Raw genomic sequence first — 288,358 nt, forward strand, 5'->3', positions numbered from 1 at the left:
TTTTTTGAAGAGGTGACTAGGAATGTGGATGAGGGTAGCGCGGTGGATGTTGTCCATATGGACTTCAGTAAGGCCTTCGATAAGGTACCACATGGAAGGTTAGTTAGGAAGGTGCAGTCTTTAGGTATAAATTTTGAGATAGTCAAATGGATTGAACATTGGCTGAAAGGGAGAGGCCAGAGAGTGGTAGTGGAAAATTGTCTGTCAGGTTGGAGGCCGGTAACCAGTGGTGTGCCTCAGGGATCTGTATTGGGCCCATTGTTGTTCGTTATATACATTAATGATCTAGATGATGGGGTGGTGAATTGGATTAGTAAATATGCAGAAGATACTAAGATAGGTGGAATAGTGGATAATGAAGAAGGTTTTCAAGGATTGCAGAGGGATTTGGGCTGCTTAGAAAAGTGGGCTGAAAAATGGCAGATGGAATTAATGCTGATAAGTGTGAGGTGCTTCATTTTGGTAAGAAGAATCAGAACAGGACATACGTAGTAAATGGGAGAGCATTGATGAATACAGAAGAGCAGAAAGATTTAGGAGTAACGGTACATCGTTCCCTGAAGGTAGAAACTCATGTGAATAGGGTGGTGAAGAAGGCTTTTAGTATGCTGGCCTTTATCATCATTGCATGGAATATAGGAGTTGGGAAGTGATGTTGAGATTGTATAAGGCGTTGGTGCAGCCTAATTTAGAGTTCTGTGTGCAGTTCTGGTCGCCTAATTATAGGAAGGATATAAACAGAGTGGAGAGAGTGCAGAGAAGATTTACCAGAATGTTACCTGGGTTTAAGCATCTAGAGTACAGGGAGAGATTGGGCAGATTAGGTCTTTATTCTTTGGAGCGTAGAAGGTTGAGAGGGGATTTGATAGAGGTATTTAAGATTATGAAAGGGATAGACAGAGTGGATGTGGATAGACTATTTCTGTTAAGAGTAGGAGAGATTGAAACAAGAGGACATAAGTTAAGATTTAAGGGGCAGAGGTTTAGAGGTAACATGAGGGGGAACTTCTTTACTCAGAGAGTGGTAGCGGTGTGGAATGAGATTCCGGGAGAAATAGTGGCGGCAGAATCAATTTTATTATTTAAGACAAAGCTGGACAGGTATATGGATGAGAAGAAGGCGGAGGGATATGGTCATTGTGCAGGTAGGTAGGAGTAGAGAGGAGTGTTTGGTTCGGTGCAGACTAGAAGGGCCTAATGGCCTGTTTCCGTGCTGTAATTGTTATGTTATGTTATGTTAAGAAGGAGAGGTGACGCGGCTGGCGAGCCGACCAGGGATCCTTTGGCATCACCAGCGCCTGGGTGAGAGGTTTGTGGACAGTGAAAATGGTAAAAGTCCTCCCCTCCAAAAAATAGCGGAAATGGTGCACTGCCAGGTAGATGCCCAGTAACTCGCAGTCAAAGGTAATATACTTGTGATCTGGCAGGTGGAGCAGGCAGCTGAGGAATGCCAGCGGCTTCCAATATCCATTCACCTGCTGCTCCAGGACGGCACTGACGGCTGTGGCAGAGGCATCAATAGAGAGTGCCATATGCAGGTCGGTGTGCAGGTGGGCGAGCATGGCGGCCTTCGTGAGGGCATCCTTGTTGGCCTTGAATGCAGTGCAGGCTTCTGGGTTCCAAGTGAGCGTCATGTGCTTGGCTGCAATGAGGGTGCACAATGGCTACATGATGCACGCAGCTCCCGGGATGAAGCGGTTGTAAAAGTTGACCATACCCGCAAACTCCTGCAGCACCTTGAGGCTGTCAGGGCGTGGGAACTCCCTGATAGCGGTGACCTTCTCAGTGACGGGTGTGGCTCCTTTGGCTGTGATGGTATAGCCCAGGAAATGCATGGACTCTTTCCTGAACTGGCACTTGGCCGGGTTGATGGTAAGGCCAAAGTCGGTCAGCCAGGAGAAAAGGGCACATAGGTGGACCTTGTGTTGCACCCAGTCCTTGCTGGTGATGAGGATGTCATCTAAATTAATAAAGATGAAATCCAAGTCCCTGCCCATAGAGTCCACGAGGCATTGGAAGGTCTGAGTGGCGTTCTTGAGCACAAACAGCATACAAAGGAATTCAAACAAGACAAAGGGGGTGATGAAGGCCGTCTTGGGTATGTCCTCAGGGTGCACCGGGATCTGGTGATATCCGCGCACCAGCTCAACTTTGGAGGAAACCCTCGCACCATGCATGTTGGCCATAAAGTCTTGGTTGTGAGGGATGGGGTAACGGTCAGGAACGGTTGCCTCGTTGAGCTGTCGATAGTCTCCGCAGGGACGCCAGCCACCAGAGGTTTTCGGGACCATCTGGAGCAGCGAGACCCTTGGGCTATTGAACCGCCAAATGATCCCCATCTCCAACAGGTGCGAAAACTCCTCCTTCGCTACCTGGAGCATGTCAGGTGGGAGCTGGCGTGCCTTGGTGTGAACTGGTGGGCCCTGGGTGGGGATGTGGTGGAACAGCCCGTGGCGTGGCAAGGCAGTGGAGAACTGTGGCTTGAGGAGTGTCAGAAACTCATCCACGATTTACTGGAAATCATCTATGGGCATGCTGATCATGGCCATCTGTGGTTGCTCCGAGCGGGAGGCGTCGAGGCAATCAGCCTGGAAGGTACGGGCGTCCACCAGGTGACTACCTTGAATGTCCACCAGAAGTCCATGTGCGAGGAGAAAGTCCACACCCGGATGGCAGTCGGGAGGGGCGAGACAGTGAACCTCCATGCGAAATTCCATTGGCTGAACTGGAAGTAGACTGTCTTCTCTCCATATGTCCGGATTGTCATTGTGTTGGCCACACGGAGGGGAGGTCCACGAGGGCACCAGTGTCAATAAGAAACCGCCAGCCACTGACTGAGTCTGAATGTAGAGGAGGCTGTGTCCTTGGCCAGCCGCCGAGCCATTAACAGCGGCCGGCCTGGTCATTTCCCTGGAATGAACTGAGCTGACGACACTTTTGAGCCTTGGCTCCCCATTGCTGGTGGTAGAAGCAGAGGCCTGGAGCAGATGCTGTGGCCTTGAGCACGAACAGCATGCAAAGGAATTCAAACAAGCCAAAGGGGGTGATGAAGGCCGTCTTGGGGGCCCCTGCAGGGACCAGGTGCTCTACCACAGCATTAGGGGTGGGCTTGGCGTGGTCGTGCCTGTGCCTCATGACCTGCTGGACAACTGAGCCCTCCGGGAATCGTGCGAGCCATAGCTCTTGGGCCTTCTGGGCGACCTTCCTCAGGTTGGTGAAGCTCTCCTGGACCAGCAGCGGCCGGATGTCCCCGGACATATGGTCGACGAAGATGTCCTTGAAGAGTGGGCAGTTGGTGTGCTCATCCATGAGAGCGAGCACCTCGTCCATTAGTTCCATCGGGGATGTGTCCCCCAGGGCATCGAGGTGCAGCTTCTGAGCGGCACGCTGGTGTCTGGATAGTTCGAGGGACCCGGTAAGTACTCGCTTGATGGTCTCGTATTTGTCCTTGGCGGGTGGGTGCTGAACAAGGTGCAGCATGCGTCTGGTGGTGGCCTGGTCCAGGGCAGCAACCACATAGTAAAATTTGGTCGTGTCAGACGAATTCTGGCAGAGGTGAAACTGAGCCTCTGTGTGGCCGAACCAGGTCTCCGGTTCCTGAACCCAGAATTCAGGCAGTTTTACGGCTATAGCGCTGATCCCAGGCTCGCTCATGATGTGTTCAAAGATGTTTGAACCCAGTCTGGGTCACCAATTGTAGCAGCGGCTACACTGCTCCTGCAATAACACACACAACCAAACGGGTTGAGGTCAGTGAGCAGACTAGTTTATTGCAGGCTGCTAGGGGCTGCACTTATACTCCCAGCCCGGACCTGGCTGAGAACCACACTGGAGGGTGCTGAAGTCACCCGGCCGTCACGTGGTCCTTCAGCACGGGTTTCTGAGCTCCATACTGGAAGGAAGGGAATCCTCCGACGGCGCCATTTTGGCCGGCTGTCCTGCCGCTTAGCTTACAAGCGGGGCCAGTTCGCCTGCCTCGTGGTGAACTGCCACAAGATCATTAAAAGTTTGAATACCTATTATACACCATTGCTTCAAACATTTTCTTCCAAAATGTACATCTGTCATTTCTTTGCACTCTCTCCTAAATGGTCCATGTCTCTCTGAAACCTTTCGGTTTCTCCAGCACTTCCTGCTCCTCCATCCATCTTGGTGTCACTGCAAACTTAGCCAGAAAACCATTTAATTCATAATCTAAATCATCGATATACATTGTAAAATGAAGCGGCCCCAACGCTGACCCCTGGAGAACACTATTAATAACTGGCAACCAACCAGAACAGGATCGCTTCATTCCCACCCTTTGCTTCCTTCCTATCAGCCAACGCTCCACCCAATATAATATCTTTCCAGTAATTCCATGGGCTCTCATCTTATTTAGCAGCCTCTTATGTGGCCTTTTGAAAATCCAAATACACAACTTCCACAGTCTCTCCCTTGTCCATCCTACAAGATTACCTCAAAAAATTCCAATAGGTTGGTCAGGCAGGATATTCCCTTCATGAAACCATGCTGGCTTGGACCTATCATGTCATGCACCTCAAGGTATTTCATAACTTCAACTCTAATAACTTCCAATATCAGATTTAGGCCTGTTATCTTTTTTTCTGTCTCCCTCCTTTCTTAAACAGCAGAACAACATTTGCGACCTTCCATTCCTCCAGAACAATGTATTGATTCCTGGATAATCACTTCCAATGCCCCCACAATCTCTAGAGCCACTCTTTTAGAACCCATGGGTGCACCTTATCTGGTCCGGGAGACTTATCTATCTTTAATTCATTCATCTTACTCAGCACTATTTCTCTAGTAAGCCTGACTGTAATTTTCCCTGAGACCGCTGACTATCAGGTATATTGCTTATGTCTTCCACAGTGAAGACTGGTGCAAAATATTAATTTAGTTCCTCTGCCATCTCTTTGTTACCCATTATAATTTCTCCAGCATCATGTTCAATCGGTCCTATATCTACCCGTGTGGCTCTTTTACTCTTCATATATTTAAAACAAACTCTTAGTATCCTTTTGTATCTTATTTGCCATCTTCCTTTCATATTGCATCTTTTCTTTCCTCATCACTTTCTTTGTCTCTGTAAATTTTTTAAAGTTTCCAGTCCTGTTTCCCACTAATTTTTGCTTCTTTGCCTGGCCTCCCATTTGCTTTTATTTTAGTCTTAACCTCTCTTGTTAGCCACATTTGTGCCATTTTTCCATTCACAATTTTCTTTTTTCTTGTAATATATTTGTCCTGGACTTCTTTTATTTCTTGTTGAAATATATTCCAAATTCTGCTCTGCCCTCCCCCACATCGAGCTTACTTCTCCAGTCAACTTGGGCCAGTTCCTCTCTCATCCTATTGTAATTCCCTTTATTCCACTGAAATATTGACACACCTGATATCAGCTTCTCCTTTTTAAATTTGAAAGTGAACTCAATCATGTTACGATCACTACTTCCTTAGGGTTCCATTACCTTTAGTTCCCTTATCACCTCAGGTTCATTACACATCATCCATTCAAACACCGCCGGTCCCCTGGTGGGCTGCTCCAAAAACCCATCCCATAGGCATTCCACAAACTCTCTCTCCTGAGATCCAGTTCCTTCCTGACTTTCCCAATCCTCTTTCATGTTAAAATCCCCCATAATTATTTTGACATTTTCCTTCTGACAGGATTTTTCTATTTCCAGCTGTAACTTGTAGTTCACACCCTGCTGCTGTATATAACTGTTATTAGGGTCCTTTTACCCTTGTCATTTCTTAACTCAACCCATAAGGATTCTATCTCTTCTAACCCTATGTCCTTTCTTTCAAGTGATTTAATATCATTGCTTCCCATCAGGGCCACACCACCCCCCTTTACCTACCTACCTATCTTTCCAATGCACTGTCACCCAGCAATTTCTTCTCTGGGTTCCCACCGTGTGCAAGGATACAATGGATCAGGGCCTTTAAGAACTGCTACTTTATCATTTAGATATAGTCTAAGACATCATGGCCCATTGCTGCACTCCTTAGCTTCCATGACTTTATTCACAGTAAATGAGGCAAAATCCGATGGGCTTTCTTTTTAATTATAATTTTTAATTTAGAGATCCAGCACAATGACAGGCCCTTCTGACTCATGACTCCGTGTCACCCAAATACACCAATTAACCTGCAAAGCCCGGACATTTTTGAAGGCTGGAAGGAAGCCAGAGCATGAGGAAACGCACGAAGACACAGGGAAAAATAACGTACTCCTTACAGACAGTGCCAGATTTGAATCTGAGTCACTGGTGTTGTAATAGCGTCATGCTAACTGCTACAGTAACCATCACACCCACTCTACCTTATCTACCTGTTATGCTGCCTTTGGGGGATCCTTGGGCTTGTACATCAGCATTCGTTTGTTCTCTGTACCTCTCTATGGCTTTATCATTTTGTTCCTCAGTAACTCCCCATGACTCTAACAGCTTCATTTGACACCACAATCCAAAAAAAACGCACATCACCCCAAAACTGAGAGTGTCCTGTCTGGCTGCATCATTATGTGGGATGAAAGTTAATACAGAGGATCATCAAAATGGATGAAATGATCACTGGGGTCTCTCTTTCCTCTACTGACGACATTCACCAGGTATGTAATACACAAAAGTGCTGGATGTTGTGATGTTTCTTTTATTGTAATAAAGAAACTTGGGTTCTTTTAAAACAACTATACTTTATTAGCTATATTCATGACCATGTGGAGGCATCCATCTTGAATCATCCTCTTGAATCATTCTTAGCTGCAACAAACTAGTGTCTGACTCCCTCTAGGGGTCAGGAGGATCACTAGGACTCTATCATTATAGGTGTGTTGCTTAAATACATCTCCAAGAATTATTAGGGACCCTTTCCATCCAGCACACAGTATCTTTGACCCACGAACATCAGGAAGGAGGTACAAGAGCATCAAAATCAGGGCTGCCAGGCTGGGAAACACCATATATTTCAGCATATAAGTCAAGTCATGAGACCCAAAAAAATTCTCTCAAAAAATAGTGTTCAACTTATATGCTGAATATACTTTGGAGACCTTAAATTCAGCTCAAAATCCTATCTGTGCTGATCTGGTGTATGTCAACCCTCGAAAAACAAAAATAAACCTGACTGTGACAGATTTTCATTGAGATTTTTATTGAAAACTACAACACATTTACTGTCTGAGGCAAAGATGGAGGCGAGCACATCCATGCTCTCACTGTTTAAACAGTCATCATATGGGTCCCAGTCTGTATCTGATAAGACAGTTTCAGCTTCATCAACAGTTCCCCACAATAAATCATCTTCTGTGCCATCAATTGCATAAGAGATACCACACTTTTTAAATGATTTTTATCACAGAGTCTACTTTAACTTTTTCGCATGCCTTGAGCACGAAGTTACACAGCACATCAAGTGATGCAGCACACATTCACTCATCTTTTGTAAACTACTTTTCTGCACTGGATATCCATGTATTCCATTCCTCACACACATGATCTTTGAATGGCTTGTTCAAGCAGACATTGAAAGGTTGCAATATAAATGTCAAACCACCTGGGATAACCGCCAGGTTATGTAGTGCTAATCTACTTTTAGTGTTCTACGAAACATATCCCAGATCAGCAAACTCCATTCTATGTGTAAACTGCTTGGCAGTCTGTTCCACACATTGTCTATCCATTTTCATCCATACATTTTTTTTTCTTGAAAATGTAGAAAAATATCTGCAGGGGATTTCATTTTTGGATTAATTTTGCATTTGTAGAATACCATGGGTCTTAAATTTATAAATTTATAAGTGGGTGCCAATGCTGCTTCCATATAATAAACTGGTGAAAACTTACAACTTTATAATCAATATCTTTTGGTAGTTTCTGTGCAATTTTTATTTTTTTGCATAATACCAGATTTGTCCTGTTTTAAAATGATCGCACCAGCCTACTGTAGCCTTAAAATCATGACTGAGGTTTGAGTGCGACTTTGTCCACTGCAGTGCCAAAGCTATTTTATTTTGGGTGACTATGTAGCAATCTTGCCCCTGTTCACATATCCATTGTCCAACATGATTTTCCAACTCTGGCCAATGAGTGATTCCTTTTCTCAAAGACCATTGCCTTTTTGTTATGTTTCTTAAAGTTGCTTCTTCCTCCAATCTCTTATCAACTTCTCATACACATCAAATTGTCTTGCACCAGTTCAATTGTTGGTTTTCTTGGCTATTTCTATTAGCTTCAACTTAAAGCTCGCTTTATATTTTCATCATGAAGACCACAGAAGTACGATAGAGCAGGTAAGAAATGGCCAAGGGCCCTGCCTGCCCGTAGGTTCGCCGGTACAGGTGCCGCCGAACCATAATAGCAATCACCTCCAGCCAATGCCCAGCAGATCAATCCACGCGATCTATGGGGGTCAATGTATTGTTACAAGCCCAGAGGACTCCAAAATCCAGCAGCAATAGAAATTCACCAAGACATTGGTTATTTATACAAAAGTTGCTTTTAATTTTCTTTAAATATAATAACCATACCAAACTTATTACTATTAACTTAAATTAACCCCTCTCTAATTCTAAGTGCATGTGTATGTAATGTGTATATGTTCAAGTAAGTTCTTCGTTTCTGGTGTTATTTAATTACACCAGTAGGTCACCAGGGGTCATCCCGGTGACCTTGTATATAAAGCAGTCCAGAGCTACAGTCTAGCCTTCCAGGTTCGTCTTGCAGAGAGACCAAGACCTCTTAGTGTACATATTAGTTTATTAAAACAGTCTTATACTCACACTGCTGGTCTGGTTATTGTCAGTACAATTTAATAAACTAATATGATAGCTTCTGCTCCAAGGTGCATTCCCGACCACCTGGAGACTCTTCCAGAGGAATGGAATCCGGAGATGACTAACATGCAGGTGCATCCGAGGACAGAGATGGTGAGGGACCGCTGTACTGGAATCGTAGTGAAATGCGGGGAAGACCACAGAAGTATGATAGGGCAGGTAAGAAATGGCCAAGAGCCCTGCCTGCCCGTGGGTTCGCCAGTACAGGTGCCGCCGAACCTAAATCACGGTCCAATCAGAAAGGGGCCACTACAACTGCGGTTGGAAGGATCTCCAGAAGTTGTGGTCCCAATTGCTACGTATGTGCAGAATTCCCGACCACTCCAGAGCCAGGAAAAGCAGACACTGTGACCGTCACTCCCCCAGCAACAGTTTCCCCAGTACCATGGAGACCTGACGCTACCACTGGGATCCCCCCTAAGCCCACTGCAAACATCCCAAAGCCAGAGACTCAGCCAACAGCCCCAAGCATCCAGGTTACTTCTCCAGCAGACACAAGCCCCACAGAGGCTCTACTAGCAGCACCCAGTACCCCAGGGTCCACCCTTGCTACACCTAAGCGTAGCTTAGCCATGTGCTGTGACCAGACAAGCTAGAGCTCGACTCCAGAAATCCCGGAGCTGGCACGCACTTCAGCTCCTTGCAGAGATGCTTTCTGAATTACGTGGAGGGTGCTGAGGCATCAGGTAAAGAGCTATTAATGCTGCTGTTAGCGCAGCTGGGAGACCACCCTTACTCCCTTATACAGGATGCCAGGTCCAACCAAGAGGCAATGAGCATTTTATAGAGGCATTACAGTAAGGGGCATAGCGAACTCCACTCCTGGTACAGGCTCATGACCAGGTCACAACAAGTAGAGGAGTCTGCCAGAGACTTTATACTCTATCTGAAAGAACTGGCAAGAGGCTGCAACTTTAAAGCAGTATCAGCTCAGGAGTATGCGGAGGACCTTATTAGGGACAGAATTGTTGCAGGCATACGGTTCATTGAGATGAGACATCGATTGCTGGAGAAAGGAATGGTGGGGCTAGATGAGGCAGAGACTATTGCAGAAGCTTTAGAAAGCACCAGGAAAGAATTGGAGGAGTACTCACAGGACCCTGGGGCTGGGACAAATGTCACACTGCTGGACTCTAGCCCCACGAAAAGAAAAGTATGCTGCCTCACAGGAATTCACAGCAGCAGCACACCTTGAGGGTCCCAAGTGCTTTTTCTGTGAACATAGAGCCCTCTGCCCTGCCAGTGAAAATGTCTGTTCCAACTGTGGAAAAGTCTGCAGAAGCACCAAGGCCACAGCCAAGGCCCATTCTCATGCTAATGAGAGATGGGAAAGCTCTTCATTCTCCACAAACAGAAGAAGAAAAATGCCTTGTGCAGCCGGGGATCTTGGACAAATGTTACAAAGCAGAGGACACAGTATTCAGGAGATGAATATGACCCCAAGTACTATCGGATGGAAGGACACGAAGGACACGCCAGACTTGCTTCCCTACACATGATTCTGGTGAGTCCACACAATTTATATTATGCCACTGTGTGCATCAAAATTAATGATGTGAGGGTAAATTGGTTAAAAGACATTGGAAGCACTGAAAGTTTTATTGACCAGGGGTTAGTCAACCGCCTTGCCCTCCCCACACACCCGAGTGAGTACCACATCCTGTTAGCAGCCAGCTGCCTTGCGGCTGAGGTAAAACAGTTTTGCAGGGTTACTCTAGAAATCCAGGGCACAAAATATGAAGGGTTCAAATTACTAGTACTCCCTCACCTCTGTGCCCCGGTACTATTGGGGTTAGATTTTCAGTGCCAGTTAGAAAGCATTACAATAGTGCACAATGGGCCTCAGCCCCCACAACGCCTTACGAAGAAACAACACTGCGGCCTGTCTGTCCTGAACATAGAACCCCTTCCGCTGTTCACACACCTGACCCAGAATGCACAGCAATAGCCACAAAGAGCAGGAGGTACAACCCAAAGGACAGAGACTTCATTAGGACAGAGGTCCACAGGCTACTACAGGAGGGCATCATAGAGCAGAGCACCAGCCCCTGGAGAGCCCAGGTGGTTGTAGTAAAGTCAAGAGAAAAACTGCGCATGGTAGTGGATTACAGCCAGACAATCAACAAATTTGCACAACTAGATGCCTACCCCCTGCCACACATAGCAGACATGGTCAACAACATTGCGCAGTATAAGGTGTTCTCCACCATAGACCTGAAGGCAGCATAGCACCAACTGCCCATTAGAAACAGTGATCGCATTAACACGGCACTTGAGACAGACGGCAGGCTGTATCAATTTCTGCGACTCTCCTTCGGTGTCACCAATGGAGTATCCCTGTTTCAGAGTGAAATGGACTGAATAGTAGATGAGTTCCAACTGAAAGCAGTGTTCCCCTACTTAGACAACGTGACAATCTGTGGCCACATTCAGGAGGATCATGACACGAATTTAAAACGCTTCTTCCAGGCAGCAGAGAAAAGGAATGTAACATACAACAGGGACAAATGCGTCTTTAGCGCCAGGAAGTGCCAATCGTGGGCTGCAGAGTGCAGAACGGGGAAATCAGCCCAGACCCAGACCGTATGCGCCCTCTCCTAGACCTCCCTGTGCCACACACGCTGAAAGCACTAAAAAGGTGTTTGGGACTGTTCACTTACTACGCCCAATGAGTCCCCAACTACGCCGACAGGGCCCGCCCACTTATAAAAGCCTCAGTTTTCCCACTGTGCCCAGCAGCCACCAGATCATTCAGGACATTAGGGACCATATCGCTAAAGCTATCATGCGGTCCATAGATGAGTCGATCCCGTTTCAAGTAGAAACGGATGCATCCGATGTGGCTCTGGCAGCCACCCTAAACCAAGACGGATGACCAGTGGTTTTTTCTTGCGAACCCTACAGGAGTCAGAGGTAAGACACTCAGCAGTAGAGAAGGAGGCCCTAGCCATTGTGGAAACAGTAAGGCACTGGCAACATTATCTGGCATGCAAACACCTCACCCTCATAACAGACCAACGGTCTGTGGCTTTTATGTTCGATAACCAGAACAGGGGGAGAATTAAGAATGACAAAATCCTGCGCTGGAGGATTGAATTGTCTACATTTCACTACGACATTCTATACCGCCCCGGGAGACTCAACGAGCATCCATGTGCACTGTCCAGAGGCACTTGTGCCATCCTTAACCACACGTCCCAATTGCAGAGCTTGCACAATGAGCTGGGCCACCCGGGGGTCGCTAGACTGTTTCACTTCATTAAAACCCAAAACCTCCCATTTTCAGTAGAGGGAGTGAGGTCAGTGAACAAGAGCTGCCCCATCTGTGCGGAATGCAAACCACAATTTTACCAGCCAGACAAAGCCACCCTGATAAAAGCTACCAAACCTTTTGAGCGCCTCAACCTCGATTTTAAAGGCCCGCTCCCGTCCAATAATAGAAATGTCTATTTCCTAAATGTAATAGATGAATATTCCCATTTCCCCTTCGCAATCCCGTGTTCTGATGTATCAGCAGCCACTGTTATAAAATGCGTCCAACCCATCTTCAGCATATTTGGGTACCCGAACTACATACACACAGACGGGAGAGTTGCATTCATGAGCACAGAAGTACAGCAGTACCTGCCCGAGAGAGGGATTGCTACCAGCCCCACTACAAGTTACAATCCCAGGGGGAATGGACGTCGAAAGGGAAAATGCCACTATCTGGAAAACAGTTCTCTTGACCTTAAAAGCAAAAGACCTGCCTGTTACTAGATGGTAAGAAGTGTTGCCAGAAGCCCTACACTTTATACGTTCTTTGTTGTGTACTACCACTGACATGACCCCACATGACCGTATCTTTTCTTTTGCAAGGAAAGCCACGATGGGCACAGTGCTGCCTAAATGGATGATGACACCAGGACCTGTTCTCCTCCGGAAGCACTGCAGACCCCACAAAGTGGACCCGCTGGTGGATCAAGTAGAGTTGAGGCATGCGAACCCTCAGTAAGCCTTCATCACATTCCCAGATGGTAGAGAAGACTCGGTGGCCACCAGGGATCTCCCACCGGCTGGATGTGTGAACAACGTGGAGGCAACACAGAAGTCTATGGATCAACAAGGAGCACAGCAGTATTCACTACAACAGTCATCCATCGAGTCACCCCAGAGGACTATACCACTCACCCCGGAAATCAGGACCCTGGATAAGCCCACCCCACAAAATATCACCACCCTAGACTTGCTGGCATGACCTAATCCCATACAAGAGGATCCCCAGCCCACATCTCCACCAAGAAAGTCCGAAAGGCAGACCACACTCCCCACCCCTATACCACTGCCGAGGAGGTCCAGAAGGCAACGGAAGCCATGAAAAATTTTGGACTTATGAACTTACAAACAAGGACAAGGGATGGGGGGTGGACTAACAATTTTTTTTAAGGGGGCGAATGTAGTGATATGTAATTACACCACTAGGTCACCAGGGGTCATTCCGGTGACCTTGTATATAAAGCAGTCCAGAGCTACAGTCTAGCCTTCCAGGTTTGTCTTGCAGAGAGACAAGACCTCTTAGTGTACATATTAGTTTATTAAAGCTGTCTTATACTCTCACTGCTGGTGTGGTTATTGTCAGTACAGTTCCACAGTCCAGTCATTCACTTCTCACTTCTCCAGGTTCACCAGTATCAGGCAATTCTTATACTGTACACAGAATTTAACATTTATGAATTTTCACCAGGCTCTGGTGCTTAAAGTTAAATGGTTACTGCTCAGGAAGGTTCTTGTTGGTTTCAGAGAGATAATTGTTGCTCATTGGACACACACAAACTGATTTCCTCCAATCAGTTACTTCAGTGTCTTGCTGAAGAAACTCGCCCCATCACAGGTTTTCCAGATGATAATCTCTTCTTCTAGGCCACCACAAAGTTTGTCTTGTTTCTCTCATTTCAGGAGAAACACTCTAGCCAGCCATTTCCTCTTGAAAAGACTACAAGGGTTTTGAACAGGCTGAACTCAGAACCACAATTCGTGTTCAAAATGGGGTCTTTCCACAAACCTGTCAGCTTGCCATTTTGCAGCCTCATTTGCTACTGTAGAACTGACTTCTTTCTCTCTCTCTCTCTCACTCTCTCTCATTCAGAGAAGAATCCTGTTTGTTTTTTTCCTCTCTTTGCTTGTAGAAACCAAAAACCTGTCCCAAGGCTCAAAACCCAATCTTTGAAAGATCTTAACAGTACTTCTAGGACTGGACTTTATTGCCATACACAATAGATCAGCATTGCATTCTTCATTGCTTCTGCAAAGCCAACTGGTGCCTCAATGTCTAGCTTCAACAAAGCTTTTGCATTTTAAATGAGATGTCTTTTGAGAAGTGTTACTCTCTTTGTGAAGTGACCTACTCTAAACCCCAACAATCTATCTCTTTTAAAGACATATTTATCCATAACCATACTAATATAACCCGTAACAGTATACATAGTGAATGGCCCATTTCAGGCATCGAGAGCATTGGGGGTCACTTATATGCCAGTCAATGGGGCACCTCAGGCAGCCATAAAATCGGGGTCAACATATGCCAGGTATGCCATAAAACCCTTAAACTGAGGCTGAAAAAGGGGGCGTCGACTTATACACCAGTCAACTTGTACTCCAAAATATACTGCAAGCTGTGAGATTGATGAATTGTATCCTGTAACTAAGTAACTCATTCCAAAAATTAAATGTATATATATTTTTTAATGATCTCTTTATGTATACAACACATGAAATTATTATATCCTATGATTTGTGTGTGACTATGTGTGCACTGTGGTCGAGAGAATCACTGTTTCGTTTGATTGTCTAGCTATTTCAGAGAACTGAAACCATTTGGCCAATGTTGGAAATACCCACTGTCTATGGAGAAAAAACTGATTCGGCATCACGTATGGATATTGTTACAGCAGAACGGGCCAGAAAGTGTGATTAAGTGCAACTGTTGAAGTTGAGGCCATCAAGAAGACTGCAACATGGAGGATTTGGTGTTGTTTCTCAAACTCAAATTTGGCAGTACAGACACTTACTGAGAGACAAGTGTGTTTTATGTTGTATATAGATATGATTTTTGGAGATAGAGTGTGGCAAGGTTTTTAGTATAAGTCACATGCAAACACTTCAAAACCAATCTCATTTAAAATACTGAAGCTCTTCTCAAGCCAGACAGTCCAGCTCTGAATGCCTTTGCAAAAGCTTTGGGGAGTGCCCTGGGGACCTTATTAATGGATTGTTGTTTTGAAAAGCAACAGATAAAAGAAATCAGGCAATTAGGTCTGGAGCCACGGGCTGTCTGAGTGGAGGTTGCTGTTCTAAGAGGGTCATGTGGTTTTGCAAGCAGAGAGAGTCAAACAGGCTTTTCTCTGAGAAAGAGAGAGAGAGAATTCAGTTCTGCAGTTCTTACAGTTAAGCAGCAGCAGCTGGTACTGGAACAGGACAAGCTGGCAAGCTTGTGGAAAATAAAACATTTTGAAGATGGGTTGTGAGTGCTTAGTTCAGCCTGCTCAAAGGTCTTGTGGTTCATACAAGAGGAGAGGACTGGCTGCATAATGTTTCACTTGAAATAAGGGAAACAAAAAGGAACTCTGTGGCGACTTGAAAGAAATATGTTATCAGCTGGAGAACCCTGAAGGGGGCAAGTTTTGTCAGCAAGACACTGAAGTGATTGATTAAAAAGGAACAAGTTTGAATTGGAGTGAGGCAGTCTTTAATTCCCCAGCCCTTTCCTTTCAGGTTCAATTCTTTTCAACAGCTCCAACTTACAGTTGGAACTTACAGCTTTTACAAGGCCCTTTTGTGTACTTTGACACCCAGAAAACCTTGACCTATTGAGGCTATCTTGATTCAAAGACTCTTGCTTCAGCTTTTGCAATCTTGTTTCGTTCTGGAACTGTGCATTAAGGCTACTGGTTCAGTGGTTGAGCATCAGTCAAAATCTGTGGTGAGTTGGTCTCACTTGAATCACTACTGATGGCTTAGTTCAACATTTAAAATGGGAGTTCAAAAGGTCAGATTTATTGAACTTTAAACAAAAACTCTGAAACTCATCTCTTTAGTTGTCATTTAATACAGCCACAAATTTTAAAAAAAGGTTAAAGGACTTTTTATTTAAATCAAACCCCAAAGCATTTATTTCTCAGCTTGAAACTTCAAGTAGCTAATGGAAATGATCAAGGTTAAAAATAAAGTATGGGGTAAAACAATGGCAAACACAGCACTAAAGTAAACCATTGCAATCACTAGTGACAACCTGAAAAGGGTTCTGTTTCCTCATTTACATTATATTCATGTGATGCCCCAAAAAAGATTCATTTCCTAAGAATCTTCAGTTTTAAAGTATGTGTTTATTCATAACCTTTTTTCAATTCCTTGCCCTGCCAAAAATTAACATAAACATTTTTAAATTAGAATCCAGCAAGGTAACAGGCCCTTTCGGCCCATGAGCTTGTGCCACCCAATTTACACCTAATTGACCTACAATCCCTGATGCATTTCCAACGAAATGGGAGGAAACCAGAGCCCCCGAAGGAAACCCACACAGACATGGGAAGAACGTACAAACTCCTTACAGACAGCGCCAGAGCCGAATTCCGGTCCTGATTGCTGGCGCTGTAACAGCGTTGTGCTAACCGCTATGCCAACCAGGCTGCCCCTTCCGTCATTAGTTTACTTCTCTTTGCCAATAAAGGAAGAAATGGCCTGCTATATTTAGGTGGCTGATCATTTAACTGTTAACTCACTGTGTCACCAGAAGTTTTGGTTGCAATTTGTACTCTGTCAGCCTACTTGATTCAGCACAAGAATGCTGGAGAAACAACATCCACAGGAAACAAAGGGTATAAGCACAAAGCTTTGGGGAGGGGGGGGGAAGACTAAGAAAGAAGTAGGGGAAAGAGCACTGGCCAACATGTAAGAGGTCATAGGTGGATACAGGTGGGAGAATAGAAAAGAGGAAAAGGCTGAGAAATGGTAGGGAAAGAAGGCTGGTTACTCCTTACTTCCTCTGGATGCTGCATGGCCTCCTGAGTTTCTCCAGCACGTTTGTGTATTGAAATCGACCTCAGCACTTGCATTGTTTAATTTCATTCAACATCACGTGTTAACGATGCAGTCTCACTTTTAACCAGAACTCGATCACAGAACTGTTTCACCAGAATTTTTAGTTGCAACTTGTACTCAGCTAGACTCAGCATCATGTGTTAATGACAAAGTGTTCCTATTTGGGGAACAGGATACCAGTTCTTTTATCTGGTTCCCTAACTATAGTTCTTACTGCCTAATTATGCGAAAATTCACCTTAGCTTTTCATTCCAAGCAATCATCTTGTGGTGAGTGTAACTATTGACTCTAAGATTTGGATTTGAATCCATTCATTCAGTGGAATCAGTCTTGTACTTCGACTGTTGTGTAGAATATTCATAGTGGCCAGTGGGTGAGGGGGGCATTGATGGGGGGAGGGGGGGGGGAGAAGGTTTTGGACAGTTCCAGTAGAGCAATGTAATTTGTTTTGTGCCTCATGCAGTTAACTGTTGTCAGTATCAGGAGGTAGCCAGCATGAACGTGCAAACTACATCCCTAAAGTTAACCTCTGTCAGAAATCAGAATTTCCATTATAAAAATTATCCACAGAGAATTAATTTAATAAGATAAAGGATGTGAAGGCCCGGTAGTTCACAGGTGATTACAGATGCCAAACACAATCTATCAGCAGATCAAGCAACAATCATAAAGCACGGTCGAAATTCTGGCTGAAAAACATCTATCATTCTTTTTCTCCCATTGACGCTGATCCACCCACTGAGTTCCTCCAGCAGATTGTGTTTATTTTCTTGAAGACGGACTCATGTGTATTGGGAACAATATTCTGTATTGACCAAAGGGACGCTAAATCTCAAGTGATGCATCATCCTGTCATCCGCCCGTAAGGAGTGGTAGAAAGGTAATAATGTAGAATTGCAAAAGACCCTAGAACCAGAGGTATCATTTCAGCTTGTCACTTACAACATTACCAATTGAAACAAAATGCAAAATCTTGCTGAAATGTTCAAACGACAAACATAAATATTTTCAGCTGTACTCCTGCTTTGAGTCATACAAAATAAATTTTCTTTATATAAAAAGGTGTTATTGAGCAATTAAAGTGGTTGTTATAATTTCAAATAAATAATTCTTTGTATTTGTGGTGAGATGACCACCAGCCGACTGCAAAGGGCGATCTCTGTACCTGCAGGAAGACCATCTAGGGGCTGACTCCACCTGGCCGGATGTCAACCAGTCGACTCGAATATAGGCTTGAGCCAGCCCCTCCTGAGCCAGTCGCTCGGGCTTGATCTGGTGTTCAGACATTTACTGGAATAAAGCCCGTTGAACAGTCTTTCAAGTTTGTGCTTGTTTGCTGCTACCTCAGCACCCCACACTAGTTTGATTTTGATAAAATATAATGGACAAAATCATGGAAAAAAGTTCAGAAACAACATTGGAAAACAGGATTCACAGGGGGTGAATCAGTGCCTAAAACATGTGCTCAAATTCAATGAGATCATGACTGATCTAATCTTGGCTTCAACACCACATTCCCAGTCCAATAACATTGCCTCCCTTGTAGTTCAATCGTCTTGTTTGTCTCCTCCTCAATTATTCTGCCTTCATATTTCTCAAAGTTGGAGAATTTTCAGAGAAGAAATTTATTCTCATGGTCTTGAATGACTGCCTCCTTATTCTAAAAATACTTCCTCTAGTTCTAGATACCTGCTTGAGAGGAAATACCCTTCGACATCCATTCTGTCACATCACCATATGTTGACATAAAAAAACATCCTGGCACATAACTGAAAGTAAAGTGAGTGAATACTTCTGAATGTAGATAAGTACACTTACTAAACAAATTCCACATCTTCCTTGTTCCTGGTGACACAGTGGACTATTTCCACCTGTTACTAAACCTTGTTATTTCAAATAACTTACAAGTATTAAATTTCAACACTGTAAAATATCCAATGAGGTTTCACATGGCCCGAGTTCATTGTCACATATATCGAGGTCCTGTTTGCGAAAGTTTGTTTTGCGAGTAGTCCAGGGATTCTTCCCGTGCAAAGTGCAGCCAGTGTCTTGGCTACCATTGAGCAGAAAGGACAGGAGCTTGAAGACCAGCACTTCTAGGTTCAAGTAGAGTTTCTTTCCAACAGCTATCAGCCTCTTGAACTATTTGTTACATTATTAGGATTTTCTGAACAATAAGATAACTGTGAATTTTCTGTATCTATGTTTTATGTTTATTGTTTGTTAATTTAATTAATAAACTATTGCAGTCAGTTTTTTAGTTGTTTTAATTGTTGTTTCCTTTTGCAAAGTGAAAAACTGTTAACCTGTTCAGTTGCAGCAAGTAAGAATTTTGGTGCCTATATACATTGTACAAAGTGTACGACAATGCATTCTACAGAGCAAAGATAGCACAAGTTTGCTCGTGTGCCTGATAATGGTAGGAAGGGAGCTGCCCTTGAATCTGTTGGTAAGTGAACCTTGTATTCAGCACAATTGGAAAAGACTGAGGGAAAATGGGGAAAGTTTCAATCACGAGAGTTTCGGGATAGGAGGAGTCTATATATCACCTTGAACCTGTTTAAGTATACTTCCCATTGTTGAAACTGAACCACCATTGTTCCACGGAGTCATCTCAACTCAGCTGAGTGTTTGCATGATACACCTGAAATTACACAAAAATCGTTTTTAAATGGGCACCATAAACAATGGCTGCTACATTTTTAAGTCAATGTCTGAAGGGTCAGTTATGTGTTGGCTGTTGTATTACAGTGTCTGCCATGTTTCTACTTTTCACATGAGTGACTGAGATCCTACCCTATGGCATCACACAACATGGCAAGAGGTGATTCTGTGGCAATGAGAAAAGAGGTGCCTAGTCTAACCTCACCCCTGCAGGATGTGGCTGCTCGTGTAGCTCCATGTAGGTGCTTTTTAAATATCAGAGGCTTTCTGCCTCGACCACCATTTCAGACAGACCACAATTTTGTAGACTTGCTTTCAGTTTCCATTCAACATTCTCTGTGCCAAATAAAACAACTAAAGCCCATAAAACGTTATCTCATTGGTGTAATTTCCCCGTCCTGACATCTTTTTAAATTTCCTCTGCACACACTCCCCTGAGTGATCACACCCTTCATGTGACCAAGACTGTATGCAATACTCAAGCTGAGGCCTAATTAGTTGAGCACTCTTGGTGCTCTTGTAAACATGACAATGAAGCCAAGCATACATGTGCAACAGAGTTAAGAAGGAAAATGGTAAGCTGTTTAACTTTGTCATAAAATACCCAGTGCAATGAGAAGGATTCCTCTGCAAGCAGACAAGCAGATTATCTCTAACATTCATACAGCCAAGTAAAGAGCAAAATATAAAATTGCGGTGAAATTAGCACCACCTTAGGGCAGCCTTGTTGTGGGATTCATGGGATGAAGGGAAGGCTGTAGATGTTGTCTATTTAGACTTTAGTAAAGCTTTTGACAAAGTTTCTCACAGGAGGTTAGGAAAAAAGAAGGAGGCATTAGGTATAAATAAGGAAGTAGTGAAATGGATTCAGCAGTGGTTGGATGGGAGGTGTCAGAGAGTACTGGTAGAAAATTGTTTGTCAAATTGGAGGCCGGTGACTAGTGGAGTTCCTCAGGGATCGATCCTGGGTCCATTATTGTTTGTTATATATATTAACGATCTGGGTGGTGAATTGGATAAGGATGTCTGCAGATGATACAAAGATTGGTGGTATTGTGGACAGTGAGGAAGATTACTGTAGCTTAAAAAGTGATATAGGAAAGCTAGAGGAGTGGGCTGAGAAATGGCTGATGGAATTTAATACGGATAAGTGTGAAGTGTTGCATTTTGGAAAGGCAAATCTAAATAGGTCATATACATTGAATGAAAGACAATTGAGGAGTGCAGAGCAACAAAGGGATTTAGGAGTTATGGTAAATAGTACCCTCAAAGTTGATACTCAGGTAGATAGAGTGGTGATGAAGGCATTCGGAATGTTGGCCTTCATAAATCAGAGTATTGAATTCAAGAATTGGGATGTTATGATGAAATTGTACAAAGCTTTGGTGAGGCCAAGTTTGGAATACTGTGTGCAGTTTTGGTCACCAAATTTTAGGAAGGATATAAACAAAATAGAGAGAGTGCAGAGAAGGTTCACGAGAATGTTGACAGGATGTCAGGGTTTGAGTTACAGGGAAAGGTTGAGCAGCCTGGGGCTTTTTTCTCTGGAGCATAGAAGATTGAGGGGGGATTTGATGGAGGTGTTCAAGATTTTAAAAGGGACAGAGAGAGTCAACGTGAATAGGCTTTTTCAATTAAGAGTGGGGGATATTCAAACCAGAGGCCATGGTTTGAGATTGCAGGGGGAAAATTATAAGGGGAATATGAGGGGAAATTTCTTCACGCAAAGGGTGGATGGGATGTGGAATAAGCTTCCGGCAGAGGTGGTTGAAGCAAGGACGTTATTTACATTTAAGGAAACACTGGATAATTACATGGAGGGGAGAGGATTGGAGGGGTATGGACCAGGTGCTGGTCAGTGGGACTAGGAGGGTGGGGATTTGTTCCGGCATGGACTAGTAGGGCCAAACTGGCCTGTTCTATGCTGTATATGGTTATATGGTTATATTCAGGAGCCTGATGGGTGTAGGAAAGAACTTGTCCTTAAGCCTGTTGTTGCATGTTTTTACACTCTTCAGCCCTGAAGGGAGGAGGGAGAAGAGAATGTGTCTGGGGTGGGATGGATCCAGTACATTGGCTGCCTTTCCTAGCCCGCAGGATGTGTCAATGGCGAGGAGGAAAGATAATATTCTGAGCATTTTCTTTTGGCTTATTCTCATCCTGAGCTGAGCAGCCCTGCACCATACTGTGATGCATCCAGTAAGCATGCACTTGATGATGCACTGATAGAAGCTGTGGAGCCATGAGGCGGACATCTTGAACTTCCTTTTTCTTCTAAAATATTTGAGGCATTGGTGCACGTTCTTACTTTCTTAAGTGTCAATATGTCAGTCCCAGGTTGGAGACATTTATTCCTAAGGGCTTGACATTAATTACCCTTTTGACATCAGGGCCATTAATATCAACAGGATTGTGGGCTCTACCCCATCTCCTAAAGTTCGCCTTCAGAGAAGAGGACTTGACTGTAGGAGCAAGGATGTCTTATTATTGTTACGCAAGCCCTTGGAGTATTGTGAACAATTTTGGTCTTTTGAACTAGTCAGAAGGATGTTTCCCTAGTCTTGACTGACTAGAAGAGATGGTTAGACATTCAGATATGGAGGTAAACAGGAGAGATTGCTGGAAAACTAGAACAACATGCAGAACACAGGGGGAGTCAGCAGATTAGGCAGCTTCCATGGAATGTTCCAGGCTGAAACATTGATCATCTTTAATCAGTGATTTTTCAACTTTTTTCTTTCCACTCACATACCACCTTAAGTAATCCCTATGCTATAAGTGCTCTGTGATTAGGAAGGTGGCATGTGAGTGGGAAGAAAAAGTTTGAAAACCAGTGGACTTTTGCCTTGTTTGTTCCTGGCTGACCCACTGAGATCATCCAGTATCCAGTGTACATTCAGATATGGTGTGGACAATTAGGACTGAGGTGGGAAATATTTCTTTTCACCGTGAAGCTTGAAAAAGCCCATGGTCTAAGAAAGGGGTGGGCAACCATTTTAAAAAAAAATTCACATACCACTTGAAGTATCATTAAGCTGGTAAAGTCTTTATACAGTAAAACTCCACTTATCTGGAATTCAAGCAAACGGCAGTCTCAAGAAACTAGCAGAAAATAAATAGGTAAAAAATACGGAAGTGTGGTCGCTCACCACGAGGTGGGGCAGCTGGCCAAAATGGCGCCGTTGGGGATTTCCCTTCCTTCCAGCACGGGGCTTAGAAACCCACGCTGGGGGACCATGTGATGCCTGGATGACATCAGCACCCTCGCTCAGTTCTCAGCCAGGTCTGGGCTGGGAGTATAAGTGGAGCCCAGCAGCCTGCAATAAACCAGTCTGCTCACTGAGCTCAACCCATCTGGTTGTGTGTGTTATTGCAGGAGCAGTGTAGCTGCCGCTACAATTGGTGACCCCGACTGGTTTAAACATCTTTGAACCCATCATGATCGAGCCTGGGATCAGTGCTATAGCTGTAAAACTGCCTAAATTCTGGGTTCAGGAGCCGGAGACTTGGTTCGTCCACGCGGAGGCCCAGTTTCACCTCCGCTAGATTTCGTCCGACACAACCAAATTCTACCATGTGGTCGCTGCCCTGGATCAGGCCACTGCCAGATGCGTGCTGCAACTTGTTCAGCACCCACCCTCTGAGGACAAGTACAAGACCATCAAACAAGTGCTTACCGGGTTCCTCGGACTATCTAGACACCAGCGTGCCACTCGGGTGCTGCACCTTGACGCCCTGGGAGGAGAGGTCCCCGATGGAACTGATGGACGAGATGCTCACGCTCATGGGTGAGCACAACGACTGCCCACTCTTCAAGCGCATCTTCCTCAAACATTTGCCTGGAGACATCCAGCTGCTGCTGGTCCAGGAGAGCTTCACCAACCCAAGGAAGGTCACCCAGAAGGCCCAAGAGCTATGGCTCGCACGATTTCTGGAAGGGTCAGTTGTCCAGCAGGTCATGAGGAATGGGCACGATCACGCCAAGCCTGCCCCTAGTGCTGTGGTAGAGCACCCAGCCCCTGCAGGGGCCCCCAAGAGCATAACCACGGCCACAGCATCCGCTTCAGGCCTTTGCTTCTACAACCAGCACTGGGGAGACAAGGGTCGGAAATGTCATCAGCCCTGCTCATTCCAGGGAAATGACCAAGATGGCAGCTGTTAATGGCTGTGGCAGCTGGCCAAGGACACAGCCTTCTCTACCTGCGGGACTCAGTCAGTGGCCGGAGGTTCCTCATTGACACTGGAGCCCAGATCAGCGTCATCACGGCCACGGCCATCAAATCGAGGAACCGACCTCATGGACCTCCCCTCTGTGCGGCCAACGCAACAGCAATCTGGATGTATGGAGACAAGAAACTCCACTTCCAGATCGGCCAACAGAATTTCGCGAGGAGGTTCACCATCTTGTCCCTCCCAACTGCCATCGTGGCTGTAGACTTCCTCCTCACACACTGGTGGACATTCAAGGTAGGCATTTGGTGGACGCCCATACCTTCCAGGCCATTCACATTGATGCCTCCCACTCGGAGCAACTGCAGATGGCTACGATCAGCATGCCCAGAGACCTGTTCCAGCAGATCCTGGACAAGTTCCCGACACTCCACAAGCCACAGTTCTCTGCTACCTCGCCGCGCCATGGGGTTTTCCACCACATCCCCACCAATAGCCCGCCAATTCACACCAATGCATGTCGGCTCCCGTCTGACAAGCTCCAGGTAGAGAAGGAGGAGTTTTTACAACTGTTGGAGCTGGGGATCATTCAGCAGTCCGACAGCCCGTTGACCTTGCCGCTCCACCCGTTCCCGAAAGCCTCCGGTGGCTGGCGTACCTGCGGAGACTATCGACGGCTCAACGAGGCAACCAGATGCCAGGACTTTACGGCCAACCTGCACGGCACGAGGGTCTTCTCCAAGGTTGACCTGGTGTGCAGATATCACCAGATCCCGGTGCATCCTGAGGACATACCCAAGACAGCCATCATCACCCACTTTGGCCTGTTCAAATTCCTGTACATGCCGTTCGGGCTCAAGAACGTCGCTCAGACCTTCCAGCGCCTCATGGACTCTGTGGGCAAGGACTTGGATGTTGCCTTTATTTATTTTGACGACATCCTCGACGCCAACAAGGACCGGGCGTAACACATGGACCACTTACATGCCCATTTCTCCTGGCTGACCGACTTCGGCCTTACCATCAACCCGGCCAAGTGCCAGTTCAGGAAAGAGTCCATGCAGTTCCTGGGCTATACCATCACAGCCAAAGGAGCCACGCCCGTCACTGTGAAGGTCACCGCTATCAGGGAGTTCCCATGCCCGGACAGCCTCAAGGTGCAGCAGGAGTTTGCGAGTATGGTCAACTTTTATAACCGCTTCATCCCGGGAGCTGTGCGCATCATGCAGCCACTGTTCATCCTCATCACAGCCAAGCACAAGATGCTCGCTTGGAAACCAGAAACCTGCACTGCATTCGAGGCCACCAAGGATGCCCTCGCGAAGGCCGCCATGCTCACCGACCTGCATATGGGCACTCTCTGTCGATGCCTCTGCCACAGCCGTCGGTGCTGTCCTGGAGCAGCAGGTGAATGGACTTTGGAAGCTGCTGACATTCTTCAGCCACCTGCTCTGCCTGCCGGAACGCAAGTATAGTGCCTTCGACCCCGAGTAACTGGACATGTACCTGGCAGTGCGGCATTTCCACTATTTTTGGAGGGGAGGACTTTTACCATTTTCACAGACCACAAACCCCTCACCCAGGTGTTTGCAATGGCAAAGGATCCCTGGTCGGCCCGCCAGCAGCGTCACCTCTCCTTCGTGTCGGAGTTCACCACCAACATTCGGCACAAGGCGGAGAAGGACAATCTGGTTGCTGATGCACTCTCGCGACTAGCCATCTGCACGCTGACACCCAGCCTTGACTTCGACCAGCTCGCCCAGGACCAGGAAGCTGATGAGGAGACGAAGGCCTTCAAGACCGCCATCATCAGCCTGTGGTTCCGAGAACTCCCAACTCTGATCAGCGAAGGCACCATCCTGTGTGATAACTCTTTGGGCACCCCACGGCCAGTGATTCTCCAGCAGTGGCACGGGCAGGTCTTCCATCACATCCACGACCTTTCACATCCATCCAGCAGGTCCACGGTCCAAATGGTGGCAGAACCCGGGCATGCCAGATGCCTCCACCGACTCCTGCTCTCCAGCACTGTTACATGGTTGGGTCACCTGGTTTGCCGATCACCAGCGATCGGGGAGCCCAGTGCACATCTGCGCTCTGGGCACAGCTTGCCAACAGGTTGGGGATCCAGCTACACCGCACCACTGTTGGACAGACTGCCACCCGCAGGCCAATGGATTAGTTGAACATCTGCACCACCACCTTAAGTTGGCACTCATGGCCCGCCTCACCGGTCCCGACTGGATGGCCAAACTGCCTTGGGTGCTCCTGGGCATCCGCTCCACTCCCAAGGAAGATCTGCAGGCATCATCAGCTGAGCTGGTCTATAGTGCACCGCTGGCACTACATGGTGAGTTCATCAATGCACCTCACAATCCCCAGCGGTCACCGCACGAACTACTTTCTCACCTCCGGGCACACTTGGACTCCTTCGACCCCCACCGCAGCCCAGGCATGGTACCTGCCTGTTTCACGTTCCTGGCGAACTGCTTTCCATGGAGTACATTTTCGTTTGGCGGGACCCAACCGTGGAACCTCTGCAGTGACCGTACGAGGGGCCGTACAGGTTTGTACAACGTTCTGGCTCGACGTTCACGCTGGACATGGGCGACAGGCGGGAGCTATTCACCATGGACAGGCTGAAGCCAGCACACCTCGATCCCACCGAGTCTGTGGTCGTTGCCCAGCCCAAGAAGCGAGGCTGTCCGGCAAAAGAGGACATTGGCGCTGGTTCTGGGAGGTGGGGGGGGGCACTGTGTTGTGGCTCACCACAAGGCAGGTGAACCCGTCCCGCTTGTAAGCCATGCGGTGGGGCAGCCAGCCAAAATAGCGCTGTCGGGGGGGGTTTCCTTTCTTTCCAGCACGGGGCTCGGAACCCGCTCTGGGGGACCACGTGACACGCAGGTGATGTCAGCGCCCTCCAGCACGGTTCTCAGCCAGAACCGGGCTGGGAGTATAAGTGCAGCCCAGCAGCTTGCAATAAACTAGTCTCCTCACTGAGCTCAACCTGTCTGGTTGTGCGTGTTATTGCAGGAGCAGTGTAGCCGCTGCTACAGAAGTTTAAAATTGGCACACCTCACTGTTAGTTCGCCAATCACGCAAAACACAATCTCAAGCAACAGGAAAATTCACTTATCCGACAACTACTAATCCCCAGAGGTGCCGGATACCAGGTGGACCGTTAGAAAGGGTGGAACAGTTAACGTAGCGATTAGTGGAATGCTATTACCTCAACAGTGATCAGGGTTTGAACCCATTGCAGTCTGTCCAAGTTTGTACGTTCTCTCTGTGTCTGTGTGGGTTTGCTCCAGGTGGTCTGGTTTCCTCCCACTTTCTAAAGACAGACGGGGTTAGTGGATGAATTGGTCACAAGGGTGTATTTGGCTGGCGCGGCTTCAAGGCTATTTTACTGAATTGAATCTCTAAATTTAAAGGAAATGACAAGCTGCAGATGAAAGTGGGGTGGGGGTGGGTGGTATCACTGGTTTTGGTAAACAACTTGATCGGTATGGACAAGTTGGGCCGAAGGGCCAAATTCCATTCTCTCTGAGTCTGTACGTTTTGAGTTTAGGATCCATTCTGGAAACTTGGAATATTTCTACTGACACTCCAGGGCATTTCATTTGAGAACTGTTTGGCTGGATGAGCTGTCTTTTGGATTTGGCACTAAACTGTGTCATTAAACAAGGAAATACTTAGCAGGTCAAACAACTTTTGTGGAAAGAGAAACAGATATAACTTCTCAAGTCAAAGGTCCTTCAACGGAACTAGGAAAGTGAAGAGAAAGCCTGAACTGTTTGCTTTCTGATGTAAATGTTCACAATCACATGGCATTATTTCAAAGAAGAGCAGGAGTGAGCATGTTGCTTGCTGTATTTCTGACAGTACAACAAGGATTGGACTTAATTGGCAATAAAATGTTTGGGATGACATAAAAGGACTGAATTTTCTTTCCCATGCTATTGTTTTGAATAGTGTCAAAGGATCTTTGAACTTACAGAAAAAACAGCCAGAATCTTGACTTAAGGTTGTCTGAAAGCCAATATTGAAACAATACTGTCAGTACTGCATGTGAAATTTGATTCAAGGCTACTGACCCCTTTCTTGCGAACTTGTTTCAGGAGTCCATCATAGTGTGTGAAACATGGAAGTCTGCAGACGCTGTGATTGTAATAAAGCTGCACTGGAGGAATTCAGCCATTTTTTTCAATGTCCATAAAAAGCAAAGTTATGTTGTCGATGTTTCGGGCCTGAGCTCTTCTTCAAGGCATAAGCAGAATGAGCCAGAATCCAGACAGTGGCGGCCAGGGGGAGGAATCCAGTCCAACAAAGGGTATGATAAGGGGAGAGCTGAGAATTGATCATGTCTGTGCGAAAAGAGATGGGGAAAAGGGAGAGAGACAGAGCAGGGGGAAGGTGATGGGGGAAAGATGTGGAGGTTGGAGGGGGGCTGGTTGACGAAAGCCAGAAAAGTTGCTATTAATGCCATCCAGTTGGAGGGGGCCCAGTCGGAAGATGAGGTGTTGTTCCTCCAATTTGAGTATGGTCTCAGTCTGGCAATACATGATTCCATGAACAGACACGTTGACAAGGGCATTTGATGGAGAATTGAAATGGGTGGCCACTGGGAGATCCACACTATTTCAGCGGACAGAGCCAAGTACACAACAAAGTGATCTCCAAGTCTGCATCCAGTCACTCCAATGTAGAAGAGACCACAGCAGGAGCACCGGATGCAGTAGACAACTCCTGCAGATTCATAAATGAATTTTATATCATATCATTGTGTATATATATGATTATTATATGCTACGTATTGTGTGTGTGTGTGTGTGTGTGTGTGTGTGTGTGTGTGTGTGTGTGTGTGTGTGTGTAAGGGTGGGGTAGGGGGTGTGGTGTGTGGGTTTGAGGATGTGAGTGTGTGAGGATTTGAGGGTGTGTGTGTGAATGTATGTATGAGAATGTGAGGGTGTGAGGATGGGATGTATGTGTAAGGGTGTAAGGGTGTGTGTGTGTGAGGGTGTGAGGATGGGGTGTGTGTGGGGGGAGGGGGAGGGGGGTAAGGATGTGTGTGCACGTGCACAAGCACAACATGGTCCAGAGAAACACTGTTTTATATAGTTATAGATGTACAGTCAGATGATAATAAACTTGAACTTGAAAAGACATTTCAACAGGTAGATGGTTAGGCGGATGCTGGTAAATGGGACCAGCTTGGTCAGCATTTACAAGTTGGGCTGATTAGTCTGTTTCCATGCTGTGAAGCACTGTGATTGCACACAGAGGGCACCAGAAGTCAGGCTCAGGCTAATGTCTGTGGAATTGTCGGGCAGCAACATTAACTTTTGCATTATTGTGATATCCTTTGGACAGAAATCAATAAGTTCCAGAAAATCAAGGGAATCAGGGAACATGGGGTTAGACCATCAGCCATGATCCTTTGGAATAGCAGGACAGGTTTAGGAGCTGAATAGCTAATCTGTTTATTTTTAAATGTCTTCGTGCGGCACAGAGATTGTAGCTGATAACATGGTAGAGGATGGGTCAATGAAACTCTTGTTTAAGACAAAGTATTGGTTGAGATAATCTTCGATCTTGGTAAATATTTTGGGCTATAAAATCACCTTGATAGTACTGACGAATGTATGCATTTAATGAACATAGAAATCTACAGCCCCTTTGCCCACAGTGTTGAGTCGACCTAATAACAATTGCCTTGAATTTCCCTACTATATAACCCTCCATTTTGCTCAGCTCCACGTATACCTGTATACAGTATGTAAAAGACAGTTCAAAGATCCCATTGTCCCTGCCTCCACCATCATTATCGGCAGCACAATTCCATGCACCTACCACGCTCAGTGTGAAGATCTTACCTCTTACATCCTCCTCCTGGACTTACTCCCAAGCACCTTAAAATGTAATCAGAAACAGAATCAGATTTATTGTCATGAACATGTGTCAAGAAATTTATTGTTTTACAGCAGTAGTAGGTGCAGAACAAGTACAAAAATTACTGTAAAATTACAATTACATGATTAAAAGATTTTTTTTAAAATGAGAAGTGTAAAAAAGAGAAGATAAGGTGAATAGTGTACAGAAATCTGATGTTGGGTGGGGGGGGGGGAGGGCGGAAGAAGCATGTTTTGTAGAGTATGTGTCTTCAGGCTCCTGTACCTCCTTTCTGATGGTAGCAGTGAAAAGAGGGCATGGCCTGGATGGTGATGGTTTATGATGAAAGAGCTTGTTTCTTGATGCACCGCCTCATACAGATGTCATTAATGGAATGAAGAATGATGCCCCTGATGGTGGTGGCTGAGTTTACAACCCTCCCCACCCTGTTCCTGTCCTGTTCATTGGCACCTCCATAACCACACAGTGATGCAATCAGTCAAAAATACTCTGCATGTTACACGTGTAGAAATTTGTAAGTCTTTGGTGACTTAGCAAATCTCCTCCAACTCCTAATGAAAAGTTTCTGCAGGTGAGCTGTTTTCATGATTGCATTGGCATGATGGCCCCAGGATAGGGCTTCAGCGATGTTGATACCAAGGAATCTGAAATATCTTACCCTCCCCACTGCTGATCCCTCAGCAGCTTCCTTCTGGCCACAATCAATCATTTGTTTTACTGATGTTGAATGCAAGGTTGTTATTGTGACACCACTCAATGAGCTGATCTAACCAACTCCTACAAGCTTCCTCATTGCTATCTGTGATTCTGCCAACAACAGCAAATTTGTAGAAGGCATTGGAATTGTGTCTAGCCACACAGTCATGGGCGTAGGAAGCACAGAGCAGTGGGCTAAGCCCTCATCCTTGAGGTTGCGCCCGTGTTGATGATCAGTGAGGACGAGACGTTGTTTCGAATTCTTACTGGCTGTGATCTTCTGATGAGGAAGTCAAGGATCCAGTTGGAGAGGTAAGTGCAGAGGTCCAGGTTTTGAAAGCTTGATAACCAGCACTGAGGAGATGGTGGTGTTGAAAGTAGCCTCATATTGCTTTTGTCCAGGTGATCAGGGCTGAATAGAGAGCCAGCAAGATTGTATCTGCTGTGGAGTGATTGTAGCAGTAGGTGAATTGCTGTGGGTCCGGGTCTTTGCTTCGCTACGAATTAATTCTGGCCATGCCCAACCTCTCAAAGCATTTCATTAGAGTAGACGTGAGTGGTCCTGATGGTAGTCATTGAGGCAGCTCTCTCTGCTTCTTCTTGGATACCATTTGGATTGATGCCCTTTTGAAGTAGATGGGAATCTCCGATTGCAGCAGTAAGAGATTGAAAATGCCCATGAGCACTCCAGCTAGTTGATTGGCACAGATTTTCAATACCCTGCTAGATATGCCAACAGGGCCTGACGTCTTGCAAGGATTCACCCTTTTGGAGGATGTTCCGACATTGGCTTCAGAGACAGATATTACAGGGTCCTCAGCTTCTGCAGGGATTCTCACAGGTACAGTTGAATTCTCCTTTTCAAAGCCAAGATAAAAGATGTTCAGTTCATTGGATAATGAAACATCACAGCCATTTGTGATGTTAGGTTTTGCCTTGTTGGCTGTAATGGCCTGCAATCCCTGCCATAGCAGGTGTGTATCTGATTCTGTTTCTAACTACTCTTGGAGTAGCTTCTTTGCTATTACAATAGCCTTCTGTAGGTCATACTTTGTCTTCCTTTGAAGTTCTGGATTACTGATCTTGAATACCTTCGATTTAGGCCTAAGCAGGCTGTGAATCCTTAGGTTCATCCACTGCTTTTGGTTAGGGTATTCTTGATATGTACACAAAGGCACACAATTATCACACAGGTCCTGATGAAGTGTGTGACAACCATGGTATATTCATTCCAAATTTGAAGTTAAGTCTTTGAATATGTTCCAGTCCACTGATTGAAAGCAGTCCTGCAGGCACTCTTCCACCTCCCTTGATCAAACTTCCACTGTCTGCACCACAGGTGTTCCTCAGTCTGTGTTTGTATGCCAGGAGTGATAGGACAGACAGGTGATCAAACTTGCCAAAGTCCAGGTGTGGGATGGCACGGTAGGTCTTCTCGATGGCAGTGCAACAGTGGTCAAGTATGGTGACTCCTCTAGTTGCACAAGATGATGGCAGTTTGTCAGAGACCTTCAGGCTGTCCCGTAATGAGCCCAAAGGACCCCAAAGCCCAGCAGCAATAAACATTCACCAAGACAAGTAGTTACTTAAACAAAAGTTGTTTTTAATTATCTTTGAACATGAAAATAGAATCAAACTAACTTATCTCTATTAACTTAACTAACCCAAATTAACCCCTTTCTAATTCTAAGTGCATGAGTATGATTTGTGTGTAAATTTAAGAAAAGTTATTTGGTTCACCGTTTAATCTCACTTCTTCTTCCAAGTTCTCTGGTTGCAGGCAATTCTTATACTGTGCACAGAATTTAACATGTATAAAGTTCACCAGGCTTTGGTTCTCGAAAGGTAAATGTTTACCACTCAGAAAGGTTTTTGTAGGGTTTGCAGAGAGAGATGTTGTTCCAGGATTTCCACAACTGAGGTACCACCTCAATGTCTCACTGATGAAACTTGCCCCATCAGGGTTCTCCAGATGATAACCTCTTTCTTTCAGGCTATCACAGAGTTCCTTTCTGTTCCTTTTATTCCAAGAGAAGCATCAGACAGATAGCATTTCCAACCATCTGCCACTCTGGAGCTTTCTGTTTCCAACAAGCTTCTCCTGGCTTATTTCAGCCATGACTGTTCAGTCTCTTTCAGTGTCACACACACTGGCTGAGAGAGCTTGTTGAGCTTTCTCACCGCTCCCTCTCTCTCTCTTCAACTGAGACTGCGTGTAACCCCATGTGACTCATTTGCAAAACCCCCACCTTCTTCAGCAAACAACAGGAGTTATCCTTCTTGGTCAAACTGTTGTCTTAGATAAACAAAATTCAGGAGTGACCTTTCTGTGAGCACTTTGTAGAAGCTTTGTAGTTATTCAACCAGCCAGCCTGTCTCCAATCCAAATAATGGTCTATTCATTTCTTGAAATCATTTCAATTAGCACCTACTTGTGAAATGTACATAGCATTTTCCATTGTTTCTGTAAAGTTTCTGAATATGAATTCTTCAGTATTTCAAATAAGATCTGTTTTGAAATGTATGTATGTATGTAACCTACTCTAATTTTACCAAATTCTCCCAAATTATCTACTCCATTACACCCCAACAATGGCATTAGGGTGTGCTATCTTGCGGCTACTGATTACAGTGCTCAGTCCCTCCAGTGCAAGCCTGACATTAGCATGAGATGGAATGTACACTGCAACCAGGATGATGGTTGATGGGATAAATGGCTCGTTTTCTGAGTGGCAGGCGGTGACCAGTGGGGTACCACAGGGATCTGTACTGGGACCCCAGCTGTTCACAATTTACATTAATGATCTGGATGAGGGGATTGGATGTAATATCTCCAAATTTGCAGATGACACTAAGCTAGGAGGGGTTGTGTGCACGGAAGAGGGGGTCAGGAAGCTCCAGTGTGATTTGGATAAATTGAGGGACTGGGCAGATACATGGCAAATGCACTACAATGTGGATAAATGTGAGGTTATCCACTTTGGTCATACAAACCGGAGGGCAGGTTACTATTTGAATGGCAATAGATTAAGAGATGGGGAAGTGCAGAGAGACCTAGGGGTACTTGTACACCAGTCTCTGAAGGCGAGCATGCAGGTACAGCAGGCGGTTAAAAAGGCAAATGATATGTTGGCCTTCATATCAAGAGGGTTTGAGTATAGGAACAAGGATACCTTACTGCAGCTGTACAGGGCCTTGGTGAGATCCCACCTGAAGTATTGTGTGCAGTTTTGGTCACCTTATTTAAGGAAGGATGTTCTTGCAATGGAGGGAGTGCAGAGGCGATTCACCAGGCTGATAACCTGGAATGGCAGGAATGACTTATGAGGAAAGATTGCGCAAATTGGGATTGTACTCGCTGGAGTTTAGAAGATTGAGAGGGGATATCATAGAGACCTATAAAATTCTGGCAGGACTGGACAGAATGGATGCAGATGGGATGTTTCCAATGATGGGAAAATCCAGAACCCGGGGCCATGGTTTGAGGATAATAGGCAAACCATTTAGGACCGAGATGAGGAGGAATTTCTTTACCCAGAGGGTGGTGAATCTGTGGAATTCATTGCCACAGAGGGCAGTAGAGGCAGGTTCATTAAATATACTTAAGAGGAAATTAGATCTATTTCTTCAGTATAAGGGTATTAAAGGTTACGGAGAGAAGGCGGGGACGGCGTACTGAACTTTAAGATCAGCCATGATCTCGTTGAATGGCGGAGCAGGCTCGAAGGGTCGAATGACCTACTCCTGCTCCTATCTTCTATGTTTCTATGGTGGAAAACTCTCTTGGCAGATAGAATAAACAACATTAATCGCCAGATGTTCCGGGTCAAGAGAGCAGGACAATGAGTTGGTGATGACCCAAATGACGTTGCCTCTGCCTTTACCTGATGCTGGTGTCAAGTCAGGCAGGGGAAGGTGAAACCTTCCAGCTGCTGTGCTTTCATTCAGGCCCATTTCGGTGAAACAGAATCCCTGATGTCCATCTGTTGCTGTAATCTTGCTTGGAGTTTGTCAAGTTTATTTTTTAAAGACTATACATTAATGGTTGTTGGACAGTTGGAAAGTCTCCTGCACTTTTTCATCTGTTGTTTAGGCCATTATTTCTTTGACTTTGTGCCTTCAGATGCCTGATTCTGATTATTTATGTACTATAGATTCTATCTGTGCCTATCATCATTTTTATTTACTTCTTGTCAGATCCTTGGCTTCAGTCGTACACCACTGAGAACATTTCTCCATCATTAGAACAAAGTTTTGTTTTAAGAAATAGAACACTAAGCTCACTAAATCTGCCCCTTTCCTTTGGTCAACTAATTCCACATCCTTTGCTCTTTGATTCACAACATGGAAGCGGTCTTATTGGCTGTGACATCCATGTCAACCGCTGCCAAAGCAATTGGATAGCACAGTTGGCATAGCAGTTAGCACAACACCTTTACAGTGCCAGCAATTGGAACTGGAATATGAATCCCATGCTGTCTGCAAGGAGTTTGTATGTTCTTCCCATGTTTGCATGGGTTTTCCCATGCAAAGCATACCAGGTTAATTGGGTGTCAATTGGATGGTGTGGACCTATGGGCTGAAATAGACTGTTACCATGCTCTAAGTCTAAATTTAAATTTAACCAAAGGACACCCATTTGCACTGATCCCATCTCTCATCACTTGGCCAATGCCCTTCTATGCCTAAGCAATTCAAGTGCTCATCAAGAAAGCTCTTAAATGCTATCAGTGACCTGATTCAACCAATCTCTTGGGCAGAGCATTTTCCACGTTCTGGTTATCATCCTTGTGAGAAAGGTCCTCTCAAATCCCCTGTCAATTTCTTCCCCTTCATCCTAAACCAATGCTGTCTAATTTATCTCTGATCGGGGAAAAAGTTTCCTGCAGTCAAACCCCTCAATTGCATCTCCTCTTAACCTTCTCCAGCCCTTCCAGTCTCTCCTCATAACTAAAACACTCTTCCCCAGGCAACATCCTGGTTAATCACCTCTGAACCTTCTGTAGTGCAATTATGTTCCTCCTGTGGTTTGGTAACCAGAACGTGGTTGAGCTCTAACCAACATTTTATGGAGGTGAAGCATAATCTCTCTCTTTTGTATTTAATCTGCCAACTGACGAAGGCCAGTATCCTATATGCCTTCCTAACCATCTAATCTACATGCTATCACTCCCAGCTTCAAGTGGAGTATGGGTCCATAAGAGCTGACATTAGCCAGTTCCTATCTCATTCCAATGAAATCAGCCATCTCCAAATTTAAGACATTTCTAGTCTTTCCCTGTCTTTGCCCATAACTATTTTGAAATGTACAGTATGTAGCTATGATCACTATTCTCAAAATGCTCCCCCATTGACCCCTCCTCAACCTGGCCAGCTCGATTTCTGCAAGATAAGGTTCTGTGGTGCTGGTTCCCTCTTTGGGCCATCTACATATTGAGTCAAAAATCCTCTTTTAAGACCTCAATAAATCTGTCCCTCTGAGCCCTAAAGAATTTCCAGATAACATTCAGGACATTAAAATTTCCTACTGCAGCTTATTTCTATTGAACATCTTCAGAGATCTGCGTGCATATCCATTCCTCTACCTCTTGATGACTATGGAGAGGTCTGTAATACAGATCCATCAAAGGGACATGACTCCTTCTGTTCCTAATCCCTACCTATATGGCCTCCTTTGAGCCTTCCAGGATATCCTCTCTCAACTGCAGCCATACAACAATACCACCTCTTTTACTTCCCCCTTCATTTGGCTTGAATAATTTATGCCCTGGGTTGCTAGTCCTGCCCCTCCTTCAACCATGTCTAAGATAACTATTCATCTGCATAATTCGTCCTTAGAGCTCATCTGCTTTGTTGGTGATATGCCTTGCATTAAAAGAGATGCAACTTAGCATTGAATGTCGACTCGTTGTGCTTCCTGGGCTTACTCGTTCTCTACTAGGTGATTGTACCTCTCCATCCAACTACCCTGAGCACCAGGAATTGATATCAGATCTTAACATTGCTTTATTCATGGAAAAGCAAGTTATGCCAAGGACACAAGAGTCTGCAGAGAGATAGGTTAGCGGAGTGGGAAAGGATCTAGAAAATGCAGTACAATGTTGGTAAATGTGATGTAAATCCACCTTCAATGGAAAAACAGCAAACTGGCTGCTATTTCAATGGTGAAAGACCGCAGCGTGCTGTTTTATGGAGGGACTTCGAAGTGCTTGTGCGTGAATCAAAAAAAAGTTGGTTTGCAGATGCAACGGGGAATCAATAAGGCAATTGGGATGTTGGTCTTCATTGCCAGAGGGATTGAATTCAAAACCAGTGAAGATTTGCTGCAACTGTACAGGGTAACAGGGTACTGGTTGGGCTGCACCTGGAGCATTGCGGGCAATTCTGGTCTCCTCATTTGAGAAAGAATATCCTAGCTTTGGAGGTGGTGTAGAGGAGGTTCACCGGATTGGTTCTGGAAACGAGGGGTAGCTAATAAGGAGAAATTGATTAGCCTGGGATGACACTCATTGGAGTGTCAAAGGACAAGTGGATCTTTAACAGAGTATATAAAATGGAACCACTCCAGAACGAGGAGACATAGACCCAGGATTCAGAGAAGTAGATTTAATCTGGGCATGAGGAGGAATGCTTCTGGAAGCAAATAGTGAGTTTGCGATACTCTCTGTCCAATGCGACTGTAGAACATAGAACATAAAACACTACAGACCTTTGGCCCTCAATTTTCTGCCAACATATATATTCCTTAAAAAAACTAAACCCTTCCTTTCTTGTAACCCTCCATTTTTCTTTCATCTTTGTGCTGAAGAGATTCTTAAATGTCCCTAATGTTTCAGCCTCCATCACCATCCCCAGCAAGGCTCTGTGTAAACAACTTACCCCTGATGTCCCCTAAACCTCCCTCCCTTCACTTTGTACTCATGTCCTCTGGTGTTTACTATTCCCACTTTAGGGAAAAGGCACTGGCTGTCCACCCTATCTATGCCTCTCAGAACCTTGTAGACCTCTAGTAAGTCTCCTCTCATCCTTCTCTGCCTCAAAGAAACAAGTCCCACCTCTGCTAACTTTGCCTCATAAGAATAAATATTCCATTCGAGGCAATATCCTCTGCATCCTCTCCACGGCTTCCACATCCTTCCTATAATGAGGTGACCAGAATTGAGCATAAGTTGCCCCATTAACTATATTTAAGACACAAAAGGGGAATTTATGGGTTCTGATTAAGTGCATCTGAGTCCACAGCCTGACAGCCATGGTAACATTGAATGGTGAACTGGGCTTAATGGGGAAGATGGCCAACTCCTGTTTCTTATGTTCTTATTGATGGTTCACCAGAGATCAGATCTCCCTTCAGCATGAAAAATCTTCCCTCTCCAATGCCTTATGATACCGGGCCACAATATAGCCTGAAACAGAAAGAATTCAAATTGCCTAGATACCTTGAGTGCATGTTCTCTGAGGGTTACAAGTCATGGAGTCATACAGAATAGAGACAGGTCCACACTGACCATCCCATCAACTCTAATAATGCAACTAAAACCATATTTTACTCTCTCCACAACTCGCCCCAGATTCTACCCTGAGATCCAGGAAATGATATCACTCTCTCAGGACAATTTACAATGACCTAGAAGCTTCAACGGGAGGAAACCAGAGTACACATAGAAAATCCACATGGTCGCAGAGAGAAGGTGCAAACTCCAGATGGACAGCAGGTCTTTGGCACTGCGACGTAGCGGCTCTGCTAGCCTCAACACTGTATCACCCTCATTCTATTCATGACATGCAGTGCCATTACAGATCTTCAAGGGACTGATGCAGGACACCAGCATGGGACAATATCACCTCACTGAGGAGGAGAAGCCTGGGAGAGAACCCTACAGGGGAGGAGATCACAGTAGCGGGATAAATGAAGAGGTTGGTGGTTTAAGGGCTCACACCAGGCCGCTAGAGACCAGCTCATGTTGGGAACCAGCTATCGGGACCAGGATCTGCGAGGGTGCTGATGGTGGACAGGGCTCCCAAAAGGTCTCAAGGGCTGACGGCTTCCTGATCATATCATGGGCTGCGAATGTGGGGTTACTGCTGGAATGGATAGGAGACTGTTCAGCTGCAGATGTTGGGGGAGCACAGGATGCAAATCCACGGACACTTGGTGTCTGAATAAATAGAATCATTGAGGACCCTTTCCATCCAGCACCAGTATCATTAATGCACTAGCACGAGGAAGGAGGTACAGGAGCATCAAAATCAGGGCTTCCTGCAGACTGTTGGATGATGAACCAAGTAAATTATTCCAAAATATTTAAATAAATTTATTTTAAATAATATATTTATATATATGTAATTATTATGCGCTGTGTATTGTGTGTGTGCCTATTTGCACCCATGGCCGGAAAAACACAATTTTGTCTGGTTGCATGATGAATTTGAACTTGAAGGGACTCTCTTTCTCTTACTGGTGGCTGGTTAGTAGATTATCTCCAATGTTGGCTCGTTAATAGGATACAGAGGATGATGGTGGAGGGCTGGTTTTGTGATTTGAAGTCAGCAAGCAGTAGTACATCACAGGAATTGGTGCTGGACTCCTTACTCTTTGTTCACTGAATAAACAACTTCAGAACGTCAGAAGTACACTACGTTGTACCTGACCTTTAACCAACCAGTATGATACTTCGATCAGGTTGTCCTCAACCTGTGGCACCCCTAGAAAAACTATTCAAGTTTGACCTTTGTAGGTTAGGACCTCATAAAAGGTCCAGTGTAGAGGTAGTTGGGTAGGAAGCTGCAAAGTGAGTTTGTCATCTCTGGATTGCTCTCTGAGCCATGAGTGGAGGAACGGGGGAACGGGGGAAAGGACGGCTAAGGAACTAATGCAGGCTTTGGACATTTGAATCATTTAGATGCGGGGGACCCGTACATGGACAGGATGCATTGGAACTGGAGAAGGAACCCCAAATACCCTTGCAGGGTAGTCTGCCAGTGCTAGTTGGGAGGGGTATGGTAATGGGAAGGGATGGGGTTTCAACAGGGATGTGTTGGGATTTGGAAAGATAAGCAAGAGGGCAGCTAGGGGACAACTGGGTCCTCTCAGAGACAAAAAGAGAAACAATCAGAAATTGGGTTTGAATCCAAAACAAAAGAATCCAAAACGAAAAAAAACAAACAGCTGAATGATCTCAGTGTGTTCAAGCAGCATCTGTTGAGAGAAAGGAATAGTCGGGGTTTTGACAGCCCTCATTCAGAGTCTTGACCAAAAATGTTGATATTTCTGTCAACAACACCTAAGGTTCTGTCTCGGCCCTCTCCAGTTTCCATTTTCTCCCCCTTCCACCTCTTTATCTCCTGTCCTCCAACTCCCAACCCTTCCCTCTTTATTCAGAGAACCACTCTGCACCCCATCTCTTCTCAGCTAATTTCTCTTCTAGCTTCCCAATCAACCTGTTAGCCTGTGCTCCTGTCCCTGCTCCCTTTCTTCCATCCTCTCCTCCTTCCCCCTTTCTTTTTATTCACGTACCTGCCTGCTTTCTTGCTAATACCTTGATAAATGGCTGAAACATTGATTACTCTTTCCTTCTTGTATATCCTGCGTGAGCTTCTGACTTTCTCTAGCACTTTTGCATTTCAATCCCAGTATTGACTTCCAACGTTCCTCCTCCCCAGATGCTGCCTGATCCACTGAGATCATCCTGCATTTTGTTTACTGTTCCAGATTCCAGCATTTAAATTAATTCTGGTCAAAACAGTGTCACTTATTCAGCTAAAGGTCATTTTCAGCAGAAGTTCACCTTTCTTTCCTTTTGAACCATTGTAAATGGCTGCTTCAAACCTCATTTCCATTTACCTTCTTGCTACAGTCCAAGAGCTTCCAGTGACCCGCTGCTTTCCAGGAACCAGTATTTTACGTTTGTTTATCTGGAAATTAGTTTTTCTAGTTTCTGACTCGAAGACCTAGCATTAATTTTTATACATCACTAATCCCGTTCGCTTGCCAGAGGGGTCAGAAATTTGCACAATTGAATAATTCTAACATTTCAATTCCTCAGTCTTCAAGGACAAGTTCTGTTTATGAATCTATTTCTCATATGTAGTGCCCCTGAGCTACCAAACTTCAAAATGCATTCCCAAATGGATAGTAAGTCTTTTGGGATGAATTAAGCCATGCAAAAATCATTTTGGAAACTCATGCACATTCTTTCTTTGATTGAATGAAAGGCAGATCTCATCTTATTTTCTCGTTGATACTGATTCATCTTAAAGGAACATTAAATAGCGAGGAAAAATGAAAGATTTTTCCCTCTCAAGCTTCAACCCCAGTTGAACATCAATGAGAGAAATTACTGAAATCACTCACCCAGTCAGCTATAGTCTTATCTGATTAACAAAAGGTCATTGGCCTAAAAGATTAACTGTTTCTCTCACCCCCCCACCCCCCAAATGTTGCCGGAACATTTTTGTTTTCATTTCAGATTTACATCATCCACAATTTTTAACCAGCTTGCAGCGGCCCGTACACGGAGACGCGGAACGGCCCACAAAATGGCTGACGAACACGGCAACCGTGCGGACCTGGGGTGACCCCGGCTGTCATCCTAGGTGACCTCCCACATGGCTGGAAGGCGGGGAACTGTGGCGGGAATGCTGGCCAATCCCAGGATAGTGCTCTGATGATGCAGGGCCCTGGAGCCCAGATAAGTGCGAAGGCCAGAGCAATAAACCAGTCTTGTTTCCCAAGGCTTTGGTGAGCCCTACATCAAGGTATGGAAAAATGGGAGGAGTCATGTGATGGAGTAGTGGCCGGTAGGGGAATACCAGCCCACTCCAGAAAAGAAGGAAAAAAGTAAAGAAAAAGCAAAGCCACAACACACAAACAACAAATAAAAAATAAAGGTGTGGAGAAAATGGCACCAAAGAAAGAAAAGCCAAAAACAATGGAAAGAAAAGAAGAAGGAAAGATGTTGGAAGAGAAAGGTGAAGGTCTTACCTGTACGAAAAAGCAGGGACCCGCCATGGAGAGAAGAGCCCACTCCCTGAGGTCAGTGGAAAGCCCGAGGGGATGCAATCCACCAAGTGCAGGACTACAAGGATGGCTCATGGAGCCAAACAGAGGTGCGCAACCGCGCATGCGCAATTCCTCACGCATGACAAAGACAACACCGATGGGAGGGGGGACCAGCTGAGTAAGACCCAACAGCAGGGCTCCCATTGGGAAGATACAGAAAATAACGGGAACGAGAGGGAGGAGAATGAAAAAAGGAAATCAGAGACTCAACGCATGACCAGTCCAGAGGAAGAGGACCAACATCAAGACACCATTAATAAAAAAAAATACCCAGCTAACTGAGACACACAGCCCAACAAGAAAGTCAGAAGAGGCACAAATACAAGGAAAAGAGGTAGAGGACACAGGTCCTGGAGTGGACTCAGGGGAAGAGGAGGGAGAACATCAAGCTCTGCACAGAGAAATAGAAGATAAAGGGAGTGGTCTGTACATAGATAGGAAATATTTTGAAGAATATATGGAAGCAGTAAAAGAATGGCAGACACGAGAATTTAATTAAATAAAAAGAAGAATAAAAGGTACAGATGAAAAAGTGAGTAGATTAGAGATGGTCATGACAGAAATAGGGAAAAGAGTAGACAAGGTGGAAGAACGAGAAACAGCCATAGGAATGGAAGTGGACGACTTAAAAAGGAAATTGGAAGAATCTGATAAAAAAGTTAAAGAAACACAGGAGTTGTTAGCTCAGAAGATGGATATAATGGAAAACTATAATAGGTGAAACAATATAAAGGTAGTAGGCCTTAAGGAAGATGAAGAAGGCAAAGATATGAAAGAATTTATAAAATAATGGATCCCCAGGGTCCTAGGAATGCCAGAATTACAGGAAGGAATGGAAATAGAAAGAGCACACAGAACATTAGACCCTAAACCACAGCCACAACAAAAACTAAGATCCATTCTACTAAAATTCCTGAGATATACAAGAAGAGAAAATATATTGGAGAAGGCAATGAAAAAAATGAGAGAAGACAAAAAGCCACTGGAATACAAAGGTCAAAAATTTTTTTTCTACCCAGACATAAGTTTTGAGCTCCTGAAGAAGAGGAAGGAGTTTAACGCAGCAAAATCGATCCTATGGAAGAAAGGCTATAAATTTATGTTAAGATAAAATAAAATAGTTAAAATAGTTATCCCGGAGCAGCAAAGCAGACTGTTCTCAGATCCGGAGAAAGCACGAGAATGTGCAGAACACCTGCAAAACAGACAGAGAGATGAAGAGATGTAACAAGAATAAGAATGATGACAAACTTCATATAAAGAAGAAAAATAATGTATAAGTAAGAACTAAGAAGGGGAAGAAAGGAAGTAAGGGGGGAATTAAGAGGGTGAGCTTTGTTGTATGTGAAGATACAAGTCTTTGCTGGAGGGGGCTGGGTGGGAGAGAATAACAGTCACTGCGAAATCAGTTGACGCTTGCGAGCGGGTTCGCAATCCAAATGGAGAGGGGAGATGTGGTTGCCCGACAAGGGACAACTCAGAGAGGGGGGGGGGGGGACTTTTGGGATTAAAGGAATTTTAGATGTGGGAATAGTGGAAATATTTTATGTTTTAGAAATGTTGTCTTACAATGTGTTCAAAAAAAGAAAACAGAAATGGATAAGAAGGGAAGGTGGTGATAAAGAAGCGGAAAGGAAAGGTAAACAAAGTATGAAATGGCCATGAACTATATGTCTTTAAATATTACCGGAAAACATAACCAAATCAAAAGGAAGAGGCAGTTAAATTTACTGAAGAAAGAAAAATTTGATACAGCATTCGTGCAAGAAACACATCTAACTGAAGTAGAACACAGGAAATTAAGGAGAGATTGGGTAGGGCATGTAACAGCAGCATCATATAATTCAAAAGCCAGAGGAGAAGCTATATTAATCAATAAAAATGTAACAATCAAAATAGAGGAGGAAATAATAGGTCCAGCAGGGAGGTATGTAATGATAAAATGTCAGATATATTCAGAATTTTGGAATTTGCTCAATGTATATGCACCTAATGAAGAAGATCAAAAATTTTTGCAAGATATCTTTTTGAAGATTGCAGATACGCAGGGCAATATACTGATAGGAGGGGACTTTAACCTTAATTTGGACTCAAAGATGGATAAAACTGGAAAAAAGTAGCAGAAAGAACAAAGTAACCAAATTTAACCAAAAAGATGCAGGAAATGCAACTTTTGGATATATGGAGGAGACAACACCCAAAGGAGAAGGAATACTCATATTATTCAGGTAGACATAAAACATACTCAAGGATAGACCTGTTCCTGTTGTCAGCCCACATCCAAGGAAGAGTTAGGAAAACAGAATATAAAGCTAGATTGTTATCAGATCACTCACCCCTGTTATTGGCAATAGAGCAGGAGGACATCCCACCGAGAATGTATAGATGGAGATTAAACTCAATGCTACTTAAAAGACAGGATTTTAGAGAATTCATTGAACGACAAATTAAAATGTACTTTGAAATAAATACGGAATCAGTGAAAGATAAGTTTATACTATGGGACGCAATTCATCAGAGGGCAGATAATAAGTTATGTAACTAAGATGAAGAAGGACTACAATCAGGAAATAGAACAGTTGGAAAGGGAAATAGCAAATACAGAAAAAGAATTAGCAATAAAGGAAGATACAACAAAAAGAGAATTGGTGGACATGTGTGTCAGGTTAAGTTCTGAGTTTTATTAGAGCTCAGACCTGACCTTTATACTTGCACTGTTCCCGCCGTGGCCCCCCTTGGCTGACGTCACAACATGCATAACAAAAGTGTGTTTCCCATGTGCGGGTACTTTCCTGCATAGCAATGCCCTTCTTCCCCGTGCGCTGTCCCTCTCTGTTAGCTGTGCAGCAAGGCCAGTGCCAGTTTGGGGTTGCTGGCCTTTAAGCTACCCTTGCTGTTCACCTGCTGGTTCACTTGTTGGGACTAGTCCCATTGCACAGCCTGCTGACCATTGGTTGGGCTCACCGCCAGAAGTGCCAGCTCGATTGCCACAGCAGCAGGCTGTCACATTAACCCCCACCTCTCAGAACTAGTGGTATTGTCCTTGTTATTTTCCTTGATTCCCAAAGTCCAAGTCCCTGCAGCCTTCGGTGGCCTGGGTTTTCGGCATGGTGCTGGTGTCTCGACTGGGCCAGGTGTGCCAGCTTCAGCCTGTCTGTGGTGAATACCTCCATCTTGCCTCTGACCTCCAGCTCGAATGTGGTTCCGTTGTTACCAATGACCTGGAATGGGCCCTCTTTTGGCCTCTGAAGTGATGGACGATGTGGACCCCTGCAAATGAAAACATACTCACAGTCTTGCATGTCTTTGGGTATGTTGGCCCTCGCGTGTCTGTACCTGGAAGGTGGAGTGAGTGCCTGGTTGCTAACTCTTTCCCTCAGCCTGCAGAGGAAAGCTGCTGAGTCATCCTGCTGTCCGCCTGGGATGGTATGAATTACCCCAGGGCCATCAATGGAGCTCCATAGACGAGTTCAACCAAAGAGGTGTTGAAGTCCTCCTTGGGTGCCGTGCAGATACCCAACAGTGCCCATGCTAGCTTGTCTACCCAGTTAGGTCCTTGGAGTCTGGACATGAGTCAGCCTTGAGGTGCCTGTGGAAGTGCTCCACCAACCCATTTGACTGTGGGTGGAAGGCTGCTGTTTGGTGTAGCTGGGCGCCCCACAGGCTGTCAAGGTCAGACCACAGGCTGGAGGTGATCTGGGCCTCTCTGTCCGATGTGATGTGGGACTGTAACCCGAACCGTGCCACCCAGGACAAGATGAGGGCCTTAGTGCACGAGGTTGTGGACATGTCTGCCAGTGAGTCTGCTTCTGGCCATCTGGTGAAGCAGTTGACCATCGTGAACAGATAGCGGAAACACTGGGATACTGGCAAGGGTCCTACTATGTCCACGTGGACATGGTCAAACCTTTGTTCTGCCGGTTCGAAGTGCTGAGGTGGGGTCTTGGTGTGCTGCTGTACCTTGGTTGTTTGGTACTGCGTGCATACCATCGCCCACCCACTGACCTGTTTGCGCAATCCATGCTACTTGTATTTGCTCGCCACCATCCGGACCATGGTCCTGATGGATGAATGAGCCAGTCCGTGGATGGAATCGAAAACCTGCCATCTCCAAGCCAACGGGACAATGGTTCCGACCTGACTGGTGGTCACGTCGCACAGGAGGCTGGTGTTACCTGTACTGACTGGGATGTCCTGGTGCTGCAGTCCCGATATGGGAGTCCTGCATTGGGGCATCTCTTTGTTGCTCTGCTGCGCCTCCACCAGTGTCACGAAATCCATTTCTCCCGATAGCACGTGGATACTTTGCCTGGACAGTGTGTTGACCATCACATTGTCCTTGCTGGGATTATGCCTTACATCTGTGGTGTACTAAGGTAAAAGTCAGGGGGCTTGGATCTGTGAAGGTCGTGAAAGACTTGCCCTCTAGGAAGTACCTGAAGTGGCGGATTGCTAAGTGCAGCACCAGCAGCTCTCTGTCATAAGTGCTGTACTTCAGTTCCAGAGGCTGCAGATGTTTGCAGAAGAAGGCCAGTGGCCGCCAACTTCTGTCGATTGGCTGCTTCAGAACTCTGCTGATCGCCATTCCTGAGACATTCAGGATCAGGGCCAAGTATCCGACCTGGGATGTGCCAGGAGAGCGGAGTCTGTCAGGGCTTCCTTGGCCTTCATGAAGGCTTCTGCTGACTCCTCATTGTCCTTTGCCTTGCTTGCCATCTGGGCGAACAAGGGCCGCATGATCCAGGCAGCGGAGGGGATGAACCTGTGGTAGAAGTTGATCATCTCCAAGAATTCCTGTAGTCTTTTGGTTGTGTTGGGCCTAGGAAACTTCTGGATGGCCTCCATTTTGCTGGGTAATGGTGTGGCTCCTTCCCTGGTTTTCCTGTGGCCCAGGAAGTCGATGGCCTCCAACACAAACTGGCATTTGACTGGGTTGATCATCAGGCCGAACTTGCTCAGTCAGGTGTAGAGGTTGCAGAGGTGTGTCATGTGTTCTTGTTGGTTCCTGCTCGCCACGTGGATGTCGTCCAGGTACCTGAAGTTACTGTCCAGATCTCAGCCCACTGCATCCATGAGTCGCTGGAAGGTCTGTGTGGTGTTCTTTAGCCCGAATGGCATTCGGAGGAATTCAAACAGGCCGAACAGGGTGATATCATCGGGGTGTACCAGGAACTGATGATATTGCCGCACAAGGTCCACCTTGGAAAAGATCGTTGTCCCGTGCAGATTAGCTGCAAACTCCTGGATGTGCAGCATGGGGTACAGATCCAATTTTGTGGCCTCATTGATCTGGTGGTAGTTGCCGCATAGTCTCCAGCCCCCAGTTGCTTTGGTTACCATGTGCAGGGGAGAAGCCCATTGGCTGTCCAACATCCGTAAGATGCTGAGTTTCTCCAGCTTCCTGAATTCCTCCTTCGCCAGTTGGAGCTTCTCTGGAGGAAGGCGTCTTGCCCTTATGTGGAGCAGTGGTTACCTGGGTTAGAATGTGGCAACTCTATGTTGGGTCAACACCATGGTGAAATGGCAGGGTGAGCACTGCAGGGAACATAGCCAGGAACCTGGTGTACTTGTTGTCCGATCTCTGTACGGAGTCTAGATGGAGTGCTGGGAGCCTGGCAACTTCGAAGGGCAAGGTTTGAAAAGTCTTGCATGGACCAATCTCCTTTCCTTGAGGTCCGCTAGCAGGCTGTGGGCACGCAGGAAGTCTGCCCCAAGGAGCTGCTGTTCCACTCTGACCAGCTTGAACACCCACGAGAAGAGGCTACCTCCCAACTGCAGTGGACCTTGCGGGTACCCTAGGACCAGATCGTGCTGTTGTTGGCAGCCCTGAGCGTGGGGCCTGACTGTCTGTACCTGGTGTCCTGACCCAACGGGGGGAGGACACTGACCTCTGCTCCTGTGTCCATGAGGAAGTATTGTCGGACTGTCAGTCCCAAACATACAGGGACTGCTGTCCATTTGCTAATCACTGGGTTTAGAAGCCATCTAAACCATTGGGGTAACCAATTGTAGCCGCGTGCTACTCAAAAGAAGATACACACATGTAGTGTAGTCAGTTTAAGCTCTGAGTTTTATTAGGGCTCAGGCCCAACTTTCACACTTGCACTGTCCCCGCCATGGTCCCCCTTGGCTGACATCACCACATGCGTTACAAAAGCAGTTTCCCATACGCGGGTACTTTCCTGCATAACAATTCCCTTCTTCCCCGCTCGCTGTCCCTGTTTGTGGCTGCACAGCAAGGCCAGTGCCATTTTGGGGTCACTGACCTTTAAGCTGCCCTTGCTGTTCATCTGCCAGTTCACTTGTTGGGGCCATTGCCGCTGTGCTGGCTGCTGGCCTTTGTGCTCGCAGCCCAGAGTGCCGGCTCGATCGCCGCTGCAGTGGGCCACCACACCATAATATTTTAATGGAGTGACCTGGAATGAGAGAATTATTTGAAGAGTCTCAGCTGTGAGTTGGGCACTTAGATTTTATTCTCTGGGGAATTGGAGGCTAAGGGGATACCAGATAGAACTTGATTCAGAATAACACTCCAAAGCTGGCCCACCCCCACACCCCATTCAGTGTTGTTTTTGTATGACACCTACATGACAAACGTCAAACTAGTGCACCGCTCCATATGTCATTGGTATTAATACGGTGGGCTTTTACGCAGTCACTCTACGTGTTGGGTAGCACAGCTGGCGTAGAGGTCTTTAAAGCACCAGTGATTGGGACCGGGGTTCAAATCCCACACTGTCTGTAAGGAATTTGTATGTTTCCCCCCCTGGGTTTTCCCGGGGACTCTGGTTTCCTCCCACCATTCGAAACATACCGGGGGGGTCGTAGGTAAATTGGGTGGCACGGGCTCGTGGCCTGTAATGGCCTGTTACTGTGCTGTATGTCTAAATTTGATTTAAATGTAATTTAAAAATTTTAATTTTTAAAAAAGCATTTAAAATTTATTCCCATGAGTAAAATAAGTGGAGTTATCAGAAGAGAACTCAAACAGCACTTTGCTAATCTATTTAAGCCACATCCTTGTGCAATGGTTTTGTTCAAACCCACTTGACACTATTGTGCAAAACTCTCAAAATAGAACACTTGTCATGAGCCCTTTTAAATCCATTACCATTGTAAAGAATTTGCATTTTGAACCAAGTACAACATGCACAAATACTTTATACAAATATACTAAATTACAGGCATTAATCGTTGAATGTCCTTTCCCTGAATCTATTTGTGAAGCTGAACTTGTAGCTGGTACAAATTCTTCAAATGGAGCATTCTGTTAAATGGAGTATAATACCATTTTCATTGATTTCCTGACGTGACAGTCTTCTCCGGAACTCATCCGTTGTGAAATAGTATATGATTGGGTCTAGGCAACAGTTCAGGCTGGCTAGACACAGCGCAACTGGGTGGAATTTGAGTATGATGTTCTTGGTGGCACAATCTTCGATGCGTCCTGATAAGGCCATGAAATGAAAAGGGAAGGTGATGTGATATGGTGCAAAACAAACCAAGAAGACGGTGGTGCAAGTCAGCACCATCTTTAACGCCTTCTTCTTCTCACCACTGTCTTGTAAGACGGGATTTTTCTCTCGCAGGGACATGATGGTTTTCCAAGAGCAGATCATAGTAATGATGAGAGGTAGGACAAATCCTGTTAGTTCAGCCAATGTTACCATGGCAATGGAGGTGGGGATATCAATTTCTATGACAGGGAGAGCTGTGAAACAGCTATTGAAATGGCTGGAGTTGTTTCTGGTATCTATCCTCATTAGTGGAAAGGGCAGGCAAGCAGCGCCCACAATGACCCAGCCTATGATACTCGCATAGACGTCATACCTTCGCTTGCAGTCATTGTACTTGAAGGGCTGAATTAGAAACAGGCACCGTCGGATGCTGATGCACACCAGAAAGAATATACTTGCGTACATATTCACATATTTAAGATAGAAACAAAACATGCACAGGAAGCTGCCAAAAGGCCAATCCTGGTTCAGGTAGTAGAAAATCCGGAGAGGCAAGGACATTACTTGCGCCAAGTCTGCGATTGCCAGGTTAATCATGAATATGACTGCTCGCTTTGTCTCCTTGATGTAAGCATGGAATACCCACAGAGCCAGGACATTTGCTATTAGGCCTGGTATAAAGATTATAACGTACATGATAGCATAGAGGAAATCAGTAGCCGAACGTTCATCAGAGCAGTTGGTTGAATTGATCGTCATCTTCCAATTGCCGGCCCTTTGAAAATAAACCTGGTTCAAATGAGGAATATTCTCCGTGATTGGAAAAAAATGATTCAAAATGCTGGAATGTATTCTTACAAAGATACTTCAAAGGTGTCTAAGTGGCAAATCTTACATTACTTTGGACCTTTCTTAACTGTGAAGTCTGATCTCAGGATTAAACACTGGTCCAAAGCTGATTTCAAGTTGCGAACATTATGGATGCAGAAGGACTGAAAATTCACAGTTAAGGTGGGCACATGGCCTTCAAAAGGTGAGTCTGCAAGAAGGAGAACTTCAACCAGCGAGGTTCTTGCCATCTGTTCCGTCAGGATATCTCTCAGCTGGAGGTCTTGCTGAAGTCAGCTTTCTGGAAAATGACAGACAAAAAAAATCAAAGATAAAATGGAAGCCATTGCTTTCCTGACTAGGAATTACACTAAAAGAAATATCATCTGCACCTTTTCCAGTGCAATTACGTCTTTCCTGAACCATGCAATATTCATCTATGATTCAAATGGTGTATACAGTTCCAACATGACTTTTCTGCTCTTATATTTTTTGTGTCAATAATGAATAACATTTCATATGCAATTTCTAATCATGTCATGACATCATGATGCCTTTAAGATATCAAGGTTACCTATGTTCCACATGCCATTAATATCCTCCCATTTACTGGGGATATCCTTCTGTTGTTGAAACCCTAAAATGCATCATGTCTCACTTCTCCAGCTAAAACTTCATTGGCCGTGACCCTGCCAATTCTCCAGTCCACCTGTATCTACCAGCAGCCTAAAACTTTGTTCCTCGTCAAGTTATTTTCAAAGTCATCTCCAAACTTCCTTATCATGCTCCCCAAATGTAGGCCTAAATATACATAGTGTGCATCTATATAAGAGACCATATGGTAACAGCCTTCCAATCACAAAAATCACCAATCAACCAATACTTTTCATCCTTGCCACTAAGCTAAATTTGGATTCAATTTGCTTTTGCCTCCTTCATTTGTACCATCTCTTTCACCATTGTGGAGCATCATAATGAGCTTATTAAACACAAACATTAAAAAAAAGTAAATGTTTGAAATGCTTTTCAGGTCTGCATAAAAAGTAATAGAATTGATTTTTATAAAACAGTAAAGGAAGTAGAGAGATTTCTACAAGAACTGTAAAAGTGACCCAAAAATAGATGCCAGAAAGAGGAAAGAAAAGAAAGAAGAAGAACAAAGTGAACTGAAAATGTTAAAAATTGGATAAAAGGTAAAATTATAGTTATATTTTATCAATTATTTAAAGTAATATTGAAAGGTATACACAGAGACCTCAACAGAAATAGTAGCAGGGTGGAGACTCCAATTTAATGGGGTTAATGGCACTGGAGAGAGAGAAATTTTTTTAAAAATGGCATCAAAGCTAAGGGGAGGGATTCTTCCTCAGACAGTATCATGGGCTTTTTTTTTGCAGGCTTCCAGGGTTTCTTGATTACATCCGCATCAGAGCAGGACCAATATATTTGTTTGTTAAAAGTACAAACTCACTTTAGTGTTTAAGTAACCAAAAGGGTCTAATGATAGAACTTAATATGTACAAATGTAAATATGAATAGAATGTTAACATTTATCAGTTACAATATTAATGGTATAAACAGACCCATAAAGAGGGTTTTGGCACACTTAAAAAAAATTAAAGGCAGATATAGCTTTCCTACAAGAAACACACCTTATAAAATCAGAAAACAATAAATTAAAAAGGGACTGGGTGGGACAGTGTCATATGCTCCTCTTTTTACACCAAAGCAAGGGGAGTAGAAATTTTAATAAACAAAAATACATCGGTTTTGGTCGAAGACATATCCATTGATCCAGTAGAAAATTTTCAAATGGCGTTAAATATTGTCAGATATATGCAGAATCCTGGATCCTCATGAATATTTATGCTCCAAATTTTGATGATGAATCCTTTATACAAAATGTTTTCTTAAAAAGAGAAGAGGGTTGACAAAATGTACTGATTGGAGGAGACTTTAATATTTGCTTGATCCCATCCTTGATAAACCACAGGGAGAGTGACAAAGGAAAGAGCTGAAAAAGTAACTCATCTTTTATGAAAGATTTAAACCTGATAGATGTGTGATGACAGTTACACCCCATGACAATAGATTACTAATTCTACAGACCACACTGGAAAATATGGGAGAGTTTCAGGATATAAAATTAATTTGGGAAAAAAATGAAATTATGCCATTAACAAATTTTGACTATGAAAGATACCAAAAAGGAAGTCAGTTTAAATGGAAAATGGATGGACTTAAATATTTTGGAGTAAAGGTAGATAAAAAATCTACAACATTTATACAAAATTAACCATCTCCCCTTGCTTGGAAAGATTTTGGAGGACTTACAAAGATTGAAAGACCTGCCCATTATTTTAATTGGAAGGGTTAACTGTGTGAAAATGAAAGTGATGCCGAGACTGCAATAACTCTTACAATCATTGCTGATTTCTTTGCCTAAAAACTTTTTTAAGATACTTAATAGTCATATAAGACAATTTCTTTGGATTAACAAAGTGCCTAGGATTACATTCGAAAAATTGATGTGGGAATATAGTAGGCTGGAAGGATTAAGATTACCAGATTTTTAAAAATATTATTTAGCAGCCCAGATGAGGTTCCTCTCATCCTTTTTGAAGAAGGGAATATTCCCTCATGGATCCAAATGGTAGTAAATATTACGTGTGTGAGAGAGAGAGAGAGAGAGAGAGAGAGAGAGAGAGAGAGAGAGAGAGAGAGAGGAGAGAGAGAGAGGAGAGAGAGAGAGAGAGAGAGAAAGAAAGAGAGAGAGAGAGAGAGAGAGAGAGAGAGAGTATACAGCGAAGGATTTCATTTATAAATGGAAGGTCAAATTAATAACAAAAACAGATAGCCCCATTCTAATACATATGATTAATATTTGGTGTGAGCCCACCTCACTGACAAAAGGCAAAGGAGGAAAAACCCAACACCCAACCCCAACCAACCAATTTTCCCCTGCAACCGCTGCAATCGTGTCTGCCTGTCCCGCATCGGACTTGTCAGCCACAAACGAGCCTGCAGCTGACGTGGACTTTTTACCCCCTCCATAAATCTTCGTCCGCGAAGCCAAGCCAAGGAGGAATGAGAGTATTGGAAAAAAAGTGGGGATATCACCAAAAGCACCATTGTGCCAAAATGAACTATTGCCCATGAACTTGGGCAATATAATTTTAAATATTTGGCATGAGAAAGAATGAAGATTGTAATGAAGAAGGGCTTATTTCCTTTGACTAAAACAGAAATATAATCTGTCAAAGGCAACCTTCCACTGCTTTCTTCAGTTGAGGTCCTTCTTGTGAGAGAGATTGGGTCCCATAATATAATGAAGAGGAGAGGATACTTCGATTGGGAAATGCACCTAAATTTATAACTAGGATGTATTCTGCTCTCCAAGGTGAAAGTGTTAAGGGCCAAGGCTACAAAAGTTGATGGAGAGGTGGGATTGGATCTAGGTGTTACAATACCAGAGGAATGTTTGGGCAGTACGACATCAACGATTAATGCAAGAAGTGGACTGGTCCAATATAATTTTTTTTTACATCAATTATATCTTGCACCACAATAAATCCAAATCTGAAATATCAGAAATGTGCTTTAGATGTGGCATCAAAATTGGAACCTTTATACATTCTACATGATTATGTGCGAGGGTAAGACAATTCTGACAGGATATCACTGAAACATTAACAAGAATAACAGGGTGACCTTCACATACAAGCCAGAGCTTTACCTTCTAGGCAAACTTATGGACGTGAGCAACAAATTAACTAAACTAAAATCTGTTTCGTTAAGGTAGCCCTGGCTGTGGCAATCACTTGGAAGTCCAAATCTCCCCTACTCATTGCTCGATGGGGCGAGGAGATGCACAAGTTGTATACTCATGGAGAAAATCACATAACTTAAAAAATAAGTATGACACTTTCATTAAGATATGGCAACCATACTTAGATTACAGAAGGGTTCAAATTATGGAAAGACGTGGTATCCCAGAAAAAGGAATTAGGAGAGAAATGAGAGCTCTGACAGTACGAAAAGTTATATTCCTATTTTAGGGGGTGAGGGAGGGAAAAAGGGGGGAAATGTTTCTGTTTTCTTTTGCTTGTAAATAACATATTTGAAATGTATAAGTTTAAAGACTATATGAATATATTTATGGAAAAAAATGAAGAAAATAAAGTTTTTTTTAAAAATGAGTAATGGAATTGAGGATGTAGGAACTACCTGGATGCAAAAGGGAAGAAAATACAAGCACAGAGAGCAGAGGTGACTGAAGTGACAGAATGATAGAGGTGACCAGTGACACAGGCAGAACTTCCCGCCATTCATGAAATACGAGACCAGAGTCAAAGACCTGTTGAATGTTGTTGAATTCCACAATGAGTGCAAATTGTTTTTCCTGGTGTTATCCAAAACTCTAAAAGGTTAGAGTGGGAAGGCTGCCTGACCTAAAACATTGGGGCAGGTTTTGCAGGCAGCAGTAAGCATTTTCAGCTCACTACTCACATCTTAGAGAAAGAAAAAAAATCAGCATCCTTCTGCCAGTGTTCTCAGGAGAAAACCTCACAAAAATAAATCAAAAGCCACAAAAAGCAGCATAAACCATTGACAGCCAATTAAGTAGACTCCTTCAAATGTAATCATATATAGCACCAGAATGTTCCAAATGTTTCAAAAACTTCCTGATAAATCCAAGACCCCTTCATAAATGTTTAAGAACTTCAGATTCTTTTTGAGTTTTTTTAAAATTTAAAAATACAACAAAAATTTCCTAAACTTTAAGCAACCTTTTGCTCTCATCCCAGTTGGGAGGCACGGTTGCCCATCCTAAACATTGGACCAAATTCTAACTTTGTCAGAAATTTTAGATCTTCCAACAATTAGCAGGGAATTCTTAGGTAAGAAACTATAACTATGTGTATTAAAAATGGATTGTCACACACACACACACACACACACACACACACACACACACACACACACACACACACACACACACACACACACACACACACACACACACATTCTTCAGTGAGTTTGGCAGTTGTGCAAGGAGCACCAATAATGTGATTATTATGTGCTTTGTATTGTGCGGCCCCAAAAAATGCCAACTTGAACTTGAGCAAGGAGCAGCTTGTGTACTCCAATCAAGGAAATTTAACCCTCGGATTGCAACCTGTTGCTCAGGAATTTATATTCCACAGCTATTTCCAGAATTTGCGAATTACATGCATATTCGTGGTGATTGCCTGAAGCTGCAGAGAAGCGATTAGGAAAGCTGGCAGGCGGATGAATTTCCTTCTTTCTATTTTCTATTTTTCAAACTGTCAGCATCTGCAATGTTTTGCTGAAATATGTCTGAAGCCCAGTAAATGTCAAAATACATAAACACAGAATGAGTACAGAACCAAATTATCACAAATAGCAAAAGATATTGTAAGATCTTTGCAAAAAAAATTATTGCCCAACCACTAAGTTTGAAAAATATACTTTGCTGTTCACTGGTATCAGCACACTGTACAATTCCATTGCAAATGGACTGTAAAGCAGCATTTGGGCATGGGCTGAGAAGTAGCAAATAACATTTGCAGGAATTACTGAGGATGCCTACCATCTATCAAACAATATATTTGAACTACTACCATCAGGAAGGAGGTACAGGTGCATCAGAATCAGGACTGCCAGGCTAATTCTCACAAGCTATGAGATTGATGAAAAGCATCCTGTAACCTTGGGTATGTTATAAATGAAACAGTTAAATGAATCAAAATTATTTATACATATTTATTTTACATTATATATTTATGCATATATGTGATTCTTATGTGCTGACTATTGTGTATGTTTGTGTGCACCGTGGTTTGGAAAAATGCTGTTTCATATGGTTGTTTGTGTACAGTATACACACATTCACACATAAATTCACACACAAAAGTCCACACAAATGCACACACACACACATATTTTTATATATATATATATACACACACACACATATAAATATACACACACATATAAATATACACATACACATAAATATATAAACACATAAATATACACATACACACACTTGACTTGAACTTGAATTTAACTACCCATCCTTGATAGTCAAGCGCCAACACTCCAAACAGAAAAGATCCAGCCTTTCCACCTGATAATACAATCCATCCTGTCCTGTTTCATGCTTGTAAATCTTTTCAGCACTTTTGTCCAGCTTAATGTCATCTTTCCTAGAGTTGTGCACCATCTTGTACAGTGTAACATGACTCCCCTGCTTCTCTACTCTACTCTGACTGATGAAGACAACCATGTCAAATGCTTTCTTCACCACCCGCTATACCTGCTTCGCTGTTGAATCCCTAGCTACTTCACTGTCTCTCCCTAAAGCATTAAAGTATGTCCAAAAACATCTGAGGACAAATTTCAAATTTACGAACTATGAACATGTTTTAACCTCACCTGAAAGTGAGCCAATTGCTCGAGGTTAGGCATTGCAAGTAAAACTTTTTTTGGCTTGTTGGCTCCAGCCTATATAATGTTAAGATCTGAAACTTCTGTGGAAATTGGCAGTTATAAAACTTAACTTCTCCAGAAGTAAATCTAAATTTATTAAAATTGTGTTGTCAATAGCCAGGAAATGTAGAAGGGTTACATGGAACTTCCCTCCTTCATATTGATCATTGGAACATGGACATGCAAAGTGGCATTCCCCTTGAGAAGATTATATAGTCTTAGGAATAAGATTAAATACATTCGTCGAAATTCGGCAACCTTATTTACATTACTTAAATGCCCAGATTGTATTTTGATATTTTTCAATTAGTGTCCTCCTTATTAGAAATTACATACTTTTAAAATGATGTGACTCTGAGATGTCGAAACTTCCCCCATAACTTTTTTTTCCTATTTTCTTTCTTTTCATCTCCCTTTATTCCCTAGCATCTGTCCCTTTTTCTTTCCAATCTGGGGAGGGGGCGCTGGGAGAAGAGCGACTCTTCTTTCCTTTTTATTTATTTTTCAGACCTTACGAATTTTTTTATGATTTTATATTCAATGTATTAATGTTTTATTAATTGAGTCCTATATTGTGTATGTTTATAAAACAAATAAAATATTCCAAAAAAAAAAAATCTGAAAAAAGACCAGGAAGAACCAATGGATCTAAAATCATTTGGGATGGCCATCTAAGTTTAAGTTTGATAGCCTTTTACTCAGTCTCAGGTGGAGTTGCATTGGACCTCTGCCAACCAACTTTCTTGTCCAATCCTACCCCTGTGACTACAGGAGATGGTTCACTTGCACCCACACCTCCTCCCTCACTATCATTCAAGGCCCCAAAGAGTTGTGAATCTGCAGGGGTCGTCCGGTGCTCCCTCTGTGGTCTCCTCTGCATTGGTGAGACTGGACACAGACTGGGAGTTTGCTTTATTGAGCACCTCAGCTCTGTCTGCCACAATAGTGTGGATTTTCCAGTGGCCACCCATTTCAATTCTCCATCCCACTTCCTTTGCCGACATATATGTCCATGGTCTCATGTACTTCTTTTCTTTGGCTTGGCTTCGCAGATGAAGATTTATGGAGGGGGTAAATGTTCACGTCAGCTGCAGGCTCGTTTGTGGCTGACAAGTCCGATGCGGGAAAGGCAGACACGGTTGCAGCGGTTGCAGGGGAAAATTGGTTGGTTGGGGTTGGGTGTTGGGTTTTTCCTCCTTTGTCTTTTGTCAGTGAGGTGGGCTCTGCGGTCTTCTTCAAAGGAGGTCGCTGCCCGCCGAACTGTGAGGCACCAAGATGCACGGTTTGAGGCGAGATCAGCCCACTGGCGGTGGTCAATGTGGCAGGCACCAAGAGATTTCTTTAGGCAGTCCTTGTACCTCTTCTTTTGTGCATCTCTGTCATGGTGGCCAGTGGAGAGCTCGCCATATAACACGATCTTGGGAAGGCGATGGTCCTCCATTCTGGAGACGTGACCTACCCAGCGCAGTTGGATTTTCAGCAGCGTGGATTCGATGCTGTCGGCCTCTGCCATCTCGAGTACTTCGATGTTAGGGATGAAGTCGCTCCAATGAATGTTGAGGATGGAGCGGAGACAACGCTGGTGGAAGCGTTCTAGGAGCCGTAGGTGATGCCGGTAGAGGACCCATGATTCGGAGCCGAACAGGAGTGTGGGTATCACAACGGCTCTGTATACGCTTATCTTTGTGAGGTTTTTCAGTTGGTTGTTTTTCCAGACTCTTTTGTGTAGTCTTCAAAAGGCACTATTTGCCTTGGCGAGTCTGTTGTCTATCTCGTTGTCGATCCTTGCATCTGATGAAATGGTGCAGCCAAGATAGGTAAACTGGTTGACCGTTTTGAGTTTTGTGTGCCCGATGGAGATGTGGGGGGCTGGTAGTCATGGTGGGGAGCTGGCTGATGGAGGACCTCAGTTTTCTTCAGGCTGACTTCCAGGCCAAACATTTTGGCAGTTTCCGCAAAACAGGACTCTGAATGGGCAACTAAAGCGGCATCGTCTGCAAAGAGTAGTTCACGGACAAGTTTCTCTTGTGTCTTGGTGTGAGCTTGCAGGCGCCTCAGATTGAAGAGACTGCCATCTGTGCGGTACCGGGTGTAAACAGCATCTTCATTGTTGAGGTCTTTCATGGCTTGGTTCAGCATCATGCTGAAGAAGATTGAAAAGAGGGTTGGTGCCAGAACACAGCCTTGCTTCACGCCATTGTTAATGGAGAAGGGTTCAGAGAGCTCATTGCTGTATCTGACCCGACCTTGTTGGTTTTCGTGCAGTTGGATAACCATGTTGAGGAACTTTGGGGGGCATCCGATGCGCTCTAGTATTTGGTCTCATGTACTAACAAACGGAAATCACCCGTAAATTGGAGGAACAACATCTTATCTTCCAACTGGGCCCCCTCCAAATGGATGGCATTAATGTCGACTTCTCTGGCTTTCCTTAAACCGCCCTCCCCCCGCTTCCCCCATCGTCTCTCCACTCCCTGTCTCCTTTCGCACAGACATGATAAATTATTGTTTGAATTCCGAGATTTTCCGATATATCCTCCTTCTGCCTTTTCTGAATTCTCCTTGAAGAAGGGCTCAGGCCTGAAATGTCAGCAATATAATTTTTGTCTCCTATAGATGCTGAAAAGACCAGCTGAGTTTCTCCAGCATTTTGGTGTTTTTACTACCATCACAGTGTCTTATCGTGTTTCTCTGGCTAGTTGAGAATCCGGATGGCGGTGCACGATGTTGCAGCGGCCACTTCAGCTCCTCACAACAGTGAAATATCCATCCCACTACGTTGTATCTACGATCAGGAAACTTGTCAAAATACAAAACGTGAACTGGACTTTCGAATTAGCAGATCACATCAATAACATTTTGTGTAGTTTAAGCCTACAAAACACAGCCTGCTGCAAACCACGGAGCGCATCTCAGGAGATGTGTGGGAGGCCATCAGAAGCACTCTTGGAGAAGGAAGAACACGTGAAAAACAGGTCGGCATCAGAGTTAGACTGAGAGTTAACCCCTTCAGACCCACACTCAGGACAATCTTATTCTCAAATGTAAGATCGCTGCAGAATAAAATGGATTAGCTGAGGTTGCATCTGAACCAGAGAAAACTACAGGGTTGCTGTGCTCTGGTGATTACAGAAACATGGCTCCAGGACACCATTCCAGGCTCAGGGATCTAGTTGAATGGCCTTATCTCCTTCAGGGTAATCAGAGACACTGATGCTTCTAGCAAGATTCGAGGAAGAGGACTGCATTTACATCAATGAGAACTGGTACTCAGCAGATACGGACCCTCCTGATGAAATACAGACCCTTCTATTTGCCCGGGAATTCTCGGCCATGCTGATTGCTGTAGTTTACGGTTCACCTTTGGCTAATGAAGATGAAGCCATGAAGGGCGTTTATGGTGCCATCTGCGATGCCCAGACATCCCACCCTGACGGTGCCACGATTATTGCTGGTGACTTCAATCATGCCAACCTGAAAACGGTCTTACCATGGTTTCAATAGCATGTCAACTTCACCACCAGAGGAGAGAACACCCTGGATCGGGCTAACATCAACTTCTTTGGTGCCTACAAGGCTGCACCTCGCCCCCCACCTTGATTACTCAAATCACATATCTGTCCTGCTAACCCTGGTGTATAGACCACTGGCAAAGCAAACTAGGTCAGTTTGCAGGGATATCAGAATGTGGCTGGGGGGGGTGGTGGGGGGAGGGGCCATAGCAGTGCAGCTTTGAGTTGATGGACTGGAACTGTTTCAGGAAGGTGGTAACCTTCAACAGTCATGTAAATGTAGAGGAGCACACAAGCTCAGTGACTGGCTACATCAGCAAGTGCATTGAGGATGTCACTGAGATCAAATGCTTCACAACCAGGGCTAACCAGAAACCATGGTTAGATGCAGAGGTTCAGGCCCTTCAGGTCAGGGAATTGAATGGTACTAAGATCACACAGTGCTGACTCTCCTGTGCAATCAGGAATACAAAGTGGGGTTATACAGACAGCTGCGTGACACCAGCGACACGAGGCGCTTGTGGCAAAGGATCAAGACTGTAACAAATCACAAGTCCACCTTGCGAGTTAAGAACAATGACGCCTCCCTTCTGGACAGGCTGAACCTCTCTATGCATGGTTTGATGAGAAGAACAGGATGATGCCAAAGAACACTCCATGTCCCCCTGATGAACTGGTCCCCTGCATAGCCGCGGCTAAGGTGAGGAGAACCCTATCCAAGGTGAACCCTCACAAGGTGGCATGAGCAAACAACATACCTAGTCAGGTACTGAAGGACTGAGCAGACCAATTGACGGGGGTCTTCATGAACATCTTCATCACATCTCTGCAGTAGTCCATTGTTCCCACAGGGTTCAAGACAGCCACCATCATCCCGGTACCCAAGTGGGTTGCAGGCCTCAATGCTGGTACCATTTCAATTTGCCTATAGAAGAAACTTTTCCACAGACAATGCTATAGCCGTTGCTTCACTCCATCCTGACCTACCTGGAGAACGATGCCTCATACACCAGGCTGCTGTTCATTAATTTCAACTTGGCGTTTAATACAATCATTGCCCAGAGGCTGGTAGAGAACCCATCCTCACTGGGACTCAACACCTCTCTCTGTAACTGGATCATGGACTTCCTAATGGAAAGACCACACTCAGTCTGGCCAGTAGCAGAATATCAAGCACCATCACACTGAGTACTGGCTCACTTCAGGGCTGTTCTCAGCCCGCTCCTGTTCATGTTACTGACCCATGACTGCATGACCAGACCCATCTCCAATGGTGTCATCAAGTTTTCAGATGGCACAACAGTCATTGGCCTCATCAGCAACAATGATGAGTCGCACTACAGAGAAAAGGTGGGAAATCTCGTGATGTGGGGAGAGAGTAACAACCTGAGTCTCAATGTGGACAAGACAAAGGAGATGATTGTGGATTTCAGGAGGACCAGGAATGACCACCCTCCACTAAACATCATCAACTCTGTAGTAGAGTGAGTGGAGAGCACCAAGTTCTTTGGAGTTCACTTCACTAGTGACCTATCGTGGCAACTAAACAGCTCCTCACTTGTCAGGAAGGTGCAACAGTGACTGCACTTCCTGAGAAGACAGAGGTGCTGAGCATTCATAACATTTTCTTCTCAATACGAGACAGTAGTTAAGAAGCTCGATTAGCACAGCAGTTAGCACAACGCTGTAATAGCACAAGTGGCCAGGCTTCCAATCCAGCACTGTTCGTAAGGGGTTTGTACATTCTCCCTGTGTCTGAATGGGTTTCCTCCAGGTTACTCCGACCCTCCTAAAACGCACGGAATTTGTAGGTTAATTGGGTGTAGTTTGGCATCAGTGGTTCGTGGGCCAGAAGGGCCTGTTACCATGCTGTATATCAACATTTTTTTTTAAAAAACACCTAAGATGGACAGAATCACAAAAGGAACAGATTGGATGAATCCAAAGTCTTTTATCCAGAGCATGGGAATATGATTGCAACTTTTAAGAGAAAAGTTGGACCGATACTTGGATAGGATGGGCTGAGAGGGATATGGGCCAAGCGCAGGCAGGTGGGACATTCAGGATGGCATGGGGAAGTTGGGCCGGAGGCCCCATTTGCACACTCCATGACTCTGAGACAATGGGGTTGAAACCAAAAGGTCGAACTTCACACAAGAATTATCACTTTTCTTCCAAGTGTTAAAGATCACTTAGCTAATGCGACTTCTGTTATGCAAGATGAAGACCTGATACAATGCCCCAGATAATCCTTATGAAGGGGACACTCTCATACAGGCTGCACGGTTAGCGTAGCAGTTAGCACAATGCTGTTACAGCGCCAGTGACGGGGGTTCGAATCTGGCTCTGTCTTTAAGGAGTTTGTATGTCCTCCCTATATCTGTGTGGCCTTTCCCAGTTTCACCCTACCGTCCAAAACATACGGGGGATGTAATTCAATTGGGCGTTATTAGGTGTAAAGGCCTGTTACCAAGCTATATCTATCTAAATAAAATTAAAAATTTATAATGGTGCATAAATCTGAGAGTTTCAGAACATTTTTTTTAATCTAGGATGTGGGCAACCTGTAGAAACTTCACTGCGGAACCAGTCACCTGAACATCAGTTAGTCAAGCTTGGAACCTGAGTTCGAAGACACCATCAACTTCTTCAAAATATATGAAAGGATATGCCTTGCATTCAACATTTCCAAGACAAAGGTCCTCGACAAACTTGATTCACTACTGATCTTTGTGCTCTCTTAAAAAAAACAAGTTCGCAGTGAGACTCTGGAAAAAAGCGGACCACTTTCCGTATCTCGGAAACCACCTCCCCCCCCTCCCCCCAACCCGGCAAAGGCTGGCATCAGTGATGAGCTTCACCATTGTCTTCAAATTCCCAGCACCACTTTTGATTGAGAAAGAAAATATTTGAAGATTATGTGGTGGCATGTTTGGTGCTGTTCCAGCACCAGTGATCGGGACCGGGGTTCAAATCCTACGCTGTTGGTACGTTCTCCCTGGGTCTACATGAGTTTTCCCCAGGGGCTCAAGATTCCTCCCACCATTCGAAACGTACCGGGGGTTGTAGATCAACTGGGTGTAATTTGGTGGTACGGGCTCATGGGCCGAAAGGGCCTATTACCATGCTGTATGACTAAATAAATCTATTATGTGAGAAGTGTAAAATTTTTGAAGATTCATTAATTCTTTTTATTTGGGGGGGGGGGGGAGCTGGAAGGAGTGCCCCAATTTAGGAAGATTTTGGGAAAACATTTTCCAAATTTTATCAACGATTTTTAAGATCAAAATAGAACCTGCCCTTTAATTGCCTTGTTTGTTTTATCTCGTGAACCGGATCTATCTCTGTCCACATCCCAGGAGAAAGTTTTAGTGTTTATCATGTTGATAGCCAGACAGCAATTTTAATGAAATGGAAAGATGACTCTTCACCTACTCATACATGGCAGATACATGATGTAATGTCCTATTTCAGCTTGGAGAAAATTAGATCCAACATTATAAATAGAAAGTTTCAATTTGACAAGATGTGGGGCCCATTCGTAGAATACGATCATGATCAGAAGATTTAAGAAGTTTAGATGCTCCGGTGATTCTCTGTCTGCTTTCTGAAGATTGTTATTCGACTCATATCTTTACAACCTATTCTTGATTAGAGGGAGGAGATCAATTAGATCTAGTTTTAGGGTTTTTTTTTTCTTTTTATTCTTTTTTCAAAGATTTTTAACTTGTTAATATGGGTTTAATGTGGTTGTTTTAATGTGAATGATCATTAGACAGAATTGACCCTTTATTTAGACCAAGGAATTGTCTAATGTAGTTTACTTGGTTTCTATCCAGAATTATATTTAAGAAATATTGTTAAATAAACAAATATGGATAGGTTTTTTGATGTACATTTATATTAATCTGTGATATGTACAGACATGACCTGCTATCTGTTTTATGAGAGGGCTTTGTAGGTAGGATTTATATGTTAAACTCAATAAAACAAAATTGTAAATGAAAAAGAGAAAGAATTTAAAAAAGATCTGCGTAAATCGATGAGCTACTGGCTGGACTATCCCTGCCCTTGTATCTGCGTCTCAGAGCTGGATCATTCAAAGCACTGGAAAAATTCTCCTAGTTCACTGGAGGGACAATTGAATCAACGTCAGTGTCCTCTTCCAGGCCAGCATTCCCAGCATAGTTACACTCTGTCAGCAACATTGAGTAGGCCATGATGTTCTTTAGTGAGAGCTCATGACCTCTCAAAATGAACACTTTGGATGTTTGGCATAGGAAAAAATTATAGGAAAAGTTTCAAGAATGTGTTCAAAGCTGCCTTGAGAACACCCCCACTGAGTTTTATTTATAGAAGGCCCTTCCTGCCCATGAAACCTGTGCAGCCCAATTACAACCAATGAGCACACCAATCCCATAGGTTTTGGAGGTTGGGAGGAAGCCGGAGCACTCAGAATCCTCAGGTAGCACAGAGAACATATAAACTCCTTTATAGACAGTGCTGCATTTGAATCCAGGTCCCTGGTGCTGTAGTGATGTTGCACAAACTGCTATGTTAACTGCCCTGCCCTTCCTGGGGACCTTTGTGCCAAGGAGAAGGAGCATTGAGAATGATTTTGAGGCAATCTATTGGGAGCACAAAGAACCCCCTCACAGATCAGACCACCTCACTAACTACCTTCAACAACCACACTTCCCACCTGTGGAAAAGTCTGAGGTTCCCAACAGCCACTGCAGAATGCACAAAACCAGTGGAATCAAGGTGTCTTCTCTCCTCAGGGATTTCAGAAGACAAAGAGAAAGCTACCACTGAATGGACCTGTTTGAACTGTTTCCTCACCAAGAAGTATATTTTCTTTCCAATATTAGCACTGATATAATTATGAATATCATTCTGTAAGCTGAAAAAGCTCCAGATGAACATTGCAAGGTGAGTCACCAGAGGACTTCCCCTCCATGCCTCAGCTGCAATATGGAAGTATTCAGTTAGAGTTCGCCCTTCTCCTGACATCATGCCTTAGGTCGGAAACTGAATAAAGAATATAATTTTAAATGTTACTTCATTGAGCTTTTGAATTTTGATTTGCATTCGCAATGGATTCCCTTAAGTTCTAAAGTGAAAGATAATATGTTTGTGGTGATTCAGAAGTTCATTAAACCACTTTTGCCCCCAGAAGTCTGGAAGGCTGGCGGCAAAACTCTGCATGCCAAACTGCATGAGTTTTTCAAGCTTTGTTGGGACCAAGGTAAACTGCCTCAGGATCTTCGTGATGCCACCATCATCACCCTGTACAAAAACAAAGGCGAGAAATCAGACTGCTCAAACTACAGGGGAATCACGTTGCTCTCCATTGCAGGCAAAATCTTCGCTAGGATTCTACTAAATAGAATAATACCTAGTGTCGCTGAGAATATTCTCCCAGAATCACAGTGCGGCTTTCGTGAACTACTCTTTGCAGATGATGCCGCTTTAGTTGCCCATTCAGAGCCAGCTCTTCAGCGCTTGACGTCCTGCTTTGCGGAAACTGCCAAAATGTTTGGCCTGGAAGTCAGCCTGAAGAAAACTGAGGTCCTCCATCAGCCAGCTCCCCACCATGACTACCAGCCCCCCCACATCTCCATCGGGCACACAAAACTCAAAACGGTCAACCAGTTTACCTATCTCGGCTGCACCATTTCATCGGATGCAAGGATCGACAATGAGATAGACAACAGACTCGCCAAGGCAAATAGCGCCTTTGGAAGACTACACAAAAGAGTCTGGAAAAACAACCAACTGAAAAACCTCACAAAGATAAGCGTATACAGAGCCGTTGTCATACCCACACTCCTGTTCGGCTCCGAATCATGGGTCCTCTACCGGCACCACCTACGGCTCCTAGAACGCTTCCACCAGCGTTGTCTCCGCTCCATCCTCAACATCCATTGGAGCGCTCACACCCCTAACGTCGAGGTACTCGAGATGGCAGAGGTCGACAGCATCGAGTCCACGCTGCTGAAGATCCAGCTGCGCTGAATGGGTCACGTCTCCAGAATGGAGGACCATCGTATTATATGGCGAGCTCTCCACTGGCCACCGTGACAGAGGTGCACCAAAGAAAAGGTACAAGGACTGCCTAAAGAAATCTCTTGGTGCCTGCCACATTGACCACCGCCAGTGGGCTGATAACGCCTCAAACCGTGCATCTTGGCGCCTCACAGTTTGGCGGGCAGCAGCCTCCTTTGAAGAAGACCGCAGAGCCCACCTCACTGACAAAAGGCAAAGGAGGAAAAACCCAACACCCAACCCCAACCAACCAATTTTCCCTTGCAACCGCTGCAATCGTGTCTGCCTGTCCCGCATCGGACTGGTCAGCCACAAACGAGCCTGCAGCTGACGTGGACTTTTTACCCCCTCCATAAATCTTCGTCCGCGAAGCCAAGCCAAAGAAAGAAACCACTTTTCAACCATTTTGTAATTATTTTTTATTGTCCTCAATGGTTGAAATCAAGCTAATGTTTCCTAGGATAGGGGAGTCAAGAACAAGAGGGCACAACTTCAGGATTGAAGGGTGCACATTTCAAACTGAGATGCAAAGGAATTTCTTCAGCCAAAGAGTAGCGAACCTCTGGAATTTTCTACCTGTGGAAGCCAAGTCATTAGGTGTAGTTAAGGCAGAGATTGATACTCAGCATATCAAAAGTTATGGAGAGGAGGCAGGGGAGTGGGGCTGAGTGGGAGAATGGATCATCTCATGATAGAATAGCATAGAAAACAATGGGCCAAACAGCCTACTGCTCCTATATCACATGGTCTTGTGTTTGTTCAAAATCAGTCCTTAACACTAAAAAAGCACAACCGTCTTGTACCAGCCACAACCAGGCCAGGCATCCAAGAAATTCAGCTCTCACCCCACACCATGTAAATTGCATAACAGTCACTGTCTACATCACATTGATTAAAACTGAGGTGTTGGCCTTCTGCACGAGTGTGTAATTCACCACATAACTTGCCACCACTCAAGAAGATCGACAACATACATGGCACATCAGCCCGATTGGGGGGCATTCAATACACAGCCATTCTCCGACTCCCCACCACTGATATATGGCAGTAGTAATTTGTAAGATTGTATCATCTGCAGGCTGCAGCCACCACTCAGAAATACTCCTTGGGCAGGAGCTTTTAACCACGACGACATTACACGAAGATGGAAGGACGAGGGCAGCAAAAACATGTGGTCGCTATACACAATGAGACTTGAAATACCCCTTCCTTTCAGCGACCATTGCAATTTGCAAACTCTAGGTATAATGCAACTTCCAGAAACTGTTCTGTCGTTCATAATTTAAACAGCATGAATAAATGAATTAAAATGGTCACTTACTCCAGTCCCATGGCAGAGTCCAAGGTTAATTGAATCAGTTGTCCCCAACCTTTCCGTGAGTGATGAGCTGAGCTCTGCTGCAGGAGGCAGGCCCCAGTCTCACGCACACTTTTTACAAACACGCCAACATTGATTGACAGGTAGCAATGGGACCGGCGGAGCCCGAGACCCTGCTGGTGTCATCATGGACATGGATCATGGTAAACAATCTCACAAATAACTGCTGCCTACTGGTTAGCAAATTAGCACCTGTGTGGATCACGATAGGGGACACATGGCGATTTTGTTAGTGATTCATCTGTCACATCCTGCTGTTTGTTGCCCCAGATTACTTAATAGATGGTGTTCCCTTGGTATGAAAAGCGAGTGACTATTGGGGCCCAGAATGCTGGATAACAAGGAAGGGTTTAGGAGCCCCCAACAAGCACAACACAACCCAGCAGCAGGCACCGAACTCAAGTGGTAGTTTGGTGCCTGTTGCCAGGTCATGTCGTGCTCGTTGTGGGGGGCTCCTGAACTCTTCCTTGTTGTCCAGCATGCTGGAGCTTATGGGCAGGATGCATCGCCCAACCCCCAATCCTCCACCTTCCCACCAAATATTAGATGTTAAACGACTCTCCGCCTGATTTGGACGTTAAGCATCTAATAGTTTGATGGGAAGGTAGAGGATCGGGCACACTCCGCAAATCTTCATGCTGCCAGCCCACCACTGCCTGCTCCCAGAAACCACCATGCATGTCACCCATGGTCACTGGCTTCACCCGTGCAGGCACAGCAAGTAGAGATCAGGTGCCTACCCTTTACTGAGTAGGCTGAAGCCTAGGGGCTGGAGCCTCCTTACCCTCCAGCCCCTAGACTTCAGCCTACTCAGCCTAATGGTTAATCTACCACTGCCTATAGGCCTAGTATGTTAACTGTCTCTTCTTGCGCTAACCTGCCATTCCAGAATCAATCTGGAGAATCTTCACTTCCTTTATTGTAAAACAGACCAGGTCAACACACACAATTCCAGGTGAGTTATTATCAGGGCTTTATATAATCTTATATTTAAAGCCTCTTATAAATCACCAGAGTGGAAGACATCATCCCACCTAGGAGAAGCCTGAGAGAGGACACTACAGGGTGGTAGAACACAGCATTGGACCAGTGAGTGACTGCTGGAGACTGATTCGTTGGAAGCAAGTATCAGAACTGGGATCCACAAGGATGTCAATAGCAAGCAGGGCTCCCAAAGGGCCTTGGGCAGTTTCCTGACGGTTTCCTGATCATATTGCGGATTGGGACCAAGGAGAGAGGCATAGACGTATGGAACTTGGGGTTCAATGCTGGAATGAATAAGAAGCCATGCAGCTATGGAGGTTACAGGGGAGCAGGAGGTGGTGGGAGGTGAAATTGTTCCAATATTCACAATATTTTCCCAGATAGAAGTTCCAAATTCTGCCATATGTGTGGGAAACATGTTATTGGTTTCCATAATTGTCCATTTCCAGTGAACTTGCCAAATGCTATTAGGCCACACTTTAAGGTGAGAGGGTGTGTATGTGTGTGAGTGTGTCTATGGATGTGTGTATACGAGTATGTCTGTTTTGTATGTCTGTATGCATGTGTGTGTGTGTTTGTTTTTTGTGTGTTGATGTGCGGACGGGTGTGTGTGCATGCACGCTTATGCTTGTGTATTTGTGAGTGTCTGATTTTGTGTATGTCTTTGTTGTGTGTGAATGTTGGTTCTGTGTGTGTGCATGTTTTGTGTATGTTTGTTTTGGGTGGGTGGGCATGCCACATTGACCACCGCCAGTGGGCTGATATCGCCTCAAACCGTGCATCTTGGTGCCTCACAGTTTGGCGGGCAGCAACCTCCTTTGAAGAAGACCGCAGAGCCCACCTCACTGACAAAAGGCAAAGGAGGAAAAACCCAACACCCAATCCCAACCAACCAATTTTCCCCTGCAACCGCTGCAACCGTGTCTGCCTGTCCTGCATCGGACTTGTCAGCCACAAACGAGCCTGCAGCTGACGTGGACATTTACCCCCTCCATAAATCTTCGTCCGCGAAGCCAAGCCAAAGAAGGGTGAGAGTGGGAATTTTTAAGGGGGTGCGTGAATGTATATTGTGTGTGTCTGTGTGTTGTGTGTGTGCATGTTTTGTGTATGTTTATTGTGTTTATGTTTGTTTTGTGTGTGTGAGTATGTCTATGGATGTGTGTATACAAGTATGTCTGTTTTGTATGTCTGTATGCTTGTGTGTGTGTGTTTGTTATTTGTGTGTTGATGTGTGGACGGGTGTGTGTGCATGCACGCTTATGCTTGTGTATTTGTGAGTGTCTGATTTTGTGTATGTCTTTGTTGTGTGTGAATGTTGGTTCTGTGTGTGTGCATGTTTTGTGTATGTTTGTTTTGGGTGGGTGGGCATGTCTGTGTGTGTGTGTGTGTGTGTGTGTGTGTGTGTGGGGATGAGTATGTGTGTTTTGTATGTCTGCAGATGTGTGTTTGTTTTGGGTGGGTGGATGTGTGCAGATAGTATAATGTTGATGTTTAAAATACATAATTGAATTATGTCGAGTAATCATAGAATTGTGTGAGAATGGAAGTATATGGATAATGTGCAGGTAGGTGGGATTAATTTAATTTGATATCATATTGGTACAGACATTGTGAGCCAGTTACTCTTCATTCTCATGAAGAGACTTCTGCCTGAATCATTAACTCAGTTTCTCTTTCCACAGATTTTTTTTAACTTGTGTTTTTACCTCAAATTTCTTCAAGAGGTTTGAATTTCAAGTAATGTTTCTGGCATAGATGTGCCCAAACATTGAAACTTTAACAGAGGAATAGAGTATGAAAAAAAAGGCCTTTCTGGCCTAATCCACAATTTATATTCTATATTAATCTGATTGTTTGTATTCGCTACATCCATCAGATTCTACATCTCAAGGAAGGGTGGTGGGGGGGGAGAATGTGCGAGGGTGAGGAGACCCACACACAAAGGCAGAAGGTGCAAACTGGACGCAGACATCGCCCAAGGTCAGGGCGGCATCCACATCTCTGGTGCTGAGGTAGCAGCTCCACCAGTTGTGCCATCGGATTCGCGGAGAGTACTCTTTGCCTTTCACAAATGCTGTAGTCTTGAGTGGGAATGGAGCACACTTTTCCCTGTTGGGCCACTCTTCTTGGGAAGGGGGGGGGGGCAGGGCTGGATTAAGGCCAACTGATGTCCTCAGCACAGCCCAACCATGGTTCCCCCTAGACCCTTCCATTGTCTGACTGACAAGACTCAATAAATGCTGAATGTTAAATAATAAAAATGCAGTTATCTTCCAGGCTGGACCCAACTATAGTCTAAATATTATAAATATAAACCTGTATATATAAATTATAAATATAACCTGCATATTATAAATATTTTTAATTTATTGAGGGAGGGGTGCTTTTTGTGGAGCCCAAGTTCAACTGCACCATGGTAAATCAAGCACTGGGTGGGAGGGTTGGGGAAACTCCCCTTCCCTCGGAGCCCTAAGCACGTGGTGATTTTGCTTACTGGTTCAGCCAGGCCTGGGGGGGGGGGGGGGCGGGCTGTGGGTGAGGATGTACCTTTCAGCCCGCAGAGACCCCTTACCATGTACAAAACCCGGGCCAGTCCAGAGTGGCAGGACCGACTTCTGGCAACCCTCCATTTAAGAAATAACCCCCCCCCCCCTCCTCCTCCTCCTCCTGGCACCACCGGACATGCAAAGGTGGGTCGAACTGGGTTGGCTTCGGATGCTGATTTTCCTCGCCTGACTCTAGGAATCTCCGCCACGCCGACCGACTCTGTCCCACTGAGTCGTTATATCCCGCTCTATCCCCACCCACCCCCTAGCCCCACGGTCCTTTCTGACCCTCCCTTCGGTCCCCGGTGGTGGCGGCCCCGAGTTTGACCTGGGATACATCACGCGTCTGTCCGTGTCCGAACACGTAAAGGTCGCAGCGCGGATCCACGTTCTTCCCCCGGCTTCTAAGCGACGGAGAAGCGAGGTGGGATTTATTGAAGTGGTGCCCGGTGTTGAGCTACGCGGGAGGCGGGAGCACTTACCCGCTTTGCTTAAGGCACCTGGAACCGGCGAGGGAGCGACGCGCGTTGAAAGCGGCCACGGGGACCGAGCGCCTTTCGAAGCTCCAGCCGCCCGAACTGTCTGAAGGCTTGTGCATTTCCTTTTTTTCACACACTCACTCGGCTGGTGGTTTTATGTAAATTCAGTCTACAAGAAGCGGCGGCGGGTGGGGGTTTCTTGCACGCTGGAAAGCGGACACTTTCGACCAGAGCTGTTGCACGGAGGTGTCGAACCTCCAGGGGTTTCACACAGAGTCCGAGAACATCTTCCCCGGCCGTTAACAGTGGTGGGGGGGGGGGGGGAGAAGAGGGGGGGGAAGGGGAGGGGGGAAGGGGAGGGGGGAAGGGGAGGGGGGAGGGGGGGAAGGGGAGGGGGGAGGGGGGGGAAGGGGAGGGGGGAGGGGGGGGAAGGGGAGGGGGGAGGGGGGGAAGGGGGGAGGGGGGGAGGGGGGGGGGAAGAGGGAGGGCTGTGTCAACCAGAACGAGCTGTCAGAAAGGATTTCCCTCTGCGCTCTGGAAACGTGTTGCAAGAAGTTATGGGAACTGAACGCGAATCTTGGTCAACATTTCACGGCTCTGCCTTCTGCACGTTCTAGCCTGTGAAGTCTGCACAACAGGGTTCATCTGCTTGGCACTTCAGTCAATGGGGGGTGTTTTATATATATATATATATATATATATATATATATATATACACTGATCGCTAACTACTCACTGCCGACCTGTCTCCCTGGCTGGCTGCCTCATGCTTGGATCTTCTCGCCCTCTTTTCAACTCCGCCCCCCTTCCACTGGGCAAGTCTTGGTGCGTTCGACTGGCCGCTTCTCTCCGGCCCTCGGGTAGTTTCGCTCTGCGCCGCTCTAAGGACTCTCGGCCGGCGGATCATCGAGAAGGAGCCTCGCTCAGTCCACGTTCCGGTGCGTCCGTGACTTTCGAATGAAGGCATGAGTAATTCGAGGGATTTTCGCTTTCATTTGAACTTCGGGACAGTGTTGAAATCTGCGAGCTGAAACTTAGCAGAAGTGAAGTACGAAAAGTCTGCAGGCAAAGTGATGTATCTTTATATATCTTTGCTATATAAAGTGCACGGTTTGATCTGTTGAGCTTCTCCAGCGTAAAATGAGCATGAAGGGGAAGGAAAGGAGGGACGGTTTAGCTGCCGAGATCACAGAGAGCTCAGTGGGGTTGGAACTGTGAGATAGAGTTTGGAAATAAAGGGTCCATGTGGATGGAGATGCAGGGAGAGGGGACCGTATCGACAGAAGGTTGCATTCACCTTGTATTACAAGAGGTTTTGAGCACAAATTAGTTCAGAGGCATTGAACTAAAATTCGAGTGGCAAGCTCGCCACTCGGTACATAGAACAGAAAGTTTCTCCATGGATTGCCACCTTACCGTGGTGAAGTGTTACGAGTCCAGAGGACCCCAAAACCCAGCAGCGATAGATATTCACCAAGACAAATGGTTACTTAAACAAAAGTTGCTTTTAATTATCTTTAAACATGAAAATAGAATCACACTTTAACTTAAATAACCTAACAACCTCCTTCTAATTCTAAGCACACATGTATGTACGTTCAGAAAAGTTCTTTGGTTCACAGTCCAATCTCACTTCTCATTCCTCCAAGTTCACTGGTTGCAGGCAATTCTTACACTGTGCACAGAATTTAATATTTATGAAGTTCACCAGGCTTTGGTTCTTGATGGTTTTCAGAGAGAGATTTGTTGTTCCTTTTAATCAGCCACTCCAGTGTCTTGCTGACAAAACCTGCCCCTTCAGGGTTCTCCAAATGGTAACCTCTTCCTTTCAGGTCAACACAGTGTTCCTTTCTGTTTCTCTTAATTTCAAGTGAAACATTAGACAGCCAGTTCTCCCCTCTTGCATGAACCACAAAGGCTTTGTCTAGGGCGTATAACAACTGGGTTTTCCATAAGCTTGCCAGCTCGTCCTGTTCCAGTCTCAGCTACTTCTGCTGGCTGTAACACTGTTAAAGTGATCTCTCTCTCTCTCTCTCTCTCTCTCTCTCTCTCTCTCTGACTCTCTGAAAGAAAGGCTTCTTGACTCTCTGCTAAGCAAGTGCTATTCCAGACAGAAGCGACTCTGACATGCTCTTTCGTCTTTTGCCTTATGTAAACAACAATCCATTAATGAAGTCTCTTGAACATTCTTCAAAGCTCTTGAAAATGCTCTGGAGCCGATACTTCTACAATGGGGCAGAGCTCTACTATTTTAAATAAGATCTGTTATAAAGTGTTTGTATGTGACCTACTCTAACAAACCTTATACATACACTATGTCACAGAAGCTTGTGTGGTCTTGAGATACCAAGAGCGGTGCCATCTGGAGCTGGGCTTCTGGTAGTGTCAACCATGGAGGTAAGGTTGAGGGTGAGATCCCTGACAAAAAAACTTTCCAACCAGGACCTCAACGGTGGAACAGGCAGACGAAGTTACTCTGAACTCAATGGCTGTGAAGGCAGACAAAGGCTGCAACAAATCCATCAGCTCCAATCCTGGTGGTTTCCATGGCATTGGAATTAGTTGGTTGATTTGTGAAGTATTATGTGGTTCTTGGAGCTCAACATCGAGTGCACGTTAAACAAATCCATGCACAGGCATCTTCGCTTGATGGATCAACAGAATGAAGGGCCATCATCCTCGACCATGAGGGACAGCTACACAATGATGATGAGTACAGAAAGAAAAGCACAGAGCAGAAGTGCAGAGAAACAGAGAGAGATCAAAAGCAGTGGGAATTTACTGGTGAGGGGTTCATTCAGGGACAGATCACAGCTTTCTTTGAATCTAGTGATGTGTGAGCTCACTCACATGAATGTATTCTTGACAGGAAATGGGTGAAGAGAGAGTGACAGGTTGAGGTGAGTCTTTTAGCACTGGTTGTTTTTCTCAGTGTCGATAGAGTTGATGGAGAGGAGGGGGAATAAGCGATGGCCTGAGCAGTTCCATCCTACGTGTGATGCACCCTGACAGGATTACTTTCTGTAATCCACCTGTAGAAACTGTTGGCGGATACAGATAAACATGCTAAATTCCCTCCAGCTTCCCTCCAGCTTCTGAGAAGTGTAGGTGCTGGACCCGGTCAAATCGCAACTCAAACCTCACAGGATTGATTTCCACGCTTCTGTACAAGTCTTTGGTCTGGCTGACTGAGGGAGACATTGTTGCCCTGACACTAAGCCCTCCATTTCTCTTCTATATTGTCCAAGGACAACCTGATGAAACTGTACCTGGAATACTGTGTAGAGCTCTGATCTCTTCCTACCTCCTCCAAAGGAGGAAGGAGGATGTGATTGTTATGCAGAAAGTTCACCAGATTGATTGCTGGATTTCGGGATGGTTTGTGGGTGGGCACTCGGATTTATCCTGCGGAGATTAACCAGTTGGGGTCCATATGAGATCCAAATTATGAGATTATTTCAGTTATTTGGAGCCCAAAGTGACTCAAAAACAAGCAGCATCAGAAATTCACCAAGACGATGAGTACTTAAACAAAACTAGTATAGAATAATAAGAACTTACCCAACTTCTAATTCTAAGTGCATGTGTTTCTTCTTTTCTTTGGCTTGGCTTCGCGGACGAAGATTTATGGAGGGGTAATGTCCATGACAGCTGCAGGCTCATTTGTGGCTGACAAGTCCGATGCGGAACAGGCAGACACGGTTGCAGCGATTGCAAGGGAAAATTGGTTGGTTGGGGTTGGGTGTTGGGTTTTTCCTCTTTTGTCGATGAGGTGGGCTCTGCGGTCTTCTTCAAAGGAGGTTGCTGCCCGCCGAACTGTGAGGTGCCAAGATGCACGGTTTGAGGCGATATCAGCCCACTGGCGGTGGTCAATGTGGCAGGCACCAAGAGATTTCTTTAGGCAGTCCTTGTACCTCTTCTTTGGTGCACCTCTGTCACGGTGGCCAGTGGAGAGCTCGCCATATAACACAATCTGGGGAAGGCGATGGTCCTCCATTCTGGAGACGTGACCTACCCAGCGCAGTTGGATCTTCAGCAGCGTGGATTCTATGCTGTCGGCCTCTGCCATCTCAAGTACTTCGATGTTAGGGATGAAGTCGCTCCAATGAATGTTGAGGATGGAGCGGAGACAACGCTGGTGGAAGCGTTCTAGGAGCCGTGGGTGATGCCGGTAGAGGACCCATGATTCGGAGCCAAACAAGAGTGTGGGTATGACAATAGCTCTGTATACGCTAATCTTTGTGAGGTTTTTCAGTTGGTTGTTTTTCCAGACTCTTTTTGTGTAATCTTCCAAAGGCGCTATTTGCCTTGGCGAGTCTGTTGTCTATCTCGTTGTCAGTCCTTGCATCCGATGAAATGGTGCAGCCGAGATAGGTAAACTGGTTGACCGTTTTGAGATTTGTGTGCCCGATGGAGATGTGGAGGGGCTGGTAGTCATGGTGGGGAGCTGGCTGATGGAGGACCTCAGTTTTCTTCAGGCTGACTTCCAGGCCAAACATTTTGGCAGTTTCCGCAAAACAGGACGTCAAGCGCTGAAGAGCTGGCTCTGAATGGGCAACTAAAGCGGCATCGTCTGCAAAGAGTAGTTCACGGACAAGTTTCTCTTGTGTCTTGGTTTGAGCTTGCAGGCGCCTCAGATTGAAGAGACTGCCATCCGTGCGCTACCGGATGTAAACAGCATCTACATTGTTGAGGTCTTTCATGGCTTGTTTCAGCATCATGCTGAAGAAGATTGAAAAGTAGTTTGGTCCGATAACGCAGCCTTGCTTCACGCCATTGTTAATGGAGAAGGGTTCAGAGAGCTCATTGCTGTATCTGACCCGACCTTGTTGGTTTTCGTGCAGTTGGATAACCATGTTGAGGAACATGGTTATCCAACTGTAAGTGCATGTGTATGTAGTATTTATGTGTTCAAGAATTTCTTTTTCCAATCATTCACTTCTCTAAGTTCACTGGTATGAGACAAACTTCCATACGGTGCACAGAATCAAACATTTATTATATTCACCAGGTTCTGGTGCTTTAACTTAAGTTGTTACCACTTAGGAAAGTCTTTGTTGATTTCAGAGAGATTTTCGTTGGATACACAAACTGATCTCCTTCAATCAGCAACTGATGTGTCTTACCAAAGAAACCTGCCCCCATTTGGGATTTTTTTTTTAAATAATCTCTTCTTCCAGATTATCACAAGGACTTCATTTTCCCCTATTTCCAGGGGAAATAGAATAACCAGCCTCAATTTCTGCAATTCACTACAGAAATTTAGAACTCAAAACCCATCTTGAAATGGGGGTCGTGCAGCAGATCTGCCAACTTGCAGCCTTCACCACAAACTGCTGCAGAATACTCCTCTCTCTCTCTACCCCCCAAACAATGGATGTTTTCCCTCTGTTTGCAAAACCACATGACCCCTCTTCGGACAACAAACATCAACCAGTTGAGCAGCAAAACAATTCTCATTTCCTGAGCTTGGATACTGTTCAAGCACACTGGTCCATTAGCACCTTCTTGTGAAACTCTCACAACCACTTTCCATTGTTTCTGCAAAGCCAACTGCAGACATAAAGTTTACTCTTGGATAGAACTTGCATGGCAAATGATATGTTTGTTTGTGAAATGTGACCTAATAACTAAACCTCACAATCTTACCCTGTTAAGATATATTTTATCATTATTTTATTAACTAATTCTGTAACTCTCCCCTGCAAAGGAATTTTAGCTCTTGAGTTAAAATGATTTATAACTTAAAGTTAGAAATTAGTTTAATCACTACAGTGATAAACATGTGACCACACATGTGACCACAATGTTCCTCAATCATGGAAGTTTTTCTTTTGCATGATCATTTTAACATCTAGACAAGCAATCTGCTATCACATTATCTTTGATATGATTAATTTGAAGATTACAGTCTTGGAAAATCAAACTCTATTTTAATAACCTTCTATTTTTATTCTTTATTTTATTCAGAAAAACCAGAGCAACCAGAGGAAATCCATACAGACAGAGGGAGAAGGTACAAACTCCTTACAGACAGTGCCAGATTCGGACCTGAGTAGCTAACGCTGTAATACCATTGTACTGACTGGTTTGCTAACCATGCTGGCCCTTATCAAACCCAATATTTAATTGGACAGAGAGCAGCAAAGTCCTAGTACATTTTGTGGGCCTGAGCTACAGGGAGAGATTGAGCAGGCTAAAGCTTCATTCCTTAGAGGGCAGGAGGATGAGGGGTGCTCTCATGGAGGTGTACAAAATCGTGAGAGGAATAGATTCACCAGAGTAAGGGAGTCAGTAACCAGAGGTGAGGGAAAGAGATTAAACAGGAAGCTGCGGGGCAACTTTTTAGCACAGAGGGTGGTGGGTGTATGGAACAGGTCTGCTGGAGGAGGTGGTAGAGGCTGGTACAATTGCAATGTTTATGAAGGGTGAAAGGAAACTGGACACATGGATAGGATGGGATTAGAGGAATATAGGGCAAATGCAGGCAGGTGGGATGTGTGGGTGAGACATTTTGGTCACCATGGACAAGGTGGGCTGAAGGGCCTGATTCCATACTATGTGACTCTATGACTCTAAGGTAGACAGCAAGAAGCCTTGAAAAACAACAAGGCAGAATTCTTTAAAAGGTTTTTTGGTTCTCTGATTTTCCTCCCATGTTCCAAAGACATGCAGGGTTCTTTTCTTTGGCTTGGCTTCGCGGACGAAGATTTATGGAGGGGTATGTCCACGTCTGCTGCAGGCTTGTTGGTGACTGACAAGTCCGATACGGTTGCAGCGGTTGCAAGGGAAAATTGGTTAGTTGGGATTGGGTGTTGGGTTTTGCCTCCTTTGTCTTTTGTCAGTGAGGTGGGCTCTGCGGTCTTCTTCAAAGGAGGTTGCTGCCCACCGAACTGTGAGGCGCCAAGATGCATGGTTGGAGGCGATATCAGCCCACTGGCAGTGGTCAATATGGCAGGCACCAAGAGATTTCTTTAAGCAGTCCTTGTACCTCTTCTTTGGTGCACCTCTGTCTCGGTGACCAGTGGAGAGCTCGCCATAGATCTTGGAATGATCTTGGAAAATCTTGGAAAGGAGATGGTCCTCCATTCTGGAGACGTGACCCATGGGTCTTCAATAGCATGGATTCAATTCTTGCGGACTCTGCCAGCTCGAGTACTTCGATGTTGGTGATGAAGTCATTCCAATGAATGTTGAGGATGGAGCGGAGACAGCGCTGATGGAAGCGTTCTAGGAGCCGTAGCTGATGCCATGATTCGGAGCCGAACAGGAGCGTGGGTATGACAACGGCTCTGTACTTGCGGATCTTTGTGTGTTTCTTCAGGTGGATGTTTTTCCAGACTCTTTTTGTGTAGTCTTCCAAAGGCACTATTTGCTTTGGAGAGTCTGTTGTCTATCTCTTTGTCGATCCTTGCATCAGATGAAATGGTGCAGCTGAGGTAAGTAAACTGGTTGACCATTTTGAGTTCAGTGTGCCCGATTGAGATGTGGGGGGACTGGTGGTCATGGTGGGGAGCTGGCTGATGGAGGACCTCAGTTTTCTTCAGGCTGACTTCCAGGCCAAACATTTTGGCAGTTTCCGCAAAACAGGACGTCATGCGCTGGAGAGCTGACTCTGAATGGGCAACTAAAGCGGCATCGTCTGCAAAGAGTAGTTCATGGACAAGTTGCTCTTGTGTCTTGGTGTGAGCTTGCCTCAGATTGAAGAGACTGCCATCCATGCGGTACCGGATACAAACACCGTCTTCATTGTTGAGGTCTTTCATGGCTTGTTTCAGCATCATGCTGAAGAAGATACTAAAGAGGGTTGGTGAGAGGATGCAGCCTTGCTTCATGCCGTTGTCAATGGAGAAGGGTTCGGAGAGCTCATTGCTGTGTCTGATCCGACCTTGTTGGTTTTCGTGCAGTTGGATAACCATGTTGAGGAACTTGGGGGGGCATCCGAGGCGCTCTAGTATTTGCCAAAGTCCTTTCCTGCTCACGGTGTCAAAGGCTTTGGTGAGGTCAACAAAGGTGATGTAGAGTCCTTTGTTTTGTTCTCTGCACTTTTCTTGGAGCTGTCTGAGGGCAAAGACCATGTCAGTAGTTCCTCTGTTTGCGCAAAAGCCACACTGTGATTCTGGGAGGACATTTTCAGCGACACTAGGTATTAGTCTATTAAGGAGAATCCTAGTGAAGATTTTGCCTGCGTGATTCCCCTGTAGTTTGAGTAGTCTGATTTCTCGCCTTTGTTTTTGTACAGGGTGATGATGATGGCATCACGAAGGTCCTGAGGCAGCTTTCCTTGCTCCCAGCAGAGCATGAAAAACTCATGCAGTTTGGTGTGCAGAGCTTTGCTGCCAGCCTTCCAGACCTCTGGGGGGGATTCCATCCATACCTGCTGCTTTGCCACTTTTCAGTTGATCAATTGCCTTATATGTCTCTTCCCGGTTAAGGATCTCATCCAGCTCTAGCCTCAAGAGTTGTTGAGAGAGCTGGAGCAGGGCGGATTCTTGGACTGAGCGGTTGGCACTGAAAAGGGATTGGAAGTGTTCTGACCATCGATTGAGGATGGATTGAGGATGGGTTAGTAGGTTAATTGATCACATGGGGTGTATTTGGGTGGCAACTCTATAAATGACACCAGCAGATGCCAATGACCGCCCTCCCTCACCAGTGTTGAACAAGGGAGAGACAATGACTGAGACATTCGGTGACCCAACCCAAACCTAATCCTAACTTGAACCCCAAACCTAACCCTAAACCTAAACCTAACCCTTACCTAAAGCCCAAACCTAACCTGAGCCCCAATCCTAAACACAGCCCCAACCCTTAACCTCAATCCCAACCCGTGAAATGGGAAGCATCACCCACTAGAAACCTACAATACAGACTTTGCACCGGACCCACATTTCTTCTCCCATGACTCCAACTCTAGGAGGGGGTACACAACCCCAAACACAGAGGAGCTTACTAGGGAACCAAAATCGCATCACAGAGAGTAGAAACTTGCTCCAGGATGCATCAAGGCACACAACAACCATGGGAAAAGAAGTAAGGCAGTAGTCTCACTAAGAGCCAGGAACTGGTCCAGGGTAATGAAAGCGCAGGCCAACAAAAGAGGCAGTTTACAGTGGCATGAAACTTCTGAGAAAGGAGTACAAGTGAACACAAAAGGTATGATTATCCCACTGGCCACATATGGACAATGGAGTTTTTAAAAAATAAATAATCAGAAATTAGGCATAAAATATTTGAAGCTTCATTTGGTTTGCCCTAGTTTAGAAGATGTTTGGAAAATTAACTTTCAAGCTTTATCAGTCATTTTTCAGTCAAATTAGACCCTACCCCTTAATTGGTCTAGTTGGCTTTTCTCAAGAAGAGGAAATATCACTGCCTCCATCTCAAGAGCGGATTTTAGTGTTTACCTCATTGATTGCTCAACAGGCAATTCCGATGAAATGAACAGACAGTACTCCACCAACCCATAATGGCTATAGGAGGTCACATCCTTCCTCATTTTAGAAAAAAAATTTGAAACAGTGTGAAAGATCTAAAAATGAATTTCTATAAGATGTGGGGCCCATTCATGGAGTATCACCATAATTTAATGAATAGGGGGACTGGATACTCTTGAGCAGCACTGCCTGCTTTCCAAATGTTGTCTTTTGCTTCCAATCTATATTAGATCTGCAAGTTAATCTTGTTTAGAGGGAAGGGTTCAATTTATAGGGAGGTGGGTGGGTCTTTTTCTTTTGAGGTATTTTGCTAAAATGGGTTTGACTGAGAAGGGGACGCACAACTAATGCTATGTTTGGTCCAGGTTTTATTTGAAAAATACAAATTATCTGTCTTTTCTGATATTTCACCCCATGCATGTGATAAATATGTAAGTATGTTTTTTTTATTAAACTCAAAAAAGATATTTTTAAAAAAAAGAGAAATTAGGGGAAAAAGTAGGCAAAAACTGAATTTTGAAATTATGAAATCAAAAGATAGACAAGTTAGAATCTTTCTCCCAGTGTAGAATTGTTTTTAACATGAAGGGGCAAAGTTACACCGAGAGTGCTCGTGCGTAGAATGGGTTGCTGGGTAATGGTGGAGTCAGATATGAAAGTAGCATTTAAAAGCCTTCTAGATGGACACATGTATGTGGAGGGAATGGAGGATGCAGTTTGATGTGCAGGCCAAAAGATTTAATTCAATCTGGCATCACGTCCAGTGCAAACATCATGATCTTTTCCTGTTCTGTACTGTTCTATCCTCCTCAAGTAGCCATTAAGATAGAATAGTGAACTATTTCATAAATAACAGCAGAAATAGGAAGTAAGAAAATGGCAGGATGAAGATGAGTAAATTAATCTTTTTGGCTAGTCCCTCAGGACTGAGTTTGACTTGCCTTGATCTGGCTTTTGTGTTCTGAGGCAAGAGGTGAGTTGTGTGTGGCAACTGTGGACTCATCCGTGGGTAGGGCAAGAGGTGGAGAATTTGTGTGATCCCTCCACCACTTGTGAGGTTTCTGTGTGTTTCAGACGCATGGCCTGTGGTCCTGAATGTTCCTTCTCCACTATAAAGGAATGCAAGTGGTCATGCTCCAGAGGTGTGAAGGAGATGGTAAGTTTCTTCAAGGAACATTGGAGCACATCTGAGATTTTTCTTTTGGTCCATCTGGCTGGAAAACTCTTCTCACACCAGAGATCTGTTTGCAGCAGGGTGAAAGTTACGAGCACAGAGGGCTAAGAAGGGTGGCTCTCTGACAGGAGAAGGAAGGGAAAGGAGTGAGGCGCTGGAAGCAGAGAATGACAGAGGGATGAGACAAATAAAGAGACTGTGGGAGGGAGCTAACAGAAATTGGAGAAGCTAATATTGATTATGTCCTGTGGAGATTGCCCAGACAAGATATAAAATGTTTTTTCCTCCTGTAGACAAAGAAATGGGGAAGTTGCAAAACACAGGGCAAGAGAGGCTGCATTTCCTCCACTTCCAGAGAGAAAGAACAGCAAAGCTGACCAGGTGGATGACTGATGCAGACTGAGAATTCAAATAACATGAAGTTGTACAGTTTGAAACTGAGTCCAGAAGCTGGAAGGTGTCCAGATGAAAAATAAGGTCCTGTTCCTCAAATAAACATTGGGGCTGACTGTACAGTGCAGGAGGTCAAAGTGGGGTGGGAAATTAACAATGTGGGCAACAGGGTCATTTTATTGATCAAGTATGGTGCAACAGGGATATTCAAAAGCTTCTTAGATAGGCACACAGATGTAAGAAAAAGAGATGGTGGGTGTGAGGTTTGAAAAGGTTAAATTGTTGTGAAGTAAGTTAACATAGGTCACAGAACATCATGGGCTAAAGGGCTTGTGCTGTGCTGGGGTGGCAAGAGTAACATTGTTAGAAGCCGGGTGGTTGGTGGGAATGGGAAAGTGGTCAAAGAATCCACATAGGAAGAGGTCTCTGCGAAAGGGCAGGAGAGTTGATATGTCTGATGGTGGAATTTCTTTGAAGGAGGCAGAGAATGGTCTGTTTATTGTAGAGGTTGGGATTATGGATGGCGAGGAATTCTGCCCACCCTCTTCCCCAAAGGAGAGGGGGTGAGAGCAAAGGCACAGGAAATGGGTAAGATGAGTCAAGGCCAAAGGTTGAGCAGATACAGTTCCTATGCTGCACTCTTCTATGCTCCAAGCCATGTTTCACAAAGAAAGAAGACATTGCAGAGGCACATGTGTGGACAATCTGAAACATCAACTCTGCTTCTCTTCCCACATATGCTGCGTTACCATCTGAAGATTTCCACCAGTTTCCATTTTCAATTTCTATTTTCAGCATCTGCCATTTTCCTTTGTTTTTCATTGACGTGCCCTAACAATTAGATTGTGGGTTTTGTTTTGGTACCAAGAAGGTTCAATGTATACTTTTTCTGAAATAGAAATTTAAGAGTCCTTAATGTCATTACAGAATAATAAAGCACCAGATGAAGATGGTTTTCCACCTGAATTTTATAAAGAATTTAAGGAATTATTAACCTAGCAATCTATCAAAATCTTTCAAAACAGTGGTAATAACATTAATTCTGAAGAAAGGGAAGGATTGTCTACAATGTTTTTCATATAGACCTATATCACTACTGAATACTGATTATAAAATTGTATCAAAATTATTAGCTAATTGGTTAGCTAAATTTTTACCAAAATTAATAAATATGAACCAAACTGGTTTTATTAAAAATAGAAGTGTGGCAGATAATATAGTTAAATTCTTAAGTTTGATAAATGTAACACAAAATAGAAAGATACCCGCAGTACCCATTGCATTAGATGCAGAGAAAGCATTTGCTAGATTGGAGTGGGATTTTTTTGTTTAAAGTACTTAATACATTTAGGATTCCAAATACTTTTGTAAATTGGATAAAAAGAATTATATGATCAGCCAAAAGCAAAAGTGGTTATGAATAGTCAAATATTTGATAGTCAAATAGCAAATAGTGTAGGGGCTACCACCACGCTAATAGAGTGCTAGTGACCTGAGTTCAAATCCGGCACTGTCACTAAGGAGTTTGTATGTTCTCTCCATGTCTGCATGTGTTTACTTCAGGAGCTTTGGTTTACTCCTGCCCTTCAAAACCATATGGAAAATTGTAGGTTAATTAATGGGAGCATTGGCCCATGAGCCAGAAAGCCTGTTACCAGGCTGAATGTTTAAATAAATGGCTGTAGCACGAATGAAAGCTCTCATGACTGGAGGGAAAACAAACGCTTTTATGAGCTCATAACTATGGGTAAGGTTTCACACTCATCTTCAGAAGGGTTCTGGGTTTAGGCGGGAAAACAGGGTTATATGTGAGCCAATGGGGGCAGAGCCGGGAGGCGGGGCCAGCCATCAGCACAACACACTACCAGTGAATCCCCAGTTCACAGCATTCACCCCTTTTGTAGAATTTAGGGTGTGAATGAAGACAGAGAATATGGGTTCAGAAAAAAAAGTTGAAAAACCGACAGTTATTTACAAATTTACAGATTTAAGCAGTCCAGTGGTATAGATTTCCTGGTGGAGTGCCTTAGCACCGGGGTGCCTTTGACCCCTTGGGTCTCCTGGTCCCCTTGTGAGGGAGAAGAGGCGGGCTGGGTCTCCATCTCAATGGTGGAGGGGGATGCACTTTCCTCCTGAACCAGATCCCCCGAGGCCCTGACTGGGGGCAGCGAGAATGAGCTCCGTGGCTCACAGGGCACTTGAGGCAATGGACCCTCTGTTCTAGTGGATCCCAAGTTCTGATGGAGACTGTGTCCTCCCTGCCATCTGGGTACTCCACATAGGTGTATATGGGATTGGTGTGGAGCAGTTTCACCCTTTTCACCAGGGGGTTGGTCTTGATTCTCCTCACGTGCTTCCTGAGAAGGACTGGACCAGGAATGGTGAGCCAGGTTGGGAGTGTAGTTCCCGATGCCGACCTTTTGAAATTGAATAGAAGTAGTGTTGGTCATGGTACATTGTAGCGATCAGATGGTATGGAGCACCATAGGGAGGACTTCCTACCAGTGTGAGTCTGGAAGACCTTTTGAATCCAAGGTCAGTTTGACAGCCTTCCAGACCATGGTATTCTCTTTTTCAACCTGCCCGTTTCCCCGGGGTTTGTAGCTAGTAGTCCTGCTGGATGTGATGCCCCTTGCCAGCAGGTATTGATATACCTCATCACTCATAAAGGATGAGCCCCGGTCGCTATGAATAAAGCTGGGATACCTGAACAGGGCATAAATAGAATCTAAGGACTTTATGACTGACGTAGTGGATGTGTCTGGACATGGAATGGTGAACAGGAAGTGGGAGTACTCATCACTGATAGAGAGGAAAAAAGTGTTCCCATTCGTGGAGGGTAAAGGTCTCTTAAAATCGACACTGAGCTATCCAAAGGGCCTCGATTACTTAATCAGATGTGTCTTTGCAAGGTGGTAGAAGTGCAGCTTGCAGTGAGGAGCGTAAATCTACCAGCCAGGTAGTGTCTCCAGTGCCTCACAGCTTCTACAATGGTTCAAGCCTCCTTTTCCACAGAGGTTTTCCAGAGTTTGTGGCTTTGTAGTGTCCAAGAAAAAAATGCAACCGACCTGACCGCCTGGTTGAGGGTACTGGCCAGGGCTACATCCGAAACATCACTTTCCACTTGGAAAGGTACATTCTTGTCGACACGTGCATGGTGACTTTTGCAATGTGGTTCTGGAGGTAATTAAAAACCATTTGGGCTTCAGCCGAGAGGGGGAAATGAATGGCTTTTAATAGAGGGCGAACCTTATCAGCATATTGAGGAATCCACTGGACGTAATATGAGAAAACCCCCAGGCATCTCCTCAAAGCCTTTGTGGTCCTGGGGAAGGGGAGCTCTAACAGGGGAAACATTCTATCGGGATCAGGGCCAATGATGCCATTCTCTACCACGTAGCCAAGGATAGCCAGACGTTTAGTCCTGTACATGCATTTGTCAGAGTTACAAGTGAGGTTCAGGACTTTTGCCGTGTGGAGAAAACTCTGGAGGTTGATGTCATGGTCCTCCAAGGTGTGGCCACAGATGGTGACATTATCGAGGTAGAGAAAGGTAGCCTTTAACCCTTCAGCTGCCTCTGGAAGATGGACAACCCATTAGTAATACAGAGAGGGACCCTCTGGAATTGATAGAGAAGACCGTTAACTTCAAATGCCATATATGGACAGTCTTCAGAATGGATTGGCAGCTGGTGATAGGTAGTTTTCAGGATGATGGATGAACAGACCCAATACTGCACAATATCATTCACCCTGTCCAAAATTTGAGGGAGGGGGTATCCACCCAGGAATGTGTACTGATTAATAGTTTGACTATAGTCAAACTATTGTTTTCCACTTTTACCACTACCACTTGCACTCTTCACGGGCTGGTGCTAGGTTCAATAAATATTTTGTCAGGCACATGTGTCTCAGACTTTATGAAATCTCAATCTGCTGTACTGTAGCTCCTGCTCTTGGTAGCAATAGGTTCGAGAAGAGAGGTTGGGGGGGGGGGGGTCGATATTCAGTGTGGAGAGGCTGCATATGGGTTCTGATTTTAGGGGCCTTCTGTTCCAAACTGTTACAGGGGGAAGGGGACCAGAATACTCCAAGGTCATACTTTTAAGGTGACACAGGTAATCCACACCCAACAGCACCGGAGCACACAATTTATCAAGTACATAGAGGCGAATCTTACAGAATTTTCCCCACTTCATTCGACAGATGTATTATACAATGTTGTTGAACACGCATAGAATGTGAATGAGATACGAATATGTGGTAATTGAAAGGATACATCTTTAGCTTGTGTTCTTGCACAGTCCGTGAGTCCATGAAGCTTTCAGTAGAGGCATTTAGTGGAATGTCCGTTTACCTTCACAGTCACTATGGAGTTGCTGAGCTGGTGAGGTCTGTCCTGATCTAGCACCATCAAGGTCCTCAATCGAGTGGCACCCCATCCTGAGCTGTCCTGCGTGGGTAAGATGGCGTCAACCTTGTGGTGCGGCAAGATGGCCACCCTCCTTCCTCCTCTGATGATGGTGTCAAGTTTGAATTTGGGTCACGGCAAGATGGCCGCTGAGCCTTTTTGTGCATTTCCTCACTCCCACCCTCCATTGGTGTGTAGTACAGCAAGTGGGATTGGGTGAATTTGGGGCAAGCGCCTTGGGGCTGGAATCAGATCTGGATGTGTGGCAAGCCCTCACTCAATGTCCATTCTTGACAGAGCTGGAACACACTGAGTCTTTAGCCGCGTAACATGATCGGGGATGCTGGTTCTTGCCGCAGAAAAAGCACTCCCTGCAGCAGCCATTAAGGCAGGGGTAGTGGGAGCAGCCAGTCTTGGAAGGGGTCATCTGGGTGAGTGAGTTCACTGGCTTCAAGGTCATCATTCTCAAACTTGGCCTGTTCTAATAATTTGGCCAGTTCAACATGGCTAGCCAGGTCCTTCTTACCCGATTCGAACAGTCCTCATGTACCTCGAGCGGACCCCCGCGATTAGATTGTCCCGGATTTGTTCTTCCTCACAAACATGGCCCGTAGCTGCTTCGTACCTACACTTCTTGGCAAGCATCCACAGATCCTGCAGGTAGTCATCAATGGTCCTTCCTGGTTGCTGGTGACGTAGAGCGAGTCGGTGCCTCACTAGGTCCTCGGTTTGCGACTTCACAAACCGAGCCTTCAAAACCTCGATAGCAGCCTCATATGTAGAGGATGACTGATGACTGCATACCCCCTCATTCCTACCCTCAAAACAAGTGTGGACCTCCTGTGTTCATTGGTGTGGGAGACATCTCTGGTCGCGTTCAGGTAGGCCTGGAAGCAGTCTAGCCAGTATGTGAACTCCTCAGCCGTGTCGGGGGGGCAGAGGGTCGATCAGCAACAAACCTGGCTTGAGTAGCGTTTCCAGCGTTTAGGAAATAAGCTAATAAAATTGTAGTGCAAATAAAAGCTCTCATGACAGGAGGGAGAACAAAAGCTTTTATTAGCTTATAACTATGGGTAGGGTCTCACAGTGGTCTTCAGAAGGTTCTGTATTTTGGCAGGAAACCAGGGTTATAAGTGAGCAGATGGGGGTGGAGCTGGGAGGCGGGGCCAGCTCAGCACAACACCCTACCAGTGAATCCCAGTTCACTGCAATATCCTTCAGCAAAACCTATGAAAGGAGAGGCTATTCAAAACAGGAAATGCAAAAGTCTGATCCTGGGGTGGCAATAGCAAGGTTGAAGATGATGGGAGGATGTCAGTGGGTGGTGGGTGCCTGGAATAAAAAATACTCTTACATATTTAGGCACATGGGTGGAAAAAGAATTGAGGATTCTGGGTGTGAGGGAGGTAAGGATTGGATTGTTGTGGAGTAGGTTTATATATTGCACAACATCAAACGCTGTACTGTGCAATGCTCTGAAACTGGTATAGTGGAGAAATGTGATGAGAAGGCTGATACTGACAGAATCCTACAAATTGCATACACTTGTTCCATTGGTTTTGTGGTACATTGTTATTTATATTAGCTTTGATATAGGGGGCATGATTAAAAACAAGTTTCGAGATGACACCAAAATTGATTTGGATAGGAAAGCTACAGGAAGATGTAGGTGGCGTGGTGAGTTGAGTCAAAAAGCGGCAACTGGTCTTTGAAATTTAAATTTAGACATGCAGCATAGTAACAGGCCATTCTGAGCCACAAGCCCATGCTGTCCAATCACACCTCATTAACCTACAACCCCTGGTTCATTTTGAACAGTCAAAGGAAACGGGAGCCCCCGGGAAAAACCCATGCAGACATAGGAAGAAGGTGCCAGCTCCTAACTGACACCCTGGTCCCGATAACTGGTGCTCTAATGGCGTTGTGCCAACCGCTGCACCAACTGTGCTGCCAAGAAGCACAAAGTCATGCACTTTAGCACATGCAAGAAATCAAAATACAGTCAAAATAAATGGATATTGTAAAGTTTGGAGGAGGAATGGAGCATGGATTGGTTTTCCAGATATCCTTAAATGTACAATAGAAGCATTCAAAATACAGTCAGATAGGACAAAGATGTAAGAAAAACAGATGGTTAAGGGTGTGAGGGATGGAAGGATTCGACTGTTGAGGGGAGGGTTTCCATGCGTTTCAACATCAAACGCTGAAGCCCTGAACTGTGATGCAATGATCGATGTTCTGGAACTAGGAAAAGGCGATAGAGATACATTGAATGGTGTTTTGATAAAAACCTAGGAATAGAGTATGGGACCAGTGAAGTGATGCTAGTCATGTTTGTAACTGCTATTAGCCCCCCCCCATGTTTAAGTATTCCATACAATTCCAGTCATCATCACAGACAGAAAATATGTGATTATATTAGTCAGGCTGGGCCCGCCTAGTCCCTTTGTGCACATTGCTTGAGAGCCTTCAATGACTGCCAATATATTCAATAGCAAAATAGTAGGAGCGTCTTCAGAACGTGAATGCCAATTGCATGAAAATAACTAGCATTAGAAATGGTTCAGGAAAGTAGCTTGTCACTTTCCAAATAGCCCAGCAAAGAGTGAAAATAAATTAAAAGTAATGTTGAGAAGCTGGGTTAAGAAAGAATACAAAGACCAGCCACAAATGAGATAGGTTGACAGCCCTAATCCCCTGTTGTGAATTACTGTGTACCATTGTCTGGTATGAAGATGCTAATGCTCAGGACATCACACGCACCAGACTTCACTCCATCAAGGATATCTACATGAGGAAGCAGCCTCTATCCTCAAGGACCCCCACCACACAGGCCATGCTCTCTTCACTCTGCTTCTTTCTTTCTTTTCTTTGGCTTGGCTTCGCGGACGAAGATTTATGGAGGGGGTAAAAGTCCACGTCAGCTGCAGGCTCATTTATGGCTGACAAGTCCAATGCGGGACAGGCAGACACGGTTGCAGCGGTTGCAGGGGAAAATTGGTTGGTTGGGGTTGGGTGTTGGGTTTTTCCTCCTTTGTCTTGTCAGTGAGGTGGGCTCTGCGATCTTCTTCAAAGGAGGTTGCTGCCCGCCGAACTGTGAGGCACCAAGATGCACGGTTTGAGGCGATATCAGCCCACTGGCGGTGGTCAATGTGGGAGGCACCAAGAGATTTCTTTAGGCAGTCCTTGTACCTCTTCTTTGATGCACCTCTGTCACGGTGGCCAGTGGAGAGCTCGCCATATAACACGATCTTGGGAAGGCGATGGTCCTCCATTCTGGAGACGTGACCCACCCAGAGCAGCTGGATCTTCAGCAGCGTGGACTCGATGCGGTCGGCCTCTGCCATCTCGAGTACTTCGATGTTAGGGATGAAGTCGCTCCAATGAATTTTGAGGATGGAGCGGAGACAACGCTGGTGGAAGCGTTCTAGGAGCCGTAGGTGATGCCGGTAGAGGACCCATGATTCGGAGCCGAACAGGAGTGTGGGTATGACAACGGCTCTGTATACGCTAATCTTTGTGAGGTTTTTCAGTTGGTTGTTTTTCCAGACTCTTTTGTGTAGTCTTCCAAAGGCGCTATTTGCCTTGGAGAGTCTGTTGTCTATCTCGTTGTCGATCCTTGCATCTGATGAAATGGTGCAGCCGAGATAGGTAAACTGGTTGACCGTTTTGAGTTTTGTGTGCCCGATGGAGATGTGGGGGGGGGCTGGTAGTCATGGTGGGGAGCTGGCTGATGGAGGACCTCCGTTTTCTTCAGGCTGACTTCCAGGCCAAACATTTTGGCAGTTTCCGCAAAACAGGACTCTGAATGGGCAACTAAAGCGGCATCGTCTGCAAAGAGTAGTTAACGGACAAGTTTCTCTTGTGTCTTGGTGTGAGCTTGCAGGCGCCTCAGATTGAAGAGACTGCCATCTGTGCGGTACCGGATGTAAACAGCGTCTTCATTGTTGAGGTCTTTCATGACTTGGTTCAGCATCATGCTGAAGAAGATTGAAAAGAGGGTTGATGCGAGAACACAGCCTTGCTTCATGCCATTGTTAATGGAGAAAGGTTCAGAGAGCTCATTGCTGTATCTGTCCCGACCTTGTTGGTTTTCGTGCAGTTGGATAATCATGTTGAGGAACTTTGGGGGGGCATCCGATGCGCTCTAGTATTTGCCAAAGCCCTTTTCTGCTCACGGTGTCGAAGGCTTTGGTGAGGTCAACAAAGGTGATGTAGAGTCCTTTGTTTTGTTCTCTGCACTTTTCTTGGAGCTGTCTGAAGGCAAAGACCATGTCAGTAGTTCCTCTGTTTGCGCGAAAGCCGCACTGTGATTCTGGGAGAATATTCTCGGCGACACTAGGTATTATTCTATTTAGGAGAATCCTAGCGAAGATTTTGCCTGCAATGGAGTGCAGCGTGATTCCCCTGTAGTTTGAGCAGTCTGATTTCTCGCCTTTGTTTTTGTACAGGGTGATGATGATGGCATCACGAAGGTCCTGAGGCAGTTTTCCTTGGTCCCAACAAAGCTTGAAAAACTCATGCAGTTTGACATGCAGAGTTTTGCCGCCAGCCTTCCAGACCTCTGGGGGGATTCCATCCATACCTGCTGCTTTGCCTCTTTTCAGTTGTTCAATTGCCTTATATGTCTCATCCTGGGTGAGGACCTCATCCAGCTCTAGCCTTGGGGGCTGTTGAGGGAGCTGGAGCAGGGCGGAATCTTGGATTGAGCGGTTGGCACTGAAAAGAGATTGGAAGTGTTCTGACCATCGGTTGAGGATGGAGATCTTGTCGCTGAGGAGGACTTTGCCGTCTGAGCTGCGCAGCGGGCTTTGGACTTGGGTTGAGGGGCCGTACACAGCCTTTAGAGCCTCGTAGAAACCCCTGAAGTCGCCAATGTCCGCGCTGAGTTGGGTTCGCTTGGCGAGGCTAATCCACCACTCATTTTGGATCTCCCGGAGTTTGCGCTGAAGATGGCTGCATGCGCGACGGAAGGCTTGTTTCTTCTCTGGACAGGACGGCTTTGTAAGGTGAGCCTGGTGGGCAGCTCGCTTCTTTGCCAGCAGCTCCTGGATTTCCTGGCTGTTATCGTCGAACTAGTCCTTGTTCTTCCTGGAGGAGAAGCCCAGTACCTCTTCAGTGGATTGCAGTATGGTAGTCTTCAGCTGATCCTAGAGGGTTTCAGGGGACGAGTCCGTGAGGCGGATTGTATCGTCGAGCTTTGCTTTGAGGTTTGCTACCATTGAGGAAAAAGTACAGGAGCTTAAAAATGAGCACTCAGTGGCACAAGGACAGCTTTTCCCCCACTGCCATCAGATTCCTGAATAATCAATGAACCACAGACACTGCCTTACTTTGTCTTTTCCTTTTTATTGCACCTATGTCGTAAGCTGGTTTGTATAAATGTTTGAACTGCACTAAACAGTGAATTTCGTGGCATGTTGATTAGAATAAATTCGGGTTCTGAAACAATGAATGAAGAGCTATGGGAATATTAGTGGCTCGTAATGCTGAATAGAGTACGCTTTCAGGAGATTTGCCAGAAGGTCACCTGGATTGGAGCATGTGTGGAGTAATTGGAGAGAATGAGCTTGTTTTCCCTGGAGGAAAGGAGGCTGAGGGGTGATTTGGTAAAGTATACATGTTAATGAGAGGAATACATCAGGTAAATGGTCAAAACCTTTTACCAGCAAGAGGGAATCAGATTAGGTGAGAGGAATGAGATTTAAAGGGGATCTTAGGATCTAGGATCTCACAAAAATAAGATAGCTGGAGAAAAGAAAATGGATTAGCTGAGGCTGCATCTGATCCAGAGAGAACTGCAGGGCTGCTGTGCTCTGGTGTTTACAGAAACATGGCTCCAGGCTCAGGGATCGAGCTCAATGAAATTATGGCAAACAGAGATGCTGTTGCTTCCGGTTTGACTCGTGGAGGGGGATGGTGCATTTACAACATCTGGAACTGCTGTACAAATGTACTCTGTTGTAACGATATTCTGCTCAGCTGAGACAGAGTATCTGATGGTAAAATGCAGACCCTTCTACATGCCCAGGGAATTCTTCAGCCACGCTGATTGCCGAGTCTACATGCTGTCTTCCAAGGCCATGAAGGAGCTTTATGGTGCCATCTGGGAACCTGGCTTCCCACTCCGACGGTAGCTGGCAACCTAAATCACTGTATCCTGAAAATTGTTCTAGAATGGTTTCAACCGCACATCAACTTCACTATCAGAGGAGAGAACACCTGGATCAGGTGTACACCAATGTCCTTGGTGTGTACAAGGCTGCACTTGGCCCCCACTTTAATTACTTGAATCACATATGTGTCCTGCTAAACCTCTGGCAAAGCAAACTAGGCTAGCTCACAGGGAGATCAGGACGTGGCCAGGGTTGGGTGAGGGGTGGGGGGAAGTGTGGCCCTAGGAGCCCTGCAAGACTGCTTTGAGACCACGGACTGGAGCGGTTTCAGGGAGGTGGCCACCTACAATGGTCATGTAATCGTAGAGGAGTACCCAAGCTCAGTGGCTGACTACATCAGCAAGGGCATTGAGGATGTCACCGAAATCAAAAGCTTCACCACCAGGGATAACCAGAAACCATGGTTGGATGATGAGGTCCATGCCCTTCTCAGAGCTCATGATGCTGCCTTCAGGACAGGGGGTAGGATGGCACTAAAATCAGCCAGGGCTAAACACTCCTGTGTAATCCAAAGGCAAAGTGTGGGAATCCACATAGGGTCCATAGTCAGGTGTGCGACACTGGTGACACAATGCACATGTGGCAAGGGACAAACTATAACAAATTACAAGTCAATCTTGTGAGTTAAAGACAACAAAATCTCTCTTCCAGACATAATGATCATCTATTCACAGTTCAAGGAGAAGAACATGATGACACCCAAGAAAGCTCCATGGCCCCCTAATGAATCTGCAAAGCCGCGGCCCAGGTGAGGAGAACCCTATCCAAGATGAACCCACACAAGGCAGCTGGACCAAACAAAATACCTAGTTGAGTACTGAAGGACTGCGCAGACCAATTGAAGAAGGTCTTTAAGGGGATCATCAACACCTCACTGCACTATCAGGCTGGGATATCAGGTTCACAGATGGCCCCATAAAGCTTATTCATGCCTTCACCTTTAATGTCCCCGTGGATTTTAAGACATCCACCATCATCCCAGTACCCACAGAGGACAACTGTAATGGGCCTCAACAATTACAGCCCTGTGGCACTGACCTCCACCATTATGAAATGCTTCAAGTGTCTGCTGTTGGAATGCACACCTCCCAGAGACACTGGACCCATTTCAATTCACCTACAGATGGAACTTCCACTCCACCCTGACCAACCCGGAGAATGATGCCTCATATGCCAAGCTGATGTTCATTGACTTTAGCTCGGCATTTAATGCCATCATTCCCCAAAACCTAGTGGACAAGTTGTCCTTGCTAGGACTCAACACCCCTCTCTGTAACTGGATTCTGGACTCCCTAACAGAAAGACCACAGTCTCTCAGGGTCGGCAGCGCTCCCATGCTTAGCATAGGCACACCTCAGGGCTGTGTACTCGGCCTGCTCCTGTTCACGCTACTGACCCATGACTGCATGACCAGATCCAGCTCCAACAGGGCCATCAAGTTTGCAGATGACACAACAGTAGTTACCTCATCAGGAACAACGAGTCGCACTAAGGGAAGAGGTGGCAAATCTCATGATATGGTGCAAAAATAACAACCTGATTCTCAATGTGGACAAGATGAAGGATATAATTATGGACTTCAGAAGGACCTCCACTACACATCAACAACTCTGTAGTAGAGAGAATGGAGAGCACCAAGTTCCTTGGATTTCACTTCCAAGTTCCTTGGATCGTGGACACTCAACATCTCCTCACTTGTCAGAAAGGTGCAACAGTGACTGCACTTCCTGAGAAGACTGAAGTGGGCAAGGCTACCAGCCACCATCATGTTATCCTTCTACAGGAGCTCTATCGAGTGCGTCCTGACCAGCTGCATCACAGTGTGGTACAGTTGCTGTAGAGAATTGGTTCGGAGGTTAATCCACCGGACCATAAGAGTGGCAAAGAGGATCATTGGGGTCTCTATCATCCTCTTTACCCCCCCACCCCACCAATGGTGTGATCTACCAAGTTTGTTGCTTAAAGAGGGTGTGGAAAATCCACCCTGCACACAGCATCTTTCAACTACTAGGAAAGAGATGGGCTTGTGTGTGGAAGAGAAAAATGTTAACGAAAATAATGACAGTGGAAGGATAAAATTCAAGGATTAAAATATGATGGAAATAAAAAAGATTTCTTTTGATTTGGAGCAATGTACATTGACAAATTATCGAACTGTACATACTGGTGTTGCTAGAAAATTAAACGAGTCGCTACTTTATTTTACTCAAAGTAGTCAATTAATTTTTGTAATATAAATGTACTTTTAGTCATTCCTCAATTCAATAGGGGAATCTAACTCAAGGGCATCGTGATCTACTCTCTGAGCCCCAGTGTCTGCTCGTGGACTTGTACTTCACAAGACAGCTGTTGTAGCATTTCCAGGAGCTTGACTTTACCTTGTGAGCTCTAGAAAGCACACAGTAGGTTTAGCAGGAGAATCACGTGTGGTGTATGAATGAGATCCAGGCAAGTGAAGAAGCAGATTATTTCTGCACTCTCTTTTGCCTCCTTGGCGGACATTTATTTAGCCACCTAAGCTCCATCAATGTTGTTGGATGACAGTATGTCAAATTCATTTAGAGATGCAGTTCAGTAACTTCTGATCCCATAGGTTTGTGCCGTCCCAACTACAAATGTGTCCGATTAACTTACTAACCCTGCACTTCTTTGGAACATGAGAGGAAACCAACATGGACAAGGTGCGAAGGATTCACACCCAGATCACTGGTGCTGTAATAGTGTTACACTAATCACTATACTAACCATGCTTGCACATTTTCCACGATAAAGCGCCAATGGAAAGAGAGTAAGGAATATTGAAGTATTCTGGAATTACTGAGTGGGAGGAAAAACTAGGGGAAGGATGAGGTCAGGGAGACCATGAGAGATGATAGAAGATCTCAAGAGCAAATTTTTTAATCCATTTGGGTAGAGATTAGGAATAGTATGGGAAAGGGGGGCGTGGCAAGATGGCGTAGGGTGAAGACATGGGAGCTCATCTCTCCTCAGCTGGAAAGTTTAAAGCCCGAATTTAATGACAATATATGTTTGAAAACTTTATGAAAATACTGTTTGTGATACGAGAAGAAAACTGGTTAAAAGAGGTAAAGTTCAACAATCAAAAAAAAACCTGCAATCTAAAGAGGTGGAAGAATCTGAAAAATTTGGCCTTACCGAAAATTTGGAGCCTCGGCATCAATTGCAGATGGAGCTGAAGACTCAACGATCTCTATCAGTGAGACTGGCTATAGCGGCGGCATCCTCCACGCACAGATCGATGCAAGATGATCCCGCTGCGGCGTCCTTGACGTCGCTCTGGGAGGGAGTCCGCTGCGCTGAGTGCGTCAGGTAGCGTGGCCAAGTGCGGGGTGGTCAGAGGGTGTGACATGTCACTTGCGGCAGTGACTTTAGCGCAGCACGCAGGGGACGTGCTGGGGGTGGCCTACCAGCGCTAAGCAGTCACTGCCAGGACTCGAGCAGCGGTGCGCATGCGAGAAACCCTCGAGCGAGTGAGGGTTGCGGGGGCTGCTGCTCAGCATCAGGCTGATGAATTTGGCTTGTCGTTGAGTGGGAAGCAGACCTACAGCCAGCTTAAGGAAGTTAAAGAAGTTAATTTAAAACAAAAAAATGGAAGAGGAGCTGAAACATTATCTGGAGGAAGAAGACAGTCAACTTTTATTAGCTGCAGCCAAAGTAGAAAGTACTCCAACAACTTTAAAATTGCCTTCATCTTATAAGTCTCCCAGTACAATGAGTCCTATGCCCCTTTCTGGTGTGATGGTAATGTTAGAAACAATAACTAAGCAAGATGAGAGTTTGATGGATTATGTGTCCACCAGTTTTCAAAATGTTGATCAACAGTTTATTGATATTGGACTTAAAATTACTGATATGTCTGGTGAGATTGCTTCAATGTTAATAAATGTCTGACAGCAGTGGATATGGTTGAAAATAAAATTAAAAATGTGAAAGACAGAGTGGATCAAGTTGAAGGAGCAGCGGCTGGATGGCAGATTGAGAAGAATTTTTACAGAAGATTGATTCATTAGAAAGTCAAAGTCTGTGAAATATAAAAATAGTGGGGTTGCCAGAGGGTTTTGAGGGAGCAAATCCTACAAATTTTTTTAAAGACTGGATCGTTGAAATGTTTGGTCCAGAATATTTTCCGGAGGGTTTGGAGATAGAGAGGGCTCACTGTGCGTTAAGGAAAAAACTGTTACCAGGGCAACCACCTCATCTTGGTGAGGTGTTTGAGGTATCAAGATCGTGAGATGATTTTACGTGCAGCGGTTTTACGGACACATATGAATGGTCCAATGGTAATTGAGAACAGTAAGGTTTTTTTTCATGCAGATCTGAGTCAGGCGGTTGTTATGAGATAGTAGTTTAATGCTGCTAAAGCAGTTTTATAGAAGAAAGGGTATAGATCTACTTTTAGATACCCAGCAATTTAAAAAATATTTTATGGGCAGTATCAATCTCAATTTTTTGAAAATCCAAAGGCTGCATTGACCTTTGCTAATTCTTTACCCGATTCTAAGTTGATACAGGATTTTTCTTCTAAACCATTGGTGGTTTTGAATAAAACCAAAAATAGGAAAGCAGAAAAGCAATTGGAAGTTGAACAACTGATGGATTTGCAAGAAGAATTTCCAGAAGTATCCAGTGCCTGAGGGGTTTCTTTGCTCTCCGGCTGGGGAGAAGATGACATCCCAGCTAAATCCGGTCATCAGCCACTGTTGGTATTAACTGCACCCAGTTAATAAGGGGGGGTTACAGCTTTGCAGTTTTTTTTGGGGGGGGTGGTTTGAAGTAGGTTAAGGGTTTTATTTTTAGAGCCAATGGTGAAAGATTGGGTGCCACTGTGTAAGTTGTAATGAATAGTTTAAATTTTGCAAATTTGAATCATCCAATAAAACAGAAACGTGTTTTAGGTTATATAAGAAGTTAAAAGTAGATGTTGCATTTTTGCAAGAAACTCATTTGACAGAGAAATAACATATGAAATTGAAAAGGGATTGGGTAGGACATGTAATTTCTTCTTCATTTAATTCTAAAGCCAGAAGGGTGGCGATATTGGTAAGTTAAAAAATAAAATCTTTTAGTTTGGATTCTTTTTATGACAATGCTGGAAGAGTGTTGATAGTTAATTGTAAGATTTTTTCTGAAAGTTGGACATTAATGAATGTCTATGCACCAAATGAAGATGATCAGGCATTTATTTCAGATGTATTTTTAAATTTGAATCAGTCAAATGGGAATGTATTGGAAGGAGGAGACTTTAATTGATGTTTGAATCCTTTGTTAGATAAATCTCCAAAAATTGTTAAAAGAACTAAAATGACAAAAAAGATTGCTTGAGATGATGAAGGACTTAAATTTAGTGGAAATTTGGAGGAAGTTAAATCCAACTGAGAAAGATTAATTTTTTTCTAGAATAGATTTATTTTTGATTTCTGCGCATTTGCAAGGTAGATTTAATTTTGCGGAATATAAAAGTAGATTACTGTCAGATTATTCGTTATTGCTAGTTAAATTGTTTAGGTACTGAAGTAACTGAGACAGCTTATCGTTGGAGGTTTAATTAAATGTTATTAAAGAGACCAGATTTTATTAAATATATGGGAGTGTAGCGGCAGCTACATTGCTCCTGTAATAACACACACAATCAGACGGGTTGAGCTCAGTGAGCAGACTAATTTAATGTATGCTGCTGGGCTGCACCATTACTCCTAGCCTGGACCTGGCTGAGAACCGCGCTGGAGGGCGCAGACATCATCCGGGCATCACGTGGTCCCCAAGCACGGGATTCTGAGCCCCGAGCTGGAAGGACGGCGACATTTTAGCCGGCTGCCCCACCGTGTGGCTTACAAACGGGCCCGGTTCACCTGCCTTGTGATCTGCCACATAGCCCACCCCCCCCCCCCAGAACTGGTGCCAATGTCCTTTTTGCTGGGCGGCCTCGCTTCTTGGGCTGGGCAATGATCACGCTCTCTGAGGGATCGAGGTGCGCTGGCTTCAGCCTGTCCATGGTAAACAGCTCATGCCTGCCACCCAAGTCTAGCGTGAATGTCGAGCCGGAATGCTGTATAGCCCTGTATGGCCCCTCATATGGTCGCTGCAGAGGTGCCGCGGTCAGGCCCCGCTGAACGAAAACGAACTCCACGGAAAGCAGCTCTCCAGGAACATGAGTCGGGCGGGTGCCATGCCTGGGAGGTGGTGGGGGTTCGAAGGAGTCCAAGCGTGCCCTGAGGTGAGGAAGTAGTTCATGCGGTGACCATTTGGGATTGTGAGGTACATTAACAAACTCACCAGGTAGTGCCAGCGGCGCACCATAGACTAGCTCAGCTGATGACTCCTGCAGATCTTCCTTGGGAGTGGAGCAGATGCCCAGGAGCACCCAAGGCAGTTCATCCATCCAGACGGTACTGGTGAGGCTGGCCATGAGCGCCGACTTAAGGTGGTGGGGGAGACGTTCGACCAGTCCATTGGCCTGCGGGTGGTAGGCTGTGGTGCGGTGTAGCTGTATCCCCAACCTGCTGGTGAGCTGTGCCCAGAGCTCAGATTTGAAATGGGCACCCTGATTGCTGGTAAGTTGTGCCGGGATGCCAAACCGGGCGACCCAACCATGCAACAGGACTCAGTAGCAGGAGTTGGTGGAGGCGTCTGGCATCAGGATCGCCTCGGGCCAGCGAGTGGTGCAGTCCACCACTGTAAACAGGTAACGGTTGCCCCGGGAAATGGGTAAGGACCCAACGATGTCCATGTGAATGCAGCTGAACCATTCCTGGAAACTCCCGTACGGGCGCCCTGGTGTGCCTGTGCACCTTGGACGTCTGGCAATGGGTGCATGTTCTGGTCCAGCCCACGATCTGTTTCCACAGCCCATGCCATATGAACCGTTCTGCCACCATCCAGACCGTGGACCTGATGGACGGATGTGAAAGGTCGTGGATGTGACGGAAGACCAGCCTGCGCCACTGCTGGGGAACCACTGGCCGCGGGGTGCGTATGGAGATATCGCACAGGATGGTACCTTTGCTGCTTGGAGTTGGGTGGTCTCGGAACCGCAGGCCGGTGATAGCAGTCTTGAAGGCCCTCGTCTCCTCATCAGCTTCCTGGTCCAGGTGAGCTGGTGGAAGTCGATGCTGGGCGTCAGCACGCAGATGGCCAGTCATGAGAGTGCTTCAGCAACCACATTGTCCTTCCCCACCTTGTGTCAAATGTCGATGGTAAACTCCGACACCAAGGAGAGGTGACGCTGCTGGCAGGCCGACCAGGGATCTTTTGCCATCGCGAGCACCTGGGTGAAGGGTTTGTGGTTAATGAAGATCATAAAAGTCCTCTCGACCAAAAAATATTGGAAATGCCGCACTGCCAGGTACATGCCCAGTAACTCACAGTCGAAGGCACTATACTTGCGTTTCGGTGGGTGGAGCAGGTGGCTGAAGAATGCCAGCGGCTTCCAATGTCCGTTCACCTGCTGCTCCAAGACAGCACCAACGGCTGTGGCAGAGGTATCGACAGAGAGTGCCATATGCTGGTCGGTGTACGAGTGGGCGAGCATGGAGGCCTTCACGAGGACGTCCTTGGTGGCCTTGAATGTGATGCAGGCTTCTGGGTTCCAAGCGAGCATCTTGTGCTTAGCTGCGATGAGGGTGAACAGTGGCTGCATGATGCGCGCAGTCCCGGGATGAAGCGGTTGTAAAAGTTGACCATACCCACGAACTTCTGCAGCCCCTTGAGGCTGTTCAGGGGTTGGAACTCCCTGATGGCGGCAACCTTCGCAGCGGTGGGTGTGGGTCCTTCAGCCATGATGTTATGGCCCAGGAACTGCATGGACTCTTTCCCGAACTGGCACTTGGCCGGGTTGATGGTAAGGCCGAAGTCGGCCAGCCAGGAGAAAAGGGCATGTAGGTGGACCTTGTGTTGCGCCCGGTCCTTGCTGGTGACAAGGATGTCATCCAAGTAAATAAAGATGAAATCCAAGTCCCTGCCCACAGAGAGCGTGAGGTGCTGGAAGGTCTGAGCGGCATTCTTGAGCCCGAACGGCATGCACAGGAATACAACAGGCCAAAGGGGCTGGTGATGGCTGTCTTGGGTATGTCCTCAGAGTGCACCGGGATCTAGTGATATCTGCGCTCCAGGTCAACCTTGGAGAAGATCCTCACGCCGTGCAGGTTGGCCGTAAAGTCCTGCATGTGAGGATGGGGTAACGGACAGGAACGGTTGCCTCGCTGAGCTGTCAATAGTCTCCACAGAGACGCCAGCCGCCGGTGGCTTTTGGGACCAGTTGGAGCGATGAGGCCTGCGGCCTGTTGGACTGCTGAATGATCCCCAGCTCCAACAGGAGTGAAAACTCCTCCTTCGCTACCTGGAGCTTGTCAGGCGGGAGGCAGCGGAGAACTGTGGCTTGAGGAGTGTCGGGATCTCGTCCAGGAGCTTGAGGAGTGTCAGGATCTCGTCCAGGATCTGCTGGAACTAGTCTCTGGGTGTGCTGATCGTGGCCATCTGTGGTGGCTCCGAGCAGGAGGCATTAAGGCAAACGGCCTGGAAGGTATGGGCATCCACCAGGTGCCTACCTCAAATGTCCACAAGAAGCCCATGTGCGTGGAGAAAGTCTGCACCCAGGATGGCAGTCAGGAGGGATGAGACGGTGAACCTCCATGCGAAATTCTGTTGGCCGATCTGGAAGTGGACTGTCTTGTCTCCATATGCCCTGATTGCCTAGCGTTAACTGCACGGAGGGGAGGTCCACGAGGTTGGTTCCTGGATTCGATGGCTGTGGCCGGTATGACGCTGATCTGGGTTCCAGTGTCAACATGCAACTGCTGGCCGCTGACTGAGTCCCGCAGGTAGAGAAGGCTGTGTCCTTGGCCAGCCGCCGCAGCCATTAACATCGGCCAGCCTGGTCGTTTCCCTGGAATGAGCAGTGCTGACGACACTTCTGAGCCTTGGCTTCAGTGCTGGTGGTAGAAGCAGAGGCCTGAAGAGGATGCTGTGGCCTTGGTTATGCTCTCAGAGGCCCCTGCAGGGGCGTGGGTGCTCTACCGCAACACTAGGGGAGGGCTTGGCATGGTCATGCCCGTGCCCATGCCTCATGACCTGCTGGACCACTGAGCCTTCTGAGAATAATGCGAGCCATAGCTCTTGGGCCTTCTAGGTGACCTTCCTCAGGTCAGTGAAGATCTCCTGAACCACCAGTGGGCGGATGTCCCGGGGCATATGTTCGAGGGAGATGCGCTCAAAAAGTGAGCAGTTGGTGTGCTCACCCATGAGTGTGAGCATCTTGTCCATCAGTTCCATCGGGGATCTGTCCCCCAGGGCATCGAGGTGCAGCACCCGAGTGGCACGCTGGTGTCTGGATAGTCCGAGGGACCCAGAAAGCACTTGCTTGATGGTCTCGCACTTGTCCTTGGTGGATGGGTGCTGAACAAGGTGCAGCACTCGTCTGGCAGTGGCCTGGTCCAGGGCAGCGACCACCTGGTAGAATTTGGTCGTGTTGGATGAAATCTGGTGGAGGTGAAACTGGGCCTCCATGTGGATGAACCAGGTCTCCGGCTCTTGAACCCAGAATTCAGGCAGTTTCACGGCTATAGAGGCTCACTCATGATGGGTTCAAAGATGTTTGGACCAGTTGGGGTCACCAATTGTAGCAGAGCCTACACTGCTCCTGCAATAACACACACAACCAGACGGGTTGAGCTCAGTGAGCAGACTGGTTTATTGCAGGCTGCTGGGCTGTACTTATACTCCAAACTTGGACCTGGCTGAGAACTGCTCTGGAGGGCGCTGACGCCATCCGGACATCACATGGTCCACAAGCGTGGGTTTCTGAGCCCCGAACTGGAAGGAAGGGAATCCCCCCCCCCAATGGCGCCATTTTAGCCAGTTGCCCCGCCGCGTGGCTTACAAGCGGGGCCTGTTCGCCTGCCTTGTGGTGAGCTGCCACAGGAGATCAAATTATATTTTATTTACAAATGAATGAAAATTCAGAGTAAATTTGTTCTGTGGGATGCTTTCAAAGCATATTTGAGGGGACAAATTATTAGTTATACAGCAAAGATTTAAAAAAAACATTTATTAGAAAGTTTATTGTACTGAAGATGATAAGATACAATTATCTAAATTGAAATTATGTTATAATAATTTACAAACATATAAATATGAAAAAAATGATTTTGCAGTCTAAACAACATTATTATGAGTTGGGAGAAAGAGCACATAACGTTTTGGCACGGCAACTTAAAACTGAGCAAGTATTGAGGACAATTAATACTATTAGGAAGAATGGAGAGATTGCATTAGCGAGAAGATATTAATGATGAATTTTTAAAATTTTATAAAAATTTATATATGTCAGAGGATGATCAAGAAATGGATCAAATTGATTTATTTTTATCTAGTTTGAATTTGCCATTATTGAATGAGGTTGATGTGAAAATTTAGATACTTCATTTACTGATTTAGAGTTGAAGGAAGCTTTGCAAAAGATGCCTAATGGGAAATCTCCTGGAGAGGATGGATTTACTGGAGAGTTTTTATAAAGAATTTAATGATTTGTTATTTCCGTTATATAAAGATGTTTTGAAACAATCAACTGAAACTGGTGTATTTCCAGAATCTTTCTTGAGAGCATTGATTACAGTTATACCTAAAAAAGACAGGGATCCTTTAAAAGTGTCATCTTACAGACCAATATCATTGATAAATGTTAATTATAAATTGGTGGTGAAAGTCTTAGCTAATAGGTTAGTGAATTATTTGCCAAAATTGGTATATATTGATCAAGTAGGTTTTGTTAAAGGTAGAATCTCAGCAGATAATGCAATTAAATTGATTTCATTAATTAATGTTGCAAAACAACAAGATAATCAACCAATGGTTGTATCTTTGGATGCTGAGAAGGCATTTGACCAAGTTGAGTGGAAGTTTTTGTTTAAAGTATTGGAAAAATTTAATTTTGGTCTGTTCTTTAGAGGTTGGGTCAAGACTTTATATGCAGGGCCTACAGCAAGGGTAGTGACAAATGGTCAGATTTCAAAATCTTTTAATTTGTTTCGTTCTACAAGACAGGGTTGTCCCCTCTCACCTGCTTTGTTTTTTTTTGGTGATAGAACCTTTAGCTCAGGTTGGTCGACAAGATTTTAGTATTAGGGGAATTAAAGTGAAGGAAAATGAATATAAAATTAGTTTATTTGCAGATGATGTTTTGGTATATTTAACTAATCCAAAAACTTCATTAAAGTCATTACAAGATTTGTTAAATAAATATGGTAAATTATTGTGATGTAAAGTTAATTGGGAAAAGAGTGAGATTTTATCAATAGCTGAAGAAGATTATATGGACTGCAGACAAATTACTAAATTTAGATGTTCAAGTAAAATTAAATATTTACCAGTAAATAAAAATTATCAGGAATTATACAATTTCAATTATGTACCTTTATTGAATAAGGTTAAAATTGATTTATAGTGGAAAGATTTACCGCTGACCTTAATGGGAAGAGTGAATTGTATAAAGATGAATATTTATCCTCGAGTACAATATCTTTTTCAATTTATTCCGTGTGTAGTTCCAAAAAAAATGTTTAAGGAAATAAATAAAGTTATCAGATAATTTTTATGGAAAGGTAAATTATCAAGGGTTTCTTTACAAAAATTGACTTGGCATTATGAGTTAGGTGGTTTACAATTGCCTTGTTTTTATAATTATTATGAGGCGGCACAGTTGAAGTTTGTTAATAGGTTATTTGATATTGAACAATCTCCTAGAATGGAAAAGATAAGATGGATCAGATTACGGAAAGTATTATTACTCACTTTATTAATAAATGGAATCCTTTATTGTTACAAGAATTTAAATTACCTGTTGTATGACATATAATGAATATTTGGTATAAGTGAGATTTAAGTGAAGGTTCTAAAGGGATAGTTTCTATAAGATCACCATTTATATCAGAATAAATTAATTCTTTTTTCATTATATAATCCCTATCTGAAAGATTGGGAAATTAAAGGATTAGTTAATGTTATAGATTGTTTTGAGGCAGGGAGATTTTGTTCGTTTAAAAGGCTACACAGTTTGGCGGGCAGCAACCTCCTTTGAAGAAGACCGCAGAGCCCACCTCACTGACAAAAGGCAAAGGAGGAAAAACCCAACACCCAACCCCAACCAACCAATTTTCCCCTGCAACCGCTGCAATCGTGTCTGCCTGTCCCGCATCGGACTTGTCAGCCACAAACGAGCCTGCAGCTGACGTGGACTTTTTACCCCCTCCATAAATCTTCGTCCGTGAAGCCAAGCCAAAGAAGAAAAGAAGAAAAGGCTACAGGAAAGATATGGTATTGAGTCAAAATCATTGTTTGTTATCAGCTTTGAGATTTCTTAAAGAAGAATTATAGTAAGGAAATAATTTTACCAGGTCAAATGAAATTTGAATTATTAATTGGAGATAAAGTTGAAACAGGTTTTATTTCTGATATGTATAGATTGTTGCAGGAGAAAATGGAAAAAGTAGATTTGTATAAAGTTAAAGAGAAATGGGAAAAAGATTTAAACATTGTTTTGACATGGGAGGAATGGTTACAAATGTATGTTGATAGTGTTACAAAGTTAATTAATGTGAGTATAATTAATTAATATGGTCAATTAGAACTTTTTACATCAATTCTATTTAACTCCTTGGAAATTGGAGAGATATGGATTTAATTTAACAGACTTATGTTCTAGATGTAGAGAGCAGAAAGGTACTTTTGTACATTCAGTTTGGTCATGTAAGAAAATTAAGTATTTTTGGGAGGAAGTTATAAAGTTTTTGAGAGATTTGTTCAAAATGGAGATTTGACTGGATCCTAAGATGTGTTTGCTGGGTTATGTTAATGTTCCATTTGTAGAATCACAAATGCCTAAATTGTATTTAGCTTTTTTTACGATTAGGGTTAGCAGTAGCAAGAAAATGTATAGTGGTTACATGGAAGAATGATGTACAATTAAGTTTGCAAAGACAGCATCATGAATTACAGTCTTGTTTATATTTAGAAAAATTAACATAATGTAAGAAATAATTATTCTTTTTTTATTGATATGTGGGGACAATCAGGGAATATTCAATACTTTTTATAAGGCTCTGGGGGGAGGGGGCATTGGAAATGTTTTTTTGGGGGTGGGTTTGTGTTAGTAAGGGGGAGGGGATGTAGTTTATAGTTTTTTATATATGTATTTGAATTTCTTTATGTAATTTTAAATTATTAAATAAAATTTTACAAAAAAATTGAATAGTATGGGAAAAAAAATCCCTGGTGGGAGTTGTCCATAGGCGACCCAATAATAACATTACACTGGCACTGGCAATAAACCAAACAAATACTGGAAGCATGGAAGAATGTTATCATGGGGGACTTTAACATGCACATAGGCTGGGTGAATCAGGTTGGTTGAGGCAGGACAATCTTGAGGAGAACTTCAACGACTGCATACGTGATGGCTCTCTTGAACAGCAGTTACTAAACCTACAAGGGAACATGGATCTGGTCCTGTGCAATGAGACAGGTAAAATTGGTGATCTTGTCGTCAGGGATCCTGTTGGAAAGAGTGATCACAGTATGAATGAGTTCCACAAGGGTGCAATAATTTGGTATAAAACCCATAAACAAAGGAGCTTACAAGGGGTTGAAGAAGGCGATGGCCAGGGTAGATGGGGAATGCAGGCTGTATGAAAGGATGGTTGAGGGATAGTGGAAGACTTTCAAAGAGATTCTTCATGTTGCGCAACAAAAATATATTTCAGTTAAAAGCAAGAACAGTCAGGGTGGGGACAGCCAGGCTTGGATAACTAAGGAAATTAAGAAAGGATCCAATGAAAAGCCCATGCATATAGAGTCACCAAGATAGTCAGATACTAGAAGACTGGGAAAATTTTAAGAAGCAACAAGGAACAAAAGAGTGAACAATAAAGAAAGGGAAGGTAGATCATGAGAAAAATATTTGCAGAAGATATAAAAATGGAGAGTATTTATTTTAATAATTACACTAAAGCGGAAAAGGGCAGCTGAACGTAGGTCCCTTGGAAAGGAAAGGGAAGGGTAATGAGAAAGTGGAAGAAGCTTTAAATGACTAATTATGTCAATCTTCATCGTGGAGGACGTGTCTACCAAGACAAAGACAAAGTTGATGCACGCGATGGGAGTGAGGACCTGGATGCAATAGTAATAGTAAAGAAGGGAGCTGAACAAACTTGTTGGACTAAAGAGAAATATGATGGAATATTTCCCAGGGTACTGAAAGGAATGGCAGGCTAGAGTTGAGGCTTCTGTGTTAATTTTCCAAAATTCTCTGGACTCTGGGCAAGATGGTGAATGTCACGCCACTGTTCTAAAAAGGATATAGGAAAAAAGGCCGGGAACTATAGGCCAGTTGGTTCACATCTGTGGTTGGGAAAATGCATGAAGCTATCACGAAAGAAAAAATTGCGAGGCATCTGGAATGAATTGGAACCATCAAGCAGACACAGCATGAATTCAGCAGAAACACGTCCTGTTTTACAAACTTAGTTGAAATCTTTGAGGATAAAGTGAGCGCAGTAGGTAGAGGGGAAACAGGTGGAAGTTATTTACTTGGATTTCCAAAAGGCATTTGATAAGGTGCCACATGAAAAAAAACCATATCTTTATTGGACAGATCTTGCAGTCTGTTTGGGCATGGCAATGATCTCTGACCTCAGATATGACTGGCACTTACATTTGTTATACTGCCCAGGGAAGGAAGGAGATGGCACAGATATTTCTCATTTCTTTCTTTTTATTTGTAAATTATGCAGAGCTATAACAAGTAAATACACATGGTTAAACAAGGTACCATGGAAGATGGGATGATCCTTTCACATTGCAGAAGTAAACTGCCTGGAGAAATCTCCCCATTACACTCTCAATCCTGATACAGCCCATTGATGTGAAACGTCGACTCCATACACGCTGCTTGACCCATTGAGTTCCTTCAGTGGTTTGATTTTTGCTTAAATGTGCCTGGGATACTCCTGCTGCCAGGCCTTGTAATGGGTTTGCTCGGAGCATATGGGGCATTACCATTGCTTCTTCTCATAGCTACCCTTGGAAGCCTGAAGACTAGCACCTGTGGCTTAAAAACCAGCTTCTTTCCAATGGTTATTAGGCTCTTGAACTCCCCTTTGTTGCACTCATGACAGATAGCTACGACACCTCAAGAGGACTGTCTGCATTGATGTAATGCCGTTTTATATACTTGCTCTCAGATAACTGTGACTACTTATTATCTAGGTGAACAAGAAGTCCTGCCGTCTGGCGTGGGACACTGAACTAATGGAGTAACTCAGCAGTTCCTGCTGTCTGGAGGGAGGCGAGCTTCTGATCCTTGATGGATTGAGGTGGTTGAAGATATGGATTTGGCAGAGGATGAGTTTAGGAGAGGTCCGTGGTAGATTATGTCAAGCGCGGCCAATAGCTGTGGCAGTGTGACCTGCTGATTTTCACCAGCACTTCTGTATACAATTATCTATCAGTATTTATTATCTTGTATTTAATGTTTATCATTGTAGTTTTGTTCTTAATGAAGCCCCTTCTTGGCTGCAGGAGAACTGTGCTGCAAATGTATATGGCAATAAACTCACTGATCACAGTTCCTGGCTCCAAGCTCATAAAGGATCGTCAGATTTAAAGATTCTTATGCTGAGGTCCGTGCTTCTTCAAGAAACAGAACGCTGGCCACCTTTAGCACAGCAGTCGGTGCAATGTTATTACAGCACCTGCAGCCTGGGTTGAGGAAATGTAGCAGCATTTAGGAGGGAAATAGATCAGCTCATTGAATGATGTAACAACCGCAACCATGTGCTCAATGTCAGCAAAACCGTGGAGATGATTGTGGACTTCAGGAGGAAGTCAGGGGAACACGACCTCATTGAGGGCTCAGTCATGGAGAGGGCCAAGAACTTCAAATTCATGGCTGTCAACATTTCTGAGGATCTCTCCTGGAGCCTCCACATTGATGCAATCACAAAAAAGGCTTGCCAGCAGCAATACCTTGGAAGGTGTCTGAGGAGATTTCATATGTCACCCAAAGCACTCAAAAACCTTTACAGGTGAACAATGGAAAGCATTCTGGCTGGTTGCATCACTGCCTGATTGTGGTGGTACACCACCAGCCTACTGCAGGGGGCAACATCTGTACCTGCAGGAGTGTACCACCGCCTTACTGCGGGGGCAACTTCTGTACATGCAGGCATGTAACGGGACAGGATAACACCTGTCAAAGTAGGCGTGGCTTAGCTCTCAGCCAATCGCTGTAAGCACAGTCTAGATACTGTAACTATATACACTATATACATTGGTGATAGATCTGTACTATCACATTCACCCCTTGGAGCACTGACCCTGGTAAAAAAAACGAGGGAGAGAATGAAAGGAAGGGGTAGGTTAAGGACTGTAGCGGTCAGGGGGTCTGACTATCCGGCGTGACCACCGTGGTGCCGGGATTGGGGTCGCTGGAGTGGTGTCGCCAGCAGGCTCGTCGGGTGCAACCACTCCTTCGCTCAATTCCCCAGTTGTGTTGTCGGCAGGGTGGCCTGGGTCGTTGGGATGCTGTTGGTCCTTCTGTTGCGGCACGGGGCCTGGGGAAGAAAGAGTTGGTGAAGGTTGGGTTGGGGAGTTTGCTGGGTCTACCGCATCCTGAGCTAGGTCCCGCACCGAAACAGTGTCCTCCCGCCCGTCTGGGAACTCAACGTAGGTGTAATGCGGGTTCGCGTGGAGTAGAGTCACTCGGTCGACCAAGGGGTCGTTCTTTGAGTGCCGGACGTGGCGTTGCAAAAGGACGGGGCCAGGGACGGTGAGCCACGCCGGTACAGTGGTTCCTGATTCAGATTTCCTCGGGAAAAGGAACTGTACTATCACATTTCGTGGGGGGTGGCATTTGTTGCGGTACATAGGAGGGAACAGATGGAGTGTAAAGCACTAGTGAGAACCTCCTGCCAGTGAGAGGTGGGGAGACCTTTAGACCAGAGAGCCAGTGTAACCGCTCTCCATATGGTGGCATTCTCCCTCTCGACCTGGCCGTTACCGCATGGGTTATAGCTCTTGGTCCTGCTTGAAGCGATACCACACTCCAGAAGGTACTGTTGCAGCTCTGCGCTCATGAATGAGGACCCCCTATCACTGTGGAATTGGGGTACCCGAAAATGGCGAAAATACTGTGAAGGGCCTGTATCACTGAGGTGGCAGTGGTGTCTGGGCAGGGCACAGCGAACGGGAAGTGGGAGTACTCGTCGATGGCTGTAAGGATGTAGTTATTACGGTTGGTCGACACTAGGGGCCCCTTAAAGTCTACACTAAAACGCTCGAAGGGGCGGGTGGCTTTGATTACGTGGGAGTTATCCGGACGGAAAAAGCGGGGCTTGCATTCAGCGCACACCGAACAGGCTCAGGTCATGGAGCGGATCTCCTCGACTGTGTAGAGTAGGTTGTGCGCCTTCACAAATTGGCAAACCTAGTGACCCCTGGATGACAGAGCGCCTCATGGAGTTTCTGTAGTCTGTCCATCTTTATGCTGGCACACGTCCACCTGGAGAGCGCGTCAGGTGGGTCGTTGAGCTTACCAGGCCGATACAGGATGTCATAGTTAAAGGTGGAGAGTTCGATTCTCCATCTGGCGATTTTGTCGTTTTTTATCTTACCACGCTGGGTGTTGCTGAACATGAAGGAGACCGCGCGTTGATCAGTCAACAGTGTAAAGTGCCTCCCAGCGAGGTAATGTCTCCAACGACACACCGCTTCAACTATGGCCTGTGCCTCCTTCTCGATCAAGGAGTGTCTACTCTCTGGACCCTGGAGGGTTCTGGAGAAGAAGGCTACTGGCCGACCGGCCTGGTTCAAGGTGGCTGCCAGGACGAAGTTGGATGCATCGCTCTCGACTTGAAATGGGACAGACTCATCGATTCCGTGCAGCGTCGCAGCAGCGATGTCGGATTTGATTCGATCGAAAGCCGCTCTGGCTTCGGTCGAGAGGGGAAAGGAGGTGGTCTTGATAAGAGGACGCGCCTTGTCGGCGTAGTGTGGAACCCATTGGGCGTAATACGAGAAAAGGCCCAGGCAGCGTTTGAGCGCTTTCTGGGTATGGGGGGGGGGGGGGGGGGGGTAAGTCCATTAGGGGACGCATGCGGTCAGGATCTGGCATGACTATCCCATTCTCCACCACGCAACCTAGAATAGCGAGTCGTGTGGTCCGGAAGACACACTTGTCCAAATTGTAAGTCAGGTTCAGCCGACGGGCAGTTTGAAGAAATTTGTCTAGGTTGACGTCGTGGTCCTGCGTGTCGTGGCCACAGATGGCGATATTGTCCAGATACGGGAAGGTAGCAGTTAGCCCATTCTGGTTCACCATCCGGTCCATTTCCTGCTGGAAGACCGCGACACCATTCGTGACCCTGAATGGCACCCTGAGAAATTGATATAGCCGCCCATTTGCTTCAAAGGCCGTGAATGGTCGGTCCTCACAGCGGATCGGGAGCTGGTGATTGGCCGAACGTAGGTCAGTGGTGGAGAATATGCGGTATTGGGCGATCTGGTTCACCACATCCATGATGCGTGGCAGGGGGTACGCATCCAGGAGCGTGAACCACCATCCGTAGTTTTTCCCCGTTCTTGACAACCACCACCTGGGCTCTCCAGGAACTTGAACTGGGTTCGATGATGCCCTCATCCAGCAATCTACGCACCTCACTCCTAATGAATTGCCTGTTTTCGTAACTATATTGCCGACTTTTGGTGGCCACAGGCTTCCAGCCAGGGGTGAGGTTTGAGAAGAGTGCTGGCGGGGCAATCCGGAGTGTGGAAAAGCCGCAGGATTGGCCCCGGGACACGGGGGCGGGTTGCTCGGATGCTTCGGGGGTGGGGCAATGGCAGACCGAGAGGGGGGGGCGTGGGGTCCCCCAAAGTGTAGGGACACCATTCGGAACTGACACTGAAAGTCTAATCCCAGCAACACTGGGGCGCACAATTGGGGAAGGACGAATAATTTGAAGTGGGTGACCGTTACGCCCTGTACTTCCAGCGTGGCGATGCAATACCCTTTTATTCCGGTCGAGTGCGACCTCGTCGCTAATGAGATTCTCTGGGTAGTGGGATAATGTCAAGCTCACTCAGAGTTACTGCAGCTACAGCCACCCTGTGTCTGTGGAAGTCTTTGTGGATTAAACCCTGTTGTACAGTCTTTACCTTGTATATGTCTGATTCTGGCTAACAGCACACCACAATTTAATCAACAAAATTTTCCTTTAGCTGCCATGGAAAAACTTCTGAATGCAGGGAGCCTCGAAGTCGACCCATGGCACCCAGAAGCCCAGACACGCTTTGAGATCTGGCAGACACAGTTGAGGCAATTAACGAGGCTCATGAAGGCGGCATCCTGGACTCAGATCGGAAGAGGCTGGTCCTACTCCGGTCAAAGCTGGGTCCCCATGCCATCCAGGCAACCAAAGGCTGCTCCATGTACAAGAGCGCAAAGGACACTCTCGATAACTTGTACAAGCTCCCCATGAATGCATTCTTTGCAAGGTACCTCCTCAACACCCGAGCCCAGCAACCCAGGGAGACGGCTGAGTCTTACCTGGGATATCTGCGAGAGTTGGCCCGACCATGTCAGGATGAACCCGGGGTAGGCACAGAGGAGGTCGAGAGGCTGCTCCAGGACGTCTTCGTCTGAGGGCTACACTCGAGGGCCATCCAGCAGAAACTGCTGGAAGAAAATATCTACGCCCTAACCAAGAGAGTGGAAGTGGTCCAAACCCTGGAAGTGGGAGCCCTGCACATTGAATCCTTCAATTCCAGGTTCTCTCAGGCTCCCTCATGGCTCTCTCTCACACTGCAGCTGCAGCCCCAGCCCGAGCTGGGGAAGAAAACATCACTGCAGTAGTTGCCCGGCGCCCCTGTAGGCTCGGAACCAATACTGTTCCTGATGTGGCTAGAAAGGCCACTTCACTAAAGTGTGCCTCTAAAAACCAGCCGGCAGCTCAGTGGCCCTCTATGACCTGCCCACTTCCCCCACGGACATCTCCATGTGCACGTGCCAGGCGGAGCCTTTGTCCCCGCTACAACTTCTGCCTTCCCCGACTTCAACGGTGCAGCATCTGTCCCCACCAGCGACAGTCGCAGCATGTGCCTCGAGCAACTGGACCAGCCCTCACCCTCACCAGCACCGCTTGCCGAGGACTACAGCGGCGTCACTTCCGGCTGACGTGATGACATCACTGCCGCCAGCTGCGATGATGTCACTCCCCCGACGCAACAAACATGACTGGGGAAGGAGGCCAGCCACTCAGCAGGCCCCCACATGCCACCACCATTTTGGGCCAGGCAGCGGCCGTCATGGAGGGCCCCCAATGACAATGAGAAAGATGTGATCAACATGGGCGGTGACCAGGCCGCCCTACCGATGCTCCACACACCTCTGGGTGCTAACGGCAATGACCAGACTGCACTAACGATGCACCCCATGTCTCCAAATGCCATCGGCTATCGCACACCACACCCCATGAGTGATGTCGACGTGGTCAATACAGGCAATGACCAGGCCACCCTACCGACGCTTCCCATGCCTCCGAATGCCATAAATCGCTGCGCACAACCAGAGAGTGACGACTCCAACTCCGAGACAGTCCTGGCCACCACCACACTGACTAGGAACATCCCTCACGATCTCGGGCGCTCTATGATGGACGTGCAAGTCAACGGGCAGGTAACAAAGTTCAAGAGTGGCAGCACTGAGAACTTTATTCACCTGAGGTCGTGGCCGAGCGTCACCCCACCACCTGCTCGATCGCCCTCGCCACCAAGGATAAGACTGTTGGTACCCTTGGGCACTGCTCGGCCAATATAACTGTAGGAGGGGAGACTTACACAGGGTTCAGGCTCCTTGTCATGAAGTCCTCCTGGGCCTAGATTTCCAGTGCCACCTGCAGAGTGTCACCCTTGCCTTCGGGGGGCCCAAACCTACACTCACATTATACAGCACGCCAACCTACCAGCCCAGGCCAACCTGCGGCCTCCCCACACTACGCATCACCCACCGGCGTTCTTCCCTCCATCTTGCACTAGGCTGCAAGCCGATCGCCACCAGAAGTAGGCGCTATTGCGCCGCAGACAGAGACTTCATCAAGGTGGAAGTGCAGTGACTTCTGGCGGAGGGTGTCATAGAGCCCAGTAACAGCCCTTAGAGAACCCAAGACCCGGTGATCAAAGGGGGAAGTAAACCAAGGATGGTCATGGATTACAGCACACCTAACTGGAAGACTACCCCCTGCCGAGGATCGCCGACATGGTCAATGAAATAGCCCCCTACCAGGTTTTCTCCACGATTGACCTAAGTCGGTGTATCACCAAATCCCCATCCACCCGAAGGACAAGCCCAACACCACCTTTGAGGTGGACGGGCGCCTGTACCAGTTCCGCCGAGTTCCCTTTGGGGTCACGAATGGGGTCTCCATCTTCCAGTGGGAGATGGATCACATGGTAGACTGACACAAGCTGAAGGTGACGTTCCTGTATCTGGATAACATCACTATCTGCGGCCATGACCAGCAGGATGCTAACCTGGAGAAGTTCCTCCAGCTGGCCGGGGAGCTGAACCTCACTTATAACAAGGAGAAGTGTGTGCTTAGCACCACCCATCTCGCCATCCTGGTGTGAGAGATGAGTAAAACTAATATGAAAATATGAAAGATGAAGAAAACTAGTATGGATATATGTGTAATGAATAAAGCCAGTATGAATAAGATAAGGATAGATAATAGATAATAGAATGTAGGAAGTAAAGTTAGTCTGAATAAGATAAGGGTCTTCTAGCCTTTTGCTATCCCTTGCCTGGACACCTCCACGGCCACTGTCATCAGGACCCTGGGGAAGACCTTCACCATGTTTGGCCACCCTACTTTCATCCACAGTGACCGGGGGTCTAGTTTCATGAGTGACGAGCTGCACCAGTACCTAACGGCGAGGGGCATCGCGACCAGTCGCACGATGAGCTATAACCCGAGAGGCAATGGGCAAGTGGAATGCGAAAACGGGGTCATCTGGAAGGCTGTCCTCCTGGCTCTCAAGTCAAAAGTGTGGGCCTTTGAGTACTGGCAGGACGCCCTGCCCTAGGCACTCTATTTCATTTGGTCGCTGCTGTGCACAGCTACCAACGAGACCCCTCATGAACGCTTGTTCTCATCCCCCAGGATGTCAGCGACTGAAATGTCCCTCCCAGCATGGCTCACATCCCCAGGACCGGTGCTCCTGCGTAAGCATGTATGGACACACAAGGCCAAAGCCCTGGTCGAGCAGGTCTTCCTCCTACATGCGAACCACAACTACGCCTATATTATGTTCAGCAGTGGCAGGGAGGACACCATCTCAACCAGGGACTGGGCACCAGCAGGAGCACCCACCACACCATGCCACCCTCCAACCCAGGACGATGCTGACTGGGCATACATCCCCGTCCCCAGGCACCTATGTGGCGCGCAGGACCTCCTTGACCACCAGGGGCCCGCTTCAGCCCTGGGAGACGAACCTGTCCCCCCACCCATCCAATACGACCCTCACACGTCGACCCTCGCGCCCCCCCCCCAGCCACCCATCCACACGGCACCACAACCCCCCCACTTCCCTTCTGACCAGTAGTCCTACAAAAGTCACAGAGAACTCGGCGGCCGTCGAATCATCTCAACCTGTAAATATTGTTTGTTGTATAATGGGTACGATTCCTTGTTACTGCCTCCCCATGGGTCAATTTTAAAGAAGGGGATGAATGTGGTGGTACACTACCGGCCTACTGCGGGGGGCAACCTCTGTACCTGCAGGCGTGTAAGGGGTCAGGACAACACCTGGCCAGCTGTCAATCAGCCAGCCTGAAGGGATCAAGCCCCATCCGGGTGGGTGTCAATCACCCTCCAAAATATAAGTCTGCATCGGCCTCCCGAAACACACTCAGAGTTACTGCAGCTACAGCCAGCCTGGCTCTGTGGAAGTCTTTGTGGATTAAAGCCTGTTGTACAGTCTTTACCTTGTGTGTGTCTGAATCTGGCTAACAGCGCACCACACTGGTATGGAGATGCCAACTCTTAGGATAAGAATAAACTCCAGAGGGTTATTAACGCACCTATGACATCACAGACACCATCAAGGACATCTACATGGAGCAGTGTCTTCAAAAAGCAGCCTCTATCCTCAAAGACCCCCACCACCCAGGCCACGTCCTCTTCACTCTGCTACCATCGGGGCAAAAGTACAGGAGCCTAAAGACGAGCACCCAACGGCTCCAGGACAGCTTCTTCCCGGCTGCCACCAGAATGATCAATGACCAAAGACACTGCCTTACTTTTTGTGCCCTATTATTGTTATTATTTTATTTTATTTTTATATTTAATGTAGTAAGGTGGTTATAATATAAATGCTGGCACCAAATGTCATGATCTGTTCATGACAGTAAATTCTGATTCTGAATGTATCCGGCTCTCTCTGTTTGTACATTCTCCTAGTGTACTTTGGGGTTTCCTCCGGGTGCTCCAGTTTCCTCCCACCCTCCAGAAACAAACAGAATGCATAGGTTAATTGGGTAGTGCCGACGCATGGGCCAGAGGGGGCTGTTACCACACCGTATCTCTAAATTAAATTAAACATTACAAATTAAAATTCAGATCCCAACATCATTGTCAGAACACAATCCAATAGAGATTCTCTCTTTATCCAGCAAGGTAGACATGATGTGGCCCTGGTTACACATCAGAAGGATAGAAGTTGGAGAACGTGGAGGAGGAGATCGTGAGGTAGGGTGACCATGCATTGTGGGTGACTGCTTGAGTAACCTAGCAAGTAGCCTAAATATTATTTAAAATGGGCAGCAGGTTGGAGCAAAGGTAAAACCTCTGGGAGGCATTCAGGTTTGGGGTGCTAAATGGCCACTGCCATGCTTGCCACATAAAGCACATAAATCAATAAGATTGGTAATAGAGAAAGGGTTCTTAAATTATTACAGTTATTACTGAGTAACAAACAAGAGAGTGTTTCATCTTGTTTTCGTATGTGTGAATTCTTAGACAACACATGGATGAAGGAAAAATTCTTCACTTTAAAGTTGTAAGCAGCACCCATGAGGCTTGCAGACCTCAATGCAGATCTCTCATCCAGCAGTCTCTCCGTCTGTGTCAGCCCCCTGTTGGCAGCCAAGTATAATAAAACAGGAACTGTGATCCTTAAAGAGTTGCATGGCAAACATAATCACTATCGTTACATCTCCCTTTCTTAAAACAAAAGTAGCTTACTTTTAACTAACATGTTTTCTTTGTACAACTCTGCAATTTTAACGTTAACACTTTTCATTATTATCAACATTGTTAACATTTTTTAAACTTGTTTTGTGTGTTCACATTTACATACACTAAAACTTGAAGAGCAAATAAGGTAGCATTACATTCTATAACAAGAGTCTTTAAATTTGCTCAATGAGTCTCTTCACGTCTCTTGACGATCTCCTGATTGATTGTCCTTGAATCTGAGTTGTTGCCTCAGACAATGTCTTTTCGGCTGTGTATTCAGGTTGTTCAACAGTATCCGTTTTTCTAGCTACTGTGGCTGGTCCCATTTCAAGATCTCGACAATTTCTTTGCAGAACAGCACCTTCATCTGTCTGAATGGTGGATGATCTTCACTGGACTTCACTTCTGAGTCCATAAGTTTGTTTTGTCTTTTAGCCTTAATTGGAGTTCCGGTAGGTTTTTTGTTCCTCAAAGTAATACTTTTGCTTTTCTTTCTATTGTTCTTTGAATTTCCTCACTTTCTCCCCTTCTTTTGTTTTTAGGAGGTTCTCCTGAATGGGTAGATTTAATTTTTGCCTACGTCCCATAAGGAGTTCCGCTGGTTACATACCACACTGGAGCAGCGTTGTGCGGTATAATAGCATGCTCAGGTAGAAGTCTGTTCCACTGTCTTTTGCCTTGTTCAACAGTCTTTTTACTGTCTGTGCCGATTTTTCCACTAGACCATTAGACTGTGGAAAATGAGGGTTTCACGTGGTGTGTACAAAGTCCCACTCTTTGACAAAATGTTGGAACTTTAAATTGCCAAACATTGTCTGTGAAGACCTCGCTTGCCAAGCCATGTCTGGCAAATATGGCTTTCATACCTGTTATTACAGTATCTGCAGTAGTGGTGTTCAGTTTACACACCTCGGGATATAGGGAGTAATAGTCTGTGACTAGAAGATAGTCCTTCCCTTGACATTCAAATAGGTCACCAGCTATCTTCTGGAAAGGTCTTTGTGGTGCTGGGTGTGGCTTTAGTGGTTCTGCAGGATTGTTTGATATTTCCAGTTTGGCACTTCATTTATTATATCATTGTTGATTCTTGACCAGTACATCACCTCTCGTGGTCTTTTCTTACACTTTTTGATTCCGTGATGTCCTCCATGGATCCATTTTAGCATCTCTTTTCTCAGACTCTTTGGGATAAGGATTTTGCTTCCTTTGCAGATGATGTCTTCAACCACTGATAGTTCCGCCCTGCAGTTCTAGTACGCTGAAACATCAGGTGAGCAGTCCTGCTTCATGTTGGGCCGTCCATCCAAGATGTTTTTTCTCAGTAGTCTCAGTGTTTCATCTTTGTTTGTCTCTGATTTCACAAGCTCCCTTTTTGCATCTGATATGGGCAGTGCACTTGTGATCAAGTCCACGAAGGCATTCACGTCTACATCCATTTTGGTGTTTGCGGGCGCTTTCGTGTCAACAGCTCTAGATGTATCTGCTGTGTATATTAGCTTACCTGGAGTGTACACCTCATTCAGAGTGTAGCATTGCAGCCTAATCATCATTCTTTGTATTCTTAGTGGACATTCATTTAATGGTTTTTGGAACAATGCAATCAAGGGCTTATGGTTAATCTCTACACTGATTGCTTGTCCTAACACAAACTGATGAAATCTTTCACAGGCATATGTGATGTTGAGCAGCTCCTTTTCAATTTGACCGAATCATGTCTCTGTGTCTATCAACATATTTTTGCAGAAGAACTGCACCCAGTCCACTATGTGATGCATCTGATAATATCTTGATGGGTTTCGCTGGGTTGTAAAACCTCAGAACTAGTTCCTCTGTGAGCAGTTTCTTTAGTTCGCTCCATGACTTTTCATGCTCATGATTCCACTCCCATTCAATGTTTTTTCCTCTTAGTCTTCTCAGTGGAGCCATCCTTTCTAAGAGGTTGGATATGAATTTACCCATATAGTTGACCATTCCATCAAACCTCTGTATGTCCTTTTTGCATTGCGGGCTTGGCATGTTCCCAATGGCAGACACCTTTCTGGGATCGCCCTCCCTGCCAATAATCTCTCCTACAAATGTTAGTTCTGTCACCCTGAGCTGGCATTTCTCTCTATTCAGCTTCAGACTTGCTTTCCTTGTTGCTTCCAGCACTTTCCTTATCCTCTCATCATGCTCCATTCTTGTGGTTCCCCAAACTATGATGTCATCCATTGAGGTATCAACTCCATCCAGGTGCTCATAGATCATGTGGATAGTTTTGTGATCCACTTCAGGAGCTGAGGCGATTCCGAATGGTCACCTTAAGAATCTGTATCTGCCAAATGGACTATTGAACGTGCACAGTCTTGAACTTGTTTCATCCAATTTCAACTGCCAAAATCCTGATGATGCATCTAACTTGCTGAAAAAAACTTTTCATTTGCAAACTGTGACATGATTTCTTCACACGTCGGAAGCTTAAAGTGTTCTCTCTTTATTGCTCTATTTAGATCTCTTGGATCCAGGCAAATTCTAAGCTTTTCATTCTTTTTGTCCACAGCAATGAGTGAACTCACCCACAACGTTGGCTCATCTATCTTCTGAACCACGTTCAAGCTTTCCATCCTGTCTAATGGAACTTTTCTGCATAGATGTATTATCGGTGGCACACGTTTATCCACTTTGTTCATGTGTTCTCCTGGAAGGCAGCCTAGATCCTGAAATTGGTCATTGTACTCTTTCATGAGTTCATAATAGACTGTCTCTCCTCGCTTTCCACAATGAGGACTCTTTTTACCAGGTTGAATTTCTCACAGGCTGTTAAACCTAGTATGGCCTGTACATCTTTTGGTACCACAATGAATGCTAGCATGTGCTCTTTGTCCTTGTGCTTCACTTTGACCATGCATTCTCGATACCTGAATATCTTGTCACCTTCACTTTTGTTCCATACATCTTTGGTCTGGGTCTAATCTTCTTAAAATCAGTCTCTGATTACATTAATTTGTGCTCCAGTATCCAATTTAACTGAATATGTCATTCACTTTTAATCTCAACAACCAGTTTCTGTTTTCTTTCTTGTTTTCACTCACAGCATCTGCATGGACTTCCTCTATCTCCCTTTCATCTACTGCATGAACCTTGGTTTGTTGCACTTGCTTCCTACAGCAATGGGCATAATGGTTGCTTTTGTTGCACATATTGCATGTTTTACCATATGCTGGACACTTTTTTGGATGGTGTTGTGTACCACATTGACAACATGGCTTTCGATGGTCCCCTTCCTTTTTGTTCACTGGCCACGCCTCTCTTTCCACTTTGGTACACTTTTTATTACACGGTTTATGTCTGTTCTTGCTCATTGCATCCATGTTGCAGCTAGTTTCACTGAACAGCTCTTTTGCCTGCAATTTTACAGTTTCTGTAGCCCTACAGAGTGCTATGGATTTTTCCAGGTCTAGATTTTGCTCTCTTAGCAGTCTTTCCCTTCATCTATTATCTGGAATACCACACACAAGCCTATCTTTTATCAGCGAGTCGGTCAATCCACCAAATTCATATGTTTTGTTTTTTTTTCTCAATTCAGTCACATATTGATCAATACTTTCTTCTGTTTTCTGAACACGTGAAAAGTCTGTGCCTCTTAAACATCACGTTACGTTTATGTATGCAGTATGCCTCAAAATGTTCCATTAAATTTTCCAATTTCATTTTGTCTCCTTCAGCAGCAAATGTAAAGTTATTATACACATTCAGGGCTTCATCACCCACGACATGTAAGAAAACTGATGTTTTCACTTTATCACTTTTCTCGTCAGCTCCGACTGCCACTAAATGCTGTTTAAATCTGTTCGAATTTTCAGCCTCATTACCTGTCAACTGAAGTTTCATTGGTGGGTGTAATCCTTCCATTTTCCACTGTGTTAATTTCTCTTCACTGATCAGTTGCTGACTTTAGAATTTTCCTTTTAAAGGATTTCCTTCATCTCATCTCTGACACCATGTTTCATCTTGTATTCATATGTGTGAATTCTTAGACAACTCATGGATGAAGGAAAAGGTTCTTTCCTTTAAAGTTGATGTAAACACCACATGAGGCAGACCATGAGGCTGCAAGCCTCCATTACAGATCTCTCATACTGCAGTCTACTGCTCTGTGTCAGCCCCTGCTGGCAGCCAAGTATAATCAAACAGGAACTATATCCTTAAGACCTTGCTAGTAGCAAATGCAACCATGATCACTATCATTACAGAGAGTATACAGTAAATTTGTGCAAGCACCAGTACTTTATTTAATTTAATTTAAAGATAATGCATGGTTACAGGTCCATCCAACCCATGAACCTGCACACCCAAATACACCAATTAACCTATAAACCCCGTTTGGCTTTGGACGGTGGGAGAAAACCAGAGGAAACCCATGCAGGACACGGGGAGATTCTTCCAACTACCTACAGGCAGCACCGGATTCTAACCCCGGTTACTAGCATTGTGCTAACCACTATTCTCATCTGGCTGATGATTTATTTTAATTTCTAAATTGAAACATACAGCACAGTATGAGTCCCTTTCAGCCTATGAGACCATGCTGCCCAAATACCCCCAATTAGCCTACAACCCTATATGTTTTGAAATCTGCATGCTTAACAGAACATTCATGAGCATTGCGTAAATTTAATTTGCAGTCAATGTAACTTCCCCTTTTCTTGGAACGGAAAACTTTGCTAACACCAGGCACAGCAGTAAATTTTGAAGAACTGGTCCCTGGGTGAAAGAGTGCAAAGCAGCACTTTCAATACCAGGTAGCCATTTAACCAGTGTTCAGTGTGGAAATATACTTCCTGAATTTAATCATGCTTTTAAAATGACTGGTTGTTTAATCAAGAGTTGGGCTTGGAAATTCAGTATCACCACCCTTTGACTTGTTTAAAAATTTGCCAGCACTGTGGCAGCCATAACCTCCAAATTGGCCTTGCCTCCTCCAGTTTTGTTTAATCAGTGCAACTTAAGGATCAGGATTTGGCAAAATGGTCTCTGGAGGCTGCATTAAGGTTCCATAAGCCTGTGTTATCTGGCAGTACAGAGAACAGCAGAGGAGCAGACCCTTCTTCCCATGATGTCTGTGCTGATGCCAAATTAAACTAATTGTGTTTGACTGCACATAATCGACACATCTACATTCTCTGCATGTTCATGGCATTGTCTACAACATGCTTCATAAATATTGCTATTGTATCTGCTTCCATGATGGAATTTGTTAAATGCATTACTAGAGACCAAACTCCACCTCCCTGCCCTCTACAGTCATCTTCATCACCTCCACAAAATAAATCTATCATTTGGGAGGCATGGTTAGCACAGCGATTAGCAATGCTGTTTCTGCGCCAGTGATCAGGACTAGGGTTCAAATCCTGTGCAGATTGTAAGGAGTTTGTACATTCTCCCCATGCATGGGTTTTCCCTGGGGACATCGGATTCCTCCTACCATTCAATAATGTGGTTTGTAGGTCAATTGAGAATCACGGGCTCCTGGGCCGAAAGGGCCTGTTACCGTGATATATGACTAAATTTGACATTTTAAATTTATAACGCATGACCATACAGACCATCTCTAATAAACCAATGCTTTTCCAAATGCAAATAAACCACATCCCTAAGAATCCTCTCCAGCAGCTTCCCTACCCTTGATGGAAGGCTCACTGTCCTGTAATTCCCTATTACCTTTCTTAAACAACGGAACAGCACTGGCTACCCTCTTGTCCTCCTAGAGCTTGCCTATGGCTAGGGAGGATACAAACATCTCGGTGGAGACCCCATCAATCTCTTCTCTTGCCTCTCTCAATAACCTGAAAGATATCTCAACAGTCTTTGGGGAGATATCCACCTCAGTTGACTCACCTCTTCTGTCTTGATTTATCAACACATCCTAGAATATTAGCATGCCCTACACCCACCTTGTGAACCTCCGTGCCCTTCTTGGTGAAGACCACTGTATCACAATCTTGTTTCTTCAGAGACAGAAGCCCATCCAGCAGCAATAACGAAAATGATCGTCTGGGCAATACCTGGATTTTGGCTATTTTTTTCTATTTATAGAAAATAATGTTTAACTTTTGACATAAATTATGTTCATTTCCCCCAGTACTTTGTTCTCCGTCTCTTCTGGCCATGTTCTAACACATATCCCAAACTGATTTTGTGATGTACACTGGACAACAATTTTTTTCCAAACGGTTTGCTTCATGAAAATAAAATTGGAGATTATGAGACACAACTTCAAGCTGAACACAAGGATAATTTCTGATTTGCTGTATTGCATAGAAAGTTGGAGAAACATTAACTTTTATTGAAGGTAGTATGGCAGTACGCCATTAGGCAGGCGAACCAGCCCTGCTTGTCACGCACACGGCTGGGCAGCCGGCCAAAATGGCACCGTCGGGGGTTTCCTCCTGACCTCGGCACTGGGCTCAGAAGCCCGCGCTGGGGGGACCCATGTGATGCTCTGGTGATGTCGGGACCCCCCAGCGTGGTTCTCAGCCAGGTCTGGGCTAGAAGTATAAGACCAGCCAAGCAGCCTGCAATAAATCAGTTTTTGCTCACTGAACTCAACCCGTCTGTTTGTGTGATCCTTCAGTTAGCGGTGTAGCAGCTTCTACAGCAGATTGTTTAATCGCATTATGATGCATTAGTTCAACTGACCTAAAAAATGTTTTGTTGCTGATTCTCATTTGTACACAGCATCTGATGCCTCTCGTTTCAGTGTCCAACATTAGTCGGCCAGCACTGATGGATTCCACTGGCCCTGGTACCATTTTTCCATGACTGCAATGTCCTGGTGAAAATTTTCACCATGTTTATCACTGACTGCACCAAGATCAGCAGGGAAGAAGTCCAAGTGCAAATGAATTTTAAATGATATATTTCACTTCATAATTTTATTTGCATGAAGTAGGCTTAAAATATGACAGGAAATCACAAAAATACATTTTAGCTGAAAAAAATAATAAATGAAATGAAAATTTTAAGGTGATTTTCATGATCAGCAGCTGAAAATCCATAAAATACACCCAGAAATGTTCAGGAAGCAATATCTTCATTGTCCACTGTTTTCAAATCACTGTATCTGGAGTAGTCACAGTGTGCCTTGGTCTGAACATTGAGAGACTGCGTGCAAATTATCAAGTACTTAAATGGGAAAAATGAGAAGAAACATTTTTGGCACCTTTTGCAGATAATAAGACCTTTGTTCTTTACAGTGTGAAAAACAAGAGTTCTGTTCCCATATATCAGCCTCCCCTGGGAGATGAATTGACTTCATTTAATCAAGTTGAGTGGAGGAATAATACACTTGCCAAATGTAAATAATTGTGGTTATTTATGTAAAAGTAAAATAAGCATCTCAGTTAATCTTGAATATCTGGTTCCAATAAAATTCTGCGCCAAAGATAGATCTTTGTAAATCAGAGTATAAAACTGGATTTAACAGATGCCAAACTGATTCACCCTTGAGCATGTGATTTGCTTTGATAGAGTGTCCAGACCCGAACTGTCGACTAACCATTTCTGCCTGTGGATGCTTTCTGATTCCAGCATCTGGAGCCTGTGTGTTCCTCGTTTTTTTTCTGGCTGCTTTACTCAGGATCTCCAGCTGATGTCAGCTCATGACTCTCCCTGGCAGAGCATCAACCCTGATAAATAGAGAAACTGAAGGACTGAATATACAGGGTGCTGGAAATCTTGGAGATTAAAGATTGAGGGTGAAGATATGATGTGCTGGGAGCAGCGTACAGATCATCACCTCACTCCAGAGCCATTGTTTTCCCTCAGAGTAAATATCTCCAATGACTCATCCTGATCTGAACATGTTGGCCAAGAAGATGTATCAATGGCCTGACTTCTGCAGGAGCCTGAGGATGATTGGCACATCTCCAGCATCCCTTAACAATATCTGCAGGTCCACTGTCAAGAATATTGTGCCACGGGTGCTTCATTGCATGGTACAACTCCAACACCTAAGACAGCAAGGAACTAAAAGACCATATAGGAACAGAGGTAGACCATTCGACCCATCTAGTCCACTCTGCCATTCCATCATGAGCTGATCCATTTTCACACAGCCTTAAATAACTTGGCCTCCACAGCTGCCTTGGTAGTAAATTCCAGAGGTCCACCACCCGCTGGCTAAAGAAATTACTCCGCATCTATTTTAAATCCTGATATTGTGCCTTCATGTTCCAGTCTCTTCCACCTTGGGTAACAACTCTGCCACGTCTACTTTGTCCAGGGCTTTCAACATTTGAAATGCTTATATGAGGTCCACTTTTCATTCTTCTGAACTCCAAGAAGTTGTGCCATCTTGTCCAATATTCAAATAGCTTGGAAAAAAAAACTTTGCTGCATCTATTCCAACCAGGACTTTCAACATTCAAAATAGTTCAATGAAGACCTCTCTCATTCTTCTGAATTCCAAGAGTACAGTCCAAGAGGCTCAAACATTCCTGATATGTTAATCACTTAATTTCAGAATCATTTTGGTGAATCTTCTCTGAACCTTCTCCAATGCCCACACATCCTTTCTCAAATAAGGAGCCCAAAAACCCATACTCCAAATGAGGCCTCACCAGTGCCTTGTAAGGCCTCAACATCACACCCCTGCTCTTATATCCTATTCCTCGAGATATGAAACTGCCGAGTGTTGTGAACGCAGCTCAGACCATCACACAATTCACACTTCCCTCCATCGATTACATTGACCCTTCCAGCTGCCTTGGAAAAGCAGATGAAGCACTGAAGGGTCCACCCCACCCTCCACCTCCACCCTCCTCCCATTGGGAAGAAGACTCAAGACTGTAAACTCATGCACCACCAGATTCAAGGACATTTTCTCTCCTCCTTCAGTCAGCCAACTGGATAATCCTCTCATGAGTAAAATAATGTTGCCCTTACTCCATTCAAACTGATCCCTGAAGACGCTTGATAAATAAAATCTTATTGCAAAGATGTTTGCTGAATCAAAACTTCCTGCACAAAAGGCAGTTGGATGGCATCAGAACAATCACAAAGCCGAAGAAGCTTCTTGCAGATCTCAGGAAGGAACGGCCGAGGGAACACACACCTGTCTGCATTGATGGGATGGAGATGGAGACCGTCAGAACCTTCGAATTCCTGGGAGCCCACATTTCAGAAGATCTTTCTGGGAGCAAGCACAACTGTGAATAAGGCATACCAACACCTCTACTTTCTAATTAATGCACAAAAGTGTTGGTATAACTTAACCAAGGGCTCAAGCCCAAATCATTGGATATACAGTACATTTGTAATTATCCAAAATCCACTTAGCCAAAATTCTCAGTAATCCAAAACAATCAAGTATTAATTGGGTTGGTGGGGGGGGGGTTGGGGAACAACTTTAATTGTTGTCTTCACCCTGCTTTGGATAAATGTGGAAATAACTCAGGCTGAGGCAGTGAAAATGGCATTGACTTTGATGAAGGAGTTCATTTTAATAGATATTTGGCAGAGGTTGTATCCAAAAGAGAGAGAGATTATTCATTTTATTCCCATAGACATGGATTTATTTTTGATATCAGCATAATTACAAGGTAGAATTAATCAAACTAATTATAAAGCTAGAATATTATCAGATCATTCTCCACTTTGAATGACGTGTTTGATTCCTGAGAAAGAAGATTCAATTTATAGGTGGTGGTTTAACTCTATGTTCTTAAAGAGAGTTGAGTTTTCTGAGAAATTAATTCTAAATCAGTAAGTAATAAGTTTTATTTTGGGGGCTTCATTAAAAGCATGTTTGAGAGGTCAGATAATAAGTTGAATTGCAAAATTTAAGATTTGCAGAGAAGGGATTCAGAGGAGAAGAGACAACTAATCAACAATAAACTTCAGTATAATTCTATTCAGACTTGTAGAACTGAAAAATTGATAATGAAATCAAAACATAGGTGTAATGAATTGGGAGAAAGGGCTCAGAAAGTCCTTGCATGGCAATTAGAAGCTGAACAAAATTCTAGAATAATTAATGCAGTTAATAAAAATTCAAATATAATTACTTATAAACCTCAAGAAATTAATGATTTGTTTAAATATTTTTACTTTAAATTATATAAATCTGAATCAGGCCAAGATGAAAATAAGATTGATAAGTTCCTATCTCAAATAAACATGCCTAGATTAATTAATGAGGAGCAAAGAGATTTGGATGCACCATTTACTGCAAGAGAAGTCAGTGTTGGGTTCACTACAAAGTAATAAGTCACTGGGGGAAGATGGTTTTCCACCAGAGTTTTATAAGAAATTTAAAGACCTGTTGATTCCTCCTTTTATGGAGGTGTTAAATCAAGTGGTTGAATCATATTCTCTCCTGGATACTTTTTCAACTGCAATTGTCACAAAGAAGGATAGAGATCTGTTAAAACCATTGTCATGTAGGCCAATCTCTTTATTAAATGTGGATTACAAAATTGTTGCAAAAAATTGAGCAAATAGACAATAAATACTTACCTAAGTTAATCCATATGGACCAGATGGTTTTGTAAAAACAATGACAGTCAGCAGATAATGTCAAAATATTGATTAGCTTAACCCATTTGGCTCACAAAAGGGGGAATTCAAGCCTTGGATGCAGAAAAGATATTTGATAGACTTGAATGGGACTCTTTGTTTAAAGTCATGGTTAGATTTGGTCTGGGAAAAGTCTTTATAAATTGGGTTAAGGAACCCCAGAGCGAAAGTTGTGACAAATGGATGTCTCAGCATCTTTTTAATTGATTAGGTCAAATAGACAAAGCTGATTTTTTAATTGCCAGTTTTATTTACTTTCACAATAGAACCCTTAGCTGAATTAATGCGATCAGACCCTGATATTAAGGGTGTTAAAGTTAATCGAGAGGAGTATAAAATAAATTTATTTGAAGATGATGTCTTGATATGTTCAAGGAATCCCTTGAATTCCTTATGCCAATTACATCTAAGGTTGGAGGAATATGGTGAAATATCAGGTTATAAAATTAATTAGGATAAAAATGAAATTATGCCTTTAATGAGTGGAAATTATTTACAGAATAAAAGAGTTCCTCAGTTTAAATGGTCAGATACATGAATTAAGTACTTAGATATTCGAGTGAACAAAGATTTAAATAATTTGCTCAAGTTAAATTATTTGCCATTACTTTAGAAAATTATAGATGGTTTGACTAGATAGAACATGTTAACAATAACTTTAATTGGTAGAGTAAACTGTGTTAAGATGATTATTTTTCCTAGTGTGGCAGCGCACTCTCTTGTGGTGAACCAGCCTTACTTGTACCGCTGCGTGATGGGGCGCTCTCGGGGTCATCCTTGCCTCATGGTTCCAGCGCAGTGTATGCCTCAGGCAACCATTGTGACATCACCACTCACGTGGGGTCTGACCTCACGCTGTCCTTAAAGGGGTGCGCATGGGATTTGAACAGTCATTGAGAACATCCAACGTGGTAGCTGTGAGTCTCTTTGATGTAGCTGTCGCTACATTGGTGACCCCAATGAGTCCAGATGCTTTTCTGGATCCCGCCGAGATCAACGCCATCGCTGTGAAACTACCCCACTTCTGGACCCATTGCCCATATATGTGGTTTGGGGAGGCGGAGGCACAGTTTTGCTTCAAGAACATTTCCACAGATGCCATGATGTTTTACCATGTCGTGAGCATGCTGGACGAGGAGACGGTAGCCAGGGTGGACAACCTCATCCACAACCCACCAGCTGAGGGTAAATAGCCTGCCCTCAAAAATTTCCTTCTCAGCACATTCGGTCTCTCCCTAAAACAGCGTGTCTCCAGACTCCTGCATCTGCATTGGTTGGGAGACCAAATGCCATCAGTCCTCATGGATGAGATGCAGGCACTGGTGGAAGATCACAAGCCCTGTTTCTTGTTCCGCCAGATCTTCTTGGAGCAGATGCCCAAAGGCTTTCAGCTCCTGCTGGTGGACGAAGACTTGACTGACCCATGGCGAGTCGCAGCCCAAGCAGACACCCTCTGGCACACCAAGAGAGAGAACGAAGCCACCCTCAGCCAAGTCACCTGTCCAGGAGCCAGCCGAACATAGACCCCCCCCCACCCCCGCCAAGCATAAGCCAGAGGAGCACAACCCCACCTGGTGCTTCATCAACGCTGGGGGGCACAAGCTCATATGTGCAGGCAACCCTCTACCTACCAGGGAAGTGACTCGGCTAGCCGCCATTGACCAACAAGTCCACCGGCCGATGTTTGCTTGTGGACACTGGAGTGGAACTGAGTGTCTTTCCCCGTCCACCCTCAAGACCCACACCTGACCTCGTGGTCCCACCCTGTGGGCAGCCAATGCTTCTATCATCAAAACTTTCAGCACCTGCAGGGCGCAGATCCAGATCAGGAAAGATAAATTCCATTGGAAATTCATGCTGGCCTCTGTGGGTTCTGCACTATTGGGGACTGACTTCCTCAGAGTACATGGACTGCTGGTAGACGTGATGGGCAAAAGACTGGTTAACTCAGTCCGCCTTGATAATACGGACGCCTGCAAGCCTGAAATAGCCGCCATCACTGACCCCATGAACAAGTATTCTAGCATACTCGACAAGTTCCCCTCCATCCTGCAGCCGCAGTTCACCACCACCTTGCCCCAGCATGGAGTCTACCACCATATCTCCACACAAGGCCCCCTGCTGCACACCAAGGCCCAACAACTTCTGCCTGAGAAGCTGCAGTTAGCCTAGGAGGAGTTCTTGACAACCCCTGGGCATCCCCTCTTCACATGGTCCCCAAATCTTCCAGAGGCTGGCGACTCTATGGGGATTATCGGCGCCTGAATGACTTGACTACACCGGACAGGTACTCAATCCCTCACATCCAGGACTTTACAGAAAACCTCTACGGTGCCCCAGTCTTCTCGAAAGACGACCTAGTTCGGGGCTATCATGAAATCCCAGTCCACCCTTGCGCAAGCTCTTTGGACTTAAAAACACGGCCCAGACTTTTCAGCGCCTCATGGACGCAGTGGGCAGGGACCTGGACTTTGTGTTTATATACCTTGATGACATCCTTATCGCCAGTTGCAACCACGAGGAGCACAAGGCCCATCTCCGCACCCTGTTTGCCCATCTGGCAGAATTCAGCCTCACAGTCAATGTGGCCAAGTGCCAGTTCAGCAAGCAGACACTGCAGTTTCTGGGACACACCATCTCAGCAGCAGGAGCCGCCCCGGCGCCAGAAAAAGTTGCAGCCATACAGCAGTTCCCCAAATCCACCACCCTCAAGGGCCTACATGAATTCGTAGATATTGTGAACCTTTATCATTGTTTCATCCCCGGCTCCGCCCACATCATGCACCCTCTGTTCTCATTGATTGCCTCTAAAGACAAAGTCCTATTTTGATCAGAAGAGGCAGAGGGCGCTTTCGCAGCAACAAAGGACGCATTAGTCAGTGCCAACTTATTGGTTCATCAGTGCTCGGAGGCACACACCACGCTCTCAGTAGATGCCTCAGCCACGGCCATTGGGGGCGTACTCAAGCAGTGGGTCAATGGACAGTGGCGCCCACTGACCTTGTTTAGCAGGCACCTTCAACTGCCGGAGCTCAAGTACAGTGCCTTCGACCGGGAGCTCCTGGCACTCTATCTAGCCATCCAGTACTTCTGGTATTTCCTGGAGGGCAGACCATTCACTGCATTCACTGACCACAAGCCTCTCATGCAGGCCCTCGCCATGGGCAAGGATTCATTGTTGGCCCACCAGCAACGTCATCTCTCCTATGTGTCAGAGTTCACCACCGACATCGGGCACAGGGCAGGTAGAGACAACGTCGTGGCAGACGTGCTTTCCCGACCTGCAATCAACACCCTCGCCCCCAGCCTCAACTGCACACAACTGGCGCAGATGCAGAGGGAAGACGCAGAGTTGCTAGCCCTCCATATCGCCATTTCAGGGTTTCTCCTCCAGGACATTATGTTGCCGAACAGCCCGGACACGTTGCTCTGTGACATTTCTACTGGTTCACCAAGCCCGGTAGGCCCCCTCACAGTGGAGATCACTTGTGTTCAGCATGGTACATAATCTAGCACACCCCTCGGTGAAGGCATCAGTGCGAATGGTGGAAGAGCGGTTTGTGTAGCACGGGCTCAAGAAGAAGGAAGCTGAGATGGTGATGAGCTGCATTCAATGCCAGGCCTCCAAGGTCCACCGGCATACGCAGGCCTCGATTCAGCAGTTCAACCCAGCAGTCAAAAGGTTCCAACACATACATGTTGACATTGTGGGCCCCCTGCCAGTCTCCAGGGAGGCGCGCTACCTGCTTATGGTGGCTGGAAGCCATTCCCATTAAGGAGGCTTCCGCCGAGACTTGCACCCTCTGGATCACCAGGTTCAGAGTTCCAGAGCACACCAGCAACAGGGGTGCCCAGTTCACCTCTGCCCTCTGGACTCAATCGGCAAACCTACTGGGGGTTAAACTCCACCACACCATGGCTTATCACCTGCATGCAAATGGACTGGTGGAGAGATTTCACTGCCACCTGAAGTCAGCCCTCATGGCTTGTCTCACAGGCCTTGGCTAGGTAGACAAACTACCCTGGATCCTCCTCGGCATCAGAACAGCACCCAAGGAGGATCTTCAGGCGTCATCTGCAGAATTGTGCCATTCTCATTGCATGGTGAGTTCTTCGGCCCGGAATCCAACTCTACGACTGAGCACCCGAACCTACTGGTGGACTTTCGCAGCAAGCTTGCCTCGCTATCCCCCCTGCCTCCTACGTATTATGGTACCTGACCAGCCCATCTTCCCAAAGAGCTGGATTTGGCGGAATTCATTTTCGTCTGGCGCAAACAACACACTGCACCTTTGCAGCACCCTTACAAGAGCCCGTACAAAGTCCTCCAGCGATCCGGCAAGACTTTTACATTAGACATTGGGGGTCAAAAATGAACTGTTTACAGTAGACCACCGAAAGACAGCACACTTCAACCTCTCGTGACTGGTTCAAATGGCTAAGCTCAAGCGCCGAGGCCGTCAGCCCAAGCGGCAGTGAATCTAAGCCAGTTCTGGGGGGTTGTATGGCAGTGCACTCTCTCATGTCGAACCAGCCCCGCTTGTACCACTGCATGGTGGGGCAGCCATGAGAAGGTGGTGCTGTCAGGATCCTCCTTGCCTTGTGGTTCCAGCCAAGTGCACGCCTCGGGCACTCATTATGATGTCACCGCTCACATGGGGGCTGAGCTCAAGCTGCCCTTAAATGGCCATGCACGGGATTTGAATAAAACAGTCATTGAGAACATCCAAAGTGGTGGCTGTGCATCTCTTTGCTGTAGCTGCTGCAATTTGAATGATTTGAATAGATGGAGCACATTAACAATAACTTTAATTGATAGAGTAAACTGTGTTAAGATGAATATTTTTCCTAGATTACAATACCTTCTTCAATCAATTCCAATTTCTATTTCTCAAAAGTTTTTAAGGTTTTATATATGATCTAGCACACTGATGTCCATATATAAGGACATTTTTATGGAAAGGTAAAATGGCGAGGGTTTCTTTGGAAAAATTAACTTGGAAGTTTGATTTGAGAGGCTTGCAACTCCCTAATTTTAAAAATTATTATAGAGCTTCCCAGTTGAGGTTTATGAATATATTGCTTGACTTAGAGAAAACCCCACCTGGGTGGATGTTGAACTCAATAAAGAGTTCAATTTTTGACCTTTGAACAAATGAAGAATAAATTTAATATATCTAATAATACCTTGTTCTGGTATTATCAAGTAAAGGCTTTTCTGAACGAAAAGCTGGGTACAAATTTAACATTACCAAATTGTAGTGAGGGTGAATTGTTCATTTGTAACAGTAACATATATATAAATTTATCTCGGCAATGCATGTTTTGTTACAAAAGGGATCTTCTAAAGAAGGGATGCATAAGTCAAGAGAGAGATGGGACATTGATTTGAATAGGCAAATAGATGAGAGAAATTGGATGGAGTTGTGTAGGGATAGTGTGACAAATACAATTAATGTAAAATACAGGTTGGTACAATATAACTTTCTACCCTGCAAAGGTTAAATAGATTGAACTACACATTGCCAGGTTTGAGGTTTAGATGTGGACAAGAGATTGGTACATTTTTGCATTTGACTTGGCAGTGTCCTAAAGTAAAAATCTTTTGGGCAATTTATTAGAATGAATGATAGGGATCAAATTCCCGCAGGATAAAATGTTATTTCTGTTAGGCAATATTAAAGGTATTACACCTAAATTAAAATTAAATATGTATCAAATAAACTTTGTAAACGTTCCCTTAGTAGTGTCTAGGAAATGTATTGCTATAACTTGGAAATCAGATACAAACATAAGAATGAAGAAATGAAATGTGGAAATTTATAGGTGTATCCCACCTGAGAAAATTATATACAGTTTAAGAAATAGATACCATATATTTTGGAAAATATGTTAGCCATATTTTCAGAGTGTTGAAATGAATGTTTAATAATTTCTCAGGTAACCTCAATCCTTGGTGACCTCTTATTTGATGGTAAGTATGATCTCTGTAAAAGGACTCTCTTGAAACTCTCTGCTTTTTCTTCTTATACTTTGTATCTTTTTCATTCTTTCTTGGGGATTTAGGGGAGCGGGGTGGGTGGATTCCGATAAATATACAGAGAAACAGAGAGCCCATTTATAATGGAGTAGATTATTTTAAAGGTTTGTATTATTAATTTTATTTGGTGGTTAAAACTTATAAATAAAATATTTTTTTAAAAGCTATCCAAAAATTTTTTTAGCAGCAACATGATGTCACAAGTTGACAAAAAATGTTCACCTAATGTGCTCATGTGGGGCTCTGATGTTCTTTTATCACCAGTTTGGTAACATCAGTAAGTGACTGGAGGAAGTCGATGGGTCAGGCAGCACATGGGGAGGTTGTTCTCATTTCAGTTAACTCCCTCATCTCTCTTTCCATTTATTATTTACCTTCCACTGTAGTTGGCTCTCCGCTGTCCCAGCATCATCAAGGAGAGCAGTCTCACAGGTAGGGCTCCTGGTAGGAATGGGGAACTTGGACTCCCGGCAGGATCGGCAATGGCGGTGGGGAGATATTGGGGATTGGCAATGGCAATGGGGAGGTGTCGGGAATTGGCAACAGTGGTGGGGAGATATCAAGAGTCAGCGACAGCTGATGCAAGTATTCTGCTGATGTCATTGGGCTGCTTAAAGCCATTTCTTAGTTATCCAAAAAATGCAGTTAACTGATGGACATCTTTTCCCAAGCGTTTCGGATAATTGGAAATGTACTGTATATCTTCGCCTCCGATGGACAATGCAGGACCAGCTGAGTATCTCCAGCAGTTTTGTGTATTAACTCCAATTACAGCATCAGCAGATTTTCTTCCTTCATTCTATTTAGCTGCTGTACTATGAAATATCTTCAAGGGATCTCCACCCAAAAGAAGTTCTCTTCCTCTCTTTGAAGGGAATTTTGTGAGAGTCTCTTTCACTCTTCTGTCAACCTGGACTACCATGACTCACTTCCACAGCCATGTGTCCTTCCTGGCAACTTTACTCCACTGCCTTGTTGTTTCCAGCTCCATTTCTAGGCCTCCCAGTTTGGCACCCACAATATCTTGATGAATGGATTATGGCCGAAACATTAGTTATGTATCTTTGCCTCCAATAAATACTGCGGGACTTGCTGAGATTCTCTAGCATGTTTGTGTATTAACTACAATCACAGGGTCTGCAGACTTTCTATGTCATCCTCCAATTTCTATGTCTCAGATTTGGCATATCATCAGATACTCCTTCGAACTTCTACAGGTACACTATGGAAAGTATATCACCACAGCCTGGTTTGGAAATTACAGTGAAAGGAATGAAGTAGGCTGCAGATGGTAGCAAATATAACCATCACAGGGTCCAACTTCTCATCCATTGCAGACAGGTATGAGTCATGGAGTTCTATAAGATTTTATGAAGTTGGCTTCCTTCTCAAGGCCAAATCTCCTCAATCTCCTTGGAGAGTAGAGGCATTGGTGTGCCGCCTTCATGAGCTCCAGTAAAGGTCTTCTGATATATGGTCTCTAGGAATTTGAAAGGTCTAACCCTCTCCACCTCACTCCCATCAATGTGGTCAGTTGTGTGGTCCCTCACCCCCCCCCTTCCTAAAATCATCAGTAAGCTCCTTGGTTGCGCTGACATTGAGAGCACCACCCAGCACAGTTCTCAAGTTAAGTCAAGTTTATTGTCATTTGATTGTACAAGTACAACCTGCCGAAACAGTGTTCTCTGGTCCTCGGTACAAAAACACGCAGACACACAACCAGACATAACACACATACAAACAATACATATGCAGGACGTATTTTATCTATAAAAATAAGTAAATAAATAAATATTGTTTTGTACAAAAGAGAGTCTTGGATGGTTAGTGTGAGCCATTCCTTTGGTCATTCAGCATTCTCATTGCCCATGGAAAGATGTTCCTCTGCCTGGTGGTGCTGGCTTTGATACTCCTGTATCTTTTCCCTAATGAGAGAAGCTGAAAGATGGTGTGTACAGAGTGGAATGGGTCCTCAATGATTTCACATGCCCTCTTCAGGCAATGATCCCAGTGGGTCACATTGATGGGGGAGGGGAACCTCCAGTGATCCTCCCTACCACTCTAATGTTGCAATGAATTAACCTCCAATCCATTTCTCTGCAAAAACCATACCACACTGTGATGCAGCCAACCAGGATGCTCTCATTAGAGCTCCTATAGAAGGTTGTCATATTGGCGACCGGTTCAGACTTCTCAGAAAGTGAAGTTGCTGTTACACCTCAATCTCCAATCTGGATGCAGACTCATCATTTCCAGTTATTTGGCCAATAATGGTGGTGTCATCAGTGCATTAATAGGTTGTGTTTTAGCCAAACCTGTCTACGTAGTCATGAGCATTCATGGAATGGTTCAAAGAACAAAGCACATAGCCTAGGGGTACCCCCTCATTGATCATCAACAAGGAGGAAATGATATTGTCGATCTGACTTGATGGAGTCCATCAATGCTCCAGTTGCAGACGGAAGTACAGAGTCCCAGATCCCTTAATTTGGCTTTGGGTTTAGCTGGAATGATGGATTTGAACTCTGAGCTCTAGTCAATGAACAACAGCTTGGTGAATCTCGCCTGCAGCAACCAAGAATCATTGTACTTGTGCATATGACAAACTCTCATCTATCATAGTTATCATAAAAGAGTTTACAGCATCCATTTTAACATGTTTTGAGCAACTTATTCACTGTCCAGCAAGAATGACCCCTATCCCCTTTAACTTCATGTGATTACTAGGCACATCTCAGACAGATTAGAATAGTTGGGAACCCCTATGGGGCTGACAGTTAGCAAGCCTGACATTGATTTCTGACTTCTGTTTCAGAAACGATACAAGAACAAAGTATTCATTGCAGCTGTAATTCTTCAGTATAAGGGCTTCTAGAGTGGGTTTTTGAGGCTATCCAAATGTTCAACAGTGTTGAGAGGCAAAAACTGAAGAAAGAAATTGGAATAAAATTGCGGAGAAGATCACATGAAAGTAAAAGATTTGGTGCATTCATGGAAGTATTACTGACGACAGGCAAAGGTGAAGTTATTCTCCACGAATGAGCCAGCACTAAGCAATGGTGATCATGGAATCCACAGCACAGAAAATACCTTCTTTCCCCCATTTCACCCATGTTGACTGTGATGCTTGTCTATACCATCTCATCTGCCTGCATTAGGTTCACATTGCCTTTCCTAAGTACTTGTCGTAAAGCCTTTTAATCATTGTAATTGTATTTGACTCTATCACCACCTCTGCCAGCTCCTTGTGGATGACCACACGAGGAAGACATACTCCTAAGATAGAGCATAGAAATCTACAGCACACTGCAGGCCCTTTGTCCTACAGTTTGGTACCAACTCTAACAACTGCCTCGAATTTCCCAACTGTATAGCCTTCCATTTTTATCAGTTCCATGTACCTATCTAAAGACCCTATTGTACCTGCCTCCATCACCATTGCTAGCAGCACATTCCTCTGGTCTCTAAATTTCTCCCATCTAATCTGTATCCTCCAGTTCTAGGCTCAGCTGCCTGGGAGAAAAAGTTTATCTTTGCCCCTTATAATTTTGTTAACCTCAATAAGGTTACCCCTAAGCCTCCTATGATCCAGTGAGAATAAAACCAGCTTATCCCATCTCTCCTTATAACTACAGTCCTCTATTCCAGGTAAAATTCTGATTAATCTTTTCAACGCTCTCTCTGTGGCTACTACAGGCTTCCTGTAGAATGTGATCAGAACTGTACGTGGTTTTTAAAATACAATGATACAGGTACAGCATGATGTCTTAATTTTTATACTCAATGCCCCAGGCCAGAACTGCATGCATATCAAATACTTTTGCCATAATCGCATTCACTTGCATCAGCCCTTTCAATGACTTTCACTGTACATCTATAGGTCTATAGCAGCCAGAGAGGGATGTCAAATATCCCACGGGGCTCCAAGAGGACACACTGCTCACTAGAAAGAGTTGCTGGCAACCAAGAGCAAAGGAAGGTCATGTGGATGGCACCTGGTCAATATCAATATGAGAATAAAGTCCAGATAGCTTTTCATCCCACTCTGAGCTATCTGGAGAACAGGCGAGTAAATGACGGTGTTTTGGACATAGGCACACGGTGAAGAGAACAGTCTGATAAAATCCAAGCCAATTTTTATGCACTGGCTTTTGTCTTTCTTAACATCTGTTGTGTCCAAGCATCTAACTGCTCTAAATGAGCAGCTTGGTTGCCTTAGCGGTTAGTGCATCGCTGTTACAGTGCCAGTGATCGGGTCAGGGTTTGAATTCTATGCAAGGAGTTAGTACATTCTCCCTGTGTCCACGTGGGTTTTCCCCGGAGGCTCCGGCTCCCTTCCACCCTTCAAAACATACCGGGGGTTGTAGGTTAATTGGGTGCAATTGGGCGGCATGGGCTCGTGGGCTGAAATGGCCTGTTACCATGCTGTATGTCTAAATTTAAATTCACAAGACATAAAGCAGGGAAGGTAAGCAGTGGCAGGACTGGTGAAGGGCTCCAAGCCAAGTTCACTAAAGAACATGGAGTAAGTCATTATTCAAAAGGCAAAATATTTAATGGCTGCTTTGTACATTAGCAATGATAAAGTCCTAAGTTCATTATCTCTCAGTGGCATTTGTATACACATTTGCAAAGGACCTCACTGACAAAAGGCAAAGGAGGAAAAACCCAACACCCAACCAACCAATTTTCCCCTGCAGCCGCTGCAACCGTGTCTGCCTGTCCCGCATCGGACTTGTCAGCCACAAACGAGCCTGCAGCTGACGTGGACATTTACCCCTCCATAAATCTTCGTCCGCGAAGCCAAGCCAAAGAAGAAGAATGAGTAACATAACAATCAATATATATATAAATATTTTGGGAGGATTTATTTGGTCACAGGATACATTTCATCAATTTCACAGCCTGCAGCAAGAAGTCATCTCTTAGCCTGACAGTCCTGTTTTGACACTCCTATACATCATTCTTGATGGTAGTGGGTCAAAGATACTGTGTACTGGGTGGAATGGATTCTCATCAATGCTTTGAACCCTATTTAAGCAACGATCCCAGTAAATGTAGTCAATGGAGAATATGGAGACCCAGTGATCCTCTCAGCCATTTTGATGATCCTCTGATTGGTTTTCCTGTCCGATGCTTTGCAGCTACCACCCCACAGAACGATGCAGCCAGATGGGACCATCTCAACTGTGCTCCTTTAAAATTTGAAGATGGGGACCAGTAACCTTGCCCTCCTCAACTTCCTCAGGAAGTACAGGCCCTGTTGTGAGGAGGTGTATGACGAGGTATTGTTTAATCCTTTAAAGTAATACTGGGGATGGATTTTGCTTCCTGAACATTTTTGGGTGTATTTTATGGATTTTGGGCTGGTGATCATGAAATTTGCCTTAAATGTTTCCAATATCATACTAATTTTTAGATATAACCTATTTTTGTGATTTCCTGTCCTATTTTAAGTCTAATTTAAGCATGGGCTTAAGCTTGGGCTTCTTCCCTGCTGATCTTGGTGCCGTCAGTGACGAACATGGTGAAAGGTTTCACCAAGACATTGCGACCAAGGTAAAGTGGTGTCAGGGCGACTGGAAGACATCAATGTTCGCTAACTATTGTTGGCCACTGACACAAGAGGTATCAAGTGCTGAGTAAAAATGAAAATCAGCGATAAAACATTTTTAGATCAGTTGAACTAAAGCAACGTGTCAGCTTCATAATGCGATTAAACAGGCTAAATTCAAAAAAAGTTAATTTAATGTTTCTCCAACTTCCTACGTGATACAGCAAATCTGAAATGATCTTTGGATTCAGCTTAAAATTGCCACAACTTATTTTCAGAAAGCAAGCCTTTGAAAAAAATTGTTGTCCAGTGTAATCAGCTGTCTGAAGTGACTACATCAGATAACAATACTGTGGAAAGAGAAATACTGTGTCAGATGAATGATACCTCTTCAGAACCAAGTAAAGCTCACAAAATATACATACTGAAGTTGCAAGCAAGCAGAGAAGATAATGAGATCAAGTGGAGATCAGGAGAAACTGGGTAACACAGATGATGTAGGTGGCAACTGAGTGAAGGACAATTGGAGCGAATCTGCAGGGAAGGGCATTAAGCAGAGAAAAAATGAATGAGAAGCGAAAAGGCAGAGAGGGAGAAAGAGAGAAAGAGAGAGGGGGGAAAGGAGAGGGGAGAGAAAGAGAGAGAATTGCTGGAACAATGAAGTGTACAACTCATCAGTTGCTGGAGGACTAAAATAAACTGTGTACTGGGTGGAATGGATTCTCATCAGTGCTTTGAACCCTATTTAAGCAACGATCCCAGTAAATGTAGTCAATGGAGAATATGGAGACCCAGTGATCCTCTCAGCCATTTTGATGATCCTCTGATTGGTTTTCCTGTCGGATGCTTTGCAGCTACCATCCCACAGAACGATGCAGCCAGAGTGCTGGAAAAACCCAACGGGTCAGGTCATGCAGCATTTGTGGAGAAAGAAGTACTGAGTTGGGGTCCTTCTATCAGAGTTGGCCGGGTCTGACACTAACCAATTATCTGCATCCAGAGGCTGCAGCAAATGTGAAAAGGTGAGATACCACTCTTCGGGCTTACCTTGGGTTTTGTTGGAACAGTTCGAGAGAAATTTAGAGAGGTCATGGTGGGACTGGGATGAAGAATGAAGGTGCAGATCCTCAGCATGTTCACCTTTTGGTTTCCTTGATCTAGAGAAGAGAACCCAAATACAGTGCAGGGAAGCGTGTGTTAAATCTATGTACGATGCTCAGGGATTGGGTGCTAATCAGGTGCAGTTATATCGGAAGCTGGAACAAGATGGTCAATGGTCAATTCTGCATCATAGCACAGAACTGCCCAAGTAATCCATGTTAACCAAGTTGGCATTCTGGGCTTGGCCCATTTGTCTGCATTTAGTCCCTATCCTTCTAAGCTCTTCTTATCCATGTATCTGTCCACTCTAAGGAAAGGATTGTGAGCATTCACTTTATCCCTGGCTCTCCTGAGTTTATAAGGCTTTATAAGGTTATGCCTCAACCAGCCTGTCCAACCGCTTTCTATAACTCAACCAATCTTGCAACATCCTGGTGAATCTCTCTGCACCCTTTCCAAGAATTGAACCCAATGCCTTACCAACACCTTGTACACCTGTATTATGAGATACCAACATTTGTATTCAACGAATGCCACTGCTCCTTTAAGGGTACAGGCTGAGGAACAGCTTCTTCCCATGGGCAGTGAGATTGCTGAATGAACTGTTCATACTAACTCTCCTCTATCTCTTACTATTCTGTGTGTGTACTATGTATGTATTATTTGTTTTGTGCATATGTGTGTGTATACTGTATACAGGTAATCCCCAACCTATGACCATCATGGGGATAGAAGTCATTCGTATCTTAGAATGGATGTAAGTCAGAATTGTGTCTGTGCGCATGGAATTCCAAAGTCTTAAAGCAAACTTTTTAATTAAATCTTATTTTATCGTACATTTGACAATAACAACTTAAAATTTCCTGAATTTTTCGATTTACCTTGGCGAATCTTTCTACATTCTGGTCCATGCTCACCCTCTTAGTTGGTGCTCTGGGGTCCCGGGGTTGGGTGTAGCCATCTTGATTCCTATATGTATGTATAAGTCTTCGATTGGTGCATGCACGAGCCTCTTGTGGGTTCGCATATTGGAGTTCATTTGGCGCATGTGTGAGAGTTAAGTGCCCTGATGATACTGAAATCACGTCCTTAACTAAAGATTCGCGCATTTGCACTGGAATCAAGATGGCCATGCCCAGCCCTGGGACCCCAAAATACCAACTAATAAGGTAAGTATGCAAATTTTTGCTTTTACATGCCCTGTATCCCTGTTATAGTTGGTGAAATACACACACACACACACACACACACACACACACACACACACACACACACACACACACAGACACACACACACATACAAACACACACCCACATACACACACCCACACACACAAACATACATACACACACACCCACATACAAGCACCCACACACACATCCACACACATACACAAACACAGACAAGCACACACCCACACACACACATCCACAAACACACACCCACATCCACCCACACACAGACACACACATCCAAACACCAGTACAGCTAGACAGAAACATTGTTGGTCCCAACTTATCTCTCAAATATGCTCTTAACTGAAGGTAACAGAAAAGAGAATATAGTATATGAAAGAAAAACATAAACACTACCTTAGTGAATTTCCATTGCTGCTGGTCTGGGATGTAGCTTAGGTAAGAGGTTACAGGTGGATGCAGGTGGGAGGGTAGAAGAGAAACAAGCTGAGAAATGATCGGGGAAAGGATAGCGCTCTGAATGGGGAAGGAAGAGAAGGGGCGGGAGCTGGAGGAAAGAGGGAAAGAGAGAGACCTGGGGAGGGGTTCACGAAAATTGAAGAAGTTGCTAAGATGCTCGATTCCAGGATCTGCACCCTCTAGAGATGAGAGCTGTGGTCTTTATTTGGATTGGCTCCAATACGAGGCATCCTTTAGTGCACTTAGCTTTATGGAATTGAAGTGACAATAAAAAAGCAAAATGAAAGTGGAATGTGATAAAAGGCAAAATACTGTAGGTGGTGGAAAAGAGAAACCCTGTGAAGGTGAAGCAGCGTCCACAGAGCAAGAACCAAAACCTGATTTGTAATGAGATTACAACACCATCAGAGGGCAGGGGAGAGCCATTGGTTCCAACAGGTCAATGAGTGAGAATTTTTGAGCAACATGTAAACATGCCTGCTTCAAGGGAAAAAATAAGGATGGGAACTCACCATGCTGGGCCACGAATGCTCATGAACATTAGGGGAGGTGGTGATATTGGAGGAGGTGGTGATATTGGGGGAGGTGGTGATATTGGAGGAGGATGTGATATTGGGGGAGGTGGTGATATTGGAGGAGGAGGTGATATTGGGGGAGGTGGTGATAATTTACCTTTGTACAGCACTTTACTTAACATTTTGACCTCCTAACCATGTTTTGCCTCCCATAATAGGATCTATGCAAGTGAGAACAGCATAGTTCATTTATGGATGATATCAGTCATTATATATTCCAAATTTCATGCAAAAAAATGACATTTAGCTTTCTTCATCAAAATGGACCAGACCTACACTCTTAAAAATTGAGAAGCAGCTCTAATACTAGTGGAATGGCATTCTAAAGTGTTGCTTTTTATAGCCTTTGTGATGAGGCAACTGAGTTTGAGTGGAAATTTCTACAGGAATTCAGTTTGCAATTTTGACTGTAAATTTACTCTAGATCACTTAATGTGGGATTTCAGGTCAAATGCCTGAGAATTGGATTTGAAGATGGAGCACTTTATCTGGCTCAATGGATCAACCCTCTTATTATAACGTGTTTGCGGTGAATGAAAATAGCATCACTGAATAATGATCTCAGAAACTTTTTGGGCTTGTGTCTTTCTGGCATTCAGACTGTTAATGACATCCAGCCCTGTCTGGCACCACTGTCCTGCTTTCTCTCTTGCATTCAATTCTCTCTGTCTCTGTCCTTTTAAAACTGTGGTTACAACCTCTGCTGTGAGCGATAATCTGTTTGAGGAATGAGGCAGGCACTCCTCGCTCTGCATAGTTCAGTCAGGCCCATAAAAGAACTTGCTCTGCTCTGAATTTCAAAGGAACACCCTTTGTTAGACCAATACCACATTATCACTTAAGCGGCATGGATAAAGTAAATGCTTATTTCCCCCCAGGAAGGACAATTCAAGAACAAGAGGGCATCGGTTACAGTTGAGAAGGGATAAATTTAAGAAGGATCTGAGGGGTAACTTTTTCCATGTCTGGAAAGAGCTCCCAGACGAAACTATAGAAGTGGAAACAATTGTAATGTTGAAAAGATAGAGTATATGGATAGGAAAGGTTCAGACCAAATGCAGGCAAATGGGACTTGCTCAACTTGATCAGGATGGATAAGTTGGGCCATAGGGCCTGTTCCATGCTGTATGACTCCAGCTTAATTTTGTATTTTGTATAAAATCTCCCCTCATTCTCTGATGCTCCAGGGAATAAATTTTTAACCTCTTTCTACCTCCTTCCTGCATTCTGTTTCATTGTTATTTGATCCGTGGCCTACAAAGGTGATAATGTCTGCAAAATTAGAGGTAGAGTTGTTGGATGGAGTTCAGGGGCATGGTCTCAGGAGTTGCCTGTATATGTCAGTTGCCCCACAATTCAGTCTCACAACCTGGATGCAGCATTCCAAGTTCATCCGTGTCATTAAAGACTTTTACATCCTACCATTTGCAACTTTGATCTCACAAAGTATACAGTGAACCACATCACTAACCTACCAACAATCTATACTCACCCTCGATAACTTTCTCCAAGTCTCGGGTGTAGCCATGGCTACCCGCATGGGCCCCAGCTATGCCCGAATTTTTGTTGGCCAATGCGTCCTTTGTTGCTGCGAAAGCGCCCTCTGCCTCTTCTGATCAAAATAGGACCATTCAGGGCCCCAAACAGTCCTTCCAAGTGAAGCAACATTTCACTTATGAATCTGCAGGGGTCATCTACTGTATCCAGTGCTCCCTTTGTTGTCTCCACTTCGGAGAGACAGGAAGCAAACTTGGAGATTGTTTCATTCAACATCTTTAACAACAAGGACCTCCCAGTGGCCAATCATTTTAATTCCACACACCATTTTCACATTGACGTCTATCCATAGCCCCATGCCCTGCCAAATTGAGGCCACCAACAAATTAGAAGAACAACACCTTTTATTCTGTCTCAACACTCTCCTACCAGATGGCATCAGTAGCGACCTCCAATTTCCATTAACCCCCTCCTGCTGACTCTCTCTTTCTCTCATCTCCCTGTCTTCCTTCTTCCAGCTCCCCACTCCTTCCCCCTCCCCTTTTCCTCCTGGGAGTTACCCTTCACTGCCCTTCGCCCCCATCACTTCTCAATTTCCTCTCACCTTATAGGTATCAACCTTCTTACTACGTCTTCCCCCCACCCCAACCCCACCTCCTTGCCTTTCCACTCCCCTGCCTTTTCATTTGGGCACTTTCCATATATTTGATATTCCTGAAAAGGGGTCATGTCCAATATTGCCTTTACTGCCTATGGAATCTGCATGACCTGCTGAGTACACATTTGTGTACTGTACATGACCCTAGTATCTGCAGATTTACTTGTTTATAACAATGACTGTTGATCAAGGCTTGAAGCCAACCATCATTTGTTCCATAAGCTTTCACACTGAGTCATTCTCCCACCCACATTTCCCACTTGCACACACTGCACCAATTCACCTGAACAGACACATCTCACTTGTGAGACATCAACAAACTGAGTGGCACAGCCAGAGGCAGGAGCGCACCATCAATGTGGACCGGAGGGGGGAAAGCTCCAATGCACGAACATGCTGGAGAAACTCAGTGGGTCATGCAGCATCCAGAGGGCCTCAGCCCCTTCATCTGGTATCAGCAAAAACAGGCTCGTGGGTGAGGGGAGGGGAAACGGGGGAGTAGGAGCTTTCTATTACATAAGGGCAAGGAATAGGAGCAGGAGTTGGTCAACTGGCCCATCAAGATGGCTCCGACTTGCTGTAAGCCAGGTTGATCTGGGTGTGGACTCAGCTCCACCTACCCAACTGTTCCCCACAACCCTTGATTCGCCTACTATGAAAAAAATAATCCATCAAACGCTGTGTCAAACATATTTAATGAAGCTGCCTTTACTGTGTCTAATGACGCATTCAAAAGATGGCCTGAGGTGATGCCATGCGTTTTTGGTGTCAGTCAGACCCACTTTCCGCATACTTTACCACCTCCACACAGCAACTTGTGTGGCAATTTCCCAAAACTAGTTCAAGGGAGTAGATGGGTAGGGACATGCACAAGTGGAAGAAAGTTTATTTAATTGGTTATCATGTTCAGTACAGGCTCACGGGCTGAAGGCCCTGTTCCTGTATTGTATGTTCTATCTTCAGTGCTTAAATATGCCTTTGCATTGTTTGGCATCTTCTGACTAATCCTTTGTCACCAAGTAATGGAGCTGCTGAACAGAGATAGTTATTAAAGGGCCAGTAAGAAGCTGGAAATCTTTTTCAATGGCCAAATTATTCTGAAGGCAATTTTAAATGATTTTCTGGAAGCAAATTCAACGATCACCAAAATAAAATTTTAGGTGCAACTTAAAAAGGGGTGGGAACAGGATGAGTTTACAGTCTCAACTGAAAGCAGGCTCAGGCACAGGGGTGTGATCATCAGGTTTCATGGTATACTACATATACGGTGGAGAATCAACACGCCTCAGCAATTTAATGTATATCAAGGAATCAAGTAAAGGTTAACAAGGCCCTTACAATGTACACATGATACAGTTTGCTTGAGGATAAAGAGATGGAAAAGTGAGCTTTCAAAATTTGCACTTCCTTTTTTCACCTATAACAAACTTTGTAGTTTTTGCAAAGGTGTGAAATTTTGGAGCCCCTCCGTGTTTTGTATTAGTGTTGACAGCTTTGCATCAAATCTCACCGCTGCTCGAGATATTTAAATAACAATGTGAAGTATCCGTTCAAATTGAATAGAGAGGAATTTGACATTAATGTATTTTTAGACAATAACATTGAAAATGATTGGGTTTTTAGCAGCTTAACACTAATAAAATAATGAACCAAACACATTGTTTGTCAAATAGAATCAGCATTTATTAAAACAATGTTCGTCATACACACAGACTTTTCCAATGAATAAATTCCCATCAACTGCTCTTTCCAATCAACCCATTCCATTGCCCTCCATACCCCTCCTATCCATGTGCCTCTCCAAATTTTTCTAAAATGTCAAAATTGAGCCCACATTCACCACATGTTCCACACTTTGTGTGAAGAAGTTCCCCCGAATGTTCCATAAACATTTCACCTTTCACCCTTAGCCCATGCCCTCTAGTTCTAGTTCTTGTCTCCCCCAACATCAGAGGAACAATCCTGCTTGCATTTACCATATCAAATTCCCTCACAATTTTGTATGCCTCCTCTACATCTCCCCTCATTCTCTGATGCTCCAGGGAATAAAGCCTTTAAACTTTCCCTGGAAGTCAGTTCCTCAAGTCCTGACAGCATCTATGTAAATGTTCTCTGCCCTCTTTCAGTTTTACTGATGTCTTTCCTGTGATAGGGTGACCAAAACTGCATTGAATTTGGCCTCACTAATGTCTGATAAAACATTAACATAGCATCCCAACTCCTGTATTTCTTGGCAAATGCTGCCCCTATTTCCTATTTTGCTTGTTCTTTTTCACAAAAGGTGCTGAATGTTTATATCTTGATTCTTCTAATTCTGGAATGACAAAATATTGAGCCCCACGGAATATTGTAAATAAATACAGAATTGCTTACTTCTTCCCAGCTCTTACCATGATATCTCTTGATACTCTGGCTATGTATCTGAAACCCAGTGGCAATTTTGTCCTCTGCTTTTCTCTCTCCCCCCTCTCCCATCACATCTTGTCCCTTGCACTAGGTTTTCCCAGGAAGAAGATCTAACTCTTGGGTGGAGCTCCCAATTAGAGTATATGGTGGAGAAGGAATTGAAGACGTGGTGGGAGCATTTGAAGAAATAAGGTGAGAGGAGAAGATAACTGAAGTATAAACACAGGCACAGGTCAAGAAAGTGCAGAGGGCTGTGAACGCAGCTCAGACCATCACACGCTGCCTTCCATTGCTTCCATCTAAACACTCGCTGCCTCGGATAAACAGCCAATATACCAAAAGACCCATCCCACCCCGGCCATTCTTCACTACCCTCCCATCTGGAAGAAGAGTCACGGTTTTAGGAACACCCACTACCAGATTCAAGGACAGTTTCTTTCCTGCTGTTATCAGACTCCTGAATGAACTTCAAGCTTGTAACAATATGTTGGAGACACTTTTTTAATTCTATTTTTAATGATCCACCCCTTCCTGCCCATGAAACCTGTGTCATCCAATTACACCCAATTAACCTACATCTTTGGAGGGTGGGAGGTAACCGGAGTACCTAAAGGAAACCCACTCAGATCATGGGAAGAAAGTACAAACTCCTTACAGAAAGCGTGGGATTTGAGCCCAGTTCGCTGACGCTGTAATAGCATTGCTGCCCTTCCACCTCAACCTATCCGTATAAACTTCTCGTGAAATTTGCACTCATACCGGATTTGAAGCCAGGTTACTGGGCTGCACTAACTGAACCTGCTTTCAGGTGGCCAGAATACCCGTATGTAAAGCCATCTAAAATACCCGAATGCGGCTGTTGGGATGCCACCTGAAAGTGGAAAACCTGTCCCCAAGGAGCACTTACTCAACCCACCTCGGGGAAGTATTTTCTCCGCTTACGAGCGCTCCCCCTAAGCACCTGAAAGCAGCAATGGGCAGGCTGTTGACAGTCAGCCTGGACCTAACTCCCGTCTTGGGCGAATGGCATGGGACTATGGGGCTGGGGTAGCCGGTGCGGGATGTCGGGGCTGGAATGGCCAGCGTGGGACTACAGGGCTGGGGCGGCTGTAGTCCCGCACCGGCCGCTCCAGCCCTGATGTCCTGTGCTGGCCGGCTGCTCCAGCCCTGATGTCCTGTGCTGGCCACTCCAGCCTTGATTTACTGTGCCAGCTGCTCCAGCCCTGATGTCCCGCGCTGGCCACCCCAGCCCCATAGTCCCACGCTGGGGGGTTGTCAGGCAGCAAGGAGGAGGCTGTCGGCAGCAGGGAGGGGAGCTGCCAGACGGCTGCTCCTGCCCCGACTCAGGAGCTGGCATTTGCTCCATGGCACCTCTCCCCGCTGCTCAGCGCTGCCACCTGAACGTCCCTTCGCAGACACCCACAGCCACTCCGGAGCCACATTCTCCAGGTGATTCCACCTGAAAGCGGCATGTGCCTCCCATGAGAGGCTACAGGTGCAGGAAAGGAGCAAACACAATCTGCTGGAGGAACTCAGCAGGTTGAGTGGCATCTGGGGCGGGAAAGGAATAGGCAGTGTTTAGGTTGAGACTCATCGAGACTGAGTGAGACTCTTTCTTCCACTGATGGCGCTAGCCCTACTGAGTTCACCCAGCAAAGTAAAATCGTACCACTGTGGCTCTGCACCACCTGATCTATCTTCATTAACCCTGCTGTTCCATACTTGCTGTACTATGTATAGGACATCCAGTGCCTTGGCAAATGTGACAAGAGGCTTGAGGGTAAATCCAAAATATATGTGTTAACTCAATCCGGGTATATTTGGACCATTACCAACAATAGAAATGTTCACCCTGCATTCTATAACCGCACACCCAGCATATCAATCTACCTTCACTCATCGTGAAACACAAGAGTCTGCACCTGCTTAGATTGTAGTAATAGCACACTGGGAAACTCAGCCAGTCTTTTCAGTGTCCATAGGAGACAAAGATATATTGCCGATGTTTCGGGCCTGAGCTATTCTTCAGGAATAAGCAAGACACATTATTCCCTGAAAAGACTGGCTGAGTCCTTCCAGCATTTCAGCATGTTTTCACTCTTAAACCAGGGGGAAAGAGTTCTACTCAGATATACCATCAAATTACACTATTCAAATTATGGTCAGAAGCCCAGAAATCAGGATGAAGCCCAAAATCAATGTTTGGGCTAACTACATAGCAAACTTTACTATGTATTCGGTGTACACAGCAGTTTGGCAAATGTGAGCTGTCATCGCCGTGGGCTAAATGGTCTATTCATTTGTCCTTCAGTTTAAAAAAAGTTACAGGGTTATGAGGGAGAGAATGGTGGAATACACAAAACATGCTGGAGACACATATAGCATCCATGTAAAGGGTGACCAATGTTTTGGGCCTGGGCAAAAGCAAAAATGGGCAGGCACCTGAATAAAAAGGGGAAGGGAGGGCAAAGGAGAGGAAGAAGGAAGGGGAAAAGGGAGGAGCATGGGTTAACAGGTGAGAGGTCACAGGTAGATACAGATTGGAGAGTAGAAGGGAAACAAGCTGAAAAGTGATGGGGAGAGGGTAGTCTCTAATAGGAGAGGGAAGGGAAGTGGGTGGTGTGCTGGGGAAAAGGCGACAGAGGATAAGGTAAGAGAAAGGCTCGGGGTAGCAGGTTAACAGAAATTGGAGAAGTCTATGTCAATGCTGCCTGGTTGGAGAGTGTCCAGATGGAATATAAGATTTATGTAGGTCAGTACAACATTGTCAGTCGAGGGGACTGTACATCTGCACTGTTCTCTGCTCTAGGTACTTGGAGAGGATATGCAAATTCCAGTCTGTGAGAATACCATTCTGCCAATCATGTAGGATTATGGGACCTCATTTCAGTGAGTGCTATCTGTGGAAATACCCACACCACTGCTTCAGATTGAGATTGAATAATTTCTGCTGTACATGCACCTCTTTCTGTGTGAAATTTGGGTTATCTGGTGTGAGATGTACCACAACTACTGTGTACTGATGCAAGTAATGGAAATTAGATTTGCTCTTTTTGATTGTGGGGCGATCTACTTGGAGTTCAAACTCAGCTGGCGTCTTTTTGAATCATGTTAGAAACACTGTGCATCCATCTCATTCATTGGAGGCATTGTGCATCGTGCTGGGTACAAAATTGCTACGACATATCAACACGCCGTTGACATGAAGCACGTGCTTATCAAATTATCAACACAGTTAACCCCACACACTGTATGGAGCAAAAAAATGCAATTCAACGTGAAGAGCAAATGCCCCGTTTCAAATACGTCAAAATGGCCTCACCCCCAAGTGACATCATCACTGGATTACTCATAGTCGATGAGTGCCACAGGGCGGAAAGAGACCCTTTGGCCCATCTTGTCCATGGTGAGGAAATGCAAAGTTGGCCACTCTATGAATATTTGTAGGAAAGGCTGCAGCTGAAGAAGAAAAAAATTGGAATCTCCCCTCTACCTGCTGGTTATATCGGTAAATTTCTTTTCAAAATGAGTGGCTCCTTGATTCTGAGTGTGATTACTGCCTTCAAATGAAGACTGGATTGTATGTATTGCATCACTGTCCAAATGTTTAAGTGAAAGCTACAGTTACATTTTCTTACCTTAAAGCAATAAAGTAGAATAAAAACATTCTAAATCTTCACTTGGCAGTTAAAGAACACAAAATTAAAGTATTTAAAGAAAACGAGAAACCTTTTATCTACCTAGCTATTAAAGCACCACTAACACTTTAAGCCGGTTGCTGCAATGCTTCTTGCCTGGTCTGGAAATAATGATGCATTATTTGTTCTGTTGATAACTGCTTTGATAACAAGGCCTGGTAGAAAGTCAACAGGTCACGCAGCATCCAGTGGAAGTAAAGGGTAACCAACGTTTCAGACCTGGGCCCTTCGTCGGATACAAGCAAGGGCTTGAACAAAAAGGTAAGAGGGGAGGAGGAGAGGAGAGGAAGGGGGAAGGGGCCGGGGGTGGGGGGAGTGCAGGATGACAGGTAAGGAGTAATAGATGGGAGGGAGGAAGAGAAAAAGGCTGAGATGATGGGAGGAGTGTAGCTCTGAATGGAGAGGGAAGGAGAGGAGGTGGGGAACTGAAGGAAAGGAGACAGAGGAATAGGGAAAGAGAGAAACTCAGGGAGGGGGAAATTAGAGGTTAATGTTGTCTGGTTGGAGAGGATCCAGACAGAATATGTGGTGTTGTTCCTCTAATGAGAGGTAGGGCAAAGGAAGAGAGAGAAAAAAAAGTATCCTGAGCTCTAAATTGAAGTTAAAGGAGAGACTTGCAGACACTGGGATTTGGAGCAAACACAACCCGCTGGAGAAGGTCAGCAGGATTACTGGGAGAAAGAGAATGGTCGATGTTTCATCGAAGGTCCCCTGAAGTGAGCAGGTGCTGAGAGAGACATCACAGAGCAGAGCAGTGGACTTTCTGTTTACCTCCTGCTGAAGTAGCCCGGTAGACTGGACATTAGCTGAAGAGTCTGAGGTCACCAGAGATTAGCGACTGGTGGTGCTCTCTCTACTCAAGTGGCGGCTCCGCACTAGAAAGCTTCCTGTCCGGGACAACTGATCTCTGAATTCGCTGGTGACAAAGTAGTAGATGGTTGGATCCAGGCAGGCATTCAAACTTGCGATGCACAGTGACCAGGAATGCAGAACCAGGATATTCTTCCGAACAGAGCAATTCACGATGTAGTTCAGCTTCCTCATTTGGTTGAGTAGGAAGAGTACGTGATAAGGAACAAAGCAAATCAGGAACACCACCGCACACGTCAGAACCAGCCTTAAGGCCTTCTTTCCGCCCCGGTCATTGGGCAGGACTGACTTTAGCCTTAAGGACTCCGCTGTTTTCCAGGTGCAGACGACGATGATGACCATGGGTCCCACAAGGCCCAGGAGTTCTGCTGCGGTAAGCATCAGTATGGAACTCTGCAGCTGGACCTGCTTCATGGGAAGATCTGCGAAACACAGTGAGCTGTTGAACGAGCTGGTGTTCCGCATAATGGGGAAGGGAAGGCACATCAGAATGACTATCACCCATCCCACCACACTCAAGGCTACATCATACCTGCGCCTCCAGGTGCTGTACTTGAACGGGGTGATCAAGAAGACGCAGCGCTGGATGCTGATGCAAACGAGGAATAGGATGCTTGCGTACATGTTCACGAACTTTAGATAGAAACAGAACAGGCACATGAATTTTCCAAAAGGCCAGATGTGAGTCACATAATAGAAAATCCTCAAGGGCAATGTCAACATGTGGGCCAGGTCAGCAATGGCGAGGTTTATCATGAATATCACTGCCTTCTTTCCCCTTTTGATGTTGCCAATTAGAACCCACAATGCAATGCTGTTGCCAAAAATCCCAGGAATGACAATTATTCCATACACCACTGCATAAAGAAACAGCTCACTGTCCCACTGTTCATTTGGGCAGATGGAGGATACATTGAGTGACATCTTCAATCTTTATCAGCTCTTCTATCTTCAGCGAGAATATCTTATCAACTGCAGGAAAAAGGGTTAAAATATAATCAGTTTTGTTCTATGATAAAGATCCTGCAAAGAATATTATGACATTACCAATCTTGACATCCCTGCCCTCCAAGATGAGCATTCTCAGGCATTTTACATCTGATTAAACTGTAAATTTAGACTTGCAGCCAGGTAACCGGCCCTTTCGGCAAACGAGCCCATGCCACCCAACTGCACCTACAATCCCCAGTACGTTTTGAACGGTGGTAGGAAACCGGTGTCCCCAAAATAAACCCTCGCAGTCACACTAAGAACATACAAACTCATTCAAACTCCTTCCAGACATCACCAGATTTGAAACCCAGTCCCGATGGCAGGTGCTGTAACAGTGTTGCGCTAAGCGCTAGCTAAGTTTCCTGTTCCAAGTTATTTCCATTCTTTGGATGTATTTCAAGGCTTCAGTGAGGCAGCCTTCGGCAGGTCAGCGGTGAGGCTCTGGCAGGACGGCCTTTGGCAGGTTGGCAGAGAGGGTGGGGTAGCCTTCTGAGGGTCAGAAGGAAGGCTTCAGTGGTACGGCCTTTGGTGGGTCAGTGGTGAGGCTTTGATGGGGGAAAGGGTTCTCTGGCGGGTCGGTGGTAAGGCTTCAATGGGGGCAGGAGTTCTTCGGCAGGTCGGTGCTGAGGCTTTGGCAGGCAAGGGGAGGCCCAGTGGGAGCAGCGGCAAAGGGAAGTTCAATTTTTGATATTTTAGAAATTAGAATAAGAATTAGGGCCCAGTATAGAAGTGGAGCTTTGAGGCTTTGGCTCGAGAGGCTTCAGCGAGCAGAGGCTGAGGACGAGCTTGCTTCCAGAAAGGTAAGGCCAGGTGAGGTAATTTAACCCTTTAATTAAATTAGGTGTAGGTAATGGAGACAGCTAGGGCAATGGATTGTTCCGAATGCAGGATGCAGGAAATCTGAGACAGCACAATTGCTCACTGATGACGACACCAACAAAAGGTGCATCCAGCTCCAACTCCTGACAAATCGAGTTAGGGAAATGGAGCTGGGCTGGATGAACTCTATATCATTCGAAAGGCAGAGAGAGTGATAGACAAGTTTCAGGGAGACAGTCAGCTCCAAACGTCAGGAGGTAGGTAGGGGAATAGACAGAGAGAGAAGAGCACCCCTGTAGCCATTCCCATCGACAATAAGTACAGGTTCACAATCCTTTATCCAGAACCTTTGGGGGACAGTGTGTTTCGAATTTCGGATTTTTCTAGATTTTGGAAAGCCAGATTTAAGCCCACCTGAATTGTGCTGCCGTATCCACCCCCACCACCTTTCAGTCATGCTGCCATCTCCACCCCTCCCCTCGTCTGCCTGTCTCGTGCTGCCAGTCTCTCCCCCTCACCCGCCCAACTCGCGATGCCAGTCTCTCTCCCCACTTGCCGGAATTTGGAGCTTTCCGGATTTTAGACATCTGAATAAAGGATTGTGTTCCGGTACACTGTTTTGGATACTGTTGGTGGGGACGACCTACCAAGTTGTAGTGGTCATGTCTCTGACACCAAGATTGGAGCCTCAGCTTAGAAATGGAGGAGGAAAGAGAGGAGGGTAGTAGTGACAGTGGGGTTCGATAGTTAGGGGAAGAGATAAAAGGTTCGGTGGGAGAGATCGAGAATCTCCGAAGGTCTGTTGACTCCCTGGTGCAAGGGTCTACGATATCTCGGATCAAGTTCACAGTTTTCTCAGGAGGTGGGATGAGCAGCCAGATGTCGTAGACCATGTGGGGACCAATGATGTGGGTAGGAATGATAAGGAGGTCCTGCAATGAGAGTTTAGGTATTTAGGTGCAAAGTTGAAGGATAGGTTGTGATTTCATGAAAGGATAAAGATCACACGAGGATGGTACAGAGTGAAGTGGGTGGATAAAAGTCACGCAAGGACTGTACATAGTGAGATGGGGAGGATAAAGTTCACGCGAGGACTGTTCATAGTGAGGTGGGGTGGATAAAGGTCACGCGAGGACTGAATATAGGGAGGTGGGGAGGATAAAGGTCACACGAGGACTACATAGTGAGGTGGGGGGGATAAAGGTCACTTGAGGACTGTACATAGTGAGGTGGGGGAGTATTGTGGAAGGAAACATGACTTTAATCAAGTTGACCCCAAGACAGAACGCGGTGAGGGAGTAACTCACACGAAATTGTTGGAATGTGATAAAGATGCGTCCTTATCTGTTTCCTGCTTTTCAATCTGTCTTGTAACCATACTGTGTGAGAGGGAATACATATCCTGTAGGAATGATTGGAGACTTGTTTGTTTTGGGTTATAAAAGCTTGTTCTCTGCCTGATATGGGCAGAGTCTCTGTTGTGGACTCTCTAAGGTTAACCTTTCAATAAACTCTTCTGAAACAATCTCCCAGGGTGTGTTTTCTATTTAAATAATTATAGAGTCCCAAAGAAATCGGCGACCCTGCGCTGCGAGCAGGGTCCTCATTTGCAGGATCGCGGACAGAAGTGAGCGGGCGATGGTCCTGACCAAGAACCTAGCTGAAAGGGTTTGAGGCAGGCTCACACACCAAGATCCCTGTATAGAAGGGTGAGGTGAACGTCGAGACCTCCGCAAGGACAGAGTGAAACGGATGTCGAGACCTCCGCAAGGACGGAGTGAGACCCTGATAAGACATAGGTAAATTGAACTCTAAAGCAGCCCGGGACGATTACGTGGAAGGAAGAGACACCGGTGACGTGCATAAAGGTAGAAGAAAACTGTTGTTGGTTTGCTATTTTATGTATCCTAATTCTGTTAAGTCCACAGACAGATGGGAAATTGTCAGACTAAAGAGACAGAGCCCGGTCAAGTGGCTGGTTCCATTCCCAGGATAAAGCTTAAGCCTGCCATGGGAAGATCTACGAAGGTGAGATCAAAACAACAACGCAAATGAAAGGAACTAGTAGGAGACCCACTGCAGCCTCCGGGCTCACCAGTGGTCATCGTAATGAATGAGACGGGTTTAACTGGGACTATGCCATACCATTCAATAACGATCTCTATGGATGGTACCAGGGAGACTGGCCATATGGGGGAACACTTGATTTAAAAGTAATATCCCACCTCAAAGATGACATTTAGTCAGGAGGAGGGGATCTGACATGAGATGTTAATTATTTTAGAGACTGTTTTATAGCCTGGACCAAGGTGGCAAGGTGCCACCAACCATGGCCTAAACCACCGCAGAGTAAATCGCCTTCAAGCCCCACGAACCAACCGCCTCCATATACTGACCCGAACATGAGGACCCCCCAACCTGTAATGCTGTATCCACGATTGCCCACAAACTATGATTGGAAAGGATGGGATGATCTAATTCAGACCGGCGCCACCTATAGCCACCAACAAGTGCCGGGAGCTGCTTTGCCAGTGGGGATGGCGGCTGGTCCAATACCTCCACCCGTACCCGCTCCTGCAAATGTCCCGCCCGTACCCTTGGATGAGGCCATGTCGCCCAGGGATCTCCGAGTGAGAAGGCACCTCCCAAGGATGGAGGAGGGCGCTGAAGAAGAGGAAGTGGATCCCGGGACACAGATGTGTACCCGGAGTCAGACCAAAGCTGGTCTACCTGATTCTACTACTCGATACCCTAGAGTTATGATAGGCAACACCCCAATCTTGAAACCCTGGACGCCATCTGAGGCATGGGATATGATCACTAATGCCCCTGACCCTGTTAAAGCCCCCACTAGATTTCACCACTGGCTGGACCAGACCTGCCACCTTTACCATCCCCTTCCAGGAGATGTCCAGTCATTACTTCAGGCCGCTTATGGTTCTCATTGGCAGGCGGTGAAAGAATCATTCACTGTATCACCTGAAGAGAATGAGGATTGGAGAACAGATGACACTATGGTGGATAATGGGAATGTCCATGGTCCACTGGTTGGAAAACAGGGGAAGAGAAGCTATCATATGGAGTGCCAAAAGACACGGGAATATTGGAGAGGTCACCGCTGTCTCCAGAAAACGGGAGACGAAATGATGGAATTCGTAATTCGATTTAAAAACACCTGGGACGAAAATACTGGGGTGCCCCAACATGATAACCAGACCTTGCTTGATAACCAAAACTTGCTGAATTGTATGTTGCCCCAAAATGCAAAAATGTATAAAATGAAGCAATTGGATTGGCAAGGAAAGAACTGGGCGGTTACTATCACGGTATTGACTGTTTAGCAAAAGGAAAAGTGAACCGGACAGTTTTATATGCACATGAAGGGAGAAAAGAGAGGACGAGGTAGATCCAGAGATAAGCGTAACAATCAGTGCCGCAACTGCGGAAAAAGGGGCCATTGGGCGCGAGAGTGTAGAAGTCAATCCCAAGGGAGAGGCTGGCAAAAATAGGGTACCTGATGCCTGGAGGAATTCTGACCCCAGACAGGTTTATACTCTAACCTGACCCAGAACTGTGATACCTATGGCCAGCGACCCCAAATCTCTTTTCGACAACTGAACACAGAGGGGTGCCTAGAGGAACTGGTGGTGCAGGCTCTCCTCATCAAATTGTCCTCCAGTGGAGAGACCCAACCCATGATCAGTGTAAAATTGGGAGAGAGGCAGAGTTTAATGTTGGTTGATACCAGAGCCACCATGTCCTCCTTACCACCATCCTCGGGAGTGGCCCTTAGTTATAAGATAATTGGCAGCATTGGGGTACCCGGTAGTCCCATGATAGATCTGCTTTCACAACCAATGACCCTAATGGTTGGAGACACCAAGATACAAGAAGAGCTTATTGTTTCGGCCACTACCCCTGTCCCCATATTAGGGAGACAGGCTCTGTGCAAAATTAATTTAATGATGTACTGCACAGAGGAGGGAATATTTATGGATTTGCCCACCTCTCACACATATCAGCTCATCTGCACAATGACGGACGACGAACTCAATATTAATAAAAATCCAACTCACTTTGGCTGGTGGCGAGTGACTAACCCCTTTCTCGAACAATTTGAAGAAGTAATGAGGTTATTACAAAGACCACAGGAATTTTCGGCCCTGCAGCAACTGGGTGTTGTCCTGCAAATTGTGGCCGAGGTAAAGGATCTCCATGTGACATCTGGGTATTTTGCGCCCGGAGAGGAGGTCCCACATATAATGGGACAAGGGGACTTTGAGGAGGTAACTATGGGACCACGACTGTTTTTTGGACCAGAGGGGATAGGGGCACAGGCCGGATTAAGCCTGGACCAGACATCTCATTTCTGACTGCCACACACAGCCCCAAACGTCATCTTGGCAGTGCGTCAGCCTCATCAGCCGAAAGACATGGGACAGATGATCACAAGGAAACACGATAACTGGCTGCAAGAACCCCAACACCAGGCAGAAAGGGCTTGCGAGGCATACGCTGACTTACAGTTGAAAGAAGGAGATTTTAGTGTAGACATCCTCTTTCACTCCCTTGACTAGGGTAGCATTTGGATGGGAAGAAAAATAGTGCCGGCGTCCTTCTGCCGAACCTATCCGCCAGAGTCAATCCACTATAGATGGCCGGCTGCCCTAGTGCAGGTCTCCATGAAAGTGTGGGCACAGTCAAATATGCATGTGGGGTTTGTACATACTGCCCCATCACATAAGATTACAGTGAGGGAGAGAGCACCCCTGCCAGCGGTAAAACAATATCGCCTTTCTCCGGCCGTTGTTGAAGGTATACAAGGCATCATAGAGGACCTGGAATGACAGGGAGTGCTTGTTCAAACACTAAGCCCCTGCAATATGCCAATCTTGCCCATTCCAAAGAAGGACAAGAAGTTCTGGAGATTTGTCCAGGACCTCAGGGCCATAAACGATATTGTGGTGCCAACCGCATCAGTGGTCCCAGACACCAACACCATCCTGTGTGCCATACCTGCCACCGGCACAATTTTCTCTGTCATTGACCTGTGTTCCGCCTTTTTCTCCATACCACTCACAAAAGAGAGCCAATACCTCTTTGCTTTTACCTATGAGGACCAACAGTATACATGGACACCTCTTTCCCAGGGCTATACCGAAATCCAAACCGTATATGCAGCTGCTGTGCGAAGAGACCTGACGGAGCTTGCCCTACCCAGGGGTTTGAACCTTTTGCGATATGCGGATGACTGCTAGTAGCCTCCCCCGACGATGCTGCATGCATTGAAGATACCGTTGCTTTGCTACAACTCCTCGCCTGCTGAGGCCACCGTGTCTTCATGCAGAAAATGCAATTCTGCCAGAAGGAAGTAAAATATTTGGGATATATTTTACAAGAGGGGGAGCAAAGAGTGGGCACAGAAAGGATAGCAGCTGTATGCCAGATAAGCAAACCAACCACAAAAAAGGAAAAAAGGGAATCCTGGCTTTCCTGGGCATGGTGGGATACTGCAGACAGTGGATACCAGAATATCAAAAAATGGTCGCAGCACTAAGAGCAGCTACTGTGAAGGGAGAACCGGAGGAAGTGCAGTGGATGAAGGAAAGAGAGCAAGCCTTTCTGAAGCTTAAGCAGGCTCAGACTCAAGCCCCTGCTCTGGGCCTCCCTAATTATGAGAAACCCTTCATGCTATACGTAGCGGAGAAGAATGGATCTGCTTGTGGAGTGCTGGTGCAACAGCACGGAGGGGGAAAGAGGCCTGTAGCCTATTACTCCACCAAACTCCCGTTAACGGTAATAAGGATGCCCCCATGTCTGCGGGCGGTGGCCATCACGGCAGAGATAGTAGAAAAATCGGTATTGCTGGTGCAGGATCGGGCATGCACGGTGGTCGCGGATCATGCCGTACTAATGCTGCTCAACTCAACGTCAACACAGCATTTCACCACAGCCCAAAGAACAGGATATGAGGTGGTACTGTTATCCCAACCCAATTACACCTACAAAAGATCGGGCTCTTACAACCCTGCCCATCTGTTGCCTGAAACAGAAGAGGAAGACCACAAATCACATGACTGTGAGGCACTGACCGAGCTTGTGACCAGCCCAAGACCTGACCTAAAGACTAACCCAATAGAAGCAGATATCACTTTATATGTTGACGGGTCTTCACACTGGCATCGGGATGAGGTGCTGTATGCGGGGTACGCCATAGCAAATGATGACAAAACTATCGAAGCATATGCCCTACCAGAAGGCACCACCACACAAATGGCGGAACTGTTCACCTTAACTAGAGCATGTATATTGGCAGACGGAAAAAGAGCAAATATCTATACTGATTCTCAGTACGCTTTTGGGGTAACCCACAATTTCGGCCAGATATGGAAAAATAGAGGGTTCATAACAGCCAGTGGGAAGAGGATAAGACATGTGGAAATGATAGAGGGGCTATTAGAAGCCATCCAACTCCCGACATTGTTAAATATCAGGCTCACACCAATCAGAAAAATCCTGTGTCAGCCAAACTAGTCACCAGCCAACAGAACCCCATGTTACCCATGACCCTCAAGCGAGAGGTCAACACTCCCGAGCAATACCAAATGATACAGAAATTAGAATTGAAAACTGCACAGGAGGGGGTTTCTGCCCAAGAATGGCATACGTAGGAAACCCATGGATGCCAGATGGTCAAAGGCATATGGAAAAGCAACGATGGTCGAGTGGTGTGTCCAAGAAGCCTGTACCGTCCTATAGTGCAGTCAGCACACGGACGAGCCCATTTGGGAAAGGCAGGAATGCTACATAACATAAAGCAAATTTGGTTTGCACCTGGAATTTCTACCAACATAGAAAGGCAGGTGAGAAACTGTCTGATCTGTCAGCAAAACAATCGGGGGCACTCGCCTGCCAAATTTGATAAACTTCCCCCTGCTCACACCACTTTCAAGAATTTGCAGATTGACTTTGCCCACATGCCAGCTTGCAGAGGGTTTAAATATCTATTAGTGATCGTTGACATGTTCACACAATGGATAGAAGCGTACCCGACAAAAAGGGATGACACTCGGACGGTAGCAAAGATTCTGATGAAAGAATTGATTCCCCAGTATAGGATCCCATGGGGAATAAATAGCGACTGAAGCTCTCACTTCTTGGGGAAGATAGTGACTGCAGTAAGCGAAATAATGGGCATAGATTGGAAATTCCACATACCGTATCAGCCTCAATCTTCTGGTATGGTGGAGAGATTAAATGGAGAAGTGAAAAGGGGATTGGAAAGAACGTGTGGCAAGACTGGACTACCCTGGCCAGAAGCTTTGCCTATAATATTATACGCCCTATGCAATCAGGTAAATCGGAATAGAAAATTGACACCACACGAGGCTCTGATGGGACACCCTATGAGCACAGGAATAAGACCCCCTATGATGCCAGAAGAGGTTACCAAGGTTTTGATACAGCAAAGCACCCTAGCATATGGCCAGGGGTTGTGTGAGGTTGCCCTTCAAATGTATGATAAGATGAAAGCTGCCCAGGGACCATGGCTGGAGGAAAACACCCATCCATTTTTACCGAGATCAGGTAATGGTGAAAGCGCTCACGACTGTTCCTTTCTCCCCTAGGTGGAAAGGACCCTACCAAGTCCTCCTAGTCACAAGAACTGCCTTAAAGTTAAATGCAATGGACAGCTGGATCCAAGCAACCCGGTGTAAGCCATTCCGGGATGATGATTCAGAGAAAGGCTATACTTGCATGGATAACATTCGAGATACTGGGGCTAATAATGGGGGGATTGACGGAAGTAACCACAGAGGAGACAATCGAGATCTTTCCCAAGGAGAACCCCGACGCTAAGGGGTGCTGGGACAACTCCACTATGCATTGTAGAATGATCTGGAATGGGAATATTGAATGCTGCAGATATTGAGACACTACAGAATAAGATACAGAAGGCAGGGACTAAGGTTGGGGAAGGAATCAGAATCAGAAATTCATGGGGAATTCATGGGGAGATAGAATTGGGATATCGGAACCAAATGCGAACATGAACCCCATACCGCGCGACTAATGGCTGAGATAGGAAATGTCTTTGGGGAAACCAGGGTGGCGCACAACTATACTAGATGTGTGCTCTCAGAGATCTTGATTCAGTTACTACGGGCAGAACTAGGAAGAAAGGTATTGTGTCATCATATGGCACTTTGGAAAGTTATGTTTAATCTAACGCAGTATTGGCTCCACCCAGACCTGCAGCATATACGCTGTGACCGTAGGGGATGCAATGTTACCATGCAGCTGGTGAAGGGACAGAATGCATCCACCTGGTGCCAGTTCGTGCCAATCCCCCAACTGTTCAGAGCCCAATTCTAGGAGCCAATATTCCGAGGAACCTGGGTAGATGAGGACAGTCGCACACACAACAAAGTCTTGTGCCCAATGGTCTGATGGAATGCTATGTCTGCTACATTCTGCTCTGTATGACCCGTGCACTATGAGACATACAGAGGGCATGTGCACTTGGCTGCTAGTGGTTGTAAACCAGACCGTTGTAGTGGAGGTGCGATTCCATGAAGTATGTATGTACGGACATTCGGAGATAATTGTGAACGGCCAAAAGACACTCTCTCCCTCTGTTCATGGTTGTTTAGAAAAGATATACACAATCCATATTCATCGCGAGAATCATCTTTTTCACATAGTTTCTATAACACAGGTTAGTGAAGATAGAACTCCCCATCTCAACCCTTACTCAGGCCAACAGTGAATTATAGCCAGTTACAGCAGTTGCTAAAAGAAAATGAGCAAATCACGGTAATGCTCCATAAAATTGGGCTCATTTTAAGCCAAGCTAAGGTTGACCTAACTTACTAGAGCCTTGTCCACCCAACACCTTGCATGGCACCTTGTTGTGATTATGTTTGCGGCCCTAGTGGCCTTACTTATGGTGATAATTTGCATGCGGGTTAGAGTGCGCACACTCATGGGACAGGTTAACCAGACAATAAAAAGGGTACAGCGGTGAGTGTATCAAGAGGCCATATCCAATTGTCAGGACAAAGAGGATGCTCCCTTAGTGGTGTAGATCTTTGATCTACAAGGAGGGAACTGTGGAAGGAAACATGACTTTAATCAAGTAGATGCCAAGACAGGAGGGGGTGAGGGAGTAACTCACACGAAGTTGTTGGAATGTGATAAGGATGCGTCCTTATCTGATTCCTTCTTTTCAATCTGTCTTGTAACCATACTGTGTGAGAGAGAGTACATATCCTGTAGGAATGATTGAAGACTTGTTTGTTTTGGGTTATAAAAGCTTGTTCTCTGCCTGATACGGGCAGTCTTTGTTGTGGACTCTCCAAGGTTAACCTTGTCAATAAACTCTTCTGAAACGATCTCCCGGGCTACGTTTTCTATTTAAATAATTATAGTCCTGAAGAAATCGGCGAAAAGTCACGCGAGAACTGTACATAGTGAGGTGGGGAGGATAAAGGTCGCACGAGGACTGTATATAGTGAGGTGGGGGGGTGGATAAAGGTCACGTGAGGACTGTACATAGTGAGGTTGGGGAGGATAAAGGTCCTAGGTCATGCGAGGACTGTACATAGTGAGGTGGGGAGGAAAAGGTCACGCGAGTACTGCATATATAGACAGAAATCAAAAGTTTGTACATGACAGAAATATTCTCAGGTGTATTTATTTCAATGCAAGGAGTATTGTCGGAAAGGCAGACGAGTTTAGGCAGTGGATTGGTAGGTGGGATTACGACATTATCGCTATTAGTGAGACTTGGTTGGAGGAGGGGCAGGACTAGCAGCTCAGTGTTCCAGGGTTCCATTGTTTCAGACATGATAGAGGGAGGAGGGATGAAAGGGGGAGGATAGGCATTGCTAGTCAGGGAAAATATTACAGCTGTGCTTAGACAGGACAGCCCAGAGTCGGCGTCAGAACAAGTCTAATCTGGGGGGGGGGAACAAACTGACATTCAAACACTCACTCACCAGGGGGGAGGGGAACGGCATACCTGCCATGAACCTCCTCCGTGCGCCACCGTCACACTTCTCCCTCCCTCCAACGTAACAGACAAGCACACGTGCTTATGGCATAAGGATTCAAAACCATGAGATCATTAGTGATGCTCGTACTGTGGGTGGGTGGGTGGGGGAGCTCAATAACTCAGTTGAGGGAGCATGGGCTGCAAATGCCCCGCCCCCCCATTATGTCACCAAGCTTGAGGACAGCCCAGAGGGCTCACTCGCAGAAGCCATATGGGTGGTGTTGAGGAATAGGAATGGTGGTCTATAATACAACCCTATACTGATAGGGTTGTATTATAGACCACCCAATAGTCAGAGAGAATTGGAGGAGAAAATCTGTAGAGAGATAGTAGACCAATGTAAGAAACATATCGTGGATAGTAGGAGATTTTAACTTCCCAAATATTGACAGGGACTCCCATACTGTGAAAGGGTTGGATGGCTGGGAGTTCATCAGGTGTGTTCAGGGAAGCTTTCTAAATTAATATATAGAGGTACCATTGAGAGAAGATGTAATACTTGATCTCCTATTAGGGCATCAGACAGGTCAGGTGACAGAAGTATATGTAGGCAAACAGCTTGGGTCCAGTTTCTGTAATGTCATTAATTTCAAGTTAATTATGGAGAAGGATAGGTCTAGTCCTCGAGTTGAGATTCTAAATTGGAGAAAAGGTCAATTTTGTGGAAGTGAGAAAGGATCGAGGAAGAGTGGAGTGGGTTGAATTGTTTTCTGGCAAAGATGTGTTCAGTAAGTGGAAGGCAACATTTTGAGAATGCAGAATTTGCATGTTTCTGTCAGGGTTAAAGGCAAAATTAATAGGCAGTGGGAACCTTGGTTTTCAACAGATATTAGCAATTTAGTAAAGACGAAGAGAGAGGTGTACAGGAGCAAATGAGGCTCTAGAAGAGAATAGAAAATGTAAGAAAATACTTAAGATGAAAACCAGGAAGGCAGATAATGTGAAGGTAAACCTGAAGGGTTTCTACAAATATGTTAAGAGTAAAAGGATAGTAAGGGACAAAACTGGCCTCCTAAAAGATCAGAGTGGACACCTTTGTGTGGAGCCTCACATGATGGGAGAAATTGTAAACACTTTTTTTGCATCAGTATTTACTCAGGAAACTGGCATAATATATAAGGAAGGAAAGGAAACAAACGGTAGTGGCATGGAATGTATAGAGATTAAAGAGGAGGAGGGGCTTGCTGCTTTACAGCAAATAAAGGTAGATAAATTCCCCAGGCCTGAGAGGATACTCCCTTGAAACTTGAGGGAGACTAGTGTATAAATTTCAAAGGCCCTGGCAGAAATAGTTAAATCATCCTTTGCCAAGGGTGAGGTGCCAGAGGATTGGAGGGTAGCTCCAATGTTGTTCTGTTGTTTAAAAAAAGATCCAAAAGTAAAAGCAGAAAATTACAGGCTGGTGAGCCTGATGTTAGTAGTGGGTAAATTATTGGAAATTGTTCTGAGAGATCATATACACAAGTATTTAGACAGCCAGGGGCTGATTAAGGATAGTCAGCATGGTAGGTGCGTGGTAGGTCGGGTTTAATGAACCTTAAGAGTTTTTCAAGGTGATTACCAAGAACATAGATGAAGGAAAGGCTGTGGATGTTGTCTATATGAACTTTAGTAAGGCCTTTGTCAAGGTATCACATGAGAGGTTTGTCCAGACACTAGGTATCCATGCAGAATTGTAAACTGGATTCAAAATTGGCTGAATGGGAAAAGTAGTGGTAGTGGATGATTGCTTCTCAGACTGGAAGCCTGTGACTAGTGATGGGCCTCAGGGATTGGTGCTGGGACCATTGTTGTTTGTTGTCTATATCCGTGATCTGGATGATAATGTGGGAAATTGGATCAGCAAGTTTGCTGATGACACTAAGACTGGAGGCATCGTGGACAGTGAGAAAGGCTTTCAAAGCTTGCAGAGGGATCTGGACCAACTGGAAAAATGGGCCAGAAAATAGCAGATGTAATTTAATGCAGACAAGTGTCAGGTGTTGCATTTTGGAAGGACAAACCAAGGCAGGGTATACACAGTAAATGGTTGGGATACATAATTCCCTGAAAGTGACATCACAGGTGGACAGGGTTGTAAAGAAAGCTTTTGGCATCTTGGCCTTCATATATCAAAGTATTGAGTACAGGAATTGGGATATTATGGTATGATTGTATAAGACATTGGTGAGGGCAAATTTGGAGTATTGTGTGCAGTTCTGGTTGTCAAACTGCAGGAAAGACCAATAAGATTGAAAGAGTGCAGAGAAGATTTACTAGGATGTTGCTGGGTCTTCAAGAGTTGAGTTACAAGGAAAGGTTAAATAGGTTAGGACCTTATTCCTTGGAGTGTAGAAGAATGAAAGGAGATTTGATAGAGGTTTACAAAATTATGAGGGGTATGGACAGAGTAAATGCGAGAAGGGTCTTTCCACTATGATTAGGAGAGGTAAATACAAGAGGACATGACTTTTGGGTGAAAGGGGAAAGGTTTAGCAGTTAACTTCTTCACTCAAAGAGTAGTGAGAATGTGGAACGAGCTGCCATCTGATGTGGTAAATGCAGGCTCACTCAACTTTTAAGAATAAATTGGATAGATACATGGATGGGAGAGGTCTGGAGGGTTATAGAATGGGTACAGGTCAATGGGACTTGCGGAATGATGTTTCAGCACAGACTAGAAGGGCCACGTGGCCTGTTTTCTGTGCTGTAGTTTTCTATGGTTTTAAGTACAGGTATCCTATTTGCATTTGTATAACCCAAGGAACAGGGCAGATGCTGGGACATTGAGAAAAGAGGAACTGAGGGATTCAGCAGGTCAGGCAGCCACCGTGGGTAGAAATGAACATTTCCCATTGGGACACCAAATGTTGACTGACCATTTTTGTCCATGGATGTTGCCTGATCCACGGATTCCCTCCAGCTATAATGACTCAAAGGTCCAAAGATATGAGAGAGAGAGAGAGAAAACTATAGACCAATGGCACTCACAATGATGAAATGTTTTGACAGGCTGGTGTTGAATAAGATTAGATCCTTTCCGAGCAATGGCATGTATACATTCCAATTCCCCTACCGAAGCAACAGGTTTACAGCTGATGCCATCTCACTGGCTCAACAAAGCCCTGGAACACAGTAGAGATGCATTCATCAGGATGCTCTTTATTAACTACAGTTCGGCATTTAATACCATCATCCCCTCAAACTCCAAGACCTGGGACTCTACACCCCACCATGTATTTAGATCCTAGATTTCCTCACCTCCAGGGCACATCAGTAAGAATTACCAAGAATATCTCCTTCACAATCTATATCATTACTGGAGCACCACAGGCTGCATTCCTAGGTCCCTGCTCTACTCGCTATACACCTATGACTGGGTAGCTCAGTACAATAATACCATCTACACGTTTGGGGGGGAGTCAGAGATGGAGAGGGTGAGCAATATTTTATTATTGAGGAAGAACTTTCCTGGACCCAATACATGAACGTCATCATGAAACATAGAAGATAAGATCAGGAGTAGGTCATTCAGCCCTTCGAGCCTGCTCTGCCATTCAATGAGATCATGGCTGATCTTAAAGTTCCCGCCTTCTCTCCGTAACCCCTAATACTGAAGAAATATATCTAATTCCCTCTTAAATATATTCAATGAACATACCTCTATTACTCTCTGTGGCAATGAATTCCACAGATTCACCACACTCTGGGTCAAGAAATTCCTCCTCATCTCGGTTCTAAATGGTTTGCCTATTATCCTCAAACCATGGCCCCGGGTTCTGGATTTTCCCATCATTGGAAACATCCCATCTGCATCCATTCTGTCCAGTCCTGACAGAATTTTATAGGTCTCTATGAGATCCCCTCTCAATCTTCTAAACTCCAGCAAGTACAATCCCAATTTGCGCAATCTTTCCTCATAAGTTATTCCTGCCATTCCAGGTATCAGCCTGGTGAATCGCCTCTGCACTCCCTCCATTGCAAGAACATCCTTCCTTAGATAAGGTGACCAAAACTGCACACAATACTCCAGGTGGGGTCTCACTAAGGCCCTGTACAACTGCAGTAAGGTATCCTTTTTCCTATACTCAAACCCTCTTGATATGAAGGCCAACATACCATTTGCCTTTTTAACCACCTGCTGTACCTGCATGCTCGCCTTCAATGACTGGTGCACAAGAACCCCTAGTGTCTCTGCACTTCCCCATCTCCCAATCTATTGTCAATTCAAATAGTAGTCTGCCCTCCAGTTTGTATTAACAAAGTGGATAACCTCACATTTATCCACATTGTAGTGCATTGGCCATGTATCTGCCCAGTCCTCCAATTTATCCAAATCACACTGGAGCTTCCTGACCCCCTCTTCCGTGCATACAACCCCTCCTAGCTTAGTGTCATCTGCAAATTTGGAGATATTACATCCAATCCCCTCATCCAGATCATTAATGTAAATTGTGAACAGCTGGGGTCCCAGTACAGATCCCTGTGGCACCCCACTGGTTACCACCTGCCACTCAGAAAATGAGCCGTTTATCCCAACTCTCTGTCTTCTACCTGCCAGCCAGTTCTCAATCCACATCAATACTTTGCCCCCAATCCCATGAGCCTTGATTTTGGATGCCAGTCGTTTATGTGGAACCTTATCGAAGGCCTTTTGGAAGTCCAGGTACACCACATCCACTGGCTCTCCCCCGTCTATTTTACCTGTCACCATCTCAAAGAATTCCAATAGATTTGTCAAGCACGATTTACCTTTTGTAAATCCATGTTGACTCTGTCCGATCCCTTCTCTGCTAGTCATATGATCTGCTATTACATCCTTAATAATGGATTCCATCATTTTGCCCATTATTGACGTAAGGCTCACCGACCTATAATTCCCCATTTTTTATCAACCCCCCCCCCCCTTTTTAAATAGTGGGGAAACATTAGCTACCTTCCAATCCATGGGTACTGATGCTGAGTCTATCGAGTTCCGGAAAATAATTTTTAAAGCATCTGCTATCTGAATGTTCACTTCTTTAAGTACCCTAGGATGTAGATTATCAGGCCCTTGGGATTTATCGGCCTTCAATCCCTTCAATTTCCCCAAGACCATGTCCTTAGAGATACTGATTTCTTTCAGCTCCTCCCTTGCATTAGTCTCTATGTTTCCCAACATCCTTGGGAGACTCGCACCACCAGATTCAGGAACAGCTGCTCCCCCTCCACCTTCAGAATCCTCAGCAACAAACTCAATCAGGAACTCATTTAAGGACTCTGACGTGCACTTTATTTATAATTGAATATTAATTTTCTGTATTGCAGTCAGTTTACATTTCTCTCTTTTGTACACATACCTTTAAATGTTAAATTTTGAAGTATAAATTTAGACATAAAGCACAGTTACAGGCCATTTTGGCCCATGAGTCTGTTCCACCCAATTGCACCCAATTAACCTACAACCTCCAGTACATTTCGAATGGTGGGAGGAAACTGGCACCCTCAGGGAAAACCCACGCAGACTCGTGGAGAATATGCAAACTCCTTACAGGCAGTACGGGATTCTAACCCTGCTCCTGATCGCTGGCGCTGTAACAGTGTTGCGCTAACTGCAATGCTGACTTTGCCTTACTTAATTACAGTTTGTTGCACTCCCAATAAGTAGAAATTCTGCCTGGCTCACAGGAAAAAGAATCACGGGGTTGTATGTGATGTCTTGTTTGTACTCTGACAAATAAATCTGAACTTTGAACTTTAAGGACAGACCTTTCAGCCCAATTAGGTAATGCTGAACTACTATTCCTCCCAGTCTCATCAACTATAGCCCTCCATTCCCCTCCCATCCATGTACCCAATCAATCTTCTCTTAAATGTCAAAATTGAACCCACATCCACCACCTCCAATGACAACTGGTTCCACTCTCACAACCCCCAACCCTCTGAGCAAAGGAGTTCCCCTTTAAATATTTTACCATGAGAGAGAAAGAGAGGGAGTGGAATAGGGGGGAAAAAGAGAGAGAGAGAGTGAGAGAGAGAGAGAGAGAGTGAGGGAAAGAGAGAGAGAGTGAGAGAAAGGAAAGAGAGAGAGAGTGAGAGGGAAGGGTAATGAGTGGGATTCAAACTCTTGACATGGAAGATTAGATTGGGAACAGTATAGACAGCAAAGCAGATGGTGGATGAACAATGCAACAGGCACCTTAAATATTAGGTCACCTCCATGTGTATGAGGACAGGTGACAGAGCTTGGTTACGGAAAGGTTGAGAGGAGGAAGTAGTGTAGAAGTATAAGAAATAAGGTTTAATGACAATTGGCTCATCTCACCTCTCACTGGGATAAACATCACAGCAGAGGAGTGGCTCATGCTTTTGGAACCTGTACCTCCTGGGCCTTGTTGTTCACTATGTCTTTCCTGCCATGGTTTAACTTCCCAAAATGCATCAATGTCAAAGTTAAATCCTATCCAGCACTCCTTTGCCGATGTTTCCACTTCATTTATATCCCGTGGAACCTGAGACAACCTCTTTGACATATCACGATATCACAAACTTACAAATCATCCAAATTGTTAATGCAGAACACACTCAATGGGGAACCCAGCTCCAAGCCCTGCTGTGTGCCTAAAAAATAACCTGCCTCCTTCAACCAAACCAATCGTATCCAATTGACATGCTTACCCTTGTGTTCTGGCCTTCCAGACCAACTTACCCCATGGGACCTTGTCAAAGACATTGCTAAACTCCACATAGATGACATCTCCAACCATGCCCCTCCCATCAATCCACTTGGTCCCCTCTTCAAAAATAAAACCTCAAATTAAGGGCTGCACAGTTGGTGCAACGGTTAGTGCAGTGCCTTTGCAGTGCCACCAATCAGGACTGGACTGGGGATCAAATCTTGCACTGTATGTAAGGGTTTTCTCCAGAGGCTCCGGTTTCTTCCAACCCTTTAAAATGTACAGGGGGTGTAGGTTAATGGGGTGTAAATTGGGCAGCATGGACTTGTGGGCTAAAATGGCCTGTGCCTGTGCTGTATGCCTAAATATAAATTCATGAGACATGATTTCCCTTGCATAAAGCCATGCTAACTATCCCGAATCAGTCCGTGTCTCTTCAAATGTAAATAAATCTTAGTATCCCCTCCAATAACTTTCTCATCATTGACATAAAGGCCTAAGTGATCATTTACCCTAAGTGATCCCTCCAGAATTTTTAAATTAAAGGCATCACATTCAGTCTTCCTGTATCTCACCTGTGTCTAATAAAGATGCAAAAACTTCAGCAAGTGTCCTAAAAATCTTAAGAGTGAAATATTGCCAGTTTGGGATGGAAATTATTCAGAATATAAAAGTATTATAAAATTAAAGTGGTCAGATAGAATTAAATATTTAGGGGTGGTAGTAAATGCAGATTATCAATCTTTATATAAATTAAATTATGTTCCTTTATTAAAAAGGATGAAAATGGATTTGAATAAATGGAAAGATTTGCCATTAACATTAAATGGTCAAGTAAATTGTATTAAAATGAATATTTTTCCTTGAATTCAATATTTGCTTCATGTTTACTTTCAAAGGTTTTTTTTCAGGATTTGAATAGAGCAGAGCAGGAATTTTTATGGAAGGGAAAATTAGCACGAGTAGCTTTGCATTAACTTACATGGAAATATGCATTAGGTGGATTGTAGTTAACTCATTTTCAAAATTATTATGAAGCAGCTCAGTTGAAATTTGTTAGTAGATTGATAGATATGGGCCAATCTCTGAGTTGGCAAAGGTGGAAATGGCTTGTATATCTGAAGTTGAGATACACCAGTTTATATTTAAGTGGAAAAAGGGAATTTATTGCGGGAATGTAATATGCCGGTACTAAAATATTTGCTAAAGCTATGGGTTAAGCAAAATATGGTTTCAGGATCAAAGGATAAATTATCAATCCACACCCCATTATATCATAATCAGCTTATTCCTTTTTCAATGCTTAATAATCACTTAAAAAGATGGAATTCTAAGGGTATTAAGATAGTTCAGGACTGTTTTGAAGAAGGCCAGTTTCTTTCCTTTAATCAACTGAGGGAAAAATTTGATATATCTGTAAACTCTTTATTTGTGTATTATCAACTTAGAGCTTTGATAAAAGATAATTATGGTAAAGAGATGAATCTACCCATGTTGACAAAATTTGAGTCTTTGATTTCCTCTGTACCTAATAAAGGTTATATTTCGGGTATGTATCAATTGTTACAAGATGTGATGGATAAACCAGATTGGGAGAAATCTAGACTTAAATGGGAAAGTGATTTAATTTATACTTTTTCTGAAGATAATTGGGAGGCTATGTGCCATGATAGCGTAACTAAAGTGACAAATGTATGATATGGAATGGTTAATTATAATTTTTTGCATCAGTTATATTTGACTCCAGATAAATTAAAAAAATATGGGTTCAGTAATTCGGATTCTTGTTTTAGATGTGGATTATGTACTGGAACTTTTTAAAATGTTGTCTGTTCTTGTGTTAAACTACAACCGTTTTGGGAAGGAATTAGATTGGTTTTGGAAAAATTATTTAACATAAAATTGCCATTAGACCCATCGATTTTTTTTGGGATATATGGTTTCTTTGAAAGGACTAGGGTTGGATAAATTTCAAATTGCATTTGTACGTCTAGTGTTATCTGTAGCACTAAAATGTGTAGCTAGTACTTGGAAAGATAATGTAGAGATTAATATAACATGCTGACATAATGAATAAAGAGCTTGTATTATTATGGAACAAATTACATGTAATTTACATGATAATTATTCATTTTTGTTAAAGTGTGGTCTCCTTTTTTGGAGTATATGAATTTGGAAATACTTTGAAATATTTTTTATATTAACTGTACTGTTTTTATATCTGGCTCCCCTTAAGGGAGCTGGCTGAAGGGTTGGAGGGTGGGTGGGTTTTTTTTAATATATATAAAAATTTGTTCTTTACTTTTCTTTGTTATGTTCAATTGTATTTTGATTAAAATCTTTTAATAAAGTTTTCAACAAAAAAAAAAGTGTCCTAAAAATCTCCTTCCTTTCACCCTTTGACATCCCATTATACATTGGTCAGGGCCCAGGGATTTACTCACAATACACAAAAGTGCTGGAGAAACTCAACAGATCACAGAGCATCCATAGGAATCTAGAGGTTAACCAAGTTTTGGTACTGAGCCCTCCCAGAGAACTTCTTCCAGGTAAGCATCCCTCAAAGAGACTTCCTTGCCAAAGAGCTCTATTACTGATTCCCAAACTCCGGGAAAAAGACTCTAGGTCAGCCGATGTACGCCTCACTTAATTTTGTACACCTTTATGAGATCATTCCGTCCTGCCCTACAGCACAGGCCGCCGAGTCCTGGCAACATCCTCGTAAATCTTCTCTGCACCATCTACAGCTTGAAAACATCTTTCTTGCAGCACAATGACTGAAACTGAATACAATAACCCAAATGCGACTTCACAACTGCAACATCACCTCCCAACTTCTGTACTCCTTACTCTGAATGATGAAACCCAATGTGCCGAAAGTCTTTTTGACCACCCTATCTACCTGTGTCGCCACTTTCAAGTTACTGTTCGTAGATGACACTCTTCCCAGCTGCTAATATTTCCCAATCTCAAAACATGTCACCTTCCAAGAGAAGTCAGCCTCGATATTCCGAATTGTATCTTATTCATCCAAATAAATCAAACTTTGTAATTGCAGCTGTAAATAATTTTAATTTGTTGTTGATAAAAGCAAATAAACATTTTCATAGCTTCACACTTCATAGCGATGAGTAAAACAAAGCATATGGTTAATGATAATGAGACTCAACTTCAAATATAGAAACATAGAAACATAGAAGATAGGAGCAGGAGTAGGTCATTTGACCTTTCTAGCCTGCTCCGCCATTCAACGAAATCATGGCTGATCTTAAAGTTCAGTACCCCGTCCCCGCCTTCTCTCCGTAACCTTTAATACCCTTATACTGAAGAAATAGATCTAATTCCCTCTTAAATATATTTAATGAACCTGCCTCTACTGCCCTCTGTGGCAATGAATTCCACAGATTCACCACCCTCTGGGTCAAGAAATTCCTCCTCATCTCGGTCCTAAATGGTTTGCCTATTATCCTCAAACCATGGCCCCGGGTTCTGGATTTTCCCATCATTGGAAACATCCCATCTGCATCCATTCTGTCCAGTCCTGACAGAATTTTATAGGTCTTTATGAGATCCCCTCTCAATCTTCTAAACTCCAGGGAGTACAATCCCAATTTGCGCAATCTTTCCTCATAAGTCATTCCTGCCATTCCAGGTATCAGCCTGGTGAATCGCCTCTGCACTCCCTCCATTGCAAGAGCATCCTTCCTTAGATAAGGTGACCAAAACTGCACACAATACTCCAGGTGGGGTCTCACCAAGGCCCTGTACAGCTGCAGTAAGGTATCCTTGTTCCTATACTCAAACCCTCTTGATATGAAGGCCAACATACCATTTGCCTTTTTAACCACCTGCTGTACCTGCATGCTCGCCTTCAGAGACTGATGTACAAGTACCCCTAGGTCTCTCTGCACTTCCCCATCTCTTAACCTATTGCCATTCAAATAGTAATCTGCCCTCTGGTTTGTATTACCAAAGTGGATAACCTCACATTTATCCACATTGTAGTGCATTTCCCATGTATCTCCCCAGTCCTCCAATTTATCCAAATCACACTGGAGCTTCCTGACCCCCTCTTCCGTGCACACAACCCCTCCTAGCTTAGTGTCATCTGCAAATTTGGAGATATTACATCCAATCCCCTCATCCAGATCATTAATGTAAATTGTGAACAGCTGGGGTCCCAGTACAGATCCCTGTGGTACCCCACTGGTCACCGCCTGCCACTCAGAAAATGAGCCATTTATCCCAACTCTCTGTCTTCTACCTGCCAGCCAGTTCTCAATCCACATCAATACTTTGCCCCCAATCCTATGAGCCTTGATTTTGGAAGCCAGTCGTTTATGCGGGACCTTATCGAAGGCCTTTTGGAAGTCCAGGTACACCACATCCACTGGCTCTCCCCCATCTATTTTACCTGTCACCATCTCAAAGAATTCCAATAGATTTGTCAAGCACGATTTACCTTTCGTAAATCCATGTTGACTCCATCCGATCCCTTCTCTGCTAGTCATATGCTCCGCTATTACATCCTTAATAATGGATTCCATCATTTTGCCCACTACTGATGTAAGGCTCACCAGCCAATAATTCCCCGCTTTTTCTCTACCCCCCTTTTTAAATAGTGGGGTAACATTAGCTACCCTCCAATCCATGGGTACTGATCCTGAGTCTATCGAGTTCTGGAAAATAATTCTTAAAGCATCTGCTATCTGAATGGCCACCTAGGATGTAGATTATCAGGCCCTTGGGATTTATCTGCCTTCAATCCCATCAATTTCCCCAAGACCATGTCCTTGGAGATACTGAAATATAAATGAATTAAAATGATAATAAATCTTAAATAATGACTAATAATGATGATGAATAATAAATATAAATTCAAAGAAAAGTTTCTTAAGTCTCTTCCGTGCTCATTCCACTGGGATATTACAACACATGACATTGGATATTATAACATACTCTACCAAAACAATTATTCCTTAAAGGAAAAGTCATGAAAAAACCATAAATCATAAACACAAGGTTGTAACACTGTTTACTTATACTCCTAGATCCCTTCGCTCTAAACATTGCTCAGATCCCCACCATCACTGTGTAGGTCCCATCTTTAACTTGACCAGACCCATCATTGACCATCCCGAAACTAATAAAATTATGGTCAGTGATCAAGTGCTCCCCCAACATGTCACTGACTCCTTCCCTGGTGGAATTTGAATGCATCTCCTTTTCCAATAGCGGGTAACAAAATCAAGCTCTTCTGGATTCACTTAATAAAGAGGGGATGTCATTAAAGTAGAAATTTCACGAGCAATGATAACAGGAAGGGTAGGAAAAAGAAAAAAAAGTAAACAAGGGTAATGGAGGGGAACGTATAGGAAACAAAAAGAGAATGTGTCCTCCCCCATGACAAGTGGCTCACATAGAAAGTGCTGACAGTTTTTACTTCTAACCACAGAGATCCAATGCTACCTGAGGGAAGTGATTCACAACTCACAGCCACTCACCTCTGTATTTGAAAACATTGACAACTGTAGCTGGGGTGTGGGGACAGAATAAAAAGCACATGCAATCCTTCAACAACTGACATCATATCAGCATCTTCCTCAGAACACATTGCAATGAAGTTGTTCCCACACCCAGTTAGAATGAGTTTCTCTTACTGACTGTGAAACTTGTATGAGACCCAGCACAGTCAAGTTCTGCTAATCCAGCCTCCGAGATCCAAATGGTTTGTCATCTGGCTTGTTCATTCATCCAGAGGGTTGTGGCCAGAGGCAGACTGCGGACTGGAGCCAAGTGAGAGGTCAGATTCATGTACAGCCAGAGAAGTGAGTGGGTTTGTGATCCAGGCTGTGGGCTGGAGCCACGGCGAGTACACTGTCTGACCAGCTGAGTTTCTCCAGCATTGTGTCACGTACAGTCGAGGACGTGACTAGGTTTGGAGTCTTAGATAGGGTCTGGAGAGCTTGAACCAGACGAAACACTCAACTAAACTTCCATAAAACCATAGAACACTACGGCACAGAGACATCTTGCTTGTGCCGAACTATTATTCTACCCTGTCTCGATGACCGGCACCCAGACCATAACCCTCCTCCTTCCTAGCCAAATTGTTTTTAAATATCAAAATCAAGCTCATCACTTCAGCTGGCAGCTGAACCCTCACCACTCCCTGCATGAAGAAGTATTCCACAATGTTCCCTTTAAACTTTTCACCTTTCGCCCATAACTCATGTCCTCCAGTTCTTCTCTCACCTAATCTCAGTGGAATGAGCCTGCTTACCTTTACTTCCCTGTACTCCTCATAATGTTGTATACCTCTGGCAAATCTCTCTTCCTTCTCTGACACTCCAGGAAATTAAAGTCTTCACCTGTTTCACCTTTCCCTGCAACTCGGCTCACTGGTTCATGTTCCCTGCAAACTCAGTGGATTCAGTGGAAAATCTGTATTTCTATGTAGCATGGAAATGTGCATCATGTCAAAGAATATAAAATAAGATAGAAGGAGGGAAGCTGTTTCCACCAGCTGGTGAGACTAGAACTAGAGGATATAACCTCTAGACATTTATCCCTGCAGACCCTTAGTTTTTTTTAATTCATGAGTTTTTTTCTTATACTTGAAAACTGCCCTTCTCACTTGCATGGTCCTTGAGGATATAGCCTCAAGATTCAAGGGAGTAGATTTCAGATTTATTGCCAGAGTTCCTACATGGCATCACATACAAACCCTGAGGTGCAGCAGAATTATCACTAATTGGCAGTGCAAAAAAAAACTGTACACAGCGTAAACATGTAAACAAATAAAAGAACTGTAAACAGATAATGCATATAAACAAACTGACTGTGCAATGCAGGGAGAACAAAGAAAATCAATAAAGTGCATAAGTAAGAGTCCTTAAATGAGTCTCTGATTCAGTTTGTCATTGAGGAGGGGGAGCAGCTGGTCCTGAACCTGGTGGTGTGTGTCTTGTGGCGCCGATACCGCTTTCCTGATAGCAGCAGTGAGAACAGAGCGTGTGCTGGGTGGTGTGGACCTTTGATGAATGCTACGGAGATGGGGAGAAACTGCTACTCCCAGACAGGGAGTCTGTGGAGTTCTCTGCCCAAGAAAGCAGTAGAAGTTGCCTCATTAAATATATAACGATGCCGACTGATAGGACTTTGGAGAATTGGGGAATTAAAGCTTATTGTGAATGGGTTCATAAGTGGACTTGAATCCACGGTTGGATTTATTGAATGGTGGAGCAGGCTCGATGGTTCAGAAGGGTGACTCCTTTTTCTGATGTTATTACACTGGAGGGGTTTGTGATTGCTATTTTGTCAGGCATGAGAAAAAAAAGAAGTAAATTAGAAACAAGCGAGATAAATTTGAATAATAAACAGATTGTTTATTGAGGTCTTCACTCTGGATTCCTTCATCTCAGGATCCTGTTACAAAAACAAAAAGTGTTTGAATGAGCAAATCTCACGCAGCTGCTCTATGTAATGACATTTAATCACTCTAAAATTGGGCACTGCATGATTCTGATTGTGTTTATAACCGCTGCTGTCAGTAACAGTATTCTTTACTGTGGTTTGCCTGCTTGCTCTGCAGAACTCTCATCTCATAACCACTTCTGCTGCTTACGTAGGCTGGGTTAGGTCATGAGCATTAAAGCGCCACCTCTGCAGATGCAAAATGACTGATGAAACTCGAATTATGATTTTGTTTTTTTTAGCATCTCTGCACCAATTCTTGTGTGGCAGCTAAATAAGCCTCCCTTTGATCTAAAGTTGTTCGGTCATGTGAGTTCCTTAAAACTCCCCCAGTTGATTTCTACAGCTCACCATGACCCCAGATGAGTGCAAATTTGCAACAAACACGGGACACAACCGCCAGATCAAAAAGACCCTTTTCATTGAACATTACAGGCCCTTCAGCCTGTAATGTTGTTCTAGTAAAAAGCTGTTCTGGTAAAGAGAAATACCAGAGCCTGTGATTGTTCTAAAAACATAAAAATGCTGAAAGAACTCAGCGTCCATAGGAGGTAAAGATTAACGAAGAAGGTCTCAGGCCCAAAACATTGGTTTACATATTTTTACTTCCTAAGATGCTGCAGGAACTGTTGAACTCCTCCAGCATTTCTGTTCTAACTCTGGCCCACAGTGTAGTGCTATCTACTCCACTACAATCTCATTTTTTTTTCCTGCCTTACACTCATAACCCTCTATTTGTCTTATATCGATGTATCTAAGAGTCTTTTGAATGTCGCCCCAGCTCTCACCTCACTCCATGGAACTGCAAGTGCACTTCTTTAATTGTCTCTCTTATTACTCCCATTGTTAGCCAAGTGCAGTGGAGTTAAGTATTAATTTTCGAGTACTGGAATCAGGAAATTGCAGTCTGAGTTCCAGCACTATGCCTTTTGAACGAAAACCTAGAAGAAGGTTAAATACCCTGACAGCTGTTCAAAGTTCTTCATCTGAAGGGAGAGGGGCAAAGTTGAAAAAGGACCTGAGGGACATTTTTTGAACCCACAGAGTGTTGGGTGCATGGAAGTGGTTGCGGTGGGTGCAACTGCAGCACTTAAGAAATGTGCAAACAGATCAATGGATAGAAAAGGTTCAGATGGGTGTGTGCTAATGGTTCTAGCTCAGATGCATAAGAACTAGGAGTAGGCTGTTCAGCCCATCTAGCCTGCTCTGCTATTTAATATGATCGTGGCTGATTTGGTCAGGGACTCAACTCCACCCACCTATCTTCTACAATTTGGCCAGCAAGGATGAAGGGAGTTCAACAGGAAAATCTCCAGATGCTATGATTCTAGTGCAATGCACAAAAGTACTGGAGAAACTCAACAGGGCACACAACATCTATAGGAACAAAGTACTATATAACCAGAGTTTTGGGCCTGAACCCTTCCAAATCCCAGCTCTCCTGTTCCTACTTCCTATGTTCCTAAATGTATATCAAGGTACAACCTCTCCACCTGTCATCATAACTCCATTCAGTGGCTCACTTTTCATATCCTAACCCACACCCAGCCATGCTCACCTATACACCCTGATCTAGCTGAGTGTTGGCCATGCATCCCAATGACTGCAATATTTTCAGGGCTACTTGATAAATATTTGTAAGGAGATCCTGGGGTGTAAAGAAAGAAAGGCTTGGGTTATCCAAAAATAGCCAACTGCTCTTGTAATTTAGTGGACAAAATGGTTTGCACATTATCCAGAGGCCTTGGTCGGGAGAAAAGCTGTTTTGTCTGGTTGTGAACGTACTGTCAGAGGATCATGAATTTGAACTTGATCTATCTTTTATTCTTACGATTTCTTTCTTTACTGGAGATATTTTACATATACTATTGGAGTTGTTATTTGAACAGAAGTACCTGTTTGGCTGCAGCAAGTAAAAGTTCATGTGTCTGACATTGTTATTACAATGCACCCGGGCCAGCGGGTGATAATAACCAGATTTTTTTCTCCAATGTAGACTGACCTGGATAACATAGATAGATCTCCTGCTCCCTTCCAACATAGGGGCAAGGAATCTTTTACAGTATGTGATTTAACATCAGTCAACCAAGATTTTCAGGCTTACCCTCTGGAGCGGTCGAACCCATGACTCACAGGCCAGACTCCGCTCCTTCAGAAGATGAAAGCTATGAAGGTGTTGTCACTTAAAACTTTACTGACACAATTGATGGGTGTTGCAAATGTCTGGAATGCCCCAATCTTTACAGAGTCCCCAGTAGTTTCCAATGTTTACATAAGCATCACAGTTAACCCTGTGTAGCCAGATCTCTGAGAACCTGCAGAAGTTGCAGTTAGTTGTTAAGGCCATCCCTAATTTTCACAGACTTTATCCTCCAGATTGATTTAAAATGATTCATTTGGTGGAGATTGATTGAAAGTCTATAAATTATTGGATTGTTTGAAATCCAGAAAATAAACAACATTTTTCATTGAGAATTGTTGCATGCTGAGGTGGTTAGTTGTGGTAATGTGTGGGCTTTTGATACTAACCATGAAACAGTTTTCGGAACAAGGCCAGTGAGGAGACAGATTGCAATTGTTTCTTCAAAGCTTGGCTTTTTTTTATCATAACAACCAGCTTTTTCAAAAAGTACAAATTCATTTGTATTTTTGTGTTTCCTATTTGATCCTGACCGTTTGCCAAACACAACTGATAGCCAAATGCAAACTCCGCTTTAATGGGTATTGCAAACATGGTTCCTCTGTTTAGAAAGGGCTCGAGGTGTAGGCCCAGCAATTATTGCCCAGCAAGTTTGACGTTGGTGGTCGGTAAACTAATGGAAAGTATTCTTAGATATAATATGTATGTGTCTAGAGGGGCAAGGACTGATCATGGGTTTGTGCAGGAAAGGTCATGTTTGACAAATCTTGTAGGAAGGTTGATGAGGGTAGAGCAGTTTATGTAGTCTACATGGATTTCAGTAAGGCCTTCAATAAGGTTCCATGTGGAAGGTTGGTAAGGAAGGTTTAGGCGCTAGGTATTAATGTTGAGATAGTCAGATGGGTTCATCGATGGCTAGAAGGTAGATGCCAGAGAGTCATGATCAATAACTGTCTGTCAGGATGGAGGTCGGTGATGAGCGGTGTGCCTCAGGGCTCACTCTTGGGTCACTTGTTGTTTGTCATTTATATTGATGGTTTGGATGATGGAGTGGTAAATTGAGTCAGTAAATATGCAGACAATACAAAAATAGGGGGAGTTGTGGATAGTGCAGATGGTTTTTGTGGACTGCAGAAGGATTTGGATGCTTAGAAGAGTGGGCTGAAAGGTGGCAAATGGAGTTTAATGTAGATAAGTACTTAATTTTGGGAAGAATAATCAAAACAGGACATATGCAGTGAAGGGGAGGGCATTGAGGAATGCAGAGGAACAGAGGGATCTTGGAATTATGGTTCATCATTCTTTGAAAGTGGAATCTCAATTGGATAGAGTGGTGAAGAAGGCTTTTGGTATGCTGGCCTTTAAAAACCAAAACATAGAATATAGGAGCTGGGAGGTGATGTTGAGACTATTCCAGTATCTAGAATGTGGAGAAAGATTGAGTAGACTGGGTCTTTATTCATTGGAGAGTAGAAGGTTGAGGGGGGATTTGATAGAGATATTTAAAATTATGAGGGGAATAGATAGAGTAGATGTGAATAGGCTCTTCCCCTTGAGGATAGATGAGATTGGAATGAGGGGTCATAAGTTAATGGTTAGAGGGCAAAAGTTTAGAAGTTACATGAGAGGGAGCTTCTTCACTCAGAGAGGGGTGGCTGAGTGGAATGACCTTCTGGAAGAGGTGGTTGCAACAGGGTCATTTTTGTCATTTAAGAGGAGGTTGGATGAGTGCATGGATGTGAGGCGGTTGGAGGGTTATGGACAGGGAGTGGGTACAGACTAGAGAGGCCGAGATGGTCTGTTTCCATACTGTAGTTGTTACATTAAGTACATAGAACATTGATCTTTACAGCACTGTACAGACCTTTCAACCCACATTTTTGTGCTGACCTATATAAATGTCTTCCATAACAACCTAATCCTTCTCTACCTCACACCCAGAACCCTCTATTTCTTTGACATCCATATGACGATCAAAGAATCTTTTAAAAATGTCCCTATTGCCTCCACCACCACCCCTGACAAGTCACCCACCACTCTCTGTGCAAAATTCTCACCTCTGACATCTGCCCTAAATTTTTCACCACTCACCTTAAACCAATTTCATCTGCCACTTTTTCATAGTGGTCCCAGGAAAAAGGCACTGGCTGTCCACCATCTGATCTATGCTGCTCATAAACGTATACACATCTATTAAGTCATCTCTAATTCTTTATTGCACACATGTCGAACTCTGGCCCAGATATAATTATATTTGGCCCGCAAGATCATTTCAAAAATGTATTAGAGGTGGCCCGCCCTGCAGCGAGAGCCGATGCTGTTTTTTGGTAATGTCACCCTCACCATCCTTCCTCCTTCATTGCACATCCTTCCCCAATGTAAAATGAGAAATTGTAACACGAGAAGTCTGTCGATGTCATCAGCCAGCAAGCCAGTTTGAAGGCTCCCCGCACAACCAGTCACTTCTCCAACCTGTCGAGCAGTGCGGCGGATGGGTGAGCGCCTGTGATTTCCTGTCGGCGCGACGGGCATGGCAGGCTGCGCACAGCCCCCGGGCAGCGCGAGCCCTGTGCGACTGGCACCGGACGGCCCTTCCACAGCGCGAGCGCACTTCTCCCGGTCGCCACGGCCTTCAGCGCTTGCACCCGCGCGGACCCCAGGAACGGCTGGTTCGGCCCTGCACGTGAAGAGAGAGATGGTGGCTGTCCGCAAAGGCTGATCGGCAGCGCGCTGGGCCTGAGTGGGTAAGCAGGGGTGGGCAGAGGGTGTAGGTGAGGAGTAATGGGCAGGGTGGTGCGTGCGAGGGGCAGTTAGAGGGAGGGATGAGTAGAAGGAGGGGTGGATAGGGAAGAGGTAAAAGGGGAGGGGCAGGGCGAGTAGGGGAGGGGTGATTAGAGGGTGAGAGATGGGTAGAGGGAGGAACAGGTTGAGGGGAGAGGCAGTAGAGGGGCATGTATAGGATGGGGTGGGTAGAGGCAGAGCGAGTGGAGTGAGGGGTGAGTAGAGGTTGGGTAAAGGACTGGTCAGGTAGAGGGATGGTGGGTCGAGGGTGAATAGAGGCCTAGAGCCTGAGGAGTGAGCAGGAAATGCTGAGTCCTGATGCAGGCCAAAATGGACACAGCCTGTGAATGCTGACTACATCTCCACAGGGACCAAATGTGTTTCCCTCAGGTCAAGCAAAGGGTGAACTTGAGCTACCTACTCCTGACCTGTAACATTATCCTCCTAAAGTTATATCCTAAAGTTTAACATTACATATGTTGAAAGAAGAGAAAACATGCAGATGTTGTTGAAAATTTTCAATAAATATTTAGTTCGGCCCTCGACTTAGTCCAAGTTTTTAATTTTGGCCCTCCATGAATTTGAGTTTGACACCCCTGCTTTATTGTTTCAAACAGAAAAGCCTTGGCTCTGTCATCATTGCTTCACACCACATGTTCTTTAATCAGGCAACATCCTAGTAAATCCCCTCTGCACCCTCTCCACAGCATCTGCACCTTTCCTCCAATAAAGCAATCAGAACTGAATGCAATACCCCCGAGTGTAGTTTAACAGAGTTTTATAGAGCTGCAACATTACCTCACAGCTCTTGAAGTCACTCCCCTGATTAATGAAGGCTAGCATATCTCTTTTTCTCTTTGGCTTGGCTTCGCGGACGAAGATTTATGGAGGGGTAATGTCCACGTCAGCTGCAGGCTCGTTTGTGTCTGACAAGTCCAATGCGGGACAGGCAGACACAGATGCAGCGGTTGCAAAGGAAAATTGGTTTGTTGGGGTTGGGTGTTGGGTTTTCCTCCTTTGCCTTTTGACAGTGAGGTGGGCTCTGCGGTCTTCTTCAAAGGAGGTTGCTGCCTGCCGAACTGTGAGGCGCCAAGATGCACGGTTTGAGGCGATATCAGCCCACTGGCAGTGGTCAATGTGGCAGGCACCAAGAGATTTCTTTAGGCAGTCCTTGTACCTCTTCTTTGGTGCACCTCTGTCTCGGTGGCCAGTGGAGAGCTAGCCATATAGCACGATCTTGGGAAGGCGATGGTCCTCCATTCTGGAGACGTGACCTACCCAGCACAGTTTGATCTTCAGCAGCGTGGATTCGATGCTGTCAGCCTCTGCCATCTCGAGTACTTCGACGTTGGAGATGAAATCGCTCCAATGAATGTTGAGGATGGAGCGGAGACAACACTGGTGGAAGCGTTCTAGGAGCCGTAGGTGATGCCGGTAAAGGACCCATGATTTGGTGCCGAACGGGAGTATGGGTATGACAACAGCTCTGTATACACTAATCTTTGTGAGGTTTTTCAGTTGGTTGTTTTTCCAGACTCTTTTGTGTAGTCTTCCAAAGGCGCTATTTGCCTTGGTGAGTCTGTTGTCTATCTCGTTGTCTATATTTAATGCCTGATGAACCACCCTATCAACTTGCATGGCAGCCTTGAAGGACCTGGATCCCACAATCTCTCTGTTCCTCCACAGTGTTAAGAATTCTGCCATTAACCATGTTCAAGTTCTACCTTCAAGAGTACATCACTTATCCAAATTGAATTCCATCTGGCACTTCTCTGCACCCTGTCTATACGCTTTGTAACCAATAGCCTGAGATTGTCTGATCTCAGCAGCTAAGCAGGTTCAGGCCTGCTCAGTACTTGGAGGAGACACCGTCTAGGAATGCCAGGTGCTGTCGGTTTCTGTGAGGGGCACTGGACAAAGTGGCAACTCTCTGTCTGCCTCACAGTAGGCAAAAATTAAAGAATTTCATGTATGTTACATTCTAAATGTAGAATTATGTGACAATACTGGAATCTTTCCATTACCTTTATCTTCGACAATAACCACAACACCTCCAACCTCCCATGGGCAGTGAGAATGCTGAATGACCAAAGGTCGTTCATATTAACCATCTGTGATACTCATGTTCATGAAACAATATTTATTAATTTATTTGTGTAGATGAAATACTTGTCCAGCATATGTATAATTTGTCTGTATGAGTGTTATGTTTGGTCGTGTGTCTACATGTTTTGCACCGAGGACCTGAGAACGCTGTTTCATTGGGTTGTACTTGTACAATCAGATGACTATAAACTTGATTTGATTCTATCATTTCCAAACTTACTAACCCACCTCTTCAGCTAAGATAGAATCAGAATTTATTGTCATGAATGTGTCACAAAATCCGTTGTTTTCCAGCAGCATCACAGCAAATTTGCTATAAATTTACTTTTTTTTCAATAAATAATCTAGTCCAAAAGAAGGAAAAGTGAGATGGTTCATTATCTATTCAGAAATCTGATGGTAGAGGGGAGGAAGCTGTTTTTATGCTGCTGGATGTTTGTCTTCAGGCTCCTGTACTCTTTCCTGATGGTAGCAGTGAGAAGAGGGCATGGCCTGGGTAGTGAGAGTCTTTGATGATAGAGGCTGCCTTCTTGAGACACCTCTTGAATGAAGTGAAGACTGTCCAAGTTCACAGCCCTCTGTAGCCTTTTCCTGTCTTGTGCATTGGCATGTCCATACCAAATAGTGATGGATCTGATCAGAATGCTCTCCACGGTATCCTGTCGATATTTTCTAGTGTCTTTGGTGACATACCAACTCTCCTCAAATTCCTCATGAAATATAGTCACTGGCGAGCTTTTTCATGATTGTATCAACATGGAGGCCCCAGGATAGATCTTCAGAGATGTTGGGTCCCAGGAATTTGAAGTTCTTAACCCTTTCCACTGCTGACCCCTTGATGAGAGCTGGTTTATGTTCTCCTGATATCCCCCTCCAGAAGTCCACAATCAGTCATTTATAAAATCACAAAGAGCAGGGGTCGCAGGATAGATGCCTACAGAGCGCCACTCGTCCCTGACCTCCAGGCAGAATATGTTCTATCTACTGCTACATTTTGCTTTCTGCAGATAAGCAAATTCTAAATTCAAGCAGCCAAAGTTCCATGGATCCCATAGCTCATGACTTTATTAACGAGCCTATCGTGGGGAGTCTTGTCAAATGCAATTGTTCTTATTTGATTTTGACTGTTTGCAACCCTGCCACTGGTGGTTAGGGACAAATTGAGCAGTTCAAATGGATAGTCAGTAGCCAAATAAAATTATAAAGATTTTGCAGAGACAATCAATGGAGGGAAATGAACCACTTGTGGGAATTTGATAACCAGCGATTTCAAGTTCATTGCTTCAACAAAAAAGCCGAACAAAGCCATACAAAGCAGATCTGGAAAGTACCACCTGTAAGTGATTAAAAGATGATTCAATAGTAATGGACAATCAGGAAATGGGTGTATACCTCCAGTTCGCCTATCACAGCAACAGGTCTATGGAGGATGCCATCTTGCTGCTTCTACACAATTCCTGGACAGCAAAGGTGCATACAAGCAGTCTCCAGGTTACAAAGGGGTTCCATTACCTGGGTCCGTCCATAAGCCAAATTTGTAGGTAAGGCGGAACAGGTACATACGGTTCTTATTTAGCGTTTGTGAGGTAACATTAAGCGCATTATGTGCATATGCAAATTATACACATGCACAAATTGGGGAACAGCCCTTTCATAAGTACAAGTTGTTGGTAATCCAGTCGTTCATAACCAGGGACTGTCTGTTCTTCATGATGCTCTCTATCGATTAGAGTTCAGCATTTAACAACATCATCCTCTCAAACTGGAACTCAACACCCCATGGTGCACAGTAATTGAATCCTGGATTTCCTCACCTCCAAACCACAATTAGCAGGGATTGGTAAGAAATTCTCCTCCACAAGCTCCATCAGTACTGGGCCACCACAGGGCTGTGTTTTTAGCCCCCTGTTCTGCTCACTTTACACTTATGACTGTGTGGCTCCACTAACTCGGAACAACAACAACACCATCTACAAATTATCTCATGGTACCAAGGTAATGGGATGCATAAAAAGGGGCGATGAGTCAGCATTCAGAAGAGAGACTGAAAACGTGGTTGAATGGTGCACCAACCTTGCATTCTGTGTCACCCAAACCAAGCAGGAAGGAAAAACCAAAGGTGCACAATCCAGTGATCATTGGGGGATCAGAAGTGGAGAGGTGAGCACATTTACACTCTTGGGAGTCACTTTCTCAAGAGGATCTTTTCTGGACCCAGCACACTAATGGCATCATGAAGAAAACATGTCAGCACCTCTACTTCCTCAGGAGCTTGCGAAGGTTTGGTATGACAACGGAAACCCTGGGAAATTTCTACAGTTGTGTGATGGAAAGTATGCTGACCGGCTGCATCACAGTCTGGTATGGGGACACTGATACCTTTGAGTGTAAAGCCCTGAAAAATGTAGTGGACACAGCCCAGAAAGTTACAGGCAAAACCCTCCCCACCATCTGCTGTCTGAGAGCAGCAGCCATCATCAAGGACCCTCACCACCCAACACCCACTCTTTTCTCGTTGCTGCCATCAGGAAAGAGGTATCAGTGCCGCAAGACTCATGCCACCAGGTTCAGGAACAGCTGCTACCCCTCCACTATCAGACTCCTCAACAACAAACTCTACCAGGGACTCATTTAAGGACTCGTACTTGTGCACTTCATTGATTTCTACTCAATAGTTTAACTGATGAAGCCCAATGTGCCAAATGTACCCTGTGATGCCACTATGGTACTATGTTCCTGTAGCCCTAGATCCCTCAGCTCCATATCACAGTCCAGATCCCCACCGTTCACTGTGCAGGTCCTACCTACATTAGACTTCCCAAAATGCCACACACACATTTCTCCGTATTAAATTCAATCAACCATTCCTCTGTCCAACAGATCAAGATCCTGCTGCAATCTACAATATCAGACACTTTAGTGTCATCCACTAACTTGGTAACCATGCCATGTACATTTTCATCTAAATTATTAATGTGGATGGGCCCACCCCTGGACATTGTGCCACACCACTAGCCTCCAGTCCAAAAACAACCTTCCATCATCACTCTCTGTTTTCTTCCATGAAGCCAATTTACTACTAACCATCTATTATCTTTCTTGGATTCCATATGGTCTAACCTTCCAGAGCAGCCTACTGTGTGGAACTTTATTGAATCCCTGACTAAAATCCATATATACTTCTACAGCTCTGCCCTCATCAACCTTCTTGGTCACATCTTCGAAACAGTCAGTCAGATTTGTGAGACATCCTCCCACTTACAATACCATGCTGACTATCCTGAATAACTGATGAAAGCTGTGATGCCACCTTCAAGGTATTATGTTACTGTCCTCCTAGATCCTTCTGCTCCACAACACTGCCCAGATCCCCACTGATTCACTGTGAAAGTCCTACCCAAGTGAAGGATCTTGTCAATCCAAGTGCATGTATACCCTTTCCATCAGAATACTCTCTAGTAACTTAACAACCACAGGTGTCAGGCCTGTAGTCCCCAGAATTTGCCATGCAGCATTTCTTGAGGAGAGGGTCAACATTTGCCTTCTGGTACCTCAACTGGAATTAATGATGACTCGGAAATCTCTGCAATTTCCTCTCTAGCTCTACGCAGCACCCTCAGATGTATCTGGTCATGCCCAGCAGGTTTGTCCACCTTCATGTACATCAGGACCTTCTGCACCTCTTTTACCTGCTCCTGTAATTGTTATCTCTAACTTTTCTTTCCCTGCCCTCTTCCTAAAGGTTTGACCTCCACTTTCCTTCCATCTCACTCACACCTTGGTTCCTACATCCTATCATCTCTGGGCCCCTCCCCCTGCTTCTTTCTACCTTTATATACCTTAATTTCACCTATTCTATGTAAAAGGGTTCCAGCCCAAAATATTTACTGACTATTTCTACCCATCGATCCTGACTGACCTGCTGAGAGTCTCTACCAATTCTTTGCCTGTTCAAGCTTCCACCATCTTCAGTTGCTCATGTGTTGTTTCTGCAGACTTTTGTGTTTCACTTGTGTATTCTTTGTTCCTGTGTGGTCACAATATCTCAGATCAGTTGCTAACATGTGAAAAGAAGTAGCCAAATGCACTATCTCTTTGTGCAATCTGAATGACAGATGATGAAATAAATAACAGAAGAGCTGGGTAGGAAGTACAAGTAACAGAGGTTAAATTCAAGGTCATTTCTTTTGGAGCGAGCACCAGAAGATTGTCCTCAGAAAACGCTAATAAATAAATAAATGTGCAAAGGTTACCCTTTTATAATCTCCAGCAACAAAACAAGAAGGCAAAAAGTATTTGGTTCATTTTTAAGCTTTGAGGTGTGATTGACAGTAATGAATGGATGTCATGCCCTGAAATGGTATGACTGGGGCTTATTAGATTGGGTAGTTTAGACTGATCGCATGTCAAAAACCACACGGAAACATCAACTGTAATCCAAGCTCCATCATGCGAAGGGATTAGTCAGGTTTATTGTCATCTGGCTGCACAAGGACAACGAAACAACATTCTCCAGTCCTCGGTGCAAAACATGCAGGCACTCAACCAGACATAATGGACATACAGGCACACAATACACATACAGGACAAGTACTGTATTCATCGATACAAATAAAAAGATAAACATTATCTTGTGAATAGAAGAGTTTTGGATGGTTAGTGTGAGTGGTTCTTTTGGTCGTTCTCACTGCCCGTGGGAAGAGGCTGTTCCTCGGCCTGGTGGTCCTGCCTCTGATCATCCTGGATCTCTTCCCTGGCGGAAGCAGCTGAAAGATGCTGTTTGCAGGGTGGAAGGGGTCCTCAGTGCTTTTGTGTGCCCTCTTCAGACAACGATCCTGGTAGATCACATCAATTGGTGGGGGGTGGGGGATGGGGGGAAAAAGCCAGTGATCCTCTCTGCCACTCTTATGATCCTGTGGATTGACCTTTGATCTATTTCCCTGTAGCAAATATACCACACTATGTTGCAGCCAGCCAAGACACCTTCGACAGAGTTCCCGTAGAAGGTTGATGGGAGCCAGTAGCCTTGCCCGCTTCAGTCTTCTCAGGAAATAGAGTGCTGTTGTGTCTTCCTGACAAGTAAAGAGATGTTGTGTGTCCATGATACGTCACTATTGAAATGAAATCCAAGGAACGTGGTGCTCCCCTTTACAGAGCTGTTGATGTGTAATGGAGGGTGGTCATTCTTGGTCCTCCTGAAGTCCATGATTATCTCCTTTGCCTTGTCTACATTGAGACTCAGGTTGTTCCTCTCACACCATTTCATGAGAATTTCCACCTCTTCTCTGTAGTGCAACTCATCGTTGTTGCTGATGAGGCCGACGACTGTTGTGTCATCTGCAAACTTGATAACACTGTTGGAGCTGGATCAGGTGTTCCAGATAGTATTGTGAACGGAAGCGAACTGAGCACACAGCTCTGATGTACTCCAGGGCTCAGTGTAATGGTGCTCGATATCTGCTACTGATTCGGACAGACTGTGGTCTTTCTGTTACGAAATCCAGTAACAGAGAGAGGTATTGAGTCCCAGTGAGGATACCTTATCCACCAGCCTCTGGTGAATGATTATGTTAAACGCCAAGCTGAAGTCTGGCGAATGAAGCAATGCTTTCGTATTGGGTCAGGACAGAGTGAAGGGGAAAGGCTGGAGCATTGTCTGTGGTGGATGGGCAGAAGGGAAGATTCAGGAAGTGCTCAAACCCCCTTAGAGAGGTACAACATTCCAAATGGCCCCTGGGAACCCTGAGCCCTTGACTGCTCAGAGTGGAGAAGGAGGGTTCAGAGGAGTGCTGGGAACCTGGTCCTTGTGTCGGGTACTGAAACCAGAAGGAGTTTACAAACCCCTTTTCTCACCATGCATCACAACAGAAGCATATTTACAGGGCCGCACTTATTCATGCTGTCCAAGTTGGCATGCTGAGCTAGTCTATTTGCTTGCATTTAGACCATATCATACTAATAGCTTCCTCTATCTATATTTGTCCAAATAACTCTTGAACATTGCAATTGTTCCCACTTCTATTGCTCCCTCAGGCAGGTGGTTAAGATATGGACCACCCTCTGTGTGAAAATGTTGACCCTTGGGACCCTCAAGTCTCTCCCCTTTCACCTTAGACCTATGCCCTCTAGTTCTTGAATCATCAAGCCTTTGAGAAAGACTGAGCATTTATTTTAGCCATTTCCCCTCATAACCTACTAAACCTCCATAAGGTATGCCTCCTATGTTCCAGCCTATTCAGCCTCTCCCCATAAATCAACTCTTCTGCTCCCAGCAACATCCTGGCGAATCTCCTCTGGGACCTTTATAACTTTCCCCAGCTAGGTGACCAGGCTTCCTCACAGTACTCCAATCGTGTCCTCACCAATGCCTTGTACACCTAAGTCCTAACTTTTGTCCTCAGTATCCCACCAAATAAAGGCAAGGATGCAAAAAAGACTTCTTTACCATCCTTCCTTAACCTGCTCATGATATTCATGGAACTATATATCTGTACCCCTTGGTCTCTCAGCTCCACAACTCCCTTATCACTTATCATCGAGTCCTACCCAATATAGCCACTCAACCTGCACACCTTTTATTTACCTGTGTTAAATTTCATCTGCCACTCCTTGGCCCACATTCAAGTGAAAATCTCAGACAACCTTCATCACCATCCACTATACCGCTGATTTCTGCTCCAAGATCTTATCACTAACCGTGTTAATGACATTGTCATTCAAAGTGTTAATATAGATGACAAACAACAATGATCCTGACACCATTGGTCACAGGCTTCCAGTCTAGGGCAACAACCCTCCACCCATTCTCTGCCTCCCAACATCAAGCCAATTCTGAATTCAATTGGCCAGCTCACCCTGAATCTCATGTGATCTGACCTTTTCAATCATGCAGGGCCTTTCTAAAATAGATGACATTGATAAATGATGGACAAAAATGTAGTAGCATGAGTTAGTATGTTTACAGATGGCACAAAGATTGGTGGAGATGTGGACAGAGTAAAGCGTTACCAAAGAATATTACAGGGTATGGATTAATTACAGGTATGGAGTTCAATCCGTGCAAGTGTGTTTCACTTTTGGAAATCAAATGTGGGGAAAAGTTCATGGCAGGACTCTAAAGAGCAATGATGTACACAGGGATGTGAAACAAAACGTGACTGTAGTTAATACACAGAAATGCTGGAGAAACTTAGCAAGTTCGGACTGCTCAAAGGAGGAAAGGATATGTTACTAACGTTTCAGGCCTGTTGGGCCCAGGTCCATTGCTCCCTGAATGTGCCCATGCAAGTCATTCAAAAAACATATCAGGGGTGTAGATTAATTGGGCAGCATGGACTTGTGGGCCAAAATGGCCTGTTACCATGCTGTATGTCTAAATTTTTTGAAGCAAATTAAGGTGGTATGGCCTGATTATCTTCATTGGTCAGGAAGGGAAGAAGAAGGAAGCCACATGAGAGCTAAATTAAACTTTGGTTAGGGCACACATGTAGTATTGTGTGCAATTTTGGTCACTCCATTACAGAAAGGATGTGGAGCAGGTGTGTAGCCAGGCGGGGGTGCAGGAGACGCGACCACATTTTTCAAAAGTGGCGCCTTTGTCCTCTCACCCCCCCAACCCCACTCTGACACTGCCGAAAAAATAGTACAACCTGCCATTCAACCACTGACTCACCATCTGTATGTGTCATGGAGCCTTTTTCATGTGCTATCTTTCGAAAGTGACCTCGGCCCTGATGTGGAGGCTTTGAACAAGTTGCAGAAGAATACCAGGTTGTTGCCCGATTTAGAGAGCACGAGTTATGAGGGAGAGATTGGAAAAACCTGGGTGATTTTCTCTGTACCATCAAAGGCTGAGGGGAGACCTGATAGAAGTTTATAAAATTATTAAAGCCATTGGCAGTTGGAGAGCACAATCTTTCTCCCAAAGTAAAATTGTCATATGCTCAAGGATGTGGGTCTAACATGGAGGGGTGAAAGTTTAAAGTAGATTGGTGGGGTGTTTTTTTTCACACAGTGAGTGGTGGGTGCCTGAAACAGACTGCTGAGGGTTGTCATGGAAGTAGCTGCAACTGAAGTATTTAAGAGGCTTCTGGGTCCAGAAGGTGTGTGTCTGCAGAGAATTAAAGGATATGGATCATGTACAGGCAGAAGAGATTTAGTTTAATTTGGGCATCATGTTCGGCGCAGACATTGTGGTCCAAAGGGACACATTCTTGTGCTATACTGGTCGATGTTTTAAATTTTAAATAGAATTTATACATTTTAAATTAAATTTAGACATACAGCACAGTTACAGGCCATTTCAGCCCATGCCACTCTATTAACCTACAACACCCAGCACATTTTTGAAGGGTGGGAGGAAACCAGACCACGCCACCCCCGGAGAAAACACATGCAGACATGGGGAGAACATACAAACTCCTTACAGACAGGGTAGGATTCAAACCCCGGTCCAGATCGCTGGCAGTGTAAAGGCATGGTAAACACTACACTAACTGTGCAGTACCAAGCACAGCTCTCTGGCTGATTTTAGCTTACATTTGGAAAATCTGAATTTTTTTCCCTATTCCAGGGCCCACCACACCATTCTGCATTTCCAAACAAATGGGAAAAAGGGTCACCAGGGGATCTGGTGGGCTGAAGGGCCTAATTCTGTGCGATCAAATACTCAGCTTCAGAAAAATTTGTTGTGTGTCTACTTATGATGCTGTGACTAATCTGTACTCACTGTTATCAGCCCTTTTTAAAAGTCTAATCATAGAACAATCTTAATGGCCTCCTTCTGGCCTATTGGATTATGAATATCCCAACCCAAAACATGGACTGGCCATTTCACTCTACGGATGCTGACTGACCTGCTGACTCCCTCCCGCTCCCATTTGTGTGCTGAACTTGCCTCACTTACATCTGCTACCCCTTACCTTCATCAGTCTTTGGGATCTCCTCAAAAAACCCAGTGAGCCAAGTCTCCATCAGAATTCCAGCAATCTCCTCCCTTATCTCCCATCCATCTCTGGAGATCTATGGCTCCAAGGCATCTGCCATATTACGGACATGGTCCAGACCTTCCACAAACCTGTCACTGTCCTCTACTTCTCCTTAGTATAGAGGAAGCCCATTAGGTCTTTTGACCCTTCTCCATAAATCAGTGTTATCACCTACCTCAATGACTCATTCCCCTGTTCTACCCCCTCACCAAAGATCCTGTTTGGATTATTCAAGGTGAAGAGCAGGTCAGCATTCTGGCCAGCAAGCAACAGCTACAAAAGTATTGAGATCCCATTTATCGTGTATCGGTCACTGCAGAATAAAAAATCAACATTTTTGTCTTCCAGAACAATTGCATTACTGCTTAATTTCACATGGAACAGTTTTGATAAGAGTTATATCAATACATCCATAACTTATTTTTCATCCAGGTGTGATGTGAAACATTTTACATCTCACATTCTGCACAGTGTTTCGTCTGTAATTTTAAAGCTGTGTTTTTTTTTAATTCACATATTTTACACCAAATAATGTCAAAACATTTCTAGCAATGTCCCCCCCCCCCCACCCCACCTCAGTCTGATAAAGGTATTTGGGCCTTCAGCTGTTTCCTCTGCTGCTTGAAATTGATCAATCCAGCATGAAAACCAGCAGATTAAAACAGCAAGAGAAAGGTTTACGTGCACAGCTATTGGACCAAGAGGCTTTCTGATGATTAACAGTGGCAGGCATTTGTTCATTCCCAAGATATCAACAACACATGAAGGATATAATGATGATTATCTAATCTCACCTCAATTCAATTATCTGTAATTTTTATAACAATAATTTAGGTTATGAGATAAAGATTTATTATAATTTCACAGTACAATCAAGCATATGAAAATCAGAAACAGGGAAGGGCCAGAGCAGAAAATATCACCATTAACCCTTCAGTTCATTTTTCCTCTATTTGATTATAGAGTTGTACAGCATTGCAACAGGCCCTTCAGCCTATAGTGTCTGTCCTGACCATGCCTATCCATGAAGAGAATTCATTCCATATCCCTCGATGCTCTGCTCATGTAAGTACTTATCCTTTCTATGGTGTGGTGACTGGAACAATATTTCAAGTGTGAGTCAAACAATAGTTTTTTCAACTGTAATGTGATGTTCTAACTCAGGTCCTCAGTGCCCTGGCAGATGAAGACAAGCATCCTGTTCATTTTCTTCACCAACCTGCCCAGGGATTTATCGCCAACCTGTCTACCTATGTTGCCACTTTCAGCAGACTATGTCTTTTAAACAACACCACCCCCCACCCTCAGGTCTCTCTGTTCTACAACACTTCTCAGGGCCCTGCCATTCACAGAGTACATCCTGCCCTGCAAATCACAATGGTTAACTTCCATCTGCCAGTCCTTTGCCCATGTTCTTAGTTGATCGAGACTCGGTTGTAATCTAAAATAACCTTCTTCCCTATCCAATCCACCACGAATGTTGGTGTCATCTGCAAATTATATTCCCATCCAAAGCATTAACATATATGATGAAATACAAGGGCCACAGAGCTGACCCCTATTTTATATCACTGATTACAGACTTCCAATCTGCAAACACTCTTCCACCACCATCCCCTGCCTCTTTCCTCATAGGTCAGTGGTAGAAAGGTGAGATCAAGTGAATCTCTTGAGGAATATAGAGAATGTCAGTGTTAAACATGAAACTTCAGACTCTGATGCGATCAAATGCAATACACAAACGTGCTGGAGAAACTTAGCAGGTCACGCAGTGTCTATAGAAAGTAATGTTTCAGGCCTGGGCCCTTCATCAGGTACTGCAAAAATAGACAGGCACCTGAATAAAAAGGTAGAGAAGGGGGGGAGGAGGAGGAGGGCAAGGAGAGTTGGGAGGAAGGGGGAAGGGGGGCGAGTGCAGGCTAACAGGTGAAGGGTTGTCACTGGAAACAGATGGGAGGGTGAAAGGGAAGGAAGCTGAGAACTGATAGGGTAGAGGTTGGCTCTCAATGGATTGGAGTGGGGGGGGGCTGGAGGAAAGGAGACAGAGGGATAGGGAAAGGGAAAAACAGGGAGGGGATGAATAGGAATTGGAGAAGTCGATATTAATGCAATCTGGCTGGAGGCTTCCGAGAGAGAAAATCAGATATCATTCCTCCGATTTGCAGGTGGCCACGGTCTGGCAGTCCCTGGGCAGGCATTCAGGGTGGGAACTGTGTGTGGAATTTAAATGGTCGGCTATTTAAGAGAGAAATCAGGGAGGCAAGAGGGAGTATGCAATAACTCTAGTAGGTTTACTAAAATTAGAATAAAAATTCACCCCAATCCATCTATGTTGGTGGCATGTGGAAGACATCCACACCAACACTTTGTTTTGTGCACACACAAAAAAGGATGCATGTAGAGTCTGTTTCATATCAGGTGAACAAGGAAGTTTTTGCTGTGGATGGAGAAATCTGGATTCTTTTGGGAGTTAAAAGCTGAATGGGGAGTTCCTTCTTCAAGGGTTGTGTTATTCATCCACAAGTTTGCCCAGACCATGTGCGTAAAATGGACAATACATTTAAAGGGGAAATAATTTCATCTGCACCAGGGAAACAAGAATCAGAAAAATGAAATCTGGTAACAGCGTTCAATTGCACGCATGAAACTGGGCTTTCTTGCACACGCTTCACTTATTTATCCATCCTTTTACATTTATTGTCTCCCTTTCACACTTGACAGTAATCCCAGGAATCAAATGCCAATCGGCCTTCAAAGGCTCAAGCGTAAAAGCAAAATTAGCTCAACGCCGGAGTCAGCTGCTGTCATCTCGCCGGGGACTGACGGTCCCGACGCCTAGGACAATCCCCGAGACGCCAGCGCTGCGATCGGGCAAGTGTGAGACAGGTAATTGCACCGGTAGAAGGTAGAACAGTCCTAACTCAGGGGGTTGATAGTTGATAATGTGAAAGCTTTCAGTGTCCCAGTTAGGAGTGGTCAAGTGTGAAAATCCAAACCCTCCCCCCCCCCCCCCCCTTTGCCCACTGACCAATGTAGTGGGATGCAAGTGTGAAAGGGGCTGGTATGGTGTGAATGGTAGTTGGCATATTTTATGTACCGGTGTGGGTGCAGCAAGTGAGATTCCAGTGCATTGGTACATTGCAATTATCAAACCTAGTCAGAGCTTCTTTCCTTCAGATTTTTTTAAATTAATGAATCGACGCCCTGGTGCCGTTTGGCATGTCGCCCCCTGCACTCTGCAAACACCCTGTTCGGTTCACAAACGTGCATTTCATACTGCATCTCATCTAAATGCACACAAAATACCTATCGCACCTTAAAAAAGAAAGTTCAGGGTTTTGCTCAGCCGCTTTAAAAGAGAAGTTGTCCACTTTTCAATGAGCACGCTCCGGTCCTTCTGCATTTTATGAAAGGAACGCACGACTCACCGCTGAAAGTGCCACATTTCCGAATTGCGCGCTGTTCTCCCGACTTTGGCGGCAGAGGAGCAGCCCTTCTCGGGGTCACAAGCGGCAGGAGTGGGGCGAAGGTTCCCTTGAATTATGGAGATGTCTGCATCCCGCACCGATCGCTGCCAAAGGAAAGGGAAAAGGAAGCGGTTTGATCTCGTCTGTCTGAAGCAAGAGCGTTGTCAGCCTCACTGGGCCATTCAACTGGAGTGACGTGCGCTCAAAACGGAAAGGACCTGCTGCGCTTCGAGTGAGTGGTGGACGCAGACTTCACATTCAAGGAAGAGATCACTGTCTCAGAACGTGGTGGGGGGGGGGGGGGGTGGTGGTGGAAGGAATCTGTTATGTTTGTGTTGACAGAGTTCAGATTTATTGTCATCACGTACAACCCTGAGATTCTGTTTTCCCTGTTGGAGACCATTGTTGCCAGTCCAAACTTAAACCTGGAAACAAACAGAGGGAAGTAAACAAACTGAGAGGGAAAATATCAGTAAAGTGCACAGGTCGAGTCCTTAAATGAGTCTCCGATTGTTGGTTGTGGAGGAGTCCGATGGTGGCTTTGACATTAACACGTTTGGGCGAACAGCCCCTTTTAATACAGCGAAATTAAGCCTTAACTGGTCAAGGACACGTTCTTCTTCATATCATTTAGAAACTGTAGCCTGAACGGTCGACACGGACATAAACAATAATTTTCTCCTTCATATTCGTTCAAACTAAGATCTTAACACAAAATAAAGGTCGGCTGTGTTACCATGTGCTTAACACATCATATGTTTTCTGCTACAGCTTGTTTGTCTCTGTATAAATACACGTGGTGGCTGTGGTGCGCTGTCGTACAGAAAGCAGACACAACACTTAAAGACTGAACAGGCTTATTCCACTTAAAGTCCCTGCTGCGGTTCACTGTAGCTCCGAGTGACTGACCTCGAGGGGCTGGATGTGGCTTATATCCCGGAGGGTGATTAACAGCCGGCCAGGTGTTGCCTTGTCCTCCAGTGCTCTTCCTGCAGGTACACAGGTTGTCCCCTGCAGTCGGCTAGTGGTGTCTCACTGCACTGGCATAAGTAGATTTGGGAGTCGGTGAACAGTGGAGATGCTACAGCATCTTTATCATGTGAGATAAAGTCTGAAATGATACTCGAGAGCTCCGATTTCATTGACTGAAATAAAACTTTGCAGACCCTGGAGTCTGATACCGTGCACAAGAAGAAAAGCTGGAGAAACACAACAGCCCACAATGGGCAGTCAAAGGCAGTCAAAGTTTCCCGCCTGAGCCCTTTTTTCAGGAGTGTCGAAGATCCAGCAGACGAAGAACGGCGGGAGAGGAGTGGAGGGAGGAGAACAAGGGAACAGGTTGTGGTGCGAATAAAAGTTCTGACAACTGGAGGGAAAACAAACGCTTTTATTAGTTTTAACTGTGGGAAGAGTCTCACAGTCGTCTTCAGAAGGGTTCTGGGTTTAGGCGGGAAACCAGGGTTATATGTGAGCAGATGGGGACGGAGCCGGGAGGCGGGGCCAGCCATCAGTACAAAACACTACCAATGAATACCAGTTCACTGCATTCACCCCTTCCTGTAGAATTTAGGGTGTAAATGAAGACAGACAACATGGGTTCAGAAACAAGTGGTGAAAAAAATATAGTTATTTACAAATTTACAGATTTAAGCAGTCTGGGGGTCTGGTGATCCTTGTGGAGCACCTTAGCATGGGAAGGGGGGAGGGGGAAGGGGGAGGGGGAAGGGGGAGGGGGAAGGGGGAAGGGGGGAGGGGGAAGGGGGAAGGGGGGAGGGGGAAGGGGGAGGGGGAAGGGGGAAGGGGGGAGGGAGGAGGGGGAAGGGTGGAGGGGGAAGTGGGGAGGGGGAAGGGGGGAGGGGGAGGGGGGAAGGGGGGGTGGGGGAAGGGGGCGGGGGAAGGGGGGGCTTGAACTCCTTGGGTCTCCTGGTCCCCTTGTGAGGGAGGAGAGGTGGGCTTGGTTTCCAGCTCAATGGTGGAGGGGGATGCATTTTCCTCCTGAACCGGATTCCCCGAGGCACTGACTGGGGGCGGTGAGAATGAACTCCATGGCTCGCAGGGAACTTGAGGCAATGAACCCTCTCTTCTGGTGGGTGCCAGGTCCCTGATGGAGACGGTGTCCTCTCTGCCATACGGGTACTCCACATAGGCGTGCATGGGATTGGCATGGAGCAGTTTCACCCTTTCCACCAGGGGGTCGGTCTTGTTTCTCCTCATGTGCTTCCTGAGAAGGACCAGACCGGGAATGGTGAGCCAGATTGGGAGTGTAGTTCCCGATGCCAACCTTTTTTTGAAAATAAATAAGAGCTCATGATATGTAGCGTTGGTCGTGGTACATAGAAGTGATCAGATGGAATGGAGCACCAGAGAGAGGACTTCCTGCTAGCGTGAGTCTGGAAGGCCTTTTGTCTTCAGGATCACTTTGAAGTCTTTCAGACCATGGTGTTCTTTTTAACCTGTCTATTCCACTGGAGGTTGTAGCTTGTAGTCCTGCTGGACACAATGCCCCTCACCAGCAGGTACTGACGCAGCTCGTGGCTCATAAAGGATGAGCCCCGGTCACTATGTATATAGCTGGGATACCTGAAGAGAGTGAAAATGGAGTCTAGGACCTTCATAACTAATGAGGTGGATGTGTCTGGGCATGGAATGGCAAACAGGAAGTGGGAGTTCTCGTCAATGACACAGAGGAAGAAGGTGTTCCTCTTCATGGAGGGGAGAGGTCCCTTAAATTCAAAGTGATTCAAAGGGCCTGTATAACTTGATCAGTTGTGCCTTTGTGGGGCAGTCGAAGTGCGGTGTGCGCAGATCTGGCAAGACCTAGTCATTTCCTTGACGTCTTCCATGGAGTAGGGAAGATTGCACAGCTTGACAAAATGAGCCATGCGGGTAAAGCCTGGATGGCAGAGTTCATTATGTAGAGAACACATTTGGCCAGTGTGTGCAGAGGCCCAGCTTCCTCCGGATAAGGCATTTGGAGGATCATTAAGGACTCTTGGTCGATAGACAATGGAATAATTGTAGGTGGAGAGCTCGATCCTCCACCTAGCAATATTGTCATTCTTCAATTTGCCCCTCTTGACATTATTGAACACGAATGCAACCGAGCACTGGTCAGTGAGGAGTGTATATCTCCTACCAGCCAGGTAGTGTCTCCAGTGCCTCACATCTACAATGGCTTGAGCCTCCTTTTCCATAGAGGGGTTCTGGAGTTCGTGGCTTTGTAATGTCCAGGAAAAAAATGCAATTGGCCTGCCCACCTGGTTGAGATGAAGAGTCGCTTTCCACTTGGAAAGGTACATTTTCATCCACCGCATGCACGGCGACTTTCGCAATGTGGTTCCAGAGGTAGTGAAAAGCCGTTTGGACTTCAGCCGAGAGGAGGAAATTAGTGGCTTTTAAGAGAGGGCGAACCTTATTAGCATATTGAGGGATCCACTGGGTGTAATATGAGAAAAACTCCAGGCATCTCCTCAAAGCCTTTGTGGTCCTGGGGATGGGGAGCTCTGACAGGGAATCCATCCTATTGAGATCGGGGCCAATGATGCCATTCTCCACCACGTAGCCAAGGATAGCCAGATGTTTAGTCTTGAACACGCACTTGTCAGAGTTATAAGTAAGGTTCAGGGCTTTTGCTGCGTGGAGAAAACTCTGAAGGTTGGCGTCATGGTCCTCCAAGTTGTGGACACAGATGGTGACATTATCGAGGTAGGGGAAGATAGCCTTCAACCCATACTCATCTAGCATTCTGTTCATCTGCAGCTGGAAGATTTTTAAAAAACTGTTAATAATACCGAAAAGAACCCTCTGGAATTGATAGAGATGACTATTAACCTCAAATGCTGTATATGGACGGTCCTCGGATGGATTGGCAGCTGGTGATAGATGGCTTTCAGGCGAATGGTCGAATAGACCTGATACTGCGCAATATCATTCTCCATGTCCGAAATACGAGGGAGGGGGCATGCGTCCATAGGTGTGGACCGATTAATAGTTTGGCTACAGTCAATTACTAGCCTGGACTTGTTTTCTCCTTTTACCACTACCACTTGTGCTCTTCACGGGCTGGTGCTAGGTTTGATGATACCTTCGTCGAGTGGACATTGTGTCTCAGACTTCATGAAATCTCAATCTGCTGCACTGTATTTGGTAGCAATGGGCTTGCAGTGTGGGGACAGTTTCAGGAAAAGAGGAGGGGGGGTCAATATTCAGTGTGAAGAGGCTATATGTGGGTTCTGATTTTAGGGACCTTCCATTCTGAACTGTTATAGGGGGGAGGGGACCAGAATAATCCAAGTTGACACAAGAAGCCCAGACCCAACAACACCAGAACACACAATTCATTAAAATATACAAGCAAAATTTACAGAATTCCTTCCCTTCAAATGACAGGTGTACTATTCAATGTTGTTGAACACGCATAGAATGTGAATGAGACATGAGAAATATGTGGTTATTAGAAGGATACATCTTCAGGTTGTATTTTTGCACAGTCCGTGAGTCTATGAAGCTTCCAGTAGAGCCAGTGTCAATCAGGCATTTAGTGGAATGTCCATTTACCTTCACAGTCACTATGGATTTGCTGAGCTGGTGAAATCGGTCCTGATCTAGGGCCATTGAGGCTAGGTCCCTGGAGACTCCATGCTCCTCACTCAAGTGGCCCCACCATCCTGGGTTGCCCTGCATGGCAAGATGACGTCGACCTCATGGTGCGACAATATGGCTGCTCTCCTTCTTCCTCCGATGGTGATGGCACCGAGTTTGAATTTGAGTCGCAGCAAGTTGGCCACTGAGCCTTTTTGCGCTGTTTCCTCACTGCTACCTTTCATCGGCAAGTGGGTTCAGGTGAATTCAGGGCAAACAGCTTGGAGCAGTGCAGGCTGCAGATTTCCCTGGGCTTCCCTTTTTACGCGACAAACCTTCACCCAATGCCCTTTCTTGCCACAGTTGGAACTGACTGAGTCTTTGCCAGGCAACGAGATCAGGGATGCTGCCTCTTGCCACAGAAAAAGCATTCCCTACCACGGGAAGCAGCAGTCATTAGGGAAGGGGGAGTGGGAACAGCTAGTCCTTGAAAGGGCTTACTTGGGTGGGCAAGCTCACTGGCTTCGAGGTCATCATTCTCGATCTTGACCTGTTGCAATGATTTGGCCAGCTCAAAGTAGCTAACTAGGTCCTTCTTTCCTGACTCAAGTAGTTGCTGCCTCATGTACCTCGAGGGGATCCCCGTGACTAGAGTGTCCCAGATCTGTTCTTCTTCACGAACGTGGCCTGTAGCCACTTTGTACCTGCACTTCTTGGCAAGCGTCCACAGATCCAGCAGGTAGTCATCGATGGTCTCTCCTGTCCACTAGTGACGTTGAGCGAGTCGGTACCCCACTAGAACCTCATTCTACGACTTCAGGTACTGAGCCTTCAATGCCTTGATGGCAGTGTCATGTGTAGTGCAGTCCCTGATGACTTCTTACCCTCAAAACGAGTACAGATCTCCTGAGTTCATCAGTGAGGAAGAAGTCTCTGGTTGCATTCGGGTAGGCCTGGAAGCATTCTAGAAAGTATGTGAACTCCTTAGCTACATCGAGGATAGAGGGTCTATCAGCAACATACCTGGCTTGAGTAGCGCTTCCATTGTTCAGGAATAAACTAATAAAGTTGTAGTGTGAATAAATGCTCTCATGACTGGAGGGAGAAGAAATGCTTTTATTACCTTATAACTAAGGGTAGGGTTCAACCGTAGTCTTCAGAAGGGTTCTGGGTTTAGGCGAGAAACCAGGGTTATTGTGGGCAGATGGGGGTGGAGCCAGGAGGTGGGGCCAGCCATCAGCACTACACCCTACCAGTGAATCCCAGTTCACTGCACAGGCAAGAGATAATAGGTGGGTGCAGGAGGGAGGGTAGAAGAGAAGGAAGTTGGGAAATGATAGGAGGAGAGACTAAGAAGGAAGGGAAGGGGATGAGCTGGAGGAAAGGAGACTGAGGGAAGGGAAAGATCAGGGGGAGGGGTTAATGGAAATTGGAAAAATCGATATTGATACCATCTGATTGGAAAATACCTAGATGAAAGATATTGTTCCTCCAATTTATAGGTAGCGTCAGTTTGGCCATGAGGCCATGGACATTTGTGTCAGTGTGTCAATGGATAGTGGTATTAAAGTGGCCAACCTGCGGAGACCTGCTCTTGGCAAACAAAAGAGACCACTGGAAAACTGGAGCAGAACTCAGAACATCGGAGGAACTAATGGGTCAGGACTGGCTGATCAAGGGTTCCGGCCTGAAATGTTGACTGCCTATTGCCTGCTAATGGAAGCTGCCTCACCTGCTGAGTTTCTATAGCATTCTGTGTGTATCTGGAGATGTTCCCCTGTTGAGGTCTGCCAGAGAGGTACTAATGCTCTAAGACTTTGGTGAAAGAGAGAGAAATACATTGCGAAGTATGGAATAAGAACAGCACATATACACAGTTGAGTCAAGGTCGAAGACTGATTTATTGCTCTGTTTATGTTTACTCCATGCCCCTGACAACAGGAGTGATGTCATCACAGTGCTGTCCTCTAACTGGCTGGTGTTCCCACCGTTGCCTGCTGTTTCCCGCCATTCTGGAGGTCATGCAGGATGATGGCCGTTGGTCCCTGTGGCCCCTCCTCCCCCCACCCCCGTGATCGCCATATTCGCCAGCCATTTTGTAAGCAAGGACATGACTGGGTTTGCAGGCTGCTACAATATGAAGTTTGCTTCAGAATAGATGTAGAGGCAAAAATATTTGATTGATGGAAATCATTGCAACATTTTCCAACCAAAGTCCAGTGATGCTGACAATCAGAGATAAAAACAGGATGCATCTGCAGAGAGAAGAAACTAGATCAAGGTTTTAAGTTCTGGTAAAAAGCAATCCACCTCAGGAATTAATTCTGTTTCACTCTTCACAGATGGCAGTGGACTTGCGGAGCATTTGCACTTTTGAGCTTTAGTGCATACAAACATCTTAGTTTGGATTTTTTTAAAGTTACACCAATACAAAGAAAAAAATTATAGTTACTATAAGGACCCTCTAGGGTCAAACAGGAAAGTAATCAAAGTCACTAGATACCTCTTTTTTTTCATCCAAACTTCTTCTGTTCTCCTCCTTTCTGATCAATACAGGCACACCCCAAGGATGCGTGTTTAGCCCACTGCTCTACTCATTATACACCCACAGTCCCAATGCCATCTACAAATTTGCTGATGACACCACAGTTGTTGACAGAATCAGAAACAGCAATGAGGGGGCATACAGGAGGGAGATTGAATGGTGTAACGACAACAACCTTGTGCTCAATGACAGTAAAACCAAGGAGATGATTGTGGACTTCAGGAGGAAGTCAGGGGAACACGACCCAGTCCTCATTGAAAGCTCAGTAGTGGAGAGGGTCAATAACATCCAATTCCTGGGTGTCAACATCTCCGAGGATCTGTCCTGGTGCCTCCATGCCGATGCAATCAGGAAGAAGTCTTACCAGCGGCTATACTTTGTGAGGTGTCTGAGAAGATCTGGTATGTCACCAAAGACTCTCGAAAACTTCTACAGATGTACCGTGAAGAGCATTCTGGCTGGTTGCATCACTGCCTGGTATGGAGGTGTCAACTCTCAAGACAAGAATAAACTCCAGAGGATTGTTAACTCAGCCTGCAACATCATGGGCACCCAACTTCACTCCATCGACGACATCTAGATGAGGCAGTGTCTTAAAAAAGTAGCCTCTCTTCTCAAGGACCCCCACCACCCAGGCCATGCCCTCTTCACTCTGCTACCATCAGGAAAAAGGTACAGGAGCTTGAAGACAAGCACTCAGCGATACAAGGACAGCTTCTTCCCCTCCGCCATCAGATTCCTGAATGATCAACGAACCAAAGACACTGCCTTATTTTGATTTTTTTCTTGCACTATTTTTATTTATTTTGACAGGTTGTTTATATAAATGTTTTCACTCTGATCCTGCAGCAAAACAATGAGTTTTGGGAGATGTTCATAGTAATAAATTCTGATTCTATTCTTCACCTGCATTTCCCCCAATTTATTCTCACCTCCCTCCCTTTCTGGTTCCATCCTTGTTTACACAATCAGAATCTGCCCCGTCTTCATTCCCCCCCCGCCCTTCAGTTCCACCTGGAACTGAACGATGCCCTTCACCTTTCTCCTAACAGCTCTCATTATGCCACTGCTGTCACCATCTCTTCTTCTCAGAGTCCAGCATTGGTTGCCTTTGTTCCCACATCATCCCTTCCTCTGTCTGACTCATCTTCCTCTACCTCACCTTTTTTTGTTCCTCTTGTCTTGTTCCCTATGTGTGCTGCCTGCCAGTCAACTACCTCAGTTTGTCATCCTTCACCTCCCTGGTTTACTAATTCCCTACTTCCCAGTCTAACCCCTCCTGCTTTGCCCTCATTACACTGGCTATCTACTTTTTTTTTAATTTAGACCTACAGCACAGTAACAGGTCCTTTTAGCCTACAAATCAGTGCCGCCCCATTACATTGCAACAGCCAGTACATTTTGAAGTGTAGGAGGAAACCCCACACAGACACGGGGAGAGCGTGCAAATTACTTATAGACAGCATGGCATTGGAACCCCAGTCCCAATTGCTGGCACTGTAACAGCATTGCGCAAGCCCCATCACAAACCATGCCACTCCTCTCTGTACTGTGAGTCTTGACGAAGATTCTGACTATTCTTCCCCTCCCTGAAGCTTGGCGTAGCCAATGCGACAGCTTTGTGTGGAAGGGGTGCAGTCTAGAGTCAATTAGCGAATGGGTGGAGGGTAAATACAAGAGACTATAGTGGCAATGGAGCTAGTTAGCATGTTAAGAGGATTACTGTAACGATGTTGAGTAATGAAACGGATGAATCTGATATGAAAAATGCAAAGCAACTTGGCATGTTTTTCCTTTGAGTGTATTTCTGGAAGAAAAAAAAAGTAATTTTCTCCCGGTGAGTTCTTCCAGCAATTGTTTATTTTTTGTTACTTTTCAAATTATAGTATCACTGTTGTAAGGGAATTGCCTGCTGAGGTTTCACAAACAGCAATGTGCTCTATCTATTTCAGGGCATTGCCTGAGAGAAAAATGTAGTCATGAACTCACTTGTTCTTTGAAAAAGCACCAAGGGAATTTTATGGAGTTGGCATTGCTTTTTTGCCAATTTGATGATGTTTACAGTTTGGACACATCAGAGACTGTCGTATTATTTGCCCTCTATAATAAGTTATATTTCAAAGATTAAGAAAGAATATACGAGGGAGATGGAAGAATTGGAAAAGGAGATACTTTATTTGCAAAAGGACCTTCAGCAAATGGGTTCTCAAGAAAAATGTAGATTACTTATTAGTAAAGAGGTCAAGTACAATACATTACAAACATGCAAGACAGAAAACAGCAATAATAAGAACTAAACCAAAGATCTTTGAGCTGGGGGAAAGAGCCTGTAAGGTCCTCTCCTGCCATTTGAAAGCAGGTCTCAAGAACGATCAATGCAGATAAAACAGGACTTCTTATAAACCGCAAGAAATAAATGAGGCCTTTAGACAATTTTATTCTAAGTTATATCAATCAGAAACTCAAGGAAATATCAACAAAATAGAAGAATTCCTATCATAATTGGAATGCCCAAATTTAGATTTAGAAGAACAGGAGGGACTCATTTCCCCCTTTACTCAAATAGAGATTGGGCACATTGCAGGTCAACAGGTCTCCAGGGGAGGATGGGTTTCCCCTTGAATCATACAAAAAATGTAAGGATCTTTTGATCTCTCTTTATGGAGGTGTTAGATCAGGTGGCTGAAACACATATTCTCCCAGAATCATTCTCAACGGCAATAATTATGGTGATACCTAAAAAAGGCAGTGATCTATTGAAACCGTCATCTTATAGACCTATTTCATTATTGAATTCAGATTATAAGATTATTGCCAAAGCTATGGCAAATAGATTGGCAAAATCTTTGCCAAAATTAATAAATATGGATCAAGCAGACCTTGTGAAAAAGAGAGTCTACTGATGATGTAAGCAGGCTGCTTAGCATAATCCATTTGGCTCAAACGAGAGGTCATCTGTGTGTAGCTGTGGCCCTGGATGCAGAAAAAGCATTTGATAGATTGAAATGGGATGTTTTATTTAAAGTGCTAGAAAGATTTGGACTATGGCAATTTTTTAATAAATTGGAATAATATTATGAACCTAAAGCCAAGGTTGTGACTAATGGACAATTTTCTCCAGCATTTCCATTAACAAGATCTAGTAGACAAGAATGTCCATTAGCTCCAGCTCTCTTTATTTTGGGTATAGAAGCCATTCGGCAAGATCCAGACATTCAGGGTCAACCAGGAGGAATATAAGAGTAATTTATTTGCAGATGATGAACTCATATTTGACAGAGATTGTTATATAATATGTAAATACAAAAACTAGAGCTGCAGGAAGGAAATTAGTAATGGGTTTAAACGGGCACCATTTCAGTGGCTACAGTTCTCCCACCTCACTGCTTAAAGCTAGAGAGCTGGATGGAACTTTAAACTAAATAAGGGGATACATAGGTAAGTGTCCTGGCAGAGAGAAATCAAAAATACTAAACATACAGATTCATTTATGAGGAAAGATGGAGTACCCTGGGGCAGTTCTCGTTGGAGCAAAGAAGAGAGACAGAATTGCATTTAAACACATAAAATTACAAAAGGAATAGAGGTGAAAGAAGCAGGTAAATTGTTTCCACTGGCAGGGGAGAGCAGAACTAGGGGACACAACCTCAATAAATACTGAATATTTATTAGTCCATATTTACACAGTCAGTTTGTCTACATTTCTTTCTTCTGAGTTCAGTTTACAGTTAACTCCCCTCTTTCTATCTGAGGTTGAGAAAAGGATTAGGTGCAGGTGGAGTACCCGGCCGAGTGGTTAAAAACTTGTGCTGGCCCACTTGCCAATGTATTTATGGATATTTTCAACATTTGAGTCCAACAGGGCATGGTTCCCACCTGTCTCAAACGGGCATTCATCGTTTCAAGAAGACTGTGGTAACATGGCAAAATGACTATTGACCAGTGGCACTCAAATCAACAGTGATGCAATGTTTTGAAAGGCTGCTGTTGAAGCATATCAGCTCCTGTGTGAGTGATGACATGGATCGTCCAATTCGCCTATCACAGCAATAGGGCAACACCATCTCCCTGGCGCTACACAAAGCCCTGGAACACCTGAACAGCAAAGGTGCATTCAGCAAGACACTCTTTATCGACTACGGTTCAGGATTTAACACCACCATCCCCTCAAAACTCCAAGAACTTGGCCTCAACACCCCACTATGTAATTAGATCCTGGATTTCCTCACCTCCAGACCACAATCAGTAAGGAATGGTAAGAATATCTCCGCCTCAATCTCCATTAGTACTGGAGCACCACAGGGCTGCATTCATAGCCCCCTGCTCTGCTCACTTTACATCCATAACTGTGTGGCTCAGTACAGCAATAACACCACCTACAAATTTGTTAATGATACTACAGTAGTGGGTTGTATAAAAAGGCGCAATGAGTCAGGAAACATAATATGGAAATTGAAAACTTAGCTGAACAGTGCACCCACAACAACCTCGCGCTCAAGGTCACCAAAACCAAGGAACTGATTGTTGACTTCAGGAAGGGAAAACTAGAGGTGTATAATCCAGTGATCTTAAGGGGATCAGGGATGTAGAAGATGAGTTCTTGGGAGTCACTATTTCAGAGAATCTTTCCTCGACACCACACATTAATGGCATCGTGAAGAAAGCACGTCAGAAAGTGTCTCTTCTTCCTCAGGAGTTTGCAGCCGTTTGGTATGACACCAGAATAAAAACACCAAAATGCTGGAGAGACTCAGCTGGTCTATTCAACATCTATAGGAGATGATTCTGACCTGAGCCCTTCTTCAAGGAAAAATTTGAAAAGGCAGAAGCAGGATATATCAACAAGTCTCAGAATTCAAACCCTCAAACATTGGAAACCCTGGCAAATTTCTGCAAATGTGTGGTGGATAGTGGGCTGACTGGCTGCATCATGGTCAAGCATAAAACCCTGCAAACACCCTACAAAAACGCCTGAGCGTAAAGCCGTTCAAAAGATAGTGGACACAGCCCATGACATCACATGGCCGGAATCGGCTTCTAACATGTTATAAATAAATAGATTTAAAATGTATATCTCAAACGATTGTGCGAGGCAGTGTGGGTGGAAATCAGGAACTGAAAAAGAATAGTGACCTTATTGGATGCATACTGTAGGTCACCAAAAGTCCCTAGGTGGTAGAGGATCAGATATATAGAGAAAATAAAAGTTATTATTGTCAGAGATTTCAACTTCCTCAACACTGACAGGTGTTCAGTGAATGAGGGTGAACTTTGTTCAGTGTGTCCAGGACAACATCCTCTATCAACACGTGGAGAAGTCCATTGGGAAGACCAATGTGGAGCCTTGTACCGGGGAATGAAAGAGGTTGGGTAACCGAAGTATCAGTAGGGGAACACTCTGGGATTAGAGACCATGGTTCTATTAGCTTTAAGATAGATGTGAAAAAGGATAACATTAGTTTTCAAGTGAGAATCTTAAATTAGGGCAAGGGGAATTTCGCCATGATTAATCAGGAGTTAGTAATAGTGGACTGGATGCAAATATCAGAGAGTAAGAGTGTAACTGCCAAAAGGGATGGGGTTTAAGAGGGTGATAAGGAAGGTCCAGGATCACCATGTCTCAAGTAGGGTAAAGGGCAGGAAAGGTAAAGGAACCCTGGTTAATAAGAGATACAAAGCCACAGATCAGATAGAACAAGGAGGGATGTTTCAGACACAGGCAGACAAGTTCAAGAGAATCTCTTGAGGAGAATAAGAAATGCATCTGCAGAGAAGAGGGCAATAGGGAGGGTTAAAAGAGGTTTTTCAGTGGCTTTGGAAGGTGGAATCCAAAAGTATTTCATAAATTTATAAAGAACAAAAGGAACACAAGGATCAAGAGGGGTGTCTATGTGACATTTAAGAGCCAGGGAAGATCTTAGTGAATGCTTTGTGACTGTGTTTACTGTGGAAAGGGAGAAGCAGGAGAGAGAGGGAAGGGAGATAACTAAAGACAGACCAGGCATCAGTAGTGAAGAGGTGTCAGCAGTCTCGGATCGTATCAGGATGAATAAATCTCTGGGTCGAGACCAGGTACATCCCAGAACACTGTGGGAAGGCAGGAAGGAAATTACTGGGGCTTCAACAGATATTTTGAGCTCATCGGTGAAGACAGAAACAGTTCTGGAAGACTGGAGGATGGCAAATGTGGCGCTGCTGTTTTTTTGAAAAAAAAGATTGCAAGGATAATTCCAGTAACTACAGACCTGTTAGTCTAACATCAGTGGTCAGGAAACTGCTGGAAAGGATTTTGAGAGATGGAATCTAACAACATTTGCATGGCCAGCAAAATATTAAGGAGAGCCAATATGGATTTTGCATGGGAAGCCATGTTTCATAAATTTGATGAATTTTTTGGAAAAGGTGGCAAAGAGAGTAGATTAATTATTTATATGGATTTTAGTAAACCATTTGATGAGGTCCCACATGCTAGTTTGGTATAGTGCACATGGAGCAGGAGGCCAACTTGCCAATAGATAAGAATCAGAGAGTGGTTCTGGAGGGCAGTTTATCAGACTGGAGGACCGCGACCAGTGGAGTGCATCAGGGTTTGGAACCTGGATCTTGCTTTTTGGAATAAACATAAATGGTTTGGACAAGGATGTTTATGGCAAGGCGATGTAGAATGCTGATGACATGAAAATGTCCTATGATGGAGAGTGAAGAAGGGTGCCTGGGTTTTCAACAGGATCAGATGGAGATCAGGTAGAGTTCAACTCAGAGAAGTGCAAGGTGACACATCTGGATAAATCAAACTGGGGCAGCACTTACTCTGTTAACAGCAGTATTCCAAAGAGTGTTGTGGAGCAAAAGTGAAAAGGGTACAGGTCCATAGTTCTCTAAAGATGCCAGCACAGGTAGACAAGTGTAATGAATGGAGCATTTGGGTCACTTCCCTTCATCAGTTGGGGCACTGAATACAAGTGTTGAGTCATGCTGAAGTTTTTCAAGACATCAGTGAGTCCACGGTTGGAGAATTGTGTGCAGTTCTGGTTGCCCAACAAGATAGAAGAATTTTATAAAGTTGAAAAGGGTGCTGAAGAGGTTAACAAAGTTGTTGCCAGGTTTAGGGAAGTTAAGTTATCATGGGAGAGTGGGAAAAACTAGGTCTGTTTTTCCAAGAGTGTAGGAGTTTCATCAAGTGGGAGAATCTAAGATGAGAGGGAATAAGGTGAAGGGGTGGGATTTAGGATGGACTTGAGGAGACAGTTCTTCACTTAGAGGGTGGTACACACATAGAAAAAGCTGCCAAAGTAGTGGAGACAGGGACGTTAGCTTCCTTAAAGAAACACTTGGATAACAACATGGATGTGAGGGGATTGGAGGGGTCTGGGCCAAATGTGGGCAAGTGGGAGCCGGTGGGTAGGTTGTTGGGCACAGTTGGGCCTTTGGACCTGTGTTTCCTTGCTGTAGAACTCTATGACTTCACAGAAGTCTGTGGGCTGCATGCTGAGAAATGAGATCGGTTTAGATCGGTTCTTGATGGCTGAAGGCCCTATTTCTCCACATATTTTGTCTATATATCTATATCAGTTAAGTGAAAGGGGTTAAGTTAAGTGAAACTGAGGTCCTCCCTCAGCCAGCTCCCCACCATGACTAACAGCCTCCCCACATCTCCATCGGGCACACAAAACTCAAAACGGTCAACTAGTTTACCTATCTCGGCTGCACCATTTCATCGGATGCAAGGATTGACAACGAGATAGACAACAGACTCGCCAAGGCAAATAGCACCTTTGGAAGTCTACACAAAAGAGTCTGGAAAAACAACCAACTGAAAAACCTCACAAAGATTAGCGTATACAGAGCCGTTGTCATATCCACACTCCTGTTCGGCTCCGAATCATGGGTCCTCTACCGGCATCACCTACGGCTCCTAGAACGCTTCCACCAGCGTTTTCTCCGCTCCGTCCTCAACATTCATTGGAGTGACTTCATCCCTAACATCGAAGTATTCGAGATGGCAGAGACCGACAGCATCGAATCCACGCTGCTGAAGATTCAACTACGCTGGGTAGGTCACGTCTCCAGAATGGAGGACCATCGCCTTCCCAAGATCGTGTTATATGGCGAGCTCTCCACTGGCCACCGAGACAGAGGTGCACCAAAGAAGAGGTACAAGGACTGCCTAATGAAATCTCTTGGTGCCTGCCACATTGACCACCACCAGTGGGCTGATATCGCCTCAAACCGTGCATCTTGGCCCCTCACAGTTCGGCGGGCAGCAACCTCCTTTGAAGAAGACCGCAGAGCCCACCTCACTGACAAAAGGCAAAGGAGGAAAAACCCAACACCCAACCCCAACCAAACAATTTTCCCTTGCAACTGCTGCAACCGTGTCTGCCTGTCCCACATCGGACTTGTCAGCCACAAACGAGCCTGCAGCTGACATGGACATTACCCCTCCATAAATCTTCGTCCGCGAAGCCAAGCCAAAGGAAGAAGAAAGGGGATTTACAGAAGTGGGTAGCAAAAACCTGTGGTTGCAAATCAAACAGAACTTTTAAATCTGGTTAGGTTAAAAGTGCCCTCAGGTGCATTTAACATCGATGTGCTCTTGTAATCCTCATAACAGAGTCACATGTGAATGACGCTGTAATATGTCCAATTAATGTAGGAAACACAACAATAATGCAAACATAATTCACAGCAAGGATACCCCGTGGAGTGTTGAATTTAATCCAGAAATGCATTGCACTGCAGAAACCAAAAATGATTTTCATCAAGTCAGACAGCACAGAAAAAAAACCCTCCAGCTCATCAGGATCAATCACCAAACCCATATTAGTTCCATTTTATTCTCCCTAACATTTCATCTCTAATTCCACCACGTGCTGTCATACAAGGGCGATATACTAGAACCAATCGACCTGGCAACCTGCATTCTCTTAGGATGTGGGAAGAAACCAGAGTAGGCTTGCCGGTGGAGTCAATGGTGAAGAAGGCAAATGCAATGCTGACGTACATTTCAAGAGGAATAGAATATCAGAGCAGCAATGTGATATTGAGGACTTCAAGAACTGAGTTAAACAAGTTGGGACTTTATTCCCTGAAGCATAGAAAAATGAGGGGAAATTTAATAGAGGTTTACAAAATTATGAGGGGGATGGATACAGTAAATCCACTGAGGGTAGGTGAGATACAAACCAGAGGACATGTGGTATGAGTGAAAGGGGAAAAGTTTAGTGGGAACTTCTTTTCACGGAGAGGGGTGGGAGTGTAGAATGAACTGCCAACTGAAGTGGTGAATGCGGGGTCAATTTTAGCAATTGAGAATAATTCGAACAGGTACATGGATGGGAGAGGGACTGGGTGCAGGTCAGTGGGACTAAACAGAAAAATGGTTTGGCACAGATTAGAAGGGCCAAAGGGGCCTGTTTCTGTGCTGTAGTGTTTTACGGTTCTATGGTTAGTGGGACAGTTAGTGGGTTAGACCACATGACATTTCTGCTTACTTTGAAAAGAAGCAAATGTTACATTGCCCATCACTGCTCAGATGGCAGCACTCTTGCTTCTGAGTCAGAGGGTTGAAGGTTCACAGATTTAAGCTGGCAGTTCATGTGCCACTGTACAGCAATCCTTGTGTGGTTTACGTAATATTTCCAATTATATCACTGAGTGCTTTGATTCTTCTACCACCTGGGCAGCGTTTATCGTTATATCCCATAATACTAAAGCAGCCTTTCTGTTCATGATCACAAGATTGATTTTGACCTCATCGCTTGCAATTTGACTGTCCTTTTTCCTATTTCAGAACAGTGATCACACTACCAAAAAAAAGAACTTCCCTGTAAACCACCTCAGGGGTATCGTCTGACATCTCTATAAAACCTTTATCTAATTCATTAGCCAGGACTTGTGGGCTTCGATTTTAAGGAGTGACTAAAGAGGCAGGGGCATATTTCCTTGCAGGGTAGGAACATTGAACAATACAGCACATTAAAGGCACTTCGGCCCACAATGTTGTGCCGACCTATTTAAATCTTTTCTACCATCAAAGATGAGGGGCCTTATGCAGGTTAATAAAATAATGTGGAGCATAAGTAAAATAATTATAGCCTTTTACCCAGAGTAGGTGAATCTAAAGCTTGAGGATATAGATTTAAGGTGAGAGGGGAAAAATTTAAAAGGGACGCGAGGGGGCATCTTCTTCACATGGAGGGTGGTGTATGTGTGGATCGAACTCCCAAAGTGGGAGAAGTGGGAAGAACTGTAGTAATAAAGCAAAGCTGGAGAAACAGCAGTGTACTTTATATAACAAATTTAAAGATAAATAACCAGGGTTTTGGTTTGAACCCTTCATCAAGGTATGAGCAAAATGTAGACGGGTGTCCAAACAAAATGGTGGAGGGGAGGGAGGGACAGACATGGAGCACAGTCCCACAGGCAAGAAGTAAGTGGATATGGGAGAGAGGGCACACCAACAAACAAGGGATGATGGATGGCTCTGAAAAAGGAGGGAAGTGGTAGAGAGCTGGAGGAAAAAAGACAGAGAGATAAGGAAGAGAGGGAGAATGGGAAATGGGTGAGCAGAAACTGGAGAAGTCAATGTTAATCCCATTCAGTTGGAGAGGGCCCAGATGGGAAATTAGGAGTTGCCCTTCCAATTAACAGGTGGCCTTGGTCTGGCAGAGCATCAGGCCAGACATGTCAGTGCGGGAGTGGGATGCAGAATTGAAATGGTTGACCACTGGGAGATCCCTGTCATTAACGTGGACAGAGCGGAGATGCTCAGCAAAGCCATCGTCCAATCTGCGTCCAGTCTCTCCGAAGTAGAGAAAGTCGCAACGGGAGCACTGGATGCAGTAAATGACTGTCACAGATTCACAAAATTCACAGATTGCCTCACTTAGAAGGACTGTTTGAGGCCCCAAAGTGGTGGTGAGGGACGATGCGTGGGAGCAAGTGTGGCACTTCCTCTGTCCGAAAGAAAAGGTGCCAAGGGGGTGATTAGTGGGAAGGAATGAGTCGATGAGGGAGTCAGGGAGGGAACGGCCCATAAGACATTTGCATGGAGATGAAAATTTCAGAGGGATCTCGGTCAAATGCAGGCAAGTGGGTTGGTATGGATCGGTTGGGCCTTTTTTCATCACGTTGAATTCTATGTCTGTTATATTCAGGTCAAGCCAATGATCAGAGGAGGGGATATGACAGAGAAAATGGCTGGTGCATGACAGGGGTTCTGCCTGAAACACCCACCTTGTGAACTCTGATCCCAACTTTTCATCTTCCATTACAACACAGCAGTCTCTGTTGCTTCTCACAGCAATTCTAACAATCCCACTCCCCCACTTGCCTGCTTGTAGAGCGCATTGCAAGAGCCAAAGACTTGTTGATCCAAACCAAGGCTTTTATTAAATAAAAGACTGGAGCATATCACAAGTAGGTCTACCAGTCCAGAATGACCTGGTCTGGCTAGGAGCAATCCTTTAAGACCTGCCAGTAGGTGAGGCTACACTCTCAGCCAATCACAGTCATCCTACACGACCATCTGTACATATGTACATATGCACATTGGTGATAGAATCTGTACTGTCACAGTGCTAACCACCTCTTTGATTGCCAACTCATCAGTGATACTGTGGACAATTTAGAGGAGGCAATTAATCAAACAAATGTATTTGGGATCCTTTCTCTTTCTTGATTATATTATGAATCTCCAAAGGCATGGTTAGATTCGCCTGGGATGCTGTTGTACAAGTGGATACAGTCACAATCTCTTACAGAAGCCACACTTATGACAAACAGCACCCTTAACTGTGGGGATTTATAGTGTAGGGGCTATCAAAGAATGCCACATGATTTAAGTCAGTAACAGATATGTGCAGAGGACTGACAAGTGTGAGGTGTTGCACTAGGTGGTCAAATGCAAGACTCTTAAAAACATTGATGTGGAGAGCGATCTGGGGGACCAGGTTTTTGTTTTTCTCTCTGAAGCTTTGAAGGCTGAGAGGAGACTTTTAAGAAGTTTATAAAATAATGAGAGGCATCCATTGGGTGGACAGTCAAAATCACATTCTAGAGGACATGTTTAAAATGAATGTGGATGGGTGTGTGGGGGGGGGGGGTACATTTAGTTTAAAGGGGAGGTGTGAGGAAGATTTTTACACAGAGAGTAGTAGTGGCTTGAATGAGTAATGGCACCTCTAGAGCCCTAGGGTTCTCAGATGACATGAATAGATTCTGGCCTCAGTTTTATCCCTTCCCCTTGAAACAGGAAGCCAATAGACAATAGACAATAGGAGCTGGAATAGGCCCTTCGGCCCGTCAAGCCAGCACCGCCATTTTACAGATCATGGCTGATCACTACCTTCAGTACCCCTTTCCAGCCTTATCCCCATAACCCTTAACTCCTTTGCCCACTAGAGTCTTATCTAACTCTCTTTTGAACATAATCAGCGAATCTGCCTCTACCACCCTCTGTGGCAGAGCATTCCACAGATTCACACTTCTCTGGGTAAAAAAATGTTTTCTCATCTCCATCCTAAAGGGCCTACCCTGTATTCTTAAACTATCCCCTCTAGTCCTCGTCTCCCCCATCATTGGGAACAAGTAATCAGACTTCACCTTGTCTATCCCCCTGATGATTTTGTATACCTCAATCATGTCCCCCCTCATCCTTCTAAACTCCATCAGATACAAGTCCAGTTTTTCTAGCCTTTCAGCATATGTCAACCCCACCATCCCTGGAACTAACCTTGTAAATCTGCGCTGCACACCCTCTATAGCTAGTATGTCCTGCCTCAAAATTGGAGACCAAAACTGGACGCAATACTCCAGGTGGGGTCTCACCAGGGCCCTGTACAACTGCAGAAGGGCGTCTCTGTTCCTATACTCCAATCCCCTCTTTATGAAAGCCAACATGCCATTTGCCTTCTTCACAGCTTTCTGAACCTGCATGTTAGCCTTCAGTGACCGGTGAACAAGTACACCTAGATCCATTTGCACCTCCCCACTCCCTAGCTTGTCTCCATTTAAATAATACTCAGCTTTCCTATTATTGCCCCCAAAATGGATAACCTCACATTTGCTCACATTGAACATCATCTTCCATTCAGCAGCCCACTCCCCCAACCTGTCCAAGTCCCTCTGCATTTTCCTGACATCCTCCTCACACCCCACACCGCCACCCAGTTTAGTGTCATCTGCAAATTTGCTCATGTTATTAATAATCGCCTCATCCAAATCATTTACATAAATTACAAACAACTGAGGACCCAATACCGATCCCTGTGGCACTCCACTCGTCACATCCTGCCATCCCGAAAAAGACCTGCTTACTCCAACCCTTTGTTTCCTATTTCTTAACCAATTTCCTATACATGTCAGCACCTTACCTCCAATACCATGCTCCCTGATCTTGCCCACTAGTCTCCCATGCGGTACCTTATCAAAGGCCTTCTGGAAGTCCAAATACACCACATCCACTGGCTCTCCCAAGTCCACCCTCTTTGTCACATCCTCGAAAAATTCCAGAAGGTTAGTCAAGCATGACTTACCCTTAAGGAATCCATGCTGACTAGCCCTTATACTACTATTTCTGCCTAAGTATTCTGCTATTACTCCTTTTATGATAGATTCCAATATCTTCCCCACCACTGACGTCAGGCTGACCGGTTTATAATTTCCCGTTTTCTCCTTCCCTCCCTTCTTAAAAATCGGCACCACATCAGCCACTCTCCAATCCTCAGAGACCTCCCCTGAATCTATGGAACTTTGGAAAATGTCGACCAGTGCCTCCACAATTTCCATAGCAACTTCTTTAAGCACCCTGGGATGCAGCCCATCAGGCCCTGGGGATTTATCAGCCCTCAGTCCCAACAATTTACTCACAACCTCTTGCTTCTGGATCCGGATATCCATTAGATTCCCTACTTCCCCAGGAAAGTTCCCCAAGTCTCTTTATACCGCATGACCGTTACCCCCTAACTGACCATAACCTATATCCTCCTTGGTGAAGACAGTTGCAAAGTATTTGTTAAATTCCTCAGCCATCTCCTTGTTTCCGGTAATAATTCCACCCTTTTCCATTCTTAATGGACCAATTTTAGACCGAACCAATTTCTTCCTCTTCACATATTTAAAAAAGCTTTTGCTATCCTCCATTATATTATTTGCTAATTTCCTCTCGTACTTCATTTTCCCCTCTCTTATGACTTTCTTAGTTACCCTCTGATGCTCTTTGAAGGTTTCCCAATCCTCTAACTTCCCACTCTGCTTCGCTATCTTATACTTACTCCCTTTGGATTTGATATTGCACTTGATTTCATTAGTTAGCCACGGCTGCCATTTGCATCTCCTAGAGCCTTTCCTCCACTTTGGAATAAATTTGTCCTGAATCCTGTGAAAAATGTCCAAAAATACCTGCCATTTTTCCTCAGTTGTCCTGCTTCTTAACCTCCTTCCGAGCTCACGGTAGTCCCTCTTCAGGATCTCCTCCTTCATCTTATCCACGTCATTTGTACCCACGTGTATCAGGACTTCTGGCCGTTCACCTTCCCCCCCAGGATACTCTGAACCCTATCCGAGACGTCTCGCACCCTGGCTCCTGGGAGGCAACACACCATACGGGAACACTTGTCAGGTTCGCAGAATCTTTTGTCTGTTCCCCTGACGATGGAGTCCCCAATGACCACCTTGTTCCCCTTCCTTCCTTTCCGCACCACCCGTTCCCTTGGTGCAACCTCTGGCAGGTTATCTTCCCCAATTACATCCAATACACTATATTTGTTGCTAAGAGCAGTAGCCACCGGGGTGCTCACCACAGAACTAGCAACTTTCCCCCCTTCCCTGAAGCAGAGTGGAGAAGTTAAAACAGTGAAACACACAAAGGTCTATGACAACCTTCCATGCACATGAGCCTGACACCTCTCCTACGGCATGAATATCAGACATCAAGAAGAGACAGGTCACCTAATTATTGTACTTTAGCCATACAACTACAATACAATTAGGAGGACAATTTGAAATTAACTCTAATTGAGTGGCAGATACATCACAGGCTCCCAAGTGTGGAAATTCCCTGTCTGAGAGGGTGTGACAGCATGCACGCAGGAGGAATGGATTACATTAAACTGGGAAATTCGCTTTCAGGCTGCAGACAACACAATAAGAAGGTGGTGGAGTTATGATCAAGGTCAAGGAGACAGATGTAGAACATAGAGCATTACAGCACAGAACAAGGCCTTTAGCTCACAATTATGATTTTTAGACATGTAACGGCACAATCAATGAAATTTGCCGTTATACAGGCAGTCTATAAAGGAAAATGCAGGAATTTTTAGTCAATTCCTGCACTACGATTTATCCAAAAGGACCCCGACTACTTTTCAGGGGAAGCCTGCAGTCTAAATCACACCACAATCCTCACCTCATGAATTCAACTTCCAGCTGAAGACTCAGCCCACATTGCTCCACGTAAGAGCACTGGGACTAACATGCACAGAAACTTAAGGGGTGCAGTGTAAACAACCACAAGGTGAGTAATTATGTTAATTCATGTTAAATTTTACAGAGATTTTTCCAACGTTGCTGCCTAAAATCACTAATCTTTTACCAAGTTATGTAAAAAAATGTCCACAACAATCTCATTCTTTCCTCCCTTACACCTCAAATCCTGCATTTTTCGCACATCCAAATGCTGATCTAAAAGTCTTTTGAATGTCCCTCTTGAACCAGCCTCCATCTGACAGTGCATTCAAGGCTCCCATCGCTCTCCGTGTAAAATACCTATCTCTGACATCTCCCCTTAAACAGATGTCAACTCAGGTAAAAGGTGGTGGTTGTCCATCTTATCTTAGCCCCTTTGAATCTGAAACTCAAAGGGTGTCGACTGAGAAAAGTGAGTTTTCTATTTTAAATGGATCTTAGGAGGAATTTTTCTCTTGCAAAAGCTTGGAATTATGCACTCCAGAGAGCCATGATTATTTTTAAATTTTAAATATTTAAAATTTTTATATTTTAAACTTACACAAACAGTACGGTAACAGGCCATTTTGGCCCATGAGCTCATGCCACCCAATTTACACCTAATTAACCTACAACCCTTGGTACATTTCAAAGGGTGGGAGGAAACTGAAGCCCCCTGGGAAAACCCACGCAGACACAGGGAGAACGTATCAACTCTGTACAGACAGAGGTCCCGATCGCTTGTGCTGTAAAGGTGTTGCACTAATCGCTAGGCCATCCAGGCCGCCCCCATTATATTCAAGGATACATTCACTCTGAAGATATAAATATATTCAAGGGTAAGGTGGGCAGTCAGTGTGTGAGAAGGTTGCTAAAGGTTACAGGGAACAATGGGAAAGTGGAGCAGAGGACAAGAACTTATTAAATATAAAGATCACGAGAAGTGTGATAGGGTGAACAATCAGAATAATTTTCTTGGGGGAAAAAGTGTTGCACACCAACATGCATTAAGGTGAGGGGAAGGGGTAAATATTTTACACAGAGAGTGATGGGTGCCTGGTATAGGCTGCCAGGGGCAGTGATGAAAGTGGATGCAATAATGATGTGAAAGACACTTCTAGATGGACACACGAATATGGAGACCATTAGACAGAGGGGCAGAATTAGGCCATTCAGTCCATCAAGTATGTCTCACTATTGCATCATACTGATTTACTCTCTTCGTCAAGTCCTTTCACCTGTCTTCTTCCCCTGCCTTGATTCCCTTACTCATCAATAACTCACCTAGAACTGATCAACTTCTAAAAAAAAATATGCCCAATTACTTGGCCTCCACCACCATCCAGAGATTCACCACCCCCGGATAAAGAAATTCTTCCTCATCTCTGTTCCAAAGGGATGTTTTTGTATTCTGGGGTTGTTCCCTTTGGTCCCAGATTCCTCCACCATGAGCAACCATATGAACCCTCCTATGAAGTGAATGGAGGGGTAGCAAGGAGAAGCAAGCAGCAGGCTTTTAGTTTCCTCTAGATTTCGCACTGTTCGATGATCAATGAACAGCATAGAAGGTCCTACTTCTCGGTGATGAAACATCTCAGTTTCCTTTTTATAAATTACTGGTTTTGACTCATAAAACCAAAGTAGAAAGAGAATGCTCTTAGTAAATGCACAAAAATACTTAAGAAACTCAGTAGATAATGCAGTGTTCATCAGAAGCAAAAATATCAAACCAAAGTTTCAGTCGTGAGCCCTCAGACAAGGCATGAGCAAAAAGCGGGCAAGCGCCTGGATAAAAAGGTTGGGGGAGGAGGGTAGAAGGGGCAAAGGCAAGAGCTCAGTCCAACAGGCAAGAAGCCAGAGGTGGTCATGGAGAGGAGGACAAGAGGCCGAGGATTGATCAGGGAGAATGCAGAGCTACAGGAAGGAAGACAGAGAGATAGGGAAAGAAAAAGAGAGAGAGAGAGAGAAAGAGAGAGAGAGAGAGAGAAAGAGAGAGAGAGAGAGAGAGAGAGAGAGAGGGTGTGGAGACATGGGGATTAGGAATGAGAGAGGTAAGGTGGGGGGGGCTTATGGAAACCGGAAAAGTCTATGATAATGCCATCCGGTTGGAGCATGTACAGGTGGAATATGAGGTGTTGTTCCTCCAATTTGCAGGGGGTCTCAGTTGGCCAATGCTTGAGACCCAAGCAAGACATGCTGGCATGGGAATGGGGTGGGGAATTGAAATGGTTTTAAGAATTAATAATGCTCTTAATTTCCTTCCAGATAAATGTATTGATCACATTTTCAGATTTGAGGTACTCAAACAGTAAAGCATTCCTCAAATGATCTGGACGCTTATGTGAGCTTGGAATAATTTGTTTATATATGTGCTTAAATTATTTATCAGGCAGACCCTGAACATTGAAAAGCAATTTAAAAAAAACCCTTCAGATAAAGCTAAAATACAAACAGGAAAACACTCAGCAAGTAAAGTGTCATCTGTGGAATGAAAAACAGAGTTGATGGTTTAGGTTGAAGTCCCTTTCTCAGAAACCAAAATATTGACTGGTGTTTCCTTTTGCAAGCAATGACTGCTTTTAATAATTTGTATCTCACTCCTGCATCTTATCCACCCTTTCATTATGTGTATCAAAGAAATATTAACATTTTAGCTCTTTCTTAAAATCCATGTTTTTTTTTATTAACCAAATTCTTCAGCCCCTGCCCTTTCAGGCATTTAACATCACTGTAGAACTTTCTGTCGCCTTATATGTCTCATCCTGGGTGAGGACGTCATCCAGCTCTAGCCTTAGGGGCTGTTGAGGGAGCTGGAGCAGGGCGGAATCTTGAACTGAGCGGTTGGCACTGAAAAGAGATTGGAAGTGTTCTGACCATCGGTTAAGGATGGAGATCTTGTCGCTGAGGAGGACTTTGCTGTCTGAGCTACGCAGCGGGCTTTGGACTTGGGGTGAGGGGCCGTACACAGCCTTTAGAGCCTCGTAGAAACCCCTGAAGTCGCCAATGTCCGCGCTGAGCTGGGTTCGTTTGGTGAGGCTAGTCCACCACTCATCTTGGATCTCCCGGAGTTTGCGCTGAAGATGGCTGCATGCGCGACGGAAGGCTTGTTTCTTCTCTGGACAGGACAGCTTTGTAAGGTGAGCCTGGTGGGCAGCTCGCTTCTTTGCCAGCAGCTCCTGGATTTCTTGGCTGTTTTCGTCGAACCAGTCCTTGTTTTTCCTGGAGGAGAAGCCCAGTACCTCTTCAGTGGATTGCAGTATGGTAGTCTTCAACTGATCCCAGAGGGTTTCAGGGGACGGGTCCGTGAGGCGGGTTGCATCGTCGAGCTTTGCTTTGAGGTTTGCCTGGAAGTTTCCTCTCGCTTCGTCTGACTGCAGGTTTCCAACATTGAACCTCTTTCTGGGGGCTTTACTGATCCTGGGCTTTGGCTTGAAGTGAAGGTTGAGCTTGCAGCGAACCAGCCGGTGGTCAGTGTGGCATTCCGCGCTGGACATGACCCTGGTGTGGAGCACATCTCGTTTGTCACTTTCTCGCACCAGGATGTAGTCCAGGAGGTGCCAGTGTTTGGATCGGGGATGCATCCAGGTAGTCTTCAGGCTGTCCCTCTGCTGAAAAAGGGTGTTTCTAATGACAAGCCGCTGTTCTGCGCAGAACTCCAACAGGAGGCGCCCATTGTCATTGCACTTGCTGACGCCATGCTTGCCCAGGATTCCTGGCCAGGTTTCTGAGTCTTTGCCGACGCGAGCGTTGAAGTCGCCAAGGATGACAACCTTGTCGGCTGTAGGGGTGCGTTGGATGAGGATGCGCAGGTCAGTGTAGAACTTGTCCTTTTCTGCTGGTTCCGCCTGGAGGGTTGGAGCATAGACACTGATGAGGGTGATCAACGCTTGTTTTGAAGGAGGAGTCGCATGGACATGATTCGGTCCGAGTGGCCTGTCGGAAGGTTTTCGAGTTTGGAGGCAATGAAGTTCTTGACCATGAAGCCTACACCAGATAGGCGTCGTTCAGCCAAAGGCTTGCCAGACCAGTAGAGTGTGTAGCCCGCGCCGCGTTCTTGGAGGCTGCCTACATCTGCCAGGCGGACTTCACTGAGAGCGGCTATGTCGATGACAAGTCTGAGGAGTTCATGTGCAATGAGGGCAGACATATAAGGCAATCGAACAACTGAAAAGTGGCAAAACAGCAGGTATGGATGGAATCCCCCCAGAGGTCTGGAAGGCTGGCGGCAAAACTCTGCATGCCAAACTACATGAGTTTTTCAAGCTTTGTTGGGACCAAGGAAAACTGCCTCAGGACCTTCGTGATGCCACCATCATCACCCTGTACAAAAACAAAGGCGAGAAATCAGACTGCTCAAGCTACAGGGGAATCACGCTGCTCTCCATTGCAGGTAAAATCTTCGCTAGGATTCTCCTAAATAAAATAATACCTAGTGTCGCCGAGAATATTCTCCCAGAATCTCAGTGCGGCTTTCGCGCAAACAGAGGAACTACTGACATGGTCTATGCCCTCAGACAGCTCCAAGAAAAATGCAGAGAACAAAACAAAGGACTCTACATCACCTTTGTTGACCTCACCAAAGCCTTCGACACCGTGAGCAGGAAAGGGCTTTGGCAAATACTAGAGCGCATCGGATGTCCCCCAAAGTTCCTCAACATGATTATCCAACTGCACGAAAACCAACAAGGTCGGGTCAGATACAGCAATGAGCTCTCTGAACCCTTCTCCATTAACAATGGCGTGAAGCAAGGCTGTGTTCTCGCACCAACCCTCTTTTCAATCTTCTTCAGCATGATGCTGAACCAAGCCATGAAAGACCTCAACAATGAAGACGCTGTTTACATCTGGTACCGCACGGATGGCAGTCTCTTCAATCTGAGGCGCCTACAAGCTCACACCAAGACACAAGAGATACTTGTCCGTGAACTACTCTTTGCAAACGATGCCGCTTTAGTTGCCCATTCAGAGCCAGCTCTTCAGCGCTTGACGTCCTGCTTTGCGGAAACTGCCAAAATGTTTGGCCTGGAAGTCAGCCTGAAGAAAACTGAGGTCCTCCATCAGCCAGCTCCCCACCATGACTACCAGCCCCCCCACATCTCCATCGGGCACACAAAACTCAAAACGGTCAACCAGTTTACGTATCTCGGCTGCATCATTTCATCAGATCAAGGATCGACAATGAGATAGACAACAGACTCGCCAAGGCAAATAGCGCCTTTGGAAGACTACACAAAAGAGTCTGGAAAAACAACCAACTGAAAAACCTCACAAAGATAAGCGTATACAGAGCCGTTGTCATACCCACACTCCTGTTCGGCTCCGAATCATGGGTCCTCTACCGGCATCACCTACGGCTCCTAGAACGCTTCCACCAGCGTTGTCTCCGCTCCATCCTCAACATTCATTGGAGCGCTTTCTTCCCTAACGTCGAAGTACTCGAGATGGCAGAGGTCGACACCATCGAGTCCACGCTGCTGAAGATCCAGCTGCGCTGGGTGGGTCACGTCTCCAGAATGGAGGACCATCGCCTTCCCAAGATCGTGTTATATGGCGAGCTCTCCACTGGCCACCATGACAGAGGTGCACCAAAGAAAAGGTACAAGGACTGCCTAAAGAAATCTCTTGGTGCCTGCCACATTGACCACCGCCAGTGGGCTGATATTGCCTCAAACCGTGCATCTTGGCGCCTCACAGTTTGGCGGGCAGCAACCTCCTTTGAAGAAGACCGCAGAGCCCTCCTCACTGACAAAAGGCAAAGGAGGAAAAACCCAACACCCAACCCCAACCAACCAATTTTCCCCTGCAACCACTGCAACCGTGTCTGCCTGTCCCACATCAGACTTGTCAGCCACAAACGAGCCTGCAGCTGACGTGGACTTTTACTCCCTCCATATATCTTCGTTCGCGAAGCCAAGCCAAAGAAGAAGAACTTTCCGCCACTTTCTACAAGTTCTCCCTGTGTCTGCCTGAGTTTCCTCTGGGTGTTCTGGTTTCCTCCATGTTTCAAAGAAATACGGGTTCATATGTTAATTGGTCATCACAGGCTCATGGAAGGGTCTGCGACTGTGCTGTATCTCTGAATTAAAATGAATTAAAATTTGTTAATTGTGCTGCAGCTGTATATTGAAATGATGGATTCTGGTTTACTATTTTGTGCCAAATTTTCTTGAAATCTTTGAAAAATATGATAGAAAATGTGTGGGGAAAACTGCAAGTATGTACCAGTCTTCATCGAGGACTCAGTAGTGGAGAGGGTCAAGAAGTTCAATTTCCTTGGTGTCATCATCTCCGAGAACCTATCCTGCAGCCTCCATGTCGATGCAATCACAAAGAAGGCTCGCTTTGTGAGGTGTCTGAGGAGGTTCAATATGTTACTGAAGACTCTCGAAAACTTCTACAGGTGTATTGTGGAGAGCATTCTGGCTGGTTGCATCACTGCCTGGTATGGAGGAACCAACTCTCAGAACAAGAGGGATTTTAATTTGGCCTGCTTGTAGAAGTACAACCCAGCGAAACAGCATTCTCTGGTCCTCGGTGCAAAAACATGCAAATGCAGAACCAGACATAACACACATACAGAGAAACAATGCATATGCCGGACAAGTATTTCACCTGTACAAATAAATAAATATTGTTTCATGAATGTGAGAGTGTCAGATGGTTAGTATGAGCAGTTGGTCGCTCAGCATTCTAACTGCCCATGGGAAGAAGATGTTCCTCTGCCTGGTGGTGGTAGCTCTGATACTCCTGTATCTTCCCCCTGACAGGTGCAGCTGAAAGGTGCTGTGTGCAGGGTGGAAGGAGTCCTCAATGATTTTGAGCACCCTCTTCAGACTATCATTCCAGATGATCATGTCGATGTGGGGGGGGAGGGAGCCTCCAGCGATCCTCTCTGCCAATCTCCATCTCTGTCCCATCAATGCAGACAGGTGTGACGTCCCTCTGCCTCCCCTTCCCAAAATAAACAATGAGATCCTTTATCTTGGTAATGATGGCACCGTCTAACCAGCTTCTCGATCTCCAACCTCTAGTCTGCTTCATTGTTGCCAATTATATGGCTGGCAGCGGTGGTGCTGTCAGGGAATTTGTAGATTGAATTGGGTCCTGTGGTCTTTGATAAAATAACAAGAGTGTGTCCGTGTCCAAGGAAAGTTGCTCGTTTCATTCTCCATCATTTGTGTAATCATCAGTCTATCAAAATAAAGTGACCAAAACAAATTTTGGCATTAACTTGTGGAGTTTCTTTTCCTCAGTCTCAGGGGAGTTGCATGCCTACTCTACAGTCCCAGAACAGTTTCTCTTCCCTTTAATGATATGCTGCGGTTGGCCTATTGATTTTTGGCTGTGTTAAGCTTTGGAGAGCTTCCTGTTTAATACTACCCTTTAAAACGCTGGCAGCCAGAGGAGAGAGCCCGTCAATATGAGGTAGCAACTAGTGGAGGCAATGAATAAGAGGCAGGCGGGCTCCAGCAGAGGAATGGAGTGGCTGCTTTGAGGGTGGCTGTGGTTTATTGGCATAGGATGTATAAAGGTGGTAGCCCAACTTGGTAGCCTACCCCTCAGTCTTCTCCCTGGAACTCAACGTCTGCAGGTTCCCCACTGAATGCTTCCAAATTGCCCCAATTTAGGAATACTTATTGCCCTTTGCATTTTCTTCTGGTGACCTCAGCTATCTCTCCAGAATTTCCTCTACCCTCTCGGAGACATGCTCTAGCCTACTACCAGGCAGGCAGTGTCCTGAACTCTTGGCTCCAGTCACAGAAATCTGTGCACCTGTTAAAGGACCTGCTGGAGGAACTCAGCGATTTGAGCAGACATCAATGGGAGAAAAAGAATGGCTGACATTTTGAGCTGAACCCTTCTTCTCTGTGAAGTCTTGAATCCATAAACCAAGTTATAAAATTTTCCCAGTCCAGATGAAACATCCATATTTCTTTTTCTCCCATTGATGCTGCGCAGCCCACTGAGTTCCTCCGGCAGTGTGTGTGTTGCTCCAGCCTATTTGGTCTGCTGTGTCTCAGCACCCCCATGTCACTCTGCCAGACTTCACCCCTCCTTGTAGAGTCCCAGCACAGCCCTGAAGCTGGGGTATAACCTGAAACCCTCCAGCAGTTAATGGCCCCAGCCACATTCTCAGAGGCAGATATCCTAAGAGGACCCCTGCCTTGTCTACCTTCTCTGTGGTTTTGACTCAAGGGGGTTCAGAGAGATGTCTGAGCAGAGGAGCAGGTGAGGCCAGGAGAGGACATTTTATCCTTCAATTTTTAATAGAGCAATCAAGATGGCAGTCAGGGCAGAAATGGTCTCCTCCTGCAGTCTAGGAGATCAGGGAAACCTCCTTGGTGTCGACAGCTGTGGGAAGTCCATCCACTGCAACTCCTGATTAACTGTCCCAGGGACCTGGAGCTGGTGTTGGACACACCCAGGATTATCCAGGTTCAACGCATTGTATTCCAGCTCAGTTAGTCACCATCCACTCAGCATCAATATCAACTTAACCCATTTTTGTGAACCCCCTCCCCAAGTTTCCTTCTTTATCTACCTCTATTTCCTTTCTTCTACTCCCCACCCCTTTTCTCCTATCAGTGAGCTTTCTCAGCCCTCTGCCCCCTCCCCTATCATCTCTCTCTCTTATTCCACTTCCCACCTATACCCTTCTATCACCTGCCAGCCTATGCCTCTCTGCTTCCCCTCCCACCTATACCCATCTATCACCTGCCAGCCTATTCCCCTCTATTTCCCCCCACCTATACCCATCTATCACCTGCCAGCCTATGCCCCTCTATTCCCTTCACCTATACCCATCCATCACCTGCCAGCCCATGCCCTTCTGCTTCCCCTCCCACCTATATCCATCTATCACCTGCCAGCCTATGCCCCTCTGTTTCCCCCCACCTATACCCATCTATCACCTGCCAGCCTATGCCCCTGTTTCCCCCCACCTATACCCATCTATCACCTGCCAGCCTATGCCCCTCTATCCCCCCCACCTATACCCATCCATCACCTGCCAGCCCATGCCCCTCTGCTTCCCCTCCCACCTATGTCCATCTATCACCTGCCAGCCTATGCCCCTCTGTTTCCCCCTATACCCATCTATCACCTTCTAGCCTATGCCCCTTTCCCCCCACCTATACCCATCTATCACCTGCCAGCCTATGCCCCTGTTTCCCCCCACCTATACCCATCTATCACCTGCCATCCCATGCCCCTCTGCTTCCCCTCCCACCTATGTCCATCTATCACCTGCCAGCCTATGCCCCTCTGTTTCCCCCTATACCCATCTATCACCTTCTAGCCTATGCCCCTTTCCCCCACCTATACCCATCTATCACCTGCCAGCCTATGCCCCTCTGCTTCCCATCCCACCTATACCCATCTATCACCTGCCAACCTTTGCCCCTCTGTTTCCCCCCCTCCCCACCTTCCTTCCTGAGCATCTGTGTCCTCTACTGCTGGGCTCCTTACACATTTTATGTCCTTTAAGGTACTGTAGTGAGTTTGCCTGCTTCTTTTCAATCCTCTACCTTTAGTCCTGATGAGAGAATCCATGACTCAGTGTTGCCCATTTCTTAGAACTACAGAATCATAGAACATTGCAGCACAGAATGAAGCCCTTCAGCTCATCAGTTTCTCATTTTCTGATACTCTAGGCAATAAAGTCTGAACTTATTTAACATTTCCCTGTAATTAAAGTTCCTCAATTCCTTGTAAATCTTTTTTGCATGCTTTCACTTTTATTGAGGAAGCGAACAGGCAGGAGATGCAGTAGATCAGCTCGCTGAGTGGTGTCACACCAACAACATGACCCAATCTTCAATGAGGGCTCAGTAGCAGAGAGGGTCAAGAATTTCAAATTCCTGGGTGTCAACATCTCCGAGGACCTGTCCTTGAGCCTCCACATTGGTGCAATCACGAAGAAGGCTCGCCAGCGACTATACTTTGTGAGGGTTTGGAAGAGATTTGGTTTGTCACCGAAGACTCCACAACACATCTACAGGTGTACCGTGGAGAGCATTCTGGCTGGTTTAATTTCACACTGGCACTTGAACCCAGTAATTAAACACCAATTTACCGGTTCACCTGCCAATGTGAACACTCCCAACCTAGTAAGGTGCGGGGGTTCCAAATCAACACGGGAATCACCACCTAAGGAGGGTTTATCATTGGCGATCTGTTTCAAATTGGCAAACTAGTATTCAGCTGCTATTAATGACACAATGATGACATCTTTGCTTGCATGTGTGCGACCACGTGGTGAGGAGTCATGAGGAAGGGAGTGAAGATAGCAGCAAAAGATTTTTATAGTGTTTAATTGTAGTTAAAAATCTATAACAAAAAATCGGGGGACCAGGAGGTGTGGGAGCTCCTCTCCCTCAGGGCTGAGGAGGAGATCTCACATCATGTAACAGGCACTATTAAAGACAGCCCATTAAATGAAAGGATGTCTGCAGGCTCAGGGACATGGGATTTGCCAGGGACAAGCCCAAGTTTAATCAACAAACTGTAGAGTCTCTGTAGGAAGTTTCTGCAGGTTCTTGATCACAATGGTTGGAGTGGGAGGGACCAGCTGGACTGGCCATACTATGACCTCTCATACTGGATCTGGAGTACCAACTGGTCAGCAAACCCTATATCCCTAATTGCAAGTATAGAGCCCAGTGAGACGACTCCCATAGACTCACTGATGCCTTCATCCAGTTTGGCACTGAACAAGGAGACCCCGGTACCTCATCTGCTCATGGTACCTCAACTGCCTCCAGGACCTCAACTGTCCCCAGTACCTCAACTGCCTCAAGGACATCAACTGGCCCCAGATCCTCAACTGCCTCAAGGACCTCAAATGGCCCCAGAACCTCATCTGCTGCTGCACCACAGCCAGGTAAGAACTGCTTGCACATCTTCATCTGTCCAGTTTTTCTAATGTGTTTTTGTGACTACCTGCCCATGAAGTGCCATCTTTCTAATTCCCCATGTGTTCTATTGCTCTCTAGGAACCGAGGGAAGGAGGAAGCCCACCCTGATGCAGGAAGTCATGTCCAAGATCAGGGAATTGCTCTGGGAGATCAAAACAGATGACCTGGAGCATGACCACCTGCATCAGGAGAGGCAAAAGGAGAGGATGGTGGAAGCCCACCAGGAGGAGGAGGGCAGGAACAGGAGGCTGACCAGCAAGAGTGCCAACCACACACCCAAAGTTTCCTGCGGATGTTCTTTGACATCCACCAGGAGATGCAGGCCCAGACGGGCCTAATGAGGGACACGATCTTTGCACTTAGTGGTCCTGCATGCCTCCACTCTCCATCTTCCTCCCTCCAGCTTCCTCCCTCCTCCCTCCACCATTCACCCTCCTTCCACCACTGTTTTCCTGGTGCAATTCATCCATGGCAGCCAGTGGAGGGAGACCTGGCTGTCTGAGGCAGAAGACTATTTTAATCCTCCTGCTGTTATTGGATGAAGGCATCTCGTTGTTGAAAGTCTTTTAATAGTTGCTGCTTATTGTACATTGTTTGTTAAAAGATGGAAATTGTACATAGTTTTGTTGTTAATTGTTCATCATTTACATAGTTTTGTTGCCTTGATAACCTTTTAAATGGGTTAAATCTTCATTCACAACCTCAAATTTGTTGTTCTACCTCTTTTACATAACTTTTAAAATGTGCAATAAACTTTTACTTAAAATGTCACTTAAACGCCGAAGTTGATGCATTCACAAAATGGACATAATAGCCTCATGGATAGCCTGGTGACTGCGCACTGTTGCACCCCGATAAGGAACTCTATCTGGCAAAGGTAGATCTGCTTCCTCCCTCATCCACTCTTCCAAGAAGTACTCCTTGTTAATCTCACATATATTATGCAGGGGATACATCAGGCAATAACAGCATCAGGCACAAAGGCGGTACTAATATCAAGTCGTTTGGCCAGACACCTCCATCACCTTTGAGACGTCCAAAAGTATTCTCCACAACCATCCGTGTGGGGTCAGTTGATAGTTGAATTTTCACTTCTGTTGAGTAAGCACACGGTGGTGCGTGAATACCTTCATCAGCCAATTCCAGAGTGTGTAGGTGGGGTCCTCGATCACATGTGAAAGGGTTTCCACTCTGTTAATGTTCTTGGATACCTGTGGGCAGAGCAATGCAGATATAAATGTCTTTCATACAACCTGACAGCACTGTAGAGTGGCGCATATTGACCTACCTCACGTGAGAGCAGATACCCGCCTGCAACCTCAGCCTTTTTGTAAATGGGCAAGTTGGCTAGAACTTGAGCATCATTGGTGTGACTAGACCAATCCACAAACACATGTGTGAAGCTGGTACCGCAAAAGCATAATGCATTGATTGACATACGGAAAACACACTGAGAGGTGAATTGTAATTCAGGGCATGATCCTACTGGCAGCTGTGGTCAGCAACAGCTTGAAGAACTAAGGTGTGCCACCCTTTTGGATTGTAGTAGGCTGCTGCGCCATCATGTGGGGCAATGATGGGAATATGTGTGCCATCGATGGCACCAACACACATTGCATAGCCCCTCTCTGCAAACTTAACGATTGTCTCCTGACAATGAATTCCACTTGGCAGTTCAATGAAATGTTTTATGAGGGTCTCTCACAAAGTGATAGCAACTTGGTGCACCACTGTCCACGCGGTGGAGAAGCTCACACCAAAAATACAACTAATGGATCGATACTCACAAGGGGTGACGCGATGTCAAGTCTTAGCCAAGGCTCCACAGGCTTTAGGCAGTTTGTGGTCCACACCTTTGTTCTGATTTGAAGAGCATGCTTACAAAGTTAAAAGCAATATGAAACATTCTAAAATTATTTGGCTACTGTACATTATCAAAATTATCAAAGACATTAGAGCAGAATACGGGCCCCTGTGGTCTCTCTCTCTTTCTCTCTCCTCCATATTCTTCTACTACTATATAGCCATTCAAAATGCCTCAGAAAAAACAGATGTCTTTGTCTACAGCTACTCATCTCAGCTTGAATTTCCTCCTCAAACTCCTCCCTGCTTCTCCTCAACTTCTTCAGGAAAATTTCCCACCTGAGAGCACGTAAACAGTCTTGATAAGGCTCTGTGAGAGATGAGTAAAACTGATATAAAAATATGAAGATGAGGAAACTAATATAGATATATGGGTAAATGAATAAAGCCAGTATGAACAGGATAAGAAATGGATATTAGAATGTAGGAAGCAGAGTCAGTCTGAGTAAGATAAGAATCTTCTAGCCTTTAGACAGAATCAGCAAGTTCACCGTATGAATGAGATAAGGATAGACAATAGATAATAGAATGTAGGAAGAAGAGTTAGTCTGAATAAGATAAGGGTCTTCTAGTCCTAGATAGAATTAGCAGGTTTTGCATATGTAATTAGTAAGCCCTAGACAGTGTTAGCAAGTTCTACATATGAAGAGGTTGTAGCCCTGAGAGTTGGGAAGGTGTAAATTAGAGCAAAGACAGGTTTGTGAATAAGGACAATGAGGATAATGACATGATGAGACACCGACAGGATACCCCCTGGTCCTCCAAGTTCACAGAAACAGCACGTAGGCAGGCAGGATTGCCTAATGCCAAACCTATCCAGGCATTCCCAGGGTAAGGGGAAGCACCCAACTTTGCATTGTTGTATAATAAATGTTCTTTGTTCTCAATTTTTGTCTCGAGCAATTTCTGTGAAGGTTCTTCTGTTTCTAACAAATGGGGGCTCGTCCGGGATCCCACTCCCTCCACTGACAGAGTGCCCGACGACGGGGGTAGGTGCACCCCAGCTGATTCACTGGACTCACGGACTAAGGGTGACTGGTCAGTGGATGAAGCGAGTGATATCCGAGAAGAGGCATTGAGAACAAACAACGAGAGGACGTTAAGGAAGCGCGCTAGAACTAGCTACTGGATCTCGGTAAGAGAAATTTTACTTACCTGTTAGTATGGGAGGTGTGAGTAGTAAGGAAGAGAGTCCTAGTGAAGGATGGGAGGATCAGATAACCAAGCAAAGTCCGTTAGGATTGATGTTATCTGATTGGGGTGCGGGGAGAACCCGTGGGAAAGACAAACTGACCATGGTTAGGTATTCCTGTTTGGAATGGGTTAAAAGTCCGATTAAAGGGAGTTCAGTATATTGGCCAAAGCTCAGATCCGAGGATGACTGGATGTGTCAAGCATTGAACATCTGGCTCTATCAAAACCAAAGAGATAATCTTGAGAGCAGGGAATATGCAGCCTGCTGGCTCAGGGGATCGTTTGATCAACTGGTTTTGAATGAAAAGAAATGCAAGGACAAGAAAGATAAGGAACCTTTTGTCCCTGAAACACAAGGATGGGATGTGTTACATTCCCTTCCTCCACCTTATGGTCCTCCTATGCCAGCTCCTATCTTTCCCCTCTCTCCTATGCTTTACCCTTCTTCACCTTCCCCTCCTCCCCCACAGCTAAAGAAAGGAGAAGAAAGTAGGGATGGTATGATGACCCTTCACAAAGTACTCGATTACCACCTCTATTGACAAGAGAGAGAGGCGACTTTAATTCAGAGCAGTGTGAGACCCTCCGGGAAGAAAGGGCAGAACCCTTTGATTCATTTCCCAGAGAGCAGGAACTTAGACATAATAAGCCAGAAACTAACTGGATGAGACCTTTACGGGAAGTTCCCATGGGAGGGGGTCTCGGCTTTGTAAATGTGCCCCTGACTAGTCCGGAGGTGCGTAATTTGAAGAGAGAATGCCTAATAAACAGAAAGGAAAGGCTAAGATTTTGATGCAGGCAGTCAAGGAAGTTGTGGAGGGACAGCAAGGAAAGGATAGGGGCTGTGTGCCAGCTCCTGGACATTGGGAGGAGCTCCAGGAGTGGAAGAGGAGAGACCAGAGTAGGGGCAAGGGTAGAGGGGAATTCCGTGGACGACGACTGTTCCCAGGACCTCGTGGTAATCCCGGTAGGAATTGGGAAACAGGAGCATTAGTTTGCTACCATTGTAAAAGGAGGGACATTTTAAGAGTGAATGCCCAATGTAAGCCAGGGAGACGCGACCTTACGCACTGATGTGTTGGTATATAGGGGTTAATTAATCATAGAAAATATCTAGAATATATGCTTATGTACTATTCAGTTTGTATACATGAATCCAGTACTATGTGACAATTTAATATTTACCTCATGTTGAAGGGAAAGAGTAATGTAAGTAAGGGGCAGCCACAGTATGTAGCAAAGTTGGCTGATTACAGTAGGTTTAGAATTGCCTGCTCCCAAAATACAAAAGAGAGGATATGAAACAATTTAGTAGGAAGGTTAAGGAAAAGGAGGTGTTGATTAGCACAAACAAAAAGAATCCTGACAGAGACTGTCAGAAACAAAGAAAATGGAATCAGTAAGAAGCTAAGACAGAAGGAGGTGTTTAGTAGAACAGAAGAATATGGCCAGATGAGAACAAAGAAATAATTAGAAATATCTGGGGTATGAATTGATTTCTGATCAAAACAACAGGATATTCTGACCTTGAGGATTAAAAAAAGATGGGAGCTCTACACCCCGGATAACTGCAGAGCAGGAAATTACTTGTGATAAATCTTATGCAAGAAATCTTGCAAAGGAAGCCAACTTTTGTTCTGTATGATGAGGTTGAGCTATATAAACTGTAGAGACTGGACAGTCTTGGGGAATAGCTCACTGTGCAGGTGACCTATGAACTAATGACTGAACCAGAGCTCTGTTAAGCTTTATTCTTATGCTGTGTAATAAGCTGATTCTCCTATCACTTCATTTAACGAACACGCTGGACTCAGACGACACATAGACTAAATTAAGGGTAGGGTAAAGCCAGAGTCTGACAGATGGAAGCAGATTATGAATAGGGGGGGTCACAGTTCTCAGTCAATACACACCGTGGGGCTGCACGGAGAACCATTGGTAAATTTAAGCATAGGACCCCACAGTGACAAGATGACCTTTTTTAGTAGATTCTGGGGCAGCCCGGTCTAGTATTTTACAACCACCCGAGGGTGTTAAGATAGAGGGGACAGTGATGATTTCGGGAGTAGGAGGAAGAGACTTTACAGTCCCTGTATTAAGAGATGTAAGAATACAAATGGGAGAAAAGATAATAACAGAGGACCCCAAGATGGAGTTTGTTTGTTAGGATGAGATTTACAGGACCAATTGGCTATTGGCACCAGACCACAGGAATCAGGTATCAGGGTTCAATTGTATGTATTAAGCGAGGAAGATCGAGAACTAATAAATCCTGGAGTATGGGCAGAAAGAGGCAATAGAGGAGTGTTAGATATTCCTCCCCTGCAAGTTACTTTAAAAGATTCTGAACAAGTAATTAGACGAAAACAGTATCCAATTCCTATGGCTGGCCGAAAGGGACTGCAGCCAGTAATTGACCAGTTGGTGAAAGATGGTATACTCGAACCTTGTACGTCACCTTTTAATACCCCAATTTTACCTGTCCAAAAACCAGATGGTACCTATCGATTAGTGCAGGACTTGAGGGAGCTAAACAAAATTATTTTCACCTGTCACCCAGTTGTACCTAATCCCTATACAATAATGGGTAAAATCGATCCTCATAGTAAATGGTTTAGTGTGATTGACCTCAAAGATGCTTTCTGGTCCTGTCCGTTAGCAACAGAGTGCAGAGACATGTTTGCCTTTGAATGGGAAAATCCTTTTACTGGACCCAAGAATCAATACCGGTGGACAGTCCTTCCCCAGGGCTTTACAGAATAACCAAATTTATTAGGCCAGGTCTTAGAACAAATACTAGATGAGGCTCCTCGGAGAAAGAATTGTCAGTTGATACAATATGTTGATGATTTGTTAATTACGAGAAAAACTTACGAATTAGTTAAACAGTATACTGTTGAACTTTTGAATTTTCTGGAGAATAAGGGTCTCAGGGTGAGCAAATCCAAATTACAATTTGTTCAATCAGAAGTTAAATACTTAGGTCATCTGGTAAGTCAGGGAACTAGGAAAATAAGTCCAGAGAGGATACGTGGTATTCTACAGATCCCCCCTCCCAAGAATGCCCAAGAACTTAGGAAATTCCTTGGTTTAGTGGGATACTGTAGAATCTGGATTGAAAATTATTCTAGCCTGGTCAGATTTCTCTATGATAAATTCACGATTCTAGGGGGCGAAGCTGTTGTCTGGACAGAGGAAGAGATTAAAGATTTTAACGATGAAACAGCACCTTATTAGTGCCCCAGTGATGACTTTACCCAACTTAAATAAGCCATTTGACCTATATACCAATGCGAAAGGAGGTGTAGCCACCGGAGTACTAACACAAGAGAGGGCAGGCTGTAGACAGCCAGTTGCTTTTCTGTCAAAAGTTTTAGACCCTGTTTGTCGTGGTTGGCCAGAGTGTGTGCAAGCCATCACTGCTATTTTAGTTGAGGAAGGGTGAAAGATTATGTTTGGTGCCCCGATGATAGTTCACACCCCTCACACAGTCCGCAATATTCTCTTACAATGTGCTGGAAGGTGGCTCACAGACTCTAGAATTTTAAAATATGAAGCGATCCTAATGGATAGGGATGATTTGACCCTGATTACGAATAAAGAACACAATCCAGCAGCTTTCTTGGTTTCTCCAAATTCTGACAATACCATAAATGAGTTAGAGCATGTATGTTTAGAGGTAATAGATTTACAGACCAAAATTAGAGAGGATTTAAGTGATGAGCCTTTACAGGAGGGTGAAAGGTGGTTTATTGATGGATCTTCTCGTTGCCTTGATGGCACTAGCTATAGCGGGTATAGTGTAGTGGATGGGAAAGAAGGAGTGGTGATTGAAGCCGGTCGCCTTCCCGGTCATTGGTCAGCACAATCTTGTGAATTGTATGCCCTCTGTAGAGCTCTCCAGGGTCTAGAGAACAAGGTGGGCACGATCTACACAGACTCAGAGTATGCTTTTGGTGTAGTGCACACCTTTGCGAAGATCTGGAAAGAGCGGGGAATGATAACTGGAAAAGGACAAAAGTTGATCCATGAAAACTTAATTGTCTAATCTCTAGATGCTCTTACATTACCTGAGGAAATAGCTGTAGTTCATGTACGGAGCCATCAAAATGATGACAGTCCTGAAGCACAGGGGAACAGACAGGCAGATGCAGCTGCCAAACAAGCTGCGCTCACGGAGAAAATAGACATGCAGCTGTTACTGCCCACTCCTGGAGTATCCTATTCATTCTATTAAACCTGGTGATTGGGTATATGTAAAAGCATGGCAAGATCACCAACTAAAACCTGTCTGGGATGGCCCCTATTGTGTACTTTTGATTACAGACACTGCAGTGCGAACGAAAGAAAAGGGGTGGACTCAATACAATGAATTAAACAAGCTGCTGATCTACAGACTAAAGACATTGATAATCTACCCTCCACCGGGCATGCTATCCTTCATCCTTCTGATCTGAAAGTTACACTACGCCGGGAAAAAGTGCTGTAATGTTGTTTTTACCATTTACTGTATTGTTTACTTGTTGGTTCCCCGTTTTTGGGACATCCCTAAATTACTCACGATGTATTAAGTCCTCCTGGAATAGGGGCAGCAGAGGTGACAATTATTTCACAGATATAAAGTATAGTCATAGTGGGGTATGGGTTAATATAGGATTCCAACATGGACCAGGGGAACAGAACGGCTCTAGAGGAGTAGATTTGATTTGTATTTTGGCCTCTACAGGTATTAAAGAGAGGAGTTTTAAAGGGATAACACAAAGGAGATGGTGGTACAAAGACAGACAGAATGGTAGTCAGGATTGTACATGTGGCAGAGATAGAGTTAATGCATATGCTAATGTTCATAGACAGGCTGCAACTCACAGGCTCAGTGATACTTATGCTAATTTTCACAGACAAGCTGCAATTCACAGGTTAAGTGACAAGAAACACCCCTCCCCAACTTGGTCTCCTGTAAAGCATCCTTTGGGTCACACAGACATTCGGAATGTTAAAAAAATCACCACTGTAAGGGGAGTTCCAGCTGTAAACGAAGTAAGCTGCTCCAGAATACTAAAGCTGCTTGGCATTTAAATCGTTTAATCAGACTCCAGGCAGCCTTGGAGATCATCACCGAACAGATAGCAATGGCCCTGAAATTAGGGGCTGAGGAAAAATGACAGATACGAGCCACAGTTCAACAAAACCGCCTGGCTTTCGATTACTCGTTGGTTGCTGAAGGCAGCGATTGTGAAAGACTGGTTAAGGACAATGCTCACAACGGTCAGGCGGTTAAAGACACTTCTTCAAGAGTTCAAAAATCTTCCCATGCCTAGGTTCAGACGTGGCAACCTTGGTGTGGGATGGACTAGACTTTTTATTGGTAACTGGAGTCTGATACCCACAGCCCTTATAGCAGCTGAACTCGCTATTCTGACCATTATGGTGCTCCCCTGTCTAAAGACTTGTGTGCAGTATTTAATTCATCGAACCCCTCATCAGAACACTATAACCCAAAGGATGTATGTTTCCCTAATTCTGTCTAATGATACTGAGACTGCAGTTCGTTTACTGACCAGCTGGGAAAAAGACCAAGTTTGCAAGTAATACATTTCAGTTGAGAGATCAGTAATACTGATCTAAAAGAAAAGTGAGGATTGTGAGAGATGAGTAAAATAGATATATGGGTAAATGAATAAAGCCAGTATGAACAGGATAAGAAATGGATATTAGAATATACGAAGCAGAGTCAGTCTGAGTAAGATAAGAATCTTCTAGTCTTTAGACAGAATCAGCAAGTTCACCATATGAATGAGATAAGGATAGACAATAGATAATAGAATGTAGGAAGTAGAGTTAGTCTGAATAAGATAAGGGTCTTCTAGCCCTAGATAGAATTAGCAGGTTTTGCATATGTAATTAATAAGCCCTAGACAGTATTAGCAAGTTCTACATATGAAGAGGTTGTAGCCCTGAGAGTTGGGAAGGCAGGCAGGATTGCCTAATGCCAAACCTATCCAGGAGGCAGAAGAATGTAAGGGGGAGGGTATTCCTATACTGAAATAAACTGTATAAAAGTTGGGTGAGCCCCAGTGTATGTGTGTATTCCCAGGGTAAGGGGAAGCACCCAACTTTGCATTGTTGTATAATAAATGTTCTTTGTTCTCAATTTTTGTCTCGAGCAATTTCTGTGAAGGTACTTCTGTTTCTAACTGTTTCTAACTTCTGTTTGATTCATTTTGTTAACATTGATAAGAAGTCTGCATTGTGAGAGAGGCCATAAAGGTGCCATGTGTTTTTTGTTCTCTCTCTCTGCCAGCTTCAATGGCTGCTGTAAACATGTGTGTGTATGTGTGTATATATGTGTGTGTTTATATGCATGTATATGTCTGTGTGTGTATGTGTGTGTGTTTATATGCATGTATATGTCTGTGTGTGTATGTGTGTGTGTTTATATGTGTGTATACATGTGTATGTATATGTCTGTGTATTGTTTGTGTGTGTTTGTGTGTCTGTGTATATATGTGTGTGCATGTGTGTGTTTATATGCATGTATATGTCTGTGGGTATATGTGTGTGTATTGTTTGTGTGTGTGTGTGTTCCAATTGCTGCTGTAAGCTGTGTGTGTATGTTTGTATGTATATGTGTGTATATATCACTGACAAAAGACAAAGGAGGAAAAACCCAACACCCAACCCCAACCAACCAATTTTCCCTTGCAACCGCTGCAACCGTGTCTGCCTGTCCTGCATTGGACTTGTCAGCCACAAATGAGCCTGCAGCTGACGTGGACATTACCCCTCCATAAATCTTCATCCGCGAAGCCAAGCCAAAGATATGTGTGTGCATTTGTATTGTTTGTGTGTGTGTATTGTTTGTGTGTGCATGTGTCTGTATCTGTGTATATGTATGTTTCAGTGTATATATGTGTGGGCTGTTTACATCCAGTACCACACGGATGGCAGTCTCTTCAATCTGAGGCTCCTGCAAGCTCACACCAAGACACAAGAGAAACTTGTCCGTGAACTACTCTTTGCAGACGATGCCGCTTTAGTTGCCCATTCAGAGCCAGCTCTTCAGCGCTTGACGTCCTGTTTTGCGGAAACTGCCAAAATGTTTGGCCTGGAAGTCAGCCTGAAGAAAATGGAGGTCCTCCATCAGCCAGCTCCCCACCATGACTACCAGCCCCCCCACATCTCCATCGGGCACACAAAACTCAAAACGGTCAACCAGTTTACCTATCTCGGCTGCACCATTTCATCAGATGCAAGGATCGACAAAGAGATAGACAACAGACTCGCCAAGGCAAATAGAGCTTTTGGAAGACTACACAAAAGAGTCTGGAAAAACAACCAACTGAAAAACCTCACAAAGATTAGCGTATACAGAGTCGTTGTCATATCCACACTCCTGTTCGGCTCCGGCATCACCTACGGCTCCTAGAACGCTTCCACCAGCATTGTCTCCGCTCCATCCTCAAAATTCATTGGAGCGACTTCATCCCTAACATCGAAGTACTCGAGATGGTAGAGGCCGACAGCATCGAGTCCACGTTGCTGAAGATCCAGCTGCGCTGGGTGGATCACGTCTCCAGAATGGAGGACCATCGCCTTCCCAAGATCGTGTTATATGGCGAGCTCTCCACTGGCCACCGTGACAGAGGTGCACCAAAGAAGAGGTACAAGGACTGCCTAAAGAAATCTCTTGGTGCCTGCCACATTGACCACCACCAGTGGGCTGATATCGCCTCAAACCGTGCATCTTGGCGCCTCACAGTTCGGCGGGCAGCGACCTCCTTTGAAGAAAACCGCAGAGCCCACCTTACTGACAAAAGACAAAGGAGGAAAAACCAATTTTCCCCTGCAACCGCTGCAATCGTGTCTGCCTGTCCTGCATCGGACTTGTCAGCCACAATCGAGCCTGCAGCTGATGTGGACTTTTACCCCCTCCATAAATCTTCATCCGCGAAGGCAAGCCAAAGAGATGTGTGGGTGTATGTGTGTTTTTATATGCATGTGTATGTGTGTGTATATGTATATGTATGTGTGGGTATGTGTGTGTGTGTGTGTGTGTGTGTGTGTGTGTGTGTGTGTTTGCATTGAATCTGTTACCATTTTCTTCACTTGCCCTCACTTTTCATTCCTCCAAGTTCACTGGTTGCAGGCAATTCTTATTGTGGCAATTAGTGAGACCTGGCTGCAGGAGGGGCAGGACTGGCAACTTAATGTTCCGGGATACATTTGTTTTAGATGTGATAGATCAGGGGGTAAAAAAGGAGGAGGAGTTGCTCTGCTTGTTAGGGAGGACATTACTGCTGTGAGGTGGCAGGATGGTATGGAGGGATCGACCAGTGAGGCTGTTTGGGTGGAATTGAGGGGTGGGGGAGGCAAGAGGGTGCTAATAGGGGTGTATTACAGACCACCAAATGGGCCAAGGGAACTAGAGGAACAAATTTGTAGGGAGATAACGTATATGTGTGAAAATCATAGGGTAGTGATCATGGGAGATTTTAACTTCCCACACATTAATTGGGATACCCATACGGTTAGAGGGCTGGATGGGCTGGAGTTCGTTAAATGTGTTTAAGATTGTTTTCTAAATCAGTTAGTAGAAGAACCAACTCGGGATGGTGTAATACTGGATATCCTGTTAGTGAACGAGCTAGGTCAGGTAGCGGACATTAATGTTGGAGAACCAATTGGGTCTAGTGATCATAATTCTATTAGTTTTAGGGTAGTTTTAAGGAAGAGCAAGGAGAGGCCTAAAGTTGAGGTTCTGGATTGGAAAAGAGCAAATTTCGAAGAAATAAGAAGGGATTTGGGGAGTTTTGAGTGGGACAGGATATTTTCAGGTAAGGATGTTAATGAAAAATGGAGGATATTCAAAAAAGAAATTTTGTGGGTACAGAGTAGTTATGTCCCAGTCTGGATCAAAGGAAAGGCTGGAAGTCATAGGGAGACTTGGTTTTCGAGGAATATTGGAAATTTGGTTAGGAGAAAAAGGGAGGTGTACAAGAGGTATAAAGAGCAGGGAGCTGAGAAGTTGAAGGAGGACTACAAGGAGTGTAGAAGGAATCTTAAGTGAGAAATTAGAAAGGCCAAAAAAAGGCATGAAGAGGCTTTGGCTGACAGACTAAAAATAAATCCAAAGGGTTTCTATAAGCACATTAAAAGTAAAAGATTAGTGAGAGATAAAATTGGACCCCTTGTAGATAGCGAGGGTAGGCTGAGTGAGAAGTCAGAGGAAATGGGGGAAATTTTGCATGATTTCTTTGCCTCGGTATTCACTAGGGAAAAAAATGTTGAACCAGTTGAAGTAAAGAAAAATAGTGGGGAGGTCATGAAACATATAAGGATAACCGAGGAGGTAGTGATGGCTGTGTTAAAAAAGATAAAGGTGGATAAATCTCCCGGACTGGACAAAATATTCCCTAGGACACTCAGGGAGGCTAGTGGACAGTTAGTGGGGCCATTAACAGAGATATTTAGGATGTCACTGGCCACGGAGGTGGTACCAAAGGATTGGAGGGTGGCGCACATGGTTCCCCTGTTTAAGAAAGGTCCAAATGCAAACCTGGGAATTATAGGCCTGTAAGTCTGTCGTCTGTGGTGGGCAAGTTGATGGAAAGTGTTCTGAGGGATGCTATTTACAAATTTTTGGAGGTACAGGGATTGATAGGGAGTAATCAGCATGGTTTTGTCAGGGGTAGATTATGCTTGACAAACCTGATTGAGTTCTTCGAGGGGGTTACAAGAAAGGTTGATGAAGGGAAAGCTGTGCATGTTGTCTATTTGGACTTTAGTAAAGCTTTTGACAAAGTTCCCCACAGGAGGTTAGGAAAAAAGGTGGAGGCATTAGGTATAAATAAGGAGGTAGTGAAATGGATTCAGCAGTGGTTGGATGGAAGGTGTCAGAGAGTAGTGGTAGAAAATTGTTTGTCCAATTGGATGCCAGTGACTAGTGGAGTTCCTCAGGGTTCGGTCCTGGGTCCACTATTATTTGTTACATATATTAATAATCTGGATGTAGGGGTGGAGAATTGGATAAGCAAGTTTGCAGATGACACAAAGATTGGTGGTGTTGTGGACAGTGAGGTAGATTACCGTAGATTAAAAGGTGATTTAGGAAGGCTGGAGGTGTGGGCTGAGAAATGGCTGATGGAATTTAATACAGATAAATGTGAGGTGCTGCATTTTGGAAAGGCAAATTTAAATAGGTCATATACATTGAATAGTAGACAATTGAGGAGTGCAGAGCAACAAAGGGATTTAGGAGTTATGGTAAATAGTACCCTCAAGGCTGATACTCAGGTAGATGGTGTGGTGAAGAAGGCATTTGGAATGTTGGCCTTCATAAATCGGAGTATTGAATTCAAGAGTAGGGAGGTTATGATGAAATTGTACAAGGCATTGGTGAGGCCAAATTTGGAGTACTGTGTACAGTTTTGGTCACCAAATTATAGGAAAGTTATAAATAAAATAGAGAGAGTGCAGAGAAGGTTCACGAGAATGTTGACAGGATTTCAGGGTCTGAGTTACAGGGAAAGGTTGTGCAGACTGGGGCTTTTTTCTCTGGAGCGTAGAAGATTGAGAGGGGACTTGATAGAGGTGTTTAAGATTTTAAAAGGGACAGACAGAGTAAATGTGGATAGGCTTTTTCAATTAAGAAAGGGAGAGATTCAAACTAGAGGACATGGTTTAAGATTGAAGGGGGAAAATTATAAGGGGAACATGAGGGAAAATTTCTTTACGCAGAGGGTGGTGGGGATGTGGAATGAGCTTCCGGCAGATGTGGTCGAGGCGGGATCATTGGTTACATTTAAGGAAAGAATGGATCGTTACATGGATAGGAGGGGACTAGAGGGGTATGGACCGGGTGCTGGTCAGTGGGACTAGGAGGGTGGGGATTTGCTACGGCATGGACTAGTAGGGCTGAACTTGCCTGTTCTGTGCTGTAAGTGGTTATATGGTTATATGGTTATATGGTTATATGGTTATACTGTGCATAGAATTTAACATTTATAAAGTTCACCAGGCTTTGGTGCTTGAAAGGTAAATGTTTACCACTCAGGAAGGTTCTTGTCGATTTAGAGAAAGATATTTGTTGTTCCAGGACATCCACAACTGATGTACTTTCACCATTCACCTCAGTGTCTTGCTAACGAAACCTGCCCCGTCATGGTTCTCCAAATGATAACCTCTTTCTTTCAGGTCTCCTTTTTGTTTCTCTTATTCCAAGTGAAACATTAGACAGCCAGTCCTCTCCTCTTGCATGAACCACAAGGGTTTTGACCAGGCCATCTTCCAAATGGACTTGCCAGCTTGTCCTGTTCCAGTCCCAACTACTTCTGTTGGCTGTAACACTATCAAGTGATCTGTGTGTGCATGTGTGTGTGTGTGTGTGTGTGTGTGCGTGTGTGTGTCTCTCTCTCTCTCTCTCTCTCTCTCTCTGAGAGAAAGCCTAATTGACTCTCCCTGCTTGCAAAACCACATGACCCACTTACAACTGTAAGCTCTCCTCCAGACAGCAGTGGCTCTGACATGCTCTTTCATCTGTTGCCTTTTGTAAACAACAATCCATTAGTGAAGTCTCTTGAGCACTCTTCAAAGTTCTTACAAAAGCTGTGGAGCCAATATGTCAAGCATGGGGCAAAGCTCCAGTCTTTCAAATAAGATCTGTTTTAAAGGGTTTGTATGTGACCTATTCTAACAAACATTTCCAAATTTATCTCCCCAAAATATATCTATATGCTCTATAGTCTCTGTTACAATATGGAGAAAGATAAAGATAGAATGTCACATATGAGACTGCCTTGATTGTTCAAAATCAAAAGCTGTGCCAAAAAATTGATGTTTGGTAAAATTATAGCTGAAAGAATAATATTAAGATTGTGAGTTGAAAGAAGACATGCCACATTTTTTTCAAAAATATAAACATAAGTTCTGGGCCAAACGAACCTTGTGGGAGTAATTGAAATTGAAAGGGTTCAGAGAACCCTTCGATGTAACCCCTACCCCCAATCAAAACTCATTTTCTGTATTGGTGAAATTTCTGTGTTTGCAGGATAAAGGAAAAATACTGAGAATAGCTACACAACATGCTCGTCGAAGACAAGGGCTGCTGGAGTTTCAGGGGAGTAAAATTCTATTTTATCCAGATATCAGTGAAGATCTTTTAAAGTGAAGGAATCTATTTAACCCTGTGAAAAAGACTCTGTGGGAGGAAGTATATCATTCTTTTCTATGACACCCAGCGACCTGGAAGATTTTTCTCCTAAATGGACCAACCAGATTCTTTTAAAATCATTATGAGGCAGAGAAATGTGTTGGAAACTTGCCAAATCAACAATCAGGCTGAAGACCTTGAGGATGAAGAGTAATGTGTTTTCTCTTTGTGCTGTTAACTCAATATATTTGAGATGGAATTAACACTGATTTTGGTTTATTTTTCATATATATAATAGAAGAAATGTATTAAGTTTTTCAGGGGGTGGGGTGAGGTGGAGGAGAGTGCTGAGCACCGCTGATTCATGGGTGTATCTGAGACTTCAGTTGTGGCCTGCACAAGGGAGGGTGTTAGTGTTGCTTCGGTTAGCAACGTGACTCGGTGGGGGGGTGGGGGGGAGGTCATTTTCATACACTCTGTTAAATGTTATTATGTTTAGCACTATACTTAACTTTATTTTCTATTCATATTTTTCCTTTTCATTCTTGGATTGTCAGATGGGCAGAGATCAAGCACGGAAGATGTAGAATTATTTAATTACTTGGTGGAGGTTGGCAGGACAAGGTGACGTAACTGAAGGTCAACTATACAGTAATGAGTAAATCAATAAAACTCTTAAATTTTAATATAAATGGGATTAATTGAACGATCAAATTGAAAAAATATTAGCGCACATTAAAAAGATGGTTTAATCTAGATATAGCCTTTTGACAAGAAATGCATCTGACCATTAAAGGAGCATTTAAAATTGAAAAGAGATTGGGTTGGCCATGTTGTATTTTCTTCCATCAATTTGAAATCAGGGGTGGGGGTGTAGCAATTTTATTTAATAAAAATCTTCCAATTGATATCCAACATGTCGAGACAGGTCTGACAGGTAGGTTTGTTATGGTTCATTGCCAAATTTACTCTGAACTATAGACTCTTTTGAATATCTATGCACAATACAGATGAGGTAAAGTTTAAATAGGAAACCTTCCTAAATCTAGTGAATATAATCATGAGAATATAGTGGCAGGAGGAGATTTTACTTTCTGTCTAGATCTGTTATTAGACAGATCTTCGAGAAACTAAAAGAAGCAAAGCACCAAAAATAACAGTCTTTAATGACAAATCTGAACTTAATTGATATATAGCAGAGGCTACATCAATGGTTCTCAATCTTTTTCTTTCCACTCACATACCACTTTAAGTATTCCCTATGCCATCAGTGCTCTTAAGGTGGGATGTAAGTGGAAAGAAAAGGTTTGAAAACGACTGTTTTAATCATACCTTTATAATTTACTTGAGAAAAATTGTCATTAGCCCATTTCCTTTGGAGTTATGAAACCATGCACATAACAACTCAATTTTTCTCAAGTAAATTATTTCAGTAACAATTGGGTCTAGAGCAGTGATTCTCAACCTTCCCTTCCCACTCACATCCCACCTTCAGCAATCCCTTACTAATCACAGAGCACCGATGGCATAGGGAATACTTACAGTGGATGGTATGTGAGTAGAAATAAAAAAGTTGAGAACCACTGGGCTACATCCAACTGATAGGGATTATTTTTTTTATTCAAACTGACATGATTCATATTCCAGAATAGATTTTTTCTTACTTTCAGCACAGCTTCAAGGTAGAGTATTCCAGGCAGATGATAAGCACATATTTTATCTGGCCATTCACTTTTATTGTTACAGATTGAAATGCCTGTTAAGGAAAAACCAGACTATAGATGGAGATTAAGTAGTTTGCTTCTAAAGAGTTCAGATTTTTGAACTTTTGTATGCAAGCAAATTCAATTGTTTTATGAGATGAATTTATATTCAAGAGCTAACAAATTTGTGATTTGGGATGCATTGAAAGCATATTTGAGGGGACAAATTATGTTAAACTTCTAAGATAAAGAAAGACTATATGAAGGAATTGGATAAACTTGAATGTGAAATAACAGATATGGAAAGAGATTTGCATTTTCAAAGGTCAGAAGGTAGAAGAAAGACATTAATTAACAAAATAAACTTCAATATGCAGACTTATAGAACAAAAAAAGCAATAATGAGAACCAAGCAAAGATATTATGAATTAGGTGAATGATCACACAAATTAATAGCATGGCATTTGAAAATGGAACAAATTTCTAGAACTATAAATGCTCACCAGAAAAGCCCTACTCATATTGATTATGTCACAAGTGAGATAAATGAAGCTTTTTGGGACTTTTATTCAAAATTCTATCATTCTGAATCTTTAAAAGATGACAATAAAATTGAATGACTGTCACAAATACATTTGCCTGCATTATCTTTGGAAGAACAGTCAAAACTGAATTCTCTCATTGATCAATTTGATCAATTGATCAATGACTAATAAGGCACTGGGAGAAGATAGTTCCCGGCTGAATTTTATAAGGAATCTAAAGATATACTGCTTCTTTTCTTTATTGATATGATCAAACAGGCTTCAGTGACCTATACACTGCCTGAATCTTTCTCCACTGCAATAGGCAGAAAATAGTACTAGCAGTGGCAAGAAAATGTATTGCAGTTACTTGGAAGTCAGATTCTTACCTGGGTATAGATAGACTGCATGCGGAAATACAAAACTCTGTACCGTTGGGAAAAAAATACTTATAATTTAAGGAATAAATATAATACATATTTACAAATATGGAGCCCATATATACATAAAATAGGTACTGTGGGTTAGTCTCTGCTCACCGCTCCCTACAACCTCATCAGGTATTACAGATAACACTTGATAGTTAAATCCTCTGTGCTCTCTGACCTGCCTTAGTACAATCCACTACTTCTAATACTTTTATCTATTGCTTTCTTTAGTATGCTAATAACATGTAAAAGTAATGATTGATTAATTTTTGGGGGGGGTTGGGGATAGGGTGAGTTTTAGTTTTAAGAGGAGGGAGTATATTTTAATGTTGTAGTCCATAAAACCTTGATTAAAATGATGGTTGAATGTGGGCTAAATATACTACATGTATGCAAATTTTAAAATAACATATTTTAAAAATTGATATTTTGGAAAATTATAGCAGAAAGAATAATATTAAGATTGTGGGTTTGAAAGAAGGGGTGGAACAACAAGACATGCCACATTTTTTTCAAAAATGTAAACATAAGTTCTGGGCCAACATTCCAACTCCAATATTCAATACTTCTTTTGGACCCTATCTACCTCTGACTGTTTCAGGTAATTATCTATCTGTATTCCCTGATCCCTCTGTTCTACTACATTCCTCAATGCCCTACCATTTACTATTTAAATCATACCTTGATTTATATCCTGTCCTGGGTAAACTTGTACCTCTCACTTTGTTCATTTTAGATTGGTCACAGTGTTTGAGCTACCGAAAGAAAACAGACACACACACCAAGAGCACTTCAGTTTATACAAATCTTTATTACTAAATCTAAAGCTGATTTCAAACTACAATATGCAAGCTCTTCCCAATTATACTTATCAACACCTGGACTGGTCCAAACTGCCGAAGCGAGGCAATGACCGCACACTTGTAGTAGGTTGTCGGGGTGCCGGTAGCTGCTTCTCCACCTCCCCCGACCGGGATGTTGGTTGGACTCTAGAAGTTCTTCTTCTTGCTGAGAGACATTTCCACCCCTCAGAGAGTCTCAAACTTCAGCAGTGGGACCATGGCTTATATTACCCAAAAATTGCTTACTCATAGCCCATCACCCTGCATAAATGATTTACTTATCTTCAAGGTCTCCTGACAGTCTGCAACCAACAAAAAACAATTGCATCTCTGGGCCTCATGGTGTAAATTAGATTATGTCTTCTGATTCAACTGCATCTCTGGGCCCCATGGTGGAATTTAGATTATGTCTTCTGATTCACGTGTATACATCCTCCTTTACATTAGCATTTAAGTACAGAAAGAGTGAAAAAGAGAAAACAAAACTACAATAATCACAAAAATAAGCAATAATGTGAGCAACCAACGGAGAATATTGTGACCCAATCCCCCAAATGTACCAGTTAACCATGAAAAAGGATTCCAACCAAGGATTGTGGGCCACAATACCCAGACACTGGAGCTCACGAACAGATTTTGAAACATGTTGAACAATATCAGATACATTAATGGATACATCGGGAACATACGAACAACATTCAGAACCGACAACAGCACACGTGCCACCCTGTTTTGCTAAAAGAAAATCCAGTGCCATACGATTCTGTAAAGCCACTGTCCTGACAGCAGAGTTTGTGATTAAGGTCATTAAGGCCCTGACTGACAGACAAAAGGGCGAAGGATGTCTCATTGGCAATAGAGCTCATTATATCATATAATTTGTGAACCTCTTAGGAAATGCGAATAACGCCATAACCTGGGATCAAGGCGCCAAAGAAAATCTCGGCACCTGAGAGGGCACATCTATGCCGAAGGACATACGCATAAGCGAGGGATGATCCTGTAAACGGGAAATATGATGCAGGTAGGGGGGACAGTGTATGGCAAATAGTAGCAACCACCCCAGGTAAGGGGTAGCCATGCAAAGGCACGAGACCCACAAACCCAATAGGGTGCTTGGAAATAAAAGGGGAATATGCCGGGCAATCACTGTATCCCAGTGCATCGGCAGGCCTGTCGGGGAACTTACAAAAGCAGACAGAGCCCTTCACATGTTGAGAAACAATAAAATAGGGGGGGTGTCATATTATAAGGGGGGGGGGGTGATATGCCATCCTCAAAAAATACCCAAAATGTCACGTAGACTAAAGAACTGGGCCTCCTCAGGCACAGGTTTATTAACATCAATGTGAACCCTGCCTTTGGATCAAAATATTTCCAGGCGGCAACCTCCTTTCGGGTGAAAGAAATGGGGATCATGGGAATGTCTGTACCGGTATGCAAAGGGCCTACAGTACAAATCCAACAATCAGAAGCATTCAATCGATGTGTGTACACTTAGGAAACATGGAGCAAGGACTTGTCGGACAAATCTGAAGGAATGTTTGATGATGAAGTCGGCCACCAACCCTCTACAGAACCAGAATACTCCCACCATTTAGCGACAGGTGGTGCAGAGTTATCACAAGATATAAAGTGGGTACAAAAACAACCATCACAGAAGTAGGGGCCGACTCCATCAGTTGGTCCATCCACAATCAAAATATAGGAACCAAGACCGGCAATAACATATTTATATAAGCTGCACTTGAGGCGGGTGACCGAGGACTTCCTTGGTGTGATGCATCGGGCCATGTCCCCCACGGGCAACTCCCTCGGAATGTCCTCGACATTACAAATCCAATTGCTGGCACCAAAGCAGCTAATACGCCAGATCAGCAGGAGCGCAAGACAGAGGACCTGGAACAAAGAAGCCTGACATATGTCACTCACAATGCTGAAAGCGTTCAGTATTTAAACAAACTAAACCATCCTGTCCATCAATAGCTACCCACCGAGTGTTACCCTGGGCAGGTGTCACTATTTCCTCTTTAACAGGATGGCCACTATCTGGTGGTGCCACCCATACCTTTTGTCCGGCATTCTCTAGCTCGGGAATGGGGGGCAATGACTGTTTTTCCTCTGGAATAGGCTGTAGTTCAGAAGCGTGAAGAAGTCGGTGGAAAGGTGTACCTCCCTTTAAAGGGCGATGATTCAAATTGTCGACTGCCTGCTGCAGCACATGGCACCACCCCTTCAGGATCCCCAGTGGTGTTAATAAACAAATTTGTTCCTTCAGTAAGCCGTTCATTCGTTCAACTAACCCGGGAGCCTGCGGGTAATAAGGAATATGGTGGACCCATAAGATACTGTTGTCAGTTGCCCAATTACAGATTGCCTTGTCGGAGAAATGCGAGCCATTATCAGACTGAATTTCCTCTGGTACATCATTTTTTCTTTGGCTTGGCTTCGCGGACGAAGATTTATGGAGGGGGTAAAAAAGTCCACGTCAGCTGCAGGCTCGTTTGTGGCTGACAAGTCCGATGCGGGACAGGCAGACACGATTGCAGCGGTTGCAAGGGAAAATTGGTTGGTTGGGGTTGGAAATTAAATGGTTTAGTCCTTGGATAGTGCTAGCTTGGTCAGCTGTCTTGGTGGGAAAAGCAAAAACCATGCCCGAAAAGGTGTCAACCATTACTAGGACATAACGTTTACCCATACAGTCTGGGACAGCAACCTGTTCTCCAGCATGCCACTGAATTCCAAGGAAAATAACCATCTGGGATGGGCTCTGCACCTTGGCGGGGTTAATGGCCCATCCTCCTTGCATCAGGCTATCTTGGACATTCTCCATACCTTCCTATACCATCTCTTCTGTGGCGAATTGGATCATCACATCATCAATATAATGGTGAATCGAGAGAGAAGGCGATACTGGCACTGCCTCCAAATCACGGCCAATTAGGCTGTGGCAAATAGTGGGAGAGTGTACATAGCCCTGGAGGGAGGTGAAGGTATACTGGCGCCCCTTACAGGTAAAGGCGAACTGATCCCGTGAGACCTCAGTTATAAGAATACTGAAGAAGGTGTTAGCGAGATCAATGACAGCATACCATGTTCCTGAGTTCCCAGTAGCAATGTTTTCAATAAGGGTAACAACGTCCGGAACTGCCAAAACCAGTGGTGGGGCATGTTTGTTCAAAAACGATAATCAATTGTCATTCTCCAGGAGCCATCCGGCTTCTGGACCGGCCAAACAGGGCTATTAAAGGGTGACGTTGCGGGCCTCACTACCCCTTCTTCTTACAAAGCATCGATGGTGGCAGTAATCTATTCCTGCCAGGAAGGTGATATTGTGGAATGCATACTGGTTTCGGGGTGGGGGGGGAGGCACCATCACAAGATCCCACTTAGCCTGACCATATGTAATAGTCCGAATTCCAAATGCAAATCCCCCTTGGCTAGTATTAAGGGCCACTCGTCAGTGGCAGCCACCAGGGCATGTAACCATACAGGGGAAGGGCCATCACCCAGCGTGGTGAGGACTTTTATTTCCTTCGCCAGGGTGATCACTCCTCCCATCCCCTCTATTCGAAATGTCGGTCCAGTCCAGAGGTCGGGGTTACCACGAATCACCGAGTGCTCCGCATCGGTATCGACCAAAGCCAAATATTGGCGGTCATTACCCCCACCTCAATGCATTGTTAACAGTATGTAGGGCCACGGGTCCCCATGTATCCGCCGTATCTCAATGGAGTAGACACGGGAATCCCGCCCACACCCTTATGCCTTAGTAGGGTTTGGGGGTTTCCAGGACCACATGCTACTATTATCCATAAGAGCTTTTTTAACCAATTGTTGTATCTCATTACAGGTAACTGGAGCAAGAGAAGCTGGCTCGATAGGAGCAGCAGTGGGAGCAGAAGGCACAGCTGGGCCAGGAGGACTCAAGAGCTGGGGATGATGTTCCCCTGCCTTCCTCTTATAAAGGACCGCAGTAGGTTTCCCATCAATATCACTTTTAGGTACGCCTAACTTTAACAAGGTTAGAAAAAGATCCTTTCTTGTCGGTCCGTTATTAGCAGCAGCCCCTCTCCTTTCATCCTGCTTGTCTGATTTAACCTGGGCTGTACGTGAGTGGATTTTATCTCCCAACTCTAATTCTCGAAACCCAGATAAGGCGTGCGCCACCTCAGACACAATTAGCGGACTAGTTACGGACAGAACCAGTCCCCGTACAGTGGGTTGGGCGGAACGAACCAATTGGGTATGCATTCCGGCAGTGAACTTCTCTTCGTCAGGGCTCCCCCCACGTACCCACAGCCTCAAACGCCCTGCATACAAGGCAGAGGCCAGGGCCTGTTGACAAATTACTGCTATACCCTTCTTTGGGGTGCCCCAATTGTTCTGTAAATGTAAATCCCAATCTATTGGTGACGGGTATACTCGTAGCAGGGCATCCCCTAGAGTCATAGCTCAGCAGTGACCCAGATATCAGTAGACAATGTTCCTAATCCCAACAATTCCTCAGGGGTTAAATATACATTACCCCCTCCTTGTTCCCAAACACGCAGGAGCCAGGCCGCGAGAGTTTCTCCCGTCTTTTGCCTAAATCGATCTCCAATGGCGGCCAGCTCTTTTATAGAGTAGTCATGAATTGTTGACTGCTCCTGACCCTTGTTCCCATTTCGGCCCACAGGGCCCTCTACCTAGTGGACGGGAGGATGCTCAGGCCATTCCATAGAGTTGGGAGGGTCATTGAGAATAAGCAGGGGTTTGGGTACCTTCCCCTGAGTCCACTTGGGAGGCTGGGACATCTATCCCTTCAATCTCTTCAATTACATCATCCCCCTTTCCGTCTTTGTCTGTTTGGAAGGTCCACTGTCTTACAGGGCGAGCGTGAACAGCGGGTGGAGAGGGAAGTACGTCAGGCACATGTCGAGGGGTATCTGCATTATTACCATTGTCATCATACCAGATATTCCCGTCCCAATCATCAATCAGGATTGTCACCATTCCTTATCATGGCACGAATATGATGTGGATCGGGTTCTACCCCTTGCTTTTCCTTATTTGCACAGAGCTGCTGACGGAGTTTAATATTACGGCAGATCATTTGGACATGCTTATCCTCCCATTCTTTGGCTCAGTCCTGACTGGTGTGAACAATCTTGCTCATCATGGAACAGTGTTGTCGCATGGCTTCTATATCCTCCTCTTGTTGCAAGAGAGTTGCTCTCTCTTGTGCTGGGATTCTACTTCTCGCTGAACTAATTCTGCTTCACACTGAATGGCACGGCATAAGTCAGTAGCCAGCAGCCAAAAACTGTCCGTCAGCGTCCCCTTTTTATCAGGAAATTTACTTTCTCGAAGGAGAGTGGCAGCCCATTCTCCCAGAGGCGCACTTGATGGATCTAACCTCTCATCCCAACTAATGGGTGGTCCCAACAAAAACAGGATATTGGCCAACATGCCAAACCCATTGTCTTTGGAAGTCCATCCCAGAATCAAGAACTGCTTAGGCCTCACCTCTTTCTTTCAGCGAAACATCTCAAGACCAATCCTGCCGACTACACCAATTGTCCTGGGTAAACTTGTACCTCTCACTTTGTTCGTTTTAGATTGGTCACAGTGTTTGAGCTACCAAAAGAAAACAGAGACACACACCAAGAGCACTTCAGTTTATACAAATCTTTATTACTAAATCTAAAGCTGATTTCAAACTACAATATGCAAGCCCTTCCCAATTATACTTATCAACACCTGGACTGGTCCCAACTGCCGAAACGAGGCAATGACCGCACACTTGTAGTAGGTTGTCGGGGTGCCGGTAGCTGCTTCTCCACCTCCCCTGACCGGGATGTTGGTTGGACTCTAGAAGTTCTTCTTCTTGCTGAGACATTTCCACCCCTCAGAGTCTCAAACTTCAGCAGTGGGACCATGGCTTATATTACCCAAAAATTGCTTACTCATAGCCCATCATCCTGCATAAATGATTTACTTATCTTCAAGGTCTCCTGACAGTCTGCAACCAACAAAAAACAACTGCATATCTGGGCCTTGTGGTGTAAATTAGATTATGTCTTCTGATTCAACTGCATCTCTGGGCCCCATGGTGAATTTTATGTCTTCTGATTCACATGTATACATTCTTGCATAAGCTGGTCTAAATCCTCCATTACATATCCCAAAATACAACACCTCACACTTGCCTGCATTAAATTCAATCTGCCATTTTGCAGCTCAATTTCCAGCTGGATCAGATCCCTCTGCATGCTTTGAAAGTCTTCCATTACATCTCTCATCTTTGTGTCATCTGCAAACTTGCTGCTCCAATCGACCACAGGTCATTGTTAGAGATGACCCATTAACTTTATTCCAGTCCCGCTGGCCCAGTGTGTCCAGTGAACTGGCATGTCATGAAGATAGAACCTTTACTTGAAGTTGCTGTTGGTTTTACATGTCAGTTGAATTGAAAGGTGCATGCAAATCACTTGCTGGCACTGAATGCCTGCCACTCTGTAAACTACTTGAAGATAAGGTTGTTTTCTGACAAATGGTGAACACAGCTCAAGTCACCATGAAATAGGATGGCATGGTTGGTGTAGCGGTTAACTCAATGCCTTTGCAGCAGGGGGCAATCAGGTCCGGATCAAGGTTTGAGTCCTGTGCTTTCTGTAAAAGTTTGTACATTCTCCCCGTGTCTGCATGGGTTTTCTCCAGGGGCTCTGCTTTCCTCCCACTGTTCAAAACATATCAGGGGTGTAGATTAATTGGGTATAATTGGGTGGCATGAACTCGTGGGCTGCAATGGCCTGTAACAGTATAGCGTGTCTAAATTTTTTTTAAAATTAAATGTAACCTCACTTTCATCAACTCTTTCTGCACCTCCTGCTGTCCAAGGAGTGCTTCCAATGTATTAAAGTACCCGTCCCACTCCAATCAGCCAATTTTCTTCCCCCTCCTGTCAGACAGAAGATGCATGCATCTTCACATTCAAGAACCTCCACATTCAAGTTTTTTTTTCTTGCTCTTATCAGACTCTTGAAAGGATATCCCTCTGGCAAAAGATGATGCCCCTTATATGTGCTTTTCTCGCGACCCTGCACAATGCTTTTGTCCTATTAGAACAGTCACTATAGCCTGCACTTTTTGACTTAGTGTCACACTATTCCCAAAACAGGAGACACACAGGAGACTGCAGATGCTGGAATTTGAAGCTAAATGCAATCTGCTGGAGAAAAATAGCAGGTCAAGCAGTATCAGTGGGAGAGAAATAACTGTCAATATTTCAGGCCGGAACCCTTTATAGAGACTGGAGATGTGGCGAAACAAGCTCATGTAAAGAGGACATGGTGGGAGGGGTGGGGCATGAGCTTGGATGGAATGGTGAACCATGGGGAGGTGAAACATGATGGATGAAGGCAGTTGATCGGCAGGTGACAGATGATAGGGAGAGAGAGGTGAGACAAATATGTTTTTTTTACACAGCCAGTGCATTCCAGGTAATTATTCCCATTTTCCCAGAACACATGCTGTGTTAAAAGCTCGGAACAGGAATGAGGGTGCCATTCCAGTCCCCACATTTTACATCCTATATGTTTTTTACATATAATTAACATTTCTTTTCAGTCAGCAATTGTCACACTTACCTTCCAGAGTGACCGTTCACACAGGAACGACCAAAACTCCAAAATTCCAGATTTCACTGCGAGTTTAGACTAAATACCTGAAGTGTGGTATTTATGTAGGTTGGACATGGGATGCCACGGTGTCGACGTAGACTGTGACGTATAACCTATGTGAGACGTGCCTGTTACAGTAAGCATCAGAGACTGATAAATCCAGAGAGTCAGATCATTCAAATTGAAAACTAATCTACTGATATCATGTACATTTTAGCCACTGAAAATGCAGTGGTGGCTGATGAATACAAAAAATATTGACACACACAGTTGCAGGTAAATCAGAACTTGTTTACTCAAGTCATGTGCATATTCTTTTAAAACACTGAACAACGCGCGCCATGTCATGATGTTATGGCATCTCGTGCCATTCACTAGACTTCTAGGAGCTGTTGTTTATCTATAGCACGGCTACACATTTTGCTTCATATAGATCTATTTCTTTATTGAACATGGAGCCTAAATTCTTTTTCTAAAATATTGGTTACTAGATTGGAAAATGTCTTTCCACAAACAATTTCTAAAGATCAGACAGGATTTATCATGTACTGTTGTGCACATTTCAATATTAGGAGGCTAATGAATATTGTATATTCTCCTTCATCTAAAACTCCAGAATGTGTTATCTCACTTGATGCTGAGAAAGCATTCAACAGAGGTGAATGGGAATATTTAACATGAGAAATATTTAATTATTTAATATTTTAGAAATTTTATTTTAGTCCAAAGTTCCTATCTTGCATAAAACTGATATACCATTCACCTTTGGCTTCTGTACTTAGCAATAATCAGAGATGCCCCTTTTTTAGGCTCTTTCGAGGTGCTAGACAAGGTTGTCCTTTGAGCCTTTTATTATTTGACATCACCCTGGAATCCCTGGTAATTGCTCTCTGTGACTCACCAAATATATCTGGCATTATTTGTGGGGATGGGATATATGCAGATGACTTGTAACTGTTTACTTCTAACCCAGAGAAATCTATCCTTGCAGCACTCTTATTACTTGCTAATTTTAGTAGTTTTTCTGGTTATAAATTGAACCTCAATAAAAGCGAGCTTTTCCATTAAATATGCATGTTCCAATCTATGAACAATCTCCATTTAGATTAGTTACTAATCATTTTATTTATTTGGGTGTCAAAATCACTAAAAAGCATAAGGATTTATTAAAAGTTAACCTTTACCCTTTAATTGACCATGTTAAACAATCATTTATTAAATGGTTTCCTTTGCCCCTATCATTGATTGGTCAAATTAATGATTACTTTACCTAAATTCTTGTACCTATTTCAGGCAGTTCCAACCTGTCTTTTAGGTTAAATAAGAAATATCTACAGAAATTTTAAAAAAGGATGGTGGTATGGTGTTGCCTCATTTTAGATTCTACTATTGGGCAATTAATATTTGGTATATAAATTCTAGCCACAAGATTTGGATGAAATTCAATATCCTCAATGGAGAGTCTTGAGCATGGGTTGTGGAGGGGTTCTTATGAGCTTCTATTTTAGAGGCTTCATTCCCCTTTGCACTCACTGGATTGAATAAACAAATGACAAATTCAATAATTAAAGATTCAATACAAATATGGTTTTAATTTTGTAAATGTTTTGGATTGAACAAACTTATCTTGTCAAGTCCTATTCTATCTAATTTTTTCTTCCAACCATCTAGAATTGATTATGCTTTGCTTTTATGGAATACGAAGGGAATAGCATGGTTTTGCGATTTATTTATGGATAACTGTCTTTTTATCAGTTGGTCTAATAAATATAATTTGCCTGGATCACATATTTTCAGATATCTGCAGATAAGGAACTTTTTAAATGTTACGTTATCTACTTTTCCAATTCCACATCAAATTGAAGTTACCAATTTTTAAAAAAATTATGTTTTAACCCTTTTCTGAAGAATTTAATATAAACAATTTATGATTTGGTCTTGAAAATACATCCAGTGATTTCTGACCAAATTAAGAATGAATGGGAAAGAGAATTTCTGAGGCATTTACCTATAGAGACATGGGAGAAAATTCTATAATTAGTAAACACTGATATCATTTAAGGTGGTTCATAGAGCCCCTATGTCCAAGGACAAGCAGCTCATTTTTATTCCCATATAAACCCTATCTGTGGCTTCCCTGACACATGTTTTGGTCCTGCCCTTCCCTGCAAAAATATTGGAAAGATATTTTTAATATTATTTTAGCAGTTTTGCTCATTGACCTACAAACTCATCCTATTACTGTACTTTTTGGACAACCAGTTTTGGACTCTGGCCACTTATCTGCTTCAGCTTATTGTGTGATTACATTTGTTACTTTAATAGCCAGGAGGTCCATTACACTCAAATGGAAAGATCCTAAACCATCAATTACAGTTCAATGGTTTTCCCAAACTATAGCATGGTTAAATTCAGAAAAAAATTAGAAGTGGTACTGTTGACCCTTTGGTTAATTTTGAAGAAACATGGAGACCATTTATTCAACATTTTCATGTCATGTACATTGATCTTTTCCAAATCCTTGACAACATTTGTTTGTGTAGAGGAGCAGAATTAACCACAAAATAATTCTTTAACCACTGAAACATGGTCATCTGACTTTTGTTTTCTTTATTTTGTTTCTTAGTTTAGAAGGATATTTTTATAATAAAATTTGATTCCTTTTCATGTTTGGCCTTTAAGAGATTGAAGGCTCAGTTTACAGATGTTGCTCGATGTTTGTGTTTGTACATGTTAACCGTTGTTAATGCAATCCCGATCTCTTTGTATTGTTTTTTTATGTTAATTCATCTGAAACTAAATAAAAATATTGAGAAAGAAAGAATCTACATTTGACAGGAAACATATTAAGAATACCATATAATTACCACAGTTATAGTTATTACAAAATCTTGGTTATTATCACAGAAAAAAAAGATTACATGCGCAACCCTTATGTTATACGTCTTAGTTGATGTCCTGCACCTTTACATACTGCACTGCCAGTATGCTATCTAAACTCATGGTCAGAAACAGAGATTTGCAGTTTAGGTTGTCCGGAGATTCTTCCTAACGGTAAAATCCTGTGAAACCTATGTGAAAAAAACACTAGACATAAGGGTTAGATGCAGGAAGATGAGTCACACAGGGCCATATTTAGAAGAAAAAAGGCTGTAAAGTGCTGAAATCTGATGAGAAGGGAAGGTGAGAATGGTGGCCTAAAGAGAGACAAGATGAAGGAGGGGGTAGGGAAGAGAGGTGAGAGCAGAAGAATCCAGTGGGGAGATGGAAATGAGGAGAGGGATAGAAAGAGGGAGGATGAGAATGGGTGGGGTCTGGGTGGGAAAGGAGACAAAAACTACACAATTGTCTGATTTATTTGTTGCACAACCTGCTGTATGAGTTGACTTGCCTGGATAGCTGACAGATCAAAACTTCTACTGTATTTCAGTAAGTGTGACAAAAAAGTAGTGGTTGTCCTTGAAATAAATAGGCCCTTAAACAATGCTGAAGGCTTAAGGGAATGGTGCTAGCAACACTTGACCTGTAGTTGGAAATCAATGGGACATCCCATCTCTGAATGCCATTCTACTATCATGTTCCAAATGGAATTAATTTTTTTAATAAATGTCTTCAACTTTGCAGAAGATAAATTCATTCTAAATCAGAGAAGAAAATACGTGGGCAGAGACAAGCTGCCAGCGTAGTTGTTAAACCACAAACTGGAGTGTGAAGTTTAGGAAGCCACTAAGTTTAGCGTCATTCATGCTTCTTCACACCAGCCTGTGAGGAAGAGCAGTAAAATAATAACAACTTTTGCATTGTAGGTCACACGTGCAATTTGTGTCGGTTGACAGTTCTTTGCACTTTCCTATTTAACTCTTTGTATATTCACTGGCCTCTCGTTGTTTCAAAGGAAGAGTACAATTACCTGTGGCACACAAATGTGCTGGAGAAATCAGCAGGCCATGCAGCACCCATAGGAATTTAAAGGAAGTCAACGTCTCAGGCCTCAGCTGAGCGTGGACAGGGTTGTTGAAAATCAGGAAGATTGCTGAGAAGTGATGGAGGGAAAGGCCAGAGGGCTAAGAAGGGTAGCTGTCCAATAGGAGAAGGAAGGGAAGGGGGTGGGGAGCTGCAATTAGCTGACCTAATATGAAACATAGAACCGTGCAACATAGCAACAGGCCTTAAGGCCATGATATCTGTCCAGTCCCATTTTCCTGCACATGATTCATACCTCTCTATCCATTGCCAACTCAAGTGTCAGTCTAAATGACTCTTCAACATCACAATTATCACTGTTTCCCCTCCCTCCACCTCTGACTGTCCATTCCAGGCACACTCCACTCTCTGTGTAAAAAAACTGCATTCTCTCACATTAAACCTGTGCCCTCTGGTACTTGACATTTCCACCTTTGGAAAAAGAACTTACTGTCTATCTATGTCTCTCATGATTTTATAAATTTCTATGAGGTTATAACGTGCGTGCTACGCGAAGTGTGGAGTAAGAACAACGCTCACACACACACACACACACACACACACACACACCCACACACCCACACACCCACGCACACACACACACACCCACACACACACACACACACCCACACACACGCACACACACACACACAGAGTCAGGTCGAGGTCAAAGACTGATTTATTGCACTCCCTGCCTCTGATGACAGGAGTGAAATCATCACAGTGTCTGCCTCTAACTGGCCGGCATTCCCGTTGTTGCCTGCTGTTTCCCACCTTGTGGGATGTCACGCAGGACGACGGCCAATGGTCCCTGCGGGGCCTTCAATCACTTCATTCACTGGCCATTTTGTGAGCCGGGTCGCGACTTGGTTCACTGGCCATTATACAACCCCCCCCCCCCGCCCCTACAGAACCGGTGATTAGAGTGTGCTTTGGGGACCTACCTCTGCATCCCAGGGGCTGAGTCTCAACTGGGTGGCTAATGTCTACATGGGCCGGTTTCAGGCAGTTGAGGGTGAAGGTTTCCTATTTGCAATGTCCAATACACACATCGACCCATTATGCCTAGCGATCCTGCATGGCCCCTCGTATGGCTGTTGGCTGGGTGCCCAGTGCGCTGCCCAATGCACAAAAACATATTCACAGGTTGCAAGTCTTTGGGGACAAAAGATTTTGGCTGGCCATGTGGCAGGGGCTGTGGAGAGGTTAGGGAATCCAGTCTTTCCTTTAGCTGTTTCAGTGCTTCTATGGGGGTTTGCGGATCCTTGGCAGTGGCCAAGAACTCCCCTGGGATTACCAAGGGTGCGCCATAGACCATTTCTTCTGCAGAGGCATTAAAGTCCTCTTTCGGTGTGGTGTGTATCCCCAGAAGGACTCAAAACAGTTCATCCGCCCAGTTGGGCCCCTTGAGCCGGGCCATCAAGGCGCCTTTGAAGCGTCTGTGGAACTGCTCCACCAACCCGTTGGCCTGCGAGTGATAAGCCAATTGGGTTCCCAATAGTTTGGCCAGCGCTGACCAGAGCCCTGAGGTAAATTGCACTTTCCTGTTGGAGGTGAGATGTTCCGGGATTCTGAACCTGGTCACCCAGGTGTTGATTAGTGCCCTGTCACAGATCTCCGTGGTCATATTATCGTGGTTTGTTGAATGCCAAGAATGACCAGGAGATGCAGAAGTTACTTCAAGAAGTTTTCAACTTTTATTTGCAAACAAAGGTTGTGGCAGCCAGAGAGCAGGTCACTGACTGCCCAATGAACACAGTACGTAGCCTCTTTTTATATTGTATTCCTTTTTATATTGTATTCCATTACACTTCAGCGATTAATCATTTAGAATCACATATCTCAGCAGCACGACAGCCCTTGTCTCACCACAACTTATTTTCCACCTCTTAATCTTCTTGTTTTGAACCGTGTTTCATCATATCCTGCCACCTGCAACCTTATCTTTGACTCATTCACTGTGGCATTGTGCAGTAAATACATATTGAATTATAACTTTTGTAACATAGTGTGAGTAAACTGTTAAGTTGTTTAAAATTTAGTAAATATAATGATGAATACATAGTAAATATAATGCATAGTAAATTGTTACATAGTAATAGAATAATGAATACATAATAAATAGTATATAATTCAAGTCGTTTATTTTCCATAATATGGGCAATCGGGACTGTCACTGGAAACCTTGTGGAGCGGTCAACCATGGTGAGGAGGTAACTCGCCCCACGGGAAACCGGTAGCAGCCCCACGATGTCAACGTGGACATGGCTGAACCTATGCCACGCTGGCTCAAAAGTCTGGGGAGGTGCTTTAGTATGAGCTTGCACCTTGGGCGCCTGGCAGAATATGCAGGTCCTGACCCACTGACTGAACTGTTTGCGGAACCAGTGCCAGATGAACATGCTGGCCACCATCTTCATCGTGGTTCTCATGGCCACACGCACAAAGTTGTGCACCGTGTCGAAGGTCTGCTTTCGCCATGCTGGGTTTGCTGCTAGAGACATCGCAGAGGAGTGTCTGGTTGCCAGAGGCAATGACAGCATCCTCCAGCCTCAGCCCAGAAAGCTCTATCTGGAATCTTAGGGACATCATGTTGTTCCCTGGGATAGGGCGTGGAAAAATTAGATGTCAGGACAGGAGAGTGAGTTGGCCTCCACGTTGCTCTTGCCGGCAATGCACTGGATGTCGAGGGTGAATTTGGACATGTAGGAAAGGTGCCTCTGCTGCCTGGCCAACCACAGGTCAGACACTTTGTTGAAGGTGAAAGTCAGTGGTTTATGGTCTGTGAAGACCTTGAATTATCTCCCTTCCAGAAGGCCTGACCACCAGGTGCAGCGTCAATTGCTCCTGATCAAAGGCACTGTATTAAAATTCAGGTGGCCAGAGGTGCCTGCTAAAAAAGGCCAGGGGCTGCCATTGCCTGTCAATCAGCTGTTCGAGAACTCCTCTGACTGCAGTGCTGGGGGCATCCACCATGAGGGCGATCGGCACCTCTGGCCTGGGGTGAACCAGAAGGGCAGTGTTGGCCAGAGTGTCCTTTGCCTCTGGAACTCCTCCAAGGACTCCCCGTCCCAGGCAATGTCTTTATTTTTCACACCATGAGTGTGAAAAAGGGGCACATGATCGGAACTGCTGCCAGGATGGTAGAAGTTGATCATACTGGCGAATCCTGCAGCCCCTTCACGGTGCAAGGTTTCATGAACCGCCAAACAGCTTCCACCTTTCCAGGCAGTGGTTTCGCCCCATACCTGTCGATCTGATGCCCCAGGAAGTTAAATGTGCCCCATCCGAACTGACACTTGGCGAGGTTGATGGTTGGCCCAAACCCCTGCAGGCGGGTGAAGAGTTGTCTGAGGTGGACCGTGTACTCTGGAAGGTTGCGGCTGGCAATAGGGACATCGTAAAGACAGATGAACATGAATGAGAGGTCCCAACCCTTCGCATCCATTGGCCACTAAAAAGTCTGAGCAGCGTTCTTAAGCCCGAACAGGCAGAAGGGAGTGATTATGGCAATTTTGGTTATGTCCTTGGGGTGCACTGAGATTTTATGATAACCCCTGATTAAATTGTCCTTTGAAAACACTCGTGCCCCTTGTAAGTTGGCGATAAAGTCTTGGATATACAGCACAGGGTATCTGTCCAGTGTGGTGTCCTCGTTGAGGTCTCAGCAATCACCATGCAACCTCCACCCTCCTGCTGCTTTTGGGACTGCATGCAGGGGGGTGGCCCAGGGGGTGTCTGACCACCGCACAATCCCCAACTCCTCTATTTTCTTAAATTCCTCTTTGGTGAGGCCAAGTTTTTTGGGGAGAGGTGGCGCATCCTGGCATGAACCAGGGGGGCTTGGTTCACGGCGCCTACAAGGTCTCTCTTCAGCCTTCAACTCTGCAGAGAAAACAGCCCAAGTTTATCCAAACTATCCCTATAGCTCACATCTTCTAATGCAGCAGCATCCTGGAGAACCTTGACATCAAGCTCAGGTCCAAAATGTTGGTTATATATCATTGCTACATAAAGAATGCTGCATGACCTTCTGAGTTTCTCTATCACTTCTGTGTATGGCCAGCGACCGTCACATGATGTCATGAGGAACTCCACACATCCTACCGACTCCCGAGGGGCTTACTAAAAAAAAATGACATATTAAGAAAAGTTAAAATTGCAAAAACTATTTTAAAGTTACTTTAAAGTGCTTATCAGTAAGAAAAAAAATGTCTCCAAAGAAGGAAAATGTTTTAAAGACAACACCAAAAGAAAAACGGGATGACAGAAAGGAGAAAGAATTTGGGCCTACCTTGTCCTCAAAGCAGGCCATTGAATTTCTATCCAGACCCGCTGGAGACAGCCCTGGTGAGGGACCATCCTCTGGAGCCATCCCTGTGGCACTCCGCAAAGATGACACCACTGGACATGTCCACTGGACTCATCAGTTACTGAGAAAGAGGGAGATATTTTCAACATGGAGGACTCCAACAACTCTGCAAGTGAAAAAGTGACAAGAACAGAAGAAGAAGGATTTAAAGACAAAGGAAAGTCTTTTAATAAGTAAATGGATAAAATTGAGACCAAAATTGATAGTCTTTCAGATGCATTGGCAAATTCTGTAGAACCAAAGCAAGTTAGAAGTTATATGACTAAATTGATAAATAATGTTTTAGAAAGGGTTGATAAATTGAAATAAAAAAATTCAAGATGACTGTGAAGACATATAACACATTGCAGAAAGATCAAATGTTAATGAAGATTCAACTGATTTCTATGAATGAAAAATTGCTTGAGAGAGTTGATATTTTGGTAAATTATAGCAGAAGGAATAATCTTAAAATTGTTGGGATGTCTGAAGTTAAAGAAGGTCAATACGTAATTCATTTTTTCCAGGAATGGATACCAGAAATATTTGAACAAAATTATTTTGAAGATAAGATTTTGATTGAGAGAGCCCATAGAACTCTTAGACCAAAACTGGGTCTGAATAATTCTCAAGAGAGAAGATACTTGGCTCAGTGATGAAAAGAGCCAAAGAATGCAGACCTCTGAATTATGAAGGGGATAAGATTTTCTTTTATCCAGATTTGAGTCAAGTTCTTTTGAAGAGTTTAACCCAGTCAAGAAGGCTTTATACGATATAGATTTGTCCTTCACTATCCAGCCACGTCGAAAATATTCTTGCCAGATCAACAGAACGTGTTTTTCACTAATTATGTTCAGTCCAAAGAATATGCTAAAGACTTGTCCAAGGTTCAAACATCTGTACAAGAGGACTTGCTGAAATAAATTTTTGATGTATAAAAAGGGGGTGTACTCCCCTTTTTTTTGATGGAAATTTTGTGTGGGGAATTATCGTTGTTTTTCTCCCCCTGGGGGGGTCAGGGGATGTGTTTGTTGATATCTGGCAACAGATATTTTCTCAGGAGTGAACTTTATTAAATATTTATGCACTTAACACAGATGATAAAAAATTTATTCAAGATACTTTTTTAAATTTAGCAGATGTACATAAAAATGTTTTAGTAGGTTGTGATTTTAATTTGTGTTTGGAACCTTTGTTGAACAGTTAATCGAGAACTATAGTTAAGTCAAAGGCACCTAATATATTGTTAACCTTAATGAAAGACTTTAACTTAATTGATATATACAGAAGGATGCATCAAATGATAGGGATTATTCTTTTCATTCTAGCAGATATGAAACATACTTTAGAATTGACTTTCTCATGCTTTCTGCTCAAAATCAAATAAGAGTTCTGCATGTTGATTATAAAACAAGAATATTATCCAATCATTCTCCACTGTTGATTGAATTGGAATTTGCTGAAAAACAACACTCAGTTTACAGGTGGAGATTTTATAATTGAAAAGGCTAGATTTTTGTTTATTTTTATAAGATGACATATACAATTGTTTTGTGATACCAATTTACATTCAGCAGAAGATATGTTTATTATTTGGGATGCATTGAAAGCTTATTTAAGAGGACAAATTATAAGTTACTCTTCAAAACTTAAAAAGGAATATATGAAGGATATAGATAAATTGGAAAAGGAAATTCAAAAATATAGAAGTTTAGTTAAAAAATTACAATATAATACAATGTTAACATATAGAACAGAGAAAATTATATTATGGTCTAAACAGAAATATTATGAACTAGGGGAAAGTTCACATTAAGTCTTAGCTTAGCAATCAAAAGTTGAACAATTAATTCAATACAACAGAATAACAACAAAGTGGCATATAAACCACAAAGAATCAATGATATATTTAAGAAATTTTATGAAAGATTATATACATTTGAATCATTACATGATGAGGAGGCAATAGATGAATATTTGTCACAATTGTTATTACCAAATTTAACTCAAGAAGGTAAAGATGATTTAGATAGTCCTTTTACTGAACAATAGTTTACAAAACAATAAATCTCAGGAGTAGATGTGTTCCCAGTTGAATTTTATTAAGAAATTCAAGATTTATTGATTCCATTATTTTTGAAAGTAAATGAACAAGCTTTTAAACATTATCTTCCAGAAACTTTTTCCATGGTGATTCTTACAGTCATCCTTAAAAATAATAGAGATTCATTAAAACCAGCTTCATATAGACCTACATCTTTATTGAATGTTGATTATAAAATTATAGCAAAAGTGTTCGTGAATAGGATTAATGAGTATCTTCCTGAATTGGTAAATATGGACGAGACAGGTTTTGTTAAAAATAGTCAAACTTCAGAAAATATAGGAAGATTATTAAGTTGTTGTTCGGGTTCGTGTGGGTCCTACAGTTTAAGAACCAGACCAAAGTGGAGGTACAAGGCACATGTTTATTTTGGGGATGCAAATGAGACAAGGTCAATATGTTAGACAAACCTCTACACATATACACACACAATACGCAAGGGGTAAATATACACTTCGAATAACGAAGGAGGAACTGACAGAAGATTGGGGGAAATTACATGAACATACACATTCCACAGCCAGGATCAAGGTGATACTACATGTCCCCACCCCTTGACTGGTACAGACACAGCTCTTGCTACCAAACCGCGAGACACACCTCAACCCAGTGTGAAAGCTGCTACATATGTGCCATGAGGAGTCCAAAAAGGCAGAACAAAGGTGCACATGGTCCTTTATAGTTCTGCAGGCAGTACTGAGGGGGCGAATCACTCAGGGCAGACTGGGCCCCATTGGCTGCTGTGGCCAATGGCTCAAAGCCAAGTACAGGGGCTCAGCAGGGGTCAGCTTAGGTGATTCACCTGGGCCAATTGGGTGAAGGTCAGAGCTGAGTCTGGGCAGGCTGCCTGGACTGCAGCACCTGGTGATTTAGGTGGCTTGGGATGAGTTTTTGACCTTAATTGGCAGGCAGTGTGTCCTCTGAACAGAAGCACAGCAGTGCCACCAAGTGGTGGATGCTGCCTGTCCATTACAAACCACCCCTTCGGAAGGTACATTGCACGCTAATAATATATGACAGGTGATAACCAAGTCTAAGGGGGTAATGACAAGGTGCGTATAATTTGACAAGCACAATGAAGAAAAAAACATGGCTATAATAATAAGAATAAATAAAGTCCCCCAGTGTATGTTAGTCACCCAAACACCCCCCCCCCCCCCAGCCCCGCATGGAGCTGAATGGCCCCGTGTCCCGATGAGGTGGTGATGCTGGAAGATCTGGTCCCTGGATTTTTAAAATTTTGGCCACTGAGTCCCGAATGTCGTCAGCCAGGTGGATGATGTTGGAGGATTCATCAGGTATGTAGGTGCAGCACTCCTGGCCAATTACTTCACAGGTACCACTGTTTTGCAGTGCCATCAGCCCATTGGCTGCTGTGGCCAATGGCTTGAAGCCAAGTACAGGTGCTCAGCAGGGGTCAGTCGAGGTGATTCACCTGGACCAATTGGGTGAAGTTCAGGGCTAAGTCTGGGCAGGCTGCCTGGACTGCAGCAGCTGGTGATTTAGGTGGGCCAATCGCAAGGGTCACCTTGATGTCTTTGACCTTGATTGGCAGGCAGTGTGTCCTCCTAACAGGAGCGCAACAGCACCACCAGGTGGTGGGTGCTACCTGTCTTTTTTTTCTTTTTCTTTGGCTTGGCTTCGGGGTCGAAGATTTATGGAGGGGTATGTCCACGTCTGCTGCAGGCTCGTTGGTGACTGACAAGTCCGATGCAGGACAGGAAGGCACGGTTGCAGCGGTTGCAAGGGAAAATTGGTTGGTTGGGGTTGGGTGTTGGGTTTTTCCTCCTTTGTCTTTTGTCAGTGAAGTGGGCTCTGAAGTCTTCTTCAAAGGAGGTTGCTGCCCGCTGAACTGTGTGGTGCCAAGATGCACGGTTGGAGGCAATATCAGCCCACTGGCGGTGATCAATGTGTCTATTACTACCTGTCTATTACATAAGTATAATCCATTTAGTGCAAGAAAGAAGATTTGAGTGTATTAGTAGCTTTAGATGCAAAAAAGGCTTTTGATAGGTTAGAATGGGATTGTCTATTAAAGGTTTTAAGTGAATTTGGCTTTGGTGTAAATTTTATAAATTGGATTAAGGCACTATATAGAAATCCTAAAGCTAAGGTAATAACAAATGGACAGGTATCTCAATCTTTGAAATTAACTAGATCTAGCAGCCAGGGATGTCCTTTATCACCAGCTTTGTTTGTTTTAACTATAGAGCCATTTGCACAAAAAATTCGAGATGACCGACTGTTGAAAGGGTTTGAAATAAATCAGATTGAACATAAAATTAGTTTATTTGTTGATGATGTATTAGTTTATTTAACTCAACCACAATTTTCTTTACCAAGACTTTATAGACAGCTGTTAGAATATGGGAAAATTTCAAGGTATAAAATAAATTGGGATAAAAGTTAAATTATGGAATTGGTAAAAGGAGGTTATTCACAATGTCGACAAGAAATTTAATTTAAATGGACAGATAAGATTAAATATTTAGGTATACATATTAATTGTAATTTGGAAAATTCCTATATTTAAAAAGATTTAAAGAGAAGAGTAAATTTACCTATTATGTTAATTGGGAGAGTTAATTGTATTAAAATGAACATTTTTCCAAGAATTCAATACTTATTTCAAACTTTACTGATATCTATACCCCAAAGATTTTTTCAAGATTTAAATAAATAAGTTAGGAAATTTCTCTGGAAAGGAAAAATGGCAGGGAAGTTATTAGAAAAGTTAACATGGAAATATGAACAAGGGGGACTACAATTTCCTAATGTTAAAAATTATTATAAGGCAGCACAATTAAGATTTTTAGTCTCCTTGTTTGTAAAAGTTAAACCATCTTGGGTGAACATTAAATTAAATAAGATAGGAAAAATTATACCAGAGGAGTTTATTTATAAATAGGAACCAAAGTCTATAATAACAGATAAAGATGCTCTTGTGGCGGTGCACATCCTCATAGTGAATCAGCCCCACTTGTATCACCACGTGACGGGGCAGCCATGGGGAAATGGTGTCGTCAGAGTTTTCTCTCTGACTCCAGCGTCCCTTCCAGTGTGGACCCTGGGCAGCGATTATGATGTCACAATGCACCAGGTGACTGAGTTCATGTTGCCCTTAAAGGCGCATGCTGAATTTGAATAAAAACTGTAATTAACAACCCTCAACGTAGTGGCTGTGTTTCTTCCACTGCTCACACTGCCACAGTGGTGACCCCAATGAGCACAGATGTTTTTCTGGACTCGAAACACCATGGATTCAGCAGAGGTTAATGCTCTCCCCTTTTGGACCCAACGGCCAAGAACGTGGTTCAGGAAGGCGGAAGGACAATTTCAACTATGCAACATCTCCTCAGACGCCACAATGTTCTATCGTGTCCTGAGTGCTCTGGACCAAGATACGGCTATGGGCAAGTATACCACACTCAAAGACCTGCTGCTTGGAACTTTCGGGCTAATTCCCAGGTGACAGGCTTCCAGGCTCCTTCACCTAAATGGGCTTGGGGACCGTAGTCCATCAGCCCTGATGAACAAAATGCTGGCCCTAGCAGAAGACCACAAGCCTTGTTTTCTCTTTCGCCAGATATTCCTGGAACAGATGCCAGAGAACATCCAGCTGCTCCTCACAGATGAAGACTTCTCGAACCTGAGGGGAGCAGCAGCCCATGCAGATGCCCTCTGGTGCACAAAGAGGGAGAACGAGGTAGCCCTTAACCAGGTGGCATGATCAGGACCCAGCCGACTGCAAGCCGATCGCAAGACCAAGCCAGAGGAGGTCCAGTCGACCTGGTGTTTCTACCACCAGCGCTAGGGAGAGCAAACCCATAAGTGCTGCCAGCCCCGCGGGTTTCAGGGAAAAGACCAGGCCAGTCACCAATGATGGCTGCGACAGCTAGCCACACAAACAGCCTCCTTCATGTGATGGACAGATCTACCGGCCGCCGATTCCTGGTGGACACAGAGGCTGAGCTCAATGTCTTTCCCCCCACAGTATTAGAGACTCACTCAGAGCTCACGACCTACTGGTTGACATGAAGGGCAAAAGGATGGTCAATGCCCGAACGTTCCATCCACCCAAATGGACACAGCAGAAGCCCGCAGGCCCGAAATCGCCACCGTAGCTGTTGCCAGGGGTGAGTTCAATGAGATCCTCTATGAATTCCCCACCATCTTAGATTCCATGCCGCCCTGCCCCAGAATGGGGTCTTCTACCACATCACCGCTGCACACTAGACCCAGACGGCTGCCACCTGAGAAGCTCCAGCAGGCAAAGGAGGAATTCTCAGGCTCCAGGAACTAGGAATTGTCTGGCACTCAGACAGTGCCTGGGCAACGCAGCTCCATATGGTCCCAAAATCATCTGGGGGCTGGAGACTGTGCGGACCTACAATTTGAGGGGTACATATTCTTTATTAATATGAATGACGCAACCACCCCTGACAGGTACCCGGTGCCCCACATATAGGACTTCTCTGCCAACCTCCATGGTGCACGGGTCTTCTCCAAAGTGGATCTCGTGCGGGGATACCATCAGATCCCAGTGCATCCAGACAACATGGGTAAGACGGCCATTTTCACTCCTTTCAGCTTCTTCAAGTTCCACATATGCCCTTTAATCTAAAAAATGCGGCCCAAACATTCCAGCTCCTCATGGACGCGGTTGAAAAAGGTTTGAATTTGTGTTTATTTACCTGGACGATATTCTCATTGCCAGTCGCAACCGCGATGAACACAAAGCTCACCTCCGCACTTTCTTTGCCCATCTGGCTGATTTCGGCCTTACTGTCAACACGGCTAAATGCCAGTTCAGCAAGAAGTCCCTCCAGTTCCTGGGGCACACCATTTTGGTGGTTAGGGCCGCACCGGCACCAGAGAAGGTAGCAGCTGTTCAACAATTCCCGAAAACCCTCCATCCTGAAAGGCCTCCAAGAGTTCACAGGGATGGTGAATTTTTACCATTATTTCATCCTCGGAGCCGCGCACACCATGTGCCCATTGTCGTGCTCATGGCCACCAAAGACTTTATCGTGGTCAGAGGAGGCAGACAGGGTTTTCATCGTGACAAAGGAGGTTCTAGCCAGCGCCACATTGCTGGTGCACCCGCGGACGGAGGCACATACGGTGCTCTCCGTGGATGTCTCAGCTACGTCAGTGGGTGAGGGGGTTCTGGAACAGTGGCTCGATAGACAATGGTGCCCGCTGGCCTTTTCAGCAAGCAGCTGCGCCCGCTGGAGCTCAAACACAGCACCTTCGACTGGGAGCTCCTGGCACTGTATTTGGCCATCTGCCATTTCTGCTACTTCCTCGAGGGCAGGCTGTTCATAGCCTTCATGGAATCACAAGCCCCTCACCCAAGCACTGATGATGGCCAAGAATCCGTGGTCTGCCAGACAGCACTGCCACCTCTCATATGTGACTGAGTTCACAACCGATATCCGCCACAGGGGCAGCAAGGACAATGTAGTGGCGGATCCGCTCTCCCGTCCAGCCATCAACACTCTTGTGCCCGGCCTGGATTACGAGCAACTGGCTCATGCACAGGGGAATGAGGCGAAGATGCAGGCCTTGTGGTCCACCATCTCAGGCCTCAAACTCAAGGATGTCCAGGTGCCCAGCAGCCCGGACACATTGCTCTGCGAAGTCTCAACAGGCACGCCACACCCAGTGGTCCAGCCGCAATGGAGGTCGAAGCTCTTCAGTTTGATCCATTACCTCACTCACCCAGCGGTAAAGACAACCGTGCGGATGGTCATAGAGTGGTTTATATGGCAAGGAAGTGGCGGAACTGGCCAGGAACTGTACCAGGTGCCGGACCTCCAAGGTCCAGCGACACACGCGAGCCCCTATCCAGAATTTCGACCTGGCGGTTCGCAGGTTCCGACACATCTACGTTGATGTCGTTGGGCACCTGCCGGTGTCCAAGGAAGCTTGTTACCTCCTCATGTTGGTGGATCGGGCCACAAGGTGGCCGGGGCCATGCCAATTAAGGAGGCCTCCGTGGAGACGTGCACCAGGACTCTGGTCAGCCAATGGATGGCACGTTTTGGAGTCCCAGTGCACATCACTAGTGACAGAAGGGCACAGTTCACATCTGCCCTGTGGACTCAGGTGGCGAAACTCCTGGGGTCAAGCTCCACCACACCACAGCCTACCTCCCACAGTCCAGTGGGTTGGTGGAGAGGTTCCACAGGCACCTGAGAGCATCGCTTATAGCCAGGTTCTCTGGACCAGACTGGATGGACGAACTACCCTGGGTCCTCCTCGGGATTAGGACGGCACTCAAGGAGGACCTGCAGGCTTCAGCAGCGGAGATGGACTATGGCACACCACTTTCCCTGCCGGGTGAGTTTTTCAGTCCAGACCCTGACACCACTGCCACTGACAAAAACCTGCTGGTGGACCTACTCAGGCGACTGGCCTAGCTAGCTCCCCCACCCGCAGCACAGCATGGCACCCGGCCATTTCATCTCTCCAAAGAGCTCAACTCGGCCCAGTTCATTTTTGTGTGGAGGGGACCACAAGGTGCATCACTACAGTGACCGTATGAGGGGCCATACAAAGTCTTGCACCGGTCCAGTGGAACCTTCACCCTGGACATGGTGGGGAGGGAGGGGAGAGAGTGGAACTTTTTATGGTGGATTGCCTGAAGGTGGCCCATCTGGACTTAGCATGTCTGGTGCAGACGGCGCCCCAGTGCCGGGGCTGGCTACCAAAGCGACAGGACGCGTAGCCGGTTCTGGAGGGGGGGGTTGTCTGGCGGCGCATATCCTCATGGCGAACCAGCCCCGCTTGTATCGCCACATGCTGCAGCAGCCATGGGGAAATGGCATTATCAGAGGTTTCTCTCTGACTCCAGCGCGCGACCTGGGCGGCGATTATGATGTCACAATGCACCAGGTGACTGAGCTCAGGCTGCCCTTAAAGGGGCACACTGAATTTGAATAAAAACTATCATTAATGACCTTCAATGTGGTGGCTGTGTTTCTTCCACTGCTCACACCACCACACCCTCATATTAAATAATTTTCTTAATATTTGGAACAAAGTTAAGTTAGAAATTGATGGAAATCTTTTGTTAAAAATGTCATTAATTAATCCTTTTTTTTTCAAAACTGAAAAAAATATATGGAACAATAAAGGAATTTTAAAATTTGGAGATTGTTACAATGATAGATTGATGTCTTTTGATTAATTAAAAATTAAATATGATATTCCTCATAATACAATCTTTTTTTTTTCAGTTAAGAGCCTATTAAGAGAGAAATTAGGATCTGATGTGGTTTTAAAAGATCTTTCACATTTGGAGCAAATTATAGTTGATGGAATGACTAAAAACTTTATTTCAATTGCGTATATTTTGCTACAAGAACAAACACAAAGTAAGTTTATTTAATTCAAAAGAAAGATGGGAACAAGATCTAGATATGATAATAGATCAGCAGGATTGGCAAAATTTATGCAAAGAAGTTATGTCTAATACTATTAATGTATGATATTGATTACTTCATTATAATTTTTTGCACCAATTGTATATCACACCTCAAAAATTGAGTGTCAGAAATAAAACTTCTCACACATGAGTCTCTTTAAAACTGATGACACGACAAGCTTTATTTACAAGTCTGCAGAGTTGGACTCAACTGGCTTCTCACCAGTTAAGCCCCGATACATACAGCCAATGGATGGCACGTTTTGGAGTCCCAGTGCACATCACTAGTGACAGAAGGGCACAGTTCACATCTGCCCTGTGGACTCAGGTGGCGAAACTCCTGGGGTCAAGCTCCACCACACCACAGCCTACCTCCCACAGTCCAGTGGGTTGGTGGAGAGGTTCCACAGGCACCTGAGAGCATCGCCCTTCCCCTTCTTATTAATACTGTTTTAATTGGTTAGTATTGCAAAAGCATTCTAAGTACAACTGCATTTTAATTATCACGTTCGTTACGTACGCTGCGAACTCTACATACACTAAATTCTGTTTCTCACCCTTCTTATCAATCTTTTGTCTCCTGCATGTCTCTCACTATGACCATGAAAAGATATGTTTAAAAAAACGTATCCAGCTGAACTTTTTGTCCTTGGCTGCTAGTAAGCTCCCTGTCCGTTCTGGCTTCCCTTTTTATGATTAATCATCACATTTTAACTTAAGCCATTTTAACCTAAATTCTCTATCTCTAACAATCCACCCCTTTCTCTCTTTAAAATGTGTGTATTATATATATGAATGGGGATTTTAACTCGGGGAAGAGAAATGTCTCATGATAAATTAATTTCGTGCTGAAGTAAAATTCTAACGGGGTCTCCCAGTTCCCCTGGTTGCATAGCCTGTTGGACCATGGAAATCACCAGGCTGCGTAGACAGGGAATAATACAGGGCAAAACAAGTAGGAGGAATAAAATACCTCCGATGACCCACAATAAGGTACGCCACCAGGTTCCTCCAAACCATTTGTTCATCCAATTTAATTTTGCAAAAGGATGCCAGGTTTGACATGGGACAAAGTACGAATATTATCAGTGATTTTTCGAATGGCTTGGCCATTATCATCAATCTGTAAGCAGCAGTTAGTCAAATTAAGCTTTCCACATACACCTCCTTCTGTGGCTAGGAGATAGTCTAGGGCCAGACGGTTCTGATATATAGCAGAGCGCATTTGACCTTGCTGGGATGCAAGTAATTGCAGGGCTAGAGCTGTTTGATTTGTAACAATTAAAAGTTCCTGCAATTCTAGTTGCAAGATCAACAAAAAGGTTATCTCCCCCAACTGCGTGACCGAAACTTTCATGGTTATTTGGATGGACTCGAACTAAGTCCGGCTGTTTTAAAGGGGCAGGCACTTTTGAGTGTGGAGTGGAATTTCTTATTGGAACAGTACGCTGGTGTATGCAAAACCAGAGTCCATCAGGGCATGGTGGGCCTGAGTCACCCTTCCAACCGTTAAGAGGGAAAGGAGTGGTATTAGGAATCTGTATATAATGACCCATATTATTTCCTTCTTTTTCCACACAAGGGGTATATGGATGTTGGGTGGTATTTTCTGCCCAGCATTTCTCAGGAACTGAGGTATGGGAAATAAAATTACCCTCCTTTCTTCCCCAAATGCGGTCCTGAAACAGGACCACTGTGTCTCTGCATTTCTTACATTTCACACCTGATAAAGACATAGGCAAACTAAGAAAAATCAAAGAACATAACAATAACATTGTGAATCAAGTCTTTCTGCGAAATCGCAAGGTAAGAGGTTTTTCTCCAGGAACACAAGTCCAATCTGAGTTCGTATCAGGGTCCTGAGGCGCCTCTACAGGTCCCTTAAATCTGGATGCGTGTGTCCACCCCTTCTCTCTTGTTCGTGCTGCAGCCTCTGTAGTTAAGAGAACTTGGTATGGACCTTCCCACTGGGGCTGGAGTTTTTCAGTTTTCCAGGTCTTGATGAGAATCCAGTCTCCTGGTTCCACCTTGTGTAAAGAAAAGTCTAGAGGCGGTGTTTGTGCCAATAGTCCTCTCTTTCGTAAATCTGTAAGAGAGCGTGATAGTGCCTGTAAATAGTTCCTAACAAATATATCCCCTTCCCCCAAGGTGGGACACCCCTCAACTGTACTCCAGAAGGGAAGCCCAAACATCATTTCATAAGGGGACAACCCTACATCTTTTCGTGGGGCAGTACGAATTCTCAATAAAGCCAGGGGCAGACACTTTATCCAAGGCATTTTAGTTTCCACCATTAATTTTGTCAATTGCATATTTAGGGTTCCATTCATACGTTCAACCCTCCCTGAGCTTTGTGGATGCCAAGGGGTATGCAATTTCCAAGAGACCTGTAATGCATTACAAATCAATTGCTGGATTTTTGAACAAAAATGTGGACCCCTGTCTGAGTCTATAGAATCCATTATACCATATCTGGGGATTATCTGCTCTAGGAGGAGGCGAGCTACTGTAGAGGCTGTAGCATTTACTGTTGGGAAGGCTTCCACCCATCGGGTAAAGTGATCTATTACCACCAACAGATACTTCCATCTTTGGACTTGAGGTAACTCTGTGAAGTCCATCTGGATACTTTGAAAAGGGCGTATGGCTAATGGTTGACCTCCCATGGTCCCTGTCCTCATTATCTTCTTATTAATTTTTGTGCATAGGTGACAGTTCTGCACCTCCTGTTGGGCCAAGGTGTAGATTCCCTTACACACATATTCTCGAAGCACTGTGTCACATAAGGCTTGGGTGCCCCAGTGGCTCTGATGATGCAGGTGTTTTAAAATATTGTGAGTTATTTCTTTATTTAGAACCATTCTTCCATCTGGTGTCTTCCATGTTCCATCAGGCAGCTGGCTTGCGCCCAGCTGAGCCATGTCCTTTTCTTCCTTAGCAGTGAAAATGGGAGCCTTCTTTATGCCTTGTCTTATTGGGATTAAGGTCAGCAAACGGACTTCTTGTTGCATGGCTGCCCTTTTGGCTTCTTCATCAGCCAGTCTGTTTCCAATTGCTGTCGGGGTATCTCCCCTCTGATGGCCTGGTATGTAGACCACTGCTATTTCCTGGGGTAATGTCAAGGCTTCTAAAGTCAGAGTAATCATCTGTTCGTGTGCCAATTCCTTTCCTCTTGATGTAATTAGACCATGCTCCTTCCAGATCTTACCAAAGGTATGCACTACCCCGTATGCGTACTTGGAATCAGTGTAAATCGTTCCAGTTTTCTCTGCCAGTATTCTGAGGGCTCTCTGCAAGGCATATAGTTCACAGGACTGTGCTGACCAGCTTCCGGGTAGTCTCGTGGATTCTACTACTTTCCAAGTATTTCCTTCTATTATAGCATACCCACTTCTTCTCATTCCGTCAACACATCTGGCGGAGCCGTCAATGTAGAATTCATATCCTTCTCCCAGAGGAGTATCGCAAAGGTCTTCTCGGGTCTTGGTCTGAAGATCCATCAACTCGACACAGTCGTGCTCCACCTCTCTCTCTGTTTCACTGCCGTATAAAAACTGAGCTGGGTTGCAGCTATTAATCTTTGCAAACTGTAGATCTTCTCCGACCATTAAAATGGTTTCATACTTTAATATGCGAGAATCAGTCAGCCATCGATGGGCAGTTTGTGTTAATAAAACACTCACAGAATGGGAGGTGTACACAGTCATCTTTCCTCCAAAAGTAAGTTTACGTGCTTCCTCTACCAACAGAGCAGCAGCCGCTACTCCCTGGATACACGTCGGCCATCCGCGAGACACTGGGTCCATCATTTTGGAAAGGAAAGCCACTGGGTGTCGCTGACCGCCTTTTTCCTGTGTTAAAACTCCCACAGCTGTTCTTTGGTTATGAGTGACAAATAGCTGGAAGGGCTGTTTTAAAGAGGGCAGAGTGAGTACCGGGGCTCGTGTCAGGCGATGCTTCAAGTCCTCAAACCATCCCTCCTCCTCCTGGGTCCATTTCAATGGATATTCATTTTCATTTGTCAGCTTTTCATACATAAACTTCACCAACGCTGAGTAGTCCTCTATCCATAACCTACAGTAACCTAAGAGTCCCAGGAATTGTCTTATTTCCTTCTTATTACGGGGTAACGGCATTCTAGTGATTCCCGCAATCCGTTCAGGGGTAATCCGTTTCTGTCCTTTACTTATCTGGTGTCCCAGATATACCACAGTTCTCTCAACGAACTGTAACTTGTTCCTGGACACCCGTAGACCCTTTTTCCCCAGATAATTCAAGAGTCTAATAGTATCTCCCCTCATTTCTTGTTCCTTGGGTCCTGATAATAGTAAATCGTCCACATACTGCATTAGTTGGGAATCATCAGATTGTGGATAGTCCGCCAGGATTTGTTCTAGCATTTGTCCAAACAGGTTTGGAGATTCAGTGAACCCTTGGGGCAATACAGTCCACCGAAGCTGTCTCCGTCTACCTGTCCATGGATTTTCCCATTCAAACGCGAACATATCTCTACTTTCCTCTTCTAATGGACACGTCCAGAAGGCATCCTTCAAGTCGATAACACTAAACCACTCATGGTCTGGGGGAATCCAACTCATAATAGTATAGGGATTAGGCACCACTGGGTGGCGGGTCTGAACAATAGCATTCAAACTTCTTAGATCCTGAACAAGGTGATAGGATCCATCTGACTTTTTCACTGGGAGTATAGGGGTGTTATAAGGTGACATGCATTCTTCTAATAGTCCGTCTTGTATTAGAGTCTCAATTACCGGCTGTAGCCCTTTTCTCCCTTCCAAAGAAATAGGATACTGACGTTTCCTTACCGGCTGATGACCTGGTATTAATGTGACATGTAAAGGTGGGATGTCCAGACCTCCTCGATTTCCCTCTTTATACCAGACTCTCTCATCAATCTGCCGTTCATCCTCTTCCTTTAGAGCACAGAGGTGGACTCGCACTTCTCCGTCCACAGGGAGAGCACCCAAACCTAGGAGAGCCTGTAAGTCCCTTCCTAGGAGGTTAAATCCAGCCGACGGTAACAACAAGAGGTCTTGTACCCCTTCTCTTTCTTCCAGTTTCACTGTTACTTGGGGAATTATTGATACCATTCTGGGAGCCCCTTCTATCCCAGAAATTTTCAAATTACTTTTTACAGGTTCAGTCCCGATTGGCACAGTTATTACACTACTTCGTTCCACTCCTGTGTCCACCATAAACACCACCTCTTCTCCCTTGGGACCAATTTTTAGTTTTACCAGGGGTTCCCTCTTATACTTGGTCCCCAACATTTGGAACCCCTGACCCCCCTAATCTTCTTCCATAAGTTCGAGGGCACGCAATTCCCTCTTGTATCGGGGGCATTCCCTCTTAAAGTGTCCTTCCTCATTGCAGTAATAGCACTTAACGAACCTCCGGGGTCTTCCCTCTCTTGGATATCTTGGATTGTGTAGAGGAAGGTTTTGTTTCCTTTCCCCTCTGGATTCGGCATTCATCTGTCGGATAGTCTGTACCATAACCTTTGTCGCCCTCTTTTGATCTTCTTCTTCTCTCTGCACATATACTTTTTGCGCCTTTTTTAACAGGTCACTTAGGGGTTTTTCGCTCCAGTCCTCCTCCTTTTCTAGTTTCTTTCTAATGTCCTGCCATGATTTGGAAACAAATTCAATTCGAATAAGCTGTTCACCCATTGGTGTACTAGGGTCCACGCCCGCATACTGTTGGACATTCTTTCTCACCCTCTCCAAGAAATCAGTAGGGGACTCGTCTTTCCCCTGGTGGTTCCCAAATGCCTTGGTGAAATTGTGACCCTTTGGCACAGCCTCCCGTATCCCTTTAATTGTCCACTCTCTATATTGTCTCATACTTGCCAATCCCTCGGGTGTTCGTTTGTCCCACCTGGGTTCATTTAAGGGATATTTTTGTTCATGAGGTCTGGGGTCCCCAGGTTGTTCATATTCCCACATGAGGAGGGCAGCCCGTCGAATCATCTGCCTCTCCTGGGGTGAGAATAATGTTCCCGTTATTGCCTGCATCTCTTCCCACGTATATGTGTTTGGTCTCAGGAATTGGTCGAGCTGTTCGGCCAGTCCTATAGGATCTTCCAATAACTTTTTCATTTCTTTCTTAAATCCCCACACCTCTGTACTAGTTAGGGGAACATTCACATATCCCGTTCCCCCTCCCGGTCCTCCCATAGGAACTTCCCTCAGGGGATTTAGGCTTACTGAAAACTTTGATGGTCCTGGACCAGTCTGGGATCTTGTCCAGGGTCGGTTTACCGGTGGAAGTTTAGGGTCCGACTCCCTTAATTCATTCTTTTTTTTCCCGGCCCCTTTCGGGGCAATCAGATTCATCACCTTTCCCCTCCGGTAATGAGATTTCCTCGGGCGCAGTAGGCACCGGGGGAATATAAGGAGGGGGAAGGTTGTCCAGAGGTTCCCACTTCTTTTCTCCCGCTACCCTCAATTTAAAACATTTTGTTAAGGATCCTGGCCAGGGAACCCAACAAAATGCATACGCTGACTCTTCTTGATTCACCTTTGGTCTCGAATTTACATATATGTTTAATGCTTGTCTAACCCAATCCTCATCAGATCCAAATTTCGGCCACCAGACCGAGGAACCTTTAATAGGTTGTTTCGACCAAAGGAGACAATATTGAACCATCTTTTTCTTGTTTTTGTCTCGATATCTTTTACTATCCCAATTTTCAAACATTCTCCCCAAAGGGCTGTCAAGGGGAACTCCCAGGAATTGTCCTGAATTTTCAGACGAGCCCTTAGATTTTGATCCTCCCATTTTCCCACCTAGATCCGTTTATCGTTGCTGAGGACCCTCTCGTTCTGGACCCTACTCCCTTCTTCTCAGACGCCTCGTCGGAGGTACTGTCCCTCCTTCGGTTACCGCTGAGGTTTCCCTGGGGTCGACCCCTCTCTTCTCGGCACTTCGTCGGAGGTGCTGTCCCTCCTTCGGTTACCGCCGAGGTTTCCCTGGGGTCTATCCTAGAGTCCCACGACAGGGTCCTCACGCCACGACAAAAGCTCTATACCTGATCTATTACGTTAGGTTTTTTTTATCCAAACAGGTGTATCCCATTACACCTGTTACCCAATCCCCACACCACAATCGTAAGTCGTCACTTACCGGTGTCTTCTCGGGGATTGAACCGTCACCCTTCTCCTCTCCGTCTTGTCGTGTCACCTTGTCCGGATACCACTCGCTCAAGCCGCCCGAAGCGACGAGCAAGGGACTAGGAGCCGCTGAACTCAGCGGGGTGCACCACCTCCGATGTCCCTCTTCTCGCCTCCCCTCACGGCCGGAGTGTAGATCCCGAACGAGTCCCCATTTGTCAGAAATAAAGCTTGTCGTGTCATCAGTTTTAAAGAGACTCATGTGTGAGAAGTTTTATTTCTGACATTGAGTAGATGGAGATTCAATTTATCAAGTCAGTGCTTTAGATATGGAAAAGAAATTGGACCTTTTTTTTCATTTCACATGGACTTATTGAAGGTTAATTCTTTCTGGGTTTCTGTTATCAATTTTTAGAACGAATCACTAGAGTGATTTTTCCATTAAACCCTGAATTATTGTTGTTAGGAAATTTTGAAAATGCTACTCCTAAATTACTTTAGTCAGATTCTCAATTAAAATTTGTTAAGTTAGTTTTAGTAATAGCAATGAAATATATTGCTGTAACACAGAAATCTGATGTTTCATTAACATTAGAAAGATGGCACGCCAAGATTCAAAGTTGTATTCCTTTGGAAAAATTTACCTACAATTTGAGGGGTACATATTCTTTATTTCTACAAATTTGGAGTCTGTATACTAGAATTATGAGATTAAAATTATTTGTTTTAAATTCTCCTGACCAGTGAAGTTTTCCCTGAATGAATAATAACTATGATATTTTTTGAATCCTTGACTGTCATCTGATGTAATCCGAATCAATCTATATGTAGTAATGATATTATGTATGTTAGTTATGGGATTAGATTAAGTTTAGGGGCAGAAGAGAGTTTTTAATTTCTAGCTTTTTAAGTTTTTTTCTATATATTCTATGTTAACATTGTAATATGGTGATTTATTATTGTTTGAAAATATGCTTTTACATATATGTTGACTAAATCAAATATTTTTATAAGACATATCATGGCCAGTTTTAACCCACCTGATTCTGTGTTTCAGTTCTCTCCTGCTTTCTTTATATTCAGCTTCCTAAACCTGACATAAATCTTCAATAAATCTACATCTCCCTTCATCGAAAATTGCACAGTGAAGGAGATTATCTAAGATTACAACAGGATTGTGATGGACAGATACATGGATAGGATAGGTTTAGAGGGCTGTGGGAAAAATGCAGGTAGGTGGGACTAGTGTGGGAGGCACTGGCCAAGTTGGGCCAAAGGGCCTGTTTCCACACTGTTTGACTCTATCTGGAAAAGATGGAAAATTGGGGCAAGGATATGCAGATGGAATTTAACTCAGTCAAGCACGAGGTATGGCATTTTATTCAGTCAAACCAGGACAAGACTTGGTGATGTAGAACAAAGTGACTTTGAGATACAGGTACATGAAAGTGGAGACATAAATCAACAGACCAGTGAAGAATGTGTTTGGCGATTCTTGCTTTCATCAGTCACAGCAATGAACCTAGGAGCAGAGTCATCATTTATAACTGTACATGGCATTGGTCACAGAGTATTGTACATAGTTCTGGTTACCCAATCATGGGCAAGTTATCATTAAGCTGGAAAGCGAGCAGAATAGATTCACAAAATGATGCTACCACTGGGGTATTGAATTATCAGGGTGCATCACTGTGTAGGACTGGACTGTTCAGCCCAAGAACAGTCATCCTGAGTGTGTCATCCAACACACTCCTTGCATAAAACTGCAGAGGGTTGTGAACGTAGCTCAGACCATCACACACACTCCCTCCATCAACACCTCCTATTGTCTTGGAAAAGTAGCCAACCTATTATTTTCATCTCATCCTGGTCAACCCCACCCCCTCCCCGTCAGGAAGATTACCAGGTTCAAGGATAGTTTTATCAGACTCCTGACTGAAACCCAAATAAGTAAAACGTTGTTGCCTTCGCTCCATACCAACAAATCTCTCTCCATGGGGGCAGCACAATTGGCGTATCACTGTTACCGCTCCAGCTACTGGGACTGGGGTTTGAATCTGTGCTGTCTGTAAATAGTTTGTACATTCTCCCTGTGTCTGTGTGAGTTTTTCCTGGGAGCTCCAGTTTCCTCCCACCCTTCAAAACATAACAGGGATGGTTAATTGGGTGTAATTGAATGGCATGGACTCATGGGCTGGAAGGGCCTGTTACCGTGCTTTAAGTCTGTTACTCTGCACTTTGTACTGTATCCTACTTGGTGATGAAGATTAGTTTGTTGTCATGCATGTTGTATACTGGACATATGTACCAAAATTCTTCTTTGCTGCAGTAAATTAATTGAATTAAGTTAAATGAAAGAAAAATACGTAAGATGGATAATAAATATTCACAGTAATAAAAGTGCAAAAAAAAGACACATAGTGCAGACAGTTCCTTTGTGGTATCAGAGCAGTCCCTGATTAGGGCAACACGGGGAAGTTCAAGACCCTGTTGGAAAGAAACTGTCCTTGAACCTGGAGGTACTGAACTTCCAGGTTTCTGTACCCTCTCCCCAAAGATAGCAAGGTTGTGACTAGGGTGATGGGGGTACTTTATGATGTTGGCTGCCTTCTTGAAGCAGTGTCTCACAGGGGTGTTTGCAATGGATGGATGGGAGATTGGAGCCTGCAATGGGCATGGCTAGGTTTGTCACCTTCAGGAGCCTTCTGCATTCCTGGGCACTTGAATAGCCAAACCAGGGTGACACAACCAGTCAGTATATTTTCCAGAGTTTTGACAGAGTAATTGACGACATGCCAAATCTCCGCAAACTCCTTAGAAAGTCGAGGTGCTGGTGTGCTTCAATGAGCTAGCTCCCAGAAAAGTCTTTAGGAATACAGACTCCCAGGGACTTGTAAGGTTCTGGCTCTCTCCACCTGCATCTCATCAATACTGACAAGTGTGTCTCCCTTGGCAACACCTTCCCAAATTCAACAATGAGCTACTTGGTCTTGGTGGCATTGAGAACAAGTTTGTTGTTCTGGCACCACCCACCAGATTCTCAATTTCTATCCTGTATTCTGGCCCATCATTTCCCATTATTCGCCCAACAACTGTGGTGTTGTCTGCGAATTTGCAGATTGCAATGGATTTGAACTTGACTATGCAGGCATGAGTGTACAGGGGATAAAGCACCTTTGGGATGGAGGGGGTGATGTTTTCAATCTGCACTATTGGGGTCTGCCGATGAGGAAGTTGAGGAGCAAGTGGCAGAGGGATGGACAGAGACCCGATCCTTTCTCTTGGTCGTGAGCTATGATGGTGTTGTCTAGACTGAGGTGTTCCTGTGGTCTTGGTGATCTAAAAGAGTAGCAGGCCAGCAAGATGGCATCTGCCATTGACATGTCGTGATGACAGGTGAACTGAAATGGCTCCAGGTCCTTCCAGAGACAGGAGATAATTCACTATGGAACCAACATCAGAAAGCACTTCATCACGGTAGACGTCAATGCCACTGGCCGATAATCATTGAAGCAGATCACCTTGGTGTTTTTAGGCACTGGAATTATGGATGTCCTTTAGAAGCTTTGTAATGGGAGGTTGAAAATGTCCGCAAATAGAACAGCCAGTAAGTTTGCACAAGTTTTAAGGACAGACAGGTACTCGTCTTTCATCTTCACTGGAACATGTTGGGGAACTCTAACCAGCTGATCTTGAAATGACTCCCAGGAGTGGACTTGGCCAATAAAAAATGTTTCCAAAACTCCTCTTCCCAGCTCTTGCCTACTCCTACTGCTGTTGTACATACTTCCTCCACTTTAGTACTCCACCCCCCCAAACCCCCAGGTCCAGATATCCTTTTCCACAATTACCTTAAAACAGGAACTGTAGGCAAGTCATAGAGCTTGAGAATATACATTGGAGAGCTTTTTATTCAGATGCCTGCTGACATTTTTCAAAAACCTTGATGAAGGGTTGAAGCCTGAATTGTCAGTTATGCATGTTTATCTTTGCTGTAATAAAGACACTGTTTGAATTGCTGAGTTACTCCAGCATCATATTTTTACTGTCTCCCACTTGTATCTACTTTTTTACCCAACTTCCCCCTCCTCCCATGGGCAGGAACCCTCGACGCTTTCAACTGCTTCCAGACCATCACTTCCATTAATTTTTTTTAATGTTTCACACTATGAACCATATTAGCCAAAATACACACAAACATTTCCCTCAGTGTCATTTTCTCCCCTTTTTCGCTCTCCCTTCCCTCCCTCCTTCCCTCCCTCCTTCCCATTCCCCCTCCCTACCCATTAAACATTCAACATATACATTACAATAAATCCATTAAACAATGTTATCACACAATTAAAATAAACAAGAAAATTGTGTCATCTACTTTTACACTCTGGGTCAGTTCATTTCGTCTTCTTCTCATTCTGTCATTTTAGGGGGTGGAGGTCCATGGTAGGTCCTCTCTGTTGTGTTCCATGTGCGGTTCCAAAATTTGTTCAAATACTGTGATGTTATTTTTTAAATTGTTATTTTTTCCAATGGAATACATTTATTCATTTCTATGTACCATTGCTCTATTCTCAGGCTCTCTTCTGATTTCCAGGTTGACATTATACATTTTTTTGCTACAGCTAAGGCTATCATAATAAATCTTTTTTTGTGCTTCATCCAAATTGAGGCCTAGTTCTTTACTTCTTACATTACTTCGTAGAAAGATTTCAGGATTTTTTGGTAATTTGCTTTTTGTGATTTTATTTAATACCTGGTTTAGATCTTCCCAAAACTTTTCCACTTTCTCACATGCCCAAATTGCATGTACTGTTGTTCCCATTTCCTTGTTACAGCAAAAACATCTATCTGATACTGTCGGGTCCCATTTATTTAACTTTTGGGACATGGTATATAGCCTGTGTAACCAATTATATTGTATCATGCGTAACCTCGTATTTATTGTATTTCTCATAGTTCCGGAGCATAGCTTTACCCATTTTTCATTTTTTATCTTTGTTTAGATCTTGTTCCCACTTTTGTTTGGGTTTACAGCTTATTTCATCGTTCTCTTTCTCTTGCAGCTTAATGTACATGTTTGTTATAAATCTTTTGATTATCATTGTGTCTGTATCACATATTCAAAGCTTCTTCCTTCTGGTAACCTCAGCAAACATTGTACCGTGAGTTATACCATATTTGTACTTCATTTGTTCAAAAGATAATAATTTATTTCCAGAAAAACAAATTTCTATTCTTTTGATCCCTTTTCTCTCCCATTCTCTAAAGGAAAGGTTATCTATTGTGAAAGGGATTAGTTGATTTTGCGTCAATATTAGGTTTGGTAGTTGATAATTTGTTTCATTCCTTTCTTTGTGAATCTTCTTCCAAATGTTGAGCAGATGATGTAGTACTGGTGAATTCCTATGTTGCACCAGCTTTTCATCCCACTTACATAGTATATGTTCAGGTACCTTCTCCCCTATTTTATCTAGCTCTAACCTGGTCCAATTTGGTTTTTCCCTTGTTTGATAAAAATCTGATTGATATCTTAATTGTGCAGCTCTATAATAATTCTTAAAGTTTGGTAGCTGTAAACCCCCTTGTTTATACCTTTCTGTTAATTTATCTAGCGCTATCCTCGGTTTCCCCCCTTTCCATAAGAATTTCCTTATTATTTTCTTTAGCTCCTTGAAGAATTTCTCTATTAAGCGAATTGGTAACGATTGAAATAGATATTGTATCCTTGGGAAGATATTCATTTTAATGCAATTTACCCTTCCTATCAGTGTTAGTGGTAAATCTTTCCAATGCTCTAAGTCATCTTGTAATTTCTTCATTAATGGCTGATAATTTAATTTGTATAGATGGCCTAGATTATTATCTAGTCTAATACCTAGGTATCAGATTGCTTGTGTTTGCCATTTAAATTTTGATTCTTCCTTAAACTTTGTGAAATCCGCATTATTCATTGCCATCGCTTCACTTTTATTTGCGTTGATCTTATACTCTGATACTTCACCATATTCATTCAATTTCTTATGTAATTCTTTTATTGATAATTCTGGTTCTGTTAAGTATACTATGATGTCATCTGCAAATAGAATGATTTTATATTCCTTCTCTTTTATTTTTATCCCTTTTATTTTATTTTCTGTTCTTATCAGTTCTGCCAAGGGTTTTATAGCTAACGCGAACAGTGAGGGAGATAGTGGACATCCCTGCCTAGTTGACCTACTTAATTTAAATTGGTTCGATATATATCCATTTACTGTCACCTTTGCCAATGGTCCCTTATATAATGCTTTAATGACTTCATCACCAACATCGAAGTACTCGAGCTGGCAGAGTCCGCAAGCATCGAATCCATGCTGCTGAAGACCCAACTGCGCTGGGTGGGTCACATCTCC

At 44.6% G+C, this 288,358-nt stretch overlaps 3 protein-coding genes across 5 annotated transcripts; all 3 read right to left on the bottom strand.

Moving 5' to 3' along the window:
- Positions 1-46,022: 46,022 nt before the first annotated feature.
- LOC138741999 (uncharacterized) lies at positions 46,023-46,361 on the bottom strand. The gene has a single exon (XM_069896195.1). The coding sequence runs from the start codon at positions 46,359-46,361 to the stop codon at positions 46,023-46,025; it is 339 nt and encodes a 112-aa protein (XP_069752296.1).
- A 1,111-nt stretch (positions 46,362-47,472) lies between these two features.
- LOC138740714 (probable G-protein coupled receptor 174) lies at positions 47,473-197,175 on the bottom strand. 2 transcript variants are annotated; one of them, XM_069893768.1, is made up of 2 exons: positions 197,096-197,175; positions 47,473-50,006 (listed from the first exon to the last, which is right to left on the bottom strand). In XM_069893768.1, the coding sequence occupies exon 2, from the start codon at positions 49,634-49,636 to the stop codon at positions 48,674-48,676; it is 963 nt and encodes a 320-aa protein (XP_069749869.1). In that variant the 5' UTR covers positions 49,637-50,006; positions 197,096-197,175; the 3' UTR covers positions 47,473-48,673. The 2 variants fall into 2 exon arrangements, with proteins under 2 accessions (XP_069749869.1, XP_069749868.1); XM_069893767.1 differs by lacking the exon at positions 197,096-197,175 and adding an exon at positions 71,172-71,472.
- Positions 146,358-197,185, bottom strand: LOC138740716 (probable G-protein coupled receptor 174). 2 transcript variants are annotated; one of them, XM_069893769.1, is made up of 2 exons: positions 197,096-197,185; positions 146,358-152,645 (listed from the first exon to the last, which is right to left on the bottom strand). In XM_069893769.1, exon 2 carries the CDS (start codon positions 152,595-152,597, stop codon positions 151,635-151,637), a length of 963 nt encoding a protein of 320 aa, XP_069749870.1. In that variant the 5' UTR covers positions 152,598-152,645; positions 197,096-197,185; the 3' UTR covers positions 146,358-151,634. The 2 variants fall into 2 exon arrangements, with proteins under 2 accessions (XP_069749870.1, XP_069749871.1); XM_069893770.1 differs by lacking the exon at positions 197,096-197,185 and adding an exon at positions 188,600-188,690.
- Positions 197,186-288,358: the final 91,173 nt, after the last annotated feature.

This window comes from Narcine bancroftii, chromosome 8 (assembly GCF_036971445.1).
Source record: "Narcine bancroftii isolate sNarBan1 chromosome 8, sNarBan1.hap1, whole genome shotgun sequence".
Lineage (NCBI taxonomy): Eukaryota > Metazoa > Chordata > Chondrichthyes > Torpediniformes > Narcinidae > Narcine > Narcine bancroftii.

What these genes read in the sequence shown, in the direction of transcription:
- LOC138741999 (XM_069896195.1), bottom strand. Translation starts at nt 46,361, where the DNA reads ATGATCAACCCAGTCAAATGCCAGTTTGTGTTGGAGGCCATCGACTTC.
- LOC138740714 (XM_069893768.1), bottom strand. Translation starts at nt 49,636, where the DNA reads ATGACGATCAATTCAACCAACTGCTCTGATGAACGTTCGGCTACTGAT.
- LOC138740716 (XM_069893769.1), bottom strand. Translation starts at nt 152,597, where the DNA reads ATGTCACTCAATGTATCCTCCATCTGCCCAAATGAACAGTGGGACAGT.